Source organism: Cricetulus griseus, chromosome 2 (assembly GCF_003668045.3).
Source record: "Cricetulus griseus strain 17A/GY chromosome 2, alternate assembly CriGri-PICRH-1.0, whole genome shotgun sequence".
Lineage (NCBI taxonomy): Eukaryota > Metazoa > Chordata > Mammalia > Rodentia > Cricetidae > Cricetulus > Cricetulus griseus.
Window position 1 is genome coordinate 372,986,391 of NC_048595.1, and position 281,002 is coordinate 373,267,392.

The 281,002-nt window shown below is 49.2% G+C and overlaps 13 protein-coding genes across 34 annotated transcripts in view; 5 read left to right on the forward strand and 8 right to left on the reverse strand.

Annotated features, from left to right (window-relative positions):
* The first annotated feature begins 8,530 nt into the window (after positions 1 to 8,530).
* On the forward strand, positions 8,531 to 18,756 carry Rhpn1 (rhophilin Rho GTPase binding protein 1). 4 transcript variants are annotated; one of them, XM_027403863.2, is made up of 15 exons: positions 8,533 to 8,781; positions 12,210 to 12,325; positions 13,257 to 13,385; positions 13,508 to 13,583; positions 14,285 to 14,362; positions 14,704 to 14,828; positions 14,915 to 15,081; positions 15,266 to 15,459; positions 15,863 to 16,019; positions 16,097 to 16,219; positions 16,598 to 16,792; positions 17,332 to 17,384; positions 17,559 to 17,705; positions 17,790 to 17,951; positions 18,393 to 18,756. In XM_027403863.2, exons 1-15 carry the CDS (start codon positions 8,701 to 8,703, stop codon positions 18,564 to 18,566), a joined length of 1,977 nt encoding a protein of 658 aa, XP_027259664.1. In that variant the 5' UTR covers positions 8,533 to 8,700; the 3' UTR covers positions 18,567 to 18,756. The 4 variants fall into 4 exon arrangements, with proteins under 4 accessions (XP_035296566.1, XP_027259664.1, XP_027259662.1 ...); XM_027403861.2 differs by having other exon boundaries at positions 8,535 to 8,781; positions 17,332 to 17,408; XM_027403862.2 differs by having other exon boundaries at positions 8,537 to 8,781; positions 16,100 to 16,219; positions 17,332 to 17,408.
* Positions 18,757 to 50,159: 31,403 nt separating this feature from the next.
* Positions 50,160 to 52,459, reverse strand: LOC113834505 (transcription factor MafA). Its single transcript, XM_027403881.2, has one exon. It carries the CDS (start codon positions 52,378 to 52,380, stop codon positions 51,301 to 51,303), a length of 1,080 nt encoding a protein of 359 aa, XP_027259682.1. The 5' UTR covers positions 52,381 to 52,459; the 3' UTR covers positions 50,160 to 51,300.
* Positions 52,460 to 59,177: 6,718 nt separating this feature from the next.
* Zc3h3 (zinc finger CCCH-type containing 3) lies at positions 59,178 to 156,932 on the reverse strand. Of its 6 annotated transcripts, none has more exons than XM_027403849.2 (14): positions 156,874 to 156,932; positions 154,931 to 155,162; positions 145,290 to 145,472; positions 142,670 to 143,975; positions 140,893 to 141,113; positions 114,341 to 114,491; positions 89,071 to 89,255; positions 83,409 to 83,448; positions 83,176 to 83,334; positions 83,017 to 83,086; positions 80,335 to 80,466; positions 62,225 to 62,412; positions 61,328 to 61,674; positions 59,178 to 59,672 (listed from the first exon to the last, which is right to left on the reverse strand). In XM_027403849.2, exons 3-14 carry the CDS (start codon positions 145,375 to 145,377, stop codon positions 59,641 to 59,643), a joined length of 2,919 nt encoding a protein of 972 aa, XP_027259650.1. In that variant the 5' UTR covers positions 145,378 to 145,472; positions 154,931 to 155,162; positions 156,874 to 156,932; the 3' UTR covers positions 59,178 to 59,640. The 6 variants fall into 6 exon arrangements, with proteins under 6 accessions (XP_027259650.1, XP_027259649.1, XP_027259652.1 ...); XM_027403848.2 differs by having other exon boundaries at positions 156,760 to 156,894; XM_027403851.1 differs by lacking the exon at positions 154,931 to 155,162 and having other exon boundaries at positions 156,874 to 156,895.
* A 10,204-nt stretch (positions 156,933 to 167,136) lies between these two features.
* Gsdmd (gasdermin D) lies at positions 167,137 to 172,750 on the forward strand. 2 transcript variants are annotated; one of them, XM_035440678.1, is made up of 11 exons: positions 167,137 to 167,482; positions 169,170 to 169,390; positions 169,600 to 169,792; positions 170,327 to 170,495; positions 170,744 to 170,846; positions 171,080 to 171,133; positions 171,428 to 171,517; positions 171,643 to 171,815; positions 171,890 to 172,034; positions 172,116 to 172,201; positions 172,331 to 172,750. In XM_035440678.1, exons 2-11 carry the CDS (start codon positions 169,174 to 169,176, stop codon positions 172,571 to 172,573), a joined length of 1,473 nt encoding a protein of 490 aa, XP_035296569.1. In that variant the 5' UTR covers positions 167,137 to 167,482; positions 169,170 to 169,173; the 3' UTR covers positions 172,574 to 172,750. The 2 variants fall into 2 exon arrangements, with proteins under 2 accessions (XP_035296569.1, XP_027259679.1); XM_027403878.2 differs by having other exon boundaries at positions 167,142 to 167,482; positions 172,128 to 172,201.
* An 11,920-nt stretch (positions 172,751 to 184,670) lies between these two features.
* Positions 184,671 to 192,374, reverse strand: Mroh6 (maestro heat like repeat family member 6). Its single transcript, XM_027403883.2, has 14 exons — positions 190,325 to 192,374; positions 189,937 to 190,089; positions 189,601 to 189,755; positions 188,811 to 188,928; positions 188,455 to 188,639; positions 188,231 to 188,368; positions 187,986 to 188,100; positions 187,760 to 187,903; positions 187,513 to 187,686; positions 187,118 to 187,285; positions 186,756 to 186,875; positions 186,486 to 186,588; positions 186,324 to 186,389; positions 184,671 to 186,191 (listed from the first exon to the last, which is right to left on the reverse strand). Exons 1-14 carry the CDS (start codon positions 190,610 to 190,612, stop codon positions 185,962 to 185,964), a joined length of 2,157 nt encoding a protein of 718 aa, XP_027259684.1. The 5' UTR covers positions 190,613 to 192,374; the 3' UTR covers positions 184,671 to 185,961.
* A 164-nt stretch (positions 192,375 to 192,538) lies between these two features.
* On the reverse strand, positions 192,539 to 196,051 carry Naprt (nicotinate phosphoribosyltransferase). 2 transcript variants are annotated; one of them, XM_027403874.2, is made up of 13 exons: positions 195,742 to 196,051; positions 195,468 to 195,595; positions 195,300 to 195,382; positions 195,075 to 195,205; positions 194,874 to 194,989; positions 194,116 to 194,312; positions 193,893 to 194,033; positions 193,551 to 193,635; positions 193,376 to 193,456; positions 193,177 to 193,279; positions 192,941 to 193,095; positions 192,747 to 192,854; positions 192,539 to 192,654 (listed from the first exon to the last, which is right to left on the reverse strand). In XM_027403874.2, exons 1-13 carry the CDS (start codon positions 195,959 to 195,961, stop codon positions 192,592 to 192,594), a joined length of 1,611 nt encoding a protein of 536 aa, XP_027259675.1. In that variant the 5' UTR covers positions 195,962 to 196,051; the 3' UTR covers positions 192,539 to 192,591. The 2 variants fall into 2 exon arrangements, with proteins under 2 accessions (XP_027259675.1, XP_027259676.1); XM_027403875.2 differs by lacking the exon at positions 195,468 to 195,595 and having other exon boundaries at positions 195,742 to 196,048.
* A 1,337-nt stretch (positions 196,052 to 197,388) lies between these two features.
* Eef1d (eukaryotic translation elongation factor 1 delta) lies at positions 197,389 to 211,304 on the reverse strand. Of its 10 annotated transcripts, none has more exons than XM_027403854.2 (10): positions 211,000 to 211,304; positions 204,960 to 206,056; positions 203,099 to 203,219; positions 202,655 to 202,726; positions 199,336 to 199,392; positions 198,904 to 199,003; positions 198,726 to 198,826; positions 198,364 to 198,585; positions 197,663 to 197,857; positions 197,389 to 197,492 (listed from the first exon to the last, which is right to left on the reverse strand). In XM_027403854.2, exons 1-10 carry the CDS (start codon positions 211,279 to 211,281, stop codon positions 197,454 to 197,456), a joined length of 2,286 nt encoding a protein of 761 aa, XP_027259655.1. In that variant the 5' UTR covers positions 211,282 to 211,304; the 3' UTR covers positions 197,389 to 197,453. The 10 variants fall into 10 exon arrangements, with proteins under 10 accessions (XP_027259655.1, XP_027259654.1, XP_027259657.1 ...); XM_027403853.2 differs by having other exon boundaries at positions 203,099 to 203,222; XM_027403856.2 differs by lacking the exon at positions 199,336 to 199,392 and having other exon boundaries at positions 211,000 to 211,299.
* A 139-nt stretch (positions 211,305 to 211,443) lies between these two features.
* Positions 211,444 to 216,554, forward strand: Tigd5 (tigger transposable element derived 5). Its single transcript, XM_027403864.2, has one exon. The coding sequence runs from the start codon at positions 211,544 to 211,546 to the stop codon at positions 213,467 to 213,469; it is 1,926 nt and encodes a 641-aa protein (XP_027259665.1). The 5' UTR covers positions 211,444 to 211,543; the 3' UTR covers positions 213,470 to 216,554.
* Positions 216,555 to 218,782: 2,228 nt separating this feature from the next.
* Positions 218,783 to 223,174, reverse strand: Pycr3 (pyrroline-5-carboxylate reductase 3). Its single transcript, XM_027403882.1, has 6 exons — positions 223,032 to 223,174; positions 221,110 to 221,174; positions 220,563 to 220,742; positions 220,108 to 220,320; positions 219,476 to 219,568; positions 218,783 to 219,324 (listed from the first exon to the last, which is right to left on the reverse strand). The coding sequence occupies exons 1-6, from the start codon at positions 223,120 to 223,122 to the stop codon at positions 219,142 to 219,144; spliced, it is 825 nt and encodes a 274-aa protein (XP_027259683.1). The 5' UTR covers positions 223,123 to 223,174; the 3' UTR covers positions 218,783 to 219,141.
* Positions 223,175 to 226,994: 3,820 nt separating this feature from the next.
* On the reverse strand, positions 226,995 to 232,444 carry Gfus (GDP-L-fucose synthase). Its single transcript, NM_001246779.1, has 11 exons — positions 232,408 to 232,444; positions 231,572 to 231,728; positions 231,105 to 231,219; positions 229,538 to 229,666; positions 229,379 to 229,452; positions 229,086 to 229,219; positions 228,895 to 228,959; positions 228,585 to 228,651; positions 228,373 to 228,452; positions 228,051 to 228,150; positions 226,995 to 227,330 (listed from the first exon to the last, which is right to left on the reverse strand). The coding sequence occupies exons 2-11, from the start codon at positions 231,715 to 231,717 to the stop codon at positions 227,275 to 227,277; spliced, it is 966 nt and encodes a 321-aa protein (NP_001233708.1). The 5' UTR covers positions 231,718 to 231,728; positions 232,408 to 232,444; the 3' UTR covers positions 226,995 to 227,274.
* Positions 232,445 to 238,142: 5,698 nt separating this feature from the next.
* Positions 238,143 to 246,879, forward strand: Znf623 (zinc finger protein 623). Of its 2 annotated transcripts, XM_027403877.2 has the most exons (3): positions 238,155 to 238,288; positions 243,910 to 244,075; positions 244,586 to 246,879. In XM_027403877.2, exon 3 carries the CDS (start codon positions 244,659 to 244,661, stop codon positions 246,156 to 246,158), a length of 1,500 nt encoding a protein of 499 aa, XP_027259678.1. In that variant the 5' UTR covers positions 238,155 to 238,288; positions 243,910 to 244,075; positions 244,586 to 244,658; the 3' UTR covers positions 246,159 to 246,879. The 2 variants fall into 2 exon arrangements, with proteins under 2 accessions (XP_027259677.1, XP_027259678.1); XM_027403876.2 differs by lacking the exon at positions 243,910 to 244,075 and having other exon boundaries at positions 238,143 to 238,288.
* Positions 246,880 to 254,091: 7,212 nt separating this feature from the next.
* Znf707 (zinc finger protein 707) lies at positions 254,092 to 260,126 on the forward strand. 2 transcript variants are annotated; one of them, XM_027404273.2, is made up of 4 exons: positions 254,092 to 254,449; positions 256,652 to 256,808; positions 257,172 to 257,285; positions 258,528 to 260,126. In XM_027404273.2, exons 1-4 carry the CDS (start codon positions 254,345 to 254,347, stop codon positions 259,376 to 259,378), a joined length of 1,227 nt encoding a protein of 408 aa, XP_027260074.1. In that variant the 5' UTR covers positions 254,092 to 254,344; the 3' UTR covers positions 259,379 to 260,126. The 2 variants fall into 2 exon arrangements, with proteins under 2 accessions (XP_027260074.1, XP_027260075.1); XM_027404274.2 differs by having other exon boundaries at positions 254,323 to 254,449; positions 256,649 to 256,808.
* Positions 260,127 to 279,848: 19,722 nt separating this feature from the next.
* Ccdc166 (coiled-coil domain containing 166) overlaps positions 279,849 to 281,002 on the reverse strand; it is a 1,455-nt gene continuing 301 nt past the window's right edge. Inside the window, exons 1-2 of the mRNA XM_027404298.2 lie at positions 280,875 to 281,002; positions 279,849 to 280,787 (exon numbers count right to left, since the gene is read on the reverse strand). The exon at positions 280,875 to 281,002 is cut by the window's right edge and continues 301 nt beyond it. Of these exons, the coding sequence (XP_027260099.1) occupies positions 279,849 to 280,787; positions 280,875 to 281,002 (1,067 nt within the window). The remainder of the gene's footprint in view (positions 280,788 to 280,874) is intronic.

Below are 281,002 nucleotides of genomic sequence, written 5' to 3' on the forward strand. Positions count from 1 at the left end.
TCTACGTGATGCATGGGTGGCTATTACCAACATTGATTAAGGCTTCCTGTCCTCCTGCAACACCCGTCCCTCCATTTATCACAGACAGGTGCTCACACAGGCAGTGCATCTTACCCCCCCCACCCCCATACTTGGTGCTATCTGTTCTTCTGCTTTGTTGTTCTGTGTACCCCCCTGAATAAGGCACATGCCTCAGCTCTGACATCTTGATGTCTGCAGCAGTGGACAAACAAACCGCTAATTAAATTCTTTGGCTTCATCCAATCTTGGGCCTTCAAAGGCTCCTGCCTCTGCTCCTCATTCTGGAAAAATGTATGTGTAAATAAAGTGTCAGCGTGACAAGCAATCGAGCCAGGAATCCTGATATGTCGCCACTGAAGCAAGGCACCCAGCCTTTAGTGTCTGTTTTGGCCTTCTGCCCATGTGACCTGGAATAATTGGAAGAACAAAGGTTGATTTTGGCTCTCAGTTCCAAAGGTTTCACTCTATGGTCAGCTAGCCCATTGCTTTAGGGATCTGTAGGGGGGCAGGGCATGGTGAGAGCTCACCTGACAGCCAGGAGCAGCTGGGTCTCATTTGAAGGTACACTCCCAGTCACACATAGGCCTTGGCAGACGTTGCATATCCAAAGTATAGCAGGGTTGGTCTAGGGGCCCCAGAACCAAATTCCTCAACACCCACTGAGGAAGGGGTAACCACCAAAGTGCCCCATTTGGGCCAAGCCAGGGTATTTTAGTATAGCTGCTTTCTTCACATTGCTCTCTCTAGCCCATCTCTTTGGGGTTATAAGTGCTCTTCAGTGGTGGAAACCCCAAGGCTGACCCATTCTAGAAGCTAGGCTGATATTGTGGAAGGGGCCAGATGTGGCTAGGGGGGGTCTCTAATCTCTTAGCATGGGGCCACTGAGCACTGGGTAAGTCAGCAATTTCTAGGCTTCCAGGTCCTCACATGGAAACTCAGAAATGAGCCACTTTCTGCCCAAGTCAGAAATCCAATGTTCCCAATGACATCAAAGCCTACTCTGAGAAGCCACAGGACCGAGATCTTATAGGGCAGCGTAAGGGGAGTGTCTAGGGGTATGCACAGGCTCCCTGGGACTGAAAACGCAGCTCAGTAGTGGGGTTTGCCTATCACACACAGGGCCATGGGTTCCATTCCCAGCACCACCCCATCCCCCTAACCCCCCCTACACACACACACACACAGAGAGAGAGAGAGAGAGAGAGAGAGAGAGAGAGAGAGAGAGAGGAGAGAGAGAGAGAGAGAGAGAGAGAGAGCAGCCACTTGCTACCTCTTGACTGCAGGACACTCCTGTACAAACCCTTTTCTCAACTCCTGCCCTGCTCTCTGCTGTTCACAGTGAGCTCTTCTACCCCTTCAGCTCTCATCCTCCTCCTATTTCCCCTTTACTTCTTCCTTAAAAAATAAGCTATTCGGGGCTGGAGAGCTGGCTCAGCGGTTAAGAGCATTGGCTGCTCTTCCAGAGGTCCTGAGTTCAATTCCCAGCAACCACATGGTGGCTCACAACCACCTTGAATGAGATCTTGTGCCCTCTGCTGGCCTGCATAATAAATACATATGCATAATAAATAAAATCTTTAAAAAAAAATAAGCCATTCCCTTTGTGACCATTCCAATTATGCCAAAGTACATAAACAAAGAAAGGCCATCCTGCCTTCCCTGAGGACCAAGAGGTGACAGCAGTCACTGCACCAGCAGAGGTGGTAGAGTTTCCTCAACTTGCCTTGTTATAAATATCACAGACCTCTCTCCTCTCTCTGTTTTATTTGCTTGAATATATGACCTGTACTTCCTCCTAGCTCACTACCTGCAGCTAGGGTGTATGTGTGGGGGGGTGAGGGGGTGGGAGTGTGGGTGTGGGTTTGTGTGTGTGTTCGCACCTCACCTGTAGAAGTCAAAGACTAACCACCAGGGGTTTGTTCTCACCTCCTACCTTTATGTGGGTTCTGGAGTTCAAACGCAGGTTGTCATGCCAAGCCCAGCTTTTGATGTGACCGTGTTGCATGTTATACCCCAAAGCATGACCCAGCTAGCAAACCTTTCTGATAGTTACAAAAAAAAAAAAAAAAGAAGAAAAGAAAGAAACTGAACCATGGTTGGTGCACACCTTTAATCCCAGTACTCTGGAGGCAGAGGCAGACAGTTCCCTGATCTGATAGAATTCTAGGCCTGCCAGGGCTATATAGTGACATACTGTCAAAAAAAAAAAAAGAGGAAGGCCAGAAGTTTCAAAAACTCTGCTGGTGTGTTGACTGATATTAAGAATATCAGTCAGTGCCTGGCCATTGTGGCATAAGCCTTTTATCTCAGCTTTTGGGAGGCAGAGATAGGCAGATTTCTGTGAGTTCAATGCCAGCCTGGTCTACAAAGCAAGTTCCAGGACATCCAGGACTGTTATGCAGAGAAACCTTGTCAAAAAAAAAAAAAAAAAAAAAAAAAAAAGGATATCAGCATTGCGTCCACATTTGTGTGGTTTGGGTGAAGGGACCAGCTCCCCTTTTGGCAGTCATAGCAGCCGAACACGTGTTTGTATTGACCTTGTCCTGGACACTAGAAAGTCAGATGCCTGCCTCGTGACAAGGAACCAATCAGAAGTTAGCTGGTGGTGCTATGCTTTATGACCCTGGGTGTACTTTACGGACAAGCACACAGCAATGACGCAGAGCATAGCAACCACCCTGGGAGGGCCTATGGGCCATAACAACCAGCTGGCCAATCAACACAAGGCAAACCCTCCAAGCCTGGAGGCACACCAATAGTGAGCCTGTGCGTACCCCTAGACACTCCCCTTATGCTGCCCTATAAGAGCTCGGTCCTGTGGCTTCTCAGAGTCTTTGCTAGCCATCCACCATGGAGGGTGGGTGAAAGACCCGAGCTAACATGGGGTTAGCTCGTTAAATTACAATAAAGCCTCATGCCGTTTGCAGCAAGCTCTCAAATCCGCCAGGTGATTGGGGTGACTGCGGTAGTGGCCTGGGACCCCAGATACCTGAGTTTTCCGGGGGTCTAACATGGAATTTTTTATTTATTTATTTTGCATTATGTCTGTTCTTAACTCCAACATGTCTACTCCAGAGCTTTTGACTGCTAAAAACCAGGCCACTAGCACAGTGTGCATGGTTCCTAAGATGGAACTCCTCCGAGCTTCACTCCCCACTGTCCAATAAGGACTCAGGCTCCTGCTTTCTTTCCCCACCCTCATAAACTCAGAATGTCCTCAGGCTTCCGAGTTTCTTTTGATATTCTGGATTTGAGAAGGCATCCCATTGTCTGGCTGCCTCCCTGCCCCTTGGAGTGGGAGTGTTTATGTGTATGGTGACTGCATTTTCTTTGTGACTGCTCAAGCGCAGTCTGGAGAGGCGGCTCAGCACTTAAAAGTCTATGCAGTTCTGTCAGAGAATGCAAGTTCAGTTCCCAACATTATGCCAGGCCACCCACAACCACCTGTAACTCCTGTTCCAGAGGACTGGACACTCTGGCCTCCACAGGCACCTGCACTGAAGTGCTCGGGCTCTCATGTGCACACACACACACACACACACACACACACACACACACACACACACACACACGCAATTAAAAGTAAAGTGAATCCTTATGCCACCTTTGAGTTGGTATTTTATATTATTATATAAGTTCAAGGCACATATATATATCTAACCATTAATGCCTGGTTTTTTTGTTGTTTTTTGCTTTGCTTTGTTTTGGTTTTTGTTTGTTTGTTTTTGAAAACAGGGTTTCTCTGTGTAACAGCTCTGGCTGGCCTGGAACTAGCTCCATAGACCAGGCTGGCCTCAAACTCAGAGATTTGCCTGCCTGGCCTTCTGAGTGCTGGGATTAAAGGTATTCGCCACCACTACCCAGCTAATATCTAGTTTTAAGCTACCCAGTAAAAGTATACCTACTCATAGATGCATTTCTTATTCAGTATCTTCCCAGACAATAACAGTTATTCCATGTTTTTTTATTAGGCATCCCTCTATTGCCATGTCTTTTTTTTTTTTTAAGCAATTGTACTTTGCATCATCTCAGTCTGGCGAGGCTTCAGTAACAAGTGACACTGATGGGGAGGCTAAAACAGGTACCTCTGGATTGGAAAGGATCAGCAGACTCAGTTCCTGGAGAAGGATCCTTCCATTTGCAGATTCAACCTTTGGGGTGTGGCCTCCCCTAAGGGTATACAAAGCTCTCTTAGAACTGCTCCTCTAGCCCCCATTACCCCACCAAAGGCCCCATCTCTATGGCATCCCATGGGGAGAGGAGATAGACTTTAACATGTTAATCTGGGCTGGACACAGATGTTCAGTTCATGATCTCGTTAGCTGAAAGCTGGCTGACCTACCCAGCTCTCCAATTAGTTATAATTGGTTTTTGGTTGAACTTCTTAGGATTTTCAGATTAAACAGTCCAGTGATCTGACAATAAATATAATTTGCTTCCTCCCAGTTTTGATACCTTCGCTAGGAGCTACAAAGTGTTCAGGCTTCCATCTCTACCCTTATCCCAGAGCCCTAGTGTGAACACACAATCACCTGTGTTTCTTATGCCATCTTTTTTTTTTTTTTTTTTTCCGAGACAGGGTTTCCTGTGGCTTTGGAGGCTGTCCTGGAACTAGCTCTTGTAGACAAGGCTGGTCTCAAACTCACAGAGATCCGCCTGCCTCTGCCTCTCGAGTGCTGGGATTAAAGGTGTGCACCACCACCGCCCGGCTCCATATGCCATCTTTATCAAGCTTAGCTGACTTGTCTCATCTAAGGTGATTCGGGGGAGCTGTTTCCTGCCCTAAGAGATTGGAGGAGGAGCAGGCCGAGCATGGACTTCCTAGAGGCCCAATCTTCCTACCACTCTCAGGATGCCCCAGGACACTGCATAGCTCTTGGGGTGGGCCTGGCCATGGTAGTGTCAAGGGCAGAAAACATGGTCATCTTCTACAGGATTCTCTAAGCCAGAGAGGCCTTTCTCAGGAGCCCTGGGAGCCTTATAGAAAATTAGTTTCTGTTGCATAAACTGCCAATTAGTGATTATTTTTTATGGCAGCCTGAGTGGACACACAATATAAAGTTCAATTGCTTAAAAGAAAGAAATGGGAATCGAGGAATTCTTCATTCACAGCTATGACAAAGATGTTTAGAATAAAACAGGACATAGCACTCTCCACTGACCTCAATGCCCTGGTAGTCGGGGGCACATGCTCATCAACACAGCCTCCCTCTCTTTGGCCTCCCACCTTCTTCCCAGACCATGAGCTCTTGATTCTGTGACAGATTCCCCAGGGGCCACTCAGTGTGTCCTATCTCCTTTCAATTCAGTTAGCTTATTTAGGTTACAGAATTTCTTTCTGTTATACACCACAGTTTATATGTATGGTATTTGCTTCGTAGGTAGCATGCTATTTCTTTCCTTTAATTCCAGTCTTATTAAAATATAGCTCTTCATTTCCAAATGTTTACATTTTATTTGGGGGCTTTTTTCTAGACATCTAGACATCTTTAAAAAAAAAAAAAAAGTTCAGGCCAGTAAATGCTGGAATAAACACACAGCTTGATGAAGCAAGTAGTTCTGCAAGACAACAGCTTAGCAGAACCAAATCCCTGCCATGCTCACCACCCGATTAGATGCTCCCCTGAGACTCTACAGCTGCTGGTTTGGTGTTTAACTGCACAGCCCTTTCCACTTGGCTTCTGCTTCCATTTCCAGTATTTTCTGCTGTCACGTTCATGGTGCTGGAGCCTGAACCCTGGGCCTCCTTCTGTGTTGTGTGTAACAGAAGTTCTATCACTGTCCTGTATACCCCCACGCCCTGCCCTGGCACCCCACCTCCTGGACTGACAGACATCGCGACTCCCTGCCATAGCTCCCACTCCTGCCCTGGGAAGCTATTTTCTAATTTGAGCCTCACTTACTAGTTCTCCCTAAGGAGGTTGCAGCTCCTGTCTCTGTCTCTCCTGTCATGTGTCTCTCCTGCACATCCTCTGTCTCTCCTGTCATGTGGCACCTCTGCCTCACAGCTCAATACTGAGATCCAACCTAGGACCTTACACATTCTGGGCAAAGCCTTCTATAACCAATGGATGCTTCTATCTCCTCCTGGATTTTTAAATTTTTCTGGAATTCACAACTACCTTGTCCTCTCATATACTTTTCTTGAGTTCAACCCAAGTTCTCTGCCAACTGAGACACACTAAGTACTCTACTGACCTTAGTTCCCAAACAACACTATTCTACCCTGTAGTCCACTGGCCTGGTTGCCCCTACTCCCAGGAACTACCCTGGGTAGGGCTCCTGCCTGGAGTTTTTCCTGCCTGAGGTTTCATCCAGCTGAGTGCTGGCATGGGCCTCACAACCATCTCTGCCCGGAGTGGGAGTAACCACTGAAGGCAAACACCAAATGTTGAGAACAGAATGTCCCCCACGAAGACCAGCTGTCAAATGCGTCAGCACCTTCCCTGGTTTGACACCTCAGATGCTGACCTTCGTCTTCTGTTGCCTTCCTCGGAAATGGGGGTGTGGGGAATGTCGAGGCTACGTTCTCTATCTGAAAATGGCTTTATTCTATTCTCCATCCTGGTTTATTTGTTGTTTGTTTTTGTTTGGTTTCATTTTTTCAGACTTGTAGATTCCAGGCTGATCTCAAACTCACCATGTAACTGGAGGATGGCCTTGAACCTCTGAACCTCTCTGGTCCTCCTCCTTCTAGATCCTATATACTAGGGCTCTATGCAGTGCTGGGGATTCAACCTGGGCTTTGTACACACTAGATAAGTATTCTACCAACTGAGCTATACTTCCCCGTCCCTCCAACCTGATTTTTTTTTTTTTTACCAAGTCTGGGGTTCTCATTTGAAAATCCCAGGAGCTCTTAGGACCCTCGACACCTGGGAGCCACCCTCATCTCCTAACAGCCTTGCCCTCTGAACTAAGATGCCCTGCAGGACCACTGGGAGTAGAATCTGGGGACCACTACAGGATATCCCTAAGACCCCTGTGTGGGATCCCTAAGGAGAAAGTGTTCCTCAACTCACTGTGTGTCCCTACAGTTGTCTAAGCAAGCTGGGGAGAGACAAACTTTCCTAGGGTTTGTGAAAAGAACAATCTTGCTGAGAGAGAAAGGAATGGTTAAGAGGCAGCCTGGGAGGGTTGGCAAGATGGTTCAGGGGTTAAGATTGTGTTCGGTTCTTGAGCTGGACCAAAGGTTAGGATTCCAGCCCCTACATTAGGCAGTTCACAACTGCTTGTAACTCTTGTTCCAGGGGATCTAGTACACTTGTGAACGCTGCAGGCTTTGTACACTCTCTCTCTCTCTCTCTCTCTCTCTCTCTCTCTCTCTCTCTCTCTCTCTCTCTCTCTCTCTCACACACACACACACACACACCACACACACACACAACACACACCTTAAAATCTTAAAAAAAAAAAAAAGACAGTACTTTAGTCACATGTTTTGCTGGGTGTAGGTCTATGCATGCAGGATTCTGAAGCCACCAAAAAGTCTGAGTTCCTGGTTGCCTACACAGGGTGGTAGGTGTGCTAGGAGATGACAGCACGAGTGCTCACTGTGAAGGTCTGAGGTGCTGGCCACACTCAGGCAGGATGGTAAGAGCCCCAGTGGTGGAGGGAGCTGCAAAACAGGTGGAGTTCGCCAGGAAGATGCAGGAAAAGAATGCCCTGGGTTCAAAAAGGCCACTGGGAAGGCCAGGAAGTTTGGAGTGGCTGGCAAGGGCCTATGAGAGATGTATTTCTGGGGGTGCCCACTGTAGATGTTCAGGGACATCCAAGAGCTTAGCTAAGAGGATTTAAATCTGGGAACCACAGAGTCCGCTGTGTGAGACGGGGGTGGGACGTGGAGATTGAGCCGACTCAGTAAGGACAATCAGTGACCAGGGTGGAGGAGGCTGACCTTTGGAGCGGCTTGACAAAGGGCTGGCCACTTCTAGGATGCGTTCTCAGTTCTTCCAGTGTGAGCCAGCCCACACGGAATCTGAGATGTGGCTTCAGGGCAAACCCTGTAACGAGCTCAGGTTCTGGAAAAAGTCCAGTTCTCAAAACAGGAGGTCCAGGAGGCAAGCAGGTTCTGGAACTACAAGCGGGAAGCAAATGCATAACCAGGGTTCTGGGGGCGGTTCTGGAAGCAAGGGGACCGCAGCGGCGCTCTGCTCCGCAGTGCAGGGAAGAAAGCAGGCATTGTTCAAGAATCAGTACAAGCACTTGTCTCTAACAAACCGTTTAAAAACCCCATTGTAAACATTTTTGGAGCAGTCCTGGAGGGTCCCGTTGCCGGGGTGACGAGATAACGTCCCGAAGTTCCAGCAGGGGCCGCAACCGCGCCCCGTCGCCGCCCCCAGCTCTGCACGTCTTTTCCTAACTTTCCCGCACGCCCAGCGGCCAGCGTGGCGCATGCGTACCGTGTTCGGCCAGCGGCCCTGGTTGCTAGGGGATACCAGATCCCTTACCAGGAGCCCGCCTCTCTCTCAGTCTGGTTAGTAGTAGTTGCTGTCGATCGGAGCAGCTGTCACCTCTGATTGGACGGAGCCAAGTTTTGCTGGTGGGCCCGCACCCTGCCGCGCCGGTCAGTCTGACCCTCCAGAACCGGACAGTTCGGGCGGCGCAGCGGGTCCTCCCCAGGAGCGTGAGGGACCTGCTGCTCGCGGCCTCTCGGGGTCAGCGTCCAGGCGGGCGGCGATGATCCTCGAGGAGAGACCAGATGGCCCGGGCGCCGGCGAGGACAGCAACCGGCTGCAGGACGACAGCAGCATCCGTAAGGTGAGGAGGGCTGAGGAGGGGTGTGGGTCCCCAGCCTCCTACCCAGTGCTGTGTGGCGCGGCCTTCGCGGCCTTTCCTTCCCCGGACCTGCTTTCCTGAAAGCCAGCTGTTGAAACTGAGCCCCCAAGGAGAGGTCGGAGCCTGTGGGAATCCCAGTGGTGCAGCCAAGGACTGGATGGTTTCCCTGAAGTTAGGGATCCCCTTGGTTCCCAGAACCGAGAAGTTGGTTCTGATAGGTGACAGCCCCTGCTCCCTCACCTCCACCACCAAGCAGGTGTTTTTTCTGACACCTGGGTAGCTTCCTTTCCTGACAGTGCCCTCTGCATGCATGGCTGTGGAAGCGGGTGTCCATTAGATGTTAGCTTGTAGCAGCATATGAAACCTTCTGGACTTCATGTCCTCTTGCCACCCTCCAGGACATACACCCCCTCCAAAATCTCTGACTCCGGGGATGCAGGTGCCTGGGTTTCCAGGAATCCGGGGTAAATAGGGATAGAATGGAGACATTCGTTCTTTGCCTAGGGTGTGTTAGGTTGATCTCACTCTGCATCCCTAGTCTGGGTATTTCCTAGGGGAGTTTCTTAGTATTTGTTCAGATTCTGGGGTACTCCTGCTCACCCCGGGGAGGGGGCTGCTAAGCAGAGGCTCCTGTCACTACTTCCAGGTTTTGGCCATGACACTTTGCTCTCCCTCCTTCCTGGAGTCAGACTGCACGTTGTTGCTGCTCGTTCTATCCAGCTTTTGTGTGTCTGTGTCAGGCCTCTCTCCTAGAGGGGGGAGGGGGAGGGCACCCAGACTTGGACAGATTTCTTGAGGGCTCCCTCCTACCTGGCATGCTTCATGCCACAGTGACTAGCTGGCACTAGAGAGAAGGGGAAGGATGGGGGAGAGAAAGAAGGAGGGAAAGAAGGGAGGAAGGGAGGGAGGGAGGGAGGGGAGGAGGGAGGGAGGGAGGGAGGGAGAGCTTGCACCATGAACTCTTCCTCACAGGGTGACCATGCCTTGCAGGGCAGCCTCACTGTCAAAGAGTGTGGTACTCCCCCAAAGAGCTGCCTCAGTAGGGGGAGCCTGGGAAGGCTTAGGGCTACCCTAGTCCTTCTTTCTATTTCCAGGCCTAAATGGGGATAACTGACCCCTCCCTTATGCTAATCCTGGGGGACAGGTCAGTTCAGGCCACTGGGTGGGGAGGTTTTGTTTCTCTGATCCCATCCCTTTCCTCTCTGGACATGGCCAGGCCCTGTTCTGCTTGGGTCGCTGTTATTGGGGTGTCAAAGGTGATGGAGGTTATCCATGGTTAGATAGATTTTGTTTCCAGAGGGTGGGGAGATTATACCAGGAGACAGATGGTGCTCAGCATCTGTGGCCTCCCTGCTGGGCACTTCCCTCAGGCAGTGTGGAAAATGGGGTGTGGGCCATCAGTCTCCAGAATCCATCCAGCCCTATGGATTTGTCTCTGGCTTGTTTATCTTGCCCTTCTGCCAACACAGGTTAGTAGGTGGGCTTGGCCTCCTTGAGTGAACCAAGGTTAAGAAGGCCAAGATCATGCCCCAGGGCCTGGGTTTTGTGCTTAGAGAGCCCCACTTGGCTGGGTGCTGCAACTCCCCATCAGGTGGGAGAGGGGATAGGGCCAAGGGCCATGATTGAGCTGAGGCCTACTGCCCAACCGCTCACCAGAACCTAGGACTCTAAAGCCGTGTACTAGGATCTCGGGAAGAAGATGCTTGCTGTTTTCTTAGTGGTTTTGAAGAGGGGAGACTATCATGGCCTTAGTTTCCTTCCTTCACAGATACGGATGGGTCCTGAGAAGGAGGCAGTACAGTGTGGGTCTAGCACTGTTACCTGCTCCGCCCCTATGCTCTTGGGCCAGCTATGCAGAGAGTGAGTCAACTATTCGGTGGTCACCCAAGGATGACTTAATGGCCTCCTTCTTTCAGAGTGAGCCCAGGTGCCACTTCTGTGGGCGCTCTTCAGCGACATGAGCCTGTCTTGGAACGCTGGCTCTGTCGTAAGGTTGGTGACCTAAGCAGAACAGGGCCTGGACATGTCCAGAGAGGAAAGGGATGGGATCAGAGAAACAAAACCTCCCACCCAGTGGCCTTCATTGGCTCCATTCATGCCAAGGTGTAATCCTTGCTTAAATCCATGCAAAGTGCCGAGACTGCTCTTGAATGATGGTAAGCCACGCTTTGAATGCATGGCCAGTATCGTCACTGCCATGATTTACACACACACACACACACACACACACACACACACACACACACACACCACTCTGTGTCATTTGGACTAGAGCCTTTGAATCTCTGTGACCTCCTCCCCCATCTGTTAGAGAGTCAGTGACCACTAGTGAGGATGTTTCCCATGGCAAGAGCCTTATTCAAAATCTTTATGACAAAGTCTTAGGCTGGTGGGTTAACCAAGATAGGGTAAGAATGCTGCAAGGCTCAGAGGACTTCAGGCTGTATATGGCACCACTGATCCCCACTCCTTGCCAGTCTCTGGGAGGAAGCTTCTAGGCCATGGCTGCTAAGTCTGTGGCTGGAAAGAGGTGATGTCACAGATAACTCAAGCCACCTCTCTCCCATTACACAAGAAGAGCTTTCATCCCCTGGGGCTGGCAAAGGGACACTGGAACCCAATGCCTAGTTGTGTATATCACAGACCAGATACCCATTGCCTGAGCAGCACAGCCTCGTGGCCCCCAACTATCTGGTGACCATGTTCTTAGTGCCTGTGGTTACATTACTTCAAAAATCCTGTGGGCAGAGCCCAGGCCAGGCCCCAAATCACCCTGGGATTTGGTAGTAGCTCTCTGGAAAGGTGGCCAGACCCCTTTTGTACCACCTGCATAGATGAGCCAGTGAGTCCCCAGAGCATATAGTGTTGGTTCCCGCAGGGACAATCAGAAAGGGCTTCCTGATGGAGATTTACAACATTTCAATTTTTAAGAGATTTTATTTTTTAATTATATGTGTATGTCTGTGTGTAGCTATTTGCATATGAATGCAGGTGTCCTCAGAGGTAGAATTATGGACAGTTGTGAGCTCCCTGACATGGGTGCTAGGCACTGAGTTCTCAACAAGAGCAGTATGGCCACTTAACCAATGAGCGATCTCTTCATAAAGCTACGTCCAGAACCCCATCACATCATGTTTCAAACTGTGGGGCCATGGAGAACCTAGCGTTAGGAGAGTGGGTTCTATGGGGAAGCTTCTTGATGTATGGGCCAATTCTTGATGTCTGGGATGAGGTTGAGTCCATGGCATCCGAAGGGAAGATCTCACCCATGTTCCCTCCAGGCCTGCCCAGCACCTCCCTGTGACACCAGCTCAGGTTCCAGCCCAAGGACAGGCTGAGATCCCCTGAGCTTGGCGGACGCAATGCAGATGGGGGCTCTGTGGGCACCACTACTGTCACCCTCCCTGCAGGACTGTGACTCCATGTTGCCGGAGCAACCCTGCCAGCTGCAGAACCAGAGGGCTCGGCTCCACCAGCAGATCACCAAGGAACTGCGGATGCGGACGGGTGCTGAAAACCTCTATAGGTGAGCACCTGCTACTGCCTGGCCCTGGACCAGGTAGTGACTTTTTGTCATTAGTCAAAAAGAGGGACAGATTGGGCAGATGGCCATGACATGGCTGCCACTCGGATCCTTTAGCCACACTAAATACTTCACCATTTGGTCTAGACCCTCACAGACAGACCAGGCCCATTCCCACCTCTGGGCCTCCCCATATATGCTTGGCCAGAGGACCAAAAGCCCCTTTAGAAGGCCCAACAGTATCTAGTGAGCCTTGGAGACTGCCCAGAAGAGGCTGTGTATGGTAGGTAGCCGAGCACTCCAACCAAGCTTCCTCTAAGCACAGTAACCACTCTGTGTAGTCTGCAGGGGAGTCCCAGGCTCATACCACCTCAGCACCCTCTTCTTCCATGTCATCAGAGACCTCCTAATCCCTGTGTTGGGGCCCAGTACAGACCCAGGGAGGGCTGGCTGTGCCCATAATCCAGGGAACTTGTGTTGGAACACAATGGCTTTGGAGAATGAACTGTAAGAAGAGGCACCCTAGAGGAGGAAGGGCTGTGTGTGTGTGTGTGTGTGTGTGTGTAGCAATGGCTCAGTAGTTACGAGTACTGACTGCTCTTCCAGAGGAATGGGGTTCAATTCCCAGCAACCACGTGGAAGCTCACAACTATCTGTAACTCCAGTTCCAGAGGACCTGACACCCTCACACAGACATACACACAGGCAAAACACCAATGCACATAAAATAAAAATAAATTTTAAAAATAAATTGAGGAAGGCACCTCTGAACCAGCCCTACTTAACTCTGTCGCTACCTTGACTCCAGCAGTGGGGGCTAGCCCAGCAGCACTCACTCCTGTGCACAGGTCTGAAGCTGGGGTGGGGCAGAAGAGCTGCTGTGGGTCTGGGTTCCTGGATCTGCCTCAGACATGTGTCTTCTGGCCTCCACCAGAGCCACCAGCAACACCTGGGTCCGAGAGACGGTCGCCTTGGAGCTGAGCTTTGTTAACTCCAACTTGCAGCTGCTGAAAGAGGAGCTGGCAGAGCTGAGCAGCAGCATGGATATGGACCAGCCAGAGGGGTGTGAGACAATAGGCCGGGCGTCACATATGTGTGGAGGGTGCACCTGGGTGGTGGGAGCCTCAGGATAGGACTCCAGGCTGATATGGGTAGTCGGTCTAGAGATCATGTTTCTGATTCTAGTGAAAGTGTTACTATTCCCATGATTCCACTGGGCCTGAAGGAAACCAAGGAGTTGGACTGGGCCACACCCCTGAAGGTGCGTGCTGGCCTGAGAACCTTGAGGGACATGGTCATGAAGTGGGCTGAGAAGGGTTTGGATGCCTCCTAATCTAGTCCCCCCACTGAACAGATGAGGCTGAGGCATGGGGTGAGGGAGGGCTGCCATACAGGGAACTGACACTGCCCTCCTGCTGCCTGAGTCTTCTGGTCCCAACCTGGGCTAAGGGTTAGATGAGGGTTTGGATTGGGGTCCTGTCCCAGAGTGGCTATGAAGGGGCCTCATCATTCTGGGAGCCCCAGTATGACCACCAGGTTCCAGGGTCCCCTATAGGGGGTCCTCTGGCTCAAGGTTGTCACCCATCTGATAACTGTTTTTTGACAACTGGCTCCTGTGTGACCTGGAGAGGGTTCAGACCCCAGAACATTCCATGTCCCTTCCTGTAGGACCCACTGGGAAAAGGATATGACCTTATGACTCAGTGTCTGAGTCTCCAGGGTAGCTGATGAAAGAATATATGTAATAATGACACCACAAGAATCCTGGTCCAGTTCTGTCTTTAGAACTCAGGGCTTGGGGACCAGAATGTCAGCATCCACTAGTGTTCCAGCCCCCAGGTCCTCAGCCCTTCTCCTTGGCCCCAAGTACACAGTCAACCTGTTCTACCCTTGCCCTGTCCCTCCCCAGAGCAGGCTGCCGGGCATGGAGTGCCTCAAGGGCAATACCTGTTTTTCCATCAGGAGCTAATCTCTGAGCACTTTGAAGAGGATGGTACCTCCTATGAGACAGAGATCCAGGAACTAGAGGACCTACGGCAGGTGGGTGGGCTGCTCCCCTTCTTGTTGCTCCAGGGACAGAAGAGGAAGCTGGGGCATAGAAGGTTTGCATGGAGTTCCCATATGTGGGGAGGAAATCTGGGAGATAGGCATAGCCAATGCTCATGGAAGGACCTGGGGCTAACAGGTGACTCTGTTTTGGCCATGCTTTGTTGATCTAGGGAGTGGCACTGCCTGCCCCTTCCTCGGGGCCCCACTTGGCCTCTTGTGCCAGGCTGCCATCAAAGTTCCTGGGATGTCAAGTGTTCCTTGGAGATGATGCCTAGGGTGGTATCATGAGTGATGGATCTTGGAACTAGGCCCAGCTGGATTCTCTCTTGCAGGCCACAAGAACACCCAGTAGGGACGAGGTAGGCCTGGATCTGCTTGCAGCCTACTATAGCCAGCTCTGTTTCCTGGATGCACGTTTCTTCAGCCCTGCCAGGAGCCCACGGCTGCTCTTCCACTGGTAGGGGCTAGCAGTCGAGGTGGAGGCCCTGGGATGGGAGGCCAGGTTGTTATGGGAACTGTACCCATGCTGACACCACGCCACAGGTATGACTCGCTCACCGGAGTCCCGGCACAGCAGCAGGCTCTGGCCTTCGAGAAGGGCAGTGTACTGTTTAACATTGGGGCACTCCACACGCAGATCGGCGCACGGCAGGACTGCTCCTGCACTGAGGGCACCATCCATGCCACTGAGGCTTTCCAGAGGGCTGCTGGTGAGGGCTATAGACCACAGTAGGAGGGGTATGGTACCCATCTCTGGGGCAGGAAATAGGACTGGTGGACATGGCCTCCCTGTGTGAGGAACTTAGCACATAAGTCCTTCAGTGGGAAGTTCAGGAGGTAGTCCTGGTGAGCATGAGGGATTCCTGCCCATGTGAGCACTCTGTCTCTCCTCAGGGGCCTTCAGACTCTTGAGGGAGAACTTCTCCCATGCACCAAGCCTGGACATGAGCACTGCATCTCTATCCATGCTGGAGCAGCTCATGGTTGCCCAGGCACAGGAGTGCATCTTCAAGGGCCTTTTGCTGCCAGCCTCTGACACACCTGACAACTGTCCAGCTCAACTGCAGTTGGCTCAGGAAGCTGCCCAGGTAAGGCCAAGGAGCCTCAACAAGACAGCCAAGCTGTGGCCACTCAGAGTGGAAGGTAGAGCTCAGTGGGACAGGAGCAGAGTTGATTTGCAGCCCAGTCAAGCAAGCATGGGCAGCCACAGACAAGGCACCCACATCTAGTGCTCTGTGTCATTCCTGAAAGCTAGTGGCTGCCCTGGTTCTTGAGGTCCCGAGAACAGGAACTGAAGCCCTGGATGCCCAGGTCTGGCTCAGCCTGGAGCCTAGGAAAAGACTGCCAGAATGTGGGGTAGAGTGGGTGGAGCCTAGGGTGCATAGGCAGGAAACTTAGGCTATCTCCAGGGGTTGACTGGCCTTGCCCCTTGAGCTCCATGGGCCTGAAGGAAAGTAGAGGCTCCATTTGTACTGGCACGCCTGTTGGCAGGTGGCAGCTGAGTATAGGCTTGTGCACCGGGCCATGGCCCAGCCACCTGTCCAAGACTACCTGCCCTCCTCCTGGACCAACCTGGCACATGTCAAGTCAGAGCACTTCTGCGCCCTGGCCCACTACCACGCAGCCATGGCTCTCTGCGAAGGCTCCTGTGAGTGCATCACCCCACATGCCTGTGTGTGCCCACAGAGGCTCCCTGCTCAGGCTTATGGCCTCTCTGACCCCCAGCAGCTGACAAGGGAGAAGTCTCAAGGCACATCTTTCAGCCCTCAACTACCTGTGAACCCCAAGGGCCCACAGCATCCAGCATCCAGAAGATGCCACAGCATCCGGAAGAGCGCAGGAAACTTGGTGAGACATCACAGGCAGGACCCTGGGCCAAACGTGGCAGGGTGCCCCCATAGTCACTCGGCAATTGACATCCCTGGGTTGTTGGAAACTGCTGAGAGCCAGCCTCTTGGGAGTGCTGGGCGGGTGGGTATGTATCTGGGGACAGGTTTTTCCCTTGCTCTATTGTTTGGCTTGGCAGAACTTTCCTAATCTGGCCAACATTGTCTGACCCTGAGGTCCATTCCCCTTCCTGATGCATACTGAGACAGAGGGTCTGGAACCCAGCCTGGAAGGGCCAGTTGGTGGGGCACCCATGCCTGCATGTGGGGTGTGTGTGTGTGTGTGTGTGTGTGTGTGTGTGTGTGTGTGTGTGTGTGACAGTACTATGCCTGTGCACAGCCAAGGCCCACCTGAAGCGTGCTATCCTGGGCCAGGAGGAGGCACTGCGACTTCACACTCTGTGCCGAGTCCTGCGTAAGGTGGACCTGCTACAGGTTGTGGTGACTCAGGCACTTCGGTGCTCGCTGGCCAAGTACTCAGAGCTTGAGCGTGAAGATGACTTCTTTGAGGCTGTGGAGGCCCCCAACATCCAGCGTAAGCAGCCAGGGCCCTTTGGGATGAGTACGTCAGTCAACAAACCAGGCTGAGCCCCTGCAGTCAGGGGCTGAGAGACAGTCAGCAAGCCAGATGTGGTAGCACCTGCCTATGGTCCCAGCCCAGCAATAGGGAGACTGAGTCGGGAGGATAGAGTTGAAGGATAGCCTAGGTTACCTAGTGAAGCATCTTTGGGTGGGTGGGGAGGCAGGCTGGGCTGGGGAGTGGAGCCCTGGGAGGATATAAGGCCAGAATCCCCTGCCACCTCCCCACTTGACTCTTGCAAGGCAAGAGGGGACAGAGGCATGGTGCCAGCTGGGGCTTGCAGGTGGGTTCCTAGAAGCCTCTACATATACCATCACTTCAGGGAACTAGTATAGCCCTGGCTGTCAGTAGGGACAGCTAGGCTTTAAGTCCCACATGCAATTGAGGGCTACATCCTCCTCTAAACTGAGTCAAGTCCCACTGGAACTCTGGGTCTGGGAGGGTCAAGGGTCTAGGGTTCGGTTCCAGTTTTCTTGTCCCTCTTGCCCTGTCAGCCAAGACCCACCAAGCACCAGAGGTGAAAATGCCCAGCCTGTCCCAGATGAAGGTGACTGACCTCTTCCATCGCCTGGTGAGCAGGCCGTTCCCCCTGCCTGTCCCTCTTTCTCTTGGCCCCTAGCCAGTTTCTGCTCCAGGGTATGTGGGCTAAGATGGGGTGCCAGACAGGTCAGGGTTCCTTGACTGCTGCTCAGCCAGGTCTCTACCATTTGCCTCCTTCCAGGGACCTCTATCTGTATTCTCAACCAAGAATCGGTGGCGGTTAGTAGGCCCAGTGCACATGACTCGAGGAGAGGGTGGCTTTGGTTTCACTCTGAGGGGAGACTCGCCTGTCCTCATCGCTGCTGTTGTTCCTGGGGGTCAGGCTGAGGTAAAGGTCCTCTAGCCCCAGATGTTGAGATCCTAGACTATCCAAGTGTGCTGCCACCACCTCACTGGTCCATATTCTCCACAGTCTGCTGGCCTGAAGGAAGGGGACTACATCGTGTCTGTGAATGGGCGGCCTTGCAAGTGGTGGAAGCACGTGGAAGTGGTGGCACAGCTGAGGGGTGTGGGCGAGGGAGGCGTGAGCCTGCAGGTCGTGTCCATGCTGCCCAGCCCTGAGCCACGTAGCACGGTGAACCCTTGGCCTGGGAGAAGATCCCCAACCCCCAGCCCTACCCAGCCCTAGTCTCCCTCTTGGGTGTTGAAAAGGCCTCAAAGAGAAGGTGGGCAGGTGGCCTTCAGTGGAGGTGGCTTCCGGGGGCAGTGTCCACGTGTGATGGTGCCTCCATAGTGTGGTTACTGCCCCGCTCCAAATGAAGCCCTCAGCCCACATCAGTGGGATTTTATACCCAGACTAGAAGCTTCTAAACCGCTCTATTCCAGAGGTCACATCCATTCAGCAAGGCTGTTTCAGGGTTAGATGGCAAGCAGCTTCACAGGGCCACTTCAGGTGTCCCCAACATGTCCCTAACACACCCATCACTCCCAGAGGGCTCTAACCTCTTCCCAGGGTGGTCACAGAGACAGGGCAGGCAATGATGGCTGACCACATCTATCTCTGTCCTGGCCGTAGGGACCCCGACGAGCAGCACTGCTGTGGAGCCAGAAAGAGTGTGGTTTTGAGACAGCGATGCCTGCACGTGCCCGCCCCTGGCCCATCCTTGGCTGGGGCCGCAAGACCAAACAAAGCAAGACCGGGTGCCACCCTGACTCCTGCACAAACAGCAACTGTGTCACCTGCCCCTGAGCTGGACACCCGGTACCCCTGTGTGCCCAGGGTGGCTGTGGAGGCCCTCTTCCTATGTACATCACCCTATAACCAGCTCCAACTAGCCAGGAGTGCCTAGTGCATTCTGTCCTCTATTCTGGGGATCGTTAGGCTGTCCCTGCCTTGCTTAGAGCTAGAGATGTCTATTAAAAATGCCAGTCAGATGAGATGAGTCTGAGCCCAGTGCTGGGACCATGGCCACTTTACCCACACCAGGGATATATCCCAGTACACTCCAGACATGGTGCTCACACAGCCGCCCCTCTGTGGAAGACAGCAGGGATGGTGTCTGCAGCAGGCCTCTGGGCCCCTCCCTGCCATGGCCCATCTACTCTGCTGCTGTGTGACTCTATCCTCAAGTCCAGTTGTTCTGGATATGTATGCTCAGGGCCCTACCCTGAATAGCAAGATTTTGTCTGATGCATAGCGGCCCTTCTGGTCACCTTACACTCCCTCCTGTTGCTGGTCAGTCTCTGTGTAACGTCTTAGCGAAGGCATTTCATCTGCAGCCCCCTTATAGTACCCCAGCTTTCACAGTCCCACCTTCTGCCAGGAAACGTGTCTTCTGGCCACCCTGCTGCCCAATTCCACCTGTTCCCATGCAGGCCTGGCAGGTGCCTTAGAAGGGTGGGTTCAGGACCTGGACTCCAAAGGGACAGGATGGGAGCTCCATTGAGGTAGCAGTCCTAAACCGTATGGCAAAGCCGTGAAGATGCTCTCCCTCAAAGGCCCTGGAGGGTCCAGGATGGAAACAGAGGGCTGTGTGTGTCTTAGTGGTAGAGCCCTGCCCATGGTGCATGAAGCCCTGGCTTCACTCCCCAGAACTAGAAAAGGCAAAACAGACAGGGAACATGTTTCCTGGGACCACCAGGGGGCAGCTGCTGCCCTCTCACGCAACCCTAGGAGGCTGCAGCTCTTCCAACCCCCATGAATCTGAGGAAGGCCCAGCGAAGAGAGGCAGCTAGCTCCATAGTCAGCAACTCACCCTTTCATCCTCCAAACTCTTCTGTGGGGCTCCCAGGTGAGAGTACCCAATTCCATGCTCCAGGTCTGGCTACGTAGTCTAGGGTTCTGCTGCCCATCACCCCATGCAGATGCCAGCATCAGGGTCCAAGGTAGGTGAATGTAGAGGGTAAGCTTGTGAGTCCAGAAGATCCAAGTACACTCTCTTCTCAAGTAACAGAGGATCCAGGTGTGTCCCTCCTCATTTACCTGCCTTCTTGAGACAATCTCCAACACAGAATGGCCAGGGTCACTGAGGCTCCTCAGCCTGTGTGTCAAGGAGGCCATTACATGATAATCAGAGATGACAGGGTGGGAAACCCTCGTGGAGGATAATGAATGTGAGACCCCACCCCCACCCTACCCCAAGCATGCACGAAAGCACGCATACACACACACACACACACACACACACACACACACACACACACACACACACACACACCCTTAGATGGTCTGTCAAGATGAGGAAGGAAGGAGCTGCCCCTTACCTGCACAGTGACTGTAGGCTGCCACAGCCTGCCTCCACACTCTGCTGACCTCACCATGCCCATGTCTTTGTTCCTGGGCTCTTGTTAACTGAGCCCTCTATCCTGAGTCCCCTGCTCAAAAGTCACCACTTTAGGGGTCTCTCTTAAGGCTGTTCCTGTGCCATGGTGTCTCCTCCCAGACGGAGCCAGGCACAGTTCTGTGTTACTTGCATTCTCCCAGGGTGCACAGTCTGTGGGCAGGATGGAGGTCCCTGGCTAAGGCCCAGCAGCCATGGTGGAAGAAATCCTGGGTCTAAAGTTCTGTGTGGTCTAGGAGTTCGTGGTAATGGAAGCCCTACCTAGCCCTGTGTGTGAACTTTTTTAGACAGGAAAATATAGGTGTATGTAACACAGATCAGTGCTGTGGGAGCCAGCCAGAGAGGCCATGCATGCTGGAGGGTACTGGCCCTAATCTCAGCAACACATGGCAGCTACACTAATGGGCCAGCTGATGGACACCCCGCCAGGAATGTGAGCAGGCCTGGTTCTGGTCTGTTTACCCTGGCATGTTTCTTCCCACCACCTTGCCCCACACTGTTCCCTGGACCTTCCAACCTAGCTGGCATCTTCTCAGCCTTCAGGGTCCATGGCCCCTTTCTTGGGCAGCTCTTGATCAGTCACATCCCTGCTCTGAACTGCAGCCCCTTCTGGCTCACCACATGATGCTTACTGTGATTGTAGGTGGACCCTCAGGCCATGAACAGTTTGTAGAAAGGGCCCTGAATACCTGAGGAAGACACATGACATGTGTCACACACATGTGCTGCCTGAGAGGGAAGGATGGGGACCCGTCTCTTCACAGCCTATGGTCCATGGCCAGCGGGGAGAACATAAGGCAGATAGAAGTGGGTGGTCCGTGTGCACTTACCATGCTTATAACCCACGGCCCTGCACACCATGAAGGGGCACTCCATTTTCAGGCGGCTCCCTGGGCAGGAGGCTGAGGCATGTGTATACTGAGATTCCTTTCTGCTTTGCCAACAAAAAACTGCCGAGAGGGGAAAAGGCAAACTCTGTTTTGCTTGAATCAGCAGTGAGAGGCCTGGAGATTAATGTGGGAGAGGGAGGCGCAGCAGAGAGAGTGGGGGTGGGGAGAGAACGAGGGTGGGGTGTGTGTGGGATGGGAGGTTTGGTGATGGATAGTCAAGTGGAGATGGCCAGGTGGAAAGACCCTGCTACCTTTCTCAGCCTCAGCCCCAGAACCTTCAGGGCATCTGCCCTCTAGGCCCCTCTTGCATGTGTACTTTGGGTCATAGGCCACCCCCACCTCCACCCCATCAATATTTTATTTTGTTCATTGTCCAAAATGGCCAGGGATTTGTGAGTTCTGCTGCAGGCATGGGAGCAAGAGACAGAAATCAGTGCACTGAGCTCCCAATCCAGGGAGGTGTGTCCCTGGACCAGTCATGCCTGAGTAAACTTAGACTACATGATTGGGATGTCCAAGGAAAGGGATGAATATGCAAGCCAGACATTTGGCCTGCCTGGTGGAGCACCTGAGTCAGGAGCCCATAGTACAGGGCTTAGTGAAGTGCCTGGCTGGGTATTGGCTCTGAGTGGGCAACTGGTGTAGGACAGAGGTAAGGGCATGGCAGGGGCATGGGTCACTTAGAGCTATAGCCCAGGTGAGGGGGCATGATGGCCAAGCCAGTAAAAGGAACAGAGGTTTAGTGGTGTGTGCCTCAGTTTCTCAGAATAGGGAAGAGAGAGTGAAGACCTGCCGCCAGCCTCACAGGAACTGGATCACTCCAGATCACACTAGCCTGGCTAGAAAGCCACCAATAGGTCTCTAGAAAGCCATAGTCAAACAGCAGCCATCATACAGTGGCCTGCCACGATTCTCCACCAGGAACACAGACCTACATCTCTGCTGGGTGAGGCAACAATACTGGGGGACATTGGGGACCAGGATCCTGGCTGCCAGGTCACCTTCTCACCATCGCTGATGTCAGCTTCACCACTGGGCTGATTGATTTTGGTCAACTTGACACAAATTAGAACCACCTGGGAAAAGGGAACCTCAGTGAGGAATTGTCTCCTCCATCAGTTTGGCCAGTGGGCAATCTGTAGGGGCATTTTCTTGATTAATGATTAACGATGTGGGAGGGCTCACATCAAGATCACTGTGGTGGTGCCATCCCTGGGCAGGTGGTCCCGGGAGCAAAAGAAAGCAAGCCAAGCAAGCCATAGAGAGCATGCCAGTAAGCAGCGCTCTTCCTTCTGCCTGACTCCTGTCAGCCTGACCTCACCCCCCCATCTCTGGCATCAACAAACACCCTCACCTGTAACCATCTTCACCATTTCTGGTACTTAAGTGTCCGGTATGGGTCTAGGCAACCATGGGGATGTGACTCCAGTAAAGACAGTAGAGTTAGGAGTGGTGGGCAGCTCTAGTGGGACCTATTGGTGCTGGCGTGCAAGGGGACACCAAGGGGATGGAGTAGATGCTGGGTGTGTTCTCTGGCTGGAGGGAAAGGCCAGCATCACCTGAAGTTCACATGAAACATGCCAGAGAAGGAAGGGCAGCCTAGAGACCACGGGAGGAGTCTGGAAGCATCTAGAGGAGGAAGTCAAAGTAGGTTGGAAGATAGGGAGGTAGCTCTGCCTGGCCCAGGCAGGCCCAGCTGTTGAGGACTAGGGCTGGATACAGAGCCATGGCTAGGACTGAGATGGCAGCCCTCTGTTGCAGGAGTCCAGACTGGCTTGTGGACTTTAGGCTTGTGGCTTAGGTTTGGGGCACTGAGCAAGAGGCCTCTCAAGTCTGAGGTCCCATCCTTCAGGGAGGGGACTCTACTTCACTTCTCCTCACAATGGATTCTCAGAGCTTGCCTGTCATCCCAGGAGCCCTTGGAGGCCTGTAAGCCAAAGCTTACCCCATTCAGAGGGTCCACGGTAGCCTGGACTGGCTGCTGTTCTGTGTGTCCACCTTGGGGTGGCCCAGGCTCCATGCCCATGCATAATGCAGTATTTACCTGAGGGGTGATTGGCAGCCACTCTGACTTCCCCTCCCCCTGCAGCCCCAGACGTTGAGCCAGACGTGCATTAAGGCGGGAGTGACTTATCGAGCTGTCAGGGGGAGCGTTTTAAGACAGAATTATAGGGGAGAGGAAAAAGATTTTTACCAAATTAATGAAAAATCAATCTGGCCTCAAAAATCCATTAGCCTTCATAATGCGCCTGTTCCAGGCTGAGCCGCATAGTCCAATATCGGCTGTTAAATACCGCAGTGGCTCCCCCGCGGCCTGCCATTCATTATAGACGGACAGTGTTTACTTCTGAGAGTGACACCTGCCCCTGTTGTCAGCCCAGAGCTCCTGGCTCCATGGCCCCCAGGAGGCCCCAGGCCCGGACCCCCATCCAGGAAGTGAGCTATCTACGAGCCATCCGCTCCCTGACACACCCAAATGAGCGGGACCCGCCTGGGAGGCCACCGGGAGAAAAGTGCAGACCTCGTGAATGGCTGTGTAGGCAGATTAAAACGTACTGCTAGTAATAGATGGTGGCATCTGTGAGGGAAAAGCAACCATGAGGGTCAGGTAACCATGGGACAAGATGACCATCAGATGAGGTTACCATGGAGGTTAAGTGACCACTGAGTGAGATGATCACGGAGTGAAGTAATGATGAGAGTGGTGACCACTGAGTAAAGTGACTGTTGTGTGAGGGGATTCTGAGATGAGGTGACCATGGTAAGACGACCATGAAGATAAGGTACTATGAGAGTAGTCATGGGAGCATCACCAGGTCCATGGTGCCCATCAGGCTGCTGTTGCTGTGTACAGACAGGGTGGGTGATGGGGCAAGACTGGCGGTCACTAACTAGTAGCTGCAGTAATAACACTCTAAGTTTTTTGTGTGTGTTTTGTCGGGTTTTTGTTTGTTTTTGTTTTTTAAGACAGGGTTTCTCTGCGTAGCTTTGGAAGTTGTCCTGGAACTCACTCTGTAGACCAGGCTGGCCTCAAACTCACAGAGATCCTCCTGCCTCTGCCTCCCGAGTGCTGGGATTAAAGGCGTGCACCACCAACACCAGGCTAACACTGTAAGTTGTTAATGGGAGATGACCATAAAGGTAACCACAGGGCAGCTGGGCACCCTGAGGAACTGGACAACTCTCATCTGGGGACAAACTGCCTACAAAAGCAGGTGGCTTTCCTGTCCCTTTCTGTCCTAACAGGAGGAGAGCAGGGATCCAGGGCCTAAGAAAGGTCTTGTCTTGAGGCCCCTTTTTCCTCATACCTACGCCGTATGATGGGTGGATAGTCTAGGGAGGTCAGCAAGGCTGGGGTAGCTAGAAAGGCCCAAGGTGCCTGAGGAAGTTATGAGGCTAAAATAGCTAAAGGAAGCTAGGGAAGTCCACAGATGTTAGGGGTGGCAGGGAGGCTGGGAAGCCAGAGAGACATAGGACATATTGCATGTTGTTGGAGTCCAAAAGGACCCATTCAACAGAAGCCTAAGGAAGCCCACAGACAGGCTTGACCCAGAAGGCTTCTCCTCCCACCTCCATTTTGAGCCACCTTCTGGGCCAGGCTGAGCTGGGTATCTGAAATTACTCTGTGCCCTATACAAGGCAGTTCCATGGATAGAGACTGGGTGGATTTTTTCATTAAATTGACAATAAAGCCCTTCTTTTCCCCTCTATGGAATATTGTCTTGAGACGCTTGCTGCCATCCTGAAGCAGCCATATCCTGGGACCCTAGAAGGAAGGCTACCTTCTTCAGGGGCTTCCTCAGGGGTACCCCTTGGACCTGACCTTGAACAGGGCAGCATGTCTGGGGAAATCCCATGCTAAGAAAACTTAACTGACATTCAGTGCCCCTTGGAAGCCATGGGAGCCACCCATACCTAGTCCTGCTTCTCAGGGTCCCCTTGCCTGACTCTGCTCTGGCAAAGAGAAGCCCATGGCCTTAAGTTCATCTGCCTTGTCAAGATCACATTGTGAAAATAGATTTACATTCCAGAAAACTCATCTCCCAAGGCTGTCAAATGACTTGCCTGGTTTCTTTTCTCACTCCATCAGTTCATCAGAGTCCCAAGTGTGGGAGATGTGGTGTCAACTGCCCACGAGGCTTATTCATGGCTCCTGCCCCCAAAAACCTAACAGGAGAACCCAGCCACCTGCTAACTCCTCACCAAGTCCCCTATGGAGCCAGACTGCCTGCCAGAGCCATGTAGATTAAATCCCAATTCATTAGTGGCAGAGATTGGGTGGGAAGTGTGGGTAGCCCTAGGCCCTGTCTGCAATCTAGAGTGACTCCATAGGCTGTCAGACCCCACCGAGTCAACCAGCTTCCCACTATTGATTTGTGGCCACATATACCAACTGCAAGTCATGCAGACAGACAGAGGGCAGGAGTAGCCCCACCCATATGACATGAGCATGGGCCCATTCCGAAGGTTTTCCTGGGCCAGTAGCAGAGTCCAGGTCACCAGCAGCTAGGTTTCTCACTTCTGGTACATCTTTTGTCCTATTTTTCAGGGTCTTCTCTTGCATCGCCCTATGTCTGTCTTCAGGACTCACAAGAACACTGGGGGGCTCCTGTTCCCACTTTCTATGTGTGTGCCTGCTTCCCTTTCTGCCCTATGGATCTCATGATGCCTTTGGGTGTCCCCCCACCTCTGCCACTAGCATCATCATGATCTCTATGGGAGTGTCTGTGTCCTGGGGCACCCAACGCCAAACAACCAGCAAAACAGTTACAGCCTGATTGCTGAGGTGGAGTTCGGGGCCAGCTCTCCTCTGTGTAGGGGCCTGTTGGAGCAGTAGCTTAAGCGCTGCTAACAACACTGGGAAACATCACACACTTCTGATGGAGTCAGTCCTGCTCCCATGGCCGTGTCTGGATGGACTAACTCCCAAGAGGCCAATCCAGCCCGTATCTATCCGATCGATAGCCAGGCACATCCTGAGCATAGCGGATCTGCTGACCCAGGCCGGGTCTGCTCCCTCCCGCTCTCCTCATCAATAGCAGGTCATCCGGACCCCTGCTAGTCTCAGCCTCTTGGGGACAAGCAATGCTGACCTGGCCCTGAAGCCATACCAGGGCGCCATCCTGACACAGAAGCCAGACTGTTAGTTGGTGGCATCTAGGCCTTACCACTCTACTGTCTCCACGGGGATCCCAGATCTATCGGGTGGGCTTATGCAGACTGTGTGGGGGCTTACACCACACTCTGTGGTAACAACACGATTCCTGTGTTGTCCCCCATCAGTGAATGGTGGTGGTAAAGGCAGCTAGAACTGCCAGAATTCTCATACAGAACCTAGGACACTGACTTGACCTCAGAAGGCTCTGCCTGTCAGGTATCATGGCCAGGATGGCTTCCCAGGTTGCAGGACTGGTTCCTGTGGCAGGAAACTAACTGCCCAAGAGTCTGGGTGAGACAGATCCAGTGTCAATGTCCACCTCCTGCTTCACCACATCTGGCCTCTATTTGCTTACCAGCAATGGTCGGGGCAAAACAAACACATACCAAGACAGCATGGATTCGAGGGTATCCTCTGTGTTTTATCACACTGGTGATCTTCCAGTTCACTTGACCCAAGTGAAGTCTTTGCTCACCATGGAGGAACTGGGCCCCGATGGTTCCCTTGGCAAGCACTCCATGCTGATGGACCAGGGAGTGACAGGAGCCACACATGGACAAGACCAGCACCTGCTAATGGGTGCTCAGGCACCAGAACAGAATAACCCAAAGTGGGAAGGAAGAGGCTTGTGAAGAAGGCGTAGGTAGCCCCAGGCTTCCTGAAAAGGCTTTTAGTAGCACTGTGTGGGTAGATGGGACAGGGAGGATGTTAGGTAGCCAGTCCACCTGATGCAGAGGAGGACCTATATACAAAACTTCATCTGGCCAAGGTAAGGAAGTGGTTAGAGGGACGGAGGGGAGGTACCTGGGATGCTGACCTACTTCACAGGTCCTTGGCTAGACTTGGGCTCCTGTTTTAGCACCCAGAGAGGCTCAGAGACCTGCCAGGATCACACAGCATATGGGGTCCAACCAGGTCCAATCCTTACCTCCTGGAATGTTCAGGGCAGTTGACTGCACCTGCCTGAAGGCAGGCCCCTCTCTGCCACCTGTCCTGCAGCTATCCTCAGCAGGAACTGGGATTCTGTGCCTTCTGCTTTGTGGAGACTGTAGGTTGCCTCCTGTGTTCCCCATCTCATGACTGGCTTGGCCAGGGCCTGGGACTTGCCTATTCTTGGAACCTAGTTTTATGAATATTTTTAAAGAGGAGGCTGAATCAATTACCCCAGAGCAAGACCGTTCCTGTGACCAAGACAAGGCACACGCGTCAGAAGAGTCTCCCAGCCAATCACTAGTGAATGAGCAACCTTTAAATTCTCTGGGCTGGCAATGCCCATCACAGCCTCAGTGGCAGCTTGCCCTCTGCCCCTGACAGGTCAGCAACCTTGGCCCAGTGTACAGGAGGCCTGGGATTCACAGACTCAGGGCAGGGAGGACAAATGACTCTTTTAACTCAGCCTTGATCCCTGCCACATCAGCATCCCTGTGATTAGTTAGCACCTCCCAGTGATCCCAGAACACCATGTAGATGGGTGACAACAGTGGCCCAGTGATCATGCTGGCCTGGCCAGTTTCCAAGTTTTCCTACAAACACAAGCATGGACCCCAGTGACTGAATCCCACACTGCCACTGTGAAGTGTCCTTCCCACAGGTGAATTGTCCTCTGTGCCTAGCACGGCTTTATTCCCTTGGAAGTGGCTCTCTGGATAACAATGGCATGTCCTCTTAGCCCTGCTCTACCCACAAGACTCCTGAGTCAGGCCTGGGATGGTTGTGTGCTATGGAACCACACACAGCTTTCACAGAAGCCTCCCAGGAAGTCCCTGGCTTGTTATTCCTCTGCAATCCATTCAGGGAGCCGTTGCCTAGGCCCAGAAACCTCCATCACTGCCTACTCAACTTCAAGAGCCTTTGGTTGGGCGGCCTGGCCCCACCCAAGCCCAGGAAGTACAGTCAGAAAACTACCCCATGTCCTGCCTTACAGCCTATAACTGGACCTCCACTGCCTATTAGAAAATACTCCAAAGTTCCCTCTCAGACATTTTCAGCCAAAGTCAGTGACATTAAACATGGTGCTGCTGGAGCCATTGACCCTGCCACCTCCAACTTTCCATCTTCCTATGCTGGCCCTCTGACCCACTGATGACAACTCCCTGGCTGGGCACCTCCTCCTCCTGTATCTCCTCTAGAGCCTCCTGTCAGTGGGATGCCCCCCTTCCCCAGGGTGGCCTGCCGCAGTGTGTGTCTCTGAGGCTCTGAAGATAGGTATCTCTCAGCATGGCAGTGCAGAGGGGCCCTCATCTAGGAGGACAGGAGCCAAGAGAGGCCAAAATGAGGCTGGAGAGCAGAGGCTCTGAAGGAAGCAAGGGGGAGGGGAGGGCATTGGGGTTGTGTCCAGCATAGATTGATGTCTCTGGCGGCCGGCAGCCCAGAATGTTTTTAATGGTCCCTAAAGCCCTGGGTCAGCCAGAGCTGAGCTCAGCAGCTGCTTTGGCCAGTCAGGAGGGCATGGGCCACTGGGAGCCCACCTCAGGCCTCAGCCCCCTCCCAATTGCCCCCCTCCATGCTGAGGCTCCTGAAGCTGCCCCCAAGAACTCAGAGCAATGGACACAGGCCTGTCCTGTGCTTCCCCCAAACTCATATGATGACCTCTGTGTGCTGGGCTGGAAATACCCTACCCCTGGAGCCTTTCTGGGTACAAGAATGGAGAGATAGCTTCCCCTCAACCCCACCCCATTTGTCACAGGCCCATTAGGTGCTGACAGCTGCTTCCCACCTGCCCAGTTAGGGCAGGCCAAGGCCCCCTGGAGCCCATCCATCATGTGTCCTCCACTCTGCTCTGGCTGGGGAGCTTTCCCACAGAGGAAGCCAGGATGGGGAGCACCTGGACGGGAGTGGCTCCTCATACTGAAGCAGGGACAGTAGCTTGCAAGCTTCCAGTCCCTACTACCATCCTCACCTGGAAGAAGACCAAAACCTTTGGGCACCTGCTTGTGTCACTGGCAGCCTATCTAATGAGTGGGCCTCCCATACCTCACAACCTATACAGGGAGCTCAGGGCCTTGGTTTACCCAAGGCCTAGACACAGGATATGAGAGACCAGCTGAGTGCTGTTGGTCATGGGTGCCAGAAGACAAAGCAAGAGGGCCAGCTGCTCTTCTAGCCTCCCTTGGGGTGTCCTCTGAAACCTTGGCTTGCTGCCCAAATTCTGGGGGCTTCCAAGAGCTTTCTTTGAGCCTTCAGGAATAGCTGGTGGCCCCTTCATTCTTCTGCTGGGTAGATTTGAATGCAGGACGTTGCTTAGCCTGGCTCAACAGTTGTCCAAGGTTCAAGCCTACACCTAGGCTGTGGTTGTTATAGGTGCAATTTATAATTTTGGAAGATATCTGGGGAGGTGCTGCCTCAACCAGGTCCCTGAGATACCGGAGGCCACAGAGGACAGAGCAGTGTCCCTGGGCCACAGCCAGTACCACCACAAGGAAGCAGCTCCTCCAGTCTCGTCTTAGATACTTTTCTATTGTTGTCACAAAACACCATGACCAAGGCAGCATAGGAAACATTTAATTTGGGGGCTATAGTTTCAGGGGGTTAGAGGCAGAACACAAGCCTGGCAGCAGGAACAGCTGAGTGGTCACATCTTGATCCACAAGTTGGAGGCAGAGAAAGAAACCTAGGAATGGTGGGAGTCTTTTGAAACCTCAAAGCCTGTCCCAGTGACACACCTCCTCCAACAAGACCACACTTTTTAATCCTTCCCAAACATTCCCACCAACTAGGGTCCAAGTATTTGAATATATGAGTCTATAGAGCCATTCTCATTCAAACCACCACAGGCCTTCTCCCTGGAGGACACAGAGGCCATAGAGCTACCTGAGGGTAGTGACAACCACATTTATTGTGCATGTGGGTCCTACTTCAGAAAGTGGGCATGACCAGTACAGGCTGGAGCAGTCTACCCTTCACACTAGGGTCTCCAGAAAGCATATAGGCATGCAAAGACGTCTATCTATCTATCTATCTACCACCTACATATGGTGCATTGGTGTTTTTTCCTACATGTATGTCTGTGTGAGGGTGGCAGGTCCTCTGGAACTAGAGTTACAGACAATTGTGAGCTGCCATGTGTGTTCTGGGAATTGAACCTGGGTCCTCTAGAAGAGCAGACAGTGCTCCCAATCTCTGAGCTACCTCTCCAGCCCCAAGACATGTGCTTTTAAATAGCAATGAACCCTTTGTCCACTAAACATATATCTCAAGTGACACTGGGGGTGAGGGAGGTGAGGGGACACACCTAGGATGGGGTGGTTCTGCTGTTTTCCTGTGTGCTTTTAATAGCTGCACCAGGGAGCAGAAGCCCGCCTCAGAGCGCACTGACTGAGGAGAAGCAGATCCTGCCTTCTCACAGGGATGGGTTAGGAGGTGGAGGGGCTCCTAGAGATGCCCCCTCCCTCCTGCCTCCTTCCATATTTCAGCTTCCCACTTTCCCAGCCCCACCCCCACAGCCTGGATTAATTTGGGAAGGACAATGTTTATATTAACTGTTCATTTATTGATGTCTGCTTGCTGGGTCAATGGCCAAATTTATTGTCTCCCAAGATGGGCCATATCGAGCCAAGCAGCCTCCTCACTCCCCACAACAGCCTGGGGGATGGGACAGACACTGTCATTATGAAGGCCACTGACCTTGGGCCTACTAATCTCTGGTGGGAACTAGGGAAAGAGAGAAGGGAGCTGGCAGCAGGTCACCCCTGCACACACACACACACACACACACACACACGCACGCACGCACGCACGCACGCACGCACGCACGCACGCACGCACACACATCACCCCCACTGTGGAACCCTTACAGCTCAGATGTCACTGACTCAGGCAGAGGACAGAAGACAGAGAAGTTGAGTCAGTAGTCAGTGTCCATACATTCACAGGGTACCTGCCATGCCTAGCCCAGGCTGCCCATATGAAGCCAATGTGGATGAGTAGTATACTAGAAGAGCTACCAGGGGTCCTGAGCCCAGGAGCATCTGAGGTAGGGAGGGATGAGGGAGCCAGGGAGTCTCCTCACCTGTTAGGTGCACCAGCCTTTTCCAGGCAGAGGAGCTGAGGAGGGTGAAGGAGGCCTCTGATCTCTGCCCTCCAGATTAGCCATACAGTTCTTCCATATCAGGGAAGGAAGAGGTAGTGAGGTGGGGCAGAAACTCCATGGGCACAAGGCTTGCCTGCCTGTGCTGCTGGGGTCCAAGTGGGCCCCGTGCCTACACCGCCAAAATTCCTCTATTCTGCCTCCACAGTGTCCTCTGGGAAGGACCCAAGCCTGACCTCTGGCCTCCACAGATGGCTCAGGACACCTCTCAGGTGAGCAGCCAGGACCTGGTGTCAGCAACCTGAAGGCCTGACCTGACCCCAAGCTCAGATCTGTGACCATCAGGCTCTCCTGCCCCTCCTCTCATCTCCTGGCTATTTCATGAGTTCATTCAACAGTGGACACTTCCTAAGTACCTGTTTGGAACCAGTTTCTGAGGAACAGCCATCAGCCAGAAAGAGCTTCACCTTCTGGAGCAGCCAGAGGCTGGGGTGCAGGCTGGCTGGGTGGGAGTGGTCAGAAGCAGAGAAACCTACAGACACGATGGCGAATGTCTGCCTATGCATGTAGAAGTCCTGAGGCAGGCACTGTGGGCAGCAGAATGATCCAGAACACCAGGGGGACACGCATGGGGCAGCCAGGGGTGTATGGGACTTTGTGAGACTTACCAGCACTACAGAACAGTAGCGGGGAGCTGTTCTGTGCAGGTTAGGAATGGTATACTCTGGTATACCATTATTTGTGTTGCTCCTTTGTTTGTTTGTTTGTTTGTTTGTTTTTGTTTTTTTGAGACAAGGTCTCACCTTGAAGCCCTGGCTGGCCAAGACCTAGCTATAGAGACCAGGCTGGCCTTGAACTCAAAAAGATCCACATGTCTCTGCCTCCCAGGTATTGGGATTAAAGTGTGTAGCACCACCCCATTTTGGTGTCTTATGAAGGAGGGTTGTATCGGGTGTGAAAGGAGAGGGTCAGGGACCAGAGGCCGCACAGGGTGGGCTTCTGCTATGTCTCCTACAGGTTGCCCACCAAGAACCCCTTCCTCCCCTCCCCTACCTTCAACTCTGCCCACATCTTTCTAGGCTGTTTTTCACCCCGAGGCCACCAGAAGGCGCATGGAGCCCAGGCAGGTAACACTGCTCGGCGAGGTCAGGGGCTAGTCAAAGGGCTCATTTGTCCACAAGCAGTTCATCGAAGGCTTGGGAACGGCAGCAGTGTTGATTGAGATGCCACACTTGAGTTAGACTCTCCACGAATGGTGATGAGCAATTGATCAGCTCATCAGGGGAGCTGGCCCTGGAAATGGAGTGGGAAGGGGAAGGTCGGGGAGGGAAGGGAGAGGGAAGGGAGGCAAGGCAGGACAGAGGGAGGGAGCAGGGCAGGAGGCAGCTCCACCCCCCTCCTCAGGACTTACTCAGGACCTGTTTATCTGTGACCCAAGGGACAGGTGGCTCCCCAAGCCTGCTTTCCCCCCAACAGAGATGGGAGCCACGCCAGACCCAGATGCCTCTTTGCAGTTTCCCTTTATACACATAATTAATCACTTTATTTCCTTGAGCTGTTTTAGATTGTAGACAAATGACTGAGGATTTCTAAGTCCCCTTGGTCTCCCCTGTCAGCAGCAGCTTGCATTGCTGTGATTGAGTGGTTACCACTTGCAGCCCCGGGGTGACAGGTCACAATCACTGAACCACACCCACCTTAGACTCAGTCCCTGTGACTTCCCAAGACCAGGCTGCATGGCAGCATCTAACCCTTCCCAGTGGCCATGGGAATCTGCTCAGCGCGACTAGACTCTTGCTGTCTGTTGTCTTTTGTGAAAGGACTGTCCACGTGGTTTTCCAGGTTTGCAGGGTGCATCTTTTCAGTGCTGGGTCACATTCTGCAGCCTGGATGGGCTGCAGTTCATTCATGTGTCACTTGCTGCAAAGAGCCCTCTGTGTGAGTTTGATGGGGTCACCCCACTGCTGGCAAAAGCCAGAGTGCACCTCCCTCTACAGGAAGCCACTCCTCTCTCTTTGGCACAGTCTGCTTAGTCCCCTCCTTGGTGCTCTGGGTGACAACTAAAAACCTTTAATCTCACCTAAGGAAACCCCTACCTCTTCCTAAAGAACATCCTTCTACAGGGTCCCCAGCCTCTTGCCATCCCCACCCATGCCCAGCCCAGGCCACACCTACCCTGGCCTTGTTCCATGCATAGCCTATGGAGAACCCAGCAGTGTAACCAGAGGCAGATGGGAACAGTGCTCTGGACCACAGAGGGATAACTGGGAGGTCTTGGGATATCTTCTGGAGTTAAGTTCACCTTTAGTATTGATTTCCTATTTTATTCATAATTTAGCAGAGTGGCCTGAAACACAACTCAGTATCCCAGTTCCCTTTGACCCACTAAGGAGGCTAGGCTGGTTTGGGGTGCCTCCTAAGCCCCCAGAAACCCTGTAGGGTGTCAGTGAAGAAGACATGGTAGGGGAACAGTTTAGAAATAACCAGAGGGGACAACATGGATCATAGCCACCCAGCAGGTGCCATGTTCCCCAGGAAGTCCTTCCTCTTTGCCATCTATGTCAGCCTGGTCCCTGTGTATTATTCCCAAACCCAGTGGACAAATTCTGAACAGTTGTCCCTGACTCCTGCTGTCAACTGGGAATTGGGATTCCCCATCTATATAGAAGCCCACCCTGTCCTCCTCGGCAAGATCTCTCTGCTCTTTCTCTTTCCCATCCTGTCCATCGATCCCAACACACCTAACTTGATACTGAGTCCGCATGGAGCAGGCAACAGTGCTTGCCAAAATGCAGTCTCAGACTTCCATGGGCCCCTAGATTCCCTGGATGGAGTAGGACCTGGAGTAATAGCACTTTTAATTCCTCAAGAGGAGACAGATTTCTGTGAGTTCAAGGCCAGCCTGGTCTACATAGCAAGTTCGGTGAGAGCCAGGGATACACACAGAGACCCCATTCCCACCCCCCCCAAAAAGTGCATGGCCTCAAAGCCACCCCAGGCCACTGCCCTGCCTGCTGCAGTCCCTCTGTAGCCAAAAGCCAGCTCTGCCTCCTACCATGGTGCTCCTGTCCCATGGTTCCCAGCTGGGGCTCTTTGCCCTGGCCTCAGGGCTCTTAGGCTCCAATTCTTATAGGCAGGACTGTGTGAGAAGTCTCTCTGGCAGCCCAGGGCAGCATAATGTCTGCCTCCAGGTTCTTCTGCCACCTGATCCTGCCCCTCCCCCACCACAGGGGTTGCAGTGTCCTTAGGACTTGTCCCCACAACATCCTCCACTCACTGACATTGATGTCACCAGTGCCCCTGGCAAGGCCCGGTGGGAAGCACGCCTCTGGGAGGGGTCCCTACCCAGTCCCCCATCCCATGGCCTCTGTCCATCTAGTGGGGATACTCCCCGGCTTCTTGGGCTAGCTGGAAGAACTAACTGGAGTTGCACAGTGAGCCCTTAGGGTTGGGAGAGAGAGTTGTCCTCATAGACTTCTGCCCAGAAGCCCCTGCCCTCTGTGTGGAGGGGCATGATGGGCAGGAGAAGCAGGCTTCAGGGACTCTACTCTAGCTCCCCTGGCCACAGCACTGCTCTCCCTGCTGTGTGCAGTCACCCTGACTCTAAGCCCCAGACCTGCAGGTCCTCTCTCTGCTCTAGCACCACCTTCTTGGGGTGTAGCCGGGAAGGCCATGGTCCTTTCTCCTTGGAACCTCAAGGACTGCAGACAGTTGTTCAGCTGTCATCAATAGAGTCCCCTTGGGCCCCAGAGCCACCAACTGGAGGGCAACACTGTTCTGGGACTCCCATTCTTTTTCCCATGGTTTCCTTCCACAGTGATATAATGGCTCCCTGTGCAGTGTCCAGTGCTCTAAGCCCCAGTCCTACCAGAAGGCTCTCTAAGAAAACAAGATTTGCCCCTTTGGCTAGGGTGAGTAGTCCAGCACCCAGGATTTTAGGGGGAGATGGTCACCACTTCCTGCACATTTGGTCAAGCCTGAGTGCTGAGCCCTACCCTGAGTGAGGGGTTCTCTCAAGTTCCCCCCCCATCCCACCAACACTCCTCAGGGTCCTCCTGAGGAGGACTCCCTGCTGAGCTAAACCCAATCTTCGGGAAGCTTCAGCCTGGATTATGTAGAGCCCACCCTGTACTGGGCCAACTAGGCTGTGCTCTCAACTTGCTGTAGACCAAAACACTTCTACGGGATGTCCAGTGAGAGAACTCTGGCACCAGGACCTTCGGAGACTGGGGCTGTTTCTCACTTTTTGTTTGTGTTTGCACTCCCCCTCGCCCCATGCACACAGCGTTTCTCTGTTGCAGCCCTGGCTGTCCTGAAACTCACTCTACTGTAGACCAGTGTTTCTCACTTTCTAATAAGAGGTGAAGTTGTGGCTCCTAGGTTAGCTACTCAAAGCTCAGACCAGAAAGGGCTCCTGAGGGACAGGAACTTGTCCTCAACCCTCTGCCCCTGCTACTTAAATTGCTTCTCCCCACCCCACCCCCCAAATCTCCTGAGACCTGACCTCTATTCCACCTCCACGGTACTAGTGTCCCAGGCATGTGTCACAAGTTCAGCAGCAGGCAGGTAGGTGGGCTGTGGACACTGGGGTGGGGGACGGTCCCCAGTGGTAAGGGGATATGTGAACACAACGGTGCACATCCGCGAATGTCCTGTCCTTGTCCCTTGCTCTGTACTTCAGTCAGCACACAGGCCTGAGCGCCTGCGCAAGGGCTGTTTCCAAAGGCGCACAGCTGCTTGCAGACAGCTGTGCGATCCGCGGTTCCCACCTCATCCCACTTGCCCGGGTTGGGACAGCCCGGGGCACCGGCGGTGGCAGTTCAGCGTGTCACCTCCCCTGCCACCCGCCCGGCGCAGCGGGCACGCAGCCCCTCCAGATGCTCAGATCCCAGGGCCCCTGCGCTTCCTCGGGCGGTGCCATCTGACGCCCCTCTCTGCTTCGCCCGGACCCCCTCGCATGCTGCCATCTGTCGGAGGTGGAACCGCGCCAGGCCACGAGCTGGGCCAGGCCGGCGCTCCTGCCCTGTCCCCGAGCCCAGGCTGGAATGTGGGGGTTCCTTCTTCCTCAAGGTGCTGCCTCTGGGGGGAAGACTTGCCGGTTGCGAGGATTGTGGGGAGGGCAAGGGAGCAGCAAGTGCGAGGGTCCCGCCTTCCAAAACGAGACCATTCGCCTAGATCCTCCCAATCTTCTGGGACTGAGCCTTCGCGGGCTGCTAAAATCCCGTCCAAGCACTAGTCTGCCCCAGCCCAGCTGACCCCCGCTGGGTGTGAGAACTCCCTAATCCCCAACGCTTAGCTGCTCCTCCAGAGTCCTGGAGCCCAAGCTGCCCCTACCAGAGGCCAGCTGAGGGCATTCTCCAGGCTCATTCCTCTCAAGCTCTCCCAGGACTCCCCACTCCCTCCCTGCCCCCTCCCCCAGCTGCCGCGGTCTTACAAGGCTCTAGGTAGGATCACACAGCTTCTCCCAGCAACTCCCAACACGTTTGTCATTACCATCTCAGAGTGGGTACGGCCAACCTATGTAGAGCCCAGAAAAGAAGAGGTGTGGACAGCCAGGACCCTAGTGAGCCCACGACGGGCTGGGATAGAGCCCACTGTTTGTGGGCTGGATGAAAATGGAGGAAAGGCTCCAAGCCAACCCTAACCCCTGGCTCCTCCCCAATCACCAGCCTTCCTGTCCTTCAGCCCCAGCGGGCATTCCTGGAGCCTGTTAGGGAAGAGTTGCTTAAAGAACCTCGTCTAAATCCGGTGGTGGTGGTGGCGGCGGCGCATGCCTTTAATTCCAGCATTCGGGAGGCAGAGGCAGGTGAATCTCCTTGAGTTGGAGACCTACAGAGCTAGTTCCAGAACAGGCTCTAAAGGTACACAGAGAAGCCCTGTCTAGAACTCCCCTCCCCCCCCAAAAAAAAGAACCACATCCAAGTTGTACGGCCACTGTCACCTGCCGGCCACTGTCACCTGCCAGCCACTGTGTCTGGGTCACTCCTGGATCTGTGGCTACCTGTGGGAGCTCAGAGAGGCACAAACAGACAAGTGGACCAAGGACCAGAGAGGACATGTTCTGAGACCCAGGACCAGAATCATGAGGAAGCAAAAAGTCAAGGGCTGGGATGGGGTGGGGCCCTGGGGGTGGGAGTGGGTCCCCAAGGGATGGCAGAGGCTGAGGCTGGCACTGAGGCTTTTCGGGGGGTCTTTAAGAGCAAAGCCGCCAGGCAGGGGGTGCTCAATGCCAAGTTTGCCCTTCACCCTTCTCCAGTCTCAATAAAGATGATAATTAGTATCCTGACCACTCAATTAATTAGGCATCATGAGCTTAATTATGACAGAGGGGGCAGTGTCATCAGCCTCCTCCAGGAGCTGAGGGTTATTGACCAGAACAGGCACAGGAGGAATGCTGTCATCACAGCCCACAGGGCTGGCAGGGCCAGTAGAGAAGGGCAGGCAGCAGGCAGCTGCTCCTTAACCCAGTGAGTGTGAGTGTGAGTGTGAATGTGTGTGTGTGTGAGTGTGTGTGAGTGTGAATGTGTGTGTGCGCGCGCGTGAGTGTGTGTGTGAGTGTGAATGTGTGTGAGAGTGTGTGTGTGTGAGTGTGAGTGTGCGTGTGCGTGAGTGTGAGTGTGTGTGAGTGTGTGCGTGTGCGTGTGTGTGCGTGTGTGTGTGTGTGTGTGTGTGTGTGTGTGTGTGCGCGCGCGCGCGCGCGTGCGCTCAAGCTTGTGCACTCCCCACCCCCGCAAGTCCCTACCTAACCCACCAGCCTCTTTTGCCTTAAGGAAGCCCCCCAAAATCTGAGTACCACCCACTAGACCCCACCTCTTACCCTATCATCTGTCACACAGTTTAGTTGAGGACCAAGCTTCTAGCACATGAACCCTCATGGGGGACAGTCACACGGTGCTTCTCATCTTCACCATCAGGGGTCAACTCCTCGTGCCCACAGGATGGTAAATAGAGGCTACCTCTGAGGCTGGGTTTCAACATCACATTAATCCGGACCCCATGCTCCTTCCTTGCCTGGTTTATCACATCATGCACAGAGCACCATGGAAGACTCCATGGAGCTGGTGTGGATGATTGAACTCATCAAGACCTTACAGGTGTACTGATGATGGTGATGGTGGAAACAGTGGTAATGGTGGCGGAGGAGGAGGAAATAAAGGAGATGGTGGTGGTGATGGTGGTATGGTGACAGGTGATGGTGATGATGGTTGGGATGGAATGCAGTGGCAGAGGTGAGGGGCTTTGGGAACTATGCATTGAGGCTGAGAATGATGCTTTCATAGCCCACCCCATCCTACAGGGATCTGTCTGACACAGGGACTCTAGCAGTCTGTGTCTTGAACATAGGCTTAGGGTGTCAAGGCCTCCCCTTGTCCAAAGAGAAGGCAGGAACCCAGTGTTCTAGGAGGATGTTTAGAAGTCAGGGGTCCTGGTCAGAGGCTAGATAGCTTCTGGGGTTCTTGTGCCTTTCCTGACCTTCATGAGCCCCCATCCCCAGCCCACCCTGTGGCTTGAAAAACCTCTAGGCAGGACTCTGGCTGGCCTTGGAGGTCTACTTGAGCTAGCATATTGGCACATGGGAGGTCCCAGTCATTGGTGGCCTGTCAGTGATGAGACCTGGAAAGACCAACATAGGCTTCAAAGAAACTAGCAGTACCCAGGGAAGAGACTGGAGACTCAGGGGAGGGCAGAAACCAGCCTCAAAGCACAGTGAGGAGGCAATGGTACAGGAGCAGCTTCCTCATAGGAGGCCTAAGAGGAAGTCGGCTACCTTACAGACTCCTGCTGTGCCTGGAAGCCACCTGGGTGAACTTCCTCCCCAAAGGCAAGCTGAGGCAGTGGGCAGGTGTCAGTACTTTTGGTAGCTAGACTAGAGCGGGGACCAGTTCCTGCAAATAGGCTAGCCAGGGCACATCCTGCAAAGCCAGGAGGCCCCTGGCACCATCTATGAAGAAGGTCCCCTTGTCATCCCCAACCCTCAGGGAAAAAAAAAAAAAAAATCCACAGCAGGAAGCACATGGCTCTTTCCAGACATACAGTCCCAGCCTAGCTCAGGGGAGAAGTTGATAGCCTGGAACTTCAGCAAAGCCAAGGGGCCAGGGTGGTGGCAGGCCTAGGGCAGAGCTCTCCGGGGCAGAAGTGTGGAGGCCTATAGACCTCTCTTGCCCATGGTGGGTGCTCAGAGTCACATACAATTACTCACTCAGTGTATCATAATTACCACAAATAGCCCATTAAAAGAAATTATCATCAAGATGATATTAGCAGACTGCAGGGGAAATGAAGAAAGAAAAGTGCTTATTCCCCTTTGTCCCTTAATGGGGACAGGGGATGGCCAGTTGGCAGCAACCAGAGTTGGCTGCCTGAACACCACAGCCCATTGGGCTGCCCCAGAGTGGCATAGAGGATGGCTTGCCTCAGGCCTATTACAGGCCTCTGCTGCATCCCTTTCTTCAGCTCCACTTCCCGAACCTCCAAAGCCCTCAGGAAACTGTCCTAGGCTCCTAGAAAAACACCCAGAGGCCCTGCAAATCCCAAGAACTTAGACATCCTTCATACATGGTAGCCTGAGCTCAGATCCTAGGGTCCCAAAATGCCACCAAAAAAGGTAGACTCTGGAGAGAGGAGTAGTATAAGGGGAATAAAAAGTAAGCTGGAAGGTGGCAGAGAGTGGCAGGGAGGGACAGTGAACTGAGGGCCCCTGGACAGAGTGCCAAGGCTCATTCTGGTGGACCTCTGTGGCTGGAGACACCAGACCTCCTCCCTCTAGCTCCTGGAGACCTCTAGGACCAGGTTTACTAAGGACAGGCAGGAGGCCCTCACTGAAAACAAGGGACTCAGTGACATCTCAGACTCAGACCCTCTTCCTCTCATCAAGGACATCAGGAGGGGTGGACTAGCCTCCCCTGAGAGATTCTCACAGCCACAGGGAAAAGACCAGCCACCTGCAATAATGATTTCCAAGAAGCTGCCAGCTTTTGGGAGTCTGGGGAGTCCCTGCCTCAACCAAACCTGTCCTCCATAGAGGAGCTATAATGCTGTGTCTTCCTTGTAACTAATTCAGTTAACCATTAGCAGACCACAGGCAGATGAAAAAATGTCCATTATGTAGAAAAATGGCTCAGCAGTAAGAACATGCATACACTGCTTTTTCAGAGGACCTGAGTTTGGTTTCCAGAACCTATGTTAGTATAGTTAACACAACTATCGGGAACTCCAGCTTCAGAGGGTGTCCAGGACACCTGCCTTCATGTGCACGCACCCCCACACAGACATACATGCATGAACATAATTTGAAGAGTATTAAATAAAAAGTAAAAGTGTCCGGGCGGTGGTGGCACAAGCCTTTAGTCCCAGCACTTGGGAGGCAGAGGCAGGAGGATCTCTGTGAGTTTGAGGCCAGCCTGGTCTACAGAGTGAGTTCCAGGACAGCGAGAGCTATTACACAGAGAAACCCTGTCTTGAAAAACAAAAAACAAAAATGGTAAAAATGTTCACTATATGGAGCAGAGCAAATAGACAGAGAAATGGAGCCTGAGGGACCAGAACACGAGTGCAATACAAGCACTGAGACCCAGGCCTTGAGAATACTTGGAGAGACGCAAGGGTCTTCAGTCCTCACACGCAACCCCAGGAGTCAGCGGCACTGTTATAGAAGAGTGGAGGCCAAATAAATTCACACGAATCTCCCCAAAGCCCAAGAATCTAGGAGTGGTCACGTTAGCAATTGGGGAGGGGAGATGCACAATCATAGAGCAAGAAAAAGTTTAATGGGAAAATGTGTTCCTCAGCAAGATTAGAGGACAAACAACAGAGACAGAAAGCAGGGGTGTCATTAAAATGCAGGGGTGATCTTGGAGGCCCAACTTCCTGCACCTGGAGTGGTGCAGGTGTTATGTGTGTTATGTGTGTTATGGTCCTCAAGGAGACCCTAGTTATGGATAGTGCTAGGGCCTCCTGGCTTTGCAGGAGTCGGTCAGTGGTCAAGGGAGTCAACACAGGACAACAGGCTAGAGCCTCCAGGAACCGCAAGACGTGAACCTCTAGACAGAAAGGCTCAGCCAAATCCAATGTAACTATGAGGATAGCCCCCAAATGCTTCAAACCTGGTAATAGCAAGTGGAATCAAGACCCCAATGGTGCAAGAGGTGCAGAGGGAAAGTGTGTCAGGGAGCAGCTAGTGTCATCTCACCTGATGGAACAGCGGGAGCCCTCAGGATAAATCACAAGAGGGAGGAGCTCAAGGCCAGCCATGGCACCAGACATACCTGGATGGAGGAGGAGCCAGCGAGGGTTTAGAAGAGAACAGTCCAGCTGCTATGAGAACAATGTTCTGACCACTGAGGAAGGGAGGGAGGGAAGTGACCTGTCCATCTTGCCATCTTTCTTTTTTCATTTTTCATTCAACAAATCCGTATTGAGTGTCCCTCAATGCCAGGCTCTCTGAGAGGCTCAGGAGCCAATAGTGGAAACACACAGCCCTGCCCTCCTGTGCTAACAGTGTGAATAGGATGGCAAGAAGAGCAGAGAGATGTAAACAAGGGCCCTACAGAGCCCGGAAGCCTTAGGCAGGCTATCTGGACATGGGCAAGTAAGACTTGAAGAGGACAATTAAGACAGAGTGGGAAAAGCAGGAAGGAGACCTGTTGTGTGAACATGGAGCTTCCCATGACTCTATACATACATGTCCACTCATCTGTGCATCTCTACATAGTTCCCCTCACCTGTCTAATGTCTGCCATCCACCCACCCACCCACCCACATCTCTACCCATCTATCCATCCATCTACCATCCACACACCCGTCCCGTCCATCTATCTATTCACCTATCCCACAATCCATTCACCCATCTATCCATGTATACATACATACAAGCATATGTCCACCACATACACATTCTGAACATTTCTCTATTGGTCATCATGCATTTCTCTATTGGTCATCATCCTCCCCTCATCGCACTCAATTCTTCCACACTCATTCATCACAGGCTCTGTCACTCCACATGTACTGTCTCTGCCTACACCAGCTGAGCATCTCTGAACCCTAGGCTCTAGTTCTCTCAGAGTGGCCTTGACTGTGGTTAGGAGGGTCTTGGGGTACAGCTGTAGGTGGCCTGTCTGGGGCTTTCTCTAAAGGAGGGAGATACATAGCCTGCAGTCCCTCCTTGGGTGACTTCTTACACATTGAGAGCCAAGCCATTCTCTCATCCTCTCACCTGGGTTGACCCCTCCTTATACTCTTCTTGTCCCCCAAGCCTTTGTTTCAGCTCCCAGATAGAGTTGTGGGATCACTCATTCACTCTCTTTCTAGGGATCTTTCCACAGGGACTCAGCAGTTAAAACTTGTGGTTCCTGAACTTCCTTGCAGCCAGGTGAGGCCATGTGGCTGACTTCTGGCCGTAAGACATAAGGGTGGACAGGTTTTCCTAGACACAGGACAGCTTCCCAGGCCTTTTCTGGAAGATTAGCAGGAAGCCTTTGGCTAAACTGTGAATTCAAGGCCAGTCCAGGCTATATAAGAAACACCCTGTCTCAAACAAGCAAATAAACAAACAAACAGAGATGGTTTCTTTCTCCTACCTAGAATACAGATGTCATATCTAGAGCTGAAGTGAATAGTTTGGACCACAAGGCTTGAAGTACACAGAAAGAAACTGAGTCCCAGAGTGTTTCATGAAGCACTCATGGACCATCAACCTCCAGACTTTTATAAGATAAAAATTCATTTGCAGAGCTGGAGAGATGGCTTAGCAGTTAAGAGCACTGGCTGCTCTTCCAGAGGACCCAGGTTTAATTCCCAGCAACCACATGGCAGCTCGTAACTGTAACTCCAGTTTCAGGGGATCCGACACTTTTACAGACATATATGTAGGCAAAACATGAACACACATGAAATTAAAATAAATTATTCTTAAAATTCAATTTGCAATACTAGGAATGTAGTTCACAAATTAGTTCATTCTTGCCCAGGATGAACAAAGACCTGGGTTCACTCCCCAGCTCAAAATCAGTCTGGCTTGGTTGCATGCACCTGTAACCCCAGTGCTGGGGTGTGAGTAGAGGCAGGAGGATCAGAGACTCAAGGTCATCCTTAGCTATACAGAGTTCAAGGTCAGCCAGGGATACATGAGACACTATCTCAAAAAAAATTTTTTTTTATCTGCTTTGAGTCATTGTTCATCCATCTCTCTATTATCTGAGTTTATACTGTTCACTGTGCATTGTTACTTTTTACAGTAGAGGTGTGGAAGGGCTCTAAGAAATTCAAGCCCGAGTTCCAAAGATGGGGGAGGGTGTGTCCCTGCTCACTCAAGGTGGAGAAGCCCATCTCTTCTTGCCCCTTCTCACTGTCGTCAGGAAAGTGGAGCTCTAGGCTTTGGAGCCTCCCTGCATGGCTCTCTCCTCTCCAACTCCAGGAGCCTGTGGACTGCAGAGCAGTCTCACAATTCCTTTCTAGCTACGAATAAGCAATGTTTGCTTGTTTTCCTGCACACAATGCATTTTCAATGTTATTTAATGTGTGGGTGCGGGTTTGATGTTTAAAATATGTCAGACAATGGGGTCTGGGGATATCTCTGGAGTTTTCTTGTGAATTCTGTCAGAGTATTTCTCTATGAGTTCTAAATATTCTGATCTCCATGTGACCCCAAGTCCAGGGCTCCCAAGTGTCTTCAACCCTGTTATCCAAACCCATCAGAAAAAATACCCTGAGTTTTTAGGCTAGACTGTTCCCAGAACACCACCCTCAGGACTGGTTACTTGGGCTTTTCCTGCTGGGTAGAACCCACTGGGGACAGGCTCATAAGACCCATGGGGGACAGGCTCATACTGGACACAGCAGTCCCTGCTGCAGAGCACAGGAAAGTAGGTATGGATGGAGCTAGGCTGAGCTTCATCTCTATGGACAGGCAACTCTGGGGTCCAAGCACCTACAGCCAAGCTCCCATCCGGAGATAGCTGTGCCCTGACTTTACATATACTACGCCATAAACATAGCCAAGATGTCTCTGGTTGGGGGCCACCCTGGCACTAGTCTCATGTCCTCCTTTGTCAGCAATTTTCATACTGACTAAGGACTGTGGAGAGACCTCCTGATTCTTAGCATGTCTCTCCGTGAAGGGAAGGGTGGGGACAGTTCGATGTCATTTTACTATTGAGAGAATGTGACAGAGCTGGGAGTGGGCTTAGCCTGACTGCAGTAACTGAAGATGTGTCCCCTCCCCTGCTGAGACCATCATACCCCTTGGCCCTTTCAGTCCCCTAGGACACAGAGAGAAGTGGATTCAGTTATAGAGCCTCCCGTCATACAGGGCTTGGAATAACAGGAACTACCTATCAGATGGCTAGAGGCTGTCATGGGTGCTCAGCACACAGCGCTCTTCCTCAGAGCTCGGGCCTTCCCAAAACTGACTGCCACAGAAGCAGGTGCCCTGCTGATGCCGGGTGAGACACCTGATCTGCATTTTCCTCCACTGTTGGGCCCTGCAGCTCCCCTTTCTTCCCTCTGGCTCTATCCTTCCCTAGTCCCTTCCCTCCTCCCCTGGCCCTCTCCTTCCTCCTCCCTCCCAGCCACCTTTCTTCTGGGTTCTCCCTCCTACCTTTCTTTCCTTCAAATATCTTCCTTTCTCTTCCCTAGGCCTACCTCTCCCCCCTTTGTCCCTCTTTGGCCTTCCTTTTTATCCGCTCTCTCTCTGCCTCGTCACCTCTCTCCTTCCTCTATCCCTCCTTCTCTTCCTTCTCTTTTCCTACCCCACGAGTCCCCCTTTCCCTTTACTCCCTCCCACACCTCTTCCCTCCTAACCCTCTTTTTCTCTCCCAGACTTACTGTCACATCCCTGCTCACTGGTGTGGTCTTACATCTGCACCTTTGACTCTGCCCTCTGAGCTGAGCCACACCACCTTGCACTGTCCCTTGTTGGGTGCAACACTACCTGCTGTTCTGAAGTATCAGGATCAGTGACACTGCTCTGCTCCAGGTCCTGGGGTAGCCCAGTTGGCCTCTCACACACCAAGACACACAAGATGTCTTGGTGATGACCTCCATCTATGGACAGTCTAACTTGGGTTAAAGAGGTCTGGCCAGTGAATCAGAAGCTGTGGTGGGGTCTGTGGCAGCTAATCCACCAAGAGGAACCCCTAAGGGGTACCTCGAAGCTACCTGGGCAACAGTCTAAAATGGTGGCATTGGGTAGGGCTTGACCCCTCCTTGCCTTAGCAACCTCATCAGTATAGTCAGTGGCTGCCACCCCAAGGAGTCCAAGCAGGCCACGCATGTCCGGCACACTGCAAGTCCTTCACAGTCTCCTGCTTTTCTCTGAAGACAGGTCTGGAGTGAGAGCAGGCTGCCTTTGTGAGCCAGGACTAGGCTGTGATTGGGAGGTGCTGAGGAGGTGAGGCAGGTCTCTGGAGACTTGCACCTGCCCACCAGACAGCATTGAGGGACATAGGACAGAGGGGTAGCAGAGTCCCTCAGTTCTGGCCAAGGTGATGCCGACCGAGTGTTGGGGAGTAATAATCCCCAGGCTTGAGCTGATTCTAATTGTATTCAGGACCTTAGACCTTGGTGACAGTGGACAAGAGTACTGGAGTCACAGAAGCCAGCATAGAAGTGACTGCCAGGGTCAGAAGGAGCCCGGCTGGGGGTCATTGAAGTTAGTGACAATGCTCACATCAAGGAAAAGGTCTTCAGCCTTGGCTATGGTTGCAGGTCCCCACAGCCCGCCCCCAGCACACTCCTCCACAGCCCTGGGCTAATTGGCTGTGACAGCTCAAGCCCTTGGCAGCTGAGCAGTGTCTCTGTGAATTAGGCAGCCGCTGAGCCCGCCAGTTGCAAATTACTCTGCCTCTGCTGTGCTGGCTCCTGCAGCCAGCCTGAGATGAACCAATGATGAACCTGATGAACCGGTGGGCGGTGGGCGTGAGCTGCACTGTAGTGCGCTGTGTGCCTGCATCTCACCTCAGCAGGGCAGGAGCACGGGGCCAGAGAGTGCAAGGGCTAGTCTTCCTCCTTTCTCCTGCCGACCAAGGGTATCTCATCTTCCCACCTTCCTGAAGCCCTTCTGCCCCAGACATTTCCCATCTGCCTCACCTCCTCTCCTCTGTACCCCTTGTCTCTGGTTGGTCCTCACTGGCTAGTGGCAGGGATGAAGCTCTGACTTCACATACCTCTCAGTGGGCCCTAGAAGATACCTGGGGCTCCTAAAGTAGCCACTGGCCTCCCCCACAGGATTCCTTGAGAGCTGAGGTTTAGTCACACCGACTTCTACTCACAGAGCAGCTCCAGGAAGCCAGTGCTTCTTTCCCACTGTCGCTGACAGTGTCCCCTGCTCCTCTCTGGCTCCTGGACTTGCAGCATTCCTAGGTCACACAGCCACCAGGATGTCGTACTATGGAAGGTGGAGCCCACTTTCATCTGTTCCTTTGAGGCTGCCCAAAGCCTATACATCCCCCACTTCCTGGTGCTCCCCAGTTCCTTCAGCACGGGAAGTTCTTCCTGGGCTATCCCATGCTGGCTCTCACTCTCTGCTCCCCAATCACCCCATCCTGCATATCTGCCTCTCAAGAAGGAAACCCTCACCTTTCACCTCCATTTTCTCTGGGACATGCCTCCCAGGATGGTTGTGATGATGGGTTATGGTGAACTGATGCCCCCACCCCACCTGCCTCTACCTTGGCCTGGACTGGGCTTGGATCTGGAAGAACAGGTGGCAGAAACCCAGTCCTTGTACCCAACAAGGCCTCCCTGGCCTCTAGCCTGACTCCATGGTGTCTCAAACTGTTGATCAGGCAGCTGGGTCCTGAGGACAGGGTTGCTGGGGGATGAACAAGAGAGCGGTGGATCCAGCAGGATTGGTTCCCTTCCCGGTGGCTCTCATGGCTGGCTCAAGGTTCCTACACTTACTCTTTCTGGTGAGGAAACCCCTAGCTTCAGTCATGGCCAGCTTTATCCTCACACTTGCCCTGTCCAAGCAGTGGCTACATGCACAGGGCCTGGCACCAGGGGACCACGACTCCTGAAACTCCTGCTCCTCTTCCTTGTGCATCTTTGTGAGGTCCATAGACCTTCATCTGCTGGTGTGTACTGGAGGACCTGTGCTCTTGCTTGGAGTCAGCCTGATGCATGTACTGGTTCTGGAGGTGTCTGCATGCACATATTCTGCACCCACAATAGCCAATGTATGGCTATTGCATGGACATAGCCATGTGTGCTGGGTTGGTGTCCTTGTATACACAGCATTACGACGTGCCCTCCACATGCCAGAGACAACTGGGGCTTGTCTTGCCCCAACTTTGGAGCTAGCTATAAAAGATGGGCAGGGGTGGAGGAGCTTCAGGGCTTCAGGTGCAGGGGAGGAGGGCAGAGAAGCACCCAGCCGTAGCTGAGGTGGGGTTGTTCTATATACAGCAGCTCTGTGGCTTATAAATGGGCTGCCCAGAACCAGCAGCAGGGCCAGGATAGCATACCTGCAGTACCGTAAGACTCATGGATCCAGGTTTGCAGGCTTTCCCCTGAGGTTCTCAGTCTGCTGGAGTCCATGCTGTGTTGCGAATTCCTTGCAGATCACAGGAAAAGGCCAAACAGCCTCAAACTTTCCTCCAGGATACAACTGGGCTATCTTGCTGGATCTGTTGTTTGTCATTTTAGTCCCTGTTTGTCCCCAGGAGGTAAGTGGAAAAACATGTATGGGGGTGTTGCTTAGGTGCGGGGTGTAGGGTATAAGCTGAGCAGATCTTGTAGTTCCCAGGCAACCTAGTCAGCAAGGTATCTCTCCCCACCCCACCTCATGTCCTCATGCAGAATGGCTGGTGGGAAAGGACTGGCCTGATCTGCTCTGGTTCTGCTGAGGCTCCAGAGACACCAGACTCCTCTTGGTGAGAGCACCCAGGGAGCAGGCAAGGCCGTGGATGAACAGTGAAGAAGGCATTGAGTGAAGGTTAATTTCAGTGTCTAGCCCCTGTGGTCCAGATAGATCATGGCTGATACCTGGTATTGCTATTGCCCTGACACACCAACAAAGAATGGACAAGTATGCACACCCATATACGGAGACACACACATGTATGCTGGCACCTGCAGAACTCTCGAGACCATCTTAAATGGAGCACTAAGGTCCCTCAGAGTCCCTGGCAGCCCACCCCAACCTCTGAGCCAGAAAACAGGATGCCTGAAGCCCTTTCATCTTCACCACCTCATCCTCAGCAAGGCACTCCAGGGACACTGAGACCTCCCTAGAAAATGGGTCCTAAGCCAGGTGTGTTGGCACATGCCTTTGAATCCCAGCACTTGGGAGATGGAGGCAGGTGGATCTCGGAGTTCTAGGATAATCTGGTCTACAGAATGAGTACCAGGACAGCCAGAGCTACACAGAGAAACCCTGTCTCAGACAACCAAAAAGAAAAAAAGAGGGGCCTTTTGTGTAAGAGCATCCCACCCCCAACATAGGCCTGGACTCCCTTTCCTGCACAGGACAAGGGAAAGCCAAAGGAACTTCACACACATGGGATTGGTTTCCGAGCTCCCCAACAGGCTTCTAGAAAAGACCATCTTTTTAACTCCAGAGTGAGTGGCTACAACTACCAAAAGGCCCACATTCATTTGTATGCCTCACATATCCTAAAGGAAAAGCAGAGTAAAGAGAGAGAAGGGAGGAGAAGGTGAGTGAACTTAGATCTAGTCTCTCACAAATGGAACAACTCTAACAGCATACTGCGGTTTCTGAATACCACACCCAATGGTGCTACAGTAGAGTCCCAAATGCTCGAAGAGGACAGCAAAGCCTTGAGTACTGAATGCTGAGAGGTCAGGGTGCTGGGCCACCATCTGTCCCCAAAAGAAGTCCAGTGGGGATCACTCAGACCTGTCTCTGAACTTGCTCTGTAATAGTGCAGGCAATGGAAGGCAAGCACAGAGATGTCCTGGGTCCAGTTCCTGAGTAGGACTTAGATGTTCCATTGGGCCCGAGCAGCCAAGTTTCCTTCAACTCAGAGTCCTTCTTGGAAAGACAAATTGTGTGAACTTCCCCCAACAAAGTTGAAACCTGCAGGTCTCGCCTCACACTGAATTTAGTTCCTTTAACGGAACCCCCAGTGTCAGTTTCTTTCCTTTCTCCCAAAAACATTAGCTCAGCTGCTCCCAGCCTGGGGTCCTACATGTTCTTCCCAGAGTTTTATTCAAAAGCAAAAGGAGCAGGGGAACAAAAGTGGCCTGTCTTTCTCAGACCTGGGATTGATATTCAAACTCGAGTGATTGTCTCAAGACTGAAGCTCATGTGCAACCGATGTAGAGCTTGCGACTTGGGACAGCCACAGTGCAGGCAGGAGCATGGCTGGCTCCAAATTTGCAAACTGTGGAGGGAGGGAACTGTGGTCATCCAAAGTCTACAGCTGCCCACAGCCTCAAAGGGTGAGATTTTCAGAGATCTTGCTTATTACCCAGGTCAGGCTTGCACCCGTTGGAGAACAGAGGCTGGGCCACTTTTGGGAGAGGACAGCTGGAAGAATGGCCAGGACAGCTCGGGCCACCAGGACACTATTACAATGCACTTTAACTAACCAAGGACACCAGCAGCCTCTGCCCTGACCTGCCTAGATGGAAGCCTAGACTCCTCGAAGGCCAGCCACAGAATGCTTGGTTACTGACAGACACATTTGCCTCTTGGTCAATTTCTCCCTGCTCTTGCCTATCTGGACATGCCAGCTCAAGTAAAACTGAATCTATGAATCTAGGGACTTCCATATTTTTCTCTTCCAGGAGAAACACTTAAAAAATGAAAGCCACAGACACACCAGCCAGGTTCCAGTGACTTTTGGATCTAAACAGATTTATTTTTTGCTTTGTTTTCCTTTCCTCAGTTTTGTAACAAATGAAAAAGAAGAGAACACAACAAAAACCAACAACACAATTTTTTTTTTTTTAAGTTGTCTGTCTAGTCCTGTTTAGAAGGCTCAGCAGGAGCCGCCTGCGAGCAGGAGAGTACCGGAGGAGCCTCAGAGCACCGGAGCCAAGCCTCAGAAAACCCAGATCTCAGCCGGTGCAGAAGCGCCCAGCTTAGATTGCCCACCGCCCGGCCTCTCTCCGGGCTAGTCCAAAAAACGACCAAGCTTTAAAAAAGATCCCACAAACGAAACACAATTTAAATTAAATAAAAACACTTTCCCACCCGCCCATGCCAGGAGGTTCAGGCCTAAGCCTCCTCTTTAAAAATTTTATTCTAGAACTGTGCATTACTTTTAAAATTCTTTCGCTTCTCTGGAAGGTTAAAATAATATATATTTCCCCAGGAGTCATAAATACGATCTGGTGCATAGAGAAATAGCAGCGCGGGAGTCCGGGCCAGCCCCCACCCGGCTGAGCACGGCTACCGGCCCCCCCCAAGTCGAGTACAGCAGGGCAGTCGGACCGACACGCAGGTAAGTTCCTCGGCTTCATCTATAGGGAGAACCGGACAGGGTGGGGACAAGCGGGCTGGAGGGCAGGCAGGGCCGGACCCCTCGGAGCGAGTGAGGGCACATGCTGGCACTCGCCGACCTCCGAGGGTGCACGGGGACCAGGAGATTCCTTCGGGTTTTTTAATTACCAAGCAAAATAAATATTAATGTTGCGAAAATAAGACCGCTTTAAAAAGGAGGAGGAAGAGTAAAAACGGGGCTAGGAAAGACAGGAGCGCGGGCCCGGCGGAGGCTCCCGGGAGCTGGTGGCAGCGCGTCCCCGCTGCGGGTGGGTGGAGGTCGGGACGAAGAACTGCGCTCCACGTTTGTACAAGTGAACGTTGCCGAGGAAGTCAGACCTGGCTCGGGCTTCCCTAGTATTCACCATTCCCGGGACTCCTAGGGACCGCGACAACGTCTAGACTGCGATCCCGAGGACGTTCAGAGCCCGGGGACCCGGCGGAGGAGGCGCACCGCGGTTTGCTACCTGGAGCTGGGGCTTGGCGGCAGGACGCACAGGGCGAACCGGAAGACCACCGCGGCTGCCCCGCGCGCACGCGTCCCGGGCCTCGAGTCCGAGCCGAAGCCGGGGCGGCCTGCGCAAACTTGTCCCCGGCGGCGGCGAGGCCCAGGGTCCGGCGCTCACAGGAAGAAGTCGGGCGCGCTTTTGGCTGCACCGGGGCCCGCCTGCGCCGGCGAGGGCTCCCGAGGGAAGCCGGCCCCGCCCGCGCCCCCGGGGCCGCCCCGGCCCGCCAACTTCTCGTATTTCTCCTTGTACAGGTCCCGCTCCTTGGCCAGACGCCCCACCTCCAGCTTCAGCTGCTCCACCTGGCTCTGGAGCTGGCACTTCTCGCTCTCCAGAATGTGCCGCTGCTGCACCCGCTTGAAGCGGCACGACTGCGCGTAGCCGCGGTTCTTGAGCGTGCGCCGCTTCTGTTTCAGTCGGATGACCTCCTCCTTGCTGAAGCCGCGGAGCTGCCGGTTCAGCTCCCGCACCGACATGGACACCAGCTGGTCGTCGGAAAAGCGCTCCTCCAGGCGCACGTGGTGGCCCGCACCGCCTCCGCCGTGCCCCGCGCCTCCGCCGTGGTGGCCCGCGCCGCCGTGGTGGTGGTGGTGGTGATGGTGGTGGTGGGCAGAGTGGTGGTGGTGGGCGGTGTGATGAGCGCCGTGGTGGTGGCCGGCACCCATGTCGTCCGCGCCACCGCCGCCCGCGAAGCCCTGGCCCCGGAAGGCCTCATAGGCCGCAGCGGCCGCCGGGTGGTGCGCGCCGTGGTGCGCGCCGTGGTGGCCGCTGCCGATGAGAGCCTCCACCGCGTCCTCGGGCGTCAGGTTGAGCGCCTCGGGGTTCAGATGGTGCTGGTACCCGCTCATCCAGTACAGATCCTCCAGCACCGCTTTTCCTGAGGCGCCCCCGACAGTGCCGGGGCCTCCGCTCGGCGGCCCCGGGGCGCCCCCGGCTTGAGCTGCGCCGCCCCCGCCGCCCGCGCTGCCGCCGGTGCCCGGGCTGGGTGCGCAGAAGCTGGGCGAAGAGGGCACCGAAGAGCAGGGCGTGCTGAGGGGCGTCGAGGACAGCGAGCCGGGCGGCAGGCGGTGGCAGAAGCGCTCGGCCTCGGGCGGCTCCTTCTTCACCTCGAACTTCATCAGGTCGAAGTCGTTGACGTACTCGATGGCCAGTGGGCTGCTGGGCAGCTCTGCGCCCATCGCCAGCTCCGCGGCCATCGCCCGGGGCCCCAGCCCCGCCGCGCCCGGCCGCGCCCCGACGGGTGGCGGGGGAGCGGGGGAGCCGCGGGCTTCTCTCCCCCTGTGCCCCCGCCCCTCGAGCCGAGGTTCGTGCCGCGGTGGGCGCAGGCTCTGGTCGCGCCGCCGAAGGGTGAAGGAAAAGTTTCGTGCAGTCAACTCCGGGCTGCGCTCAGGGAGCGCCGCCGACCAGGCCTCTCGGGCGGCCCCCCGGCCCGCTGCGGGCGGGCGAAGGGCCCCGATCCTGCGCTCCTCCTCCTCCTGATCCTCCGCCGTCCCAGCCTGGAGGGTGCAGAGGCGGCGCCCCGGGCTCTGCCGCGCTCGGGGCTGCCCCGCCCCACGCCCCACCCGCGCTGTCGGCCGGCCCCGCCTCCCTCGGCCCGGCGCAAAGCCGCGCAAGCCTTTATAGAGATGCGCTCCTGGGCCCGCCTCCCCAGGTGGGGGCCGGCGCCCCCGGGCCAATCGGAGGCCCAGTCTTGCCGCCTTCATTTGCCTATCCCCATGGAAACCGGGAGCCCAGCTGTCAATCTCCTGCGGGAAACAGCTGCGGGAAGAGTTAGGGATGGGCCGCGGGCAAGAGGAGTGGGCAAGGCCCCCTGGTGGTCGCCACGTGGGACTGCACAGCGGAGGGTGAGAGAACAAACCTCAGACTTCTGCTACTGGGCCCTGAGGTCCCGGGATCTCACATGCAGAGTGCGGTGAAGCTGAGGAGGCCCACGCCCAGGGGACTCCCTCGATGTCTTGGTTCTGTTAGGTGGCCTAGCTAGCTGTGTCCCGCACCCAGTCCGACCGGCCTGGAGTCCACAGAACGGGGACCTCTAACCATCCTGACACCAGTGACTCCGAGCTGCCGGGGAGCGCTGGCTATTTTTATCCTGTGGTTGGGACAGGTTCAGGAATTCGGTCAACAAAGTTGCTGGCACCTCAGGCGGCGGCGGGATGCACGGTGGAACTGCCGGGCTCTGACCAGTGTGGTAGGTGGAGAGGGACAGAAGCCTGTGGGTCACCACAGGGCTAGGGAGCAGGTCTCAGGGACTACCAGAGTAGAGGCCCCATTGAATGCAGTGCAGCTGCAGGACACCTGCCGAAGAATTGCCAAGCAGGGCCCACAAGGAATCTCAGACCCAGCTGCCCACCTCTGCAGTTTAGAGGCACTTTGCTGGGTGGGTACGAGTTGGGGTGACAGGTGGGAAACAGATTGCCACTTTCACTCCCGCTGAATGTCTCTACATACCGACCGGGAGGCAGACTCAGCGCAAGAGAAATACACAGGGAACGAGGGTAGATGAAAGGAGATGCGAGTTCTACAACCCTCTAGAATTCCCATGACTCAAAGTGAGGGTTTTCTCCTTTCAATTATCTATATTGCTGTTATACTGCTTTAACTGTTAAAAATAAAAATCTTAGATGTAGCCGGGAGGTGGTGGCGCACGCCTTTAGTCCCAGCACTCGGGAGGCAGAGGCAGGCGGATCTCTGTGAGTTTGAGACCAGCCTGGTCTACAAGAGCTAGTTCCAGAACAGCCTCCAAAGCCACAGAGAAACCCTGTCTCGAAAAACCAAAAAAAAAAAAAAAAACTTAAATGTAAATCTTTTGTGCACAGAAACAAGCCTGGAAGGATGTTCACAGGATACCTATCCCAGGATGCCATGATGCCAGCAACTTTGCCTGCTCCCTCTACAGGTGCCTGCTATTTTATAGGGGGAATGTCTGGCGACTAGGAGCCAGCAACTCCAAGCTCCTTCCCACAATGTCCTGTGGTGTCCTGACTCTCCTCCCTTTCATATTCCTCTGGGCAGGAGGAAACAAACAAACAAACAAAAGTGTGTCCCAAAGGAGGCTTCAGGGACACACTGGTGGAACACATATCTTGGGCTCTATAGTGCTGAGGTGGTCGCCACAGCCATTTCAGTATAATCATGTCCATTCTACAGATGAGAAAATAGCCTTTGTCCAAGACGACCCATACTGACTGGGTGAACCTGGGTGCAAAGGGGAGTCTGAGATAGGTCATGAGGTCTCACCAAGTGAGCCAGTGTTTCACCTGCCTTTGTCTCCTGAAGCTTGACAAAAGGCATGGGACCAGAGGACTCTGTCTGAGTCCCAGAAGCCCAGGGTCTTAAGGATGAGCTACAAATCTGGGCATTGCATCCCATCTGGCCTTGGGCATATGGAAAAGAGAGCAGAGGGCAGAGGAGGAAGACTCTGGCATTGCCTCCTCCAGGCCCCACTGCCTGTTTTTTGCCTGCCTACAGTAAAAAGGAAAAATAAAAACCAGGTGTGCACTAAAGGTGTGCACCTTTAGTCCCAGTACTCAGAAACAGAGGCAGGTAAGTCACTGATTTACCTGCCTCTGTCTGGCCAACAGAGAGAGTTGCAGGACAGCCAGAGCTATACAGAGAAACCCTGTCTCAAAAACAAAACAAACAAACAAACAACAAAAAAGCAAGGAAAGAAAAGCAAAAGAATGCTGATTCCCTCCCAGTGTGCTGTGAACCTCAAAAAGTATGTTCACTCACTGTTTTGGATGCCAGGTCAGAAACATAGGCAGGGCCCGGCAGGGGCTTCTGTTGGCATTTCCCAGGCTGCAGTGAACTGTGGTCTCATTGAGGACAGGGTATTTTTTGACTCTAGGACAGTTAGTTGCTGCTTTGCTGCTGGCTGGAGGCTGCTGGGTTGACTGGGTGAAGTGTGAGAAAAGCCAAGGGGACAGGGAGTCTCAGACGTGAACAGAGGCTAGGGTGAGCCCTGCATCCAGGGGAGGCAGCCTGGACTGGGAGGGACTACTTGGCAGAAGAGCTAGGGCAGCTGGATCAAGGGCAGACCTGTGAGGGATGTTGAGGAGCCTGGGAGACCATGTGTGGCCCAGGGATTCCTTAAGGGTTCTACATAGAGGGGAACCGGACTGAGAAGTGATGAAGAGGTTAGGGTACCCATCCCCAACAACCAGTACCACCTACCTCCTGAGACTACCCAAGGCTGCTGCTTGCTATTGGGCTCAGTGTACCGGATACTCAGCTCAACAGCTCCAACAACTACTGGATGGTACCAGCTGGGGTATGGTCATAGCACAGGGCAGGAGTCACAGGCAAGGCTGATGTAACTTCCATAGTACGAGGAATCTCTGAATATCACCCATCAGAAAATGTTCTCCTATATGCAAATGTGACCTGTCGGTTGTTGCTTTTAATTCATGGGAACAGGGCTACTGGATGAAGCAGTGACTGCCAGATTACACAGAGCTGAAACTACACTCCCTGCCCCTTGTTAGGAAGGGTCTTTCTATGTAGCACCATCTGGCCTTCAAGTAAAGGCCATTTTTCCTCTACCCACTGAGTACTGGAGTTACAGGTGTGTGCCACCATGCCAGGCCAGAAAGTTGAAAACTTCTTTCTCAGGCTAGAGATGCAGCTTAGGTGGTGAGTGCTTGTCTGCCATACATGAAGCCCTGGATTTGATCTTCAGCACCTCATCAGCTGAGCATTCCAGCCCTAGGATATGGAGACAGACGGATCATCTACATATCAAGTTCAAGACAAGGCTGGGATAAATGGGTCTTGTCTCCAAACCACAGATTCCATCCCACAGACAGAGGCTGCAGTCCTGTGGCAGCTAAGGTGAAGAGGCCTCATTGTGATCATCAGCATTTAAAAAGAGGGACTGTGATGGGGGAGGTCCTTCTGTGTGTATGTTTGTCTTATTGGTTGATAAATAAAGCACTGTTGGCCAATAGGGAAGCAAGATAGGTGCTAGGCATCAAGGAGGATTCTGGGAAATGTAGTAAAGAGGACAGTCACCATGTGATCCCAGCAAGAGAGGATGCATAAGGCCGGCGTCCTCAGTAAGATAAGTCCTTATAAAAATATATAGATTAGTAATTATGGTTGATAATTAAGACTGAGCTAGCAAATAAGAAATCCTAGTCATTGGCCAGCAGCATTGTAACTACTTTTAATCTGTGTGTTATTTGGAGGCCCTAACGTGGCGGCAGAACTCAGGTGGCTAGCAGAAAGAGTTATCATTACAGGACTGCACTGTGGAGATGGCCCAGTCAGTGAAGTATGTGTCTTGTAAGCATGAGGACCTAAGTTTGGATCCTTGGAAGCCATGCAAAAGACTATGTGTGATAATATATTTGTAATCCCAGAGATGGCCAGATGGAAGTGAGAGAGGTAGGTCCCCATAAGCTTGCAGGCCAACTGGCTTGGACTACATGGTAAAGTTCTAGGCCAAGAAAAGATCCTGTCTCAAGCAAAAGGCAGAAGGCACCTGAGGACAGGTGCCAGAGGCTGTCTTCTAACTCCAATACACAACCCCCCCACACACACAGACACACACACACAACATACCACATCACACCACACACAACACCACAACACCATACCCACACACCGAGCACACACACACACACACACACACACACACACACACACACACACACACACATACACACCATACCCACATCACACGACACACATCACACACACACACACATACATACAAGGGTCCCCAAAAGATCCTGTTTGCTTGAAGATCCCAAGCTTCCAGTGAGAGTCCTTGGCCTGGCCATTGCTCTGCCCCATCCCTGCCTATAACCCAGGCACTATTAGTGGATGCACACTGAACACGGAACAAAGGGAAGCCAATTGGGGAGCAGTAGGCCAAACCAAGAGGCCCACTGCCAACCCCTAGGTAGTCAGGCTGGTGACATGTCCCAACCCCCTCATTCCCATCCCTGGTCTCCATGGCTTGTTCTAGGTACAGAGAAAATACACCTCCAGACACACTCTCTACTCTTGGGTCCTTCACTCACAAGAAGCAGTATCTGGAAGGTGGGAAGGCTCCTCAGCTGGGAGGTAGCTAGGGTATCCTGCTAGCCCCAGGGAAGCAGCTTTGGGACTCTTGAGCTCCCACTGTGCAGCTCTGTCCAGCAGGCCCTACCACTGGTAGCTGCTCATATACACCCACATCTCAGTCCCTTGGGACTTGGATCATGTGAGGACTAGCTGCATGCATGCTAACTGCTCTCCCACAAGGTAGAACACCTCCAGTCCATCATCCACCATGATCTGTGGGTTGCATGTGCCTCTATCAGGTGCTTGCTAAGTCCTGGCCATAGTAAAGAAGGTGAGGTAGGCCAGAAGAGCAGTGTCCACAATGGCTGTCCCAGCCCATGCTAGTACTAGTTAGTGTAGGTGCCGAAAGGGTTAGTTAGGAGTCCTGCCTGCAGTGATGTTCACTGGGGAATTGAGCACAAAGCATGTGGATATACTTGCCTAAAACCTATGAAGCCAGAGTGCTCCAGGATCCCAGCCTGAGGAGCTAGCCATGTCCCCTTGCCAATCAGTAGAGTGTCATCCATAGGGCAAGAGGTGATGGAAGGGAACAGGTGAGGGCTGTAGCCTGACATCCTGCAGCTAGGTATACCCTTGGAGAGCCTCACACTACCCAGGGACAGGAGGGACATAGATCTGTTTGCCAGAGACTTACTTTTCATAGTGTCTCATAGGTAGGTGCCCCAGAAGCAGAAGGAAGAAGATACACAGAAGGCCCCGTAGGCCTAATGGCCCTGGGTGGTACTTCATTTCAGCGGACTTAGTCCTTCACATTCTTGGCAAGAATTCTACCACTGGTCCATGCCCCACCCCCATCTCCTCTGCTGGTGCTCATATGGGGGCCCTGGCTAAATAATGAGGGAAGGCAAATTGAGGGGCAGTTAAATAATAGCCTGTCCACTTAAGGCCAAGACTGTAGGTGGCATAGGGCAACCCACCCAATAAGACATCTAGGAGCTACAGTGCATGCCAGGCAAGAGCACCTGGCTGGGTTGGACTTGCCAACAGAAGGAAATCCACCCTGGCCCTCCAACAGGTCCAGCCCATCAAGTTCCAGGGGTGCACCATCAGGGGACTCTGATCCATTCACTGATAGTCGAGTCTCAGGCTTTCTTCTGGACTGTTCCAGGTTTGAAGCCCACTTTTCTACTGCACTCTCACAGCAGGGCCTCGGTAACAGTGATGGGGTGATGGTGAGGGGTGTCTAGCTACATGGCTACTTGCCTATGCCAGATGTTTCTGTGGATAAGCATGTTTTCTCATTGAGGCCTAGGGGCTGTGGTGGAGTGTGGAACCGCACACCTATACCTTCTACAGCCTTGAGGGAAAAGAGGTCTTTCCTACCTGTGTGCGGGTTAGGCACAAGGAAATGAAGGACAGACTTGGTGCAGCAAAGACTGAGGAGTTTAGGGTAGAGTCACAGTGGGGAGCATGGTCCAGGATGCAAGGCAATGATCTCACACACTACACTATAGCATGGGCAGTAGCTGACCTACACAAACATTCAGTACACACACCAGGAGGTTACTGGCCTGCATCACTGGAGGCCTGTAAACAAGTCCTTTGATGGCTCATGCCTCATCCTTGGAAGGGGCATTTGAATGACCCTGTGACCAGTTTTCCCTACTCAGTATTTATGTGGAAGAAATCAGGATCTCAACCCAGTTTGCTGCAAAGAGGAAGCTTCTCCAAGCCATGCCCCTCGCCAGGGTAGCCAGGCCTTCTCTTCCTCTGCTTTAGTCCCAGCTTGTTCCACGTAACATTAGATTATGCCCTGTAATCAAGCAAACCACATTTGTGTTGACTTGGCCAAGGGGAAAGGCTGATTTCAAGCCTCTGAGCCATACACTCCTGCCAAAGGTAGCAGAGGGCCCTGCTTTCCAGTAGGTCTTCTCCCTTGCATGTCCAGGGTTCTGTGGTTGTGTGGTAGTCAAGACAGGCCAACTAGACACAGGATAAAACCTTTATTGCTGAACATAAAATGCCCACCAGAGAAGCCTGGCCAGTAGCCTCTTCCCTGGGCAGGAGTCCTGGATAGGGAGGGCTGGGGTACAAGTCCTTCAGCTATTGCCACACCCACCACAGGAGACAGACGGGGGTGAACCTCACATGGCACCCTGATGGGTAGGGAGCCAGGGACAAGTTCTAGAGTGAGGCTTAGTGCCTTGGACCAGGGAGAGGTGAGGAACAGGGAATGGACAGGGCCTTGGCTTAAGGGAGAACAAGGCTTGGACACACAAAGGTCTCCAAAGGCTATAAGCCAAATGTGAGGAGCTATGTGTCCCTGCTTATAGCCCCAGTTGGGCTCAGTGGCAGGCTGCTTCTCCTCAGGAGCAGCGGTGGGTAGAGCCTCCATCCTCTCCAGGGGTGAGGGTCTGAGGTAGGTGCGGGCTGATCCCCAGGGAGCCTCACAGGCGTGGTTTGATGTGTAGCGGCTTCCCTACATAGAGAGCAAAGGTCAAGCATCAAGCCACTCCAGCACAGAAAGAACGTCCCCACTCCAACTTTCTGACTGAGGCTCAGGACAGGGGAAACTCCCAGCCCAGGCCTGCCAGCAAGGGTCTGCAAGCAACCAGTTGTCCTCCAGCTCTCATCTACCTCTTCAGCCCTTGCCACCAGCCAGGCTCTGAGGAGTAGAGAGGGAAGGGGACCTGGGGACTCTGCCACTTCAAGGTCTTCCTGGGCTGAGTGGCAGCTTAGGAGAGCCAGGCAGCCCCTGTAACAGTGGGTGGGCCCACAGGTGGGAGCCACAACACTCTGCAGGCTGAGCTATAAATACTGGGTGCGTGCAGACACGCAGGCACATGCAACACTCACACCTGGGAGCAAGGCTGCCAGACACAGACAAGGCAGGCGTGCTTTCCACATGGAAAAGTGAGGTGTGCAAGCAGGCAGCCCCAAAGGGGTGGGGTGAGTAAAACTGATACAAGTTGATAGGGTCTGGAGGGAGGAGAAGGAGAAAAAGGGTCCCTGGAGTAGCATATTGTGAGGGCTCCTGCTTGGTGAGAGCTTTCTTTTCATAAATGTTCTGTGTCACTCTCTTAGGTGACTATCCTGCTGGCCACAGCAATTTCAATGTGGCTATGTGGCATGGCCCACATGCCCCTGTAAGACCTCTCTCATGGGGGGGGAGGGATCCTTTCTTCAGGGCCAAAGAAGGAGTGAGGAGTGAGGCCCAGCAGCTGGGCACAGGCCTGAAGATTCAACAGCCTCGGCCAGGTTAGCCCCCATTTGTCCTCTGGGTGCTTCAACAGGCACAGCTAGGCTTCCTGCCAGAGACTGTCCCAGGCTCAGCTGCACCTGCCCCTCCAGCTCCCTTCGTAGCTGAACAAGCCTTATGAGCTTTCTAGTCGGCCCAAACTACACGTAGGGTGTAAGCACCCTGTGACTCCACTGGTCTTGGGATTAACTTTGAGTTCATGATTTTTAAAAACACATGAAGCCTCAGGGTCCCCAGCTGCTCACCAGCCAGTGGCCACCTACATGGAAGAAACTGTTGCCCCATTTAGGTTCCAGTTGGGCAAGGGCCTGGTATCAACCACTCTGCACCCATGAAGGATGGTGTAACCAGGAGGCAGCCCCTCCAGCAGGCGCTTCAGTGTGCTCAGTGGGGCTGTTAGAGAAGCCTGCAGCAAGCATCTTCCATTAACGTTACGGCTGTGAAATATGACAATAAAATGATAGCCGTATGGTCGCAAATTTGCAGCCCGCCGAGCTGCGTGGGGTTTATCGTCACTCAAACGCGCAGAGAGCTGTAAAATGTTTACAGAAAGGGTCGTTTGCAGCCATAAAATCCTCTTTTCTCTCCTAAACAAGGCTGAGTGGAGCCATTTACCAAGCCCCAAACGCTCATTGGGGAGAGGGAACATCTGTTCTCTCCAGGAGTGTACGGTGATCTTCCAGAACAAATTAACAGAAATGGGTGCTTTCTAATTAAATCAGCCCTCGCTGGGGTGGTCTTCAAGGCGACCACTGCTGTGCTTGCTCCTCACTGGCCTGCCCTGGGCACCTGGTACACTGACTCCCAGGCCCTACCCAGAGATGCCATTCTGAAGTGCATATTTAAAAAGACCCAGGAGGGGTTAGACTGCTCACCTGAGTCCTTGGTACGGGGGCTCCTGGGGGTCTGGGACCCACTCTGGCCTCCTGGGCTCGGGGAGGAATGCAAGGAGATGAAGGATGGCAGCTTGCAGAGGCTGCTGGAACCTGTTCCTGAGCCTGTCCCACCTGTCCCAGAGGTGGCTTCTTCCTGGTCCAAAGATGGGGTGGGGGAGCTAGCAGAGCAGGAGGAGGAAGGGGAGGAGGCAGCGGTGGCCTTTGAAGACAGGGTAGAGGTGGAGGTTAATACCCTTGGGGAGGGGGGTGGGGAGGTTGGGGCCTCAGTTCTGGAGGCCAGACCACTGGACATCTGTCTGGCAGGACGCTGAACAGTAGAGAGCTTCCTGCACAAAAGAGGAAACAAAAAGTGAGGGTGGGTGACTTCTCCCAGATATCAGAGAGAGGGTGCTTGTCAATTATCTGCATGGCACCTATCCTATAACAGGGCTACTAGGCATGTTTATACAGATCTAAGCCTGATATACAGTCCAAGGACCTCTGACCTGAGGCAAATGGAGCTGAAGCCTGTGAAATTCAGCTCCATTCCTCACCTTCTGGGGCCTAGGGTTCATCTGCAGGGAGTCCCCACAATCCACAGGAGATGGGCACAACTCCAGTATCCCCGCCCTCCAGGGGCTTATTCCCAGCTAGTAGGGAGTGGGTTTCTGAAAGCCTCTATGCATGCGGGCGTTTGTGACTCTGCCCACATTCAGGGATCTAGAATATAGGCATCTTTAGGAGCTCTTTCCTCCAACTGAGATTCCCTTTTGGATCTAAAGACCACAGTGTTGGGGTGAGACTTTACCCCAGAGGGTCCTAAATGTCTTTAGAGCAGGGATGGGCCACCTCCAGGTCACGTAAGCTCACATATGCAGCACCCATATGATCTGTCACCTGAGTACATGGCCAGCTGAGGCCCTGCTTTTGGGGGCTCCATCACTGGGCCCTGGAGTAGCAGTAGGTGCAGCTGTCCGCCGGCCATGTCGCTTCTGGTTACGATGGAGCAGCTGGCACTGGGCACCACGGGGACAAATACCCCTGCGGGCAAAGTCAGGACACAGCAGTGTGTGCTTCTTCTTGCACTAGAGGAAGAACAACAGTTGGTAGGGCTAAGCAGATGCTATAGCTACACACAGAGAAGAGGGCCAAATGCAGCACAGTGAGAGCCCATGACCCTGTAAGCTACCCACCAGGTCTCGGGGCCAAAGGCTGTTTGCTGGGATGATGAGGCCACCAGGCTTGGGTTGTTCCACCTGCACATGCACTAAGGGTAGGGCCAGGGCTAGCACCTGCCTAGGGATTCCCAGAGCCTGAAGCGAGGCCACTGCTGGGGCTCTTCCTGTCTGCTCTGCCTATCTGTCTCTGTTCCAGTGCGTGTATTTGGAGCAGAGAAAGGTAGGTGGGGCTTGAGGCCTCAGGGGACCTCATGGAATAGGGTTTGGGCCAGAAGCCCAGGCTAGCAGGCAAGGCAGGTCGGCTGAGGCCGGGCATCACTGGGCTAGGGCTGGGCCAGGCACTCGATCCATGACACCTGTCATGGGGCTAATTATACCAGTGTAGAGGGTAGGGGGAGGGCATGCCAGGCAGCAGGTGTCCCAGGCCAAGGCTTAGAGTCAGTTCTGTCCACCAGACCACATTAGGGACTCCAAAAGCCTCTCTGCCCAGTGTACAGTGGCTAGGCCTAGCCAGGGGGAGACCCAGAGATGTTGACTGGTGCTTGGGACTCCCAAGCTCTACTCTGTAGCCCAGATGCTACAAATCCTAAAGCTTTCCAAGGGAAGGGTCCCTGCTCCCCCATAATTTGGATGGGCACAGCTTGGCAGAGTGAATCAGAGTCTAGTTAATCTTGGGCATCCAAACTATACCTCCTATCGGACCAGGAAACAAGAAGCCCAGATCAAAATGAGATACCTCACTGAATTCAAAATCAGCCTGGTACCAGAGCAGCCCATGCTAAATCATGGTTATAGAATGGTAGGCCAACAGGAAATAGGACTCAGTCTTAGAGCCACATCCTCACAGGTCTTATGACCTCCCTATTAGAAGGTATCCTGTGTGTGTGTGTGTGGGGTGTCCCCTGCCCTGCTTGCAGCAACTAGGATGAAGCCTGGCAGAGGGCCTTACAGAGTGGGACACACCGGTCTCAGCAGGTGTACAGCTGCAGTGAGAAGAGCTGGACAGAGTAAGCACCCTAGTGTGATTTGCTCCTGTGATGTGGGTGCCCCACCTGCTGTGCAAGCAGATGAAGGCAAGGTTCCTTCCTTCCCAGACTCACTTATTTACTCCTACAAGGAATGTGAGCTCCTGTGCATTGGGCCCAGCCAGGAACCTGGGGCTTAAAACGCAAGGGCAGCCTGACAAACAGAGAGAATAAAAGCTGGAATGACCAGAGAACAGAAGACCTACTGCCAGCATGCATGTGAGCATGTGAGCCACTGCAGGTGTATACAGTCGCACTCAAGTAGTGCTAAGTGTCCCACAAATTTGTTTATCAAAGCTATAACAGACCAACAGAACTTGGCTCAGATGCAGCCTGGACCCTACTACTCTATATTGTGGTCCACAAGCACCTAAAATGAGATGGAATTAAACAAATACATTGCAGAAACCAAACATTATGGACTTGGCAGGAAAAAATGTAAAATATGGAATTCTATTTTCCATTGATTACATGTTAAATTTTTTGATTGAATGAAAAACAACTTTTCACTTGCCCCACTCCTTTTAAACACATGTGCATTCTTCCCAGAAAGTGCTAAGCTGGTCTAATGCTCCTGAAAAACCTCTAGGGAGAAAGGTGAAGATCTTCCTTAGATCATCCAAGAGTTCTGACAAGAAAGTGTATGATGAAAGGAAATTCCTAGGTAGCAGAGACAGGGCCCACCTCACTCCCAGACCTGGACACGGGCCACTCAATGATACAAAGGTCTGACCAGTAACATAACCAAGGGTCTGGAGTCAGGCTCTCACTGTTACATAACCAGCTGGACTATGTAAGTAAGGAGCCATATAGGAGCACTATGGCAGTACACCACCTTCTGTGGAGGACAGTGCAAGTCCCTGGAGCCCTAGAGCCTTAGGTGTTTGTGTAGAAAAGAGGAGCCACCTCCAAAGATGAAGAAAGCAGAAAAGGGAACCAAAGAAATGTGAAGGAAAGAGGTAAAACATAGCAGGAACTGAAGTCAAGAAACTCAAAAGGCTTTCCTTCACATAATTAATAATCAGGCAGCAAGGGGCGAACACAGAGGTAATGCTAGTAAAGGAATAAAGTCAGATGCTGAGGATTCACAGAGACATGAGATGTGACAGAGCACAGCTCAGTGGTCCAGTGTAAGCCATGGTGTGTGGAGCCTCTGACTCAATCACCTGCACTGAGGGAAAAAAAAAGGACCTATGTCACATCAAGAACAAGCTTTATGCCAATCAATCTGAATATACAGGTGAAATTGACAAGGAAAACAAAAGTTGGATTTTCTTATTGCCATAAAAGAATTTCAATCAGTATTTAAGAAAGTTCCAACCCAAAGAATTTACAAGACATAATCTCCCCCCCCCCCCCCCCCCGCCTTGTGCTTGCTAGGCAAGCACTCTACCACTACTACGCTAAATCCCCAAGCCCTACATGACACAATTGTACTTCATGAAAAAATCAAATCCACAGAAGGGTAAAACAGAGAACCACAGTCTATGTGGCCAGAACAATGAGGAGAAAGAGAGGGAGGGAAGAAGGGATGAAGGGATGAAGGGACGGAGGGACGGGGGAGAGGGGGAGAGAGAGAGAGAGAGAGAGAGAGAGAGAGAGAGAGAGAGAGAGAGAGAGAGATTGTCATGACAAATACCATGAGGAAATCAACAAACAAAAACAACTAAACAAAAGATAAAAAGTTTAAAGAAATATTGGGGGGGTGGCCTAATGAGTGAAAGATGATCTAATGAGTGAAAAGTGCTTGCCTTAAAGCCTGGTGAATTGAGTTCAACTTCTGGAACACACATAAAGGCTTGGAATGAGAGAGCTAGATCCACAGCTGTCATCTGATTTCCAGATAAATGCCATGACAAGTTTGGCCCCCTCACACATAGCAATAATAAACAAAAATGAAAGCAAGAAGATTGCTGTGAGTTCGAGGCCATTCTGGTCTACACAGTGAGTGCCAGGACAGCCAGGGTGGGAGAGATGGCTTGCTGGCCAACAGTGAGCACTGCTCTTAGAGAGGACCCAGCTTGGGTTTCCCAGAACTCATGCCAATCAAGTCTCAACTATCTCTAACTAGGTTTTAGAGTATCTAGTGCCCTCTTCTGGCCTCCAAAGGCACCTGCATGCACATGTTACACTTATCCACACATCCACAAATACACAAATAAAAATTAAAAAATAAGGTCAATAAGCAGAAATTAGTATATTACAAGGCTAACTAAGAGGACAAAGTCTTAGATCATCTCCATAGAAATGAATTATTTAGTAAAATCCAACCTTAATTCAAAGTTGAAATTAGGCAAATTAGCGATGGAAAGGAACATATTCTTACTAATAAAGAATCTTGCAGACCTGACATGGTGACCAACACATTTAATCCCAGGACTCAGAAGGCAGAGACTGTATCTCTGTGAGTTTGAGGCTAGTCTCGTCTATATAGCTGAGTTCCAGGATAGCCAAGGTTACACAGTTGAGAACCCGTCTCAGAAGAAGAAGAAGAAGAAGAAGAAGAAGAAGAAGAAGAAGAAGAAGAAGAAGAAGAAGAAGAAGAAGAAGAAGAAGAAGAAGAAGAAGAAGAAGCAGCAGCAGCAGCAGCAGCAGCAGCAGCAGCAGCAGCAGCAGCAGCAGCAGCAGCAGCAGCCACCACCACCACCACCACCACCACCACCACCACCACCACCACCAACCCTGATGGTCTTAGTTCAATCTCCAAGACCAACATGGTGAAAGGAACGAGAACCAGTTGCAACAAGTTGTATCCTTACTTGCACTTGTGGCAAATACGCATGCAGGTACGTGTGTGCATACACATATACAGATGCACTAAATAAATACTATAAAAAATGAATGGATGGATGGATGGAAAAAATGTGGTACATTTACACAATGGAGTACTACTCAGCAGAAAAAAAAAAAACAATGGAATGGATGGAACTATAAGAAACCATCCTGAGTGAGGTAACCCAGTCACAAAAAGACAAAAATGGTATGTACTCACTCATATACGGATTTTAGATCTAAAGCAAAGAAGTAGCAGCCTATAATCCATACCACCAGAGAAGCTAGGAAATAAGGAGGACCCTAAGAGAGACATACATGGTCCCCCGGAGAAGGGGAAAGGGACAAGATCTCCTAAGCTAATTGGGAGCATGGGGGAGGGGAGAGGGAGTTAGAAGACAGAGAAGAGGAGAGGAGAAGACAGGAAGGAGCAGGAAGATCTAGTCAGGGGAGGAACGGAGGAGAGCAAGAAAAGGGATACCATCATAGAGGGAGCCATTATAGTTTTAAAGAGAATTCTGGCACTAGAGAAATGTCAACCCTTACTAACATTCTAAGCAATAGTTGAGAGGCTACCTTAAATGCCTTCTCCGATAATGAGATTGATGACTACCTTATATGCCATCCTAGAGCCTTCATCCAGTAGCTTATGGAAGCAGATGCAGACACCCACAGCTAAAATCTGAGCTGAACTCTGGAACCAAGTTGCAGAGAGGGAGGAGTGATGAGCAAAGGGGTCAAGACTGTGCTGGGGAAACCCACAGAAACAGCTGACCTGAACAAGGGGTTTGCTCATGGACCCCAGACTGATAGCTGGGAAACCAGCATAGAACTGTTCCAGACCCCCTGAACAAGGAGGTCAGTTTGGAGGTCTGGACAATCTATGGGACCACTTGTAGTGGATCAGTATTTACCCCTAGTACACAAATGGACTTTGGGAGCCCTCTCCACATAGAGGATACTCTCTCAGCCTGGACACACTGTAGAAGGTCTAGGCCCCGCTCCAAATGATGTGCCAGACTTTGAAGATCCCCCATGGAAGGTCTCCCTGGGAAGCAGAAAGGGGTTGGGATAGGGGGTCAATGGGGGGCAGAGGAGGAGAAGAGGGAGAGGGAACTGAGATTGACATGTAAAAGAAGCTTGTTTCTAATTTAAATTTTTTTAAAAAAAGAAAAATCCTTTGACCAAAAGAAACAAAAAACAAACAAAAAAACCCTTAGATTAAACCAGTAAGAATAAATACGTTGTTCCTGAGAATGGCCACCACAGGTTTCTCTTTCCCTGCAGTGTTCACTATGCTCTGGTCCATTGTGGCTCACTGAAGCCTAAGACAGGGGCTGTCCCCATTCATCTCCTACATCTCTCTCCAGCTTCATTTGAGATGGCTCAGAGATAAGAGGCACTGGCTACTCTGGGTTTGGTTCACAATACTCACATTGAGGATCACAACTCCAGTTCCAGGGCTCCAGTACTCTCTTGTGGCCTCAGCAGCCACCAAGCAAACATGTGGTGAACAGAATACATGCAAGCAAAACATTCACACATAAAATAAAAATAAATAAAAAAGATTTATTTTTGAGACGGGGTTTCTCTGTGTAACAACCTGGCTGTCCTGGGACTCACTCTGTAGACCAGGCAGGCAGGCTGGCCTCAAACTCACAGAGATCCTTTGTGAGTTTGCCTTTGCCTCATGAGTACTGATATTAAAGAAGTACACCATCACTGCCTGGCTACAAATAAATCTTTAAACAAACAAAAACAAACTTCCAGAAAGCATGCCTGATGGAGAGGAAAGGCTGGGAGCTCCCACTGCGATAATCTACATATACTGTGTCCAAGACAGATAAGAAGAAAGGAGGAATGTACTTGGACTAAAAAAACAAAAACCCTCACTGATTAAAATACCACTGTTTAAGAAGGAATAGTTAAAGCTGGGCTTTGGTGACACATACCTTTAATCCCAGCACTCGGGCCAGCAGAGACAGGCGGATCTCTGTGAGTTCGAGACCAGGCTGGTCTACAAAAGCTAGTTCCAGGACAGCCTCCAAAGCTACACAGAGAAATCCTGTCTCGAAAAACAAAACCAAACAAACAAACAAAAAAGAAGGAATAGTTAAAATTACCATCACAGATACCATGTAGGAAGACTGCAGGAAAAAAAATCAACATAAAGACTGGTTTTTCTGTACATCAATGAATAGTGAGAAAATAAAATTTAAAAATGCTTTTGTGTGTATGTGTGTAAGCCTGGACTAAACCAGGGCTTCACATATGCTAAGCAAGAGCTCTACCACTGAGTCATAGCCCCAGCCCACTAAACTCTGTTTATAATAGTAACAGCATCATGGTGGAAAGTATACCATGATAAAGTGATAAAGGCCTATGTCCACTGTCACTGCCCTGACCCACAGATTCAACAATCCTAACCAAAAATCCAAGTGTGCCAAGTGTGATAAACCCACCTGTAACCCGTCAACACTCAGCAGATAGAGGAGAATCCTGAGCTTGAGGCTAGCCTGGGGTATACAGCAAGACTCTAAACAAAAAAACAAAACATGAGGCTTAGCAGTTAAGAGAACTTGTTGAGCAATCATGAATACAGAGTTTGGATCCCAGCACCCATGTAAGTCAGACATTCCACAAATGCCGTAAGTTGGCTCCAAGGAACCAAATATCTTGGTCTTTTCTGGCCCCCAATCACATGGACCTGCTTATCAGCTGTACATATACCACTCCAGGCATATCCACACATAAATAAATAAAATAAAAAATACTAAAACAAAAAAAAAAAGAGAAGGAAATCAACAAGCAAACCAAAAAACTATCTTTTTAACTTGACAAAGTGAATCTCAACTGTACTTCCAGGCACAGTGATACCACACCTGCCCAGCTTGTGCAAAATTAATTAATAAATGAGTGGGTGGAGTAAAATATACTTTCGGAAGAATGAGGGTAAATATAGTGAAAACCAGCTGGATGTGGTGGCACACAACTTTAATCTCAACACTCAGGAGGCAGAGACAGGTGGATCTCTGTGTGTTCAAAGCCAGCCTCTTCTAAATATTGAGTCTGAGACTAGCCAGGACTATATAGTAAGATCCTGTCTCAACAGCAACAATAGCAACAACAACAAACAAAACAAATCTACATACATTAAAATTAAGAATTTTTATTCTTCAAAAATATACCACAAAAATAAAAAAATAAAAAGAAATAAAGATTTTTCAAGAAAGAAAAATTTATTCTACATGATGATTCATGCCACAGTTATATGACCTTGGATATTTTATAGAAGCTTTGGCTTTTTAAAGAGGCTTTGGATAATTTGAGAGAGAACTGGATATTTTAGAGAGACTTTCGACTTTGAAAGAGACTTCAGATATTGACTGAACCTTTAAAGTATTGAAAGTTTAAAGACTGTGAAACTTTTAAGTTATACTGTGTTTATATTGTGATATTAATGTGAGATCTTGGAGATGAAGAATAAAATATATTATTGTTTAATAGTGTTGTATTAGTATTTCAAATTAACAGGGGGCTAATTATCCTGGCTTGTTTATGTCAATTTGATACAAGTTAGAGTCATTTAGGAGAGAGACTGATGGGGGATGTCCTTCTGTATGCTGTGAATATGTTTTTCTTATTGATTGATGAATAAAACTGTTTCAGACAATAAGAGAAACATATATTCACAGCATACAGAAGGACATCCCCCATCAGGGACTCTAAACTGAGAAAATGTCTCTGTTAAGATTTGCCTGTAGGGGCTGGAGAGATGGTGGAGCAGTTAAGATAGTTCTGACTGTTCTTCCAGAGGACCGGGATTCAATTCCCAGCACCCACATGGCAGCTCACAAATGTCTGTAACTCCAGTTCCAGAGCTTTTGACATCCTCACACAGACATACATGTAGGCAATGAACACAAAATAAAAATAAATTTTAAAAAGATTTGCCTGTAGACAGGTCTATAATGTATTTTCTTGATTAGCAATTGATGGGAGAGGGCCCAGCCCACTGTGGGTGGTGCCACCCTGGGCAGGTGGTCCTGGGTTCTATAACAAAGCAGGCTAAGCAAGCCAGTAAACAGTGTTCCTGTGTTCCTCCAAGGCCTCCGCTACAATTCCTGCCCTGATTTCCCTAAATGACAGACAACAAGCTGTAAGTTGAAATACACCTATTTTAGGGTTTCAATTGCTGTTAAGAGACACCATGACCACAGCAACTTTTATAAAGGAAAACCTTTAATTGGGGTGGTTTAGAGTTTCACAAGTTTAGTCCATTATCATCATGGCAGGTGGCATGCAGGCACATGGTGGTGGTGAAGGAGCTGGGAGTTCTACATCTTGATCCACAGGTAACAGGAAGTAAACTATGACACTGGGCATAGCTTGAGCATAGGAGACCTCAAAGCCCACCCCCACAGTAACATACTTTCTCCAACAAGACCACACCTCCTAATAGTGTCACTCCCTTTGGACACTTTCTTCCCCAAGTGGCTTCTGGTCATGATGTCTCATCACAGCAATAGAAACCCAAGACAAAAGCTGAGGCATGAATATGTGCCAACCAGGAGGAGACAGGTGTTAGAACCACTGCAAGGGTTTAAAGCAGCATCATCAACGTGCTCCAACCTAATGAGACAGAAAATGTCAAAAACACAGGAGGGTGCAGTCAAGCCAATAAACTTTAGAGCTGAAAAGTGCAATGACTGAAACAAACTCAGCAGTGGGCAAAGGGACATAACTGGAGTAGAAATTAACCACAGAGACAAAGTCAGACCAGGAAACTTCAAACTGCACGCTAACACATAACTGTCATGAAGTAGAAGACACAAAAGAAGAAAACAACTTGAATTCAAGAATCCAAACTGGACAGACCAAGAAATCCTCCTGGAATACATGATGATCAAACTCATAAAAGTTGAAAACAAAGAAATAACCCTGAAAGCAACCAAAAGATAAATACTATTCATCCCCCTATTTCAGAGGGGGATGAAATTGCCATGAAAAGAGAAATAGCATAACCTTCTTTGAAATAAAAATAAAAAAATAGCTGAGCATAGGTGGCGCACGCTTTTAATCTCAGCACTCGGGAGGCAGAGGCAGGCGGATTTCTGTGAGTTCGAGAGCAGCCTGGTCTACAAGAGCTAGTTCCAGGACAGCCTCCAAAGCCATAGAGAAACCCTGTCTCGAAAACAAAAACAAAATAAATAAATAAATAAATAAATAAATAAATAAATAAATAAATACCACTAAGCTAGAATCTTTTTGTTTGTTTTGACGACAGGGTCTCATCATGTAGCTCTGGTTATCTTGCAACTTGTCATGGTAATTAGACTAGCCTAGAATTCATGGAGATCAGCCTCTTTCTGCCTTCTGAGTGTTAAAGGTGTACTCCAGTATCCCCAGCTTTCTGTCTTTGCTTGAGCTTTCTACATTATACTTGAAATAAAGGTTATAGCATTTAGTGTGCTTTTAATTTTTATTTATTTATTTTGTTTCAGGTAGGGTTTCATTACATAGTCAAGGCTTTCCTCAAGCTAAAGGTGAGCCTCCTCAAGTGTTTCAGCCACTTGAATGCTAAGATTTTAGATTTGACCCTACATATTAAATATAAATTGCACAAATTCACTAATTAAAAATCAGGTATTGGCAGAATGCACTTAAAAATCACTTCAAATACAATGAAAAGGTAAGTTGAAAATAAAAATATTTTTTTTTACACCAGAAGCTGGGTTTAGTGGTGCACATCATAATTCTAGCCACAGGAGATAGAAACAAGTCGATCTGTGTGAGTTCAAGGCCAGACTGCTCCAAGCCAGCCAGGATCACATAGTAAGAGTGTGTGTGTGTGTGTGTGTGTGTGTGTGTGTACACACATATCTACACACACATATATAAATATATAGAGGAATTAGAGAGCTGGCTCAGTGATTTGGAGTATGTGCTATTCTTCTAGGGGACCAAAGTTCTGTTCTTGGTGCCCATGTTAAGTGGCTCACAACAGCCTGTGGTTCCAGCTCCAGATAGCTCTGATGCCTCTGACCTCCATGAATACCTGCATTCATGTGCACACACCCTCACATAGACACACACAAGTATATATGATTAAAAATAAAGTGAAAACGGGCAGGTGGTGGTGGTGCACACCTTTAATCCCAGCACTCGGGAGGCAGAGGCCGAGGCAGGTGGATCTCTGTGAGTTTGAGACCAACCTAGTCTACAAGAGCTAGTTCCAGGACAGACCCCAAAAAGCTACACAGGGAAACCCTGTCTTGAAAAAAAGAAAAAAGTGAAAATGAAAAAATACGCATGTGGGGGGAGGGGTCTGGAGAGATGACTCAGTGGTTAAGAGCATTGGCTACACCCACAATGTAACTACACAATCTGTAACTACAGGTCCAGAGGATCCAATGCCTTCTTCTGGCCTCCAAGCATACTGCATGCATACAAGTGATGCACAGACATACATACAGGCAAAATGCTCAACGCACATACAATAAAAACAAAATTTCAATATACACACATACATGCACATGGAAAAAGGCTAGATCATACAGCTGATCTTTTGAAGAAAGGAATGGCCCTAACTCAATCTGAAAAGGAGGCTACAGAGCAAAGAAAGCAGGTGATGGGGGATGTCCTTCTATATATGTTTTTCTTATTGGTTGATGAGCAAAACACTGTTGGCCAATAAGGCAGGAAGATAGCTGGGACTAGGAGATGAGGAAAATTCTGGGGAAGGTAGGAAGAGAGAGTCGCCATGCAGACCACAAAGGAGTAGCAGGTCTGGACCCTTCTCGGGTAAAATAAGACCACATGGAAATACATAGATGTATAGAAATGGGTTAATAATTAAGACAATGCTGGCCAATAAGAAGCCCTAGTCATCAGCCAATGGTTTTATAGTTAATATAAGTGTCTGTGTGTTTATTTGGGGTCCAAGGGTGGCAGGACCAGCTGAGACAGAGAACTTTCATCAACAAGCAGGGCCAGAAGGCCTTATACAATGATTTAAGGTGACTGTCTAAATGCACACGCCCTACCTGGCATGCTTGCACTTGCCTGTAAATTCAGCACTGGAAAGCAGGAGCTTAAGAAGTGCCACAAGCTGCAGACTAGCCTCCTCTAAATAGTGAGTTCTAGACCAACACAGACACCCTGTCTCAACAAGCCCAACCTAATAAAGTAAAACCTAAAATGTATATGTACCAAACAAAAGAAATTTTCTTTAAAACAAACAAACAAAAAACCCTATTTTATGAGGATTAGTGTTGTGCCTAAATGTATGTATGTATACCATATGTATGCCCAGTACTTGCAAAGTCAAAAGACAGCATCAGATCCCCTGAAACTGGAGTTACAAATGATCATGAGCCAACACGTGGGTGCTGGGAATCAAGCCCAAGTCCAAGCAGCAAGAGCAGATGAGCCATCTCTTCAGCCCTACCAAAGAGCTATAGAGATGGCTCATCTGATAAAGTGCTTCCTGTACAATCATGAAGACCCTGAGATGGTCCCCACAAGTTACATTAAAAAGGTGGGCACAGCACATGCTCGTGATCTCAGTGCTAGGAAGGCAGGGACAGGAGGATCCTCAGGGTTTACCAATGTGGCCAAGTCATGAGCTCTAGTTTCAGTCAAAGGCCCCGTCTCAAAAATTAAGGTGAAGAGCAATTAAGGAAGACACTTGATGTCAAACTCTGGCCTTTAAGCAAGAATGTACATATGTGCACACATGCCAGAACACATATGCATGTGTATATACACAACAACCACAAAAAAATAACTGACATGAAGGAGAGATAAACAGAGTCATGAAAACTTGGTGTCTAGGGGCTAAGGATATAGCTTAATTGGCAGAATGCTTGCCTACCATGCACAAAGCCCAAGATTTTGGTCCCCCAAGCCACACAACTCAAGGCAGGGTGGCACACACCTGTAATCTCAGCTCTCTGGAAATAAAGGCAGGAAGAACAAATGTTCAAAGATCATCCTTAGCTACATATTGAGGTAGAAGTCGGGTTGGGCTACATGAAACATTGTCTCAAAAAAAAAAAAAAAAAAAAAAAAGAAAGAAAGAAAGAAAGAAAGAAAGAAAGGAGAAAGCTAGACAAAAACTCAGAAAGGATACAATACAGAACTCAAAACCATCTTTAGGACCAGCAAGATAGTTCAGCGGGTGAAAGAGCTTGATGACAGAAGCCTGGCCACTTAAGTTCAGTTCCTAGAACCGATGTGAAAGTGGAAAGGGAGCTGCCTCCCCAAAGTTGTCCTCTGGCTCCCACGTGTGCATCACAGCATATTCATGCCCCCGACCTCATTCTGTGTGTGTATAGAAGTGTGTGTGTACATATACACACATACATATATACATTTGTATATATGTATACACGCTCACACAATAATAACAAAGGAAACATTTTTTTTTTAAATCTTTCAATAGTAAAATCTGTTTTGGAATCACAGAATGTTTGACCCAACAAAAGAAAACATTTTTTTCCAGGGTACCACAGCCCCTCTCCTTTTTCCCTACATGGTGATGTTTGTTCCAGCCTAATGTTCTCACTCAACATAAGAAAACTGGCATTTGTGGCCCAACAAGTTTTGAAGCACAAATGGGGACAGACTGTAGTCACACCCCTGGGAAGCAAATAGATGTGAAGTTTGAATTTAGCCTTGGCTACATAGTGAGATTTTGTCACAAACAAACAAAAATGCAATTTAAAATCCTTATATAAGCTGGACATTGGTGGCGCACACCCTTAATCTCAGCACTCGGGAGGCAGAGGCAGTAGAACCTCTGTGAGTTCGAGACCTGCCTGGTCTACAAGAGCTAACTCCAGGACCGCCTCCAAAGCCACAAAGAAACCATGTCTCAAAAACAAAACAAAACAAAAACAAAAGAAACCAAATAAATAAATAAATAAATAAATAAACAAAAACCCTTACATAAATGACAATGAGGCTGCATTTACAGGTATAAGCACAAGCTGTTTCTAAATGAAGGTCAGCAACAAGCCACATGTTTTAGTCAGAAAACAGCAGCTAGGAAGGGAAGCTGGATCTCAAGGGTTGTACTTTCCCATCTGGTAAAAAATACTCAAGACAGACCATTCTCTGAGATAATAAAACAGGCCCAAAGAGCCAGGGGTGGTGGTAAGTGCCTTTAATCCCAGCACTCAGGGGACAGAGACAGACAGATCTCTGAGTTTGAGGCCAGCCTGGTCTACAGAGTTCCATGACAGCCAAAGCTACACAGAGGAACCCTGTCTCGAAAAACCCCAAACAAATCCTTAGAAACTGAAACAGCTGGCGATGTAATGTAGCTTAGTGTAGAGCATTTGCCTAGCATGTGAGTTCAAACTGGATGGAGATAGGGGCAGAGATTAATACTAAAATTATACAGAGTATATTCTTTACTATGAGGGGATCAAATCAAGGTCAGACAGACAACAAGAAACATTTCTAGATTCCTGGAAATGGAACAGCACACTTCTGAATAACCCATGGTTCAGAAAGCAGCAGCCACAGAGACAGAAGCCCCGAGGGAGAGCACATAACCACAGTGCTAGGGACACAGCTAACTAAACGTGTACAAAATGGAAAACTTCACAGTACTCTAAGCTCCCACTTCAAGAACCTAGAGGAAAGGGGCAAAATAAATGCCAAGCAAGCAGAAATAAGAAATAAAAATACCAAAAAGCAATGAATTCAAAAAGTGAAAAAACACCAATAGAGAAAAATCAATGAAACAGCAGGGCTGTTCTGTGAAAACACCAAAAAGTATTTCTAGAAAACACACTTTCAGTATCAGGAATGAAATGCTTGTTAAACCCTGGACACCAACACATAATTAGGAAATACTTCAATTACACACACTTTTGACAACTTAGACGAAACTGACTGATTTCTAGGAAAGCTTTCCTCTGACATAGACTATCCCAGAGCACTGACTAAAAATACCTCTCCAGAAAGAGCCTCGGACTTCAGACCGTAGGTTTCACTGGTGAGTTCTACCAAACCATTTAACAAAGAATTTAGCACTGATTTATTTTTCTCAACTGTTCCTAACTGGAAAGAAGGACATATTTCTGAACTTCTCCCATAAGATCAGCATTACCTTGGAACAACAGCATCACACTTCATAAGACGCCCCAGGCTAGCATCATGCTCAGTGACAGAGAAAGCAAGAGGAGGGATGTACACTTTGCCACTTTTATTCAGCACAGTAGTGACTTTCCAGCCAGAACAACTAGGCAAGGAAAAAACAAAAAGCCTTCAGATTGAAATGGGAGCAGTAACATTTTGTCTGTTTTCGGATGACAGATCTTATGCTTTAAAAATCCCAAGAAACCCATTAAAATTATCAGTGTTAACAAATAAGTTCACAAATAAGGTGGGGAGGATGTCCTGATTATGGAAATGTGAAGCTGACCAGTCACCATGGAACACAGTTTGGCAGGTTTACAAAAAGACAAATAGAGGATTGACATACAGCCCAGCAAGAAAATAAAAGCAGGTTACTTGTGTGCTAGTGTTCATTATAGTATCATTCATAACAGCCAAAGGTGGCACTAACCCACCTCTATTTACAGACATGTAGGGATGAACAGAAGAATGCCGGCATGCATGGGATGGAATATTACGTAGCCATAAAAAGGAATGAAGTTCTTATATATGTTGCAACATGAACTCTGAAAACACTATGCTAAGAAAAAGAACCTAGATGCCACACACAGAGGAACAAACACTACCTAACTTTATCATATGAAAAACGCCAGACAAGGCTGCCGGTAGTTGGGAGGAGATGACAGTTGCTTCTTAATGTATTTGTAGTATTTCAGTTTGGGATGCTGAAAAACTTTTGAACTCTTTTACAGTGGTGGTGATTGCAGATTACTGTGAACATTTCTTTACTTCTGAGACAGGTCTTGCTGTATGACCCTGGCTGGCCTGGTACTCAGTATGTAGATCAGACTGGGCATAAACTTGTATTGATCTTCCTACCTCTTCATCCCAAGTGCTGGGATTAAAGGTGTGTACCGTGGCTCAATATTGTAAATTTAATTAATGACAAAGTTGTTGCCTTAAGAATGGATAATAAGATAATGAGCACTGCTATATATGATTGGTTCCACAGTTCTGGGATTCACACTAAATGCTAGGCAGGTGTGTCACCATGGAGTCACATCCCAGCTTTGTATCACAATTTTTCTTTTTCATTTCAAGCTAAACCAAACCAAACCAAACGTGAGCAATGAGGGCTTATTTCTATGGTGGGGTACTTGCCTAGTGTGCATGAAGCCCTAGGCTCAAGCACAAGCACTTCAAAGAAACAAAAACTAATACACCAAGAGCTGTAACCTTGAAGCAGTGAGCAGCGTGCTTTGAGAGTTACATCTCAATGGATGCCATTTCCTCTAAAGCCTCCACATTCAGAGGGAAAGGAAGACAGGTTAGGACATCATGTGAGGAATATCTTCACTACATAAAGACACACATGATAAGCAAATCAACAACAGCAAGTCCAGAGAGGACATGGCAGCCTGCACAAGAGGCAATTATCACATAGTTCTTTTTACCATCACAGCCCCACGTGGGAGGCAGAGCCCTCATCTCTAGAAAAAGAAGCATCTCAAGTGGTTAAGACCTATGCAGGTCATGGCTACAAGTGGCAAGGCAGGTTGGATTGGAGTCTGACCCCTTACCCATAACCACCACACCACAATTAGTGGAGTCAGAAGTACCAAATATAAGAGCTCTCTGTGGTCATAGATGGAAGATAGGTTCTTCATTCAACAAGGGCAAAATGAAAGGGCTGCACACAAAAATAAAGATTTGAGCTGATTGAAGGACTCCTCCTCCCAAGGCACAGGGAATATATATGGCAACAGGCAGGAAAGCCAAAGATGCTATGGGAGGACTCAGTGTGCTTCAGTAGTCAAGAAGGTTAGAGGATAGATTATACAGAGAACTGAAACCTAATAGTCAGGGGCCCTGGATGGGCCTAAGCACAGGCAGGAGATGGCAGAGCAGGAGGCTGTATAGTGGAGAGAGGAGGAAGAAGCTGGGACACATGCACACACAGAATCTTCACACACAATCACATACACATGAATGGATGGTGCCCAAAAGCACACACACATATCTCAAGTGCACAGGTATACACATACAGAGAACAGATTCACCAGCTTTGTGCCCTGGGGGACATGTACACAAAATTGTCATGATCTAAGGAGATAGCATGCTGAGGCAAAGGTGGCATCACACCTGTCAAGTGATCAAAGTGTACCTTGGGTCACAACCAGGAGTGGGAGGGAGAGTCACAGGGCCACACTTGCCACTTCCTACCCTAGTGTGAGGCTACACAAGACCCCGACAGTGAGAGGCATTCTACAAAACAATCACCAACCTGCCATCACCAATCTGTCCTCAATCCAGAAGAGCTGGCCTGCCAGCTGGCAGAGGCTACCCCGAGTGGTAAGACCCAGAGCAGCCCCATGGCCCCCCAAAAAGGAAGGAGCAGAGACTTAGTCCCAGCCTAAATTATTCAAAAGGAAAGGGAACATGCCTCTTTAACAAGCCCTGGCTTTATGAAGCAAGGTTAACAGTTTCACTTGATTCAGTGGAATATTATAAACTCTCTAGGGCCCATTTGAGGACTTCTACTTCAGGCGCAAGGTGACGACTCAGCACTTTTTATATTATTTAGAGAATAAAATTAACCCTCACAGGCCCAGACTGCTACCTCCCCTCCCGTTGGATCTGGCCTGCTCAGCGCTTTCCCCCATATATAATTACAAGCTGCTATCCATCATGCGGCAGGGACGCAGCGCTGACACGCAGAAAGGGACGCAGTAAGCACTTCCACTAATAGAAGCAGGACTTAAATATCGCTCTGATATCTTCATTTAAATTGGAATATTTTACAATAATCAGCTGCAGCCTCCACGGGGTCCTGCCCCTCACCTGGGCCAGTGCCTAGAAGTGCCCCTGCCAGGGCCTGCCAGTCCCCACCTCCCCGGAAGGGCTTCCTTGCCAGGGATGAGCCTTTCAAGGTGACCCGACAGCTCCTGTGGAGCTCATGTTGTCAGTAGCAATACAGAAACATCAGTAGCTCGGGAAGTCACTCTTGTGTCCTCCCTGCAAGGGAGTCTTAAGCCACTTTGGTGGGTGGGTGGGATAAAAGGCAGAAAGCATTAAAGGTTCAAGCAACTTTAGAGGGCTGTACCCAGGTAGGATGGGACACATACACCGTGCTTCTGGTGCCCCTGTGATGTGACGCTCATAGGGCTAGCCTGCCACATGGGCCTTAAGGGTTCTTGGAATAGAGGCTGGCCTTGCACCGACATAGCCCACACTGCCTGCTGGCTTTGACTGAACTTCTCTGGCAAGGCTGGGAGTGAGGGGGATCCACAGACAGGAAAGACAGAAAATGAGCTTTCCATGAGCCCCTAAGTTGTGTGTCATGGCTTTTCTTTAGGATGCCGGGGACTAAAGGTCCCTCTCCAAGAGTCCCTTGCCATGCTCAGGCCCACCTTAAGCACAGAGCCCCATTGTGAGCAGCTCAGGTTTGGGAGACTTGGAAAAGAGAACTAGATCCCTCCTGTAGCTCTCCTGTAGCTGGGCAGTTGGTAAGATCATGTTAGCTCAGCTATGAGGAGTTTCCCATCAGAGCCAACAGGTATGACTGAGCTGCCTGGGCAGCCAGATAGATAGTCTTGGACATCTAGGAAGAGGCAGCATTCTAGTTACCCAATGATATGGTGCCAGCCCTCTTAACCATTTCCGAACCATAACTCTGCATTGGGTACCTCCAATGGGATATGCAATCCAGCCTTGGGTCACTCTTACCTGCACCTAACCCACAGCAACCTCCACAGGTTTTGCTGCACTTCTGAGTCATTTGTGAGATGGATGGAATTACAGTAACCTTTACCTTAAGGCTATGCAAAACTACAGAAGTCAATGCAGAAAGTAACAAAGACTGCTTAACAACCTGTCCCGTGCCCACCTGCAGCCCCCTCACCTTTGCACCCAGTGGACAATAGCCTTTGAGAAAGTCACTGCAGACTTCAGCCTTGCGGGACACATACACGTGGCTGTAAGGACAGTTGCTGTTGCTGCAGATCCCCTTCAGAAAGTAGGAACACACAGGCATCTGTGGGAGGGAGAAAGGTGAGGGCCCAAAAGTCTATGCCTCTGCACCACACCCATACTACAAGTAAATACCAGGACTTGCCGGCCTGAGAGGGTCCCACAGCTGGACCACAGCCACTCAGATCCTTCCTGAAGACCCTCACCACAGTCTTAGGAGGGAGAAATGGACACAAAGCTGGGTATAATGGCACACACCATTAATTCCAACATTTGGGAAGCAGAGACATGAATCTTTGTGAGTTTCAGGCCAGCCTGATCTACATAGTAAGCTCAAGACTAGCCAGAGCTGTATAGTGAGATTCTGGGGGGAAAACAAACAAACAACAACAACCCCTCAAGGAATGAACATACAATGCTGGCCATCAGCAGCTGAGGTTCAGGGAACTACTTCCCAAACCAAACCTCTGCTTCCCTGGTCTGCTCTAACTCTGTCCAAATGAAGATATGGAGCTAAGCAGTCTGTAGCAGTGGCTTTTCCTAAGTGTGCGATTCCCTACCCATGAACACAGTAAACAGAGTTCCTAACCACCAACCCAAGGCCTGGTATATCTTGGGAGCCCTGGGACATAGCCCTGCTATCTAAGTGGTGCAGACTTGGAGCTGGACATCCAGTGTACCAGGTCAGGTACTGCCACATGGTAGCACTAAGGCCTATCCCATCAGTATGTTGGAGCAAGAAGTCTGGACCCACCCTAGCAGCTGTGGGTAGACAGGCCTGGGCAAGTGATTCAGCCCAGGAGCTAGATATATACCCTGTTCCTTTCTCAGCAAGGAACCCTGATGACTGCTGGCTACAACTGCTACTTGTTACTACCATGTGTGCCTGGAGGGGAAGATGGGCAACCAACCCCAAGATGAGCAAAACCTACAGCACAGAACCTGGGTTGAGACCACCAGGGAAGAGGCTACCTCTGAATTTTCCAGGTAACTTTGCTCCTTCCCCTTCCATGGGCCAACCATCAGCCCTTCCTGGACTGTTTGGAGAATGGGCATTGGCACTGTCCTTGCCTAGCACATCCTCCTCAGCCCTCCATCACTCATATCTTAAAGTGCACATCTCAGCCTGCTGACAGATGTCCCACACTTGCACTAACAGTGGTCTAAGGAGTACTTTCCTCACCCAAGGAATCCATGGGCTTTAAAAAGTCACTTTTCTGGGGCAAGGTGGGAAAAGGGAAGGCAGGAATCTGTCTGAGGGAAGACAAGGAAGATAAGGCTGGGGTAGCAGCCCTGGAGTAGAGAGAGGAGGGGAAATCAAAGAAACAAAGGGTGATTTACTGAGCAAGAGTTTATTTTTAATTGTCTTTTAACTGCAGCCACAGAGGGGAGAGGGGTTGGGGGCCCTGTTTGGGCTGGCGGTGGTGAAGCTGTAGACAATTCCCTTAATGTGGTTTTTGATATAGAGCCCAAATTAGCTCTAATAAAAAGGGATAATAAAGCCAACTCTTGCACCAAACAGAGCTCCTCCTGGCTGTCAGAGCGGGGCCGTTACCAAGAGGAAACTGCGTTCTCATTTCAATTAACCTTGTTTGCACCCCGCCACGTCCACACAAATAACAATAACATTAATTCAGGGCGCTGGTGCGGCCCACACATTAGACAGCTTGGAGTGCGCACGGGCTCTGGAGCTGGCGCTTAATGAACCTGAAACTCGACGTGAATTTCCAAATTGCTCACGACAGAGTTTCGAAGCTCGATTAGGGAGAAAAATGCTGATTCTCTCCAAGCTTCTCAAGGGGAAAAGCTGTTGGAGCAGCAGCAGGTTTCACCCACCCACCTCCTCTGCAACGTGGCCTTTGCCCCAGGCCCTTCCTCACACGTATGGCCATTTTCTCAGAGGTCAGTGGGTATAGGTAAGGCCAGATGGTCTGTGGCCCTGACTGCAGTGCTCTCAGTCCTTCCAGGCTGGGGCACACCTGAGCATTGCAATCTTGGCTGTGCTGCCATGGCTCTTCTTGACCACTACTCCATCCATGGTAGTCTTGGATCTTGGGACAGGAGGCAGGTTAAGACCTTGGCCTCATACTCTAGGGGCATCTATGAGGCTTCCCACCCCTGTTCCTGCACTGGGGATGGGAAGCAGCTTGACACTGTTATAGGACTTGGGGCAATGGTGACAGGAGAAGGGAGACTCTTTTTTTCCTTTGGTTTTTCAAGACAGGGTTTCTCTGTATTGCTTTGGAGTCTATCCTGGAACTCACTCTATAGACCAGGCTGGCCTTGAACTCACAGAGATCCACCTGCCTCTGCCTCCTGAGTGCTGGGATTAAAGGTGTGCGCCACCAACACCCGGCTGAGAAGGGAGACTCTTATATGTGATATGTTGGGACTCCAGGTCTGGGGCTGCTTCCAGCAGGAGGAAAAGGCAGCACAACACAGCCAGGACATGGGAGTAAAGGGAAGAGCTGGAGGAGTACTTGAGCTCACAGACACTGGAGGTGGGAGCTGCTAACTTAAGACCAAGGAAAACTATGAAGTACAATCTGTCTGGAGGCTGGATGGCACCCAAGAATGTCTGGAAGAGCAGGCCTGCTGACCACACAGCACTCACCTTCTCCTTGGACACATGGTGAGAGAAAGGGCAGGACCCATCTGTCTTCTTGCATGTGCCTCGGACAAATCTGCAGCATGGGATAGGAAGGTTTGGGGAGGGCTGGCGCCAGGTTTTGCCACTAACCCCCCAAGTTGTCAGTAAGGCTGGGCAGGGCACCTGGTGCACACGGCCACCTTCTCAGGGTCATGGATATAGGGGCAGCGCTCGCCACGGTTACACCTGCCAAAGCGGTTGTAATACATGCAGTACTCTCTCTTCTTCTCTTTCTTCTGCTTCGCCTGCCGGATAATGGCCAGGCTTCGCTGGACGGCCCGGCTATACACAGGGAGAGGTTTGTGAGTCCAAGAGTGAGCAGGGAGCCCCTACCTTCCCAGTGTCAAGGGACGCACCTGGCCAAGGAACGACTGCTGGTGGCAGGGTCCAGTCGTCCTACGAGGGAAAGAACAGGTCACATCAGACCACAGCCCAACTGTAGCCCTTACCAACCCTTCCCTGGCTGATTCACTCCTTCTTCCTGACAAACCATCTTCACAAAGCTCCTTCGAGCCCCTCAGAACTTAGCTCAGACATAGATGCTTTTTCCAGGGGCCCTTCTTTCTGGAAACACAGCATCAAGAGTGGGGCACTGCTGGGCCTTGTGTCTTGAGGGTGGGCAGTCTTGAATCCAGCATGTCAGGGACAAGGATTGGGAACAGCCTACCAGCTCCTGATGTCTCCAACCAGCTAGGCTCCCTAAAATCAACTTGGTGCTTGCTGGTTCCCTACTGGCTTTCCAGTTTCCTGATCCTCTCAGTGCCCAGGCTCATGAGGCAGGTCCTTGGGCTGAGGAAGTAAGTAGCCCATGGACAAGTCTCTCTAGGCTCTGTCTTTGGCCTGGCTACCAAGGAGGCTACCACACAAATGGCAAAGGGTGATGGCACCTAACTTTGTAGAGCCTGGGAAGGAAACAGAGGGGGGTTGCTTATACCAGGGTGGGCAATATGGGCTTGGCTGTATAGGAGAGAAGTTGGTTCTTTAGACTTAAAGGATTGTTAAAAAAAGAAAGAGGAGGGGGAGGAGGAATGTAGGAAGGGAAGAGGAGAGAGAAGGGGAGGGAGGAGTGGAAGAGAGTAAGGAGAGGAAGAGGGGAGGGAAAAGAAGGGAGGATGGTGCAAGGAGGGAGAGGAAGGGGGAGGATGGGGGAGGGAAAGAGAGGAAAATGAAGGGAAGAGAGTGGAAGGAAGGAGATAAAGACAGGAGGGTGAGAGGAGGGAAGAGAAAAGAGGGGAGGATGAAGGGAGGAGGGTGGAAGGAGGGGGAGGAGGAGGGAGACGATGGGAAGGAGGAGGGAAAGAGAAGGGGAAGGAGGAGGAGGGGGGAGGAGGGGGAGAACAGAGAAGGAGGAGAAAGAATGTGTTGGCACAGCAGGAGCTACAACCTGCAGCACTGCACAGTGTCTGCAGACAATGGTGACTGTGTCCAGCTGGAGCTTGTGACTTCAAAGCCAGAAGGCTCTGTCTCATAGTCCTCAAACTCCAAAACATCAAATTCCAATTGGCCTTTCTGAGGTGACCAATGTGACAGGAAGACAATGGGATGGGAATGGGGCTCCCTAAGAATCCTGAGGCAGCCATGTGGGGGTTTGCCCAGGCTCACCACACAGTTTTGTCTGCCTTTTAAAGACACAGGCCAACCCCAGGATCACAGGACAGCAGGGCAGGGCCTTCTCAGGATGGCTTCCCCTGGTTCCTCAAATACACACATGACCCTTCCCAGACCAGATCCAATTTCCTACAGAGCAGCTGCTGAAATGGATACAGCATTAAGAGGCACAAGTGACATCACTCAGAAATTCTGAGGACCTGAGGTGATGACAAAGCCATCTAGGTTTTAAAAGGGGATGTTCTAATGTGCCCGAGCCTACATACCCAGGCCCTATTATGATCAGAGCACCCGTGACCTGCTCCTAGCAGGCTCCTCACTTCTTGTCCCAGACCCGCTTCAGTCCTTCATGCCTCACTAGCTGGAACTCATACCCTCTCCCTGGGCACCCTGTAAGCCACTTGGCCCTGAGTGTAGGGAGCTCCCCACACCCTTTAAAATCCTACCTGGACAGGAGTGGGTGGTAGCTGAACCTTGGTACCTTAGAGACGTTGGGCCCAAGACAAGATCAGGCTTGCTAGGGAAATCCTGTCTGCTGCTAGGAAGTGCCTGAGATATCTGTTAAATGAGCTGCAAGGCTAGATGTTACCCTCCCAGAGTTCTGTGGACTCTCTCATCAGAGGCTGCCCCACACTTAACCTCAATGCCCTTGGGTTTAAAAGGGGGAACCCACAGGGTCCCCATGGGAAGCAGGGGCTCTGTTGCATAGCTATGCAGGCTCAGGTAGTTGGGGCATAAACTAGGGCCTCAAGGTAGGGATAGGGAGCTGAGGGCACAGGAAGGACTACTGAGGAGAAAGCAATAAAAGGAAACAAAGGGTGGCAAGGGTCTTAGGGTGTGAGGAAGCAAGGAAGTATTTAGGGCCTCTATTTCTAGCAGAGGACACCTGTCCTTAGGGTGGCAGTGGAGTACTGTCCAGGTGGCACAGACACACACTCACACCTGCCAGTCTTTGTAACCAGTGACGTGCAATGTGATAGTCTGTCAATGAGCACTGGTTCCCGGGCTGTCGCCCAGCCTGCTGGTGACACTGGCACCATCTGCTCCCGGCTAGGGACACGTGGGCATCACGTGCCACCTGTCAGGACCTGGTAGGGAGCAGCTTTCTCATCTTTCCACTTTCTGCTTTTAAAAACAAATCAGTGTGGGGCTCACGGTGGGAGTTTTGACAAGGATGGAGGCACCTCTCCAAATGCTCTACAGTGTTAAAAATGCACATAAAGTAGCTGGCTTGTAAAAGAAGCAACCAGAGGTGTAAAAAGCTCAACGGCACAGCCCTGACCTGGGAGCGCAAGGTGCTGCTTCTGCTGTGTACTCTGGAGCACTTTCACTTCCTGGAGTTTCCCAAAATAAATACTGGCTCCCTCCAGCTCCACCCTTGTTTAGTGCCCTGTCTGTTCCCTGGTCCTCAAAGGGAGCTCATCTTTCGGGGAGGTCAAAGCCTCCTCAGCACTCGGCTATCACTTTGGCAGAGCCACCAGGCAAACAAGCAGCCATGCTAAGGTATCTGTCCCCAGTTCCATTGCTGAGCTATCAAGCTGCTGCCAGTAAGTTGGAACAAGGGCTTCCTAAAACCCAGGTCTACTCAGCTGAGAGTCTGCCAGGTCCAGGCAGGGCGTATTCAACAAAGGCACCTAGAGCTACAATCTTATAAAGCCAAAATGGCAGAGGAAGTCACAGTGAGGAACAGCAATGAGTAGGGTCTCCATGACCTGGTAGCTCTGCGCCCTTAGAGTGTAGCTGACAAGACTTCCTTGCATGCCCTTCTAATGTGACCTCTTGGTACCTAGGGAGGGGGAAGGCAGGGCACAAATAATTAGTTACAAAGAGCACACCTTTAATCTCAGCACTCAGGAGACAGAGGCAGGTGGACCGCTTCGAGTTTGAGGCCAGCCTGTCTACATAGTGAGTTCTAGGACAGCCGGATCTACATATTAGAAGGACCTCGTCTCAAAAAACAAACAAAAGAAAAGGTTACAGAGACCTCATTTGCTTAGGAACATATAGGTGGCTAGTCAGCAACAGAAAACTACAGATCATACCTGCCTCACTTTGGCCTGGAGGCCCTCAAGAAACCCTGTAGTCTAAAACTTCTGTCCTTCACAGAAGGGACTATCAGGCTCTTTGTGCTCTCAGCAAGTCCAGCCAACCTAGGACACAGGTCCCAGGCAAAAGTACAGGGCAAGGGTGCAGGAACTGGGGCATCTGAATAGCAGGTACACTTGGGAGAGTGGGCGGAACCTCAGAAAGCCAAGAAAGCCATTGCTAATGCTGACTGCATCCTTGAGGACATGGGGGTGGGGGGGTGGCCAAGAGAGGAGCTGGTGCCCCATCCTTCCTGTGAAGGAGTTGTACTTTATTGTTGAAGTCAAAGGTTTGCTGACACTAGAAAAGGAAATTTATTTCTTTAATTATGACTAGTGTAAGTGGGCTAGTCAGCAGTAGTGCACTGTTGGGAGCAATCTACCTTCCTCGCTGTTGGGTGGAGGTCATGGGGGGAGGGGGGTCCAGGCAGCAGGTGCTATCCAGCTCACTGGTCATCTCCCTTGGCTCAGAAGAAAGGGTGTGGTCTTGCCAGCCTGTGTCTTTCAATATGCCCCACATCCCAGCCCAAGGAGAGAAAAGGGCAAATTCCAGAAGTGTCCTAGAGTAGCTGCTTAGGTAGGTAGGTCAGGGACAGTGACAGCCCTGACTGGCAGCAGTTTGAAGCCTTGGCAAGAGAAAGGACAGGGGTAGAGGTAGTGGTAGAGAGGCCCTGGGGACTCCTACCCTGTTCTTATCACATGTTCCCTTAGACAGCTGGATGAATGGACACAGGCTCTAGGTGGCTGCTAGGGCACTGGGAAACAAGGCTGCAAGGACTTATGGGAGCAGAGATTCCCTCTTAGTTTGGTCTAGAGCAAAGAAAGAGGGCAAAAAGACCAGCCCAAAAGTAACAGGGATAGAATGTTCACAGCACAATGATGTGGAAGCTCTGTGTGTGGGAGACTGGCAGGTAGAGTCCACAGAACTCAGTACTTGGTCCCTGGATCACAGGAACAGACATACCACAATGAGAAGTGACAGGGAAGCAGCCAAGCCCTCTTTGTAGCTTAGAGCCCATCATCTCCCAGTGAAGGACACTTGACTATGAGAGGCCAAGATCAACACTGCAGCCTGCCTTGACAGAATTTACACTTCTCATCTCTACCTCCCCCGGATACTAGGGATGCAATAAGCTCAGGTGGTTAGTGTAGCCCCCTGCCCTAGGCCCATCCAGCCAGACACAGTGCAAATCAGGGCTCAGCTCAAGATGGCTAGTCCCAGTATCTGAGGACAGGACCATGTGGTAGTCACTGGGTGATGGTAGTCACTTTAGGGAGATGAGAGGATTTATTTCCCAGCCCAAGGTTCAGTACTAATCCTAAGCCTTGGTGCTTAGGATGTCTGGAATAGGAGACAGCTTTTAGAATATGAGACAGAGCAAAGCCACAGGAATAGGGAGACTACAGTGGGTACTGATGGGGAAGCTGGAGACCCAAGGGCATGTAAGAGTCAGGGCAGGAGCCCAGGCTACTCCCACAGTTCTCAAATGAGTTTACTAGGCTCTTCCACCCAAAGGAATAAGTGTCAGCAGCTAAGTTCCCTGGGCCTCTTGCCCAGAGAATAGCACCTGAACACTCTGGACATAAAGAACAGCTCTCAAGCACAGCCTGGCAGGGACACAGAGGAGCTGGCTGTCCCAGATGGGATATCCCTTGTATCTTCATGACCCTGGGATTGCCCTTGGCATTGCCTTCTCCCTGGTTGACAACTTCTCCTTTCAGCCCCTCTGGTGAGTGATTAGGACTGCTGGGCACAGCTGGGCCTCTGCAATCCCACCCAAAATCTTGCCATACATTTTGAAGGGCAAAGAATAGGGTAAAATTGGACTGAAACCAAAATACTTTTCCAGTTAATTTGTACAATAAGCACATCTAAAGCATGTCCTTCTCCTCAGCCTTTCCCCAGGTTGCAGGGGTTTGCAGCAGTGGTGGTGCCTGCCTCCAGATATGGTTGGTGAGGCATCACCAATGTGATTAGGGGTGCTGTGGCCCCAGGTGTTCGCTCACCCAGGCATGTTTACTATACCTGGCTCATCCTTTGTCCAAGAGCAAAACACAGGTGCTCCAGCATGGTCTCCCATAGAAAAGCTGGGCTGCTCAGCCAAGCAAGAGGCAAACACCACTCAGACTCCCAAGGGACACTAGGGCTGCATGGCCTCCCTCACTTTGGCTGCCCCTTCAGTTTCTCAAGGGACATCTCTTAAAGCTCTGTGCCTATCCAGTTCTCTGGGTGCATCCACTCTCTCAGACCCTGGCCTGAGAGCCCAGACAAAGTAAAGCACACTGGCATTCAGTGCTCATCTACTTCTCAAGCATGCCATCCTACCTGTGCGAAGGAGGACCCTATTACTATCACTGGGCCGGCTGCAGGTCTTGGAGAGCTTGTTGGCAGACACCTTGTAGAGAACCCCTCCTATGCAGCGGTAGCCTTTGTTGCGCCACTGAGGGGAACCAGGTGGGGCTTTCCCGCCTCCAGTGACGGTTGGACGCAGGCGGTTCAGTACCAGGGACCTACAGAGACAACATTTATTAGACACGACTCAGAATAAGCTATAGATTTGATGGTCAGTGCTAAACCCAGCCCGAAGCACTTGCTGTATAGGATACATTATAGATGGGTTTGCTGGGTATCTATGGTCCAGTTGCCAGGAGACTTCTGTCCCCTTACCTCTCATGGAGACACTTCCATAGCAGTAGCCAAGGACTTCTGACAAGGAGTCCCAAGGCACAGTATTATACAAACTGGCTAGAAATTCACGAGCCCCCAAAGGGCTACAGAGAGGACTGGCCTCCTCTAACACACACCTGTCCTTGCAGACTGTCTCCTAGCCTGGCCACTGGTGAGTGTCTTCATTCTGGGGATGTTCCCTGGAGCACACAAGAAGTCAGCTGTCTGGGCACCTGTATTTTGAAAAGCAGTGCAGGGCCCTGGCCCCTTGGCATCAGTATATGACACCCACTTGGGTTTCTGCCAAGGTTGGTGCAGACTTTGCCCCAGGACAAGAGATATCATGAGATCAACAGGGACTATTGCCCATCGTACCCCCCTCTTCATCCACTGTTCAGAGAGCCTTGCACTGAGAATGTATGAGGGCAGTCTCACAACCTCACCAGGCCCACTGTGTGGGATAGTAATTACTGTTCAAGAGATAAGGGCAGGTGTAGGACTGGTGGCTTACAGAACAGACCTAAGCTAGGTGGGTCTTGGGCCTCAGAGACCACCCTACTGCTCCCCACCCTTTCAAACTTTCAGGTCTACCAGATACCCCAGAAGCCCTGGAGGTTCAAGCACTAAACAAGCTGGGGAAGGGCCTTGATATGACAGCCCTTGCCTAGCTGTGATTTGAGCAGACTGTCCTCAGGAAGGGCTTGGTGCCCCAGCAGCCAGTTAAGCCCACCGGGGCTCAGCATGCAGCCAATCTTCAAGATACATTTTGGTGATATGTATGTAATGTTTGTGTAGATCAGACACCATGTATCACATGGTCACAGCCTGCATGCACTGCCCTCTAGTGACAAATGTGAGCAACGGGCACCAGCTATGCATCCACAGAATACACAGAGGCTTTCATAACCGAGGTCTCCACCCTCCAGGGTACAGCTAAAATGGAAGGTGAGGGTAACATATCCAGCCTGGTACAGGGCTGTGACCCCTCTCTTCCAGATGCCACAGGCTACTCCCACTGGCTCCCATGGCCCTGAGACCTATCCAAGTCTAGATCCTGAGGGAAGCAAAGTCTGAAGTCTCTTGGGATCCCAGGGCTCTAACAGACCTTTTCTCCAGCCAACTAGGGCCAAGGAGGTATCCCCAGAGCCGAACTGTAGAATAACAGCCAAAGGGTGTTTGCCAGCTTGCCTTGCCAAGACACCTGAAGCACTGCCCACCATTGACTGCCCTGTCACCCAGGGGGAGCCACCCAGAAAGAAAAGCCCTGGGCTCAGCTACCATTCTAACATTCAGCAACACAGCCCCTTTGAGCCTTGGTCTCTCCACTTGCAAGCTGGGATAACTCTTGCCAGCCAGTGGCCTCAGAGGGCTCATTAGTGAGATAATGTGAGCAAAGCGAGCCAGCCGTCAGGGGACCAAAGCTGCGGTGTAAGTACAAACACAGTGGTAGGGAGGCCACAGAAGGCACTTAACCCAGTTTCTCTTAATTAAAATTCAAGTTCACAAACACCAATCTTGGAGGGAAAGAGTCCTGCCAAGAAGCCAGGCTGCAGTGATGGGTCTGCCTGGCCACTCACTGCTCCACCATCACACATTTCATCAGTCCTCTACTGGGTACTATCTGAGTTAGAGATGGGAACCCTATGAAACTATGACCTCCAGGATCTAGTCTATTAGACTTTGTACCCTTAGCTTTCACTGGGTATGAGGAAAGCCCAACCAAGAGGGATCTACTGTTAATCCTATCAGTCCTAGAGGCTCAGTGGTATGTCCTGACCTCGAATCAGTGCTATGGCCACATCACAAAGGATATTTGGCTTAATTCCAAATCCTCAGTTAAAATAAACTGGTACTAGAGCAGTAGCTGCTGAAGTTTATCCAACATGAGACTGGCTCCTAACTACCCATAGTGAATACATCCCTGTGCCCACCAGCCTGGGGTTAGCATTCTGAGGAAGAGGGGACTGGAGAGAACCATTCTACAGCAGGGAATGGTTACCTAGCTTCTGGCCACCCTACAACTGAAGCTAGAAGCCAGCTCTGGTCCTTACCAGAAGACCTGATGAGCTTTTGACTGTGGTCCATGCAGGCTCTCTTTTCATAATATTTCTCCCCAAGCACCCCTTGAGATCTCTATCCATGTTACACAATGTGAGCAAGTACACAGCCACCAGAAATGGTCAGAAGGCAAGAAGACAAGCACACTCATGCTCAACTACAATCTGGGGCCCAGGCCTGTGAGAACACACCTGATGCTCTTCCTCCAGAGGCATTTTAGGGGCTGTGTAATGCACAGTGAACTCTGAATGTGATTCCCACCCCACTCCTCCCTAGATGGAGCCACAGGTTAAAACAGTGTGGGACAGCCACAGGCCTAGCCAGGCCCAACCAGAACTATGGAGTTCCTTTACTTCTTCAAGCACTTGCCCAAGAAGGAGGCCTGTAGACCCTCCTTATACACGAGGGAGTTTCTAGTTGATGATGGATTATCAAGAGCCTGACTCAAGGAACCAGGAGTCAGGAGAGAGCATGGGGCTCAGACTGGGCTAGGATGACTCAGCCCAGACCTGGTTGTCACCACCTCAGATGAACAAGCCAGTTTTTCATGATTGGTCATGGTTACAATTATTCCCAAGGCAATATTTTCCCCCATGTTTATTTTGTTTTCTTTTGCTTTGCTTTTATGAGACAAGGTCTCACTATATGTAGGCCAAGATGGCTTCAAACAAGAGACATTCCTGCCTCGACCTCTTGAGTGCTGGGATTATACCACACCTGGCTTGAAATGTTTAAATTCTTATGGATGATCAGGAAATATCCATTCATCCCTTTCTCTTTCTTCCTTCAAAAACTGCTCATTAGATGGTGATAACAACTGTGGGCCATCTGTGGATCTACTTAGATAAGATGCAGAACAGCAGCTCCTCTGTTCTTATCCTAGACTGTGTGTGCAAATGCCTGTGGATCCAGGACCTGCAGGGAATGGGACAGGTGCTACCTGCTGCTTTGCTCAACCAAGAGCCTGGGCGCCTTGTGTGGAAACAGCTACATTTGGGTGTTGCTAGGGATGAGAACTCAAGGAGATCTGGCTGGACCATGGGGCTTAAGCAGGTCAAGGCAAAGGCCTTTCCCTCACCTATCCACCCACACCCAACCGTCAGCTCACTGGCTTTGGAAGCCGCAGCAGAGGGCGCCAGGTGGGGCCTTGTAGCTTTTTACTGCCATGGGTGTCACAGCACTCCAGTAAATTGTTACCCTAATGGAGAGGACAGCCTTTGGAAACGAACTGTACAGAAAAGAGGGGATAAAATTAATGAGATAATAGCAGGGCCAAGGACCCTGCAAGTGCCTGCCCTCACGGCACGGCTCTGTAATTCCTTTTCTGCAACGGGAGCTGCAGATCTAAAGGCTTCTCCCATCCGTCCGGCAGGCCCATGCCGCCAGGAAATTTCATTAACGCTGGAAAATAGGAAAGGTATTAAGCGTGGATAATGAAGGCCAGGGAGGGAACAGTGCCTTAAGATAGTCTTCTTTCTCGCCTTTGTAATGGGAGGCATGAACTTTCCCTTCAAATCCATTTCTAATCCATTTGAAATACTACAGCAAATTATCTTTCCTTCAGCCCGAAAGCGGCCAGCCAATTTACTCCGAATAGAAGTGACAATGCCCCAGGATTTATCACCATAACCTTGACTACACCAGGGTGAGGCTGGGCCTCCCCTCTTCCCCTTGGGGGGGGGCACAAAGGATGGGGAAGGGGGAGATAACATTTTAAATGAAAAGCAGTGATAATGGGGAGAAAGACACACACCTCAAAAGTAGTTTTTTTTTTAATTTCTTTTTTTTTTTTTTAAGAAAGAAAGGAAAAAAAAAAAAAAGGTGCTGTGTGTCTACTTCTCATGAGCACTGGAAACTTCCAAGCCAGATGATGTCTGAGATGGCAGACAGGCAGAGATGGGGTTGAGGGTACTTGGATGGCTAAATCTGGTCCTTCCCTAGCTTTACAGGGTCTGGACCCAACAGAATGTTACAACACTTATGTCACCACAAGCAGCATGAGGCTCAGTGGACAGACATCTGGCAGACAGCTCTTCCTAACAATTGCCCACCTGCCCCTCTGTGGGCACAGTCCTCCAGGCAGCCTGGCCTCTGCAAATCAGACTCAGGGTGCCACTCTCAATGTCCTCATGCATGGGACTCTGACATACAATATACCCCTCTCTTAGAGACCAATATGACCAGTACAGACCCAGCACAGATGGTAAAGGAGCAGGCAACCTGGAAAAGCATGGACCCTGGCTCTGGGCAGAGCACAGTAAGGTGGCATGCAGAGTCCCAGGCCACAGTCAAGTAATTCTAAACTTGGAAGCCCACACATGCCAGGTCCGATGGCATCTTTGAACCACAGAGACTGAGATCAGGGCTGGGTCTCTACGAAGACTGCTGATGAGGGAAGAGAGTTATCCCGGCAGCTGGGGCAAGAAGGTGGGACCTGAAGTCCATTTCCTTTCAGCTACCAGACAGCATAGATAGTTCATGGGTAAACTGAAGTGAAAACAGTGAGAGTCCAACCCAGAAGCCTCCTGTGCCTCCCAGCTTAGCTCTGGCTCTTGCTGCTATCCGTCACACACCAGCCTTGCCTGTTAAAAAGAAACAGGTAGCTGGGGAGGTGCCTCCATCTGCAAAGCACTTGACAAGCAAATGTGATGCCCAGAGTTTAATCTCCAGCACACATGTAAAAAGCCAAGTGTAGAGGTGCATACTTGTAATTCCAGTACTAGGGAGGCGCAGAGGACAGATCCCAGGGGCTCACTGGCCAGCCAACTTAGATGACTTGGTGAGATCCAGGCCAGTAAAAGACCTTGTCTCAAAAAACAAGGTGGGCTGGGTGATGGTAGCACATGCCTTTAATCCCAGCACTCAGGAGGCAGAGGCAGGTGGAATTCTGTGAGTTCAAGGCCAGCCTGGTCTACAGATTGAGTTCCAGAACATCCAGGGCTACACAGAAAAGCCCGTCTAGAAAGACAAAAACAACACAACAACAAAAAAAGCAAGGTGGATGGCTCCTGAGGAATGGCACCTAAGGTTGGTCTCTGGCTTCCATGTATATGTGCATATGTGTATACACTCACAGTCACATGAACATACCTCTCCCCAACAAGAAACAAAGTCCATGTTTGTCTCCCTCTTCTCACTGCCAAAGTCCAAGTAACATTTGTTTATACTTGCTTTCTACACTTACACCTGCCCCAGACCCACGCTGTTCCTCTAATCTGCCCACCTCCATCCCCAGAACCTTCTGCCTCCCGTCCTCTCAGAAACAAAGGCCGTGCTACCTTCCCTCCAATCCCAGGCCTTACCCATTTGTCCCATGCTGATACCCTAGAGCCCAGCCTGGCTTCTACTGGTTCAGGTTAAGGATTCCCTTCATCTACTCTTTTCTGCCCATTTCTTTGAAACTGATAAAGTCCCCCAATTTCCTCATTCTATGTATTTCACAAAAGGTCCATAGGTCTGGGCTCTTGAGTCCTTGCTGGTCACTGCCCCCATGTTCAAACACTCCCTTTCTCTAGTCTAGAATTCCAGTTACCCTAGAAAGTATTGTGTCCCCCTGGTACTGGGTCTTTGCACATGATGTCCCTCTGCCTGAAGACATAATTGGATCTGGATCCAAGCTCAGGTATTATGTCCTTGGGGAAGCCTTCTTCAATACCCAGTGAAGGTGAGACACTCCTAGCCTAGGGAAGACATGGATTCTACCTAGCCATTTGTCTGTCATCCAGGACTCCTAGAGGGCAAGGGCCATGCTGTGTGGAATGTGGGCAGCTCTGGAAATCTGTACTAATGGGCATGTGCCAGATAGGAGAAAAGAGGTGTGGGTTCCCAGGCCTCTCAGGGAGGGCAGGAACCAAGATGTGTCTGAAAGCTCTGGGCAGTTACAGGCACGAATAGTGGCAGACAGAACAAGGAGATCTGGCAAACAAGGTACTCATCTGTACAACAAAGGCTGAGCACCAAGGAAGCAATGGGCTAGAAAGAGGAGGCTCAGAGGACACACGAGGGCAGAGTAGTGACCCCAACACTGCTTGCTGCCCAGAGAATGGCAGCATGTGGGGCCAGGCACCCATGCTCGTGGTGATGGAACAGGCGTTGGGCAGGCTGGCTGGGGAGCAGAGAAAACAACCAGGAAAGCATTTTTCAGGAAATGGAGCACGGTTTTTGAAGCTTGGAGCTGAGCAATCGAGAGTGCGCAGTCAGCAGAAGAGGCAGCTTGCACGGCGAATCCCCAAGTAGGTCAGGCGGAGCTGCCGTGACAAGCACTAAACTGCTTACCAGGGCTTTCCACCAGAAACTGACTGCCCCACCCCAGCCATTCAGCTCAGGAGAGTGAGCTAGTATGTGTGCCTGTGTGTGTGCAAGTACACGAGCATGTGTATGAGTACCAAGCAGTACAAATACTGCTTCCCCCCAGTGCTCTTCCTACCTAAAGGTTTCAGTACCTGCACGTCAAGGACAGGGCAGCACATGAAATGCTCTCAAACAAAGAAGCCTCACTTAACAGGCTTATCTCAATGACCAGGCCAACCCAGTATCTCAGGTTCCCAAGATGGAGACAGTCCTGGGGAGAAGACAACCAGAGCCACATGAGACAAGCAGAACAGTGGCATGAGGTTGGGGGTAACTAAGAAGACTTACTATCCTGGGATACAGGCACCATGTATAAAGGAAAAGTGCAATCTTGCCCTGAAGGGCCACAGAGATGGTAAGGATATACATAGAGAAGGCTGACTGTATAAACTGTACTGAAGGAAAGAGGTCAGCCTTGGGCAGGTAAGGCCATTGGTAGGCAGGGGATGCAAATGGGTGGCTGTTGAAGGAGGTGAGAAAAAGTTGTCTAATTGGAGCCTGAGGTTGACCCATGAACAGGACCCCAAGAAAGAACTCCGCTATGTCACCCAAGAACTTGTCAGGGTATCACTCCTTGAAGGATCCTGCCCCTCCCTCTCTCCCCTCCCCCCCTCACATTAACGCGCAACAGTGATTCAGGGGCACCCCTTGCCAGCCCAGCCCACTGGTAGTGGGTAAAGCTAATTGCTCTGCCTCCATTACAAATGCCGCTGCCCTATTATGAGGGGCTGGGCGATTTTATGTACTTTATGTGCTCACGTCTATTCAATTGGTATTTCGATCAATGGATACATTACAAGCTTTCCCTTTAAGAGCCTAATAAACAACAAGATGGAAAGTAAAATTCTCCATAAAATGACACTTTTAAAAATCCATTTCAGCTGAAGCTATTGGTGTTTTGTATGTTAGCTGCAAAAAACAGGTATTGCTAAGCCTTAATGGCCCTACTCAAGAGTGCAGAGTTCAGCAACATGGGTAAAGAGGCTGGGGCCCAGTGGCCAAACAATTACCCTTGGTGGTAATGGCTGGTATATACCACAGGCAGTGCCCTCAGTCCTCTGCAACTGGGCACCAGTTTTCCCATATTGTCAGTCCAGGCTCACTCAATACCAGGGTGTCAGCAGCTGACGGGCATGGCTAGGCCCTCAGGTATCCACGGATCATACTATTTAAGCAGACTCACAACAACACTCCTCCACTAAGCCATGGGAAAACCCCTCAAAGACTGTATTGGGAATTCAACTGGCTCCCTGTATGAGGGGAGCCTCACTAAGTGGCCTCTATACCAACACCAGGGAAAGACCACAAGAGTCAACCATAAAAACTCATTAGAGTTAGACAGATGAACAGGTAAATGTATATGAAAATCAATATCCTTTCAAGATGTTAGCAAAAACCAGGTGGAATAATACATATGGAAGAAAAAGTAGTGAGAGCTCAGAAGAACTTCATATCAGGTGTATCTGGACCACCTGTGGAGGCAGTGACACTCCCTTAACACTGAGAACAAGAAACACACACAGCAAGGCAGGGCCTTCCTGGCTGTGCAAGAAGCAAAGCAGTAAGAAGGTGCAACCTGCTGCTTTGGAAGATGGTTGTTAAGGGAGGCTACAAAAGTACTCCTACAGTTCTCCTGGTAGAAAAAGTGTTAAGGAACAATTCCAATGAACAACCCATTGAAGCTGGGGGTTTAAGTAAGTTCACCAGACCCAAGATAAATGATAAATAGGTGTTTATTAAGGAAGGACTTACACAGATCAGAGTAAATAACCACTGAGGTCTTCCTGTTCCAGAAGATGCAGTCTCTAGTCTTCCGATGCTCCCTGTAACCCAAGAGAGCATGCACCAGCTCCTCCTCTCCCTTAAGGGGTCACCTGTACCTGAAACCATGCCCAAAGGGTATGGGCCATACTACAAGTTCACTGGCAAGGCAAGATGCCACTACTGCCCATCCACTGGAGAAAACAGAGGGGTCAGAAACAGCCCTAGTGTTTAAGGGTCTGGGTAAGAGCTGATACCCATGTACTTGAGCAAGTTAAGGGAGCTCCTTTCTTTCTTTCTTTCTTTCTTTTTTTTTTTAATTATTTATTTATTATGTGTACAGTGTTCTGCCTGCATGTCTGCTTATAGGCCAGAAGAGGACACCAGATCTCATTGTAGATGGTTGTAAGCCACCATGTGGTTGCTGGGAATTGAACTCAGGAGCTCTGGAAGAGCAAGCAGTGCTCTTAACCTCTGAGTCATCTCTCCAGCCCCGGAAGCTCCTTTCTTATCTCCTTTGAGATACAAGAGTGTTGACCCACCCCCATAAAATAAAACTCAGCCCAAGAAGTGTCACAGACTCCAAGCTGACTTCTAAGTTGCTGAAAGAAAACATGGCTTTGGGTAGGCAAATATTTCTTAAACAAAGAACACTACTCATAAAAGAATGATAGCTGGGCAGTGGTGGTATATGCCTTTAATTCCAGCACTCAGGAGGCAGAGGCAGGCAGATCTCTGAGTTTAAGGTCAGCCTCGAACAGAATGAATTCCAGAATAGTCAGGGCTACATAGAGAAACCCTGTCTTGAAAACCCAAAAAAGAAAAAAGAAAAAGAATGATAAATCAGAGCATTAAAAAATATGTCCTTAAGCCGGGTGGTGGTGGCACACGCCTTTAGTTCCAGCACTCGGGAGGCAGAGGCAGGAAGATCTCTTTGAGTTCGAGGCCGGCCTGGTCTACAAGAGCTAGTTCCAGGACAGCCTCCAAAGCCACAGACTCATGGGGGTGGGGGGTGGGATGACAAACCAAACCCATGTCCTTAGACTGCTGGTGTAGCTCAGTTGTAGAGAACTTGTCTAGCATGTACAAGGCGCTGACTTCATCAGCAGCAATACAGAAAGCAAGTCATAGAATGCAAGAAGACATCTAAGAGAAGAATGTATCCATTATACAGTACTTCAGCAAATCAATAAAAAAGCAAGCACAGGCAAAAGACTTGTACAAGAACTTCATGAAAAAGTACAACCACAGAATGCTAAGTATGTAAGCCACTCAATATCATTTACTTGACAAGATGGCTTAGCAAGTTAAGGCTCTTGCTGCCAAGCCTAACAACCTGAGTCCAATGCCTGGGATTCACACAGTAGAAGGAGAAAATAGAACATCACAAATTGTCGTTTGATCTCCATTTGTATTCTCTCTCTCTCTCTCTCTCTCTCTCTCTCTCTCTCTCTCTCTCTCTCTCTCTCTCTCTCTCTCTCTCTCTCTGTCTGTGAGATGCTACCACATACCAGCATCATAGCTCCAATAGAGAACAGAGGGACTGCAACATTGATGCTATAACTGACTATATCATGGAACAACAGCATGGGAACCTGGTTGTCTTATCTACTAATCCTTTCATCCATCCCAAGGCTGAACTCCATGAACAAAGTTCTCTGAGGGCAGATGCCAAGGTAAAAAATAACCGAGACACTTGACAATAGCAAAATGGACAAGTCATGAGAGAAAGCTACTGCCACAGGCAGCACTCTGTACAGCCCAACTCTGGCTGCCTGCCCCACAGAAAACATGGGTGTTTCAACAACACAAACATGCTTCCTCCTGAGGCTGAGCATCCTAGACTCAGGTGCCATTGACTGGCCTCAGGGAAGGTTTCCCTTACTGACTCCAGATGGTGCCTTCCCGCTGCTCTCACCTAGCTTTTCTCCAGGTGTGCAGCCATGTCTCTTCCTTTTCTTATATGCTGCCAGTCAGGCTGGATTAAAGCTGAACACATGTATGACCCCAGTTAACTTTACTCATTCCCAGAGACCTCTTCTCCAAATAAGGTTACACAAGGGTCAGAGTTTTACCTTATGAATTCCAATGGAACACAATCCAATCCACAGCAAGAGGCAAACAGAAATAACTCTCTAGGACCTGCTGGATGTTTCTAGTACCGGAGAAGCTCAGGACAGAGCCTTGGAGATCAGACTGCTGTAGGTAACAGGTAAGGGAGCCTCAGGGAAGGCTCTTCTACAGAAACTGATGCATGGAGTCTTAAGAGGGAAAGAAACTTCACAACTCAGAAAAATAGGACCTTCTGATAAATGGCCTTAAACAGAAAGCAGAACTGAAACTGGGTCCTATGAATCCATGAGAAACAGGCAAGCCAGAGGCAAATGAATAATAAAAAATGTTGAATTAAGAACCAAACCAAAACTCGGGAATCCACATTTCTAGTGACCCAGGGTCTCTCAAAGCTAAAAACAGCCCCACACCAGACCCATACAACAGCCCAGCCAATAGCACTTGCCCCGGCCAGAGCCACTGTTACCCTATGAGAATGGCCCTGGGAAGACCAAAGAAGCAATAATGAAAAATGATGACCTTAAGGTCAGGCCTGAGGCGGAGCTCAGCTGCCCAACCAGCAAGGGAATGGTGCCTCCTTTAAGATTTCTTAGGTGCAAATATCAGAGGACAGCATGGAGTCTGGAATCAGTTGCTCTGGCACAACTCAGTCCTGCTCTGTCACTCCTAATGATGACACACAGGAGCTATTCTAGCACCCATAGCACTGCTAGCCCACTCTGCCAGGATTACCCAGAACTGGGACAAACGAGAACCAGGAGGGAAGGGCTAGGACAACCTCCCTACAGCTGAGACTCTTGAGACCCATAGATCAGGACATGTCAGGGCTGTCCCTCCAGGGTCTGCTCAGGCTCCTGCTCAGGCTCTGTGGTTAAGCCCTTGCCCCACCCAAGCCCGACCTCCCTGACCCAAACAAGGAGGGGAGGAGGGACCATAATTTACGCTCCCCACGTATGGTTTATGGCTTTCTTAATTCAGCTCCTGCTACTATTAATGTAGTTAATGCTGAGATTATATCTATTTTCTGGCGTCAGGCAGAGATTTATTCAAGCCATTTTTCCGGTGGAGGCTCCCACGCTGTTAAATCAAGCACCTTGCCAATTAAGTGCTGACTTGGGAAGTGGACGCAATCTTAACAGACATCCCACTGCAAATTACACAAGGGACTACAACTCTGGGGAGGGGCAGGCAGACGCAGGCACCTTGCTGACTTGAGGAAAGCCCCTCAAGACGCCTGGGCCTGGTGTTGGCAGTGGCTCAGCAGGAGCTGGGGTCCCAACATGCCTACCACCTGCAGACTGACCAAGTACCTGGCCTGCTCCTGATACAAGAAGGTTTCTCAAACTTCAACTCTGATTTACACACCAGGTCAAGGGTCACCAGCAAAACATACCTTAGGTCTCCATGAGCTTCAGCTGCCCAGGCAGCATGTGAAGCACTGAGACTTCCAACAGGCAGAGAAGGATGAGGTGGAGGGCAGAAACCAAAGGACCTAGGAGGAGGCAGCTCCCACTGGAGGTCTGTTACCTAGGCTCAGGATAGACATAGAGTGGCATCCACTCCCACATCTGAGAACAGAGCATTATAAGGGGGTAAATGCAGATGAGAGGCTGGGAAGCAGGTGAAAGAGATAGGGTAAAGGAGGGGCCTTACCCTGACCTGAGAGCCCATGGCCCCTACAAGCACTCTTACACCCTATGGAAGCACATTTCCTCCTGAAACTACTATAATAACAGAGATGCTTGCTCTGGCCACCCTTCTCCTCAATATGACACAGTGGGGTACTAGGATGAGCCCATCTGGATCCTAAGTGAACATCTGGCAGGGAGCCTAAAATAGGATGATCCCTTCAGACAGCAGCTATCATGGGAGGGAACCTATCCCTAAAAGTGCCATGTTTCTCAAGTTCTAAGGCAAGGCCATCACTACTCACCATCCCAACACCAGGCCCAGCCCTGAGAGGTGAAGCATGTTTTGAGGTAAGATCAGCTAGACAACTGATATATAGGAAGTTAGATATGGTATTGATTATTTGAATGACACTTTACTACCACCTCTAAAACCAGGTAAAAAAGGTATTTAAAACAGCATTTAATGATGTAAGGCACCCAGGTAGCACTGAGTGACAAAGATAACTTAGTTTCTCCCTGTCAGAGAAGCATCTCCACTTTCTTCTGCTATGCATGTCCAGGGCTGCTCATGCCTGCCCCTCACCTATGAGCTTAGGCACCAATTGCCGTGGCACAAGTGCTCCCTAAGCTGAAGGAAGGAAGAGCCTTCAGGCTTTCTGAGTGTTCCTTCTTACCAACCATCCTCAGACAGAAGGATGAGCCTTCCAGCTCTGTCTTCATGGTGTGGTCTGTGGTTATGTTGTGGCAGAGTCTCACTGAGGCCCTCTGGGTCCTGCCCCCTCAGGATTCACCCACAACAGGAAGAGGGACAGCCATCCACAAACCAGGATGGGTAAGGTCATACCTATGTGATTGTGATGTTCTTTACCATAGGTCTATCACACTATACAGAACTTCTGTCACACAGGCCAACAAGAGGAAAAAGAGGTCAGTTACCTTTATACCCTCTAAATCAGATTCTGCCACATGGGGCTCAAGACCAGGAGCAACGCCCAGTGCCTTGGAAGCTAGCCTTGATCTGGGGTCCACAAATTTCTCAGTGGGTACAAAGAAGATTCTATTACCCCAAAGCCCTAGCCTTCTGCTACCATCCTAACCCAAGGGGTATGTCCATGTGCAATAGCACTGTGGTAGACTAGCCCATTAGAAGGGAAAGCACTGAGCTGCAAGGTTTCTCCAGAAGGTTTGAGTCCAGGGCAGGTTGGAGGACAACCAGGGTATGCCCAGTTGAGCTATTCCTCAGGCCTGCACTCAAGGAAGCAGCATGTGGGGCTACAGAATCCATACACAACAATCACCCCTCCGCTGGGAAGACCTCATGCTCCTTTGCCTGGCAGCACACTCTGGAGAGTGTCTCTCACTCACACATGGGGCCTCAGGGTCAAGGACAATTTCACACAGAGGCAAGAGTGAAGAAAGAAAAGACAGCACATGGAACCCACAGGCAGTCACAGAGCATACCAGACTGAGATTGCTTCAGGAGACATAGACATCACAAAGGCCAGCAGGAGACAGAACCCATGAGGGACATCAGTGCAGAGCCCTGAGCAGGGAGCATGTGCAGGTACTGCTTTTGGATGGCTCATTGTTCTATCAGAGGGACAAAGAGACCATGAATATTCCAGTGAGGCAGGGGACAAACCACTGCTGTCTGCCCTGCCTTCCTTTGGCTCCACAGAGCCTCAAAATGGGGCCATTCCAAGTCCAAGACACTAGACCTGTATGTACAAAAGCCTCTTGGTCCTAGCCTGTACCCTTTCCCTGTGTCCCCTCAGACAGTCTTATCACACTCTAGCCATCACTTCTTAGCTTCATGCCAGTAGCACTAAAAGCCTGGTAAAACAGCAGTGGCAGTGTTAACAGAGGCTGTCAGAAGGGTGTGTGACTCTGTGGAAAGAGAATCCTGTAGACCACAGCTCTGTCCTGCTCTTCCAGAATTTGAGAGGCAATTGAGGGACAAGTCACGCTCTACTCCTACCTGAAAGCATAGGAGCACTGAGGTCTCTGAGGGAACTTTCAGTCAAGGACATATTTGTCCTGGTCCCTGGGCCATTCTGGAGCTCACCCAGAAGCTATCAACTTAGATGTAGAGATGTAGAGCCGGGCGTTGGTGGCGCACGCCTTTAATCCCAGCACTCGGGAGGCAGAGGCAGGTGGATCTCTGTGAGTTCGAGACCAGCCTGGTCTACAAGAGCTAGTTCCAGGACAGCCTCCAAAAGCCACAGAGAAACCCTGTCTCGAAAAACAAAAAAACCCAAAAAAACAAAAAACAACAAACAAACAAACAAACAAAAAGATGTAGAGATATAGAATGACCAGGCAAAGGAACAGACCTGTGTGCAGAAGCTCCAGCTGGCTTCCTGCTCTGAGGCCAGAGTCTAAGAAGGGTACCTGTTGGCAAACCATGATGTGCATGCACTGCCTTTAAGAACAGTAGTAACCAATTCAGCCATCAATACAAATTGGGGCCCTGGCACCCAAGAGTTTCCTCCTCAGGGGCTCAGTCTCAGTCTTGGCTCTTTCCCACCAGTAAGCAAGTGCTGGGTTTAAAGATCTCTGAGAAGGGGTTGGAGAGATGGCTTGGTAGTTGAACCCTCGTTGCTCTTGCAGAGGACTGGAGTTCAATTTCCAGTACCTACAAGGTGGCTCACAATGGTCTATAACATCCACTTCCAGGAGATCTGATGCCCCCTTCTAGTCTCTGCAGCACCAAACATGCAACTGGTACACAGACATTTGCAGCAAAGAACCTTACACATAAATAAAGTAACAACACACAAAAAGATCTCTGAGAAAGTATCCTCCCTTCCTGAGAGTACTATATCCCTCAGGTATATCCCAGCCTCAGGGTTGGTCAGAGGTTAGCTGTTGCCCTTACAAGATGGCTCTCCTGCCCATCCCTCTCTGAATGGCTTTGAGAGGGCATGGAGCTCAGCTTTAGTGGAAGCAGCAGGTGTCTAGACCAGGATGCCACTCAGCCCTGCAGCCCAGCACCACAGAAGACCCAAGCTCAAAGGCCTGCTTGCCTCAAACCGAAATAAATAACCAAGGCATGCTTTGAAATGACTTCCAAATTAAGAGTTGCATCCGTGCTGTCAAGCCCCTGCTAGCAACTTCTGTGGCACCTTCCGTGCAAAAACGTATCTCAGCCCATTTATTAGAATGATGAAGGCAAAGGGATCTAAAAATTGCACTCCTTCCTTAATGAGCAGCCGAAGGGATCGGTAAGCATAATTTCAGAAGCCAGTAATATTTTATATAATCGCCGAGTGGTTTAAATTGAAAACCCCCAACTGAATCAATATTTACTGCATTGAAACGAAATGAATAGTAATAAGTCACTAAGCTCCCTGTCCTGTTTCATAAAATAAAAAATTATAAAAATGAGCACAGGCGCAGGGAGGCCATCACATTAACTTTTACAGCACTTGGGGAGCTGTAACCGCCTGTTCTCATAAAATAAAATTCTAAAAAACCTGCCGGAAGAGGCCTCCTTCAACACCACGTGGGCAAGCTTGGGGAGGGGGGACAAAACAGGAGGAATGAAGGCTCCAGGACTCATCCAAGAGCCCTCCCTTGGGCCAGAGAGACCTCTTGAGATCTCCTGCTGCAGGCTGACAACACCTGCTGCTTGCTTAGTTCCTTCTGCACAGAGGACAGAGGGGCTACCTTGAATGCTACTCCCATTCCCCACAGGCAATATCCTACTTTGGTTTCTTTACCTACTTCTCAAATTTCAAAATGTCATATGGAATATGATGGAGCAGCCTGACAGCGGGTAGAGACATGGTCCAAACAGACACACTCAGGCCTGTATCTTTCACCAGGCTAGGGAGGAACACAAGTGAGTGGTGGGGAATGAGGTCCAGTAAGTTCCCTGAGATATAAGCATGGGACTAGGGCTTGGAGAACAATGGTGTTAGCAGACAGCCTGCCTGAGAGGGAAGTGTGTGCAGGGACATTGTATGCGTGTGGGCATGGAACAGGTGACAAAGGGGGCAGGTGGGACAAACAGGACGGCAAGCACCAGAGCACAAAATGAAGCCCCAGAAGCCACAACCTTCTTGTTTCCTGAGCTCCAACCAATCCATGAGGCTGAGTCATGAAGGAAAGAGCAGGGGAAAGGGGAGACATAGTGCTGTAAAAAACCTAAATGCACCCCACAGCTCAAGAATGAAAAGACAAAGGGCCTTAATCAAGCTGTGAATACGTGCTCAACATCATGGTCACCAGGAGATACAGTAAGACTCTGCCACACACTGAGAGTAGAAATTAAAAAACAAAACCCAAACCCAAAACCATCAGGTATAAGGCCAACAGAAAGAATCCTCCCCTATACAAGGAAGACTATGCAATTTCATATGAATGTGTGTCTTCTCCACATTTCATTTCACTAGAGGAAAAGGAAACTCAAGTGTGCACAGGTGCCTGGCAGGCTTCATTCACACCTCTCAAATGAGAATCAGCTCAAATGTTCACCCAAGGAGAATTTGCATCAATATGGAATAAGCGAAAGAGAAGCCACAAGGACAAGTGTAAAACGGGCTGGGCGGTAGTAGTATACACTTTTAATCCCAACATTCAGGAGGCAGAGGCAGGCAGATCTCTGTGAGTTCAAGGCCAGCCTTATGTACAGAGTGAGTTCTAGGTCAGCCAAGGCTACCCAGAGAAACCCTGTCTTGAGAACCATCCCCCCAAAAGAGTGTAAAACAGATCCATTGAACTGTGCAAACATCATGAGGGACAGTAACATGTGTGTCATTCTAGAACAAATGAGCCAAAGGGAGAAAAGTTGGGTGGGAGGCACTGGAAGAGGCATGAGGCAGTCAGGGCAGGGCAGAGGAATGTGTCTTTGTATAGGCAAGTGCTGCACATACAGCATTTACCAATACTCACAGACTCTGACACTTGAATTTCTACATTTCACCACATGCCAAGAACTCTACTTACTAAGCTCACCAAGCTTGAACAAATGAACACACAGACTAATGCTGATGGAATGAGGATTCTCTGGGTTGGAGAAGAGCCACAGACTGTGGTGGTGGTGGTGGTGGTGGTGTGTGGTGGTGGTGGTGGTGGTGGTGGTGGTGGTGGTGGTGTGGTGTGTACGCAAACACACATCTAAGCACAAGCAGATGCAGAGGAAATTCAAATACACACACATGGCAGGGTGTGTATGCCCAAGACTAAATTTCAGCACTACTAATACTCAACCACAGGAGGCTTTATACACACTGCAAAGACTGGCTAAGTGTTGACACACCACAGAAGCAGTATTTTTGTAAAGAAGTGTCTGATCCCAGGACCATGAAAGGGAAAATCCAGGGTGAACCCGGAGTACCTTGTCCCACAGAAAGTAAGTGTCCAGGGAATGACGAGGCCTTGATGAAAGAATCCAACCCAGCCTAAAGGATAGGACTGACTGAAGAGCAAAATAAATAATGATAAAAACAGATTACAGCCTACTTAACGGTGCAAGTTCAGGACCACACCATTATACACAACCAAGGGGTCACTACTTACAGGCAGAGTTTCGTCAACCCACCAGAAGGAAGGAAGGATTGGAAAATCACTAGATGACTGGATAACTACTCAACAGGGAACATGAGTCAGCCAAGTCCTCACAGTCTCCTTCCAATGGATCACAGTAACCTGTACAACATAAGTTGGCCAGAAGCTCCTGAACTATGTGGCTCTACTGAGCAAGCCAAGAATACATTAGAACCTCTACAACATTCCTGCCCAATGGCAAATCTACACCTAATTCCAAAAAGACACTGAAAAAGTCCAGTAAACAGATATCACACACAACACCTGGGGCCTTTACTCTCCACGTACATAACCACAGAGATCAAGTTGGGCCTCAGATGTCTCTCCTGCCTAGAGACTTGTACAGGATCACAAAGATAGGTCCTCAAGAACCAGTTCTGCTGGGAGCCTTTATCATTTATTACAGAAGTACCAATTAACATTCTAGGTATCAGTTCCAGAATAGCCCTCGATACAGTTCAAAAGGCACAAAGGCAAAGCAGCAGTAAGTAAATGGGCAACATGAAAATCATCGGTAGGCTTAGGTAAAGAATATATTAGAGTTCTATATTATTTTTGTACCTTTTCTTTAAGTTCAAAATAAAAAAGTTATTCAAAGAAATTAAAAGTAAGAAACTAGTTAGGAAAGGGAACATATGAGCCATGAACCAAAAGCAACTTCTCCTTTCCTTTGCTGGGCACTACTGACATAGAACAAGGAGGGAGCCTGTGAACCAGAGCCAAGGAACAGATTCAGAAAAGCTGCAGTCCTAGGCCAGTGCCACCTCTAGCCCAGGCCCACTAGTTATGGCTTTTGTACCTGCTGGCAGCCATTTATAGGCCACCTCACCTGTGGGAAGTGCATAGTTGTCAGCAAGGGACAGAAGCTGCATAACTCCATTCACGGATATTATATACACCACTGTCACCCTGCAGCAAGAGTTAGGACAGGGAAGCTGGCTTGCTTTGTCCAGGTCTGCTTAACCACTCCAGGGCCCCATATTCATCCTCTAAGGCCAGACTCCTATGCTACTGCCCCAGCTGAGCACCTGCATTGTTACTTCCCTGGCCTCCCATAAGGGTTCCCTAGTATCCCCAATCTAGGCTGTGCCATTTCTCCTACCAAGAAGCCTCTGCTATGTCTATAACCTTCCACTCAGGCACCAACAGGCACCACAGCTTCAGAGAAGTCCTGAGAACTATAGCTAGGTCCGGCTGTTCCTCTCAGCGTAGGGACTATAACATGTTCATGCTGGCCTCTACTGGGCTATAGCTTCCAAGTAGGCAGAGATCTTCAATGATTACTGAGTGAAAGAACCCACAAGTGATGATATAAAAGAGCAAGAAAGAAACCACCTGGGCTGTAAGTCAGGCTGGCAGATACTTTAGTCCCTAAGCAGGAAGGAAGACCTCATCCACCACCTGTGGCCTGCCTATTTGAGGGGGCTTGAAAGAAAGGTCAGGAAGCTTACCTGAGTCAAACATCCACACAGTCAAAAGTAAATATGGGTGCCAATCAGGTGAATAACCCAACCCACATGATCACGATTCTATGCTACCCACCAGAGACCCCGTTCCCTCAGAACCACAGTATTGGACATTCCTGTCGTCCTGGCCTTGGGTGAATCAGGAAACCCCTATTCTTAGGAATGCTTATACCCAGGATCTCCTGACCTAGGGTAACGACACCGTGTGTGTGTGTGTGTGTGTGTGTGTGTGTGTGTGTAGGGGGTGGTGGTGGTGTCTTGTCTCACATTCCCAATACTAGCACTAAGGTGAGGAAAGGGAGTCAGAGGAGGCTGCAATGGTTCCCAGATGAACAGCAATGCTTCTAACCACTGTATCACTACATGCAGCACCACCCTAGGGATCCCCTTCCTTCTTTCCTTACAACCCCTACTAACCACCCCGCCCCCTTATAGAGACTGGGCACTCATACAAGAGTATCAGGCACAGAGTGAGGCTTAGAGCTACAGCTCAAATGTAAGCCACTCATCCTACTGACAACATGCAAGCCACCTGGATGAGGTCCTCATAGTCAGGTCCACCCTGAAGTCCAAAAGCTGCAAATGCTGAGGGACCCAACAGAGAAAGCTCCTGGTCTTAGGGAAGGAAGCCTGACAGTAAAAGAATTGGTTGTCCTAAGACGGAGGACAAGGTGGTCTGATGGTAAGTAGCACTGTAGTAGCATCAGACCCTAAGGCCAAAGCAAGGCCTAGACTGATGTAACAGTCAGAGAAGCCCAGTTCTGCCCTTGGGGAGGTGGACTATCTTGAGTGACCCTACCTTTCACCTGCAGAGCCAGATGGGCAACCCCCAAGGAGGGCTTGCAGCAGTGCTGCCTCATTAGCAAGTTCCTCCTCATCTGGAGGGAATAATGCCTATCCTAATAACCCACTATGTCCCATTCTGGGCTGGCCCAGGAGCAGACCCATGGACCCTTCCTTGGAAACCAGCTTCTTTCCCCTTAGCAGATATTCTAAACTCTTTTCCAGGCCACAGAAAAGCCCTCCTGCTGTGGCCTGTGCTGCCCTTGCCCTAACCCAGATGGGTCTTTCCTCAGATGGGTCTTCCCAACCTACCATTTTGGCCAGATTTCAGCATCTCAGTGTGTCCTACCAGTGGCTACTCACAAAACCACATGCCTCATTTGTCCATGTGCTTCCTGACTGCCATCTCTACTAGGACTAGGTCCCAGCAGGCCTCTAACCTAATACACCCTTAGCACCTTGGCATCTAAGGCCATCAGTGTCAACAGAACCCCATACTGAGCTGAGCTAGGGCCTTTGCAAACTGCCAGAGGGCTGGATAAGACCAAGGAGGAGACCAGGATGGAAGTAATCCTGGAGAAAAGGATCACTAGCCTCATAAGAAGTCACATTAAGGACCTCTCACCACCATACTCTCTTGGAATGTCTGGAAGCTGTGGGAACTTCAGCTCTAGTGGCTAGTGAACCATACATCTGCTGCCATGGATGAAACACTGCAGCCCTCGCTCTAAGAGATGTTATTTGGAGTAGGACATTTGAGAGGCTTTAAAAGTCAGACTAAGTGCTGAGGATCGAATCCTCAGGATGAGATGAATGTCCCTTAAGTAAAAGATTAAACGTTCATGAGCACTCTTCTTCTCCCCTTATATGAACATGTCCCCCAGTAAACCAACAGCAAACCCTTCCCAGCCCCCACAATCTGTCTTCACCCTGATCTCAGACTTTGGCCTCCAGAAGTGAGAGGCAAATTCCTGCTTCACCATTCACATGGTGACACTTCGTTGTGGCAGCCCTGGCAGTCACAAGACAGACCCCTGCACAAAGAGCAGGCAGGAGGCGGAGCAGGATGGCTGCTGGCATCCAGGCTAGTAGGTGCACCTTGCTCATTAAGGAAACACATGGAGACAGAGCACAGGAACCAGCCATGCAATAGAGCTGCCTCCCATCCGTGGCTGAATTCTCTTTAATGAGACGTCACTTTGGGAGAAGCGTTTCAGAGCCTTTCAGAATCTTGGCCTAAACCTCGTCAAACTGCACAGAGATTACTTAAGATTTACCGCACCGGTACAAAATAAAATAAAATAAGGCAACCAGCAAGAAGCAGCTCTGTGACAGGACCATTTGTAGTTGAGCTGGAAAAGCCTCTCGATTCATCTACTTAAGCACAGTGGCTTCTGTTTATTTCGCACTTTCATGTCAAATGAATTTGGAAAAAGAAAAAAAGTGGCAGGCAGTTTAGGGATATAAGTCACATTTCAGCTTCAGTTCAGATTAATGAACTTGCTGAAAGCCACAAGGACACAGCAAATCCACAAATCTTAGGGGGAAAAAAAACACCCACCATGCTGTTGTGTGCCTCTGTTCTGGGATGGCTCCTCTCTGAGGCCCCATTCAGTTTCTGCCCCTGTAGCTCAGACGCTGAGCCTGCACTCAAGGAAGACAGAGATGGGTACCACAGATACTACCCTCAAAGTCAGAGTCCTGTACCAGAATGGACTGTGGTCCTTTCACCTTCTGTCACAGGCCTCTTTGCATTCACCTCATCAGGACCACACATGAGTTTGCCAACCACAGACTCAATGGGCATGCCCATCCTCAGAGACCCAGATTGGGAGGACCTCCGAGTCCTAAGGGTACCTCAGCAGCAGTCTTCTGCCTAGACAGAGTCAAGCATTAACCAACCAAAAGAGTCTGAGGCCACTAGCTGACTCCCAAAATGTCCAGTCCAGAAACTGCCAACAGTAGGAGGAGGACCCACTCCCCCCTGTGAATATTGTTGGCATGACCTTAAAATAAGATCACCTCATAGCAAAAAGTGTGTCCAGAGACAATAGATTATGACAGTTCCCTTACACTGCCACCTTAGGTTCAAAGAAGGGTTGTATAGAACTTCCCATAAGGGAACAAGATGGTCACCCCGCCTTTCCCCCAGGAAAGCAGGGAGGAAAGAACACAGGCACGCAGCCCCGGGATGTAGCAGGGAGGCCTCACACAAGTTATGGTGTTACCAGTCAATGGCAAGCTCTGCTTAGGATGAGGCAAACCAGCTGCTTTCTGGGCTTCTGAGGACCCACCTAACCCCTAGAGCCTCCCTGCCACTCACTACCCACGTCTTCTACACCTGCCGTCTCTGACATGTCAGAATGGATGATGTCAATTCAAGGGCATATTAGGAAACTAAGGCTTCAAGCAAGAAGTGGCTTACCCAACCAATGTCATTTAGCAAGCCTAGAGTACTCTAGCCTCTCTAGAGTAACCAAATTTCTTTTTTTTTTTTTTTTTTTTTTTTTTTGGTTTTTCGAGACAGGGTTTCTCTGTGGCTTTGGAGGCTGTCCTGGAACTAGCTCTTGTAGACCAGGCGGTCTCAAACTCACAGAGATCTGCCTGCCTCTGCCTCCCGAGTACTGGGATTAAAGGAATGCGCCACCAACGCATTTCTAACCATAGTATCTGCAAAGAGCAAAAAGAGACCATCTCATACCCATGCTGAGCCACCCCACCTCATGTGTTCACCAGTCTCCAATTCTGTCCATCGAAACTTCCAAGATTGCTAGGGCTACCCACCAGACCCTGCAGGGATGTCCTCCCTCCCTGAATAGGAGGCAGCTATGGGTCACGGTGAGTCACAGTAAACATCACTGCTTTCTCTTTACTGCAGCAGTCCTTGGTCTGCAGTGGCCTGAATCCAACACCATGCCCATCCCTCCCATGGCACAAGGATACCTGAGAAACCTTCAGGATTAGCTACACTGAAACAAGATACCAAATAATCACTGTGGCCCCTGGCTCTGACAGGGCACAGGCAGCAGAGAAGCAGGTACCAGTTTCATCACTGGCTCTAGAGACAGGCTCTTTCTACTGCTTCAATAAACCAAGCCTAAGTGTATGCAGCGGACAATAGCAGGTCAAACAACTAGCTGCCAGCCACTCTGATGAGCAGGCAGCCAAGCCAGGGCATGGGTGACCTTGGGTAAGGATCTGCTGGCAATCACTCTTTCCAGGGTCTCATGAGAAGAGAACCGTACTCCTAAGCTTAGTTCCTTCCCCAGCCCTAGCCCCAGAGTTCCAAATATCTGACAATGGCTTAGAAATGACTAGAGTGAGTGGTCAAGAAAGAGTGGAAGGGCCCCTCTACATACCTTCAACAACTGTGTCCATCTTGGTAAGCTGAACTGTATCTCTGAGTACACTGAGGCCTGGAGCCCACAACTGCTAGCTAGCACATTAATTCAATTTACACACTTACAGTTGTGGGACCTGAGCCTTCAAAAGGCAATATCCACCACACCTCCTGCCCACCCATACAGTTGAACAACACCAGCTACCACCTTTGCAGGATAGAAAGTTTAGAGAAGAGAGCCCAATTGACATGGCTGTTCTTTACCTCCTATTCTCCATAGGAGACCGTACACCCCTCGGTCTACAACAAATAGCTCCTTTTACAGTGCTCTCTCAGCCCACCGGAGCCGGGGCACAAGTTTCTACACAGTGACTCCTTTAGGACCCTCCTAGAAAGCCCTGCTGAACTGAAACCTGGAACCTGCTTAGCTCTCCAAGGTTGGAGGGAGAAGATGGCTGGGTCCCCAAGGAGCATTACCGTGTGCCCCATCCATGCCCCATGAAAGGAGGGATGCAGGCCTAATACTGGCTGCAGGAGGGGGAGGTTCTCACTAGCTGAAAATCAATAAATCTGAACCTCATTCACAATGATCTGGGGCTCTTATTAAGTAAATTAATTTAAGTTAATTTAGCTCGATCATGACTCCCGATCACAGTGATTTAGTGAGGGGGGAAATTGCATTAGGAAAGGCCATGCTCACCAGATAGAGGAACGGAAGAAAATTAGATCCACTTAGCAATGTGAATTAATATGGAAATAGCAGGTGTAAATTTAACCTTATCGTGAGAGTAAAAATTATCTTCATAAATTTGTAGAAATAGCCCCCAAGGTATGTATAAATCTATTTAAAACAAAAATATTACAAAAAGTGCAGTAAAATTAATTTAAAATATACTTCCAGATATTGCCTGCAGAAAAGTCAGCAACAGGGCCAAGCCTGGTGTGGTCAGAAGTAAGGGAGGAAGCCAGTGGGCTTACCCGCCATAGGCCCTAGAGCCAGGCAGGGCTGTCCACACTGGTATCAGCCTCAACCCTCAAATCCTCTGGGTAGCGGTAGGAACAAGGACAAAGCAGCACTATGGGCAGGTCCTGGAATGTACCGTTCTACAAGTAGGCCTGCCCATAGTCTCTAGTCCCACATCTCCCCCAGGGAAAGGCTACAGCACCCATTGCTCCCTACCTATCCACTGTGCTGCCACCTCTCACTGTGTCTGGAGGTAGGACATTTTCACCTAAAAAAAGAAATGGGTGGGGAACAATGTCCCAAAAGACCCAGCTTCCTCCTGGGACCAGAGGGAAACCCAAGAAGGCAATATTCGAGTTGTTCCTGTAAATTCTGCCCCCACCCTGCTGTCTGACACAGTAGCTACAGCAAGGCCAGTGCATCTTGTGAGATGGCCTACATAGGGCAATGAGGAGCTCTACATCACCATGTTCCACAGTTACATGTTGGTAGTTTTCACACAGGCTGCTTAGGGCCTGGCTTCTCTCACTCACCAGAAATTTCTCAGCAAGGACACCCATGGGCAGCTCATTGTAAAGGACCCAAATATGTTGGGGCAGTTATATCCATGGTGCATGTGGTCCCACAACTTAGTAGACTTGCTGACATCAGCAGCAGACATAAGCACACATGTATCTTTGTGAGCATGCAATATAAACAAGCTGGCCATGGATATGGTATACAAATTGCTAAACAGATGGACCAAATTTAGGCTGTTTGCCAACCAAGATGTCGTATACCATGCAGCTCCTTGAGGAAGCTGAGATCCCAGAGGCCTTGGGCCTCAATCTTCAGCCCTCAATGCCTAGATAGTGAGCTAGTACCTGATGGGAGATGTCCTTCTGTATATATGTTTCGGGAGCTCTAGCAACAAGTACCCAGGTTTGAGGAAGCCTAGATAAGGTCCTCCTACCTGGATAATGAAATTCGCCGAGCCCGCCAGGAGGGTAGAGATGAGGGGAATGATGGAGCATTGAGGGGAGAAGTTGGGGTCTTCTTGACAATGCGGTAGCGGGTCTTGATCACCTTATTGGAGGGTGGAGTCCGCAGGTGCACATTGGAAGCTGCAAAGAAAATGCAGGCATTAGCATGGATCAGAAGAAAGTGCCCTAAGGGCCCCAGACTATTTTCTGAGTTAAAGGAATCTCTATCACCTCCTGCTTCCAGCCTCACTCCTTACACACACACAGGTGTCCCTAAAGAGCCTGGCAGCTAAGGCTTTCTTTCTGGGGTAGCTGGTGTGGCCTCCAGGAGAGCCTAGAACATCCTCCTCACAGCCATCCTAACAGGATGGGAAGACTGCATGACTATTCTCAGTAAGAGCAGAAGCCCAGCAAGCAGATCCCCAGGCAATAGGGAGGCCTCACAAGTGAGAGTCCATATCAGGAACCCTCAGACTCAAACCACCAGGGTTGGTACCAGAAGCTGGAGCAGACAAAGTCCTGCCCCTGTGCATGGGAGGGGCCCCAGAAAACTCACATCCTCTCCAGCACCTCCCAACACCATGCCCAAACAGCCTTATGTACTTAATCACTGTTTTCATAACATTCTGTGGTGTGATATCCACGATGGCTTCTTCTTGCTGAATGTTTCTTGCAATTAGCAGGGATCTGTTTTGCCCGAGTTCCCTTCCACTTGATAGCCAGCAATTTCTACATAGCTTCAAGGAACACGCCTAATTGCCCGACTTTCATAATGTACAGCTCTAACTGCCCAGATAATTAAAGCTAACACGGCTGCCTCTCATGGCTGCTCCCCTCTGGCATGAGACACAGGGCCCTAAGCAGAGCTGAGTCAAACATACCCAGGTGGTCTGACTCCCTTTACTCTGTGCTTAGCTTCCTCCTGCTCCAGGAACACTCAAAGACACTCGTCTGTCCCTGCTCTGTGTTCAGGCTGTGAGTAATTCTGAGTGACTCAGCAGCTGTGACAGTTCCTGAGAGTAATCTGCTGGAGACCAGCAGGCCTCCCACATTTCAGTTTCCTGAAGCAGCACTTCAGCCAAATAACCCTAGAAAGGCCAGGAAAAAGATGAGCTCACATGCCCAAGTGCCCACATCACAACTGTCCTTCCCCATTTAGAAGTTAGTGAAAGCCCCTCCCTCAGGCACTGATTGCCCCACTTGTATCAGAGCTACAGCTTCAACCAGGGCTTCAGTCAGCACATACACTAATGTCTCAGGGTCACCTGGTCAAAGCCCTCCTGGGTTGTGTTGGGCGTGAGTGGCCCTCAGAGTGACAGTGCAGGAGCTATCTGGTCCCAGGAAATACAGGCAGGATGCCAGCCAAAGCGATGCCATAGCAACAGCTGTATGATTCATCTGCTGGGCAGTGGTGGTGGTGCACACCTTTAATCCCAGCACTCAGGAGGCAGAGGCAGGCGGATCTCCGTGAGTTCAAAGTCAGCCTGGTCTACAGAGCAAATTCCAGGACAGGCTCCAAAGCTACACAGAAACCTTGTCTTGAAAAACCAAATAAATAAATAAATAAATAAATAAATAAAGATTCATCCCAGCTACTCTCTCCACCTGCCATCATACCCTATTCAACAAGTTCTCTTGCTTTCTTTTCTATTAAAAAAATCAGTAAAAATATATTACATCTATTTATTTATTGTTTATGTGCAGGTGAATGTGCACATGCATATGTGTCAAATAGCCCATGTGGAGGTCAGAAAACAACTTATGGGAGTCTCCTTACACCATTTGGGCCCCAGGGAACAAATTCAGGTCCTCATACTTGTCAGCAAAAGCCTTTGCCCGCTGAGCCATATCACCAACCTTTCTGAGTTCTCTCTCTCTCTCTCTCTCTCTCTCTCTCTCTCTCTCTCTCTCTCTCTCTCTCTCTCTCCCTTTCTCCCCCCTCCTCCTCCTCTTCCCCCCCCCACACACACAGTTTTTAAAATTTTGGTTTTTTTTTTTTTATCCTGATTTTCTCCCCCTTCTGGTTCTCTGTGTTCCCATCTTTGTCTCAATCTCTTCTTCATGTCTACCCTAATTCCCATCTCCTCATCTGTCTCCCTCCAAGTCTCCAATAACAGCAGGCTCTGACCAAGGAGAAAACAAGAGTTCAGGAACCAAAGCAAGAAGCTGCATTAGAGCTAGAAAGATGATTCTGAAGTTAACAATACGTCTGCTTTTGCAGTGGACCTAAGTTTGGTCCCTAGCACCCACATCAGGGAGCTCCAGAGGAGCTGAAGCACTTTTCTGGCCTCTTTAAGCACCTACACTTACGTGCACATATCCAAACATGGACACAGACACACACACAAAATATATGTTTTTAATTCCAGCACTCAGGAGACAGAGGCAAGCAGATCTCTGAACTCAAGGCCACCTTGGTCTACATAGTGAGTTCCAGACCAACCAGAGCTACGTAGGTGAGACCATGTCTCAAAAAACCCAACTAATACATCTAGCCAGGCAGTAGCACACGCCTTTAATCCCAGCACTTGGGAGGCAGAGACAGGCAGAACTCTATGAGTTCGAGGTCAGCCTGGCCTACAGAGGGAGTTCTATGACAGCAGGGCTGTTACACAGAGGAAACTCTGACTCAAAATTAATTAATTATGATGCATATAAGAGAAGTTGCCTTACCTGGAATCCTGTGATCCTCACTGAGTTATCAATGTGAATCTACAGCTGGGAAACCTAACATGTTTAGAATGCAGAGGGACAGCCTGATATACACAGTGGGTATCAATATATAAATGTTTGTTGAATTGAATTTTCAAGGTCTTAGAGGCCAACAACAATATGAACTTGTTCGGACTAAGAGGTCAAGAACAGACATCCTTGTTGTCAATAACCCAGAGATGACCTCACTGCCTGTAAGCCCAGCTCCAGGCTCCTTGCTTCTTCCTGAGATGAGAATGTGGCCACTGGAACCATTCCTTCCCTACATAGGAAGCCTACAGTTGGGCTATCTGAGGCCAGAATTCCCAATAACGGGGGCATGTCAGCCAGAACAATGCTCAGGGATCAACCTGCTTGTTCCCTGTGCTAAGGTCAGTACACAGAAGACTCTAGGGCTCCCAATAACTAACCAGCAACCTCTTCTGCTCAAGCTCTGCTCATGGGTCTCCTAAGTCTGGGCATGGCTACTGAGATACAAATCCTAAACCTTGCCCATAGCTTTGAGCTACATACAAATCTCAGTTATACAGCCCAGCATACTTCCATGGCAGGAGCTGGGCTATATTGGAACCATGTGCCCTCTGACAGCCTGCACCAGGTCAAAACTGGCTCTGCTCCTGTTCCCTGGCTATCTTTTCAGCTAACATAACCTTCCCTAATATGGCAGATGTTACCTCTTCTAGGGACTGAATTCTAGGAAGGACCTCCCCCTATGTAGCAGCTCAAACAGACAGCACTTGAGTGGCAGCACCCAGGCTGAGGTCTCTGCTGTTCTCATTCCTCCTGCTAGCAAGCCTAGGATCAAATTTCTTTACTAACTTCCCATCATTCACTTATTAGTGTCCAACTGTCACATGAAGAAAATACAAAATACTCAGACTCCCTGACTTCATAACACTGTAAAGCAAGGTAGGGTATTTTCACACAACATCACCCCTACCCTAGTCCCAAGAGACAGACCTCTCATGAGAGTGAAATGATTTGAGGGATTCACAAAGAGGATTATGAAGCCCATTCACCCAATAAATGGAGCTGCATCCCCCTAGTCTGGTCCCAAACTATTCAGTCCCCAGCCTTTTCTACATAGACAGCTTAGATATATTCATGACAATGACCCTGGGGATATAGGGCCAATTGTCAGACAGAGGGACTGCAGGAATGAAAACAAACAACAAACAAAACAAACCCCAACAACAACAACAAAAAGGGATGCAGAAGTCAGGAAGAGCAAGACAGGCTTAAAGGAGGATGGCCCCTCCCGAGTAGACTGGGGATAAAGACTTAAAGCCACTGGGCAGCCAGACTCTGTCAGAAACAGCTTGGACCCTCCTCCCAGAGGATACAGGTGGGGGCAGCCCACCCTGCCTTGCTGGCTGAAGGGTTTTGTGTAGATAATCGTGTTATTTAGATAGGATGTTGGTTTAATTCCCTTCATTACAGACTCCCGGGGCTGTAATTTTTTTTCTCCGCATGATGTATCCCCTGTGGCACGCTTCACTCAAATCAAGCCCCTTGCGCCTTTATTGCCTACGCTGCCCTAGCTGTGTTATCAGGCCCACACATGCAGCCCTCTCCGCCCGCTGTCCAGAGGTCACTTCTAATGACTAATCGAACTCATTAGCTTTCCTAATTAAAAACTTTACTACCGCAATGGAAGACAAACTACAAAAAAACTGCTGGCATCATATTTGAATGGGATATGAGCCCCATCTATCAGCAGGGCTCCAGCTCCTGTCTGAGACTGAATTCTCTGGCTATGAGGTTCAACACCCCCACTCCCAGGCTGGGGGCTGGTGAGGGGCAGCTCAAGCGTACCCTCAAGAGCACTGTTGTACCCTCACCCAAGGATATACTATCAAGAGGGAAGAAGGGAGACCACTCGGCCCAGAAAGTCTGAACAGCCCCTAGGTGGCTGACCAGGGGGGCCTAGTAGTCAGTTACTGTCCAGCAGCACTGCTCCCTATGTGGCTCCACCACAGATGGCAGAATCCTCCGATGGTGTCACAAGGAGTTGAGAAGCAGTTCAGACTTTACGAAACTTCAGAGGGAAATGACTTAGAAGAAAAGTTGCTAACTTTACAACCAGTTAATAAATAGGATGATATGGGAACTAGCACTTTGTGCCAAAAAAATTCCTAAGGCAACCCAGGAAAAAGCTGCTTCCACACCTTTTGTTCCAGCCAGCTGAAGAGCAAGGCAAGCATCCTGGGCACAAAAGCCACACAAGTTCCCTCAGGAAAGCAAAGAACACTGAGGTGGAATCTTGTCCCATTCACAGGAGCAGAGAGCCAAAAGACTTCTCACCATGCTCAAGAGTGGTATCGTATCCATCAACCCTAGCTGGGACCCCACAAACTGGCAGTAAAATAGCAGCAAGCTTCTGTTGAGGTGGCTAGCACAGGACAGTAGGCATCTTCAGCAGAGTGAGTTCTGCCTTAAGAAAATATCATTCCATTCCAGTCAGGTCAGCTAGGAAGGAGACCAGAGATTGGCACCCAAGTACAGAATGTGCCAGGGTCAACCATCAGGCATACATGCCAGTGGAATAGAAGCGGGGCCTACAAAGAATATGACCTGCCTGACAGGACTCTGAAAATTATTCCAAGTTCCTGACGGTGATGATGCTAGGGAACAGGCAGGCAGGGGTCAGATCCACACAGAGAAAGACTCCAACACTCCAGGATGCATGAGAGAGGGCAGAGACAGGAGGCCACATGGAGCTGGCTTCTCAGAGCTCTTATAGTACTCCCTAGAATGAGGACTCTTCATGGTTGAGGACAGAGGACCAAGCCACAGATCTACAGAGTTGAGAGTATCCTGCCCAATCAGACTCGCTGCCCCTAATTCAGTATGATTCAACTTTCTTTGTATATTGCCTAATCTGCTCTTTATCAACAGCTACCCTGACACTTCAATATCTTCAAACTGTCTATACTCTTCACTGGCAAAGACAACTCTAAGACGTCATCATGGATCATGAGCTCTCCCAGAAGCCACATTGATTTCTACTCTGCTCCATAAACCATGTTCCCTTCCCACTCCCACTCATAGGCTAGCTGTCCTGTCTGTCCGTCAATAGCATCTTCTTCCATGGTCCCCACCTCACAACCAGCTCACAGTGGCACTGCCTAAATTTACTAATTTGCTAAACCCAACTCTTTTGTCAGTGACAGTAGTCTAAAGGGTCTTTCCCCCCTCTTATCATAGTTTCTGATGAGATGCAAGCTATAGGCCAGCTCAGGATCTGTCCTGGTGCAACTGGCCTGGGAGAAGAAACATGAGCATGAGGTACAGAGCAGCAACCAACAGGAACCAGTCTGACCCACTTCACTGGCACTGAAAGGTGGTAGTAAGCTACAGTACACAGAGCCTGCAGGAACATGTTGACAGGGATGGGGGCTATGTCTTTTACCTTGGCCTGGCAAGTGCTCCCTTAATAATGTGACCCAAGACTGCCACACACCTTCATGTCCACCCACCTTCACTGTAAGTCCTTCTCATCTGTCTACCTTACACACCTATCCTTGCCACCCCATAACTCAAGAGCTGTGCGTAAGTCCCCACAGCTGTAGAAGGGAGGGCTCCAGACCCAAGGCAGACCCATTCTCCCATGAGAGTAGACTTCTCACAATTAATTGCCTAATTAGTTGTGTTACAATAGATGGTGGTCTGGTGCCATAAGTACACACAGTGGGCAAGATAGGAGACATCATTTCAGACATTCCAGAGAGCATGGCTCTGAAGGAACAGAAGTGGTCATGGATTAGCTACAGGCCAGGAACAGAGATGCTTCAAGAAGCAGGGACAGTCTCGACAAGGGTACCCTAGTCCCTGGTAAAAGTGGAGAGATAAACTAGAGATTGCCAAGAATCAGGACATACTGGTCAGGTGTTTATTAGCAAGTACCTGACAAGTCAGGCCCCATTCTCAAGCCTGGATGTTCAACTCACGTGACAGTGCTGTCCCTCTTGATTTGGGCTAGGTAAAGAGCTGGAGGGCAGGTCCAGCACTGGAGGGGCTAGAATGGACCCCTTGCCTATCTGGGATGAGCACGATCCAGAGAGCAGTAGCAGTGAGAAGTCTTTTGTGCTCAGTGGCTTCTGGGCAGACTCTCAGCAGCTGAGACAGCACATGGGAACAGGATACCATCTTATTCCATCCAATCCCCATGTCCTGGAGGCCCTTGTCTCTTCTGCTGCAGTCAGCAGGTGCCCTGTGGGACACTAGTCCTCTCCAGAACCCATCCCCCTCCAAATTCCTGCAGAAGGACTACATGTTACATATAGACAGGCATAAGAGGCCAACACTCAGGTCTGTCTCTGTAGAACACAAGGCCCTGTTAGACAGCCTCTTCCCCACAACTATTGAATTGCACTCTTGGGAAAATGACTACAAAATTCTAAACAGAACATGTGCATACATTTCTGAAAGGCCTCTGCTCCTACATTTAAAAAAGTAACGTACATCTGAGCTATCTGCAAACCCCACAAGCCTGGAAGGAGTACAGTGCCCACTAGTGCAGCAGAGGTAGTGTCAGCAGGACTTTCTGTCTCTCACACAAAGTAGGGTGGGCAAGAGCTGCTCCTAGGTGAGAAGGCTCTTCCTGACTTGAGCAGGCATACCTACCCTATAAGGCCTGGGGTTGGGACCTGAGATATTTCATGTTGTAGTCAACACTGTGGCCAGGTGGCATAGTCAGAGTGACCAGAGCTTAGAACCATAGCAAGACCTAACCAAAGTAAGGACTATGGAATCATCCACTTCCTGACCACAGGAGTCACCTCAGGCCACAGCTCATCACTCTTGAGGAACATAAGTGTGTGTGATCATTAGTCTCCAGGGTAGTTGAGAGAGGAAAGTCAAATAAGGTAGGCTCTGACACTTGTGTGTCATAATGGAGGAGAAAGGATCCAAAAGAGACTATGCTACATGGGGATCCCTACGCCATCTAAACCCATCTCGCTCCTCCCATAAGACTGTGGGACCTTCCCTGTCAGGTCCATTTCTCTCCTGTTTCTGCCGTACCAAAGCTTGCCTAGAACCATAGCTCAGAGTCAGATGCCCCTACCCCAGGCACTGGCTGCCTGACTGTACACACAGATTGCCTCCTGCACAGACATGCAAAATACACACACACACACACACACACACACACACCATATAATTTCCTTTTTTCCATAGCTCAGTGGCTAGCTTTCCAAGTATGATACCAATAACTCCTATACAAGTTAAAACCAAGGCTCCAGATTTCATCCTACCAGCCTCCTCAGTTCTGTGCCAGACCAAGTTATATGTAACTCTATACTGGAGCTGGGACATTCTGCCCTGGAGCTAGTCAAAGGAAATAACAGCTCAGGCAGAAGCCAGCCTTGAAGCTCTACGCTCACTGCTTGTGAGTATATGTGGGGAGGAACATCTGTGTATGGCACCAACAGCCAGGTTCCTACTGACACCAGGCAAAGTCAAAGACTGACCACACACTCTCCCAGGCTAGAGGCACAGAGGCTCTTGTGTGTGTGTGTCTCAATCTTTCTTCTTTCTGACCATCTCCATTATCACCTCTTGTCTATATAAGAAAGTCTACAGCTAGGCTTGGCTGTTTCAGTGTGTGGCATCTGCTCCTTGAGACTTGAGGCACATTACCAAGCCCCATTCACTCCACCCAGCGATAACTCCCCACACTGGACCATGGATGTACAGAATCAGCACTGCTTCCTACTTACTAGTTCATACCACTATACACCCAGACAGAAGGGTCAGTCCTTGGTGGGATCCCATGACTGTTCACCCACTGGAAGCCTACCCTTTGCCTTCTGGTCCCTGACATCTAACTAGGAAGGTCTAACTGCTTTTCTTTTCCAAACACCACAGATAAAGTATGTGCTGCCTCTAACCCTCAGTCATGGCAGCCAGGTGGTCAGCATCAGGGCTTCTTAGGGCACAGGAAGTAATCAGTACTGATGAGTACTGCATCACAGTCTGCTCACTCATGATACCTGCCTCCCTGCTGGTGGCACTGGCAAGCTGTGGGGACTAACGACTGTGAGAGGAAGCAATATCAAAGCAAAGCTGAAGGCCTGTCCCTTCCCCTGCCCCACCCCCCCAGCTTCCCAGGTGTCCTAGACCCTCAACTATTTAGGGAGGCAACAACAGCCAAATGATCAGACATCCCTGTCACTAGAAGCAGAGTTCTCTGCCTCTCATGCTCTCACAAAAAACAATGCCAATCATATAGAAGAACTAAAGGTCATGGCAGTCCTTTAATATACTGATAAGACGACAGCAACACTAAGAGCAGCCTGCCTATACCACCTAGCACAGAGGCTCAGCACAGGGGTCCAGCTCAGGCCATGTGGGCACCAGACCAAACAGCCTTTGCAGGAGCCTCTAAAAGACACATAGGGCTCAACTCCTACTATTACCAGCCTGTCAATAATTACAGAGGCATTGCATCCTCTATCCTTGACAACTGCTAGAATCATGCCTGTCCATTTGAACTTTGCTTCCTATACCCATCTACACACTTACACCTACACCCACATCTCCATCTATGCCCACAAATTATAGAGAAATTGCTGTCTGTCTGCACACAGGTTCAATGCCAATCTAAACTAGCCCCACAGACTACTCATACTTAGCGCTCCAATACCTGACCAGTTTCAGCCCAGGTCACCTACTCTCACTCATAAGGACACAGCCCATAAGGTTATAGCTGTATTATCATAACAAAATTCCTGCCCTCCCAACCACCCTCCTTTGAGAAAATCTCATTCATGTGCTTCCCGAGCCTGTCTGTCTGTTTTTCTAAATAAGACAGGATGGCAGCTAAGGCAGGGAGTGACTGGTGAACCCTCCCCACCGCCATACTGGCACAGCAGGAGCTGCCAGAGACCATGCTCTAACAAGCTTCAGATGTGGGATGACTGGAATCTCCAAGCATGAATTTTTATGAGTCTAATAAATCACTCTACTTTTCCTGTGTTTGATAGTTCCCAACAAATCAAAAGGGAAAAGACATGCCACAAGCAGCCAGATCCTTGGGCCTGGGGGTGGGCACAGGCAGCATGATGGGGTATCTCAGGCCCTTCCTGAGCATCCTGGCTCTGTACTCTGAGGACAAGGCCAGTATGTCCAGCAAGCCCCTAGGGAACAGCAGCAAGGCAACGTGCAGGGAGAAGTACATTAGTCTCTAGAAAGGCCCTGCCAGAATCCCAAAAAGGTAGAAAAGCATGCCTCAAGTCCTTACCAGCAGAGGAGGACTTTACAGTCACTTGGGCAGCTATAGCAACAGGCCTTCTAGTTTCCAGTCAGAATCTGTACAAGAGACAGGGACACATGTGTACATACACACATACACATATGTTCAACCAATACAAAAAAACAGCAGGAAGACCCAGCCCTGTGAGAGGAGGAGGCTCTCTGGTATCACATCCTGGGCCCATCCTGATCAGGTACTGGACCAAGACCCAGAAACTTCAGCTATTTGGCCCCTCAGGTGAACATGGTCAAGTGGCTGTCCAAATCCCCGAGCTCGCAGCTGGCTTGTCATTAGCTTTCATTGCAGCACCATGGAAACAAGAAACCCATCTCTGACAAACATTTACAGATTATCAAATCACAACAGCAGCCCCAGACAGGGTCATAAGTCACCCAAAGCAGCCATTCGCCACTGCAGTCTAAGGAGTGTGGGCAGCTCGGTGATGACAAATAACTGCTGTCAGCCACCCTGTCCCCCTGTGCAAGATCCGTGTTCTCTGTTGTTCCACACTACCTGGTGTTTAATGACAACACTGTCAGCCCAACACTCAGCCACCAAAGCCGCTGCTGCCTCAGACTGTCAGAGCCCTATTAGAGGGAAGATTGAGACCCTACTCTTCCTAAAGTCACTCAAGCAACACAAGCTGCTAGTTCCTGTAATTATTGTGCGCTAGTCATCGATCGTGCACGACACCTGACCTGCCTGTATGAAATGGGAGTAGTTTGCTGTGTGACAGTCGCTATAGATTATGGGGGGGGGGGGTGTGGAACTCCCCTCCCCTTCTAACCATCACTCTATCCAACCTTAAAGGCTGGTGAAGGAAGAAGGGAAGATAGTGCCACCCACCATCAGAGAGTGCCAGCAGCAGGGTAGAAGTAGGCTTGCTCTGCACCTCAGGGGACCTCCCAGGTAGCCCCTGACTGGCTTGCAACTGTACACAGTTAACTTCAGGTCCCAGGCTGCCTAGAGAATAGTCTTTTCCACTTCAATATTCTACAGGGTCCTGGCCCCAAACACGTATGGACAAGGACCTTCCTTGGTACTGTGAGTCCTGGCTAGATCATTGATTATGATGACTCCACCTTGTTGATCTGCTGTGACACAAGCTCTAAGTATGCAGAGGCACATTGCTCCCTCTGTGCCACAGGACCACCTATAGCCCCAAAACTACAATGTTGCACACAACAATGATGAAAACCTGTTCCTAACCCTGATGCCCCATCCTGAAGGCTATTTATAGTCCCAAACTGGGTTCATCCTCGCTCTGCCATCCTGTGACTTAGGTATCCTATGATCCTTCCCCTCTTCTTTAAGATGCTTATGGCCCCATGCCCTCTAGAGACCATGCCTATACATGGATGCCAGTCAGACTCCCAAACATGCATGGGCATAAGCACACCAGGGGACAGGACCTGTCTGTGTCAGCACAGAGCCTCCAGGCTCTGAATGAGGTACAGGCAGAATGCTCAGGCACTCCTCAATTTCAGGGGACAGGCCATAGTGACTCTTTAATGCAGATTCAGGTCCCCTCAATTTCTGTTGGTCACAGCTAGCTACATCCCCAGAACTCTAGCAAGGTGTTCATGGCAAGGTGGGAGGAGAGGCCAAAGGGCAGGCTGCATCTCTGAGGCCCCCAAGAACCTGAGATGCTTAAGTTATTAAATGATTCTACTGGAAGTCCAGGTAAGGAAACAGTCTCAGCTCATCCTAAAGAGCCATAGATTGAACCATCACTGGGTTCGTTCCCTCCTATTCATAGTTGTGAGTTGCATGTGGCCTTCCCACCAGTGAAGCCTGGCTAGACTCCAAAGTCAAGAGGATAAATCACAAGCTATGTGGCTGTTGCCAGATGGCCTGAGGTCCTAACTCCATCTTATAAACTATCCCAGAGGGCACGAGCCTCCTGCTCACCACAGCCTGGCTTCTCTTGGCATCCCTTCTTCATTCCCCAAGTCAGAGCCAGGAAAAGATGCTCTGAAAAGAAGCCTGGAAATCACACTCAATAAAATCAGACACAACTAAGGAGGAGCTGTATCCCTCTTGTTAACACTGGGTTACCAGGCCCTTCTTGGCCACTCTTGAGTTTCCTTCTGGCCATCTTGGCCTTTTACTATGAAGCAGTGAGCCAGCTGCAGAGGGGAACCCTTGGAGCTAGGCCTCACTGCCAGGGCCTTTGGGAGTCAGTCACTGAGCCTACACTATGATCAGCATCAAGGACAGGTCCATTAAGCAAGTCAGAGATGACAGGGTGAGGACTACATGAACCAGAAAGATCTAGCTCATATCACAGCTTCCAGAAAACATGCTCACCTGTGCTTCTGCACACATACTCACACACAGATGCACACGTGCAAGGCCTGCCCACAGAGCTGACAGTGCAAACTGCAGTCTTGAGAAACCAGCAAGAAGTTTCCCACTACCCTCAGCCCAGTGAAGACCCCAGCAGACAGCAGGGCTCCCTCTCTGACCTCAAATGAAGCCCACTGGTAAGACAAAATACATCCTTTTCTCTGGATCTCCCAGCCAGTAGCAACGACACCATCTGCCTCATTATCGGGTAATGTCCCCAGGTGCAAAGAACCTGCTAGGGCCTAACTAAGGCCAAGAAACAATAGTTGCTACAAGAGGCCAGCATAGGGTGTCCTGGAGAAGAAGGGTCATCAATACGGCACAGCACAGAACCTATGAAAGCCAGGAATTACTTCTGACCACAGGACCCTCCAACAACATAGGAACAGGAAGAGAAGGAGAGAGCATGCTGTGGTTCAGGGAAGGGCTGAGGGGTACAAAGCTCATGAGGTGGTAGTCAACTAGAATCGGGGCAGACAGCTGCAGTGGCAGACTGGCAGATAGATCTTCAAACAGTACTGACCCATTCTCATGTGCAGCCCTCCAACTCACCCACACTACCCAAGGGTTGAGTGCTCCAGGGTGATGCCTCCTCTGGGTTAAGGGCACCACAGAGGAGCTTCATACAGTAGCAGCTAATCCTGAACCATCCCAAATCAGTATCAACAACCCAAGCCTTGCCCCCATGGCCCACCTAACCATGAAACCCAAAGAAGGAACCCCACCCTGGGATCTGAAGCCTAGATATAAGGGCAGAACTACCCCTGCCCATCTAGAAGGCATAGTCTGGAAGCCAGGTGTGCTTCTCCCTGGAGAAGTTCCCAAAGAGGAGTCTATAGGAGACAAAAAGATGTTACACAGACCTCTGGAGTCCGGGCAGGTGAGGTCCTAAAAAGAGTAGAAGGAGTAAGTATTCTAGAATGTATCTCCTAGGAGGCAGGCCCAGCATGGCTCCTCTGCTGGGCTTGAAAGAAGAAGCTTCATAACACCACAGAGTGGAGAAGGGCAAATAGATGGTTTGGGCCTGAAAAACAAATCTCAGGAGAAAAATCCCCAAAACTTATTTCAACCTTCTAGGCATACAGTAATGACTGTACACAGGACTAGACTTTGTAGCATGGCCACAGCTCAAACAGGCTTGGTGTCCTCATGTGAACCACTCAGAACTCCAGGGCATTGTGAGAGATAAAACATGAGGATTCTGCTGCCCAACCCTTTCCAAAAACCTTCTCAGGTGGCTAGGGCTCCAGAAGCGGCCAATGTCATGACTTGGGACTTATCCTCTGTTAGGTGACCAGCCCACTGCCAGAGACATAGCCTCTACCAGAGACATGCATTCCACCACTTACATGCTCTGCTACTAATGCAGAAAGGGCAATTAAGAGAAAACCTGCCAGATCCCATCATAGCCCATGCAGCTTTGAATGCACTGTAAAAAGGAAACACACAGCTTTAGCACTAATTTAGATGAGCAGAGCACAAAAAAATGACCAGAGAGAGGCTGGAAGATCTAACCACAGGACCTTCTGCAACCTGAGGTACCTTCACAGCCCTGGCTATAAGAGCCTGGGCTCTGGATGACTGTCCCACAGGAAAGGCACCCAGGACAGCAGCATGTCTCATAGGTTCCCCAACCACACTTTAACAAGGTAAGAGGAATACATGTGCCAAGAACACAGACCTTTGGGCACACCACTTTATCCAATGATTATGTAGCACTGGGTTCCCTCAGCATGTCCCAAGTGGGCCCTGGAGCAGGGTAGCTGACATTGAGCTGGGGGGGGTGGGAGGGGGATCTGAAATCTACTTCCTCAGGACAGCTATGGCAGGTAAAGGGCAACTCCCAAGAACCTCTCATCTACTGAGCCCCAGAAAGCTTCCCAATACTTGGCTGGGACTGTCAGAGCCTCAAAGGAGTTACTCACATAAGCCACTCAGATCTCTAGGACATACTATGAGACACACATCAGGATTCTGCTGCCCAGTCCTTTCCAAAATGCCCAATCTTTCCAAAACTTTTTTCTCAGGTGGCTAGGACTCAGAAAGTAGCCAGGGTCATGACCCAGGAATTGTCTGCTGTAGGAGACAGGACAGTGGGCTACTTACCTGAATTCTGGTGTCCCAGTTAGATGCCATACTCGCCAAGGAAGAGGAAGAAAGGACACAGGTAAGATTCTAATCAAGCCCTATGTTGAACTACACCAGCCAGATCTAACTGGCTGAGAGATCCAAATAAGACAGGAGGCCCAGAACCTACTCCACCCTCCTCACACCAGCAGAAGGCCAGGCAGCAGCCTGTGACTAATTATGTGACAGGTGCCCATCCATGGCAGCCTGTGCATTAGCCCCAGGAGAGAAGACTAGCCCCTCTGAGTGTTTGCATACAGTCAACATCTCCACCTGGGCATAACATTCATCAGAGCAAGTGGGGGGAAAGCTATGTTCCCTTGCTCAGGGCTGGATAGCTGTGGAACTCAGTACTGTGGAAGAGAATAGGAAAGACCATGGTTTGCTTCTAGTCAGAAGACTCCTCTACAGCAGTGGCCTGCCAGTCTACCTGAATTAGATACTTTGTCCTGACTCTGCAGGGACCAGTCCACAGTGGAATAAGCATATAGGCCATGCACAGCTGCAGGACCCTGAGGAAGCCCCAGAAGACTCATGGATCAAAAGCATCATAATGGAGATTGGGACCCAGAGGCTTATCTCTAAGGCCAGGGTTCCCTCCTGCCAGGCCTGAGAGACAGACATGCAAACAAAGCCACAGATAACTGGACACTTAATGATCACAAGCTGCTGGATTTACAGTCATCATATCTAGCTATAGATTTTCTTTGTAAATTCCATCAATTTCTATGCATTTAGACTAAATCTTCAATTTAGAAGGCCATGAGCCCTGAAAAACCCCAGTTCTGTGACAGTGGTGCTTTCTTGACCACTCCTGGCCCTGAAGACTTCTTCTCCAGCAGGTTCTGCCTAATCCTCCTCTTCCTCCTGGCAAGAAACTGGCCTCCTGTGGAGAATGAGAGCCCTTACAGCAAACAAGTTATTGTTGGCAATACTAAGCTACCACCATGTCCATGGACACAAGAGAAGGGATGAGCAATCAGAAAATCCACAAAAAGTAGAAGGCCACAGTGAATGTGGTCTTCTCTCCAGGGATTCCTATGATATCTAGATGCTCTGACAGCAGAAAACGCACACAGAGCCTGGACCTAAGACAGCCACACCCACAGATCCTGTATCCACAGATATTCTCTTGGTGGAACCACCAGAGGGATTCCAGCATCAAGGGAAAGGAAGGTATTCAGTTCCAGATTCCAGTGGGCAAGATATCATGAGAGGGTGGATCTCCATCTGGGCCACATGATCCCAAAGAGGATGTGGGCCAGGAGGGCTGCAGTTGTCAAGAGGAAGGCCAGCAAGGGGCTCAGTCTGGGGAGTTCCAACCAAAAGCACCACAAATGGCCTTCCAGACAGCCTGATCTAGACTCTGATTGCAGTAACTCTTCAACGAGCAAGTACACAGAGAAGAACAAAAGCTGCAGGATCTCCATGACACAGGGCAACAACAGGGTATCTGAAGAGGAGTTCCTGTGAGAATCCAGTATTGATAGTGTAGCAGAAGCCAGAGGCCTTGAGCCAGTCCAATGATTCATTGGAATGAATATTTTCAAGTAAAGCTGTTTGGACAAAAGGGTATACACCACAAAACACCACAGCTTCCACAGGAGGGTGCAGGGGTCGAGGGCAGATATGAAAAGACAGGGAAATGAGTAGGATTGGGGTGCATGTTGTGAAATTCTCAAAAAATCAATAAAAAGTTTAAAAGAAAACAAAAAAGTACAGTGGCAGACTGAATACTCCACCTAGTGCCATAGAGCATGCAAAACAGTTGTGAGGTTCTGGGTTCAATCTGCAACACAAAGGGGTTAAAGTAGTATTAACATGTTTTCTTCCAGACTTGGACTTGAAAAATATGACTAAATGAAAGCCAGGTGTGGTTGTGTATACCTTTGATCCTAGCATTCAGTACTCAGGAGGCAAAGCCCGGTGGATCTGTGAGTTTCCGGCCAGCCAGAATATCACTCTTTTCAAATGCAATTTACCAAAACCACAAGTCGAGCCACAAATCTGAAACAGCAAATGGTCTGAAATCCAATTGCACACAAACTGAAGTAAGAAATCACTAGTTAAAATAACTTTAAAATCCCACATTTGCAAATTAAGAAGTACTTTTTATAACCCATGGGTCAAAGGGGAAAAAGTCACATGAAAACTATAAAGTATTTGGAGAAAAACAAAATTAATTTAAGAAAAACAGCTAAAGCAAGCCAGCAAGATGGCTCAGCAGATAAAAGCTCTTGACACCAAGCCTGATAACCTGAGTTCTCATATGGTGGAAGGAACCCTCTGACCACCACATGCATGTTATGGTATATGTGCACACTATATACTCACTCCCCTTCTCCCCTTCTCCCCTTCTCTCCTTCTCTCCTTCCCTCCCTCCCTCCTTCCCTCTTTCCCTCCCTTCCCCCCTCTTTCACACACACACACATAAATGGAATATAATTTTGAAAAGCTATAACTAGAATAAAACTATAACAGACTGCACATTTGGACATCTATATAGCCTCCATCCCACCCACTGCTTCCTCAGGTACTCAGGCTGACTAGATTCTGCGGTAGGTGAGGTCCTAACATGAGCCCCTCCCCATTTGGTCTCATTGCTTACTGACTTTCAAGCACTGTTAACTGCAACCCATCCTCATTCTCAGGGCAGACCAGGCTCCCTGGCATGTGAAGCAGAGTGACTTACAGCCTTCAGGTACTCACCAGTCATGCCCCGTAGCCCTGATGCTCAAATCGAGTTGTGGGGATAGGAAGCCATCCTGAGCTAGAACCAGATGAATCCCACCCAGGCATGTGTTTCCCTTTAAAAATAAGAAGACCAGGCATAAAGGAAAGAGCAGAATAATGTTTTTAAAGACTGTTTGAGTAAAGCACACCCTTAGAGACCCTAAACACAGATGTCAGTCCTAAGGCCCAGACCTACTGGCTAAGTCAAGGAGCAGGAGCAGGCCCAGCCAGCTGGCTGTTCATGTCAGAGACACCTTGGCTATAAATTTCAGAAAGTCAGTGTTGGGCTCCAGCACAGGCACAAAACAGGGTCTCTGTACATCCCTCAAGCAGCAGTGGCAGCCTGACCTCTAGCCCCATGAAGCTATACCCTGCTCCTCACCGCACAGCCAGCCCATGGAGTGAGAGGGACTCCCCATTCGGCTACTTATGCCCAGAACCCTCAGCAGGCACCTCCGATTCCCCATAGGCCTGGCTGTCCTCCTCAGGCAGCCCTAGCTGGGGTATTGCTGCCCTGGAGCTCCCAGTGCAATTCTGCAGGGAATAATAAATACCCTTTCTATTTAGTGTCCTTGGCCAGGTCAGGTCCTTTCATTCACTGGCAAGAAGACAAGAGGAACCCTACCCATCCTAAAACACTGTGTCCCAACTACCCAGCTGTCTTCCATGCCCAGCTGTCTTAAGCAGGAAAAAATTCCACATGGAATGCTCTCAAGCCCATCATGAGCACACCCTTCTAAGTCAGGCAGCTTCCAACATCATTCCATGGGACTCATGTCTCTCAGCACCAATCACAGTGCTGCTGCTCTGCCTCTGCATGGTTCCAGAGGAAAGATTCTCCCCCATCTTAGGACAAGTAGACCTGAGAAGAGCCCTTGAACAGCCTAAGTCATGAACTGGTGACCAGAGTCACGTTGTCTGGCACATTGTGCCATCACTGTTCTCCATCACGTGAAACATCTGGACTTGGGGATTTAGAGGAATTGTCTGAATCCTTACAGCATGGTCTGCCAAACCCATGCAGGATACCCAGGTTCTAGCCCCGAATGCCATAAGAAGAAATACCAGGCAGGGACCCACTGTAGACACAGTACCACAGACAAAACAGCACTCAGGAACAAGCTGGGTGGAGCTCAAGTGCCTCTCCCCACCAGAGGAGTGTGCTCCAGGCTCACAGAGTTCTGTCACCTGCCCCATTACAATGAAATTGATGACCTTCCTAAGACCACCAACCACCTAACTGGGGACTAGCCAACATGAAAAGTTCCTGGAAAGCTGCCCACCATCAGGGCACAGCCCAGCACTAGAGAACTGACTCATGGACTGTGCCCTGACCCCTGAATCTATCCTACACTCATAATACAGGTTTGGGTATGGCCCCTTTCCTGGCCTACCTAGAACCCTGTCACTATGTGCTGAAGTCTGCAACACACTACAAACCAGTTCTAACTCCACATTAGGGGCATTTATCTGCAGCTGGCACCCACTCCATTGTCATGTAGCCGATAAATTGTATCTACATGCTGCCTCTAGACCTTGCTGACTGTGCTTGAGGACAGACCAGGCCATGGGGGACGACATCCAGGACAGTTCTTATGCCATGGTCCCTAGGAAAACCCCTGGGTAGTACACCCTCATGGGAGTCAGCAGCTTCCGTGGGCCCTGACAGTCCAGCAAGAGGCAGCTGGACAAAGCTTAACTCTGCATCCCAGCGCCCAGTATGAATGAAATTAAGCTCTTGAGAACCTTAAGCCAGGCTATGCTCAGTGGCAAAGTCAGTTAGGACACATAAAAATAGGCAATTCTTCAACCAAGAGAAAACTGACAAGAAAATTATTCTCAATTCAGTTTACAGAGCAGCTAGCCAAACTGTCCTAAGCCAGAGGGTGAGGAGACCTGCTGTCTTAGATATACAAGCTCTAGCCACCCTGATACCACCACCCTTCTTCCCAAGTCAGGAGTGAGAAAGGGCAAGCTCACATGTGTGTTCATGCCAATTCTTGTGGAATAATTAATTAGCATGGTTTCAACAAACGTAAAATTGGAGGCCTCCAGTGTGCCTGATAATTTATGCAAGATCCAAGGATCGCTGCGGATGCCTTTCCCAGAGTCTAATTCAGCATTTTCTTTTTTCCCTTATGAAAGCAGGACTACAGATTTAACTGCTCTCACACCCTGTAACAGTGTCTGCTGTAAAATAGAACAGCCCAGCTGCAAGCCAGTAAGCAACAATGGATCACAGACCCCCTGAGGCATTGGGCAGGGCTTCCCAGGCAGCAGCAGCAGTAGCAGCAACCACACAGCTCAAAGGAACACCACACTGGTCTGAAACACCTGGAGGCTACAGCTCCTTGATCTGCATAGAAACCCTGGAGCCAATCAACTCTAATTTTTCAGATAAAAAAACAGACAGCAGCATAAAGGACAAGAAGGTCCAAATGCCCTCAGCAAGACAATGACACCAACCAGCCCAGATAGGTTGAGCTACTTTATGTGCACAATATCTCAGCCAAATTCTAGAATTTGTGGCTAATGTGGCTAATACCAGCACCCAGCATTAATAGTGTCTATCAAGCCTGGCCTCTCATATCCAAATCCCTGGCCCTGAGCCCTTCCCTGTCAGGGGCAGCAAGCTCTCCCTGAGCACCCCTACAAGTACCCTCGGCTCCAATGTACTTCCATAGCCCTCACCACAGTATCTTTGGGCTACCTCAGCTGGGCCCTTTGATTAGAGAGAAAGCAACATACATCCTTGCTGTCTAACCTGGGGTCCTGATTGCAGCTCTCTGCTCCCTTACAAGATAGGACCCATGCCTTGGGCTGCATTGGGAGAAAGCAGTCAGCCAAGGCCACCAAGGGCTATTGCCCAAGCCTAGGTCAGGTAGGGAAAGATGGTCACAACCAAGCTGCCACTCCTAAAGCTCTGAACCACCAGTCTGGGCTCTCTGACTGAACTCCATTGGAAGCTCTCCAGAAGTCACACAGCTCAGAGCCAAGCAAAGGACTGAGCACCTGAAAAGACTGCAGCTCACAGTGCTGCTGTACAGCCAGCCTGTGAGCACTCTCATCTGCCACATTCCTGCTCCTAGATTTCCTCAACTGCCCTCAGTGACACAATGGTAAGACACTGCCATCCCACAGCCAGCCAGTGCTAGAGAATGCTCACAGACCCTCTACTGGCCCTGACCCATAATGCACACTTGACACAGGAAAGAATAACATCCCAACAGGTAGGCCTATTGTTTCTACTGGCAGGACAGTTCCTTGCAAACTCTATCATCCTCAGTTGCTGAATACCATGATGCTCCAACAGTCCTGGGCCTTGGAAAGACCTGAGATCTCCCAAGTGAGCAGTGCTTCTCTCAACAAGCTATCAAACACACCACAATGCACACCTTTCTGCCCATACACAGACCAAACCCTGCCCAGCCTAAGTTAGATGAGACAGGCATCCCCAGACAGGCAGGGCTTGCTCACCCAACAAGAGCTCTGCATTGAGGCCAGGAATTGGCTTCCAACATATGTGGTGACAGAACTAGAGAGAACAACCTTCACCCAGAATACTCCGCAGAAGAGAACCCTGTCCCAAACAGTACTTCCTACGGTTTCTGCAATGAAATAAGTCAACCCACTCTTGCCCTGCACCAAGAGACTCACATCTATGTGGCAAGAGTAGGACAAAACCCTCATGCAGGACCTTTCTAGTAAGGCAACACAGACAATAAACACAGAAATTCACATCAGGCAGAAAAGCTAGAATTGGGAATGCCATGGTAATTTTAAGGCAGATAGGCTTGGAAGTTGACCTTGGGCACTTAGCAGTTGCCTGAATGAAGATGGGGGCCCTGAATATCTGAGGGAAGAAGATCACACTTCATGAAGTAGGCAGATGCAGAATGTTGAGATATGGCTTACTCACAGAAAAGACAAGTCAGGCTAGAGATAGGTGAGGCCTTCAGAGGCAAGACCTATTGAAGAGGCAAAGTCTAGTGTCTTGCCAGAGTAGATGGGGTTTGGCTAGGGAGGGGTGGAATCTGACCCATGAATGAACAGGTCCTGGCCAAGGAGTGAGGCCTTCAAAAAGGGGCAGGGCTTTTATTTTTTATTTTATTTTTTTTGTCTTTATTTAAATTAGAAACAAGTTTCTTTTACATGTCAATCCCAGTTCCTCTCCCTCCCCTCCTCCCCTGCCCTGCATCGACCCCGTAACCCAACCCCTTTCTACTCCCCCAGGGAGGGTGAGGCCTTCCATGGAGCAGGGCTTTTAAAAGACCAAACCAAGCCAAGGAAAAAGGAGGCCTAATCAGAGGCAAGAGCTCTGCAGTACTCTGGCCAAGGAGGAGAAGTGAAAGCCAGGATGGTGGCTCATGCTTATAATCCCAGAACAGGGAGGCAGAGGCAGAAGGTTCAAGAACATCCTTAACTACAGATTTTGCCTAGGCCACATATATAGCCTAGGCTTTAAAAATAAATAGGTGAAGCAAGAAGGGTAACTGAGCCAAGCTACTCAGCAGGCTGAAGCAGAGCACCATTCAGGGCCTCTCTGGGTTACAGCATGAGTCCAAGGCCAACCTGGAAAACTTAGTAACACACTCTCTCAAAATAAAAAGCAAAAAGAGACCTGAAGATGGAACTCAGTAGCAGAGCATTTGCTTGGGTATGTTCATGGCCCTGAGTTTAATCCCCAGTACCACAGGTCAGTGGACAAACTAAGTGTAAAGCTATGACTACGGGGGTGTAGATTCTGAAAGGACCCCTATATATCAGAAATGCCTGCGTGGGAACTCTGCCAGGAGCAGGGGACACAAGGTGCTTTAAGGGGTCAAAGAAGGAAGCTGATGGGCAGGTCCTAAAGGCACAGGAGATCAAGCAGGTCAGCATTAGGCTTGAGCACATTTGTCTATACAGCCAGAAGGGACCATGGAGAAGTTCTCCTATGACAGTATAAAGGCAGGCCTCACCCAGAAACTGAGAAAGATTTGTCAGAGCTCTGAGGAGGCTGTCTTCAGGGTGGCTAGAGAACACGGAACATCTGAGGGGTTCCCAACCCTCCACAGGTGCCAGCTCTAGGCTGATGAGGATGGTAAAAGAGCAACCCAGTTTGTAGTGAATATTGGACAGAGTAGGGACTGGGCTGCAAAGAGGCTAATACTGCTTACACTGGGAGGACTCCCTGAGCACTTCCTTAAAACCCTTTGAATCTGGGAATGAGCATCCATCCCAGCAGATTCTCACCCCAGGCAGGACAAGAGACCAGAAAAGAGGCCAAGACCCTAACCTATCCTTCTGCTGGTAACTCCAAATGAGTGGTCACTCTGCTTCTTACCTATAAACATTAACAGTGGTTCCTTCATACCACAGTGATACTACAGTACACTGAGTGATGGTTCCTGCCACATGCCAAAGAAGCAGGTAACTATGCCCAGGAGACTCGTATAAAAGCCTAGGAGGCTGGTGGGTCTCAGGTCAGCCCACCATCTGCATGATATCACAGTGAAAATTCACCTACTCCTTATTATCCAGCCCTCTAGTAAGCCCCAGACCAGAACCTACCAGATTAACCCTTTACCTAAGAAGGCTCTATTTTCAGGCCAAGGTTTGTTTGTTTAAAAGGATTTTTTGCTGGTTTTTGTTTTTGTTTTTGGAGACAGGTTTTCTGTGTAGCCATGGCTGTCCTAGAACTAGCTCTCTAGACCAGGCTGCCCTTAAACTTAGAGATCCAAGTGTCTCTGCCTCCAGAGTGCTGGGATTAAAGGCATGCACCACCACCACCTGGTTCATTTTATTTTTGTGTGTGTGTGTGTGTGTGTGTGTGTGTGTGTGTGTGTGTGTGTGTGGTGTGTGTGTGCACATACATGCACACATGGGTGCTGGGAATCAAACTGGGTTAATCTAGAATAGAAGTATATGCTCTTAACTACTAAGCCATTGTTCCAGCCCTGTTTTTTAAAATATTATTTTAAATGATTTTTATATGTGTGTCCATGTGTTGGTATGCACACATGAATGCAGCTATGCACAGAGTTCAAAAGAGGGTGACAGGTCCCCTGGAGATAAAGTTATAAGCAGTTGTGAACTTAACTTGGGTCCTCTGCAAGAGCAGTAAATGCACTTCACTACTAAGTCCCAAGACCAAAATTGTAAAACATAGTTATAAGCACCTCTGTCTATCCACAATGGTTCTTTCTAGGCAGTGCTTCCAAGAGGCTATTGGTTAGAAGCCCACAACTTACTGATACTAAGAAGCAAACTAGCTTAGGGCAGCAGGTGAAAAAGTTGGCTGGTATGTCAGATTAAACAACACCCTATGCACACAGCTCAGGAAGCCAAGCCACATACTAGGCCTAGGAGTAAGCCTGGGAGCTCACTCCAAGAATCCCAGGTCCTATATGCCAGAATGACCAAAGGCAAAGCATCACACAGTAACTACCAATGGCCACATCCCTCCTCAAATGCCTTTTCTAGCATCTGTCCATGGAGGCAGACAAAGCATACATGCCTCCCTGGCTCCTTCAGGGCTCTCTCTGGGGGTTCTCACCCCACCCACAGCCAAAGGCTGACCACAAGGGAGACATCACATCAGACTGGAACCTTCTTGACATTCTCAGTCCCCAGGCATGAGCAGCCCCATGGCTGCTGCTGAACAATGCAGTTTTGAATTCAATTAAAGTGATTATCTGTTGTGCCAAATAAATTGTGTACAGCATATATCCTGCGGCACTTTACACCTCCAGGCTCATTATTCCCTAACTGTTTCCTCCTGTTTATGCGCTCTCAAATTAAATTGCTGATAATACGCGCCAAAATAAAAAATGAGCACACCTTGTCCCAAGAAAATTGATTCTCCTTCTCCTGAACTGGCACTTGCCAGGTTTTATATACTCAGTTCCTGGTGATCATTAGTAATTCAATTTTCTTTTTATTAGCCCCCTTATCTGCTGAGCAATATAGTGGCAGCGATGACCTCTTTCGCACGGGTAAATGTTTAAAATCTTTTCCCTGATTAATTTTGCCAGTTAAGAAAAAGAGGAGAAATGGCCCGGCTCTTAGCCATCACAATGAATAAAGCTTAATGTTGATTGTGATGGAATTTCTAACGCCAGGGAAATTGATTGAACGCGGCAATTACGCTGCAAGAGTAACTCGAGGGAGATGGGATCGCTTTCTTCTGGCTGTAGCCTTTTGGTTATTTAAAACAATCCAATTTGCAAGGATAATTATGTATTAGTGTTTTATCTGCCACTTGAAATGAACAGGGGAGTTTCGATACTGGCCCAGCATTAGCAGGTTATTGCTGCAAATTACTTGATATCTGCTTTCTTTCACATAAAGAGGAAATTAGGCAATCAATTACCAGAAAAAGGTGGATGGAGGGATAAGAGGGGTAAGTTCGCCCTCTGCTGGCTGGAGAAGGGGTAGGCCAGAAGTACTCCTGGGCACCCAAAGTCTACTGAGCAGTTAGGTCCCTCCCTACACACCAGGGTACTGACATGAAGAGGAGATCTGGACCTAGAGCTAAGCATTTTCTTGGAGGGAAGCAGAAAGAAAAGACCCAAGCACTAGAAAAAGGGGCAGCCCTTATCCACTGACCCATGTACTAGGAGTCCCTGGCCTCTAACAACCACATGAGCTTGGGGGCTGTACCCACTTGGAGTTAGGAAAGCTCCACTCAGCAATGTGGCAAGACCCCAACCCAGGAAATTAGACTGGCCCTCTAAAGCCTTGAACATCATTCAGACTGTGGTTCCTGGACAAACAAGGAAAAGAGGCAGACAGTAAGCCTTGCAGGAGGGAGCTAAGGAAACCACAAGCGAGTTCCTGGAGCAAGCCAAATACATCCAGGCTCCAGCCTAGAGAAATTACTATTGTCACTCTCATCTCCTTGACCAAAATCCTGGCCAGGCCTACCTCCTGTAGAGAGCCTACCCTCGTGGCCTCCGTCTATCTGGAGTCCTGTAGTGGTTGTCTCTGGGACTGCTACCTGAGTGCCATACCAACCACAGGCTCAGCATCTCATTTCCATAGCCTTCTGCTGAGATGATGGCCCTCCCTTAATCTCACATGCAAGGCCTTGCGTATTAGCCATCCTGACTCACTGTCTACTCCAACCCACTAGCCCAATCCCACCACCCGATGTTCCTGAGAGCAACAACACAAGCTGTCTCCTGGCTCCCTCATTTATCCCCTCCTTAACATCACAATCAGAACCTATTCCTTTTCCTTACTGTGGCATAAAAGACCCTCCCTCATGATCTAGTGTGCTTTCCACTAGGGTCATCCCCTTTTCCAACCCTGTAGAGCAATATTGACTGTATGGCCTTCCTCCTGCTCTGTCTTCCGCCACTGCTTTCACATTCTTAGCTGAGAGATATTTCCTCTCCTCACTGTAAGTCTCCTCAAGAAGCACTCCCAGCTGGGCGTTGGTGGCGCACGCCTTTAATACCAGCACTCGGGAGGCAGAGGCAGGCAGATCTCTGTGAGTTCAAAGCCAGCCTGGCCTACAGAGCGAGATCCAGGACAGCCTCCAAAGCAATACAGAGAAACCCTGTCTCCAAAAACAAAAAAAAAAAACAAAAAAAAAAAAAACAAAAAGAAGCACTCCCAATGCCTGCCTAGTGTTTACACCCTCCCTGCTGCCCGTAACTACTCTTCTACTTTCTTGTTCTTGGGACACCTTTACTACCCAAAACCAACTCTCCAGGCTGCCTACAAGGGCTCAAGCAGTCATCTGTCTCCAGTGGAATGTGGCCCAGGAACAAGCATAACAATTCTTGGCCCCAAGTGTCCATCACATGCTTGGTGGGTAAGCAGGTGAATGAATGGATAGAAAGACTCCCCACAATCCTTCCTGCAACAGGAATACCAGGGGCATTATGCAGTCATCATATCTGTGCATAATTATGAGGCTATCCACTCCCCCACCCCTAGTGGAGGCAGCAGCAACAGTTTCAGTAGCCCCCTAACACATCCAAGGCACCACAGGTGGAGCCACTCAACTCAAGACTCCTTACCCCTCACCCTTCCCTGCCCACCTGCGGGGCTGGGGGACACTGTGTCAGCCCCTACCACCTGAAGACAACCTTTGTTGTCCCCAGTTTATAAACCACTCTACCCCATAGACACAAGCAACCTAGAGGATTCCCATAAGGATCTCACAGTGCTTCCTCATACCCAAGCAATACTAGTAGACTTTTCATCTTCTCCACCCAAAGCTGTATGTCTCTTCAACGTATCCTTCTCAATGGCCCAAGGGGAGCCCAGCCATGTCCAGCCCACCCTCTCTCTAGCCTTTCTCTTGAGTCCCACCCTCCTCACATGGTTCCCAACCACTGTAGTAGAGTTCAGCCCATCCTCAGCCAGTACCTAAAGTCCTCCTCTCTGTCGTACCTTCCTTGGTGGAGAGGTGGGCCCGGCTGGATGGCATGCAGGACAGCCGATGCCTGGTGACCTGCATCAGACCCTTGTGGGGAGTCTTCCTCAGAACGGGGCTAGTCTTCCCCCGGAGGGCCTGTCTCCGTCGCTGAGTAAGATGGTTTTTGTTGGTGGTGGTAGTTGTGGGACTACTCTTCTTGTCCGTTGGAAGGCTATGGAGATAAAACACACACAAAAAAAAAACTACCAACAGGCTCACTGGGTAGATCTGCCTAAGCACCTCCCTCATCTGGAGACAGCACATGTTGCCATACTCTCCAAGTAAAGCAGACCAGAGTGGTTTCAGCACCCGTCCTGGCCCGGGGCCCCAGCCCTTCTCCAAGCCAGATGAGGCCCTACAGGAGACTAAGGGAAAACTGATGGAGGACTGCATTCCTGAAAAGGAGCTGCACTCAGGCCTGCATGCCAACTCACTAGCACATCTTCAAGTCTGCTCCAAAACTCCCCTTCCAAGGTCCTCACAACAGAGAGAGGTATCAGCATAAAAACAAATCTATCCTTTAGGCACTATGAGGATGGAACTCAGAGTCAGATAACTACAAACAGCATGTCTGGATCACAAAGGCAGAAGGAGTGAGCTTATACAGAGTCAAAGACCAAACTGAAACAGCAGGAAGAACTTCCTTAGGGGCATTCATGGCAAGAAAAAGGAAGTGTCTTTCAGAAGAACACTGTCTGATGGCATAGGCAGGCCCTCTGCCTGATAAGCAAGCAGACAACATTATTGCCATCAGCAGCTGATTTGAAGTTTTTGACCCCTGACCACATACTCTGGGCTATGATGCCATCTTCAGTCTCCCACAGTCATTCAAGGGCAGTGATCTCAGAAGTAACATGCACTCATGAAGCAGCAGTTCAGCCTGGTCACTTAGCCACCACCAGCTAGGATATAAAATCAATCTGCTTCTTCTGAAATGATGGCCACCCAACATCTCAGTATTCTTTGAAAGTAGCCAGAGAGTCCAAAGCAGGGAGAGCATGGGGAAGTACTCCAGCCCCTTCCGCTGTCACCCAATATAACACAAATGGTGCATCCTTCTGTCTGGGCCAGGACACACTGCCCCACAAAGCCTGACTTCCTGGAGCCTAAAACCCTCAAATAAAAACAGGAAAGTCCAGGCAGACCTGGCAGAGCCCAGCACCCTAGTCCACCAGCACCCAGTTCACACACATAACCCACTGCTCTGGCCAGAACATCCATGCAGCATTTACACACTGCTTACACCAGACCTGGGAAGCTGCTCCCTATTACCTAACCTGGCATGACAGTCTGTTTTTGAACCCAGCTCCCCACCAGAAGGGAAACCAACTGAAATGACCTCCTAGTTTCTCACCAAGTGAAGAAAGGTCTGCCAGCATTACCAGTGCCAGAGCTCTCGCCTCCCCATCCCTGCTGAGGCCCCTATGCAAAGACCCTGAATCACTCAAGCTTTACCTGACCACACCTTTGCATGACAACACTACCAGCCTCAGTCCTACTAGAAGTATGACCCAAAATCACATACAAAGCTCCCAGCTTAGGCCACACATCCATGGTGCTGAATAGACCCAACATGGACCTTCTTTTTCCCCAACCTGGGAACCAAGAAGGGAACATAAGCTAAGGTAATACAATAGCTCCAAATTCCCTAATTCAGGAGCCAAAAAGCCTTAATGAGTCTTACCCCACCCTCCTAAACAGGATATTGCAAGATGGAAAGATGCACACCTGGTACTACCCCTCCTCCGGATAATCTTGGTACGGCTCTTCACTTTGTAAGTTGAGAGTGGTGGTTCTCCAAAGAGGGGCTTCAAATTGCTGGATCCCACTGCTGGTCTGTCCCCTGAGGGGGATCGAGATGGGACTGGAGAGAGCTGAGAAGTATGGTCCTTGCTGCCAGCTTCTGACTGCCAACGGAAAGAGGAAGAGGAGGACGCAGAGGGGCTAGAAGCCTTCCACTTGTACTTGCTGGGAGAGGGTCCAAGCTTGAATGATGTAGCCTGTTTCTCGGGCCTGGCCTCTGGGTCAACTTTAGGCTGTGGCTTCTCTGTCTTTCCAACTGTGCCAAAAGCGGCCTTGTTCACACTCTCCATAGTTGTTCTGGGGCTGAGAGCCCTTCGAGTGACCCGTGGACTCTTTTCTGAGGCAGCCACCCATTTGTAGTTGTTTTTCCGAAACTTATTCGTTCGACAAGATACTAACAGTGAGCCCTCCCTGACCTGCCTGGTTCCTGTTGCTGGTCTGACTGGAGCCACCACCGAACCCAAGGAAGCTGGCTGGTCTGCATGGCCAGTATATGCTCTATGGTCTCCAATGAGCTGTTCAGCATAGCTGGCAGAATGAGGGCCTACTTTCCGGCCCAGTGCCATACCAGTACGTTGGGGCATGATGGAGGATGGGAAGTGAGCCTTGACGGCAATTTCACTTTCACTGACTGTCCGACGATGCTCAGAGGGGTTGTCACTAACCCTGCCCACAGACTTCACCACCCGAGGCTTGCCAGGTTCCTTCTGGCAGACCAGAAGGGGATCATCCACACTGTAACCCACCTTGGTTCTTCCTGGCCTTGCAGGCTGTGGTTGTCCACCAGGGAGTTCAACCTCACTTCCCTGGGGTCTTTGGTCATTCCAGGAGGACTCATCCTCCAAGGAGCCCCGCTGGATCCCTGAAGCACTGGTGGAGCCAGTCTTTGATGGTGGCTTGATTTTAATAACCATATTCTGATCTGGACTGAGCTGAACCTGTCTCTCCAGTACATACTGCTGAGGGTCAGGATGGTGGCTGTCCCCAGACCTGAGGGATGCCTGCAAAGCATGGTCACTGGCTGGGTCAGAAGATTCCAGAGGCTGATTCACAAGGGAGTATTTCTTGCGCCATAAAGGGCCATGGTGCGAGGAGAAGCCCCTCCGATTTGGACGAGAGTAGCGGGCACCAAAGGTCCTGCCACCTTGGTAAGTGGATGGCTGCCACCGAGTAGCTGAAGTGCCCAGGGCAGGGCCATTGCCATGCAGGGTTTTATAGTCATCAATTAGACCTGAGAAGTCAGAATCACAGGCTGTTATCTAGGAGGTATGAATAAAAACCTCCTACAATAAAAACAGAAACAATCAAGACTAATACCCTACCTAATACCCCAGGCCCATTCTCCTTCCTGAGCCCCTTACTGACTTGAGAGCAGCCCTAAGTGACTGGGAACCATAGAAAGTTCAGCCCAGATCTCTAGGCTTGTCAATCCCATGAGCAATTCCCCACCATTACCACTGCATTCTTGCTTTGCCTGTTTACCCTGAAAATGCAGCTTTTGAAGTCTAACTGTTTCTATTCTTTGGTCTCCTAGATCCACAATATTTTGAGGGCAATTGCCACTCCATATTAAAAAAAAAAAAAAAATCAGGCCCCGGAAACCACCAGACACCTGTAGTGCCTGGATAAGAACAGGACAAGCAATCCACGGAGGCCCTCTAGTTTGCCCACTTATGGAAAAGATGCCAGATTTCATCTTAGTAATCGCCTCAGAACTGCCGATTCTGTAACCCAGTGCTTGACAGACAACAGAAAAAAAAAAAAAAAAAAAAACCCACAATGCAGCCTCTGACGACCCACCAGCTAACAACAGTATCTCCCACAGAAAAGGCCTATACCACCACCACAAGGATTTTCCATTGAAATGACTCATGGAGCCCTGAAGAAGGAGAGAAGGAACGCAGGCCGGTTCACAACAGCCCCCACACAGAGGGTCTACCTCAACCCTCACAGGACGGCCACACCCAGACTGGGAGGCACCTCTGGTCTGACGTGAGGGAAACCCAAGAAGTAGTCCCAAAGGGGAAGCCCCCAAGTGGTTTGGGGAGGCGGGCTGTTGTTGTTTTCTTTTGTTTTTTTTTGTTTTGTTTTGTTTTTTTGCGGGGGGGCGGGATCCTGGAAACCATCTTAAAACTTAATAACGACCAACATTGGTCTAAAAATTTTAAGCTGCGGAATCTGACACCTGGGTAGCCACCCTTAAGAATCCAAGGGGGCTATGCCTGAACCGAGAGAAAAGCTCTCAACGGCAGTGGAAGAGAAACGCTCCGGGCCGGACGGGCATGGAGGCCGGCTAACGCGACCACCCGCGGGGAGGTCGTCTTGCTGTCTGTCGCCTGCTCGCCCTCTGAGGCCCGCTCACTCGCCCCGGAGCCTGGAGGGTCTGTCACCCGCGGGCCGCACCCGACTCGACCCGACCCGGCCGCTCATACCCCCACCCAAGCCGACCGTCAGGACACCGCGACCGACAGCGCCCGCTTCTGAAAGGGTCCGCACTGAACAGAAGAAACAAGTGGACGCGCTCTCGGGCCGCGGCCCCCCTCACCCTGCAGGAGGCGGATCTGCCGCCGCAGTTGCTCCTTTTCCTCCATCTCCCGAGTCCGCGACGCCCAGCCAGGCCCCCGCGACGTCATCACTGCGCGACTGTTTCCTCGGGGCGGGGCCGAAAGAACGCTGGACTCGACTAGGCGTGAATTTGAGGTTGGGCTGCACCGTCTCCTGGGTAACCCTGCGAGAACGCATGCGCACAACGAGAAACGCCCCCATCATCCTGAAGCGCCCGGAAGTGGCGGCGGGGCAATCTGGCTTCCGCACCAATTCCTACGCCTTACTCAGCCGCTGGGAGTTCCATGAAACACTTGGAGGAGATGGGTAATAGTTCCCTTGGATCCAGGAAGCCCTTTTATTATTTTATTTTTTGAGACAGTGTCTCACTGTTGGGAGTTCCATGAAACACTTGGAGGAGATGGGTAATAGTTCCCTTGGATCCAGGAAGCCCTTTTATTATTTTATTTTTTGAGACAGTGTCTCACTGTGTATTCCCGACTGGGAAAACATAGCTAGGGTACTCGCTGTGTAGACTAGGCTGGCCTCGAACTCAGAGATTCACTTTCCTCTGCCTCCGGATCTGTAATTAAAGGCGTGCCTTTTTAACGCCTTTGCTACCGCAGCGCAAGAACAGCAGAAAAGAATCGGAGGCTGCTTTTGCGGGTGGCAACAGATGTTAAGACGAGAAAATCCTTGAGTGGGGTTAGTAGTAGGAAAGGCTGCAACCTCGAGAAAGTAGTGGAGGCGTTTCAGTACTAGAGTTGCCGTGTGAATAAGCAATTCCACGTCTAGATATATAACCAAAGAGTAAGAAATACCGACTCTAAGGGCTGGAGAGTCCACTCAGTGGTTAAGAACATCAGCTGCTCCTCCAGAGGTCCTGAGTTCAATTCTCAGCTACCACAGCAAGCTCATAACCATCTATAATAGCATCTGGTGCCCTCTTCTAGCATGCAGACAGCACTCATACACTTAAAATAGATAAATAAAAACTTTTTGAAAAATAAAATATAGATTCTAACATATTATGTAGATTCTAACATAATAGCTAACTGGAAGTAACACAAGTCACTGTTCACACAGAAGTGAGATATTCAGCGTTTTGTTTTGAGACAGGGTCTCACTATGTAAACCAGGCTGGCCTTGAACTCTCAGAGATCTGCCTGCCTCTGCCTCAGAAGTGCTGGAATTAAAGGCATCTGCCACACAGGTTTGCAGTGGGTTTTTTGGGGGGTTTTGTTTTTGTTTTTGTTTGTTTGTTTGTTTGTGTTGTTAAGGCTCCAAGAGTCTGGCAAAATACACTACCAGTGAGCTATATCTGCACAGTCCATTGTTAAGCCTGAAAAAGAAAATGAAGTCTAGAGCTGAGTTTGGTAGTGCACACCTATTAGCCCCAGTATTAAGAAATGAAGGCAGCCTGAGTAGTGGTGGCTCACACCTTTAATCCGAGCACTTGGGAGGCAGAGGCAGTCAGAGCGCTGTAAGTTTGAGGCCAACCTGATCTACAAAGTGAGTTACAGGACAGTCAGAACTGTTACACAGAGAAACCCTGTCTCAAAAAACAAAAACAACCAAAAAAGTGAAGGCAGATAGCCGGGCAGCACACACCTTTCATTCCAGTACCCAGAAGGAAGAGGCAACCTGAACTCTGAATTAAAGTTCAGCCTAGTCAACAGAGCAAGTTCCAGGACAGCCAGGGCTACATAGTGAGACCCTGTCTCAAGATGAAAAAGAGAAGGAGGAAGGAAGAAGTGAAGGCAGAGCTGGCCATGGTGGCACATGCTTTTAATCTCAGCACTTGGGAGGGAGAGGCATGCAGTCTTTTGAAAAGTTCAAAACCAACCTGGTCTATATCATGAATTTCAGGACAGTCAGGGCTATATAGAGAGACCGTGTGTCAAAAGAGGAGGGGGGCGGGGGCTGGAGAGATGGCTCAGTGGTTAAGAGCACTGCCTACCTGCTTTTCCAGAGGTCCTGAATTCAATTTCCAGCAACCACATGGTGGCTCACAACCACCTGTAATGAAATCTAGTGCCCTCTTCTGGCCTGCAGACATACATGCAGGCAGAACACTGTGAACATAATAAATACATAAATAAATCTTTAAAGCCAAAAAGGAAGAGGAAAAGAAAGTTTTTTAATATGTGTTATAATGTAGATTTATGTTAAGTAATATGAAACAGTCACAAAAGGGCAAACAAATGACCCCACTTGTATGAAATATCTAGAGTAGACAAATATTTTGTGTGACAGGGCTTTATGTAGCCTATAATGCTCTCCAACTCACTATGTAGGTGAGGATGACCTTAAACTTCTTATTGTCCTGCCTCCACTCCCCAAACAATTTAATAGGCATGTACCACCAAGCCAAGTTTTATAGGGTGTTAGGGATTGAACCCAGGGCTTTGTGTATGCTAGACAAGTGTTCAACCAATTAAACCACATTCCCAGCCAAACAGCAGGCAAAAACCGAGAAAATAGATTAAATCTGGTATAATGGTATGCTGGATAGTTTGATGTCAGCCTGAACCTGACACAAGCTAAAATCATCTGAAAGGAGGGAATGGCAATTAAGAAAATGCTTCCTTAAGATCAGGTTGTAGGCAAACCTGTGGAGCATTTTCTTAATTAGTGATTGATGGGAGGGAGGGCCCAGCCCATTGTGGGTGGTATCATCCTTGGGCTGATGGCCTTGAGTTCTATAAGAAATCCTGCTGAGGGCAAACAGTAGGATATCCAGCAGGAGCCCTAGTGAGGGCCCAGCATCGATGGGGTAGTAGAAACCTGAAGCCTCAAATCAGACCAATGACTCTCTGCAATGAACACTTGCGAGTAAAGACAAATGGACAAAGGGGTTCATGGCATAACTCACTGTATCACACTGCAGCTTCCATGATGAGGTTTTTAAGTTTTTCCTCTTTTCTCTTTTTATCTTTTTTCGCTTAAATTTTGTTATATTAGAGGGGGGGTGCAGGTGTGAAGGGTGGACACAAAAGTATGGGGAAATGAATGGTATCAGGATACATGATGTAAAAGACACACAGAATAAATAGAAAGAGAGCCTGCTGAGCAAGCCAGAGGGAACAAGCCAGTAAGCAGCATTCCTCCATGGTCTCTACAAAAGTTCCTGCCCAATTTGAGTTCCTGTCCTGACTTCCTTCAATGATAAACAGTGATGTGGAAGTATGAGCCAAATAAACCCTTCCCTTCCCAGTGTGCTTTTGGTAATGGTGTTTCATCACAGCAATAGTAACCCTAACTAGGACAAGAGGTGTGGTGGTTTGAATAAGAATGCCCGTCATAGGCTCATAGATTTGAATAATTGGTCCCTAGTTGGTAGAACTGTTAGGGAAGGATTAGGGGGTGTGGCCTTGGAGGAGGGTTCAAAAGACTCAGGATTCCCAGTGTTCACTCAACCTCGCGGTTGTAGATAGAGATATGAGCTCTTCTCTGTCCTTTGCAATAATGGATGCTACCCTCTGAAATCATAAGCCAAACTAAATGTGTTCTATTGTAAGTTGCCTTTGAAGGGACTCTAGTCAGCCCGAACATGGCAAACATGGCTCTGGCAGGCCTTGCCCTTCCCCATTCCCTCTGCCTTGTTAAAAACCATTGGATTACATTCTAAAGCTAGCCACCAAGGCCTATTCCCTTATTTGGTCATTTCCTCCTCCCAAAGCTGACTACGGAGGTCTAGCTATCAAAGTATTGAAGTATCAGAAGCCCCCTTTGGCTCACCTAATTAACATGCCCAATTTAAATTAAATACTTCATCCTAACATAGGGTTTCCGTTTTACCTTTATAAACCACCATTTGCCTATGAGCCATGTCTATCTCCTCTATCTAGAGGCATCCCTTTGTCCCCTTCTCCCTTATCCTCTATCTCCTGTCCTTGTCTCTTATTCCCTGACCTTTGTCCCTCTGGAGTAAATAAATCTCCTTTGTGTTGAAAACTGGTCTTGGGGGTCCTGAGCTTACACCTATCCTTCAACCTTGACCATAGTATTTTATCATAACAGTAGAAAAGTAAGGCAAGTAGGACTTGCCTTTAATACAACACTCTGCAGGCAGAAGCAAGTGGACCTGTGAGTTCTGGGCCAGTATATTCTACATAGAGAATTCCAAGCTAATGAGCTACAGAGTAAGAGGTTCTCAGAAACAAAGGAAGAAAAAGATCAGACAGGCTACTGATCTGGGGGTTGGAGAGGAGGAGAAATTATATCTTAAAAGGATACAGTGTTTCTGTTCAGAAGGATAAAAATGTTTTGCAGACAGTGGTGATAGTTACACAACATTCTGAGATATCTCAGAATTGTATACATTTGGAAGCAGCTAAAACATTTATTCCATTAGATATAGTTTGCTACAATTTAACCAAAAACTTGGCAGAACACCGGGCTTGGTGGCTTTTAATTTCAGAACCCAAGAAATGCAGGCAGGAGGATCTTGGATCTTGGAGAGAGAGAGGAGAGAGGAGGAGAGAGAGAGAGAGAATAGGAAGTATCTAAGTTGTCAAACAGGTTCGTATAGTGTTGTATGCCCAAAACCCATGTATTCAGGAGGCTGAGACAGGAAGTATTCCAAGGCCAGTTTGAGAAACACATTAAGACCTTTTAACAACAACACCAAAACAGACAAACAAAAAATTGTGGAAAACAAGTTCCTCACTCTCATCATTTAAAGGGAAGAAGTTTTTATACAGAAAGGATGCCAGCATAGATAGAGAAAAGGCAAAAATGGCTGACGAGCTGATTTGTTGCATAACAGTGGGGGGGGGGGTTGTCTACTTGTTGGGTTTTTCTAATTTTATTTGTGTGTATAAGTGGGGTTTTTTGGTTTTTTTTTTTGTTGTTTTTTGTGTATAAGTGTTTTTTCCTCCATTTATGTATTTGCACCACATGCATGCCTGATACTGAGGGAGGCCAGAACAGTGTTGGAGCCTCTGGGAGTACAGTTACAGGCAATTATGAGATGCTATGTGGGCTCTGGGAATTGAACCCTAGTCCTCTGGGAAAACAGCTAGTGCTCTTAACTACTGAACCATCTCTGCTGCCCAAGACAGTGATTTTTAAAGGCTGATACTCCAGATAGGTAAAATAGTCACACTCTTCTAGCATAGCCTTCTTCCCAAATCCCCATCCTATTGGCTCTGGATGCAAAGCCTTCTCTAATGAATATTCTGTAGCTTGAGATTTCTTCCTTTTCTGGTGGTGGGCTCAGTCACATGGCAGACTGCCTGCAACTTTCCATCTCTCAGAGTTCTGAGATAAGCGGGCACCAGCCAGAAGCTGGGAGGAGAGGGGGGCTTATTGCTTCCTGCCGATCTATGACTCTGATGAGCCATTAATTAGCTCACCTCATAGATTTACTTCTTACATGCCCCAGCCAGCAGGGCTGCAACATGGGCCTGAACCTCAAAGGACCTGGAATGAATAGGGACAAGAAACATAAGAAAGGACAGCAAGACAGGATTTCTGATCAAGCTGCAACATTTTATTTTTCTCAGAGACCTTATATAGTAGGTGAAACGGAAAACCTTGGTGGGGCAGGGATTCGTCAGGAGAGAGGTCATTTGCCTGGTATGTGAGTCTTGCCAGGGAGAGGTCTTTGCCTGGTACATGGGTCCTTGAAGGTAGACAGGATAACAGGGGGGCAAGCAGAGAGGTGCAAGTAAAGCAGGTTGTTAGCAGGGTGAAGAGGTCACAGGAGGAAGGGTTGCTAAGTAACCTGACTGTGGAATGTTTGCTGTCAGCTATTCCTGTTAGCCCAGGTTCTGCTTGTTTGGGGAAGGGGAGAGGTAGACTGGGACTGAAGTTAGCCATTCTCCCAGCATAATGGGTTACTCAAAAAATGCTGGCAATGTTTTACATGGGGTCCCATACAACAGTGATGGCTCCTGGCACCTACACATCCACCTGCACAATAAGTAAAATAAAAGGATATTTCTTTTTAGAACTCACTTCTACAACAATAAAAAGCATGGAGAGTGGGGAAAGTTCTAGTTAAATGTAAACATTTTTTTCTCAAAAGCAATTAAATATCTGGGTGGTGGTGGCACATGCCTTTAGTCCCAGCACCCAGGAGGTAGAGGCTGTGAGTTCAAGACCAGCCTGATCTACAAGAGCTAGTTCCAGAACAGCCTCCAAATCCACAAAGAAACCCTGTCTCAAAAAACAAAAAACAAAAACAAAAACAAAAGCAATTAAATATCTTCAGCCAAAAAAAAAAATTTTTTTTGAAAATGTTTAAAGGGGGCTGGAGAGATGGCTCAGAGGTTAAGAGCACCAACTGCTCTTCCAGAGGTCCTGAGTTCAATTCCCAGCAACCACATGTTGGCTCACAACCAACCATCCGTTATGAGATCTGGTGCCCTCTTCTGGTGTGCAGATATACATGGAAGTAGAATGTTATATATATATGATAAATAAATAAAATCTTAAAAAAAAGAAAGAAAGAAAATGTTAAAGGGCCAGAAAGATGACTCAGTGCATCCAGGTGCTTACCATCAAGCCTGATAACCTCAGTTCAACCCCTAGAATCTACGTGGTGGAAGGAGAAAACTGATTCCATAAAGATGTCCTCTGACCTCCAGGCACACGCCATAGCATGGGTGTGTACTCTCACACACAAATACATGTTTCTTATAAGTAAAATGGCTACAGTACCGAAGATTTACATCAATTGTGCTTCTAATGAAGCATCTGCTCACACAGGCAAAGACAACCCATTGCCTGAGCCCCACCCACAGAGCTCCCAGGGCACCTCCATGCAATGACAGATACTTTGAGGACCTCTGTGATCACAATAGAGACAGCATGCAAAGGACAAACTGAGGCTGGGGAGTCTAGGCAGGAGGCTGGCTCACATGGAGGCTTCAGGAATCAAGGTGAGAAGCCACTCTCAAACAGAAAATCTTTATGGAGAGGTTGAATCTATCAGAACCATCTTTGCTTCCGGCTTCCTTCTTTACCCAGTCCTGTCTCTCTGCCTCCAAACCTCCTCACTGCCACACTCAGCTGAACTTTGGAATATGTCTGATACTTTCCAATCATTTGCAGCCCGATATACCCAAGGAAGTAGCCCGGGGACAAGCCCGAGAGTGACTTACGTCCCAGAACTGGTGACCATAAACTAGTCCTGCCCACACCTCAACACTTAAAGAAACGTAGGCCTCGACAAAGCTGAGAGGAGAATACTCCAAAATATGTGAAATGAAATCTCTATTTGCAATCTTTTCTTTAATATTGGGGGGGGGGGCAGGTGGTAGTGTGCATGCCTTTAACCCCAGCACTTGGGAGGCAGAGGCAGGTGGATCTCTATGAGTTCCAGACCAGCCCGGGCTACCTGTCTTGAAAAAAGATTTTTATTATATGTGTATGAGTGTTTTACCTGCATGTATGTCTGTGCACCACCTCTGCACAATTCATAGGGAGCTGAAAAGTCACTGGATCCTCTGGACCTCTAGTTACAGGTGTTTAGGAGCTGCCATGTGGATGCTAGGAATTGAATATGGTTTTTCTGAATGAACAAGTGCTCTTAACCTCTGAGCTGTCTCTCCAGACCTACATGCAGTCTTTTTTTTTTTTTTTTTTTTCCTCTTGAGACAGTTTCTCTGTGTAACCCTTGCTGTCCTGGAACTTGCTCTGTAGACCAAGCGGGCCTCGAACTCAGAGATCTGCTTGCCCCTACCTCCCAAGTGCTGGGATTAAAGGCCTATGTCACCACTCATCTTGGATGTTGTTTTAAGTCGATAAGTTTAGTTTTGATTTATTTGCAGCAAAAACTGATGAGCTCGCCAGGCCAGGCGGTGGTGGCACATGCCTTTAATCCCAGCACTCGGAAGGCAGAGGCAGGTGGATCACTGTGAGTTCGAGACCAGCCTGGTCTACAAGAGCTAGTTCCAGTACAGCCTCCAAAGCCACAAGGAAACCCTGTCTTGAAAAACAAAAAAACAAAAAACAAACAAACAAACAAACAAAAACCTGATGAGCTCACCATCTAGGGTTAAGGTTGTTCTATTCTGTGCTGGGTGAGTTCTCTTTATTTGTTTGTTTTTGAGACAGGGTTTCTCAGTAGCTATGGAGCTGGTCCTGGAACTCACTCTGTAGACCAGGCTGACCTTGAACTCACAGAGATCCACCTGCCCCTATCTCCTCAGTTCTAATATTAAAGTCTGGTACTGAGGTTGCAGCAGAGTCCTGGGCACTTGCTGAAAGAACAGGGATTGTGGATTTGTCCAGGAATGGGCAAATGTCACTGAGATGGGCACTGTCAGAGTTATTTTAGAGACACTGATCTTGGCACTTACATTTGTCAAATTGAAGGAAATTGTGATGATATATTATTTGTGACATATTAAAGCTTGACTGAAGATTCAGAAAGCAAAGTCAGTCACAAGCCATAGAAGCCAGGCACACACCTTTAATCCCAGCAGCCAGAAGCGAGGAGGTGGTGGCACACACCTTTAATCCTAGGACTCGGGATTAAGATAGACAAATCTCTGTGAGTCCAAGGCCACCCAGATCTATACAAGACTGAATCAGTCTAAAAGGGAATTATAGCTCACACTTTTAATCCCAGCACTAGAGGGGTATAAAAGACAGGAGGAAGAATTCAGTAGGAGGCGTTCATTCTTCAGCCACACTGAGGAGAGGCAGTAGTTTGAGACTTGGTGAAGAGCTCGTGCATGGATCAGCCCTTTCAGCCTGGACTAGAGATGGGAGCTAGTGGCCGAGTGCTTTGCTTCCCTGGTCTTCAGCTTGAACCCCAGTATCTGTGTCTGGGTCTTTTATTTATTTGTGTTACAGGTAAAAGCAATCCACTTTCAGGGCCAGGAAGATGGCTCAGTGGGTAAAGGCACTTAACCACACAGCCTGACAACCTGAGTTCAATTTCTGTATCCCATGTAGTGAAAGAGAAAACTGACTCCTGCAAATTGTCCTCTGACCTTCACAGGCACTCTGTGGCATAAACACACACACACACACACACACACACACACACACACACACACACACACCACAAATACATACATACAATACACATACACTAAATAATAATTTAAAAAATTCTACATCCAGTGTTGACAACAATAGAACTGTGTGAACCAATTACTTTGAGAGCCATGTAATTTCTCTGAAGGGTAGTTTACCAAGAGCATAGATACCTTTAAAAAAAAAAAAAAGGGGGTTATTTTCTTTCAACTATTTGCATGTATTATGTGGGCAGGGATGTGTGCACATGAATGAAGAATGAAGGTGCTCATGAAGACCAGAGGAATGTGATCACCCTAGATATGGATTTATAAATGTTTTCCAGTCACCAGATATGGATGCTGGGAACCAAACTCAGGTCCTCTACAAAAGCAATGTGTGCTCTTAACTGTTGAGCCATGTCTCTAGCCCAGTGATACCTTTTGAATATTTGAAGCGCATGCAAGGATTAACATAAAAAATGTCAAGCACCATACTGTTTATGAATTTCAAAAATATGTGATATATTTATAGAACTTTACAGAAAATTAACATCACATGCTCGAGCGTGCTTGAGTGGTGTGTGTGTGTGCGTGCGTGCGTGCGTGCGTGCGTGCGTGCGTGCGTGCGTGTGTGTGTGTGTGTAGAGCAGGGGAGGAAAGATACCTTAGAATGACTGGGTTGGATTCTCCCATCATGAAGCTTAAAAAGCACGAGAATGGGGGCTGGAGAGATGACTCAGCAGTTGAGAGCACTGGCTGTTCTTCCAGAGCACACAAGTTCAATTCCCAGCAACCACATGGCAGCTCATAATCCTCTATAAATCCAGTCCCAGTGATCTGATTCCCCTCTTCTAGCCTCCACAGGCACCGCATGGCAAAATATGTAGGCAAAACACCTAATACATAAATTAATACAAAAAAAAAATTAATTTGAAAGCACTTACAAATTGGCCAATCCTTGTGCTAGGCAAGCTTACCACCACTGAGCCACATCCCTGGGCCTGACAGGTTCAACCTTCACAACAACCCTATTAGGTATAGAGCTGGAGTCAATGCCTGAAGCCAGCACTTCGATTAGAATGCAGGCCAGTACCAGCACCTACCCACTGAATGTGATGCTGGCTCAGCACCCCCCCACACACACTCCACTCCCACATGATTGCAGGATTAGCTATGCCTTCTCTGGTCTTGCCCACCCAGAGCCAGTACTTTGTGACCATCTTTCCATCGCCTGCTCTCTCCCTCCGGTTTTTCTGCCCTTTTGTTGTTGTTGTCTTTCAAGACAGGGTTGCTCGGTGTAGCCATGGCTCTCCTAGAACTCAATATGTAGAGTAGGCTGGCCTCGAACTCATAGAGTTCCACCTGCCTCTGCCTCCCAAGTGCTAGGATCAAAGGTGTGTGCCACTGCCACCCTGCTCTGCCTGTTTTTTTCCCCATGAAGCATGCCTGTGTGCAGAGCTGCCCAGATGTAGGTTGTGGTAGAGAATGGATAGCCTTTCAGTGAGCAGACAACACTGTGAGTCACACATCCCTGTTGCTCATGCTGTGGTAGGCTCCTTCCTTTCCTTCCCCAGGGGAGATTTTTCTCTGGTCCCTCTCCATCCCCTCTGCTCTCATGCAGCACCTCCTACACTCCCTTCTGGTTCTTCTAATGAAAGAGTTTCCTCTGATCTTCCAACCAGATCCGGTCCCAAGCAACCCTTGGGTGTGCCCTGGGCCTGGCATACCTGTCTCCCCCGAACTACCTCCCAAGACATCCCAGATGCTGCCTCAGTGAAGAGTGTCCTGGGGCTAGTCTAAGGGGAAAGTGTCACTGAAAGCTTCAGGCATTACGCTACCCTGCCCCTGTTACCTGGCAGAATCCACTCGGGCAGTACCCTGTCAGCACAGGGTTCCATGAGAACTAAGTCTGCACACAGATGTAAAGGACCCTTTAAAAGACAGACCCCTGCCCACTTATGCTCTCCTCTCTTCTCTTCTCTTCTCTTCTCTTCTCTTCTCTTCTCTTCTCTTCTGCTCTCTTACTCTGTCTCTCTTCTCTCTTCCTCTCTGCCCTGCTCTGTTCTTCTCTCTCTCTCTCTCTCCCTCTCTCTCTCTCTAATAAACTGGTTAATGTGCTCTCTACAGTCCATGCCCATCTCTCAAATTTCTAATTTAAGCAAAACAATAACAGTCACCATTTAAAAACTATTGTTATCTAGAGAACATGTCCAGAATGTCATATCCAAATTGTGTGCATGTTATATAAACATACACACTTTGTCCTTCAGAAGTGTCTACTCTAGGAGAGATGTTAGCTCAGTGGTTAAGAACACTAGCTGCTCTGCCAGAGAACCTGGGTTTGATTCCCAGCACAAACATGGTGGCTCACAACTGTCTGCAACTCCATTCCAGGCCATCTTCAGGTCTTCAGGTACACACATGGCACACAGACATACATACAGGTAAAACACTCATATATATAAATTTTTGTGGGGCAGTGGTGGTACATACCATTAACCCCAGCACTCAGAAGACAGAGGTAGGTTCCAGGTCAGGTAGAGCTGAAGGAACCGGCTTCCCTTTTGGCAGCCATAACTGCCGAACATGTGCTTGCCATAAACCTACCTTGGTCACGTAGAGGTCAGATGCCTGTCTCGTGACAAGGAACCCATCAGAAGTTAGTCACTAGAAAGTCAGATGCCTGTCTCATGACAAGGAGCCAATCGGAAGTTAGCTGGTGGCGCTATGCTTTACGACCCTGGGTGTGCTTTACGGACAAGCGCACGACAATGACGTAGAGAGCATAGCAACCACCCTGGGAGGGCCTATGGGCCATAACAACCAGTTGACCAATCAACACAGGGCAAGCCCTCCAAGCCTGGAGGCACACCAATCGTAAGCCTGTGCGTACCCCTAGACACTCCCCTTACACTGCCGTATAAGATCTTTTGGGAGACCCAAGGAGCCGTCTTTTTCTAGCCGTCTGCCATGGCGGATGGGTGAAAGACCCGAGCTAACATGGGGTTAGCTCGTAAAATTACAATAAAGCCTCATGCAGTTTGCATCAAGCTTTCGCCTCCATTCTGTGTTTGGGGTGGCCGCCGTCCTGGACTAAGATTCTGAAAGCCTCAGCTTTCTGAGGGTCTTACAGAGCTACACAAAGAAAACCTGTCTTAGAAAAACAAGATAAAAAAGTACCTACTCTCCTTCACTGACTCAGCTTGCACTCATTTTACATTCTACTTTCTGGGTGTGGCTCTTCCTTGGCTCTCCTTTCTGGCCAAGGTCAACAGACATCAGCAAGCAGGGGCCATCAGACTGCTGCAATGGAGAAAGTCCTTGGCAGGCTGTCCTATACCCCCTGGAAAGAGGAGAGCAGGAAGTGACTGATAGAATTGCCCTAAGGGCAGAAACAGCTCCTATACCCACCAGCCCCTACTGCAAAACTTCTCAGACCCACAGAGCCACTCCTGGCCATACTTTCTTATTTTGTTCCTTCTTGTCAGACTCCAAGAATGACTTTCTCAGGAGCCCTGCCAGAGATTATTTGTTCTATATGTACCTGTGTTTTACAGTCCATGACATGTAGATTTTTGAAATTGAAACTATTCAGACAAGATGGCTTGGGCAGAGCCACCTCCACCAACTGCTACTGTCAAGTCATACCCTGGGTTTCCAAGACCAGTCAACTTGGGTCTAAACTTGAGTCTAAAAAACCTATTTCTCGGGGCTGGAGAGATGGTTCAGAGGTTAACAGCACCTCTGCTCTTCCAGAGGTCCTGAGTTCAATTCCCAGCAACCACATGGTGGCTCACAACCATCTGTTATGAGATCTGGTGCCCTCTTCTGATGTGCAGATATATATGAAAGCAGAATGTTGTATACATAATAAATAAATAAATAAACTCTCTCTATATATATGTATATATATACACATATATACATATATATATATATATATATATATATATATATATATATATATATCTTTTTTGTTTTTTTGAGACAGGGTTTCTCTGTGTAGCTTTGGAGCCTATCCTGGCACTCGCTCTGGAGATCGCCTGCCTCTGCCTCCTGAGTGCTGGGATTAAAGGCGTGCGCCACCAACGCGCGGCCTCTCCTTTTCTCTCTTTAAAAACTTCTTGCTGGGCTGGAGAGATGGCTCAGAAGTTAAGAGCACTGGCTGCTCTTACAGAGGTCCTGAGTTCAATTCCCAGCAACCACATGGTGGTTCACAACCATCTGTAATGAGATTTGGTGCCCTCTTCTGGCATGCAGGCATACATGCAGGCACAACACTATACATAATAAATGTATCTAAAAAACAAAACCCTTCTTGCCAAGCCAGACAGTGGTGGCTCAAGCCTTTATCAGCACTCGGGAGGCAGAGACATATGGATTTAAGTTCAAGTCCAGTCTGGTCTACAGAGTGACAGCCAGTGCTACACAGATACTGTTGTGCCCAGATTGCTGAACTCCAAAAGAACCCGCTGCCAAGGAGACGACTCACCGAATGCAAGGACAAATGTTTCTTTATTGACTCAAGGATACAAGCTGCAGCAAGGACCCCATTTGTTCGGGAACAAATGGAGTACCCACTTTCAACTGAGGGATGTTTTTGTGAGGGGAAAATTGTAGGGCTGGATTACAAAACTACTGTGGTTACACAGGACAGGACAGGACAGTGATTGTATGCTTCAGGCAAGGTGCAATTAAGCAGGATGCTGCAGAGAAAATGAGTTTGTTGATTATATCTTGGGCCTGGAACTTTTACAATTGACAACTTTCTGATCCTCTTTGGACTAGAGGAATGTCCACACAGCTCAAGGATGTAATATCTGGTCTAAGGCCTTGAGTCCTGTGGACCTTTGTTTAACCTTGTCTGTTGGGCTGCCTTTTGGGAACTCAGAGAAGCTTAAGAGATTTTCTATTTGGGCTTTGGAGTCCGAGTTTTAGACTTTTATTAATTTTTCCCTTTCAGTACCCTATCTCGAAAAACAAAAAGCAAGCAAACAACAACAACAAAATTAACTTCTTGCCAAACAGACGCCTTTCCTCTTTGGAGAATTTGTGTGATTTAGGTCAAATTTGGCATCCTTGACCATAGAAGGGAGGATTCCACCAGGCTCTTGGGAACATGTGGATGGTGTGAATTTGTCAGTATTTTGTGAGAGCAGAGGCAGAGGTATAGCTCCCCAGTGACACCCTCAACTACCTGAAGAGTTCTCTTAGACTTTTAGGGACCTCAACTCAGACCAAATGGGGATTTGTACTGTTGATGCATCAAAGAATTTCAGCACCGGGCAGTGGTGACACACACCATTAATCCGGACACTCAGGAGGCAGAGGCAGGTGGATCTCTGAGTTCAAGACCAGCCTGCTCCACACAGAGATACCCTTTCTCAAAAAAAAAAAAAAAAAAAAAAAAAAAAAAAAAAAAAAAAGTTAAGAAACGTAAATAAGGCCATGAAGTGGTTCCTAGGGGGACAACTTGTTGGGTGCACAAAAGTCCTTGTGCCCACAGATCACTATGGAAACCAGGAATGTTAAACACACAGGGCCTCTTCTCAACGGAAGAGATAAAATATCTGTTTTTGCACCCAAAAGGCTGAGAGTGGATTTTGTTAATGACCTGGTAACCTTTCGCTTTCTAAAGGGACAGATCTTGCCCACCCTGCTATGGAGGCAGATCTCACCCAAATTCCCCAGAATGATTATCCCAGACTCTTCCCTCCCAAGACCATTACCCATCCTTAGGAGAGACATCGAATGTATTTTATGGCCTGCTGATCTCTACGCTATCGGTCAGAGACGGCACTAAATTCTAGGCCTTTTCGCTATGGAACCCACCCACATGGTCCCATGCACTTTATAAAGGAGTTTCTATGTAGTCACAGATTAAGCTTATTGAACATCTATAGCCGGCCTGAGTGTTGCCTGAAAACCTTTTCCCAAATTGCAGTGTGTTTTGAAGATTGTACTGTCTTCCCCCTGATGAGTGCCAGGCCTCAGGGATCATTAGTTGCTGAAAAACAAGCCCTACTCCTAAAGCAGCGTGCGGTAGAAGGACCTAGGAGAAATGTTTGGGCGTGGGGTTGGGGGACACAGGACACTATGTCCTTCCAGTCATCCGGTTGGTCCTGGGACCTGATCCTCGCAAAAAGGAAATAAGATGAGAAAGATTTGCCAGGAATGGGCACCTACAGGTAGGCCTGGGTTACATGAGGGAGCAGGGACCCCCATCACTCTCCACTTCCTGTCTCCAGGGGGCAGCAGCTTCAACTTTGCCTGCGCTCTTTGCTTCAACATCTGGGTCCTTCTGCAGCGACATCATCGGAACCCAAAACGCCTACCCCATTGCTCCCATTGCTGCTGTCTGCTCAGCTTCGCCTCCACCACGCAGTGCTGCCTACAGTACCCCGTTAAAAGCTGAAGGGGGGGGTGAGGAGCCCACCAGGCAACTAAACCAAGGGCTCACCTCCTTCCTCACACTCCTAGGTCCTCAGGTCTCAGCACCTTGACTGAGCTCCCAACCCCTCACCCCTCACCCCCACCCCCCCCACCCCGAGGCTGTCCTGTAATCTAGTCCTGTGTCCCTCTTGTCGTTGGCCTTACTGTGTTTCCTGCTCAGTGGCCAGGGTCGTTGGTCCCTGAGGGTCGTTGGTCCCTGAGGTTTACTGCTGTTACTGGTCCAGTGCAACTGTTCTTGGCCCAGTGCCAATCTTGGCAGGCTGTAGCTACACATTAAGGTTCCTTTTCTTTGCACAGCCATACAAGGGTTCACCTCGTCCAAGGCTCCTAGGCCCTGGTCACAGTTCACCCCCAAAGACCTGTCTGTTCTAAACTCAAAAGGCCTATCCAGATCTTGCCCAGGGTAGCCTTGGTCACTACCATAGCCTCCCAAACCCCATAACCTAATCAGAAAGAGGAAGCCTGCCACACAGGATGTCTAGAAGTTGCAGCAATGTGTTCCAGACTTCTTACCTCGCAAGAGGAACTAGAGGCCCTTACCCTCTGAATGGGGGCTGGAGAGTGGATGGGGACCAGCCCTGCAAATATACAAATGCCTTCCTTCTATCTTATTCACATCTTGCCCTCTCCGACTAGCTGTCTGGAACCAGCTTTTGGTTTGGGGTTATTACTATAGAACAGAAAATGTGAGATGGGTAGTGGTGGCACACACTTTTTAAAACCCCAGTACTCAAGAGGTGGAGGCAAGCGGATATGTGAGTTTGAGGTCAGCCTGGTCTACAGAAGGAGTTCCAAGACAGCCAAAAAAAAAAGAAAAAAGAAAAAGAAAAAAAAAAACAACAAACTACAAACAAAAGAACTGAAAATGTGGATAAGAAATACACACCAGTGACACCCACATCTAGGTCAGTGGCTACCCCAGACCACTGCCTGAAGATGACAGGCACAATGTGCCACAGCCTGTTTTACCCTCCCTATGGATGGTATCTACCAGGGCTCTGTGCCTCAGACAGGACTGTCTCCCCATACATTGGTCTTCTGAAAAAGTAAACCCCAGAAAGGTCGTTCAGTAAACAAAGGCACCCATTCCTAAACCTGAGCGCTCGAGTCTGATCACTGTGACCAACTCCAGAAGGTTGTCCTCTAACCTCAACAAACCCACTGATAAAGCCCTCTCTGCACTCAAAAGGCCACTACTGGCAGGGTGTGGTGGAACAGGCCTTTAGTCCCAGCACTCAGGAGACAGAGGCAGTAGGATCTAGTTTGAGACCAGTGTGGTCCTCAGAGTGAGTTCCAGGACAGCCAGGACTACATAAAAAGACCCTGGCTCAAAGAACAAAAACAAACAAAGACCACTTACCACTGTCCCTAGATTAGAACTAGCCCTACTGGAGAGAGAGAAATAAGAAGCAAGGCTGGGCAGGGCTCATGAGGGTTCTCCATGGAAGAAGACCAGGAGGAGACTGAAGACCTGGTATGTCAGATGGAGTTGCTACCTGCAGTGGGCAGCCCTGGCCTGGCACAAGTCCCACTGATACACTCAAACACATGCACTGTGCAAATGTGTACACATAAACACAAATGCATCTATATCTATAGATATATACATTTGCACATGCTCATATAGAAACATGAGCACATAAACTTACATATGCAAACACATGAACAAGTAAACATTACACATCCATATAATACACATAGATATAAACATATATACACACAACCTACACATACTGTTGAGTTTTCTTCCTGTTGCTGTGATAAAACCCTCCAACCAAGGGGAGGAAAGGGTTTCTTTGACTTTTATTTTACAGTTCATCTTGAAGGAAGTCATCACAGGAACCTGTAACGGATAAAAACTGCTTGCTGGCTTGTTCCCTGGCTCACCCCCTTGTCTGTACTCCCATAGCTTTCTTAAATAGACCAGGGAATGCCTAGGGATGGTACCACCCACAGAGGGCTGGGCCTTCCCATATCAATCATCATTCAAAACAATGGCCCCACAGGCCAATCTAATCTAGGCAATTCTTGAGATTCCCCTGTCTCAGGTGACTCTAGGTTGTGTCGGGTTGACAGCTGAAGCGAACTAGGACACATACATATATACTTGGCCCTTTATTCTTTGAAGCCTCCCACTATACCAGCATGGACATGAACTCATGACCAGCAAATGAGTCCAGCAGAGCTCAAAGTGTGTCCAAAGCCCCACAGACCCTCTAACAGATGAATTGGTTCTGGAATTCTGTCAACACAAGATAATGTTTCCCTTTTGTCTGAATCTAAGTTTCTAGTTTTGTGCAGTGGCAACATATCAGGGACACCAGAAAACTCCTTCAGGATGGGGCAGAGAACTCTACTTCATCAATAGAAACTGCCATAGGAAAACACTTAGTCCCAGGTGCTATTTCATACTTACTGCAGAGCCTTTAGGACAAGTCCCAGGCCAGACACAGGGATGCATGCATGGGTGCATGCACATATGGACACACAGACCCAGACCCTCCGCCACACGCAGAGAGAGATGGGGGGGTCTTTAAAGTAAAAGCCTAGAAGCAGCAGGATAGAATAGCTCGAGAGGAAGGGATGAAGGTCTCTATTGCCATGGCATTTCTGCCTTGAGTACCTCTAGCCAGATTCAAGGCCAGGATGCAAGGCCTACATCAGCAGGTGAAGAGGGATTGTTTTTTTTTTTTTTGTTATTGTTTTTGTTTTTGTTTTTGTTTTTGTTTTGGGGGGAGGTTTTCGAGACAGGGTTTCTCTGTGTAGCTTTTGGAGCCTATCCTGGCACTCACTCTGAACACCAGGCTGGCCTCGAACTCACAGAGATCTGCCTGCCTCTGCCTCCCGAGTGCTGGGATTAAAGGCGTGTGCCACCAATGCCTGGTGTCAGGGATTGGTTTATATCTCCCTTGCCCAAGGCAGGATGTTGATCCCTCAGGAAGGGACAAGGCAGAGAAGATCAGGCCCCAGTGCTTATAGTCAGGAGCCAACAAGACCAGAACTTTTTATTTCAGATTTTTTTTGTTTTTGTTTTTGTTTTCGAGACAGGGTTTCTCTGGGCTTTGTAGGCTGTCCTGGAACTAGCTCTTGTAGACCAGGCTGGTCTCCAACTCACAGAGATCCTCTGCCTCTGCCTCACAAGTGCTGGGATTAAGGCATACACCACCAATGCCTGGCCCTCAGATTATTGTTAAAGTACTGAAAATGTGAACAAGGAATCACATCAGACACACTCCCATCCAAGCTGATGCCCAGTCTTCACGATGGACCCCTCTAGTCCAATAGAGAGGACCTGCAAGTCCCTAGAGTCAGAAATATGGATGAACTTCTTGGTTTCTGGGATCCTGGTAGAGAATAGCTCTGTCCAGAAACATGTCTGGAAATGAAATATCGGACCAACTTGGCCCATAAACACTCCTGAAAAGCTAGGAGATGGCAATGAAGGGACCTGACAGCAGCCTGTCCCTACCGTGGCCTGGCATGGGAGAGGGGACACTCTCAAAAGTTCTATCTACAGTAAGCCTGGGGCTCAAGTCACAATGTTCCAGTCCACATCCTTAGAGAGGCCTGAGAGAGTTGGCTGTAAGGAACTGTGTGTTGAGAGCAGGTCCAAGGCACCTGACACCAGAATACCAGGGCCCCAAGGAGCCTGTAGTTAGATTGAGTGCTTCTACTAAACTCCATATTTATAAAAATATTTCTCTATTTTTATTTTATGTGTGTATAGGTGCTTTGCCTTCTGAAGGCGGGAGTTTAAATGAGTTCACCAGACCCAAGATAAATGATAAAAGGGTGTTTATTAGGGAAGGACTTACACAGATGAGAGTAAATAACCACTGAGGTCTTCCTGTTACAGAAGATGCAGTCTCTGCTCTTCTGATGCTCTCCAGAACCCAAGAGAGCGTGAGCCAGGCCCTCCTCTATCTTAATGGCTCATGTCTGCACCTGAAACCATGCCCGAAGGGTGTGGCCACTACTACAAGTTCACTGGCAAGTTCACTACAATTCGCATTTTTGTCTAAAGAAGGCTTTAAACCTGATACAAAAACTATATCCAATGATAACAAATGTCAGCTATATTCCAGGAGAAGGAAAGGTAAAAAACATACAGAAATTAAGACCTACAATCAACAAGAGCAACATTGAGCAATAGACACATTCTACATGTCTAGCCCCAGGGTAATATTGTTGTGATCATGTTTAAGTTTAAAAATATAAAAAAAGGCACAAGATGAGATGTGAGAATGAGAGATACATTAGCCATAGTTTATTACAGGTGGAGGAGGGAGAGCGGGAGTGGGAGGGGGAGACATGAGAGAGACTCGGAAGAGGAAGAGAAAGAGAGCAGAGAGCAGGGAGGAGGTAAGAGGGTAAAGAGAAGACAGAGAAGAGAAGAGAGAGAAGTGAGTAAGAGAGCATAAGTGGGTCTCTTAAAGGGGTCCTTTTCACCTGCGTGCAGACTTAGTTCCCATGAAACTCTGGGCTGACCAGGGTACTGCCTGTGTGGATTCTGACAGGAAACAGGGGTAGGCCAGCATAATGCCTGAACCTTTCAAATATAACAGAGATTACTCCAATAGCTGTCCTAATCTGGAAAGTTTAAGTCTTGTCTAGTATTTTCTGTCTAAGATAAAGAGGATATTAGCTGTAACAGTATAGTCTTCAACCTCATCAAAAACCTTAGAAGGAAAATAACATTACTAGGGTAAGCAGGAAGTGCAAGTGTGCAACTTCCTAAAGATGCAAGCAAGGACAGAAACAGCAGGCTACGTGAACAGTCAGCCAACATCTCACAGTAAAGTCACAGCAACCAACTGCGGCTAAGATCTAGAGTATATGACAGACCATCTCAGAAGCAGGAAAATTGAAAGACTGTCTTACCCTGACTTGACAAGGTTCAGCAGTCTCTTTAAGTTTATCTCCTGATAGCCCAGTTAGGACAGTGTGTCCAAAGTCATCAGCAGAGGTGGGGGCAGTTCTTTGGCCAGAAGGCCAATAGCCAAGAAGAGAATGAACTTGAAATGGAGACTCATTGTTGCCCATCATACTCTCGGGAATAGGTTGGTGCTGTCAGGAGCAATTGTATCTCATGTCAATGGAGTTCTAAATTATTAAAACTTTTAAATGCCATATTCTGTAGGTCTTTGAAGTGTTTGAAGATCAAATATCTATGTTGTGTACATCTGTGAGCACATATAGAACCTGCCTAACATCATTAGGTATAAGAAGCATAGGTAACTATAATCTTTAATCTCAGAAACATAATTGCTTGGTAACTGAAGCTTCCCAGATATAAACAATCTTAAAACCTATGTGTAGCATAAGGACAATGACCTCAAATTCATAAATATATATATATATATATATATATATATATATATATATATATGTCTAAAACAGAGGTAGAATTGAAATGTCTTGACCAGAGGTAGAACTGTATAGGGTAACATGATACAAATATCTCTTCTGATGCTCTCTGGAACCCAAGAGGGCCAGCCCCTCCTTTACCTTACTGGGTCACATCTGCACCTGAAACCATGCCCAAAGGGTGTGGCCATTACTACAAGTTCACTGGCAAGGCAAGATGCCACTACAGCTTTCTTGTGTGTCTGTGCACCGTGTGTGCAGTGCCCATGAAGGCCAGAAGAACTCGGTGGAACCTCTGGAACTGGAGTTACAGTTGGTTGTTAGCCACCATGTGAGTACTAGACACTAAACTTGGATCCTTTGAAAGAGCACATATACTCTCAAGCACTGAGTCATCTCTACAGCAGCCCCCCTCCCCCGGGAGGGAGGGGTCAGAGTTTTGTTTTTTGTTGTTGTTGTTGTTTGTTTTGGTTTTGGTTTTTCGAGACAGGATTTTTCTCTGTAGCTTTTGCAGCCTATCCTGGCACTCACTCTGGAGACCAGGCTGGCCTTGAACTCACAGAGATCCACCTGCCTCTGCCTCTGCAGTGCTGGGATTAAAGGCATGCGCCACCAATGCCTGGCTTTGTTTTGTATTTTTAATAAATGCTGTTATTGAGAAGCAATTTATATACCTTGTACTCCAGCCATTTAAAAGTCCATGATTCTGTGAGTCTACTGTATTTAGAAGTGTATGGGCATTTAATCCCAGTGCTCAGGAGGATTGGCAGGCTACCTGGAAACTATGCATACACCTGTTTGAGAAACTGCCAGTGTGTTCTAAAGCAGCACCGGGCCGTTTGCAGCATCCACCTGCAAGGGCCCCAGTTTGTTTCTCCACATTCTTACTACTAGTTACTAGGATGACTGAATACCAGCCTAGTGGCCTTGATGCTATCTAGTTCTGATTTGCATTTTCTTGATAACCAATGAAGGGCTTATTGGGCAATTTGTACAGTTGTGTGTCTCTACAGAAGTCCATTCAGATCTGTTACTACCGCCCAGATGTTTAAGAAAGAAAAAGTGCTGCACAGTTTTATCTACCAGGGACCATATGAAACTGAAACTCCCAGTAACTGAGAACGCAGGGGCTTCTCCAACGCAGTGGGCTCCAAAGAGGAGGAGGAGTTTGAGGCAGCCTGCTCTGCTGCTTCACTGTTCAGAGAGGAAGGGAGGGAGGAAGGGCTCCTTGCGTCAGGGGCTGTAGCTTCACAGTTTCACTTTTGTGTCCTGGAGCCTCCTAGCTGTGAACTTCCGTGGCTGAACAGACCCGAGATCCCTCCCTGGGCCCCAGTGCGTCCTCCATTCGCTTTGTGGGTCCAGACAGCTCAGAAGAGGTGAAGATCTGAAGACTGAGGTGAGCCTCCCTGCTACTCAACCCTCTCAGAGCCTGGCTGCCCCTTCTCTGGCTTGGTCTGCTCTATGGCCTGGGTGTTAGTTTGTTGGGTGGTGGATGCCTACTTTCTCAGACGCCCCAGACAGCTTGAGGAAGCCTAGTGTCTAAGGCCTAGCCTCTATGAAGGCAGCCCAATAACCTACAGTGGGGCCAGCCTTATTTAGGCTTGATGCTGATGAAAACCCTCCAAGCTTCTGGACTTCATGCTGATCCACTGGCTGCAAATTCCTCCCGGACCCCCAATTGCCTTCCTGGCTCACTCTCCACCATCAGCAGGCCCCAAAGAACCCAATTTCTTAGGGGTAGAACTGTTTGTCCACATTGTACAGGTTTTCTGTCTGTCCTGGGCTTGTTTTGGCCTCTGACCCATGAAGGCTCTTCCAGGACAGCTGACTCATGGAGCTGTGCATAAGAGAGAGAGCTCTGAGGGAAACCACTGAAACCTGGAACACTGGCTTTCCTGTGGGCTCCTGTGCCAAGTATCCCAGAGTGGGGGCTTGTGTTGTAACATGAATTAATACAAGACCCAGACAGATATTGGGGTTCAAGCTGAAAATCAGGAAAGCAAAGCACCCGGCCACTAGCTCCCACCTCTAGCCCAGGATGAAAGGGCTGACCCATGCACGAGCTCTTCACCAAGTCTCAAACTGCTGCCTCTCCTCAGTGTGGCTGTAGAATGAATGCCTCCTACTGAATCCTTCCTCCTGTCTTTTATACCCCTCTAGTGCTGGGATTGAAGGTGTGAGCTATAATTTTCTTTTAGACTGATTCAATCTTGTGTAGATCTGGGTGGCCTTGGACTCAGAGATCTGTCTATCTCTTAATCCTGAGTCCTAGGATTAAAGGTATGTACCACCACTTCCTAGCTTCTGGCTGCTGGGATTAAAGTGTGTGCCTGGCTACTATGGCTTGTGACTGACTTTGCTTTCTGAATCCTCAGTCAAGCTTTGATAAGTCATAAACAATATATCACCACATGTGTTCCTCTCTGATGGGAGATATCATTCTGTAAATATGTTTATCTTATTGGTTGATGAATAAAAAACTGTGGCCAATCAGGCAGGAAGATAGGTGGGACTAGGAGACAAGGAGGATTCTGGGAGGTGTAGACAGAGAGCAGAACCCATGTAGGATGCCAGAGGAGTAACAGATCCCCAGAGCTTTCTCTGGTAAGATAAGACCTCGTGGAAATACTTAGATTAATAGAAATGGGTTAGTAATTAAGACAGAGTTAGCCAATAAGAAGCCCTAATCATTGGCCAACAGTTTCATAATCAATGTAAGTCTCTGAATGTTCACTTGGGGCTGACACAGTTGTGGGACCAGGCTGGTGGGAAAGAGTTATCACAACACCTCTCTGGCCTTGGCCCTCAGCCAAGGAGGGCAACAACAGTCCTAGACTTTAGCAGGTGGCCAAGGGTTACACACAGGAATTGATGGTGTGGATAGTCCAGGGCCTGCTGTAGGCTGCCTCCTCCTCTCCAGTGCCCATGGCTCCAGGGAGAGACAGACAAATGGGCCACAAAGTGAACACTGTGTCTCTGTTGGTGTAGTGGTCAGCCAGAATGTTCCAGAATTAGCAAGGCAAGGCCACTTTGAAGGGATGTGCTGGAAGCAACTAAGTATGTACTAGTCTATCTGCCCTCAGGATCATGCCATCAGCCTTCGAGGAGGTGGTCAAGAGTGTGATCAAAGAGGTAGATCGCAAAGGAGAGCTCATCCCAGTGGACAGTCTTCGGAATTCTACCAGCATCAGGCCCTACTGCCTCCTGAGCAGGAAACTCTCAAGTTCCTGGTTCTGGAAACCCCGTTATAGGTGTGTCAATCTGTCTATCAAGGACATCCTGGAACCCAATGCTCCAGAACCAGGTATCTGCCTCCCTGCTCCTTTCCTGCCCACCCTGAGCCCTCAGATTGAATAGAAGGGAGTGAGCTAAGCCCAGCCTTCCCTCTTACTGGGGTCTCCCAGCTCTGCTCCTCTGGCCCAGTTTCCATTGGAGGGCCCAGTGCTGTAGAGGAAAGGCAAAGGCAGTGTGAGTGGCTAGTGTAATCAAACCTTAGAGCCGGTCTTGCTTCAGAACCTGAATGCTGTGGCCGCTTCTGTGTCTCTGATGCCGTTGATGGGAACATTCAGGGCCGTGTGGCGCTGGAAAGCACAGGACAGGGGAAGATTTCTGGTGCGGCTGCAATGTCTGGCAGTTGCAGTGCCTCCATAAACATGTGTTTACTGCGTGTGACTCAGAACACCTGGAATGTCATGCAACATGAGAGGTGAGCCCTTTGAAGGGATGAGGGCCATCTGACCTTGAACAGCCATGCTCTTGGGAAGTCTGTTGGATACTGGGCATCAGGAGGGTTCTGAAGCAGTATCTCTGAGCACTGAGCAAGAGAAGTCCCAGAGGAAGGGAGCGCTGTCAACATTGGCAGGTTGGGAAGGATGTCACTTGAGCAGTAAGCTTCAGTTGCTGGGACTGTATCCTGACGATCAGGATATCCAATCAGGGCACAAGATCCTTGGAATCAGGCTGAGCTCCCAGCTGCTTTGGGAGAGGAGTGAAGTGGACATGGAGCATTTACGAATAGCACAGAATAGAGGCTCTCCACAGGCACACTGTCCACTTCTCTCTGTCTGAATTTGTCATATTCCTACAACTGCCTAGACACTGTTGGGAACATCCTGGGAAAGTACCCAAGCCTGGTATCCACAGACTCCTGGATTCCCTAGCCTTTTCATCCCACCTGACATCAGGGTGGTAGGAATGGAAGCTAGTCCATGGTGGGCAAGCCCCAGCAATCTTTCTGTAGGCAGCTGCAGACGCCTGAACACAAAATTCTGGAACAGCTTCGGAGTCGTGGAGACGATGTGTTTGTGGTGACAGAGGTGCTGCAGACAGAGGAGGATGTTCAGGTCACCCAGACCCTAAGCAAGGAGGGCTTAGGCCAGTTTGCACTGCCTGGAGCTGTATGCTTGCAGGTGTGTGGCTAGCCCTAGCCCCTGCTTGGCCTCACTTGAGCACATATCATTGGCAGGAATCTAAAAGACCAGGGAGCAGCATCCCATACAGCAGCTCTTCTAAGACCCTTCCAGAAGCCACCATAGCCTCACTTGCCCAGTGAGCTGCAACTGCTAAAGCCCAGATTGGCCACTACCAGTGGCAAGCCTGTCACCAACACTCACCCAGTTATTCACTCTACATACCTGAGCCTGTATCCATCCTTCAGGGTGAAGGAAAGGGCTACCTAAACCAGAAGAAGATGGTGACCATTCCTGCAGGCAGCATCCTTGCATTCCGGGTGGCCCAGTTGCTCATTGACCCTAAATGGGGTAAGTGGCAGGGGCCGTCTCTAGCGCCCAGACTGTGTGACAGAGAAGCAGGAAATCTGGAGGGCTTCAGCTGGCCAGGGGATGCAGTGGGCATCTGGATGCATGATCTCCCAGACAGGGTGGCCAAACGTGCCAGGTGCTGATGTGTGGGTGATAGAGGCAGTCCCTCATGAGGTCCCTGGAGCCCTGTGGATAAGGGAGTTGGTGACCTGTTTGCTTCTTCCTGCTGCCAGATATCCTTCTCATCCCTAATGAAAAGAAGCGGACCTTTGAGCTACCCCCGTCAAGTGAGGCCCCAGACCCCCTGGTCCCACGTATCTCTTATCTATGAGGTGTTGTGTGCTCAGTGCACAAGGTGGTCAGCCTCCTATGGAGGTGGGCACCTCCAACCCAACCCCCCACCGCATACAAAATGGGTGATATTGTTGGGCCGGTTATTTTCCAACTGGAGCCCTGGGGTTCCAGTAATAGGGGAGGGATGGAGCTGGGAGGGCCCAGAGAAAATCTCAGCCCTATAGTGGTCCCTGGGTCCCTACACAGAACAGCCCTTCCCCCTTCCACCATCCTCATGCCTTGCCCAGGCCACAGAAGAGAGGATGGCCAGAGGCAGCATGCCTTTAACCTGCTTGCCACACTACGATCCATGGGTGAACGGCTCAAGCTCCTGACGGGTTAGTAGCCACATGTCCACCCTGAGACTCCATGGGTTCTGCCTCTGCTCCCTGGGTCTACCCTCCTACCCAGTACTCCCCAAGACCTCATAGGCATCGGGTGGTGCTGCCCTCTCTCCCTATAGATGGAACCCATGAGGAACAGGTGACTAGAGAGGACTTCCAAGGCCTGCGTACAGAAGTGGAGGCTGCTTCCACAGAACTGGGGCACTTAGAAATGGAGTTAAGACAACAGCTACTAATGGACATTGGAAGAATTTTACATGACCAACCCAGCATGGAAGTCTTGGAGGCCTCAGTGAGTGGGAGTGTTGGAGGTGGACAGGGCCTGCCCAAGTCTGCCAAGCCTCACTTACACCAAATATGCCTCAGCTGGAGCAGGGTCTGTGCCATGGTAGACAGATGGAACCTCTGGATGGCCCAGCAGGCAGCATCCTCGAATATCTGGTACTTCCCTCAGGAGAACTCGTGCCAGAACTTGCTGCCCCTATCTTCTACCTGCTGGGAGCACTGACTGGTGAGCAGCCCGTGGAGGAGTTAGTATGGGACAGGAAGGGACAACTGGACTTGGGCATTCCAGAACTCTCTCTCAGCCCAGATCTCTCCCCAGTGCTGAGTGAAACCCAGCAGCAGCTGCTGGCTAAGGCTCTGGAGACAACGGTGCTGTCAAAGCAGCTGGAGCTGGTAAGAAGACATGGCATTGGGGATGCCGTGGGTCCCTGGGTACATCCAGGAAGGTTTTCACAGCCTGCATCCCTGGGGCTCAGACTGCAGTTCAGCCATCTACAACCCCTTACCCTCCTCTGCCGGTAGGTGGAGCATATCTTGGAGCAGAGCACCCCATGGCAGGAGCAGAGATTTGTGTCCCTGGCTCCCAGGCTCTGTGGGAACAGCTGGGATGAGGAGGCTCCCACCTGGGTCTTGCTAGAAGAATGTGGCCTAACACTGCAGGTGGACACCCCCCAGGTGCACTGGGAACCAAAATCTCAGGGCCCCACATGTGCACTCTATGCTTCCCTGGCCCTATTGTCAAGTCTAAGCCAGAAACCTTGCTAGCCTGCATGCCTCCCTTCCCCCAACATCATCCTGTCCTACCCTCTAGCCAGGGCAGGATCTTACCTAGCAAAACCTCTAGGAAAACCAAGAGCCTAACTCAACCGCAGGGCTAGAATGAAGTGAGGCAGGCCCAGGAGTTGGGAAAATTCAATAAATGTACAAAGAAAAGAATAGCGACTGAATTTGGTTTTGTTGTTTGTTTGGATGGTTGGTTTTGGTTTTTCGAGAGGGTTTCTTGTGACACCCTAGCTATCCTGGAACTTTTTCTGTAGATCAGGCTGGCCTTGAACTCACAGAGATCTGCCTGCCTCTGCCTCCCAAGGCATTGCCACCACTGCCTGGATGTGACTGAGTTTGTTTGTTTTTCTGGTTTTTTGTTTTGTTTTCTTTTGGTGGTGGTGGTGGTGGGGTATCCTGGATCACTGGTTGGATGGGTAGGGGTGGGGTCTGCCCACACAAAAGCAAGATGGATATGAAGGCCATCATCCTCACTCCTGCAGACCTGTGAGGCCAAAGTGAGCCTTGTTTTGTGGTAAGACTTGTCTCTGGGAAACTTTAACAAAGGTCTACTCACCCCAGTTAGAGAATCAACAACAGATCAAAACATGGAAAGGACCAAAGGTCAACTTGGTGAGCCAATTAATTTTTGGGGGAGTACTCACAGGAATATGAGCAAGAGATTATCTACAGGAGCAAAAATGACTCAAAGACAGCTGCAGTACCAAAAGGCATCACTGTTATGAATAAAGCCTGAGGAACATTGGCGGATTCCATGGCAGGCGAGGATGACTGAAGCTGAGGGACAAACAGGCCAGGCAGACAGAGCTTAAGTGAGAAGTCTTATTAGAAAGGGGAAGGAAGGGGGCGGGAGAAATAAAGAGACACAGAGACACGAAGAGAAGACAGAAGAGGGAGACAGGAAAAGTACTGTCTGCCCAAGGAGAACCGCAGGGAAAAAATTGGAAAGAGAGGAGCAGGAAAGAGATCGTAAGTGGGCAGGATCTTTCTTTTAAAGGGGTCCTTTGCCCCTGGGCTGACCAGGGTACTGCCTGAGTGCATTCTGCCAGGTGACAGGGGCAGGCCAGCATAATGCCTGAATCCTTACAATCACAAGCATGGTGACAGTTCACAAAAGCTGGAAACCTGGAGCACACTACACAGCCTTCAGGCAGCTCAACAGGTTGGAGAGTGTCCTTTCTGTTGGTGCCTCTTCCAGGCAGCTCAGCTTTGTTTCTTCTAGGCAGTTCTGTTGGGCTCTGCTTTTGCTGGAAACTGGGCTTGTCTGGGAGTGGCCGTGTGCAGTCTTTACTGTTTGTATACTCTTGGGGAGGGAGGGACCCAGTAAATCTGGCCTACTTCCTGTCTTAAGAACTTCCTTGAAGAGTAAAAAATGTAATAATTTTAAAAACTGTGGGGTGAGGGATGGGGGAGGGAAGAGGGAGGATGGGAGACCAGCCTCTGGAGCCAGGAGTGGCAGGAGGCTGTCAGGGCCCGCCTTTTATGAGGGAAGATACTACATGTGCTGTAGCAACATAGTGGATGATGTTGTCAGGACCCTGAGCTGGTTAGAGTACTGCCTGAGTACTGGCAAGACCATCCTGCCAGGTCCCCAAGGGGCAGACCAGCATAATGCCTGAATGTTAACATTTCTCCTTTTTGTTTATTATAAAAACGTGAGGAGTTAACATTGGTGCCCCCAGACTCAGCAGGCCCTCCTGGCACTTACTCCTCCCCGCCTGACAGTCTTGCTTCTCCAACTAATGGATCCCTGGGCCCCTCCATCCAATACCGGCATGATTGGTGCGTCTCCCTACTCCACCTCTGGCTGTTCCCCACTGTTATTCTTTTGTTTAAATTAGAAAAAAAAGCACAAGATGAGACATGAGAACAAGAAATACATTAACCATAGTTTATTATATCACGGGAGAGCAAGCGAGAGAGAAATAGAAGAACAAAGCAGGACAGAGAGTAAAAGAGAAGAGAGACAGAGAGAAGAGAGATGAAGAGAGAAGAGTTAATGGCTGACCACCATGGTCGATCGCCAGAGAGAAATAGACTGGGAGAAGTTGGAACTTTTTTTTTTAAGATTTTATTTATTATGTATACAACATTCTGCTTCCATGTATATCTGCACACCAGAAGAGGGCACCAGATCTCATAATGGATGGTTGTGAGCCACCATGTGGTTGCTGGGAATTGAACTCAGGACCTCTGGAAGAGCAGCCGGTGCTCTTAACCTCTGAACCATCTCTCCAGCCCAGAAGTTGGGACTTTTAAAGGGAAGACTGTGCATGCACACTGAGGTTCCACACATTCTCAGAGTCCTCACACAGGCCCATAATGCATGATGAGTGATGTAGTGATGGCATAGCAGTCCCTGTGTGTGCCCAGCCCAGCATCAGGGGACCGGATCAGCCCGGTGTCCGTCCTAACACCCAGGACCATAGTCTCTTGCCTCTTGGACACGCCCTGATAGCAATCAACCATGTGTCTCTCAGGGCTCAGCACCCAATGGCCCCTGGACCTTTGAGTGACCATCCACTCCCAGCCTGTGCCTCCTCAAATCCAATCCTCTTTGAATTCCTGGGACGCTTGAAATTTCAGACCCTTGGATCTTATTTCTCTACCTTACTCTTAGGAACTGCATCTTCCACTATACCTCCAGACACTCCCCTGGGATGCCTTTTGGAAAACCTCAAACTCTTGTCAGATCTGGCACAAATGCCACTCCCCATGAGTGAGGCCTCATCTCTCAGACAGTACTAGACAACCCATGTGTCTCTCAGTCTCAGAGCCCTGGCCCCTGCTCTGTGTTTGATGAATCACTGAGCAGCCTGTGCCTTCTCAATTTATTCTTCCTGAATTTTGGAGAACACTAAATAATTCCAGGCCTTTGGATCTTATTTTTTCTGCCTCACTCATGTGGACTGTACCTACCAGCATAAACCTAACCTCCCCTTTGGGATGTCTTTTAGAAAACCTCAAAGTTTCATGCTTAACGCCCATCTTAAAGACTTCTAAACTCACTCACCTTTGCAGTCAGACATAGCCCAAATACCCCTTATAGATCAATCCAAATGGCTGCTTCCTGGTACCCTACTTTCAAGCTTTATCTTATCTTTGCTCCAAGCGTGCTCTCTCTCTCTCTCTGTTCTTTCTCCCCATTCTTCTACTCAACTTCTGCTAGCTATGAAGCAGGAACCCTACCCATCTCCTCCACCCACAATAGATCTGCTCTCTTCCACCTGCAACAAATCTGCTTTCTTGATCATCGATGGCTTTGATCCAATACTGGCAGTTGGGTCTCTGTCAGGGATACCCATCTCTGACCATTCCCTTGGATGTGAGACTGACCTCAGTATGCCTTAGACCAGGCAGTTGGGGAACTGAGAAGTAATTCTTCACTTTCTTTCTTCTTATTTGCTCCAAAACCTGCTTCTTCTGTCTGTCTTCCCCCCACTCTCTACTTGTCCTGTCTAGGTTTGCAGTAACATGGGAGTCAGAGGTGGAGAAGCCAGCTTCAAATGGCTTAGCACCCACCAGTTTTCCCTTTCTTTTAATTTATTCAACTCCTGTTTATGTTAGACCCCTGGAAAACTCAGGCCTCCGGGGTCTCAGCCCAGGACCGCAGTCACCCCAATCACCAGGCGAATTCTAAAGCTTGCTGCAAACTGCAGGAGGCTTTATTGTTGTTTAACGAGCTAACACCATGTTAGCTCGAGTCTTTCACCCACCCGCCATGGCGGATGGCTAGCAAAGACAGCTAGAAGGGGCTGCAGAGAGATCTTGTAGGGCAGCGTAAGGGGAGTGTCTAGAGGTACGCACAGGCTGTGGATTTGTGTGCCTCCAGGTTTGGAGGGCTTGGCCTGTGTTGATTGGCCAACTGGTTGTTATGGCTCATAGGCCCTCCCAGGGTGGTTGCTATGCTCTACGAGTCATTGCTGTGGGCTTGGCCATAAAGCACACCCAGAGCCGTAAAGCATAGCGCCACCAGCTAACTTCTGATTGGTTCCTTGCCACGAGGCAGGCACACCTAACCTCTAGTGACTAAGGCAAGGTCAGAAAAGCACGTGTTACTGTCATGGCTGCCGAAAGGGGCAGACATCCGACCTTAATGACTAAGACAAGGTCAGACAAATACGTGTTCAGCTCTTATGGCTGCCAAAATGGGGAGCTCGTCCCTTCGTTTAAAATGTGTATGTGTGTGTGTGTGTGTGTGTGTGTGTGTGTGTGTGTGTACATGTATGTGACTTGTATTTAACTCTATATGTGTTAATGTAAGCTAAATTTAATTCTCTGTGTGTATATAACTTGGATTCAACTGTGCCTATATGTGCATGCAACTACTGTTTAGAAAGACATGTTTTAAACAGCAACTAAGCGGCTCTCCTCCATCTTGGCTAGTGACCTCATCATGATGTAGGCAGCCATGTGACTGGCAGCCATCTTTTATTAAGGGTAAAGAGTACTTGTTCCATTTTTATCCACAGAATGGCTATTTTGGCTTCTTTACTGAACCCATTATCTATTATTTAAAGGTTTTATTTTGATATTAAAGAGCTCAATTCAAAATCATTATTTTTAAGACTAAACCTGACAGAAATGGAACTCAAAGTCCTAGTCTTATGAAAGCCACTAACACATTGAAGACTGTTAGGGAACACAAGTTAATAGTCACTCATCCTTATAAATTATCAAGTTCTTTACTTGTATTCATGCTAAGTACTTATGAAAGACCCCTGGAAGCTCACCCCCCCCCCAGGATCTCAGCCCAGGACCGAGGTCACCCCAATCATCAGGCAGAGTCAAAAGCTTGATGCAAACTGCACGGAGGCTTTATTATAGTTGTTTAATGAGCTAACCACGTTAGCTCGAGCCTTCCATCCATCCACCATAGCAGATGGCCAGGAAAGACAGCTCGAAGCGACTGCATAGAGATCTTATAGGTCAGCATAAGGGGAGTGTCTAGGGGTACGCACAGGCTCAGGATTGGTGTGCTTCCAGGCTTGGAGGGTTTGCCCTGTGTTGATTGGTCAACTAGTTGTTATGGTCCAGGGTGGTTGCTATGCTCTGCACATCATTGCTGTGCACTTGTCCATAAAGCACACCCAGAGCCATAAAGCATAGCACCACTAGCTAACTTCTGATTGGTTCCTTGCCACGAGGCAGGCATCTGACCTCCTAGTGACCAAGGCAAGGTCAGACAAGCACGTGTTAGGCTGTTATGGCTACTGAAATGGGGAGCTGGACCCTTCACTTATCTAATTAATTACAGGGATGTTATAGTTAGTCCCCTGTGTATGTTTTCAAAGTTAAACTTAAAACAAGTTACTGAAAACAAAATTTGTCTACTCAGATATACCCAATAGACAGTCCTCAAATGCTCAGAGATCTGCAGAATATGGCATTTAAATTTTTTAATGATTTTATTTATTTATTATGTATACAACATTCTGCTTCCATGTATATCTGCACATCAGAAGAGGGCACCAGATCTCATAACGGATGGTTTTAAGCCACCAAGGGGTTGTTGGGAATTGAACTCAGGACCTCTGGAAGAGCAGTCAGTGCTCTTAACCTCTGAGCCATCTCTCCAGCCCCCACATTTAAAATATTTAATCAAAAAGCTTTTCATGATAGAGAGACATGCCAGCTCCTGGCAGCACCCCGGTTTTCTCCAAAGAAGACAGATGGGCACAGAAGAACCTCTACCCAGAACTTACTTCAAATGTGGCCACTGAACAAAACTCTTTCACCTCAACTGCTGCCAAGACCCTCTTCAGATCGTGAACCAAACAGGACACTGCCTCACTTTTGCCTAGACAAGGTAGACTGATCCTCCCACAAGTCCTACTCCACAGAGATCTGTCCGATCTTCTGGGCCTGGCAGTCGGCTGCCCTAAGACCTCTGCCCTCAGTGACCATGGAGAACCCTGGGGTAGCTGTCTAAGTAACCAACAGGCACGTCTCTGTCATTTTATCCTTCTTAGATCCGATGCTGTTTGATGACTAGGCTAGTAATAGTTTTGTCAATCTAACAGCAGCAACCAAGGCTTCAGCTGCCTTCTCAGTTCTCTGTGTAAAATTCAGTTCACAGGTGTCACTCTCCTAGAGCTAATACTAAGTCTAGATGCAATTTACCTCTTTACCAGACCCAGAAAAGAGATAAACCCACAAAACAGATTTCAATGTGCCCCAAGGTGTTGGCAAATGCCACCCAAAACAGTACAGCCCAGAGTGACAGCATGGTGTGTGGACCCAAACTTGACCCCAGGAGGCAAAGCAGCACAGACCACTGGAATCAGCATGGCACTCAGTGGCAACAGGAGCCACAGTATCAACATAGACCCTGGCTGCTGTAGGACCAGAGACCCACCCAGGGCACTTGGTAGCAGCCTAGCCCAGACTTGGCAGGGGGCGGGGGTGGGATGGGGGAGTAAGCAGACCACTCAGTGTGAACACAGGAGGCAAGCTGGTCTCCAACATTTGCCCATCATCCCCATCTACCTTCCTTCTTCCATGGCATGTGAACCATTCTGTTTCTCTAAAAATTCTCCACCCTTTATTTCCTTAAAATGAGGGGACCCCTGGCTATCCTCCTGAGAACCTGGACCCAAAAACCCAGGCTGGCTTTCTTCTAGCCTACTGGGAAGATCCCAGGCCAGCTAGGCCCCGTCTGAGAGTACTCTTCCAAAGAGGCAGTTAGAGTTTTGCACCTCCCAAGTTCCCCCTCCCTTCTCCCTTTCCCCAGTAAACCTCCAACATGAGAGCGTGTTGCCCGGTGTGATTCATACTCACCACAACAGCTAACTACAACAGAAACTGCTACACAGCCCCTGTGTGTGTGTGTGGGGGGGGACGACTGGGATTGTTATGTGAAACAATCTTGTTTCTAACTCAAATAAAAAAAATCTGCAAGAAAGAAAGAAAAGATGCACAGAACAGTTTAGGAGTAAATCTATACTTGGGTCAGGGTTACATTCTGCTTCAGGGGACTTGGGGCACACAGGTAAGGTAACAGACCCATGCTCTGTGACAGTGTTATGCCACTGGCACACAAGTGTGACCTATAGACAGGCAGAGTCTGGGAATTCAACATATCTCATGGCATGGGGTTAGGGGTCCATTCCTCACAAGGATCAGCAGCCACAGGCTCTGTGTCTAGGGAAAAGATGTTCCTAAGTGATGTGGCCAAGGTGTTATGGTCACCCCTGGGAGCTTGTACATCCAGGAGAAGTGTGTTGGTACTTGGTGGGGGCCACACCACCTACACAGTGTAGCTCAGCTTTAGCTTGCAGAGAAGTAGAAGCAGCAACAGTGCCTCTTTCTTCCTAACACATCACAGACATGCAACATTCAGGATTTACTAATGAGAGGCACTGAACATTCCACTGTAATTGGAGCATTAAACCACTGTTGTGGTCACTTTTACCATGAGGAGACACCATGAACATGGCAACTTTTTATGAAATAAACCTTTTAATTGAGGCTTATTTACAGTTTTGGAAGCTTGGCCCATTATCATCCTGGCAGGGAGCATGGCAGCAGACAGGCAGACATGGTGCTGGAGAAGGAACTGAGAGCTATATCCTGGTCCACAAGAGGACGACACTGGACCTGGCTTGGGCTTTTGAAACCTCAAAGCCCACCTCCAGTGACACGCTTCCTCCGAGGAAGCCACACCTACTCCAACAAGGGAATAACTCCTAATCCTTTTAATATTTACAGTCTCTCTCCTGGCAACTAAGTATTAAATATATGAGCCTATGGGTGCCATTCTTATTCAGAATTATTATTCACCACAACCATCAAGAAAACCAACAGTGAAACTAAACATTATTCTGCATATAAGTGAAATATATATTTGTATTTTGAGTCTTGTCAGGCCCCAACGTTGCACAGCATTGAGGGATATCTGTCCAGTCTAGCTGACTTGTCCAGTCCATACCTGAGAGGGGGAGTCTAGCTTGAGGAAAGAAACAGACTAGAAACATGAGATAGAGTCAGGAGAGTACCTGGTGAATACTGTGATCTGCCTTAAGGTTATTGCTCAAAATCCTTATATACCCAACCAAAAGTGGGGAAAAGGCAAGACTTTACTATGACACAAGGAACAAACAGACTTAATTACTTCCTTAATTCTCTAGCATTTAGTAACCACACCTTAGATCAAGCCTCTTGTTATCTGGCCTTGAGGATTAAGATGTCTAGTAACCTTAGGTCAAGTATTCTGTTATCTAGGTATGACATCCACACCTTAGGCCAAACAGCCTTCAGTAGCCACACCTTTAACCTTGAAAGAGCAAGGATAGTTTTGAACTCTGACTTTAAGTCAATGTGGAAGGGAGCCACCTCTATGGACCCTGACAGGGTCTGGCTTATCTCAATTAACATAATGCTTACAAGTTGTATCTTCCCAGCAAGTTCCATGGCTTCGTTATTCTATATGGCTGAGTGAAATCCCATTGTGTACAGGTGTCACATTATCTTTTTCTTTCTTTTTGTTGTTTTGTTTGTATCTTGTGGGATTAAAGACAAGTACTACCATGCCAGGCTTAGTTTCCTTCTTTAACATAAAGTTTTTTCAGAACCATTTGTTAAAGGGGCTATCTCTTTTTTTCAATATATGTTTTTGAAAGTTTTATCAAAAGTTAGGTGTCCATAACTGTGTGTTTACTGATGGGCCCTTCATTCTACTCCATTGGCCTATGAGTCTGTTTTGTTACAGTGAGTCTGTACTAAAGTTTAGGACCCAGTACTGTGATACCTCCATCACTGCTCAGAATTCCTCTAGCTATTTGGGCACTTTTGTGCTTCCATGTGAATTCTAGAATTACTATTTCTAGGAGAATGTAACTATGTATTTGATGGGGATTGTGTTAAATACGTAGATTAGATTGCTTTTGGTAATATAGCCATCTTCAGGGTTAATTTTGCCTACCAATAAGCATAGGAGAACTTTCCATCTTCTAGTGTCTTTTCCACCAAGATATTTTTTGATTTTGGAGCTAAAGGAAATTGGATTTTTCTCCATTTTTTGTTTTGTTTTTTTGTGTTTGAGGAAATGGGGTGTTTTATTTTTAAATCACATACGTTATTTGTGTGTGTGTATACCTGTAGCCCAAAGATTCTGGTAACTTGTACTTTCTTTCTTTTTTTTTTTTTTTTTTTTTTTTTTTTTGAGACAGGGTTTCTCTGTGGCTTTGGAGGCTGTCTTGGAACTAGCTCTTGTAGACCAGGCTGGTCTCAAACTCACAGAGATCCGCCAGCCTCAGCCTCCCGAGTGCTGAGATTAAAGGCATGAGCCACCACCTCCACCTTTCATTTTCACTTCGTTCTAGAAACTTTCAAATTTCTTCCCTGATTTTTTCAGTGACCTGCTGGTCATTGAAAGGTGTTAATCACCATGCATTTATGCAGTTCCTGCAGTTTTTCTTATTACTGATTTCCAATTAATTACACTATAATCTGATAAAATACAAGAGATTATTTATAGTCTTAGAGAAGTTTCCATGGTATACTGAGAAAAAAACATATATTCTTTTTCTGTTGGATGAACTATTTTGTCATTCCATGCAATATTTGTTAAGTTCATTTGTTCTATTGTAGAGTTCAACATTGAGATTTCTTTGAGAGATTAGATAGGGATATTGAAATCACCCACGATTAATACATCTGGCCCTATCTGGCTTTATCCGTCCATTAGTGCTTGTCTTATGAAACCCAATATTTGCTGCATTCATATATACAATTACTACATCTTCTAGATAGATATTTCCCCTTACTAAGATCCAGTGGCCTTCTAATAATTTTGTTTTGAAGTTTATATTATGAGATTAGCCATACCAGCTTGTGTTCAGTTTCCTTTCATTTGATGGGTTGCCTCCCCCACTTGACTATCATTCTAGGGCATCTTGAACAATATGTGTGCTTCTTGGAGAAAATATATGTATGGCTGGGCCTAGTTCTTTAATCCAGATAAAAACTTATTGCTAAGTTTTTATCCGTGTACGTTTAAGGATACTTTTGATATATATGTACCAACCCCTGTAATTGTTATTGTTTTGTGATCGACTGGATTGTTGTTTGTGTCCATTTTCTTTCCTATTAATATCAGGGTATCGATGGCTTGCTGGACTGGATTGGTGGGGTCCTTTATTCTGCTGTTCCTCTTATGAAATATATTCTTTCCTGTGCTCTTGTAATTGAGGTTTGCTTCTTCCCTCTATGTATATAGTGTCCTTTAAGTGTCTTCTGAGATGCTTAGTGGTCATGAACTGCTTTAGCCTGTGCTTGCTTTAGGATGCTTTTATTTCTATTTTAAAAGACGGTTTTAGCTGGATGCTTAATCCCAACTCTCAGGAGGCAGGGGAAAGCAGATCTCTGTGAGTTCTAGGCCAGCCAGGGATACATAGTAAAACCCTCTCTCAAAAACAAAAAAAAAAAAAAAACACAACAAGATTTCCAAATAGTGAAAAAGTTCAGATACAAAATTAGATGAATAAAAGGGGAATAAAAAACAAAAATGTTGCCAGGTGGTGGTGGCGCACACCTTTGATCCCAGAACTTGGGAGGGAGAGGCAAGCGGATCTCTGTGAGCTGGAGGCCAGCCTGGTCTACAGAGTGAGTTCCAGGACAGCCAGAGCTGCACACAGAGAAATCCGGTCTCAGAAGAAAAACAAAAGTAAGAGGTTTTTCATTGCTGTCCCTCCTTGTGCATCTCCTGGACTGAACCAGCCTCCTACCGCCTGCACACTTCTGCCAGCTGGTGTCTGGTCCTCCCACTTTCCAGATTTGCTTTTCTAGGCCTTCCTTCTCCCAGATACAGTGGCCCAGTTAAGCCTCCCGACCTGTGGATGTTTCCTATCTTAGCTATGTTTTTAACATCATATCCTCAAGATGGCTGCTTTTGGAGTCAGAAGCCCAACAAAATGAGGTTTCATTCAGCTGCAGACCACTCACCAGAGAGATCAGATCCCTCACCAAAAATCGCAAGTGGCTTTGAGGCTCCTGAGTACTGTGGACTGCCTGGTGGTTGGACTGCCAAGCTTTTTTCTGCCTTACCTTTTGGAAGTAGCTGCTCAGTCCCCTCCCCCAGCCAGGGACCATGCAGCCGAGCTTGTGTTAGATGTGCTCCTCTGTGTGGCATGTCTGTTCTTCTCCTCCACCATCCTTTCACTTCCTTTGTGGATTTCTGAAGCCCTTTCTCTGTTTCTGACAATCTTTTTTCCCTTTCTCTTCTGATTCTGACTCTCTTTTCCATCAGCTCTCACAGAGGCAGTCACTGTTCTGCCATTGTCTTGATTAGGGTTTCTATTGCTAAGATCATGACCAAAGCAACTTGGAGAAGAAAGGGTTTATTTCAGATTACACTTCCAGGTGACAGTCCATCACTGAGGGAAGTCAGGGCAGGAACCTGGAGGCAGGAGGGGATGCAGAGGCCATGGAGGAGTGCTGCTTATTGACTTGATCATCATGGCTTGCCCAGCCTGCTTTCTTATAGACCCAGGACCACAAGCCCACAAGCACCACTCACAATGGGCTGGGCCCTCCCCATCAATCACTAATTAAGACAATGCCCTTCAGCTGGAGGCAATTTCTCAATTGAGGTACCCTCCTTTCAGATGACTAGCTTATGTCAAGTTAACATAAAACTAGCCAGGATAGCCATCTTACCCAGAAGTGTTTGGAAAACTCCTAGAAGGCAAGCCTGGGTGAATAGAATGGAGCAGATCCTAGAAAGCATCACGCCCCCACAATGCTTCCCGAACCCTTAGGTTCTGGAGGGCAGAACATAGGCAGGTCTTGTCAACCACACCCAAAGCCCAGGTGGAAGGCCCAGTGAGATCTCCAGTGAAAGGCAACAGGAGATTGGCTGGGCCTGCAACAGGTCCTATGTGGGAAGGGAGGGCACCAACAGAACAAAACAAAACAAAATAGAAAAAAAGCTGGGCAGTGGCACATGCCTTTAATCCCAGCACTCGGGAGGCAGAGGCAGGTGAATCTCTTCCAGTTTGAGGCCAGCCTGGTCTACCTAGCAAGTTCCAAGCCAGCCAGGGCAATACAGAGAAACCCTGTCTTGGAAAAAAAAAATACCCCAAAACAAACAAAAAAAAAAAAAAAAAAGAAAAGAAAAGAAAAAAGAAAGGGAGGGCATAGATCAAACTCCAGCCCCTAGCTGCTGGACTTACAGTGGGAGTGCTTTCTGCAGAAGTCAGTGGTCCTGGAGACGGGAGCTATAGCAGCAACAAGTGCCATGTCCCCAGCCCCTGCCATTAGTCTTTGCTCACCGCAAGCCAAGCCGGATCTTGTGCAGGGTCCAGCTCATCACAACCACTTTCTGGGACAGTTGTCCAACCCCTGACACCCACTCATGTTTATTTTGAACACCTTCCATGAAGGTGTTAGGTAAATCTCAAACTTGTTCCAAAGAGACTCCAGGGTAGGGAAACAGCTCCCTATGCATTACCTAGTACCCTGTGCATATCCTGTGTTTGAGGCCTCCCTGCAGCCTGACAACATTCTAATTCTAAGGTAGGTATTCTAAGTGGAGGAAGCTACCTATGTGAGTGCCTGGAGGGGTGGGGTCACAACTATGGCTGACTCTTCCTGTCTGTCCAGCCATGCCTTCCCATTTGTGCCCTGTACAGGACATTGTGTAATGACATACCCATTCACAGTCTGGTGGGTGTGGAGTGCCTGCTTCCTACCGGTACAATCCTGGCTGGGTGATCTTAGGGATACCTTCTAGAGACCATTGTACAGGTGGGTTCTGACATGGGCGGGGGTAGGAAATGGATTGGTTATCCAAAGGAGTAGGGACAGCAGGTATAGACAGGAGAGCAAGTCAATGCCTTCTGAGGACATAACCTCAAAGACACAGGGGACATAACCCAGAACAGCTGTAAGGAATAGAGGATGGAAAAGAAACAAGATCAATGGACTAGGACTACTGACATAGCTAGGAAAGCCATGACAGGTGAGACTATGGATAGGCATACTGGGCCCTAGGAAGAGGGCAGTGCAGCCTGTGGTGGCATCAATTTCAATGCCTCCACCAGACCCTTGCTTGGGAAGCAGATGCTATCCAGGACAGGTGCCAGGTCTAACCTAGAGCAGAGGGCAGACTCCAGGGAGTTGACAGAACTAGCCTGGCAGAGAATAAATATAGACCAAGACTACAAGAGGGACTGGAGATGGAATTGCCATCCTCAACACAGCTGTCACATGGGGGGCCCATAGAAAATAGTTACAGGGCAGTGGGTACCAGTGTCCAGCACCAGGCCCAGAGTGACCCTTGACGAGAGCCTCTTCTGCAATTCTGCTATCGTAGGGATTGGTGACAGCGTGGATAGTGTGTGCCCATGAATTTGGATACCAGGCCTGGCTCAACGAGGTTCAGGGCAGTTCCATCGGCCTGCAAGGCTCCGGCGTAGGAATGGACTATCATCATAGAGTGGATGGGGCCTTGTAGGGTATGAGTGATGGCGGATGAAGCCTAAGAGGCTAGAGCGGCGTGGTTGGACCTGCGCCCGAGCAAGCAGCGCCACCTGCTGGGCAGACACGTGCGCTGCCGCGGAAACCGCAGACTCCGGGTCGCCCTGCAGCTGTCCTAGGTCTGCATAAAGAGGCACTTAGGATGCGTGGGAGAGCAGCCTGGGGATGGTCCTCACCCATTCTGCCTTGTCCACTCCTCTCCAACACCCTCCATCTCTCCAGTACTCTACCCAATGGCAGATTTAGTCCTCACCCTGGAACAAGGAGTCCAACAGGTCCTGACTGACTCCACTGGGGCTAGCATGATAGACGAGGAAGCCTGTGTACCAAAGCAAACCAGTGAATGTCTGGCCCAACCCTTAAGAGAGGCTGGTCAGCTCTCAGAACCCTAGCCATGTGAGTAAGACCGCCTCACCTATAAGCACAGTGGCTGCCCGGCGCAAGGTGTCCTGGGGGCTCCGCAGGTAGCCCTGGGTCTGACTCAGGAAATGCTTAACATGGCTTGGGTATCGCTGAACCTAGGAACACAATGCTCGTGACAGCATGGAAGTATCAGTCCTTCCTGGAAAAGAGGCTAGGGATTGGCCTCAGAGGGGCATGGTGGTTATGTTTAGCTCAGGTGGAGACTGTTTTGAGGGGGAGTGACCTATAGAATCCCGAGATTCATGGCGCTTCCTCTACTTACCAGGCGGTGGCAGACACGGCTTAGAGCCTCGGGGCTGTCATAGTGAGCCACAGTGACCATCTCCTCCAACAGGCCCCATCGAAGGGCCTGGTCACAGCGGGCTAATGTCCACTCTGAGCTCTGGAATGGGGGAAGCAAGCAGGGTTAGGGGTCCAGAAGACGGCAAGTGGTGGGAGAAAGGGAATTGTGGCCAGAAAAAGGTTGGTAAAACCGAGGGTGAGGTACTCAGTAGACCAGCCCAAGGGAGGAGGACTTGGCCGGAAAGTCCTTGGGGGTTCTTGTTCCTGGCTGGAAACCTTCAGAGAGGCTATACGGTAGGAGTAGTAGTACTGGGTGAGACAGATATAGGACAGAACACTGACCTCGGCAGCATCCCGGCTGGAGTCGTGTAGGCGCAGCAACAGCGGCACCAGACTCTGTAGCACCAATTTCCGCAGAGGTCCCCTGAGCCCCAATCGGAGCCCTCTCTGACCCCGCCGCACCAGCGTTCCAAGGAGTCCCGCTGCTGAAGCACGGACAGAGTCCCGAGCCTTCATGTGAAAATACAGTCAGCTCAGGGAAGCAAGAGTGGGAGAGGAGGTCAGGGCAGAGTAAGGAGGGACAGGGCCTGATCAGGGCCTCAGATTAAGCCTCGATCTGATGGCAGGACCATAGGCAACTGGCTGGACACCCTAGGGAGAGCCTGTGGGTGGGACTGTGCATCTATGGACAATTCTAAGTGGGACACAGTGGGGCCATAGGGCAGGATTTTGCTCACATCGTCCAGTAGCGGTGGGAGGCGTGGTCGAAGCTCAGAGCTAAGGACCCTCACAGGTGCTCCTGGCTGCAACAGTAGTCTCCGCAGCGCGCCTAGTGCAGCACCCACAAGTCTCGCATCGCCTTCGCCCAGTGCTCTTAGGAGTACCGGCAGCAGCGTGTTCACATGCCTTATCTGTAAAGACAGGACTTGTGGCCGGACACTTCCAGCCTAGGACCCACCCAGCCCGACACTACCAGATTGGCACCTTCCCATGATTCATTGCAAGATGGCCAAGACCAAGTAGGCCTAGCCAGCGCACGGTGGGCTCTGGGTCACCCTGCCAAGTTCGAAGTCGCTCCAGGATGACTTCCTCCCGTAAGAGCCTTGCAGTGGGCCGGCTCTGCAACAGCTAGGCAAGGGAACAGAGTCAGTGCTTCTCTGTGTCTACCCAGACAGTCACCCCTCATTACCCTTCCGGGAAGCAGGCTCACCCCAGTAAAGAAGGCCATAGCTGTGAGGCGCTGCAGGTCATTGGCACTGCGTAGCCGAGGAAGCAAGTCTGCAAAAAGCCCTCGCAGATGGTGATCAGCATGCGCCACCATGGCACTAGAGAAGGGTAAACGGGAGCTCTTCCTTTGCTTGGAAGGGCTCACCCCCACCACCTCCTCCATGCCACCACCGCACCTGGCCAGCAGGGAGCCTCCTCCTGTTGTGTTGTCCTGGGGTGTTTCCTCACCTGGCCAGCAGCAGGACACCCTCCAGATGCGTGTGGGCTCCTACCAGTCTCCTCCAGCCTCCTACTTGCTCCATAACTGTGACCACCATTCGGCCACCATCCCCTGTGAGCAGAGCCTTCAAGGCCTCCACTGTGCAGCTGAAGGTGGGAACAGTAGAACAGCTGGGCAGTGAGGGCAAGAAGGGCCTGTCCCACCCATCACTTACCCAAGTGTACCTTCTCACCTGGCATGACTGTGAGGTGGCCCTGGGTGAAAAGGCTCCCAAACCTTAGGGCTGTCAGGCAAGTGAACACCTTGAGCCAGCTCATGCAGCTGTGTGACCAGTGCTAACAGCAGGTGAGGGTAGAAGCCTCGAGTGGCTCCCACGCAGCCTGAGACTGCCAACATCTCCCCAAGAGCACGTGTGGCCTGCAGATCAAGTGAGCCTACCCTTGGAACTCTGTCACATTTGGATGTGTGGAGGACATCCCCCATAAGTGTGACGTGGGAGCTAATCCATAGTCCCACCATCACAAAGCTGCTCTTTAGCTGCTTGTGGCTGGGCCATGCCCCCTGATGGTACTTGCTGGAGCCACTTACTGCCAGTGCTTCAGGCTCAGGACCCGCTGCGCTCTTCAGTGCCCACAGCAGTTGCACCAGCACCTGCCCATTTACGCGCTGGTTCCGGCTTAGGCTTCGCCACAGCTCAGCTGCCACCCTGGGGGTGAAGGGCCATGTAGTGAGGAGGAGCTGCATGGAGTCCTTGGGAAAGACTACCACTATGACTCTAGCAAAAACCTCATCACTGGCCCACATCCCAGACAAAATAAATGCAGACTACAACAGAGCTAGTCCCAGAGATCAGCAGCCATCTGGACCACACTGAGTCCTCACTGAGGAACAGGGAAACAGACCTGATGACTACTGGGGCTGCTGTTACTACTGCTACTATTGTTATTGTTGTTTTTGTAGAGAACAAACCAATGTAACTTCTGGGGTAAATGACCCGAAGAACCAGAGGCTTCCAAGTGCCCAAACCACCATGCTTACTTATTCCACCCACGTCTGTAGGAAGGAGTGTGGGGAGATAAATGACCCGAAGAACCAGAGGCTTCCAAGTGCCCAAACCATCCTGTTATTCCACCCAAGTCTGTAGGAAGGTGTGTGTGTGTGTGTGTTCTGAGTCTCTGCTCCCGTGTGTGTGTGTGTGTGTGTGTGTGTGTGTGTGTGTGTGTGTGTGTGTGTGTGTGTGTGTGTGTGTGTGTGTGTGTGTGTGTGTGTGTGTGGCGGTGCTTCAGGGGCCAGATTCTATTAGCAAGCAATAAAGCCGGAAGGGGGTAAGGAAGGAAGCTGCGTGGGGCCGCGCACTTGCGCGGGCGGGGCGGGTTACCGGTCCGGGGGTAGTGAACTGGGTAGCAGCGCACACACCACATCCTGCGCATGCTCCAGAGCCAGTGCGCTCAGCACCCGTAGGGCTGCCCGCCGGGGTCTCCCCTCTGCCAGGCTAGGTACCTGTGCCAGCAGCCCACGCACCAGACCGTGAACCTGGGTAAATGGGACAAATGAGTCAGGGTCCCTTTAACTCAAAAGGAAACTCTTGCCAGCATGGTACCCACCTCCAACTCAGTAAGAACAGCCTTTGGGGGAGTGTGGTTGAGGTTGTAGTCTCCTCCCACCCAGAAGGGAGGCTTTCAAGATTCTCGGGGGGGGGGGTGGGAATGCTAACCTGGTCCTCCAGCCGTTGTCCCTGGGCTTCCAGGGCTGAGGACAGAGTGAGCGCTGTTGCCTGGGTCCCAGCATAGCCAGCCTCCTCCAGACAGGCAGCTGTACACAATGCAAGGTCTGCAAGGGCTCCTTCCTCCCAGGAATACTGGGAGGCCTAGGGAAGGGAGAGTGGAACATGGAGTTTATGAAGTTCCCAAGCCTATCTCAGCTATCTTCCTTAGTCTCCCGGCCTCATCATCCCTCAAATGGCCACATGCCCTCTTCACCTATGATCTTTTCCATCTTCTTTTACCCTCAGCACTTTGCCCAGCTCCCTCCAGTACCTCTTGTCTTTCCAGTGTCCAAGTGAACAAGAGCCAAACCTTGCACCATCCATCCTCAGTACTCACCTGGTAGGGTCTCTCAGGGGCTGGTTCCTGGGCATCCTGTGGGGAACAGTTCTCACTGCCGGCTGTGGGGGCAATCACCTCGTTCCCAGGCTGGGCCTCAAAGGCCGGGGTAAGTGTGTGAGTGTAGGTCTCAGCCTCAGGTCTAACCTCCAGGGGGTCAGCCTGAGGGCCTGTAGAAGAGGGTCCCACAGGCTGCCCCTGGTTAGCCCGGATTCCTTCAGCTAGAGCTGTCAGAGTTAGGGACCCCACAGGGCCATCCCTGCCCCGACCCCACACACCCCCAGCCATGGTGTCCCTACCAGCGGCACCTGTCACCACTCTTCCAGTGAAGCTGTGCTCAGACCTGACCTAGAATCAGGCCCTGGGCGGGCCCACAGGCGAGCCTACAGACAGGCGTGGTGGCGTGGGCATATAAGTGCATACGTGTCTGAGCATGTGCCAGTGGTTGGCTGGGGAGTCACAGAGGTATTTTAACATGGGCTTGTGAAGGGTTGCTGCCCAGGCTGTTGGAGTCAAGTGGAATGTCAAGACTGGCTCTGGCCACCAGTGCCCATGGAGACAGTGGACTACAGAGAAGGGAAGGTCTCTAACCCAACTGCCTGTCCCTTTTATCTGGGGGAGGGGACCAGGGAAGTTTTAGATCATCGTGAGGAGGCTCTAGCAGCGTCAGGGGCCTGGATTAGCCCCTGACCCTGCTAGACATCCTAGGAATGGGTGTAGTCAGATGCTGTCAACATCTCTGAATTTGAGATACTCGGGGTGTGGAGCAAATGAGGTGAGGGCAGGTGAACCTCCTAAGTACGTTTACAAGTGCCCACTGTCTGTTGATTGGGTCATTGTGTACCCTTGCCAGTTCTGAGTGGTATGTCTCATGCCTTATATGTCCTCCACCCTCGGCTGCCTAGGCAGTGTGTATGTAAACCGTGTGCCCAGTTGCATCCCTTTCCAGGTTCATGCTCCTCAGAGCTGACCCAGCCTCTGCCCTAAATCCCCACTCCCCACCCAACCTCACTAAGGCACTCCCCAGAACTAAGCCAGGGGAGCTGGATGAACTGGTCTGACAGTCTGCTTAGCAGATGGCGGAAGTACAGGTGCAAGTGCTCCAAGTAGTGGGCATTCACCCTCTTCAGCCCATGTACCTCAGGCTGTACAAGCCCAACTCCGCCTCCTGCCAAGCCATGGACCTCCTGTGGCGGCTTGAGTAAGAATGGCCCCCATAGGCTCATAGGTTTGAATGCTTAGTCACCAGGGAGTGGCACTATTTGAAAGGATTAGGATTAGGAGGCGTGGCCTTGTTGAAGCAAGTGTGTCCTTGGGGGTGAGCTTTGAGGTTTCAAAAACCCATGCCAAGCCCCGTATCTCCTTCTGTATATAGACTTCTCAGCTACTTCTCCAGCACCATGTCTGCCTGTATGTCACCTAACTCCCTACCATGATGGTAATTGATTAGCCTCTGAAACTGTAAGCAAGCCCCCAGTTAAATGCTTTCTTTTGTAAGAGTTGCTGTGGTCATGGTGTCTCCTCACAGCAATAGAGCAGTGACTAAGACACTCCCTCCTGGGCAGCTCCTCTGAACCTTGCCTAGCTTGCTGTGCCCAGGTACTTCCAGCTCTCACAGCCAGCTCCTTGGAGCCTCAGCTTTTTCAATCTTCTCCTCCTTCCTTGATGATTGGGTCAGACACTGAGACTCCTGATTGGCCTATAATGGATCATGCAGGGCTGGCGTGGGAAGCTTGAGATATCTCAGCTGATGGGGGACATTGCCCTTATTAGATATGGGAGCCTGAGGCTATTAGACTTTGACACTCGTCTCAACCTTAGGAACCCCCTATCTGCTTCTAGTAGGCGAGGGCCTTCACAATAACATCCTCAAAAACAGAGGTGAATGGTAAGTCCTCCGTGTCTTATGGCCATGCTGTTTCACCCAGACCTGGTCCCCACAGTCTAGCCCTATGGCTGCCTTCCCCCATGCTGGGCCTGTGACAACTCATATTTCTGAGTCCCAGCTCAGCTGAGCTCTGATCCCCCAGCCAGCATCTCTACCTTCCCTTTCCCCTCCCCTGCAGCTGTGTGAGCCACTTCCATCTCTGGAGGAGTCCAGAACCTTTGTCCAGCAGTCTCAGAGCCGCCTGAACTCAATTCCAGCCCAGCTCTGGAAGTCTCCTAGAAGTCAAGTGAGTAGCAGCAATTTGTGAACTAATGACACACGACAAGTTGTGGGGACAGTGAGTCATGTTATTTCTGGCAGTTCACCACCCCTGTGAGTTTTACAAGGGACCTCCAGCACTCAGATTGTCTACCAGTGCCCGAAGCTTCTCTGACAGCGCAACCTGTAGAGAGAAGAGGGATATGGGCACCTGGAGCTGGGGAGTGGGGGCAGGGGGCACACAGGACATACAGGGCAGACCACCTGTAGGCCTACCGGATACACTGTAGGGCTCTGCAGCTGCTTATGAGCAGGGTTGAGGCGGCTCAGAGACTGCTGGGCAAAGGTTCTGGACTCCTCCAGAGATGGAAGTGGCTCACACAGCTGCAGGGGAGGGGAGAGGGAAGGTAGAGATGCTGGCTGGGGATCAGAGCTCAGCTCAAATGAAGGTACAGAAGAAGGGAAGTCACCTGGCCCTGTTGCAGGCAGAGTCTCAGCAATAGCTCCACCTGGGCTGGCTTCACAGTGCAGGGCTCCTGAGCTCCTTGGGGCCAAACCCTGAGTTCCTGCCCAGCCTTGGGTGGGGGCTCTTCTGCCAACTGCAGTAAGTCCAGTAGGAAAGACCCTGAGCAAAGGCAAGAATAATGTCAAATAGGGGCTGGAGACTTGAAAACTGCCAAGGGAAATTCTGGCAGAGGGAAATCACCATCAGAGCCTAGAAACCGGAAGGCAGCCTTGCTGCCTGGCAGGGTTTGCTTCTCAGGGTCCTCTGTCAGTTTCATTCGAGGTTGGCCTCCCACGGACACCAGCTGCAATGACAGGGTGTTCAGATAGATGGGTCCCTGTCCCCCTGCCACCCATGCTCTTCCAGACTTGCCCCACCTGAGACCAAACATTCTCTTTACCTTGTAGACACAGCCCATAGAAGGCTGTTTGGGACAGGTGACCACACTGGTGCCAATGCCAATGATGTTCACCTCACTGCCCTGTGTGGAGAGGCGGTGACACTGAGCCAAGCTGCCACCTGTAGAGTACCAGGGCCCTCTAGACTACCACCCACCTATCCCTCTTACACTCTACCTTTTGGGCCAGTCGTGCTAGCTCCTTCTCATCAATGTTGTTGCTGACTGCAATGGGAACAGATTCTAGCCAGGGCACCTGGAACCTGCGTGTAATGGGTTCACAGGCAGCACTCCCTCAGATGCTCCTGATTCGCCCTGGCCTCTTTCCTTGCTTCCTCCCTCCCCATCAGCCATGCCTACACCCACCCTTTTCTTAGGAGCCCTTTCTAGGGCTTTTTCAGTTGCCCCTGAAATAGGCCCATAGTCTCCCTATAAGAAAGACAATCCCTCCTTGTCCCATCTCCCTGGGACTTCCACAAGGAGTTTCTAGCAGGCATACCACACCTCATGGGTAACTCACTGGGCACCAACAGTTCGAAAGATCCCTCGGATCTCCTGAGCCTGTTGAAGCAGATCACCGCTGTCCAGCCTCACGCCCACTGCCCTGTAGCCCAGCTCCCCCAATGCCAGGGCTACTGCCAGAAAGTTGGGAAGACCACTCCTGCATATATATATTAAAAAAAGGGGGATCAGGAGCTCAGTTGCTCTACTGAGGCTGCCCTGATATAATGCTAACAGCTCACCTTCGTACACTGTAGGAATCTAGCAGGCCCTGGAAAGCCCGGGGAAAGGCCAGAGCATAGGCTACAAATGCTGCCCGTTCCCCTGGATGTGGCTCTTGCACCTTCAGCCCCAGGTGGATGCACACACGCTTCAGCCACAAATTTACACTGGCCATCAAGTCCACTCTGGGGCCCTCACTAGAAGCTGGAGCCAACATCTGTAGAAAGAATTTAGTTAAAAGATGGTTCTAAGCTGGGCTGTGGTGGCACATGCCTTTAATCCCAGCACTCAGGAGGCAGAGGCAGGCGGATCTCTGTGAGTTCGAGACCAGCCTGGTCTACAAGAGCTAATTCCAGGACAGCCTCCAAGAAGAAACCTGAGCCACAGAGAAACCCTGTCTCAAAAAACCAAAAAAAAAAAAAAATAAAAAAAAAAAATAAAAGATGGTTCTAGAGTACAGTGCTAAACTGTACTGTGAGTGGCCAGTATACCATGGCCTGAGGGTAAAGGTGATGCCATGTAATGCCAGCTTCCTAGTGCAGCCTTGGACCAAGTGTCCAGGACAGTATCTGCCAGAGTATACAGCAGGGTCCAACCCACCCCTGCCAGGGTAAGAATTGGTTTTGAGATCTTGTCCTCTAGAGAAAAGCTGGCTTGTGAAAAGTACGGGCTGACTAGGCCCAGCAGGGAAGTGAACAGAGACAGAGGTGAGAGGATCAGGATTTCAGGACCAATCTGGGCTACATGGGACCCTGACACCAAATAAAACAGTACTAACCGGGTCAGGGGGCACTTCACTACCGGAAAAGGAAGTGACAAAGGAGTGGGCCAGCGTCCCTGCCACTGGCACGCCTCTCAGTTGTCCAGAAAGTGTGTTGCTGCTGCTGTTGAACCCTGGGTGAAAAGGCAGGCAGGCTTAGGGGACTCGGGGTAAAATGGTACCTTCCCTCACCCAACCTATGCCTTTTCCAGGCCTCACCGCCCAGGTAGCTGTAAATAGAGGCTGTGAAGCCCCCATCTGGACCCTGAGCTCGCCGCAAGCCCATCTCTAGTAGTCTCTTATCCGGTCCTGCAATCAGGCGAAGCCGAGCAGCATTGGTGGCTACGAGGCTGTGGAGAGTGACATGCCAAGAGAGCCCAGGTGAGGGTTGCAAAGTCACCTCAGTGGGCCGACTTAGCCCCAGAGCTCAGGAACTCTGCTCACCTAGCATAACTGACCAGACACAGCAGAGGAGTCTCCAGCAGCTGTACCAGGAGGAGAGGCCCGGACACCTGCAGCAATGGCACCTGCAGGGCGAGTGATTAGCTCCACAGCCAAACCTCCGGGGCCACCCCACCTTTTCTCTACCCACCCAGCTTGCAGGACACTCACGCCAGGGAAGGCGAGGGAACCCTCTGGCAGGGCCCGCACCGTCACCCCAGAGCAGTCAAGGGCCCGAAGGTGCTCGAAGAATTCAGGGTCAGTGTCTGGGGGTAGCACTGAAGCCAGGAACTGCACGTCTGGGGCGATAGAGAATACATGTGGTCTGGGGGAAGGACTTGGCCAGGCAAGGGCAGGTCCCCTCAGAGGTCATGGGCACATCTAGAGGTATGGGAGAGAGATTCCTTCCCAGCTAGAGGACTACCAGTGTGGGGTGCCGAGCTACCTGCGTCCTGCAGACGGAAGGATCGCAGGAAGCATATACAATCCCGCAGTCCGGCGGCCAGGGCAAAGGAGCCTCCAAACGGACAGCGGCGGAAGAAGAGCTCGAACTCTGCTGCCTCGCATGCCCGGCCTGCACGCCAATAGCCCAGCGCCATGGTGACCTGGTAGAGGTCAGTGAGCAGTGGCCGTACCACCGCGCGCCCCTCGCCATCCAGCTCCATCGCAATTCTGCACGGTATACGCGCGTGGAAAGCCTGGCTAATGGCGTCCTACTCCGCTCCCCAGGGCACTGGTCCAGGGAACTAACTGACCCAGAGGCGGGGCCTTTCCCAGCAGCAGTGGGCGGGGCGAGCCAACTACACAGCTAGAGCTGTAGGGATCCAAACCAACAAGGTAGCCGACCAGAATACCCTAGCCCAGCCTCCTTGACTCCAGCTAGCTACTTGCCCTCTCCGTCGCCCCCCCCCCCCATGGTTCTTACAGGATAGTGGACCTAAACTAGCAGTGGCAAAGGCAAAACAGCAACTCCAAACATAGCAGGGTTTGAATTCTAGATCAGGTTGTACTTTACCCTGGCCTCTTGCCCCAGACCAGGGATGGGCAGCTGGGGTTACCTATGCAACTGTGAGCATCTGCTTGTAAAGCTAGGAACCCCTAAAGGCCTGGGCCGGGTGATCCCAAATACCAGCGATGGTGATGTTTGCTTAACCCAACTACCCAGGTTCCTAGTGAGTGCATGTCCTAGGGCAATTTTTTTTGTTGTTGTTTTCGAGACAGGGTTTGTCTGTGGCTTTGGAGGCTGTCCTGGAACTAGCTTTTGTAGACCAGGCTGGTCTCGAACTCAGAGATCCGCCTGCCTCTGCCTCCCTGGTGCTGGGATTAAAGGCGTGCACCTCCAACGCAAGGGGTCCTAGTGCAATTTTATGCTGAGCATTGTGGTGAACCTCTTTGTGGAGGGAAATGGGTGTGTGCTACAGTGTTTCTGTACTTAATGCCCAGAGGCCAGAAGAGGGCATCAGATCCCCTGGATTTGAGGTTACAATACAGCTGGTTGTGAGTGTCCATGTAGTTACTGGGAATTGACCCCCCCCACACACCCCTTTCTTGAAGAGCAGCCAGTGCTCTTAACTGCTAGGCCACCCTTCCTCAGGTGATGGTCTATTGGATCCTACATCTCAGGCCCCACAGGAGAGCTTTTGAGGGGGAGGGACTACACTGCTTCTTAATGGCTAAGGTTGATGACATCACGGACAGAAAATACTTGGTACCCCTCACCTAGATGTCCACACTATTTCATCCAATACGCAAGCACTGACCACAAAGGACTTGTGGAATGGGCGGGCAAAATTCCACAGTACAGCCAGCTGTCCATATTGTAACCATCATAGAACATAAGAGATGTGCCCCACTCCAGCTAACTGCAGTGCCCCTCCAGAGGTAAGGAGAGTGAAGAGGCATGCATATCAGGCCTAGGTGTACTCCACATGGTCACAACGTAAGGGACAAGAGGCACATGGTAGACAAATGTGGGCCCCATGGATTCTGTTTCTGACCAAAACAGCTTGAAGGGGCAAGAAGTGGGCTGGGCTAGGCCAAGTATGGACTGAGCCTGACAAAGAGTATTGCACACCAATAACACCACAAGAGCCAGAGTGCAGAGTCTGTCTTTAATCTCAGCAGGTCCTCACACACGTGAACCACACTCTTGGACTTTCAGATCTTGTTGAAAGCTGCGATGTCAACACTCTGCACCTGTGGATGGAGACAAAGGGTGTTGATACAGATTGCCTAAGGGCCCACCTGCTCATGCTCCATACATGGTGGGGTTGGGGAGGGATCTGGTCCTATGGCTATGGGGCAGCAGGAACCGGTGTCTCCGTGTCCACCTGACCTTCCCACCACTAGTGCCCATGCCCACTCACATGCTCCTCAAACTTGGTGATCTCCTCTTCTAGCAAGTCGGTGCCTACTTTGTCATCTTCCACCACACACTGGATCTGCAACTTCCGGATACCATAGCCAACAGGCACGAGCTTGGAGCCCCCCCAGACCAGCCCGTCCAGTTGGATGGAACGTACACAAGTCTCCAGCTGGGCCATATCTGTCTCATCATCCCACTGTGAGAAAATGTAGGGGCTGAGTGAGCCATCTCAGAAACTTCTAGAACAGCAGAGGAAACACCCATGACACCTCCTCCCCAACTACAAGGCACAATTTTGCTTCTTTAAAGAGCCCTTGAGAACAGTCCCAAATTTACATGTGTCCTACTCCACATTTCTGTTAAGGTCATTAAACTTCTTGGGGCTGGAGAGATGGCTCAGTGGTTGGGAGCACTGGCTACTCTTCCAGAGGTCCCGAGTTCAATTCCCAGCAACCACATGGTGGCTCACAGCCATCTGTAATGAGACCTGGTGCCCTCTTCTGGCCTGCAGGCATACATGCAGACAGAATGCTGTATATATAATAATAAATCTTTAAAAAACAAAAACTTCCAAGACCCAGAAGGGTGAATGGGGTTCAGAATCTGAGCCTTGTGGGCAGGCCACACAACACCCCACCCTCCATCTCTAACAATTAAGGTTCTGTTCCTGGCCTCCCAGAGGCCCATCCTGCCACCACTCACAGGTTTGACATCCAAGAGGATGGAGGATTTGGCCACCAGTGAGGGTTTCTTGGCTTTCTTCTCTGCATACTGACGAAGCCTCTCCTCTCGTAGTCGGGCTGCCTCCTTATCTTCTTCCTCCTCATCACTGCCGAACAGGTCAATGTCATCGTCCTCATCATCCTCTGCCGGTGTGGCCGCCTTCTTGGTTGGGGGCTCCACTTGACGCATAGGAGACACATGCTGCCACAGAGAAAGGGAAGGAAGGCTGAGACTCATCTAGCCCCCGTACATTTCAGCTAACTGGAGGAAAGGCAGCCCTCAGGAAGACCAAGCCAGCACCACAGTCCGAGGCGCCTTCCCAAGTTGGAAAGGGTACTCACTTGCGTCTGAGGGGCTGTGGCTCTGTGAGTAGGTGAACTCTTCTCCAGAGTGTTCAGCCTGACCTCCAACTTGGAAATGGACTGCTGCAGATCATGTACCACTGTGGGCACATGGGGGACACCAGTCAGACAGCAGAGACTAAAGCTGGAGTCCCACCTGACAAGCCCAAGCACTCACCGCCTCGAAGATTCTGGTTCTCCACTTCCAGACTGGCAATCCTTACAATGAGCTCACTATGATCTCCACCAGGTCCACTGGAGGCCCCAGGGCCTGAGCTCTGTAAGGGAGGGTAACACTGGTCTTACTTAGTACTTCAGCCTATTTCTAGGATCCCCTTATAGCTACTAAGAAGCACAACCCAAACTGAACTGAAGGTTTTGGCAAAGGCTCAGTCTTAATGGGTCCCCTATAGTACTTGGTCAAGGATCTGCTGGAGAAGCAACACAGGAAGGCATAGGTAGGTGAGGGACCACAAGACAGACATCCTGCTTAGGGCGAGCAGTTAAGACTTGTTGTCTTCAGGGAAATGGCTGTATAGCCCACTGTGACATTCTCAGTCAAGCAGAGGATAGGACAAGGGAGCCAAACAGAGAAAGCAGTAGGACTTACAGTCCCAGGGGTAGCCTGGCCCAGGGCCTCAGGGGAGTTGGGCAGCATCACCTTGAGCTAGAAACAGGAGGGGAAAGCAATTGAAGGGCTAGAAGAAAGGAGTATGCAGGTGGTGCCGGCACCTGTGATCTTGCTCCCCTTGCAGGAAACCCAGGCGTCTAGCTTCATGCTCTCAGATGTTAGCTCCACTCATATGTAGGAGAGTTACTGGCTCTGAAAAAATAGTTGCATGCAAGTCCTAACCCAAACTGATCTCAGCAGCCCCTGCTAGGATGTCCTCTGAAGGAGGGTGGTGAGTACTCTTAGTATCCTAAGCAGAATCTGCTCCATACAAGAGCTAACAGATAGATACAGGCCTTTGCCAAACACAGGGTACAGCAGCATTTGAGCTGACAACAAATGTAACTTTTTTTTTTTTTTGAAGGGAGGTACCTTCAGTCTACCTGCAAGCAAGGCCAGACAGGAATGCCAAGGCTGTTTCCAAAACACCTAAGGGCTTTTCCACTCTACACTGCAGGCCTGGTACAAGGGAAAGGACCTGACAAGGGACAGCCCAGCAGAGCCAAGATGATAAATGCCTGCTGAGAACGACCCAGCTTTCTGGGAGCTGAAGATCAATGATGTGCCTAGCCAAGTACACAAATCTGTTCCCCTTGCCCCACATCTCTCTGGCCTGAGCGTCACTGGGCGTACATGGGATCATGAGTTTAGATTTGAGGGTGACAGAAGTCAGGCGGGACCATGAGGGGGTCAGGTGTATGCAGCCTTTTGAAAAGGCTGTACACTCTTGACAATCTGGTAGAATAGTGCCCTAGAAATGGCTGTATTGAACCTCCAGAGCTTGTAATGTTAGTTTCACACAGCAAAGCAGATTTAATAGGTGGAACTAAGGACTTAGAACAGTGATTTTCAACCTATGGTTTGCGACCCTTTCACAGAGGTCACCTAAGACCACCAGAAAATACAGATATAAGGAGCTGTATTAAAGGGTGGCAGCAGGGACAAGAGAAATAGAGGCAGGGATGATCAGATAGGTCGAAAAGATGGAGTGGATTTTCTTCAGACTTCTGGAGAACCTCATGGACACCTCAGTCCTGTTCCACAAGATGCCTCTAAAGATCTGACCTTCAGAACTGTAAGGTGGAAGATCTGTGTCACTTTAAGTTACTAGCTGTGGTAATCCGACAGAGCAACTAGGAATCACACAGATCTTGGGGGTGCTGCTGGAACAATTCCCTAAAAATGTGGAGATGGCAGTGGGCACAGGCCTCAAAAGGCAAGAGGCACAGTAGGGACTTTAATCTCACTGTTTCTAGGACTTCTAAGTGAGAAAAAACTTGATCTTTGGCTGAGAGGTTTTTGTTTGTTTCCCAAAGATCGTGTTCTATGGGGCAGATCTCAAACTTGTGGCAATCCTCTTGCTCAGCTTTCCCAAGTGCTGGGATTGCACAGCTAGGTAGCAAATTCCATTGCAGCTGGGATTTCTAAGCCAAGTGTGGCAGGCAAAGCCTGCTTCCTTTTTGCTACTTGTGGGAGAAAAGAAACTGAGGGAAAAACTGTAGAGCAGATAAAAAAGCTAGGGCCAGATGGCTGGGGAAATTTTCTTTACACTCTCTAGAGTGTAAAGAAAACGGACATTCACTGTCAGGAGAGCAAAATGTCAAGGGCACCAGTGGCTACCTTGGGAGCAGTAGAAGGTACAAGGACTTGAGATCATGTATTTGACTTGTGAATTCCCACAGCTATAGACAGATGCTAAAAAATGTGATAGGATCAAAAATACCCAGAGGAACACCTGCTACAGGGCAGATTTCTGTGACAAAATATATCTGCAAAGTTCTTGAAAATTTACTAGCAAAAACACCACTAATTTAGACCAAAAGGGGAATCAGGATGACATATTAAAAACAAAAACACTTTTTAAATGCTATTCAGTACAGAGAAACCCTGTCTTGAAAAAACAAAAAAAGAGAATGCTGTTTAGGGGGCTCAGTGGTTAAGAGCCCTGGCTGCTCTTCCAGAGGTCCTGAGTTCAATTCCCAGCAACCACATGGTGGCACATAGCCAGAACACTGTATACATAATAAACAAATCTTAAAAAGAAGTTGTTTGGGACTGGAGAGGTGACTCAGCAGTTGAGAGCACTATTCTTTCGGAGGACCTGGGTTCAATTCCCAGCACCCATATGGTAGCTCACAACTGTCTGTAACTCCAGTTCCAGGAGATCGGACATCTTCACACCAATGCAACATAAAAAACCAACCAAACAAAATAGGTACTGTTTGGTGAAAACTGTCTCCCAGGGGCCACATGAGCCATGAAGATTCAGGAAGCCTGGCAAATTGTTTGGGACCAGTGGTCCTTTCTACATTCCCGTTTGAATGGGAATGCCTGTTGGCTATAAATCTGCTGCTTTATAAGAGCCTGAACTATCTGGGCAGGTTTTGTGCATTCACAGGAATCCTTGTGATGATGGGATGCAGGAGGCTGACAGGATGCCAAAGGACATGCATTGCCCCAAGAAAAGGAGACACGTAGGAAATGGATGCTCAGAGCCTCAGGAGAAACCCAACTCTATTTGCCTTTGGCCCTATTTCAACCTTTGACCTCCAGAACATCTGATAAATTCACATTGTTTTAAGCAGTAAGGTTGTGGTAACCCATTAAAACCTGTTCCAGGGCATAAGCCCAGTCCAGAGAGACAAATTGAGGTCCTTGACTTCTCTGGAATAAGGAACATAGAGCAAGTTTGCCTGCCATCTTAAGGTCATACCCTCCTTAGCTAGTCCAGAATGCTAGAACTAGATGGGGCATATCCAGCCTTGGCCTGAGACCTGGAAAGCTTTTGCAGCATCCTTCCCTGGGCCCTTAGTCCAAAATGATACTGACTAGAATACCTTACTAAGTAATTATCTCCTTTCCATGAAGAGTCCCACCTAATCAGGAGGATAGAGTAGTCTAGGGAATATGGGATTTGTGCTTCTTCAGCAAGGGAGCAAGCAGGAAGGAACAGGTTTCCAAGGCATGTGCTTACAGCATACACCATGCAAAACGCACCGCTTAGCCGAGGCATCCCATGGCAGGCACTGCAAGAATAGATAGAGTGACCTCCAGTACGCATGAGAGAGAGACATGGAGGCCTCCGCACTCATGCTATACAAGAGCACAGTACCACATCCTGTGCCCTAACTTGCTCCAAAGGCCAAAATAGTCAGCAGTACTGAAAGGTTTAAAAGAAATAAAAAAAAAATAAAATAAAAATCAGACATGCTGTTTGGCCAAGCACGAGCCCATGGATACATGGGCCGTGGGTACTCACTCCGGCCAGGGATTTCTGGATGTTCTCTCTGGCTCTTGCAATGTCACGGAGGATCACGCTGGCACCATTCTCCTGCAGACAGTGCAGAAAGAACCAGTCTTTTTTGTTTGGGCTTAAAAATTTTTTAAACATCTTTCTCTCTTTCTCTCTCTCTCACACACACAAAATCCCTAAGAACCCTCACTCAAAAAGCAAGAATGCATTCCAGAGAGACGAATGCATTACACAGAATGAAAGCTCCCAGGACAGCAAGAAGCAGGTGACTTAGGCCAGGACCACAAAGTTGCAGGTAGCCATACATGCTGAGCCCTGGCCACACACCACCCCTAGATACCTGTCAGCTTGCTGGCCCCAGCATCCTGGGAAGCAGCAAGAGTATTAGGATCAGGAGCCAAGGGCAGGGCCTACCTAGTTGGCTCCACCAGCCTTGAGCATGGTCCTCACCTGGCGGGAGCCAGCAGTCACAGGCCCATTCATCTGCTCGTAGAATTTCCTTTCTGCGTCATCATATTTGAACTTGTCAAACCAGATCTTCTCATGCACTAGAAAGTTTGTAGCCATTTTTCTGCTGAGATAGGTAAAAGTGGCTAGGTCAATGTGGCTAGAAAAACTTGTGCTAGAAAACCTCTGCCTTCACCTTCCCCACAGGTTCTAAGCCTACCCTGCCTGAGTACCCCAGACCAGGCCATAGGTAAGGAACAGGATTCCTCGAAGGCTATGACATGCTGAGCCAGTTCAGTCCTGCTTGGCCCATGAACTGTGCCTCTGCTGCCTAAGACCATGGTGTTCAACACCAAGTCCCTTCCACATACAAAAGTCAGAGTAAACAGTCCTCCCATCCCCTAATGGGTTCACCTACCAGGGCCTGGATGAGAGGGGTATCCCTAGCCAGTCTTCCAGACCACTAGGCACCCAGGCCCCAACTTTTCTAACCATACAACCCAACCATAACCCACACCAGCAGCTAGAGCACAAAAGCAATTGTATCACCAGCAGTCAGGCCCCTACCCACCCTTCAGCCAAACATGCCTTAACAATGAGACAAATCCACTTTGTCCCCTAAAGTTATTTCTCACAAAAATGTGTCATCCTAGCATGCAACAAGTTTGTCGTTCTCTTTCAATATGTAAGTACTTTTAGTACTTATTTGTTTTGACTACGATGATTTAAAAAAAAAAAAAAAAGTCAAGGGTGCAATGAAAGCTCTGTGGCTACTAAGACTGGATTCTGAGAACTGCTATACTAGACCAGGGTCCAGCTTGCCACGCTTCTGCAAGTCATGTTCCAGCACATAGTTCCTACACCTGCCACAGTATGGGAGCTAGGGGCTATACAGAGACCACAGAACCTACCAATCACCATCCTGCCCTTTTTGGGAAGTGTGAAAGACCAACCAATCTCACTCTGCCAATTTTCTGTGTGGAAGGCCCCAGACCATCACCAGAACCCAAGTGTCTTCTAAATAAGAATAGAGCCCTGGGCGGGGCGTTGGTGGTGCACGCCTTTAATTCCAGCACTCAGGAGGCAGAGGCAGGTGGATCTCTGTGAGTTCGAGGCCAGCCTGGTCTACAGAGCAAGTGCCAGGACAGCCTCCAAAGCTACACAGAGAAACTCTGTCTCGAGAGAGGGGAAAAAAAAAAAAAAAAAAAAAAAAAAGTCCTGACACCGCGCCCCTTTTCCAGGATGCCTTGGTGAGGAACCAGGCCACTGTGAACACAGTACAGGCAGGTCACATACAGACCACTGGGTTCCATTCCCATTTCCCCCTTACCATCCAAGACTGATGTTAATTCTGTCCCTTCCATGTCTATCATACCTAGAATATGCCTAGGGGCTGCCTCCCATGGTCACATATTACCCCCACACACAAGTCCTTCCCTGGCTTTCCGAGATCACTGTCAGGACTCCACTGTGTTGGAGCAAGATCCTTTGGGAGCCTGGGCTAAAGGCAGGTTTCTTTCCTCACAGGGAGGTCGAAGACAAGCACCCTTTAGAGGCTGCTGGATCTTGTATTTATGCTCTTGTATTTAACACCCACCTTACCTCAATGAGCACATACTATATCCTGGGCTGTGGGCGCCCAACACCCACAGGTACAGGCTTTCCACTCACCCTGCCAACAACCTTCCCCCTACCAACACCAGCAACTCAGGAATCTAAAACTAAAGAACAGAGCACTATGGGTCTGTCCACCCCACCCCTACATTCAAGCTGGTCAGGTCCACAGCCTAGAGACAGCTGTTCCTATCCCTATCATGCTTGTAGCCCAGGTCAGTCCCGACACTTGCAGCCATATTTCTCCTACTTGGGTCTTAGGCTGGACATGGATGGGCCAGAACGGGGCATGGGTCGGTGAGCCAGTGAGGCAGCTTCTAGGCGCCAGGCTATGCGGAGGGCCTCAGCAGCATGGTGGCGGCACTCAGCGCTGTCGTAGGTAGGCTTGCTGAGCCAGGGGGCCTCTGCATCCTTGTGTAGGAAGTACCAGTAGGGCAGAGCAGAGGGTGCCTCCCCATCGGCCCGTTTTGACCCAGCTCGCTTGTTTCCTACAGCATTGCGACTCCGACGGTCTCTACGGCCCCTCCGGGCACCCTCTGCCTGACTGGCTCGTTCTTGCAGTCGTACTTTCCCTGGGGGGTGGCCATCAAATAGGGCCTCATAGAAGCCCCTTTCAGCTGCATCATACCGGGGCTTCTCCAGCCACACCTCCCGAACCAGTGCCTGCAGGCTGCCCAGAGGAGGCTGACCATTAGTTGGTGGGCAAGGCTGGCAGGCCAAGACCAGGTCAGGAGAGACAGCCTGCTGGCCTGTGTCAGGAGTCCCCTGCCTGTGGCTCCCCTCTACTGCCAGCAGCAAGGTCTGAGACCACTCCACAAAAGCCCGCTCAGCCTGATCAAAGCAAGACTTGTTGACCCAGATCCCCCAGGTCACATGGTGGCAGGCCACATGGCTTCCATGTGTACAAGGGCCCCGAGGGGCCAGAACAGGCGGCTGGGCTGCCTGGGCGGCCACATCTGCCAGCCTCTGGCGGTAGGAGCTTTCTGCCTGGTCGAAGAGGGGCTTGTCCAGCCATACATGGTCAGCCGAGAGGCCCACGAGGGCCAGGTCTGCCTGGCCAAGCCAGCTCTTGGGGGAGCGCTTCCTCTTTTTCTGCAGGGGCTTCTTGCACTCGTGGCTCTTCCTAGGATCACTCCTGCTGCTGGTGTGGGGAGCCTCTGCCTCGTTGGTGTCCTCTGTGTCCTCCTGCCTGGGCCCGTTCACAGCTGGCACCTTGGCCAGGAGATGCTGGACAGAGGCGGCGGCTTGCGTGGCCTCATGCTCATGGAAGCGCCGCTCGGCTTCCTCATACTTGTGCTTGTCCTCCCAGACGGTCTCCAGCGCACAAGAGGCCTTCCCACTCCTCATCTTCGGGCGCAGCATTAAAAAGCAAGCACAAGAAGGCAGTTGCAACACAGCAGAGGCACCTGCCTCCCTCGCCCTCCTCAGTCTGGCTGGCAAGGGTGGGCAGGGAGGCCTGGGGAAAGGAAGGGCAAGCCACCCACAGGGGCGTCACCAGATGACATGCAAGGGCACAAAAGTCAAATCCATATCAGGAATTTTTGTAAATCAAAAATAGCATACATATATACATACACTCACCCATATCTTATCACTGCATATGTTGCCTTTGCTAACCCAATAAGCCCATAGCTTCACAAAGGGATCTAAACAATACCTCCAAACTCAGAAGATACCTTTTCTCAAGGGGCCTGGATAGGGTGCCAAATAAAACGAACAGCTGTATTCATTGACAATGGGCTTTAATATAAACAATCAGTAGGGGTGTTTTTGTTTTTTTTTTTTTTTTTAACGTGTAAACACATCCCATGAGATATTCTATGCTTACTTATAGCATAGTAAATTACACTTGGCTTACTGAAATCAAACTTAGACTGGCTGTGCTTTGCATATGCTGAGCCTGACATCTCCTTGAGGCAGCTGATGTTTCCAGTTCACTGACAGGGACTTGTGACTGCCAAGGTGGATGGAGCACCATCAAACAGCCCATCACTGAAAGTCACCTGCAACTACCTTGGCCACACCACAACCTTGCCCAGACCTGTGTGCCTTGCTAATCTTAGGGAAGGGATAGTGACTCTGTGACCCTGACTGACCTCATGGGGATGGGTCAGGGACTGAGTACCACTGCCAGCTGTTACCCCCCACCCCCTGCAGGAGGCCACCAACCTACAACTCTGAATCCACTTGAACCAAAGAGTCATCATGGGGACCTCAAGAGTCTCAGGATACCATATCCCACTCGAAACTGTAGTCAAGTGTACAGTGCCTCAGAGGCCTCAGCTTCCTTACTAGACATGGTGTTACCTCAAGCTCTGTATTTTAAGTATCTGCTCCCTCAGCAGGGCGTGGCTCTGAAGTGCACAGCAAAAGCCACAAGGGAGGGCTTGCCTCCAGTACTCCTGAAGCTGATGTGGCACCATGGAAAACACAGGCTCTAGGATCTACCAGCTAGCCCAGAAGGCCACCAGTAAATACTCTTAGTGCTGCCTTGCCCCAGAAGGGTACTCCCATCAAAATTTTTGTTGTCTGGACTCAACGAACAAAACTTGACTAAGATACAGAGGTTGCTATCATGCTGCTCCTATGGATCTGCAGTAACACCCAGGCCATCTGTTTGGCTCTCAGGAAGTGGAAGGGAACCCTCTGTCTGGACAACAAACCTTCATATCACTGCCTAGGATCTTTTCCTAATACACCCAACAAAATGCTTGACTGGAAGAGTGTTAAGCTATCCAAATCTCACCTATGCTCAAGACCTTGGAAAACTCTGTTATATCCTGAAGCCTACCTCTAAGTGAGAGCTAAACTTCTTGAGTGCAATCCACCCAAGCTTTCTCCACTGTGAGGAGCCAGGACCAGGAGCCACAGAGGCCCGAAGTAGAGAGGTCTCCAAGCCACCCCCTCACTTACCAAGGCCAAGTAGCAGGGGCAGGGGTAGGGACTGAGGATGATCCCAGGAAGCAGAGCATTGTGACATCACCTACTGTCACCAAGGGGGCAGTACATGCCATCACAGCAGGACCTGAACTCCAACCTCCTGGCTTTCGGTGGAGCCCTACAGGTCTAGGTTGACTGCCCTCCCCGTTCCTTTCAACAATGCCCACTAAGCTGCCTCCCCCACCCCCACCAAACAGACTAGGCTGAAAACAGATGTAGCTACTTCCAGTGCTCCCTCAAGAAGGGACAGGGCCAACTGAGACTAGATATTTCCTTAGGCCACATCTTCATGATTGGCCATCACTTCTCCATATGGCAGAGGACTATGTGTTGAACTGTTTGGTGTGAGGGCCACATGGGTATCTACTTGCCAACAGCTAACCACACCACTGCCCTGTCCCAGCAAGCTCAAGTCTGTATAGGTATGCTTCCCTCAGGCAAGGGATGGATAGCTGGGGACTCCCTGGCACAGGTGAAGGGAGACACAGGGCACTTTGCAGGTGTACTTACTTTTGCTTTGGCCTCCTAGGACAGCATGAAGGAAAAGCAGCAAGGTTAGAGCAGTGGGAAAGGCCACCCATGCCAGACAGCTGCTCAGACAGCCTGGGTGGCCTTTCAGAAGCTGCTTGTCAAGGTGGCATGGCAATAGGATAAAATGAGATACACCTAATCCCAGGTCGTCATACTTGAGAGGCAGCAAGCACTCTTCTGTTAGTTCCTGATATGTGGCTCCTAGGGCTCCTATTATCTAGGAGACAAGCAGAAACTACCACTTTTGGAAAGTGCCTGCTCCCACCCTTGTTGTTCTCTGAGCCTACAACAATCTGCATCAAGGTGAGCTAGCACCTATGGATGTTCCCTTAGCTGTGGAAGCCAGTCTCCCCAGTGTCACTGGCAAGGCTTTGGAAGATAAGGACACTCCCCAACTGCCCTATCTCCCAGGGACCAAATGGTCCAGGTCCAGACAGTTCCAAGCTGTGGGTTCTGCTGCTACCAAGGCCCCGGGTCCACACTGTTACTGGGCTTCTTACAGAAACGGTGTCTCTTCTGGGTTTCAGGGTTAGAGATCAAAAAGGCAGGAATGCCAATCCAAGACATTATCACCAATTAGAAAAGGCTCCCAAGGGACTTTCTCTCTCCCCCAACCTGCTTTTCCCACAGATGCACAATAGGCTGAGGACTTTAGTCAGTTTGCACTCAGACTAGGCATACCTGAACTCCATTGCTTCCCTAGAGGACACGCATATGCAAACCTGCAGCCATCCAGGAAAAACAGCCCGGAAATAAGTAGTGAATTTCTCAACCCCCCACAACGACAAGTTTGTCAATACCCACATCCCTACAACAGGGCTGGCCTTTCTTTCTCCTGAGGTTTTATCTGGGCAATGGCAGAAACATGCCAGAGAAGCAGGCTAAAACACAAAGGATTGAGAAAGAAGTAGCTTAAAACTGTCTCATGGGTAGGGAATGGGGTCTGCCAGGAAGTCCAACTCACACCCCTTCACCCCAACAGCAACACCCTCTGGGCTCCCCTAGCCTGAATCTGTGAACCAGTGCTGCCTATGGAGACTTTGTGTCTGGTGTCCAAAGGGGCAGCTGGTACCATTTGGAATATGGAGAACCCAGGAGCAAAGGCTAGCTTTGTACTCACAACAGACACACAGTGGAGTAGTCACACTGCAGTTTATCCAGGCACAGGAGTGGTGATGCATATGGTCTGTTTTCATGGGTTAAACTCTGTATCTCCAAGTTCCTATCCTGCTTCTCTGCCTCTGGGATATCCCAGTCTTACCCACAAACACAGGCCTGTGCTGTTTGCCCAACCTTGAGACCCAGAGGCTAGTGCCCAGCCTACATCCAGGCAGCTCCAATCTCCTTATTCCAAATGCCATTGTTCTATTTCTGTTCCACAGTGGTACCCTGACCTGACACAGAGGTCTTGGGGTTTTCTAGACAGCTCTTGGTTTCTTAGCTCTTCCTTTATCCTTGGTAACACTGTGTGGGGATGGTTGTGTGACATCTTAAACCCAGAAAGGAAAATTAAGGCTGATTGGTATAATCACCCAAATCCACTGAGTTAAGTGATGTGTATAGCTAGAGACGAAGGCTCAAGTCCCAGTACCTGTATTCCACACACACACGCCTCACTGACTCCAACCTTCAACAAGCACAGAAGAAATGCTCAATGCCATCATCTCCTGCCTTCAGCCCCCAAGAGCCACTTTCTGACCACCAAATCCTCTCCAGCACCTTTGTTTGCCTCATTTGTAGTAAACCCTGGAGCCCCTGGAGCATCAGCTACCCAAGCTGACCTTGGAGAACTACCCCGTACCAGCTTCTTCCAGAGGACAGAAAGTCAGGCAGAGCACATCCCAGGTTAAGAGAGTGCAAGTAGCTCCCTCTGCCAACTCTCCTAGTGGAGGTTCATGCTGAATTAGCCACTACAGAGACTGGGAAGGGGCTCCTAGTTCTTTGAGGAAATCTTCCTCTTGACTCTGCGGCCCCTGGTATTGGCTCAGGGGGCACCTGGTGGTCCTTTCACATCCCAGAGGATAAGCCTGAATTAAGAGCTAGTTATCCCGGGGCTGGAGAGATGGCTCAGTGGTTAAGAGCACTGCTTGCTCTTCTAAAGGTCCTGACTTCAATTCCCAGCAACCACATGGTGGCTCACAACCATCTGTAAATGAGATTTGGTACCGAACACTGTACACATAATAAATCTTTAAAGAAAAAATAGTTATCCCTGAGTGATAGGGCCAATTTAGAAGCACCCCTAGGGGTAACACCCCAAGATAAGCTTCAACAAGTTCTTTTGTTCCGAGGTAGCCTTTTTATTCAAGAAAACCATGGGACAGAAAGGGAGAGCGCTCATATATTAGAAAAAGAACGACCGTACCCTTCAAAGAGCCTTTCCCAAGAAAATTGCCCAGAACCATCTTTCTCAAATCAGCCCTATTACGTTTGAACCAGTCGGCATCACATGCCTTTTCTCTGCTCTGTGTTCGTTGGCCTTGTAATTTCCATGAGGCTGTACCCGAAGCAAGTTCCCTCTATGCCTAGAGTTTGGTAGTCCATCGGTACGTAACCGCAAGGACTTAGAACCTTGGCAACAGCTGGGGCAGAGGAACGCCGGCCCGGGAGGGTGTCAGTCATGGCCCGGGCAGGCCGCCGTGCGGCCAGCTTGAAACAGCGCTCAGGAAGCTGGCAACCATGTGGCCACCGGCCCGGAGCCCACACAGGACCAAACGCCACCCGTAGCCCTCACTGGCGCCAACCCTAACTGCGCGGGGTCGTAACACTCCAGCCTCTGCCGCACGTGCGATCCTTAAGGCGGGGCCCGTGGTACTCACACGCAAGCCAAGGACGCAGCAACCAAAATCTGGAACTGCGAGCTCAAGACTGCAAAGGAAAGGGAGGGCGACCGCGCAGCTCCCGGAAATCGCAGCGGCACAGACCACGAGAGGCCCGGCGGGGGACACAACTCTGAGCACGCGCTGCCTCGCCCGCGGAGCATGCACCACGATGCATGCAGGAACCACTAAGGCAGAGTCCAGCGGACAGCTACCTCGGGCACCACGCTTTATCCGAGGAGTTGTCACATACAGCCGAGAACCCGACGTCCCAAAAAACATCACCCTTCCACAGCATGAAGAATGGAGTCGCCGGACTAGGGCGGGACGAAACGGAGTTGGTGAGCGCACGCGCGGGTGACGCGCCCAAGTCCAGACCGTGCGCAGGCGCCACGAGGCGGAGGGGCGGGACTAGTGGGCCTGTGCCGGCGGGGCTGGCGAGACAAAAGGGAGGGACTCGGGCAGCCCCGCCCCCGAGCCCCGTCCCGAGCGGCCCGCGCGGGGTGTCAGGCTCGCTCGCCCGGTGGTCCCTGGCGCCGACGCCATGTACCCCACGAGCCCACCGGCCGGCCCGGCCCTGCACCCGGTCCCTCATCGCGCTCGTCTTCCCTCACCCCGGCGCCTTGCCGAGCCGCCGCTATCGCCGGCTCCCGGCCAGGGTCCCACCGCGCGCCCGCCGCCCATCGCGCCCGGGCCGCGGCCCCGAGTGGCCGTAAAAATGACTTTCCGCAAGGCCTACTCCATCAAAGACAAGCTGCAGGCAATCGAGCGTGTCAAGGGTGGTGAGCGGCAAGCCAGCGTGTGCCGCGACTTCGGCGTACCGGGCGGCACGCTGCGCGGCTGGCTCAAGGACGAGCCCAAGCTGCGTTGGTTTCTGGACCAGCTTGGTGGAGAGGTGGGCACGCAGCGCAAGAAGATGCGTCTAGCCAACGAGGAGGAGATCGACCGCGCCGTGTACTCGTGGTTCCTCACCTTGCGCCAGCACGGTGTGCCGCTGTCCGGTCCGGTCATCCAAGCGCAGGCCGAGGCCTTTGCTCGCCAGATCTATGGCCCCGAGTGTACCTTCAAGGCTAGCCATGGGTGGTTCTGGCGCTGGCAGAAGCGCCACGGCATCTCCAGTCAGCGCATCTATGGCGAGGCTGAGCCCCCGGTTGCAGGCCCTGCGCCTGTCAAAGAAGAGCCTGCGCAGACACCCGGCGCAGTTCTCCTACCTGACCGTGCGCTGACCATTCTACCCCACTCCGAGGGCGGCTATGATGACGAACAGATCTACAACGCAAACGTTACTGGTCTCTACTGGAGGTTACTTCCGGAGCAGGCCGCAACTCAGGGCGCTGGGAACTCCAGCGGGCCTAGTGGGTGCACCCAGCGCTGGCCCGGTGACCGAGTGACAGTGCTGTTGGCCGCCAACCTGACCGGCAGTCACAAATTGAAGCCACTAGTTATCGGGAGGCTACCAGACCCACCCAGCTTGCGTCACCACAACCAGGACAAGTTCCCTGCCTCTTACCGCTATAGTCCAGATGCCTGGCTCAGTCGCCCTCTTCTTCGGGGCTGGTTCTTTGAGGAATTTGTCCCTGGCGTCAAACGCTTCCTGCGCCGAAGCTGTCTACAACAGAAGGCGGTGTTGCTGGTGGCCCATCCACCTTGTCCAAGCTGGGGCGCTAGGATGCCTGCCCTGGAGGAGAGTGAGGAGACTCCTAGGCAGTGCCAGCCTGATCTCTTTGGGTCCCCAGAGGAGCTGCAGACACCTGATGGTGCAGTTCGAGTGCTCTTCTTGTCCAAGGGCAACAGCCGAGCACACATCCCTGCACCATTGGAGCATGGTGTGGTGGCAGCCTTCAAACATTTGTACAAACGAGAGCTGCTGAGGCTTGCTGTGTCTTGTGCCAGTGGCTCCCCACTGGACTTCATGAGAAGCTTCATGCTCAAGGATATGCTATACCTGGCTGGCCTCTCTTGGGACCTGGTGCAGGCAGGCAGCATAGAGCGCTGCTGGCTGCTGGGTCTTCGGGCTGCCTTTGAGCCTGGGCAGCTGCCAGCCCACCAGGTAGAGGAGGCTGCTGAACACAGCAGGGTGCTCAGTGACCTCACACATCTGGCAACTCTGGTTTACAAGCGCTTGGCACCTGAAGAGGTGGCAGAGTGGCTGCACCTGGATGACGATGGAGGTCTCCCTGAGGGCTGCAGAGAGGAGGTGGTCCCTGCAACTCCTCCATCCCCAGCCAGCCTGCCCTCTAGCATGGGGGCTGGAGAGGAGGAGGAAGAGGCCACTGAGCAAGGAGCAATGTTGGTACCTACTGCTGGGGAAGCTGTTTGGGGTCTAGAGACAGCTCTGAGGTGGCTGGAGAGCCAGGATCCTAGAGAAGTGGCTCCACTGAGGCTAGTGCAGCTACGTTCCCTCATTACCATGGCACGGAGGCTTGGAGGCATTGGGCCCTCACCAGCAGCTCCTCACGATGGTGTGTGACTACTGTGGCCCACTGGCCTTTTTCCTGCTGCACTGGGAGAGAGGGGGCATACACAGTCTGCCATCTTCCACCTTTTCTCCATGGTATAGTCCTCTGTAGAGGTCCAGGGGTGCAAGCCCAACACCAATGTGGAGTTCTGTTGGTAAAGGATGTCCTGCCCCGTGAGCCACAACGCCTTGGGGAAATGGCTCAAAGAAGCAAATGCTCTTTGCTGAGTAGGCACACGTGGGCCCATAAGCACAGCACCTACTGGGGAACAGTTGACTGTACCTCCATTGCGGCCCCTATGGGGTTTATCCCTACCCCTACCCCCATGTGCACTGGATGAGGCTGCTGCTTCTGTTTCACCTGCCTCCCTGGTGCTACCTGGCCTCATCTCAGTGGAAAAGCACTTGGTTTTGTTTTAAAAACAAACAAAAATACATTAAACCTGTTTTAAAAGATGCTCTTCATAGGGAACCAGGAGTGCTGGCAGAGTGAGATGGTCTCTGGGCTCTCTTGCTCTTGCTCTGGTAACTGAAGGCCCTTGTGGTGCTGGATCCAAGCCCAGTGTAGGCCCCAGTGCCTTAGCCTGGGGTGGTATATTCACAAGAGAGTGGGAATTGGGGAAATGGAAGCCTAGTGCTTGGTGAGGTTTTGGATGCAGCGGAGTATAGCAGAGTCTGTTCTACTTGGATTTTTAGTCCTTAAAAAAAACTTCATTCTGGATAGATCTCCTGTTCATGATGTTGGCTAGTGTGTGGATTTGGATCCAGGTGGCTTGACCAATGGCAGGACAAACCACAAACCACTTTGTCTAGCTCTAGGGCTATCTGATCTACCTGAAAACAGGTCACATAGCCTTTGCAACCATCTGGGAACTCTGCAGTGCCTTAGAGTCAACTCCTCCCTCCATGGGCTCTTCTGGCACCAACCTTCCCCCTAGACTCATCTGCTTCCTGGTATTTCCAGGGGTGTTGCTGAGGAACTATTGCTGGATGGCCCAGGTTGAAGGAGAAAAGACTCAAAGGAATGTCCCAATTCTGAGTCACTCTGTTTTCAGTCCAACTGGATTCAGATTGCTCCTGGGGATCTAGAGCTGAGGCACCTGTGTCTTAGGGAGGGTCAATACTACCCTTGCAGAAGTATTATCCCGAGTCCTTGTCCTAGTACTCTCCCCTTATCTCTACTTCTCTCCTCATAGTCTGAGCCTTGAAAACACCAAGTGGGGAAGGGCAAAGAACACAAGAGCTTGGCAATGGATGGCGCCTTGGATGAGGTACCCACAAGTGATCTCCATGTTAAGTCCAAGAATACAGTTCTTGGAACCACATGACACCTCAGTCAAAAATCTGAGTAAATATTAAGAGCTGAAGGGAAACATGGAACAGGAGAATGGAGGCTCAGGTAGCAGACTCCATCTGTACACGCTGGTGCTCATCTGGTCATCTATGTACCTGGCTTCCTCAAGCCTAAAGACCTAGAGAACCCTTGGGCAAACATGTCTGGTCGAGGGTCTCCAGCACTAGCAATTTAGGTGGGGTTTTAGAAGTCTGATGTATTTATACCAGCCTCCTCCATATCAGCCAGGTACTTAGGCTAGGAGCTGCCATCAGGCATTGATAGACCTGCTTCCAAGTCTGGAGAGGCAGACCTGCCTAGGCCTTGGATTTACATCAAGCCTGGGTAGCCTCTAGTAGCCGCTCCAGCCTAGGCTACCTGTTGGAGAGGTTTCCATAGGTTTCTGTCTTTGTCCTTTGTATTGTGTTTCCTCCTTTGGCCTGTGCCCAGGTAGACTGGAGTTGACAGAGACTAGGGCTCAGGAGTGATTGCTCTCACCAGCCTCTCTAGCTGTCCAAGCCCCTTTCACCTGGGGATACAAGGTCCAGGAGGTTGCTATGGCCCCATATTGCTGCTGCCCTATATAAACGGTCAAGTGTGGGCCGAGTGGATCACAGAGAGTTCCTGTCAGGTTTGTGTCTGTATACTATCATTAACTGGGCTAGGAAAACGTCCATGAGAAGTTGCAAAGGTGTCATCTCAGGCTAGGGATGCTAGGGTGTTTGCTAGAATGCCCAAGGCCCTGTGTTCAAACAACAGCATGATTTAAAACAAATTATTATTTTTTTTTAGACTAGAATATGCTGGTGTTCTTTACATGCTATAGACAGAGGTTCTGGTGGCTGAGTCCTAGTTGTGGAAGAGGCTGCTTTGCTCAGGTGCCCATATGTCCCAGCAGTAGGTCCTATAATTCTGGGGCTTGCAGTACTGCATATCCTGTTACACAGGGGCCTCTGCCCCAGTGGCAGCTGGGTCAAGATGTGCAGTCACCTCATCTTTCTGTACTTAGTGTCTGATGGGGTTCCCTAGGGGTTCACAGGCCCGTGAGGAGAGCCTTATATTTTCACTGTGTTGCTCCACTGCTCCCTGAGTTGTATGAACTAGTAAGGAGAGTGAAAATGCAGTTCCTTTCTTCAGTAGCATTGCCACCTGCTATGTACCAGGCATCATGCAGGAATCCTGGATCTCTTGCCCCAGAGGTTTGCCTGTTCCCCACAAAGTGTAGGATCTTTTGGCCTGGGAAGTATAGGCAACCTTTTCTGCTAAGTAGTCTTGCCCTGGATTCATAAACAGATTGGAGAAGATACCCAGCACAGAAAGATGGGTGAGTGTGTGTCCTGTTGGAACCACCACCACCACCACCACTCTTGGGGGCTGGGAGCTTGCAGTGGTCACAGGTAGCCTTGTCCCCAAGGTCCATGTACTTGGAAAATGAAAGCAACAGAGCTATAGGGGAATCAAAATGGTATGAGAGGAGGGAGCACCTCCAGCTAGGTTGGTCATCTGAAGACTGAGCCCTTTACACTACCTCATTAGGACTGCCAATGGGACGCCAAGCTGGAACCTGGTACAGTCTAGCCTCTTCTAATGTGCCTACAAGAGCATCTTGACCGCATCAGCTGTCCTCAATAGGATCTTTGGCTTGTGGGTTTCATACCTTATTGTAGGGCCCTTTCTCTGACACTCAACCTTGTCACAGCTAAGTTCACCTGGCCAGATGGTCTAATGGCACTTGTGTAATAAAGGTGAAACAGGTCAACCTCATCAGCCATCCTGTTTTAGTCTTATTTTTGTGACTGAATCTAATGCTTGGATCTGGAACACTCCATAGGATGTGGGAGGAGGAGGGCATAAAAGTGGGACAATATGGACTACAGAGAATACCATGGCATCTACCAGTTTTTATTACAGAAAGCAGTGGCTAGGTGAGCCACATACAATATGAGGAGGCCTAGATGATACTGTCACAGCTGTATGGCCCCAAAGCTGTCTCTTTGAGTAGCCAACAGCCTGTGTCCCAGCCTGTCACCTCTGGACCAAGACTGAGCAATGAAGGGGTGTGTTCCACTTCCCAGTCCTGGTCCAAAGAGAAATGTCTGTTGGTTCACCATCAGTGATTCTCTTGGCAGGTAGGCTGCCCAAGGACAGTGCCTTATACCAGACCCTGGGACTTTATCTCACCTAGACTCTGCAGGCAAGTGACCCTGCAGCTGAGATGGAATCCTCTGCTGTCTGTATCGCTTGTCTTCTCATTTTCATTGGTCAGCTCACTCAGTACTTTGGATAAACACAACAGCTGAGCTGTTTTTCTATAAATCCTTACAAGTGAGGAAATAAGGGCATGGACTCGACTCAGGATGGCCTTTCTTTCTTTCTTTCTTTCTTTCTTTCTTTCTTTCTTTCTTTTTTTCCCTCGAGACAGGGTTTCTCTGTGTGGCTTTGGAGCCTGTCCTGGCACTCGCTCTGGAGACCAGGCTGGCCTCGAACTCACAGAGATCCACCTGCCTTTGCCTCCCCAGCGCTGGGATTAAAGGCGTGCACCACCAACGCCCGGCCAGGATGGCCTTTCTAACAAGTGACAATGCCAGAGTCTAATCAGATAGCCCTTGGCTGAGAGGAGTCATTCACTAGAAATGGGATGAGTTGGGGACATACAAGGCAAGGAGCTGAGAGAAGGAAGGGTTGCAGTGTTGGAGTAAAGGGACTGGGATGGGACCCCCCTCTTCCTGTCTGGGTACACCATTAGTCCTGCATTATAGACAGGGATCTGGTATCACACAGCTAGCAGATGCCACTGTGGGAGCTGCTCCAAGCCACACTGATGGATGCTTTCAAGTCTCAGGAGACTGCTGGGTAAACATGAGGGAGTCAGCATCTTGGGGTCTAGGTGGCCAGGAAAGTTTTGGGGAGGAGGGTACCTGGGGTGAGGGTCAGAGCCATATCGAGTCCTTTCTATGCAGTAACCTTGGTGCACAGGTCCTCAATCCCATAGCCTCACTTTTCCTAGTTTTCCTGACCGCTGGATATACTACAAAGTCAAATCCTACCGGGGTTGTCCCTGTAGTTGTTGTACCAGGCTCAAGCAATACCAGCCTCAGAGCCAGGGGTCTAGTCTTTCAAAGCTAGCTAGGACCCACTTTTGAAACTTCAAACAGCTCTTCCACTTGACTGGTGTAACCTGAACACAGGGCAAATTGGACAGCATAGGTCTGCAGCATGACACGCTGACTGCTCAGGGAAGGTGGGTTCTACTGGGGACTCATTCCTCCTCTAGGCTAAAGCTCTGGCTTCATGGAGAGGTGGGAGCTTCTTGGGCAAGTGCCATCTATCCCTGCGTCATTCCCACCCCTATCCTCCACTAGCATGGCCACTAGCTTGTGAGCAATTCAGAGAAGGGTCAGGGCTCTAGACCAGGCTCAGTAGCTCTTGTTGCTAGCAGCTTTGTCATGGATTCCAACCCCTACACCCCCCAAAAAAAGAAACAGGCCAACTTTTAGGCACCTGAGAACCAACATTGCCTATTATGTCTCTCTTTTTTAAGATTTTTATTATGTATACAATGTTCTGCCTGCAGGCCGGAAGAGGGCACCAGATCTCATTACAGATGGTTGTGAGTCACCATGTGGTTGCTGGGAATTGAACTCAGGACCTCTAGAAGAGCAGTCAGTGCTCTTAACCTCTGAGCCATCTCTCCAGCCCCTATTACGTCTCTTTAGAAGTAGGATTATTGCTACTGGGGTTGGGGGTGGGGTGGCGAGGAGGCCTGTAGAGATGGACTCTTCTCCAAGTGTAGACGAAGTGGAAGCATTTGTGTGATGGCCAGAGAACCATTGTCCTTAGAGGTGGGAGAAGGGGAAGGTGGGGTTACCTTGGGCAAGCAAGGAGGCTGACACCCAGTGTTGTAGCTCCTTTCCCCGAGGAAACATAAACATCTACCCTCTCCTTATAGGGTACGAAGGACAAACCAAAGTACAAAAAAATCTCCACTGAAGTCCAACTTGGGGAACCAATGAGTTTATTGGGCTTACAGAGCATGGGTGGGTGTTGCTTTCAGGACTGTGGGTGACCCCAAAGCAGCCACACCATGAAAACACCTCATGCCAGCATGGATGATGATGTCCCCCATGTCTGCAAAGACGGAAACCTTTCCTGCTTCAGTTAATCTTCCACAGGCTACATACTCTACCACCTCCTGAGACCATGAGGCAATGTGCAATTGGAACACAATTACAACTGGCTGAGAGGTGGAGGAGGGAGGAGCTGGAATCACAGATGAGGATCAAATGACTCAGCATCCCCTGCTTCCTTCACTGAATGTCTTATAGTCTTATAGTCTCACTTGGAACCTGGCTTACTTCTTGCTGAGTTCCTTAGCCCGGCAGGTAGCCGCTTCCACTGCACTCATGGCAGCTGCTCGAAGACCCCCCTGCTCTAGGGCGTGAAGTCCATGGATGGTGGTTCCAGCTGGTGTGAGCACATCAGTCCGAAGCTGGGCTGGGTGCTTCCCTTCCTGCTGCAGCATCTTGGCAGTTCCCTGGAGAGAAGAGTTAAGGAAGAGTTGAGAGAGGTGGGGCAGCTACATGTTTCCCCAGCCTGTCTGGACTTTGCAGGCTTGTCTTCCTGTTTGCTGGACACAGCACACACTCGAAACTTCCCAACATTCTCCTGAGGAATCCTGAACTCACCAGCAGAGTCTGGGCAGCAATGCGGTGGGCCAGGCCACTGGGCATGCCCATCTTGATGGCACCTTCAGCCAGGGCCTCTGAGAATGTGCACACCTGTAGCAATAGCATTGGGAGTCAGGAGGGGGAATGTCAAAGCTGACATTTTGCTGGACACAGCTCCCAGCTAGAGAATACCCCGAACAGCAGTTCTCAACCTGTGGGTCGTGACCCCTTTGGAAGTTGACTAACCCTTTCACAGGGGTCACCTAAAACCACCAGAAAACACAGATATTTACATTACAATTCATAATGGTAGCAAAATTAATTATGAAGTAGCAACAAAAATCATTCTATGGTTGAAGTCACCACAACATGAACTATATTAAAGGGTCGCTGAATTCAGAAGGCTGAGGATCACTGGCTCAGAACCACAAGAAACCAGACCCTGGATGTGGTCACAATACCTGAAGCTATAGGGCCTAAACCCAGAGTTTGGTAAAGTGACCAGCCTCGATGGCTCAACAAAGGGTGATGTTCTGAGAGGCAGCAGAACTCACTGGTAGCCCATGAATTACTTGACTGTGAGACCTTGAGAGCAAGGCCTTTGCTAAGTTAAGGTTTCCTCTGAGGGTATGGGTTAAGACAATACTCACAAAGGCCACACCACTGCCACTGAGGCCAGTATGGATATCTACATAGGACTCAGGAACCTCTATGCACTGTCCACAGGCCTCCAGCAAGTTCTGTAGGAGCTCAGCGTCGTCATTCCCAGCATGGTGGCCCCGTGCCATCACCATGGCCCCCTCCTGAACTATGCAAGGTAGATTGGGAGAGACTCGCAACACTCTTGTTTTCGGGGGCAGCAGCTGGACAAAAGGGAGCTTAGTTAATGTCAAACACCCTATAAGACTAGGTAAACACCTCAGTTAAATGCAGCCTCTAGTTCCCACTTCCCAGGCACAGTGGCCAAACACTATCCCAGTCAGCTAACCCTGGCCAACTACTTATAGAGGTTGTCTGGGATGCTGCTACCTGCTTACTGAATGTAGCCAACACCAACAAAGCCTGTTTCATAGTTAAGGCCTTGTTCACACCATAGCCCACTCACCTCCTCCAGCGAACTCAGAGACACCCCAGCAGCCACAGACACCACGATGTGCTCAGTGGTAACTACAGGAGCCACTTCTGCCAGAACATCTGGCAGAACTTGAGGCTTGGTGGCAAAGATGATAAGTGAGCAGTTCTGCAGCACTTCCTGGTTGGAGTGAGTAGTCTGACAACCCAGAGCCTGCATAGACACCAGGACCAGAAATGAGGCTGTGTGAGGAGGCATCCCACAACCCACCTGTGTACCACCAATCCTTCTGCATCCCATGGGTTCCCTCAGGCCTCTGTTGTTACAAATGCCTGTATTAAGAAAAATCCAGGCCCTGCTACTCACAGACCCAAGATCTACCTTCTAGAACCTTCCTAATTAGTATTCACAACCACCCTATATAGGCACACATTCAATCTGCTCTGGTCTTCCAAAAGCTTGACTTTCTTCCTGGCCTTTGACCTTTCCTTCTCCAGGACAAAGCAAATGATCTCAAACCTCCAGCCATACCAGACTCTGAAAAATGCTTCAGAAGGACAAGACCCTAAGTCCCACTCACCCTGAAGTGACAGAGATTCCTGTCTGTTGGTGCACTGGCCAGCACTTGCTTAGCTTCCACTTTGCCTGGATAGAAAGGCAAAAGCTGGTAAGGGCTGGGAAGACAGGAAACAGCTTGCTTGGCCCACTGTTAGCCTAAGGCTCCATAGGGTCATAGCGGGGATGCTTGTCCTCGGTGCTGAGCAATCAAGTTAATTCAATTATACTTTAATGCCACTGCCATCTCTGCTGTTGGACACTGGGGCCAAGAACCTGCCTAATCCTGACAAGACAGAGCCCAGGCCCTCTGCTTTCACAGAAGGGGCAACTGACTGAAGCACTTATGTCTGTTCGCCAAAATGCAAAAATCTCTGCAGGAACACCAGGCCTGGAGTGGCATGGTGGATAGGGAAATAGCTGGTGAAGGGTCTAGAGAGATGGTTCAGTAGGGTGGGCAGATGACTGCTCAAGGGTCTGGAGAGACCGCTCGACAGTTGAGAGTACTTGCTGCTCTGACATATGATCTGGGATAAATTCCCAGGACAACTGTCCATAACTCCACCTCCAGTGGAACCAGTGAGCTTCCCTAGCCTCTGCAGGTACCAAGTACACACACACACACACACACACACACACACACACACACACTGCACAAACAGACAAAACACTCACACATATAATCTTTTTTTTAAAATAACCTATCTGATAAAGACTTGATGGGACAACTCTCTTGCAACAGGGCAAGTGTGCTGGAATGTCTTGGGGGAGACTGTACATTTGGTGGAAATCATGTTTTTGTAGGGTATAGAGGTAGAGAGACTGGGCCAGACGGAAGTACAAACTACGACCTAAACATAGAGGCAGCTAATCACGTCAGTGACAGCTGGTAAACAACTGCCGGGTTTTTCATATAAACACCTGAGACTTCTTGTAGGAAGACAATCTCTAATGATCAGGACCCTCTGGACTTTGAAGTACAACCGATAGCAGACAGCCAAAGGTCACCAACTTTCTCCACCTGCAATCTATATGTAAAGTTTCCTAAACGCTGTATAGCAGTTAGGCCCATATTGACAGCCCCTGTTATATAACAGCAGTCCTCACCCAGGAAGAGTTTGCCTCCTTCCTCAGCCCACCCTCCAGCTCCCAAGCAGCAGACAAATGGCACTGGCATCAAGAGATGACAAACCAGTGATGGCAGACACTCTTCAGTACGTAGTCAATCCTCTTCTTCCCAAATGTTCACACAACTGGCCACCTCTGAGAGTAGAGATGGTGCAAGAATAGAAAACAAAAAGAGGTGCAGGAGGAGGAGGCCAGGAAGTTGGACACTAACTTGGCATTAAGCCAGTCCAATCTAAGACAAAATTGGTTTGTGCCACACGTGGAACGATAAAATCACAGCCACAGTTAGGAGAAATAAGAAGTCAAAAGTGAGTCTGATAAAAATCACAGCCACATTAAGGAAGAAGTCAAAAGTGAGCCTGCCAGTGGTGGCTCATGCAGCACTCAGGCAGACAGAGCTCTGAGTTCAGGGCCAGCCTGGTCTACCAAGAGAATTCCATGATAGCTAGGGCGACACAGAGAAACCCTGTCTTGAAAAAACAAAAACCAACCAAACAAGCAAAACCCATACAAAGAGGTTACAATGAAAGTTAATGGTAATTTTCTTTAATTCAATACATTTAAACGAATATCATTCAACAATACAATCATTGTTAAATAAAATAAGCTGTGTTACTTTTCTCCACACCACGCCTGGCTCGCACACCCACCCTCCTGAACAAGAGCTGTCGTCGGCTCACCTAGGGAACCAGGAGACCTTGATGGAAGCCTGCTGTAGGGTTCTCACCCAGAAATGGGGCGAACCATTTGCGCCGCTCCCGCCGAGGCTAAAGGACTCCTCCCACTGTAAAGCCCCCCAACCAGGCCTCGCCTCCCCACCTGCTCGAATGAGGCCTTGGGCGATGGCCTCCGCCATGCGACCTGCGCCCACGAAGCCCACACGCAGCTGTTCAGATCCTGCCGCCGCCATCGTGCTCCTCCTCTCGTCCCTATGGCAGAGGGCTCCGCCCACTAGAGCCGCATTGAGGAGCAGAAGCGATTGGGCGGGTTCCGGGAGGAGTATAGGGGGGGCGGGGCGGGGCGGGGCGGGGCGAACGGCGGCATTTCGTTGCTGGAGGTGGGATTTCCTACAAGCCTGGAAGAAGCAACTGGCGATTTTGCTGAGGGTAGAGAGGAAAGATGAAGTCCTAAACAGGCAGTCTGATTCGACCTGGAAAATCCGAAGCTGGAGTCTCCCCAAAAGCCTTGCAAAGAGAATCGGAGGAAAAGCTCCAACCATGGTTCTAGGAGTGTACGGTGGTACAACAAACTGGTACATCTCTTTCCTAGCTTGTGTGCCTTGGGCTCGATCCTGGGTGCCGTTTCTGGTACTCGAGGTTAAAGGAAGCACTAACTAATAAGTCACCAATAAACAGCTGTTATTGTTTGTTTTTCCAGACAGTGTTTCTCTGTGTTCTCTGTTTAATAGTCTCGGCAGTCCTGGAACTCACTTTGTAGACCAGCCCTCAAACTCACAGATCTGCCTGCCTTTGCCCCCGAAGTACTGGGATTGAAGTCATTCACCATCGCTGCCCTGACATACATACATTCATACATACATACATACATACATACATACATACATACATACATACATACACACACGATTGTTTTGTTTCTCTGTATTGTTTTGGAGCCTATCCTGGCACTCGCTCTGGGGACCAGGCTGCCCTCGAACTCACAGAGATCCACCTGCTGAGTGCTGGGATTAAAGATCTTGCGCCACCAACGCCCGGCTATTTTTATATATTTTTTAAAAACTTTTTGCTTGCTTCAGTGTTTCTATTCAATTCCACATATATGTCTTATAGACTATAGTCATTTAGTTGAAGTGAAAGAGCAAAGGAAAGAAAAGGTAAACAAAACAAGAAGCTTATGCCCAAAATGAGATTAAGGGCATAAGGCTTTCACAATATGATCAGGGCATCAGCCTGTCTCATGTAAATTACCAACTCAAACAACCTAATCTTATTTTTATTTCCTAAAGTAACTTTGAGTCAAAAGTATAAAGACTTCCTACAAACTGGGTAAAGGTGGTTGTTGCTGTTTTGGTTTTGGTGGTTTTTCGATACAGGGTTTCTGTGTATCCCTGGTTGACCTGGAACTCACTCTGTTGACCAGGCTGGCCTTGAGAGATCCACCTGCCTCTGCCTCCCTGAGTGCTGGTATTAAAGACACGTGCCACCACTGCCCGGCTGTTTTTGTTGTTTTTAAATGTGTAAAATCAGGCAAAATAGAACACAGCACTTAGAAGTACATGGAATTCATAAAGGCAATGCTGTCCATGGACTGTGAGGTCCTACAATTAAGGCTGGTCTGTCCTCTGCTTGCTACAGTTGGAATGTGATGAACAGTTCTTTCTTCTTGCATAGCATGAGTTGATGAGTTGTGTTCTTCCATCTTTCCCCAGGCCCTATTAGAAGCCTAAGAGTGAAGAGTTTGCTTGATGATGGATGGAAACCTGTAAAACCAGCAGCTAAAACCTAAAACTAAATAGAACTTTCCCTCGTTACAAGTTAATTGTCTTAGGTAGCAGTAGAAAGCAGATTGACACAGGGAAGCTTGCAGAACCTTTACTATATACAGGGACAAAAAACGACCCAGGAGCCAGGTATTGGTGGCACACACCTTTAATCCCAGCTTTTGGGAGTCACAGGCAAGCAAATCTCTGTGAGTTCAAGGCCAGCTTGGTCTATAGATCGAGTTCCAGGACAGGCTCCAAAACAATACAGAGAAACCCTGTCTCGGAAAAAAAACAAAAAACAAGAAACAAAAACAAAACAAAAAAACCTACCCAGGAGTGTCCATGGAGAGGTGGGTGGACAAGGAACATTTACACAAACAGAAGTGTAAGGAATTTCTGTATTCTGGGCCGCAACCAACAGCACCTGAAAATGTTCAAGGTTGAGACTTGGCCTCAAGCCAGCCAGAAAATGCATGCTACCTAGTCACAGTGGTCAAGGCATTCTGATTTGTAGGACAGTGTGTGTTCCTTGACATGATGATGCAGTTAGCACAGACTGGTGGCCCTAGACAACTGAGTGCCTGGCAGGTTCTGATCAGCTCAGCTAGCTCTTCCTGAGGGCTGGGAGAGTACATCCTCAAAGCCCTGGTCCCCTCCATGGACTCACATCAGAGGACTAAGCTTAAAGGAAATCTGAAGATGGGGTGGGGGCTGAGGTGGCTGGGAAGTCATGAGTTAAAGGGATACTGGGCAGGACAACATAGGAGAGGAGGACAGCAGATGTTGCTTTTAGAGGGTGGAAGACCAGGCAGGCCATGCACTGTCCTGCTGGAAGACAAAAGGCCTCAGATGCAGGCTGAGGACCAAGGGCTAGTGGGATGGGGGAAAATAATTGGGTATCTTTAATATTTCTGGGAGGTGAGTGGCAGAAGGTTGGGCTGGGCTGAGGAAATCTGAGCAAATGATGAGACTGCAGCCTACAGGCTGATCACCTGGGAAAAGGGCAGTGGGGTTTCTGGGGGGAGGTGACATGGAGGTCAGGGCTGTCAACTCTGCATCTGGAATGAACTAAAACACAAGTGCCGGGTTGGAGAGATGGCTCAGGGGTTAAGAGCACTGCCTGTTCTTCCAGAGGTCCGGAGTTCAATTTCCAGCAACCACATGGTGGCTCCCAACCATCTGTAATGTAGTCTGATGCCCACTTCTGGACTGCAGGGATACATGCAGGCAAAACACTGTATACACAATAAATAAATAAACCTATCTTTAAAAAAACAAAAAAACCCCACACAAGTGCCTTTGGAAGGACTTTCATAAGGTTATCTGAAGCAGGAAGACCCACCCTAAACCAAGGCAGTGCCTTCTGGTGGCAGCCCAGATAACAGGATGTGGAAGGAAACTTTTTTTTTTTTTTTTTTTTTTTTTACCTGTTTGTAGCTACCTAGTCCCATTTGGATCCCAATGTACAAAGCATACAGAAGACCAGCAACTCTCCAGGAGTCCTCCAGGCCAGGTTAGCACTACTGAGGCATTCAGCCAGCTCACTGACTGAACAAGTACTGGATTCTTGGCCTCTCCAGTGTTAGTCATTGTCGGGCTATTCGGAGCACATCATGTGAGCCAGACTATAAATCACTATATATGTATGTATAACAGTTATGCTCCTTTAGAGAACTCTGACTGGTCCAGCAGTCTGGTGTCAGTTTTAGCTATGTGGCTGGTGCTCATGAGTCAGTCTTAATGTATAACACAGGTGCCAACCCTTTCCTCTGCTTGCCTGCAGCTATGCCCTTGAGTCTTGGGAGTAAATGCTCACCTCCGCTCTCCCCAGTCTTCAGGAACAATGGTAGCTCTATTTCAAGACTGAGGAGTTGAGGAGCTTGTAGCTTCCAACCCCATGTCATCATGGACAAGGAAAAATCCTAACACTGTTAGGTGAATGGAATCTAGAATGGGAGTCTGAAAATGACCCAGAGCTGCGTTGGACAAAGACTCGACAAACAATCCCAAAGTCAATCAGTCCAAATCAAGATCCACCAAGGTCCTCAAGTCTGAGGCAGAGAGGCCTGTGTGTGACCACAAACGGAAGGGCTAAGCATGACCAAGATCCAGCTCAGACTGTTGGGGAGGTACCCTGCCCTATACCTGAGCCCACTGACAGTTCACAACTGACCTGTTCTGCCTTCTTCCTGATACATACATCTCCACTCTCTAGTCTTTCATACGGGAACTCTTGCCTTGGGCCTACCAGCTCTTAGGAGCTAAGTAGCACACAGTGGGACAGTGGGTCCCAGGACTGGAAAAGCTAGGAAGGCTGGACACAGATTCTGAGTCCAGGCTTATGAAAATCCATTTTATTGGTTTCTAGACAAGGGACAGCAGGACCAGCATGGATGCACTGAGGTTGGGGCAGAAGCAGACAAACAAGGTGTTGGTCTGGCCTTCCCCCGAGGATGGACAAACATGGGCCCTACTGGATGGCTGCATGAAGCCCCCTGGCAGAGAGACCAGCATGTGGCTCAGGTTGCTGGATACTGTCCTCAGTTCTTGACAAGCAAATGATGAGACTGCAGCCTACTGACTGGGCATTGCCAGCTGAGCACCCGCTTGTCCCATGCTTCACTTCCGGGCCTGCTCATAGTTGTCGGTGAACCAGGCACAGGTCTCCTTCACAGCTGCAGAGGCAGACAGATGAGAGTCGGTGATGCCATCGTCCCCCACCCCCAGGAGATAGAGAGGGTTGAGGCTCCCCCCCTAGACACACACACACACACACACACACACACACACACACACACACACACACACACACACACACACCTAAACTGTCAGGGGGAACTCCTACACAGCAGAAGCCAGCTCCTGAGTGTTGGAGCTGAGAGTTTCCCAAAGGTGCAAAGCCTAAGCAAAACCTGGTTGGGAGACAACCTGGAAAACCACGGTATTTTCTGATGAGAATCTGCATTTGGCATTGTTCCTTTGAAAGCTTAATTAAGATGTCTTGGAGATATGGAAATCAACTTCCTAAGGTATAAACTGGAGAACAGTCATGAAGCCCTGAGCCGTGGGAAAGCGGTTCAGTCTGTAGCGGTGAACCCACCCTGAGCTGGCAAAGGAAGGTTGAATTCATCCTAGAGTTGCCTCTCCACTTCTTTCCCCAATTTCCTGGAAAACAGCACTAAACTACAATGCCCTGCTTCCCAGTGGATATAGGCTCTGGTAAGGGTCTGTGACCAAGCCTGCAGGGCACCAGACCTCCACAGTCACAGTATGGAGGCTGAGACCACAGCAGGGAACAAGGAGAAGCAGTTGGCACTAAAGCTAAGGGCTAGCTGGCAAGGAGCCTGAAGCACAGGTAGGGGGGTGAAAGGTTTTTGAAAGGGATAGGAGCTTACCCTGCTTGAAGGGTGTGAAACGGAAATCAGGCAAGTAGGCCCGAAGCTTGCCATTGCTGGCTGTCTTCTTATACTGCCCATCTGACTTTGTTGAATCAAACTGGACACCTTGGTCAAGGCTATAGCAGAAGGAGCACTACCCATTTTCCCTACCTGGAACCTGTCTTTTCCTGGGTCAGGTCTGGGACACAGCACATCCCCTCCTGCTGCCAGGGTTAGCACCACCACCAGAAACAAAATGGTATTATGTTGGCCATCCTACAAGGAGAAGCCACAGTGCCCCTCCACAGTGCCTCAGCCCATCCCTGGAGTCAAAGGATACAGTGACTTCCCCACAGAAGTCCATGGCCTCCACTACAGCCTCAGCTGCCTCCTTAATGGAGACTTCATCTTCCTCGCCCACTGTGGGGAACCACAGGTCAGCAGTCAGTTAGGCCTCCCTATCCAGATCCCTAGGGACATGTTTGATCCCACTCCTTAGGGAAGACACAGGTCCTGCCCTGCTATAGGAAATGACACCTGCAAAGTGCCCACCTGAGAGGATGATGGGCTCAACTTCATTGTACTCCCGCAGGACCCAGATGAAGAGCCGGGCTAGGTCCTGGAGGTCAAAAGGTTAGGTCAAATCCCAAATGCCCCTAGTGTGGGGAGGTTGTACTGCTGTTTCAGCTCCTTTGGGGCACAGTCAGGGTTCACCCAGGATGGAGGTCCCTCATCCAGGCCACACTTTCTCCTACTGAACCAAAGTTGATTCCCTGGGGGCTTGGCAAGGCTCAAGGACCATTTCCTATGCCTTCACTTCCCACACAGTTTTCTGGGACAGCCATGTTGTCCCTATACATACCAGTGAGTAGATGAACTGCCTCCGTGGTTTCCCTGTACCCCAAACAGTCAAGGCTGAACCATTACCTACAGATGGGGCAGGTGTCAGAGCTCTGCAGCCAGAGCCAGCTCCCTGGCCACCCCACAGCTGAGCTTAGGGCCCCTTCAGGCAGGTAACCTTCGGCCAGGCGTGTGCTGGATAGCTTCACTCACTCTTGGCCAGATGCACCTTATGGATGAGGCCAGGCAGCACATGGCCATCTTCAATGTTGAAGTTGTCATGAGGTCCAAAGACATTGGTAGGGATGACAGCAGTGAAGGTGCAGCCATGCTGCTGGAAGTAGGCCCTGCAGAGACAGGGTCTCCTGACCTCATCACCAGAATGGGGCCCCAGTGTCCCCAATTCCCTCTGAAACTGTATAAATGAGGCAGCAACAATGCCTCACTAACCCAAGGATCTATCCTCCCCTCTCCAAGGAGGCCTGGGCAAGACCAAGAAGGAGCACCTGTTCTGCACGTCAATCATCCTCTTGGCATACGAGTACCCAAAATTGCTGCTGTGGGGTGGACCATTGTGGATCTGGAGGAGAAGGAGATGCACTGAGAACCCTCACTTGGCTCTGCCCATACCCTCAGGTCCTACCCCAGGGGGCCCTGCCCCTCACCATTGTTTCATCAATAGGATAGGTGGTCTTGTCAGGGAAGATACAGGTGGACAGGCAGGAGACCACCTTGCGAGTGCCCACCTCGAAAGCTGAGTGCAGGACGTTGTCATTGATGTGCACATTCTTCCTCTGCAGCGGGTAGCATAGGTGGGATATTAGTTTAAGATTCATCTATGCTGTAGAATATTTGTTCAATGATGCAAAGATAGGCTGCATTATTTTATGTTGCATTTATTCAACTGTAAAGCTGTATTACTTTGCCTGCCTAAAACACCTGATTGGTCTAATAAAGAGCTAAACAGCCAATAGCTAGGCAGGAGAGGGATAGGCTGGGCTGCCAGGCAGAGAGAATAAAGAGAAGGAGAAAAAGAGAAGAGGGAAGAAGCAAGAAAAGGAGGAGAGGAGGACAGCAGGAGCAGCCACCCAGCCAGCCCCTGAGTAAGAAAGAAAGACATATAAAGAAAAGCCCAAAGGCAAAACATAGTTAAAGAGAAAGGGAATAAATTAAGTTAGAAAAGCAAGCTAAGCTAAGGTTGGGCATTCATAAGTAAGAATAAGTCTCCCTGCATTTATTTGGGAGCTGGGTGACAGGCCCCCAAAGAGCAAAATAACCAACTGTAGTTAGGCTATCTACAAATGACCCAAGTTCTTCGCTGTTCCTCCAGGGAGAGACATGGGAACATATCCTGACTCAGAGATGAGCACTATCTGTGTCTATTTATCTGAGAAGCTTCTGGAGCAAGCATAAGCCTCCCAGCACTGACCTTATAGAAGCTGCCATCTTGTAGGGACACAGAAAAGTCCTGCTCTGCTTGCCTGGGTATGGAGGCCAGAGTGGCATTTCCAGGGCTACACAGTGCAGGGTAGGTGGTAGAGATGAGGAAAACTGTAACTAGAGTTCCCACTACAAAGAAGAAGCCCTCCTCCTACTTCCTAACTCCACAGGAGTCATGGCCAGCTCTTCTTCTCAGCACCTTGTCCTGCCCTTCTCCAGCTCTCTTCCCTAAACTGATATGAGGCTTGCTGGTCTAAGAACAGGGAAGAGGTAGTGACCAAGCAGTTTGCTGAAAACACTAGGATGGTCAAGGAGAGCTTTGGGTGACAGAGTCCGTGGGAAAAATCCGGTGGGAACCTTTGCAAGCTGCTGTGTCTAGTCAGGCCAGCTAGGACAAAGCCACTGCACAGAGGCAGATGCAGGTGGGTCAGCTCTAAGGAGCACAGTCAGCAGAAGCAGAGGTCTTATGTTTTGCCCTTCCTCCTAAGGTACATGCTAGAGACACTCCAACACCCGGGATGGTTGGTAGATTCAGGGAGCTGAATGAACCAAGCCTGGGAATTCAAGAATCTGGCAGCCAGGCAGGCTCAATAAGCAGGGACCTGCCTCCAGTTACATAGTGTATTCTGGCTTTTTTCAGCTTCCCAATCCTGCAGGTCAGCAGTTGGCTAAATGACCCCAGGGTCGTGCAAAACCAGTCCTCAGGGACTTCTTGGGGGTGAATCTGTGCAAGTTCCAAGAGTCTGAGCTCTTGGCTCCCAGTGCTTGTTGTCCTTATCACCCCCAACTTACCCAGAAATCCAAGTTGTATTTGATATTCCGGAAAAGGCCTCCTACCATTGCAGCAAGATGGATGACATGGGTGGGCTGTACCTTCTGGAACAGGGCTTGGGTTTGTGCTGCATCCCTGAGGGAAGCCAGGATATGGGGGGGGGGAGGCTAGTGAGGCCTGAGGAAATCAGGAGTTAGGAGATGGGGCAGTGGTGCAAACCTGGGCGGGTCTAAGGCTAGAAAGGCAGCCAAAGGGACAAGTAGCCAGTTCAGGGCTTTAGCAGGTATTCGGTGTGGGCACCCGGAACTATAGGAGGAGGATGTTTGCTTAGTACAAGCAGCAAACACAGCCAGATCAGTCACCTAGCAGGGCGGACCCAGACTCAGGGAGGGCTACTGCTAGCTCAGGAACAGACCCAACAGGACACTCTTCAGCCTGGAGAGGGAACCAGGAGGAGGGGTTGGGTCTGAATATGGTTCCAACTCACGTCAGATCTGCATCTTTGGAGGAGACAAACACCCATTCCTCTCCGGGTAAGCCAGCGCCATCTGCGACCACCTTCTGGATAGCTCTGCCCACCAGTCCAGAGCCCCCTGTCACTAGGATCCTCCTGGATCCCTGGGGCTCACCCATTGTTGCTGCACCTGGAGGGCCAAATGTTGTGAGCTAAGGAGGATATAGGATGTGCTGTTCTCCCCACCCCATTCTCTTGAGCCAATGGGCAACAGGCACAAAATCAAACTCTCAAAGAGTGACGAATGGCGGCCGGACACACCCTGCTCTGTTTCCCTAAGTCCTTTGCCCGGGCGCCAGAGGTTCCTGCTGGCTACTATCCAAACCAAAGCAGCTTGGTTCCAAGTCATGAGCCTACTAGGTAGAGGAAAGATACATCTCATCCCTACGACTGAAAAATCAGGGCTGGCAGTTCTGGGCACACACATATTGTAAAGGCTGCTTCTCCCCAACGCTCACTCTCCACAGACAGACAAGTGGTGGTGCCCGGGCTTGGAGCCCGATACCCACTAGTGCTGAGCTGACAGCAATGGCCTAGGGAAGCCTAGTTTTTCTAGGGCAGAGTACATCCCCTGGAAGGCCTCGGGAACAAAATATGCTACGGCCCCTGAAGGATGGCTCTGTCCCAGTCCCATGGCTCCACCATCACCCAGATGAATAAGGGTCCGGCTCCCACACACCGTGGTCCCCGATCTTGCAGGCCACCCAGCTCAAGCCTACGAAGCCCTCCGATGCCATTCGCACTCTTATAGCCTCGACTAACCTGTGGGGTCCCTAGTTTGCTGAGCTTCTTCCACCCGGTAGCCTCACCTGCGCAGGGTTCCACCAGTCCAAGAGCTACTTCCGGTGCACAATTCTCCAGCTACTCTCGGTCCAGGTGGAGGGGGCGGGGCCGTCCCGGGGAATTCTGGGAAATGGAGTCTTCGTCATGCACCAGTGCGGCACGGGAGCTTCTGGGAAATATCTTCCGGGCCTCGCAGCCGTCTGGGAAACCGAGTTCCGTGGGCGTGGCGGGGGTGCTCTGGCTTTGGCCGCGGGCACTGTAACGCCCACTTAAACACACTCTGATAGTTACACCGACACAGGTCCCGCAGCGCAGTAGTGTGCTGACCAGGAATCTCTATTTCTTATCCTGCAACGAAGGATGTATTTGAGCGGCCATGCACCTTGTCCTGGCTGAGCCAGCGTCCCGCGCCAAGCCTCTTAAGTGATTAGTTGTGTGTTTCAGCTAAGAATTCACAGAAGACTCGCATTCTTTTTACCTGAATAGAGTATTTTAAAGCAGTGAATAAAATCTCTCCTACCGCCGGGAGATGGTGGCGCACTCCTTTAATCGGTACTCGGAAGGCAGAGGTAGGTGTATCTGTGAGTTTGAGGCCAGCCTGGTGTACAGAGCGAGTTCCAGGACAGCCAGGTCTACACGGGGGAAAAAAACAGAACCAAACAAACAAAAGAACCCTATAATTCTGCCACGGGTCCCTTTGGCTGATATTTTAAATTTTCGTTATAAAACATACGCGCGCATACAATCTGTATAGTTATTTATATCTGATACGCATATATATAATATGTATGCATATATGCGTTCATATAAAATGTAAATATCTATACATATGTATTATATGTTGGTTATGAGGATGTCAGTAGGACAACAGATGAATGAATTTAGCTAATCACATGTATATCAACTGGGTTGGTAGTGTTGATTTAAAAATACAGACATAGGCTGAGGATAGAGAGCCAACAAGCCTGATGACCTGAGTTCAACCCCCAAACCCAAATAAATTGTAGAAAGAGAGAACTGGCACACTTGTGTTTTTCCACAATATCAGAATTTATCAGACAATAATAAATTCAAAAAGCATAGTGATTTCATTGGGAGCAATATGCCAAGTAGTCCTAATTCCCTTGATAGTGAGCCAAAGCAAACACAAGTTACTTTATTCTAACCTTAGCTATGACTATTAACTTTGAGGTTACAGATTATACATCCCACAGTTAATCTGTCTGCATGTCTACAACGGTTTAAAGAGGCTACATCAGAGTTCAAGGAGTTCCAAAAGGCTGGAGAGACAGAAACAGAAAGCTGATAGGAATGACAAGCGTGGGTAGGAGTTCAATTAGTAACTGTTCTCTGACATCCCCTTCAACTTTGAGAACCAATGAGTTTATTGGGGTTACTTGCAGGAGTACAGCATTAAAAAACTCACCCCAGCATGAGTGATGACTCAGGAAAACTGAAACCCTGGAGCTCTCTGCATGATTTGTGGTTAGCTGGGCAGGTATCCCCTCCTCAGCTATCCTTACTGCTTATATAATCTTATGAATTTGGTTTTAGGGATGTCGTGAGACCTGTGAGTTGTTTGCTTCCCAAGCCTTAAGGAGCCTCTCTCTGGAGCAAATATTTCAACATCTTTTATTTACTGCTTGATGATTTAATGCATGTATACAATGTATTTTTATTTAATTCACATTCATTAGCTTCCCCTATCCCCCCTACTCTCTGAGCCCCTTCTTCCAAACAAGCCCCCTCCTAATTTTGTGTCTTTTTAGTGACTCCTTGAATATAATTAGGATTGCTTCCATAAGCATGAATGTAGGGTCATTTATTGGAGCATGAGCAACTTTCCACACTGACAGACTTGGAACCCATCTTTTCCAATTACATTCCAAAGGGTTGGCATGCAGGTCTTTCAAAGATCTTGCTGTGTAGAAAAGATCCCTCCAGAGTGGAAAGCCCTTACCTAAATTCTCTAGGATCCTAATTTAGAGCATTTCTAGCTGGGGTGATGCTGAGCCTGCTGGACTGCTCTTCTCCAGAGAAGAAGCTGTCTTTGGGCCTGACTGGCAAGATGTGTTGGGAGCTTCAGGGCTGGTTATCTTTAGAGCAGAGATCTAGTCCCAGACCCCATCTAAAACATCTTGGGCACAAGCTTTAGTATTGCTACCATATTGTTTAATAATGATTTACTATAATCATTCCCCCCACACACACTTTTCTTTTTTCTGAGACAGGATGTCACTATGTAGCTTTGGCTAGCCCAGAACTACCTGTGTACACAAGGCTGGTCTTGAACTCACATAGATCCACCCAAGGCATGCCCAGCTGCTAATCATCCCATTTAATATTTATTTTTCCTATAAATAAGGTAAGATACTGGGCGGGCACTGAATTGAATTCTTAATTGTCAAGTGCTAGATTATAGAGTCTAGCTTCTGGAGTGGAGAACTTTTAAAGCAGCCCCTCTTGGGCAGCCAGTCAGACTACACCTGTGGCAACTATGATGCTTTTCCTTTTCTTCTATCTTTAAGATTTATATATTTTGTGTGTATACAAGTGCGCTATCTACATGCATGCCTGCACACCAGAAGAGGGCACCAGATCTCATAAGGGATGGTTGTGAGCCACCATGTGGTTGCTGGGAATTGAACTCAGGACCTCTGGAAGAGCAGCCGGTGCTCTTAACCTCTGAGCCATCTCTCCAGCCCTCTTTGCTGATGCTGCTGTTGCTGCTGCTTCTCCTCCTCTTCCTCCTCCTTTTGTTTTTGTTTTTTGAGACAGGGCTCCTCTGTGTAGCCCTGGATGTCCTAGAACTCTGCAGAACAGGCTGGCCTCAAACTCACAGAGATCCTCCTGCTTCTGCCTCCTGAGTGCCAGGATTAAAGGCATGCGCCACCAACGCCCAGCTTACTGTGGGGCTTTTTAAACACTTGTAGATCTCAGATAACTGAGGCAGATACATTATGACCACAGCACAAGTCCAACTTCAGAAGACACTGGATTATTTACCACAAGTTTCGAAGCTTGCACCCACCCTTTCGCCATTGAAAGCCTGGGTTAGGACCAGGGAGGTAGCTCAGTCAGTAAAGTGCTTGCTTTGGAGGCACAAAGAGTGGATGGAGTTGGAGCCCATGCTTTTCAAAGAACTGATCCTTTTCTGGCATCCTCGGGCTATGACATACATGCCAGCAAAATACCCATACCATAACAAAAAAGGCATGCTCTTCTGGGGAGATGGGTCAGCAGTTAAGAATACTCGTTGCTTGTTGTTGGATAGTTGGATACTGTGTGAAGATGTATTTGCTGTGATTGGTGTAATAAAAAGCTGACCAGCTAATAGTTAGGCAGGGCGTATAGATGGGATTTCCGGGGAGAGAAAGGAAGAGGAGGAGGAATCGAGGCCTGCAGGAGACACCAGGAATATGGAGAGGAAACAGAATGTGCAAGATAGAAGAGAGGCAACACACATGAAAGAATGTAGATTACCATAAAGGGGTTAGTTTAAGTTGTAAGAGCTAGTTAGGAACAAGCCTAAGATACAGGCTGGGCTTTCACAAAGTGTTGTGCCCAGACTCAACCCCCAAAACCATCAAGAGACCAACCAGATCCTATGCAAAAGCAAATAGTCTTTTTAATTACGAGTTAACTTGGGTCCTCCATCCTGGTGCACCTCCGGGCGGGGGAACCTGTCCTGAGTCGATTGGTCAGCTGCAGCCGCAGAAAGGTTGCTGTGCCTGGAAGCCACCCTAGGGCCATTGCTACCTACTTTGTTCCACTATTATCAGTAAAGCACATCCAGAGCCTGCCAGCTAACTTCTGATTGGTTCCTTACCACATGGAGGGTATCTGGCAACTTCTTCCCAGGAATTAGGGCAAGGCTGGACAAAGTCAGGGGGCTCAGCACATCCTGCTGTGCCAGGGGCCTGCAACTTGCTGGGTCTTTCTGCAGCCTGTCATGGCTGCCAAAGCAGGGTGCTAGGTGAGGGTCTGGGACCTTCAATAAGAAGTCTCTGTGTTATCATTTGGGATCTATCTGGAGGGACAGGAAAAAGACTCCTTACAGTTGCTCTTCCAAAGGATCCTGGTTCAATTTCCAGCACCAACATGGCAGCTAACACCTGTGTCTAAAACTCTAGTATCAGGGGATCTGGTGCCTGTTATGGTGGAGGTTCCACCCAAGTCCCCCTCCCCCATCTCCCTCCAGACCCTGCTGCATCTCAGAAAGCCCACCAAATGATGCCCCCTCCCCCAGAGATGCTCAGGACCACTCCCACAGGGTATTTAAACTGCCTCTCAGAAAATAGACTCATGGTTTTTCCAGTCTCCCTTTCCCATCTCCTCTCTGGGGTGCTGGAAGATCCGGGAGTGTTGTATCCATTAAATGTGGCCTTTTCTAATTCGGTTTGATTGGATTGTTGCATCGGCCGAGAAGCTTATCAGGGTGAAACTTTTCAGTGCCCTCTTCTGGCTTCCATGTGAAAGGGAAAAACTAATAAAAGTCTAAAACTCGGACTCCAAAGCCCAAATAGAAAATCTCTTAAGCTTCTCTGAGTTCCCAAAAGGCAGCCCAACAGACAAGGTTAAACAAAGGTCCACAAGACTCAAGGCCTTAGACCAGATATCACACCCTTGAGCTGTGTGGACATTCCTCTAGTCCAAAAAGGATCAGATAGTTGTCAATTGTAGAAGTCCCTGGCCGAGGAGATAATCAACAAACTCATTTTCTCTGCAGCATCCTGCTTAATTGCACCTTGCCTGAAGCATACAATCACTGTCCTGTCCTGTGTAACCAGGGATGTTTTGTAATATTTGAGCTTCCAGACCTACAGTTTTGCCTTATAAAAACACCCCTCGGGCTGGAGAGATGGCTCAGCGGTTAAGAGCACTGACTGTTCTTTCAGAGGTCCTGAGTTCAATTCCCAGCAACCACATGGTGGCTCACAACTACTTTGAATAAGATCTGGTGCCCTCTGCTGACATGCAGGCAGAAGACTGTATACATAATAAATAAAATCTTAAAAAAAACCAAAACAAAACAAGACAAAACCCTCAGTCGAAAGTGGGTACTCCACTTGTTCCCGAACGAATGGGGTCCTTGCTGCAGCTCGTATCCTTGAGTCAATAAAGAAACTTTTGTCCAACGTCTCCTTGGCGGCGGGTTCTTTTGGGTTTCCGAAATCTGGGTACAACACATGAGCACCAAGCACAAACACGGTGCACACACATACACACAGGCAAAACACAGACAGACAGACAGACAGACAGACAGACAGACAGACAGACAGACAGACAGAGCTCCCTGCCTCAGTGAGCTTTGCGTTCTAGGGTTTCACCTGACTTGGCAAGGTCATTTTATATACTGCCTTGATTTCACTACTCTGGAGTCTCCAGTGGCTTATTACACAGTTAGATCGATGTTTCTCCGGCACAGTGGCTCAGTTGTCCTTCGACCACATACAATAAAAGATGTTTTAACCCCCCCTCCCCCCAAACTAAAACCAAAAGCCCCAAACAGAACCAACACCACCACAACCAATAAGAAACCTTCACTACAATCTTTGTAGAGGGCCTGCCTTTCCCATTTCCCAGCTCTTCCAGGGAAGCATGGCGACATCTACTGCTGGGTATCGCCGCTGACCCCACACCTACTTGTGCAAACAATTCCTCAGCGCCGCGTCTGCGTACTGGGTCCCTTGGCTGGAAGCAGTGGTCTGGGCCGGAAGTCTGGCACGGAGAAGGCTCTGGTCCCCACTCTCATCCTAGAGCGGCTACGGACGTCCTCCGGGCGGGGCCTCCGGCAGCTTCCGGCCGAGGCGTGCAGGGCGGTGTGGGCTTTGTGGCCACCCGGGTCTGAGCGGCTCGGTGCGGTTTGGCTTGGTTCCGCGCTGCCCTCTTGTCGCCGGGCTCCGGGTGAGTGGGGTATCGTTACTGGCGCGGGCGGGCAGGCGGACTCGTGGCCAGCGGGATTCGCGATTCGGTTGGTGTTCCGGGCCCGGATGCGGTTCGCTCTTGCAGGTGTCTGCAGCTCCTCTCTTCGTTCGGGCCGAGCCCTACATCTTTTCCTCGCTGACCTGGGTGTGGTAGATATTTGGACCCGTCACCCGAGGACATAGAGGCCTCGGGTTGCACACTCAGCCTCGGCGCCTGCAGCTAAGGTTTCCTTTAACCGCTGCAAAGCTGGCTGCTCAGGTGATGGAGTGCAGGTGCGAGCATCTGTTCTTGGACCTTGCCCTCCTGACTTCCCGCAGGCTTTTCGGCCTCTGCTGGAGGAGATGCCCTACAGGAACCCCAGTACTTCAGGGGTCTCAGATAATGTGCGTGTTGGGCAAAATCAACTCCATGTGACCTGAAGGAGGATTCCCAGGTGGAGTCAAGTGTCAGCCAAGCTGTCCTAGCTTTTCCACGAAGCTTTTCAGTCAGAAGTTTGTGAGTCAACGTCTGTGATATCTCTGTGATGATGCTAGGGACATTTAACCCACATTGCATCCTGCTCCACTGTGGTCCTGGAGTCCCCAGGGCCTGATTAATACGCTGAGCTTTCCTGTGGGTTTTTAGCAGGAGTAGGCTCTAAACTAAATGCAAGCAGTTTCCAGGAGGAGCTGGTATTTATAGTCACCCTGTACACTCTCAGACATCCTTCCTCTGAGACCCATCCCAATGAATGAGAGAAAAAGTCTTCTGCTCACGAAGAAATCAGATCCCCCCCCCCCCACACACACACACATACACACACTAAAGGGTTTTGGTGATGGTGGTGATTTTTTGAGACAGGGTTTCTCGGTGTAGCCCTACCTGTCCTGGAACTAGTTCTGAGGACCAGGCTGGCCTCAAACTCACAGAGATCCTGAGTGCTGGGATTAAAGGCATGAGCTACCATGCCTCGCTTACACACCGAGTTTTAAGGCAGTGCTTCATGTCCTATTAGCAGGGAGCAGAACTTTGTTTCTGTTGTGGATGTGGCCTTGCATCTGTTTTAATACTTCATGGGAGTTATAGAGAAACTTCACAAGCCGGTACACTTAGCTTTGGACACTCCTGGTTCTGGAATAATTAGGGGGGTGATGGAGAGAGAGCAGAGCTGAGAAAGGCCCCCATGAGACTATGATCTAATCTGGAGGTGGAAGGAAGGCCAGAGAAGCAGCAGGCCAGGGCAGAATGGTGTCCCTGAGGTGTATCAGAGAGTCCTCCTTTTTTGACTTGTGGAAGATGGCTGCTAAAAGGCTCCTGGGCTTGCTGGGAAAAGAAGCTTGTTCTTGTCAGCAGGAGACCTTGTGTGCAGGTTCCAGGGGCAGCCATCAGAAGAGTTCCAAGAGGACAGCCAGCTGCTGCCTCTGGTAAACTTATGGATGATTGTGAGGGGAACATGATACAAACCTGCTTTGCACGAGTGGCATCCAGCTACTTGCACAGCTGCAGAAGCACCTGCACAGCTGCACAGGCTTCTAAGGAGGCAGGTGTTGAGGCTCACTTGAATAGCTGAAGCTATGCAAACTTTCCCACTCCTGTTTTATTTTATGTGTATGGATGTTTTGTCTGTATGTAAGTCTGTCCGTCGTCTGTGTGCCTGGTGCACTCAGAAGCCAGCAGAGGGCATTGGATCTCCTAGAACTGGAGCTACAGAGTTATGAACTGCTGGGAATTGAGCCCAGGTCCTCTGGAAGAGTAGCCAGTGCTCTTAATTGCTAAGCTATCTCTCTAGCCTCCAATTTGCTGATTTTGAGATAAGCATTTCTTCAAGCAGATATATTTTATTTAAGAAACTTTTCTTAAAATAAGAATCTATAAGCTGGGCAGTGGTGGCACACACGTTTAATCCCAGCACTCAGGAGGTAGAGGCAGGTAGATCTCTGTGAGTTGGAAGCCAGCCTGGTCTATAGAGCTAGTTCTAGGATAGCTAGGGCTACACAGAGAAACCCTGTCTTGAAAAATCAAAAAAAAGTCACCAATGGTTTTAAGCTATTCTTGTGAACAGATGCAAGTTTGTTTCATGGTAGCATAGTCATTTTAAGTATGGTATCAGGGGCTGAGGTGTAGCTCATTGGTAAGGCACTTACTTGCCTAACGTGCATAATACCCTGAATTCTACATAATGCATAGAATCCTTAATGGTACATAAAATAGTAAAGATCAGAAGGTATCAGTGATTTCTAAGACAGAAACCACTTGTCCATTTTACCCTTTTTTCAGACATTAAGTTCCAACATGCAAATTTCTCATAGTACTGATTCTGGCCATCCCTAAGCAAAATATCCTGTAAAACCAACTTGTATTTACAAAGGATATGGTCTCTCAAAGCAGGAAGTGGACTCTGTGTGGGTGCCAGGTCTGAATTTGAACCTTTGCTTCGCTCCTGACTGGGCTAGTGATGTTGGCTGGTTTAGTTTCTTTTCTGCTCTGTCTCCACTCTGTAAGTAGCGCAGCCATCCTCTGTGACACACGTGTCACGGTGCAGGTCCTTTCTAACACCATGGCTGGCTGGGTTGCCTTGGACTCTGGTGCAGCAGACTGGCAGCACTGCCTTGCTATAGCGTCAGTGGTTTTGAAGCTTGAAGCTTTCAGGGAGCAGAGTAGAGCAGTGGCCCCTGGAAACAGCTAGCTCTTAGAAGGAGTGCTGGGAAAATTTGGACTCAAATGCCTAGTAAGTGACTCAAGTGTTCCTGCTATTTCATTTGCCTGCTTGGAGAAAATGCTGGTGGTAGGGGGATAGGGGAGCCTTGAAGGTTTTTAAATAGAAAGTCACCATTCCATTTGCTTTTAAAGGGTCATCCTACTGACTCTGTAGCAAAGCAATGGAGAGAGGTTAGAAGATTGTCACCCTTGTGTGTTAAGAAATATTAGTAGAGCCAGGCATTGGTGGCACACACCTTTAATCCCCAGCACTTGGGAGGCAGAGGCAGGTGTATCTCTCTGAGTTCCAAGCCTGTCTACAGAGCGAGTTCCAGGACATGCTCCAAAGGAAAACAGAGAAACCCTGTCTCGAAAAGAGAGAGAGAGAGAGAGAGAGAGAGAGAGAGAGAGAGAGAGAGAGAGAGAAGAAAAGAAATAATAGTAGAGGATGGCAGTGACCTGGCCTACAGGTCTGCTAGTGGATTAGATGTGGGGAATGAATAAAAGTAAAGGGAACCAAGGACTTTTGCACAGTTCTGGCCTGAGCAAATACAGGTCGATGGAGATCTCACTACAGAAGGGACAGATTTAGCAGAAGTAAGAAGGTTGACACCTGAAGTTTGAAAACCTATGAAAGCATCAGGTTGAGAGATAGTCAAATGTGGAATTTGGGAAAGAGCCCAGTTGCAGGAGGAAAAAAACAAACAAACAAACAAACAAACAAACAAAACGTTTTCAGCAGTAGATAGCATCTCTCTGCTAAGCTTGGTCAGTAGAGATGGAAGAGGTCTTGCCTGGATCATGGCAAGACTCCATTGTCATCACTGAACACTGGGAGGAGGTAGTTAATGAGGGAGAAAGCTAGTGGAGGCTGTCCTGGGAGTACTGTGGCAAGATGACTTCATGAGTAAGTCATTGGATGTCAGGTGCTGGCCCAAGTGAAGTTATACAATAGACTGTTGTGATCATCTGACCCCAGTGTATTTAAGAAAGCAAAGGAGATGCAAAAATAAACTCAGTGTCCATTGAGTGTCACTATGGAGAGGTTGGATAGCAGCTGGAGAGGAAATAGAGTTCAGGAAGTTAGGTTGGTAGTCTTGTTCTTTGAGACAGGATGTTGCTATGTTTCCCCAGAGTAGTTTATCCTCTGAAGTGTTTGAGCATTCAGAGTCTTGGAGGCTAGGTGTGTGTGCCATTTGGTTTTTAAATGGGATTTTGATACTCTACCTAGAAGATGTCAAGGCCCTCTTGTTCCCTACTATGTCAAGTCTGGCAATTCTTCCCCGATTAAGTGGATGGGAGAGCCAGCATTGCTGTCTATTGCTTGGAATGGCAGGCTAGAGAGGCAGAGAAGCTTCTGTTTCAAGGGAGGGAATGATGACTGGACAAGATGGAATAGGAGAGGGCCTAGAGCAGGGGGAGGTGAGACCCTTCTCTCAGGTCAAGTACAGCTTGGACTCATGAAACAGGAGAGGTAAACATAGGCGATGGAAATGGACATTCTTGTCTCGCTGCCTTTGCTTTCTTAGTGAAGCAAGGGCTAAGTGTAAAAGGTGGAGCTTTTCTTCTGTGCTGGCTGCCCAGTCCCAAATAAACACACAAAAGCTCCTATTAATTACAGAATGCTCAGCCTATAGCTCAGGCTTATTACTAACTAGTTCTTTTAACTTAAATTAACACATCTGTATTAATCTCTATTTTGTCACATGATTCATGGCTTTACCTGTCCTCTTGCATCTTGCTTCCCTGGCAGCTGCTTGCATCTCTCTCTGACTCTGCCCCTCTTCCTCTCTGTATTTTTTGTCTGGCTTTCCCGCCTAGCCTTATTCTTCCTTGCTATAGGCCAAATTGGCTTTATTATCAGCTAATGTGACTAATACATTTTCACAGCATACAGAAGGATTATCCCACAGCAGCTAAGGGATAGAAAAAGTGTTAGACATTTTAAATATTTAATTCATGTGTATGAATGTTTTACCTGCATGTGTGTATGTGTACCACATGTGGTCCCGGTGCCTACAGAGGTTAGAAAACAGTATCAGATCCCCTGGAACTGAAGTTACAGTTTTGAGCTGCCGTTGCATGTGCTGGGAACTGACCCAAGAAGAGCAATCCACTTAATTGCTGAGCCATCTCTAGAGCCCCAGTGTTGAACTTTTAAAAAGGAGAAAAGGATGGCCAGGCAGTGATGCACACCTTTAATTCCAATGCTTGGGAGGCAGAAGCAGGTGGGTCTCTGTGTGTTTGAGACCAACCTGGTCTACAGAGCAAGTTCCAGGACAGACAGAGCTTCAGAGTGAGACCCTGTCTCAAAACAAGAAGAAGAAAAAGGAGAGTTGGGTGCGTGTAGACATAGCTGACAGCTCTTAGGGCATCAGGGCTGTAGATGTAGAGAGCACTTGGCCAGCAAGAGTTCAGACAGATCCAGAATAGGCTGAATCTAGCGTGAGCTGTGGCTTCCACACGGCGACAGGAAGAAAAGGGCGTGTGAGTTGTATGAAGAGGATTATGTCCCTCTCCTCACTCTGTAGGTATTTGAGTCTCTTCCCTAAAATGTTGTGAGTTCCCACTACTTTTACTTTCACTACTGGGGATGCAGAGGCAGGTGGGTCTCTGTGAGTGTGAGGCAAGCTTGGTCCATATAGTGAGTTCTAGGCCAGCCAGTAAGTACCACATGGTGAGACCCTGCTTTTTAAAAGAAAGTGTAATGTTGCATGCCATCTACTTACAGCTTTCTGTCCTTTAAGTCATCTCTACTACTTACCATACCTAATACATTGTGACAGCTAGGTTAAGTATGCTGTTTTCAAGGAAAAATGATCCCCCCCCCAAAAAAAGGTGTGTACATGTTCAGCACAGATGTATGTTTTTTGTTGTTGTTTTTATTTATTTTACCTGAGGTGGGCCAACTCTTGTATTTATAGGGCAAAGTACATAAAGTGTCGAGAACCGTGCCATTGAGGCTCTGAACTGGACCACTGGAGCCATTCCAATCACCAAGGGATTCAATTGAGGGAACTAGAGTATAAGGCCACTGAAAGGGTGAAAGTTTGGAAGTATGGAGATCCTGACTGGGTTCTTGGCTTCAAGGTCAGTCACTGTAGGTCAGAAATGCTACACTGCTGTTAGCACTGAAGCCCTGTGTGCTACAGATAGCCTAAAGTGGGTGCAGTACTGTGGACCATGAGATGCACACTGGGTAGGGACAAGATAGCCATGAGGGTGGAGAATAGTAGGACTGATCGATTTTATTTGAGTGACCGTGGGAATTACATGTCTTGATTTTTAAGTAGAGCCCTGTCTGTATCCCTATCTCTCTTGTCTCCCAAACAGGTCACAAGCTAGAGGAGTGCTGTTTAAACAGCAAAGTCCTATTTGTCTTGGGGTTGGATATATGAGAGGTGGAGCCCCAAGAAGCCTTCCCATGCTGACAGCTAGTTGGAGCAAGGTGAAAGCTGGTTAACAGTGAAGGGTCCGAAGTGTAGGCAGAGGAGATGCTTCCTCTCTCACTTGTATGGGAGTTTAATTTTATGTACCTTCGGCCTGTCCAGCAGCTTCTTGTTAACAAAGGGGAAAGACCATCTTCTTTTCTCATTTCAGATTCTACTGTAGGAGCTGGGGACAAGAAGGTGATCTTGAAGCCTGAATTTCCAGGGATGAAAATTCACATAATATGATGTCAGACAAACTCACAGTGCTGGAGCCTTCCGTCTCTGAGCCTGGGGAATTTCAGGAAGACAGATTAGTGCAGCTGCTGGGGAATCCAGAAAGGAAGATCATAGAGAGTTCTCCCTCTCAGGAGGGGAGCCTCAAACAGATGACAGTGACCCGCTGGAAAATTCAAACAGGAGAAACAGCACAGATGTGTAGTAAGTCAGGAAGGAATCCTACTCTTAACTCAAATCTTCTTATACTTCAGAGAGAGCTTATAGAAGGGGAGACCCATTCTTGTGGTATTGGTAGCAAAAGCTTCTCATTTAATTCAAATGTAGTTCCACATCAGATTTCTCATACGGGGGAGAAGCCTTACCAGTGTGATCGTTGTGGGAAAGCCTTCAGTCAGAACTCCCTCCTCACTGAACATCAGAGAGTCCACACTGGGGACAGACTCTATGTGTGCAATGTATGTGGGAAAGACTTTATTCATTATACAAACCTGGTTGAACATCAACATGTACATACAGATGAAAAGCCATTCAAGTGTGCACAGTGTGGAAAAGCATTCTGTCACAGTTCAGATCTGCTTAGGCACCAGAGGGTCCACACCAGAGAGAGGCCTTTTGAATGCAAAGAGTGTGGGAAAGGCTTCAGCCAGAGCTCCTTACTCATTCGCCATCAAAGAATTCACACAGGAGAGAGACCCTATGAGTGTAATGAGTGCGGGAAATCTTTCATTCGGAGCTCAAGCCTTATTCGGCATTACCAGATCCACACAGAGGTAAAACAGTATGAGTGCAGAGACTGTGGGAAAGCCTTCCGACACCGTTCGGACCTCATTGAGCACCAGAGAATTCACACTGGGGAGAGACCCTTTGAGTGTCATGAGTGTGGGAAGGCCTTTATTCGAAGCTCAAAGCTCATTCAGCATCAGAGAATTCATACTGGAGAGAGGCCTTACGTATGCAATGAGTGTGGGAAGCGTTTCAGTCAGACATCCAACTTCACTCAGCATCAGAGAATCCATACAGGGGAAAAACTCTATGAGTGTGACGAGTGTGGGAAAGCCTTCTTTCTGAGTTCATACCTTATACGACACCAGAAAATCCACACTGGTGAGCGGGTGTATGAATGCAAAGAATGTGGCAAGGCTTTTCTGCAGAAGGCCCACCTCACTGAGCATCAGAAGATCCACACTGGAGACAGACCCTTTGAGTGCAAAGACTGTGGGAAAGCCTTCATCCAGAGCTCTAAGCTGTTGCTGCATCAAATTGTCCATACTGGAGAGAAGCCCTATGTGTGCAGTTACTGCGGGAAAGGCTTTATACAGAGGTCCAACTTCCTTCAGCACCAGAAGGTGCATACTGAAGAGAAGCTCTACAAGTACAGTCAGCATGGAAAAGATCTTACGCCACCCCCAGATCTTGTCCACCAGGAGGATCTTTCCCTGAGTGAGACTTCCATTCATTTAGGAGAGAGAGCTACAGATCAGGAGTGTCATGCAGATAATTTATAAGATAATTACTCTTGGAGTCAGTAATCACTGTTTGGAAATGGGCATACCTAGTATATCTAAGATGTGGACGTCACAGTTTTCTGAGTCACAGATGGGCTGCTTTTGTCTGTCACCATAGCAGGAAAACTGAGGGACTGGACAGTTGACTTTGAGCTGAACACTTAGGGAAAGCCTCTAGAGAATTTTCTAGGTTTTCTTTGAAGTTACAGTGCACCGTTGATTTAAACCCTTTCAGAGCAGAGCTGTATTGCTTGAGAAATGGTTACCTATCTGAAAGGTTGAGGAAAGGGGCTTTTTCTCATGCAAAGTGTCAGTTGGTTCCTGTTGTCTGGGACTAAACTCCAAGCCATGGGGTTTATACTCCTTGGCCTTTGCTTTCTCAACTGTTTGACTCCTGGTAACACATTTGATGTACCTCTGCCCACATCCTCCAGGCTGTTCCCACTCCTGTTTCTGATGGGTCTCCCCCTTTCTCCCAATTGCTCCTGATTATTATGTGAGGCCTCTCTCAGGCACCATGCTGCAAAATGCTCCCTTAGCACTGAGCTGGGTTTGTGCCCTGTGCTTCTGTTTCTCAGTGCTTACTTCACTACTGTACTTGCTTTTAAATTCCACAATTTTGAATTCTTTTTTCATTGTGCTCTGTTCCCTGAGGACAGGGATCATATGTCATTGATTCCTATGTCCCTAGCACATGACAATAAACAAAATAAAAACCCAAGTCTGCAATTGGCATATCCTTTATCCATCTGTTTTGTTTTTGTTTTTTTTTGTTTTGTTTTGTTAATGTTTTTTTTTAAAGATTTTATTTATTTATTATGTATACAACATTCTGCTTCCATGTCTATCTGCACACCAGAAGAGGGCACCAGATCTCATAACAGATGGTTGTGAGCCACCATGTGGTTGCTGGGAACTGAACTCAGGACCTATGGAGGAGCGGTCGGTGCTCTTAACCACTGAGCCATCTCTCCAGCCCTTTGTTTGTTTTTTTTTTGAGACAGGTTCTCACCATGGGGCCCAGGCTAGTCTCAAACTCATAGCTGTCCTTCAGCCTCCTGAGTGCTGGGATTACAGATGTGTACAACACCTTGCTACCATTCTGTATTGCTATTTTTAAATTTTGGGCTGTTGTTCTTGTCATCGTTTGATCTGTTCTACTAGTACGTACTAGTAGAACAAGTCCCAAGTCCCATTGGACCTGCTCTTGTTAAGAGTTGCTGACAGTCTTCTGTCTGCAGTTACTGCCCACCAGGTGTGGCACGGCCCTCATTCAGAGCTTTCCACTGGGCTTTGAGGGCAGTGCCCTAATGACTACATCACTTTTTTAATTTTAGCAGCTCCAGACTTAACTGTTTCTTAGGGTTTTTGTTTGTTTGTTTGTTTGTTTTCGAGACAGGGTTCCTCTGTGGCTTTGGAGGCTGTCCTGGAACTAGCTCCTGTAGACCAGGTTGGTCTGGAACTCAGAGATCCACCTGCCTCTGCCTCCCTAGTGCTGGGATTAAGGTGTGAGCCACCACCTCCCAGCTTCAACTGTCTCTTTCTAACACTACTTGTTTGAAAATGTATTATGATCTGTGAGGAACAGTTTCAGGTATTTGAAAGATGAGAGTAAGAAGGTGCCATGCATCCTGTGTGGAGTGTTCTGGGGAAGCCAGACAGATCCCAGAACCTGGCCTTGTAACAAACAGCTCTAGACAAGGAGATAACTAGTGGCACTGTAGACCTAGGAAGGCTCCATAGCAGACTTGATGTCTTAACTGGTCCAGAGAAGTCAGTGGACATCTGTCAGCTTGGGAGCAGAAATCTGGGAAGTTACCTCCACAGACAGGCAGAGCACAGACTGTGCTGCTCAGGTCAGTACATGGTGGATGCAGCCAGAAAATGTGCTTGTTTCTGCTTCTGGATTCCTTTGATCAGAGCATTAAACACAATAACTAGTTCTGAGACAAGAAGATGATAATTTTTGTTCTAAAGGGCATATTTTGAGTTTTTAACAAATTCCAGCAAAGCCAGAAGCTTCAAGTGGGCAGATAATTTAAAAAGAACATGATACCTATTTTCTGGAAAACTCAGCATCACATGACACAAATGTTATCAGGCCATTTCATTCAGTACAATACAGTATCTATACTGTTTAGAAGTTCCTTTGTCCTTGTAGCAATACCACATTTAAGAAAAGTACTATTTCTTTTACATCAGAAAAGTCTCCTTTTGCGCTTTCCAGAGTCAGTCCAACCTCTGTCCTGGTAGCCATTTCCTCTAAGTGTAGAATTGCTTTGCTTGTCCTAGAACCACCTACACGTGGACCAGTAAGGTAGGTGCCCTTGTGTCTGGCTTTGATCGCCTTGGCATGAGACCAAAGTGTTTTTAGATTCTGTCAAATAACATTGCATTAGTAGTTCTCTTTGCCAAATAGGGGCCCATTGTATGGCTAGGTCATCATGTGCTCACTAGTCCATTTGCTTATGGAAATTGGGTTTCCAGTGTGCAATCTCAAAAATAAAGTGCTATGAGCATTTGTATAAAAGCATTCATTTGCACATGTGTGTTTCTTTCAGGTAAAAACAACTTTTATCAGGGCTGGAGAGATGGCTCAGCGGTTAAGAGCACTGACTGTTCTTCCAGAGGTCCTGAGTTCAATTCCCAGCAACCACATGGTGGATCACAACCACCTTGAATGAGATCTGGTGCCCTCTGCTGGCATGTAGGCAGAAGACTGTACACATAATAAATAAAATCTTAAAAAAAAAATTACAGTCACCGTCTTAGGTGACTGTAACAAATTAATGTAAACTGGGTGGGTGGGTTACAGGCAGTAGGAATGTATTTTGCAAAGTAGGAGTCTGAGGGACCCAAGGTCTAATGAGGCATTCGTAGGTAGATGCTTTCTCTTTGCAACCTAGCTACGATTTCTCTAGCCTCTTGTAAGGGCAGAAATCCCAGTCTTGGAGCTTCCACTTAAAATTCAGTCACTTCCCAAAGCCCCACCTTTGGGGAATAAGATTTCAAAATAGGATACATATGTCCAGTCTATTGAACTAAGTACTTTTCTAGTTTTATAAGAAGCTGCTGCACAGAGCTCTCATGCTGTACTGTCCCATGTTCCTGCTATGTTGCTCCCTGTCCTTGCTAACACTTGGTATTGTCAGTCCATTCTATTTTGTTGTTGTTTTGTGTTTTAAGATGGTACTACCATGTAGCTCAGCTGGTCTTAAGTGATATTTCTGTGTCAGCCTTACAGGTATTGAAATTATAGGTATGGGCTACCATGCCCAACTTGTATTAGTTTTAGTCTTATTGTTTGTTTTTTGACAGTCTCATTGTGCAGCCCTGGTTGGACTAGATTAGATTGTAGACTGGATTGGACTCAAACCCACAGAGATCCACTTGTCTCTGCCTTCTGCACACTGGAATTAAAGGCGTGTGACACCATGCCTGACCTTTGTATAGGTCTTTTGCAAAGCTATTTACCTCTTCCAGAGGACCCAGGTTTGATTCCCAGTATCCCATACAGCTTATAACTGTCTATGATTTGAGTTCCAGGGAATCCAATGCCTCTGGCCTCCATGGGCACCAGAAATGCATGTGGTATACGGGTACATGTAGGTAAAACACCCATACACATAATAAATAAAAATTAAAACAACTTTCCCAAACTGGGCAGGGTGGTTCCCACCTATAATCTGAATGGCTCTTAGAAGGTGGAGCTGGGTTGAAGAAAGTCAGTCTTGGAAGAGGGTTATTCCCTTTCTCTTATTGTCTCTGTACTACCTGGCTGCCATTATGTGAGCAGTCCTCTATATTACCTGCTCCTGCTATGGGTGGTGTTTTTGCTTTACCGCAGCCCCACAGCAGTGCAGCAAACTCCATGGACTAAATAAATCCTTTGAAACTGTGAGCGCAAAGAAATCCTCATGTCAGTTTCAGATATGTTGCCACAGCAATGAAAAGCTAACTTACTTCAAAAGTCCATTTTCCCCACACGTGTGTGTGTGTGTGTGTGTGTGTGTGTGTGTGTGTGTGCGCGCGTATATTAAAGCTGAGCTCAGAGTCCAAGTGGTGGTGGTGCACACCTTTGATCCCAGCACTCAAACAACAACAAAAACAAAACCTGAGCTCAGATTAATTTCCCACCCTGCTCTGCCAGAGGGACTGGGGGTTCATTTCCCAGCAGTCATATCATGGCTCACAGTCATCTGTAACTGTAGTTCTGACAGCTTTTCTGGCTCCTTGGGCATAAGCCATGCATGTGGTACACAGACATGTAGGGAAAACGTCCATACACATTAGGTAACTTTTTAAAAACTTTTTAAAAAAATGGCCAACCACAACCAAAAAAGGAAAGTCAACCTACTTCTCACCCTCTTCCTCTGAAACCTGTAAGAAAGACCCCTACTTGGCCAAGTAAGCCTGAATGCTACATAGAGTCCCTTGAATGCTACAGTTTGCCTGTCTATGGCATTAATATTTCTTCTAATCTTTTATAAAAGGATAATCCATCTCAGTGTCCCCCATGAACCTTGAAACTAAACCCTTTCAAAAATCACTATGGGAGATGAATAAAACAGACAACAGCAGCCTGGTCTACCTTCAAGGCCAATCAGAACTGCATAGTGAGACCTTGTCTCAAAAAAGAAAAAAATAGCTTGCCTGCCAACAGATAATATTTTTAAAGTCTCCATCATCACATGTTTTTTTTTTTTTTTTTTCCTTTTTCAGAAAGGTCTTTCTACAATGTAGCTTAGATTGTCCAGGAGTTTGTTATGTAGACCAGGCTGGCCTCAAACTCAGGATCCACCTGCCTCTGCCTCCCAAACTGGAATTAAAGACCTGCACCACCCATGCCTAGCTCTTTGTTTTGTATTTTTTTGAGAGAGGGTTTCTCCTTTATTTTCAATCTTACCCACTCTGTAAAACTTTCATGCAAACCTTTTCATTTCTCCTACCTGGTAAAACATATTTATACAAAGGCCCTGCTGCATTCTGGGAGCTTGACAGCCTGAAAAGGCTGATCCATTTTCTCTTCATTCCTTTTGCACTGATCTCTTTAAAACAAGCCAATTGCCGGCACCCATAGCTAAACACTGAGCTATACTCCTGGAATCCAGTTACGGAGAGGGAGAAGGGATGAGCAAAGGAGCCAAGACTGTGCTTCAGAAACTGGCAGAAACAGTTGACCTGACCTAGTGAGAGCATGGAGACCCTAGTTGTAAAGCTGAGGAACCAGCATTGGACCCAACAAGCCCTCTGAATGTGGGTTCCAGTTAGGAGGCCAGGGCAGTCTATGGGACCTCTAACAGTGGAGTCAGTGTTTATCCCTAAAGCACAAATGGACTTTGGGAGCCCATTCCCTATGGAGGGAAACTATTGCAGCCCAGATACAGCAAGGAGGGCCTAGGCCCTCCCTCAAATGATATGACAGACTTTGATGGTCCCCCGTGGAGGGCCTCACTGTCCCTGGGGAGGAGGTGGGGGGTTGTGGGGAACATGGGAGGATGGGAGGGCTAGGGAATGGGGGGATGGATATGTAAATGAATGCCTCTAAAATAAAAAGGGAAACAACCAAAAAACAAGCCAATTGCAAAAGACTGTGAGATGGAACCCAGCTAATAGAAGAGGACATAGTCACCACCTGCATTACAATTACCAGGTGAATTTCTTGCCTGTGTCCACTTACTATACTAGTTGGATTTGGGTTCTGGTGCACCCTTCTTACAAAACTGCTTTGGCTTTATTCTGTGCTACTTTGTGCAATACCAAGATGAGTGTTTCCAACAGCATACCACTTTATTTTATTTTGTTTTGTTTTATTTGGTTTTTTGAGACAGGGTTTCTCTGTGTAGCTTTGGAGCCTATCCTGGCACTCGCTCTGGAGACCAGGCTAGCCTCGAACTCACAGAGATCCGCCTGCCTCCCGAGTGCTGGGATTAAAGGCATGCGCCACCAACGCCCGGCAGCATACCTCTTTAAATCAAATACGATGGTTACAATTTAAGCAAAACAAAAAGCCCAGAAACAACTCCAAATTCGAAAACTAACATGGTAAGGATGGGGGATTTGAACATCTCGGGTCTGCTGCTCAGAGCACAGGTGCATCTGATGTAGAGACCGTGCCCGTGCTGATTCCTCAACATGTCAAACATAGAATTAATACATAATCTAGAAAATTCCAGAAATCCTAGTTCCTGAATACATAGCCCAAAGAAGCGAATGCAAACAGATAATGTACACCTGTCTTCATAACACCCTTGTTCAACAAAATCCACAGAAAGCCATTGTTTGGCACTAGGCTCCTGCACTGGGCCCTTAGTTGACCAGACTCAGCAAAGTGTCAGGCATCAAAGGAAACTAGGTTGTTATCTGAGCTTTTGGGAAATGGGTAGAGGTTGGATTTCAGCGATCATGATAGTAGATGAAAGGGTTCAGGCATTAATGTTGACCTAATCGGACCTCTTTAAGAGACAGACCCGCCCCCTGACAACGGGTGGGGCACACACAGTGATGTGCCACGTCACTCGTTACGGACTAGCGTGAGGACTCTGCCCATTGGTGAAGTCTCAGTGCGCATGCTCAGCTTTCTTTTAAAGCTTGTACCCCTTCTTTCCCCTTCCTCCCCCTTTCTGTTTCCTCCCCCTCTTTCCTGTCTCCTCTCTGCCCTGTTCTTGTCTCTTCTCCCACCTGTAATCAACTTTATGGTTAATGTACTCTCCACGGTTCATGTTCCTTTTCGCCGGCACCAGCCCCATCTTGCGCCTTCTTTTTATATTTTTAAATTTATACAAAATAACAGCAGTAGAGTTTACTCTGCTTTAACCCTGACGGAAAAGCAACCTTGACCAACTCAGTATCCCTGCAGTTGCTTTTTTCTGTTGTGGGTCTCTGCCTTAGGAAGTAAGTAACTCTGACAAAACCAACCTGTTTCAGCCTTTTTCTTTCCTTTAGACCTACCTTCTCTCTGTAAAACAGACATCTGCTTAGCTTGTGGGACTATCTTATTCTGTGGAATGAAGTGTTGCCTAAACTAGAATTACAAATTTGGATTTTTAGAATTAAATTTAGCATCACAGTGGCCCAAACATTGACCGATGAGTGAACAGAATGAGGTGAGAAATCCTGACCCAAGCTACTACGTGAATGAACCTGGCAAACATCATGTTGAGAAGATCCTAGGACAAATTTCAAACAAAGAATGTTGGTGGCACTGGCTGCAGGAGAGGAACTGGAGGAAAGTTCTTTGGGCAGAAACATTTCTGATTTTCATGATAACGAGCTTTCAAGATGCAAACCGCAAAACTGCAGGTCCAAACACTACTGGTACACTCAACAGGTTGAAAATGGATGCTGTGTTATTACTTGTAGTTTATCATACTTAAAAATAAGAAGTCGGGCGTGGTGGCGGACACATCCTTTAAATCCCAGCACTAGGGACGCAGAAGCAGGCGGAACTGAGTTCCAGGACAGCCAGGGCTACACAGAGAAATATTGTCTCTAAAAACAAACAGCCCCTCCCCGAAAAACAAAAAAAGAAAAAACCTCCTAGAGAGCTCATGAGGGCTCAGGAGCGCCACAGCCCAGCCAGCCTATACCGTACAGGAACAGCAGGAAAAAAGGCAAGCAAGGGAAAGACACAGGTGCACACCAACTAGGAGCACTGCAGGCGCGATTGCCCGGAGCAGTCGAAGGGCGGGGCTCCCGGAGGGCGGGCCTTCTGGGGGCGGCTCAGCGCGATTGCCCGGAGCAGCCGAAGGGCGGGGCTCCCGGAGGGCGGGCCTTCTGGGGGCGGCTCAGCGCGATTGCCCGGAGCAGCCGAAGGGCGGGGCTTCCGGAGGGCGGGCCTTCTGGGGGCGGCTCAGCGCGATTGCCCGGAGCAGTCGAAGGGCGGGGCTCCCGGAGGGCGGGCCTTCTGGGGGCGGCTCAGAGCACACTTTCGCCTTCCAGCCGACTTGCCCGGCGCGCACCGTTGAGTAGCCGCTCCTAGGGTCGCCGGAAGCGGCTTAGGCAGCTGGCGTATTTCCGCTAGAGAGTTGAAGTCTGGGCGGCGCGCAGCCGGACTGAGGACTGAAGCTGCAGCAGCTCGGCGATCGTCGGTCGCCGGTCTGGCGTGCAGGTCTGGGCTGCTCTGCTCCGTGTCACCGCGCTTACGCTGAAGCCGACCCGACCCCGGCACCTCTTGCGGCCTACAGATGCGCCCACATCTCGCTGCCGCTGCTCCCCGGGAGGCTCGACGCGAGCGCTGTTTCCGACGGGGCAGCGCTCCTCCCGGGCGGGCTCACCGCGAGGCCCCTCCGGTGAGTACGGACCCTCTCCCGACAGTCCCCGGCCTCGAGCCCACCTGGATCCCCACGGCGCTCGCGCTCAGGTTTCTTTCCTGTCGCTGGTACTGCACTCGGGCAGCTCTCGGTCTGTCTGCCTGGGCTCCTGCACTCCAGGGTTGCGGTCTTCTGTTTTTGGGTGGAGTTCCCACACTCCCCTGCTCTCAGGCCTCGAAGTCCAACAAGGCTCGTGGCACCAGTTCAGGTGTTCCGATGAGGGGCAATGTTCTTTTTTTATCAACCAGAGTTTGAGGTTGGCAGTCACTACCCGGACCCGAGTTTCCCGAGCTTCGGGTCTTAAATATCCCAAGCTGTCTTTGACATAGCTGTGTAGGCAAAGTAGGTATAATGATTAATTTCTCAACTTGACACAATCTAGGATCCTTCGGGAAGAATGTCTGTGTAAGGGATCTTAAGCTTAGATTGGCCTCTAGGCATGTCTGTGGGGCATTGCCTTGGTTGGCTTAATTGATATGGGCAGACACAGGTTTGGGGTCATGGACTCGGAAAGATTAGTGAAAGCAAGCTTGAGTTATAAGCATTTTATTTGTTCTCTGCATTTGAGTATGATGTGGCTAGCTATCTTGACCTCCTTCCTTGACTCCCCACACAATGGATTGTAACTTGGAAGTGTAAGCTAAATAAGCCTTTCTTCTCTAGATTTTTTTTTTTTAACGGAATTTTATCACAGCAGCAGAATGAAACTGGGACACCTGGCCTTGAACTCTTTGTTTTGAGATTGGGTCTCTGTAGAGAACAGCTATTGCCCTGGCTGTCCTGGAACTCCTCTTATACACCAGGCTGGCCTTGAACTCAGAGATTTGCCTGCTTCTGCCTCCTGAGTGCTGGGATTAAAGGCATGTGCCATCACTGCCCAACCCAGACTTCAGTCTAATTTTTCAATTAATTTAATTTTAAAGACTTTTGTTTGCTTAGGGTCTTACTGTGTGGCTTTGGCTACCCCAGAACTAGATAAGTAGATCAGTGTGGCAGATCTGACTGCCTCTGCCTTCCAAATCTTGGGATTAAGGTGTGTACCGGGGGCTGGAAAGATGGCTCGCAGGTTGAGTTCTTGATGCTCTTCCAGAGGACCCAGGTTGTAAGGTGTGTACCACCATACCAGCATAACCCATCTTTATTTTCATCAGTGCTTTGAACTCAAGAAATCCACCTGCCTCTGCCTCCCAAGTGTGGGGATTAAAGGTGTGAGCGACCACCACACAGTGGACCTGACTGTTCTTAATTGGTTAGCTGAGTGAAAATATCCACCCTGAATGTGGGTAGCACTGTTTTACTAACTGGACCCTGGATCAAGTGAAAAGGAGAGATGCAGCTGAGCACAAGCAAACTTGGGGTGTGGGTCAAATTCTAGTGAGTGTAGTGGCCCTTCCCTCCTGCTAGAGAGAGGTAACACTCTGATTGCAGTACACCTCGTTATTACTGTGTTGTTTGCTTATTCTGTTGTCCTGACTACAGAATCAAGATTATCTTACTTTCTTGATAGCAAATGGATGATCTAAAAGGAAGGTCATGCTATGCCTGTAGTCAAACAGCAGCAGCTCATGGTGGTTCGTTTTTTCTTTCTTTCTGTTTTGTTTTGTTTTTCTCTGTGTAGTTCTGGCTGTCCTGGAACTCACTCTGTAGACCAGGCTGGCTTCAACTTCAGAGATCCACTTGCCTCTGCCTCCTGAGTGCTGGGATTAAAGGTGAGCACCACTATGACTCCATATTTCATTTTCAAATGGCACAAGACAGTTGCAGAATTATATACCCAGCACAGTGAGGATGTTTTCTGTATCAGTCACTTTTCTTGTGGCTGTGACAAAAGGAGCTCAAGGGAGGAAGGGTTTGTTTAGGGTCACAGTTTGAAGGGACACAGACCATTGTGGAGGCAGGAGTGTGAGCTACCACTGGATAGGAGGCAGAGAAGTAATGCTGATGGTTAGCTGGCTGTCTCTTCCTTTCTGTGATATTGGAACAACACCCATGGGATGCGTGTCCATACATTCAGGTTTGGTTAGACTTTTTTGGAAACACCCTCACATCCACAGGGGTGTGTCTTCTAGGCGATTCTCAAGGAATGTTAATCATCGAAGAGATCTTTGCCCACCCTACCCCTTCTTCATGTATAGTGTACAGGCTTTAGCATGCTTTTTCTGACTCATTCTCACTCAGTAGCAGGCAGTCCTGGAGCCATCTGTGTGTCAGGTGCCAGTGACCTTCAGAGATGTGGCCATGTACTTCTGCAGGGAAGAATGGGAGTGCCTCAGCCCCAGCCAGAGAACCCTCTACCGGGAAGTGATGCTAGAAAACTTTAGGAACTTCATTGAACTGGGTAAGAGCTGCATGTTAGCTTCTGGAGTCTGGTAGGTTCTAGATAAAGGCCCCATGTGCTGTGTCTGACCAAGGGCATCTCTTTTGGTTCCTCTGGAGGTATCCTGACTTCTTTCCTCAACCGCTAGATTCCTGCATGGGGCGTGGTGTCAGCCTGTGTGTGCTCATGAGCAGGCAGGCATACTCCTTTCTCCCTCCTGTAAGCCTCTGTCTTCCTTATTCCTACTTCCAGCAGCTGATCCAGGGGATCTACAAGGGCTGACCGGGTTGCTAGGTTTATCTTGTGCTGCCCAGAGCTAGTCTGAGTCCTGGCCTTACGCTGTCTTTTACACTCACCAGATAGCATTTCTTACTTTTTGAAAAGGATACTGTGGCCCTAGACCAGACCTTATTTCTCATCTGGAACAGTGGGATGAACCATGGGTTGAAGATCAGGACATACCTAAGTTTCTAGAAGCACGAAAAGGTGTCTGCTCAGGTAAGCAGGATGGAGGGTGGGCTGCTCTTGGTTGGCCCGTCCCATTTCCCAGCACTGATCAAGGCCACTTTTTCCACCTTCAGACAGACTGACACAGTGGTAGAGAGTGGATGCAGAACACCTTTTTCTTTCTTTTTTTTTTTTTTAATTTTTTAAGAAAAATTTTTTAGATGTATTGACTTGCTATGTTCTGTCTGCCTGCATGCCAGAAGAGAGCATCAGGCCTCATTATACGATGGTGTGAGCTGCCATGTAGTTGAACTCTAGACCTCTAGAAGAACAGCCAGTGCTCATAACCCTTAGAGTCATCTCTGCATCCCACAGAGTGCTCTAATTAGGGACTTTGGAGGTACATGAGTGGCATACTTCTACCACTAAGCTCTGATGGGAGGGGTGTGTACATGTGTCAATGGACCCTGTGGTGAGGTTGTGGAAGGGAGGTATTTGAGAACAGGAGGCAGTGTCCTAGCATTGTGATTTGACTGATAGCCACTGACAGGGCAGAGAGAGTGTGTGTATGTCTGTCTCTCTGACTGAATCTGACATGTTGCAGGTTTGTGATACCAGGGTGAGTTCTCTGTTTCACATGTGTTTCCTCATTTGTAACATTAGGATAAAAGCCCTGGCTTTTTCCTTAGTAAGATGTTCCCAGTGGTCATGGAGCTTCTGTTTTCTTTTTGTCATGATAGGCATAGAGCTCAAGACCTTAGGCAAGCATTTTTGAGCTACACCTCTGTCCTGGATTTTGTTTTTACTTCATATCCTCCCAGAAGTGACACCAAGCAGTTTTGTCTACTTGAGATAAGCTGAGAGGGCCCCTAGATTATGTGGAGTCCCAGCTGTTGTGTGTGTCAGGCCTGTTTGCAGGAAGCTTATGGCTCAGAGGGTGAGTGGTTCTAATTTGTAGAGAGCTAGCTCTCAGTACCTGCCCCAGGTCCACCTCCATGGTAGGAATAAGGCCTGTTACTTGAACTGACACAAGTTTAATGAACACTTGTGGTTTCTTTTGTGTCAGAGTACCAGGCACTTGTCTTCCACTATCTGGGTTAGGTGAACATCAGGGTTAGTTTTAGCTCACCTGAGTACATGGAACACATTTGCTTCATAATTTCATGCCTTTTTTTTTTTTTTTTTTTTTTATTGACACTTGATAGATCTTTCTTCATCTTTTGTTGGATAGCTGCTTTGTAAGTTAGCTTGTCCCTGGGCCAGCTCTGTGTAAATGTGTCTATTGCACCACAGGAGGCAGAAAGTCTGTAGATCAGAAGAGACCTTGTGATCTGGCTTCAGCTCATGAGAGGGCCCATCCTCGGATGGGAGCCAAGAGAGGGGCTACCATGAGGAAGAGTGTCCTGACAGCGGGTAAGGTGCACCTTCCTAGAGATACCTCTGGGAAGAAAGTGGACAAACAGAAAGCTTTCCAGGACCAGCTGTGTGGGAAATCCTACAGGAAGCAGCTAGGCCTCAAGGAACAGTGCAAGAGTGGTGCAGAGGGACATCCCTTCATCTGTGGCACATGTGGGAAGGCACTGAGCTGCCACAGCCGCCTGGCTGCTCACCAGACCGTGCACACTGGAACCAGGTCCTTTGAGTGCTTTGAGTGTGGCCAGACATTCCGCTGGGTTTCAAACCTTCTTCGCCACCAGAGGAATCACACAAGTGAAAAGCCCTTCTGCTGTGAGGTATGTGGACAGGCCTTCAGCTTGAAGGACCGCCTGGCACAGCATCGCAAAATCCACACTGAGCACCGTCCATATGTGTGCAGTGACTGTGGGAAGGCCTTTAAACAGAAGTCAAACCTCCTCCGCCACAAACTTGTTCATACTGGAGAGAGGCCGTTCTACTGTGACAACTGTGGGAAGGCCTTTCGTACTAAAGAGAACCTCAGCCACCACCAGCGGATTCACAGTGGAGAGAAGCCCTATACCTGTGGCCAGTGTGGGAAGGCCTTCAGGTGGCCCAAGGGCTTCAGCATCCACCAGAGGCTGCACTTGACAAAGAGATTCTATGAGTGTGAGCACTGTGGGAAGGGCTTCCGCCACCTGGGCTTTTTCACAAGGCATCAGAGGACTCACGGGCGTGGAGAAGTATAGAGGCGTCTGTGGGTAGCTGGGCCCTCCATGTTCTGGGCCTTGGAAGAACTGCAACAGGTGCTCTCAAGCGTAGAAGCCATGTGGTCCTCAAATGAACGGTTTGTAGCTTCCCGAGTCTACAGAAGTTTTGCCAGGAAGGGCAAATTAACACAGGGAAGGGGATCTGAAGTATGCAGGCAGAGTGGGCAACAGCTGTCCTTAGTGCCACTTGTGTGCACTTTAACTTCTTTCTCTTCTAGCTCTTTCACCATGTCTTCTTTTTGTAGGAGGGAGGTTTGAGGCTTGAGCAGCAGTAAAGCTTACTCTTGGAACTGACAAGATGGCCCAGTGCAGTAGGCAAAGGCACTTGCTGCAAAGCCTGAGAACCCAAGTTTGGTTCCCAGGGACCCACATAGTCGGAGGAGAGAACCAAATGCCGTAAGTTGTTCTCTGACTTTCTGAAGCACATGTGTGCATACAGACACACGATAAATAAATAAATGAAAATAAAAAACCTCTTCAACCCCAACAGGTGGCCATAGAAACCAATACCCTTTTTAAAGGGCTACCTAGTAGACTCATACTGGGGTACCTAGTGTTTGGGCATGTGTGAAAGCAGCAACAAACTGTACAAGACCACATGGGTGGCAGAAGTTTGTTAAAGCGTCCTCAGCACTGTTTCTGCAGCAGCTTATTCAGCTAGAGATACTGGATCTTTGGTTGTATTTATTTGGTTTCATTAAAGTGTAACCGGAAGGTTATTTCCCAATGGTGTGGGATTCCTGTGTTCTAAATCAGCATGTCAACTCACATTGTTAATCCCAAATGAGAATAAGACCACTATCACAATTTGAGCCAAATTTGAAGCAAACTTGATTTTTTTTTTCTTTTTTTTAAATTGGGTTACACCCAAGAACTGACCATCAACTGCCTTCTAAGTTGGGATAAAGAGAGCAGCCCTGAATCTATCTCGTGGGCCCCTTTTAAGGAGTAAAATAAATCAAGGTCATAGGTTGGAAAAGGTCTCGTTCCTGGAAACAGAGAGCAACACAACTCTCACAGAAAATAGTAACTTTTTTAAAAAAAGATTTTATTTATTATTATGTACACAATTATCTGCATGTGCATATCTTGCACATCAGAAGAGGGCACCAGATCTCATTACAGATGGTTGTGAGCCACCATGTGGTTGCTGGGAATTGAACTCAGGACCTCTGGAAGACCAGCTAGTGTTCTTAGCACTGAGCCATCTCTCCAGCCCCAAAACTTACTTTTAAATATACAACACAGTGGCTTGTGCCATCAAAATGGAGTCAGTCAGGTTCCTCATTCTCCTAGGTGGATCTCATGGGCACAGGTCTGCATTCAGAAAGCTGTTCAAGGGATCAAGCAAGCACTTGTCTCCACTGGAAATCGGGTTATTTCTAGCCTTACAGATTATACTTTGAAAGAACTCCAGGGTTCTGGAGCTTAGCCATTAAATGTACTGACTGCTCTTCCAGTGAATCCAGGTTTAAATAACAGCACCCACACAACAGTTTACAGTAGTCTGCAACTCCAGTTCCAGGGGATACAGCACCCTATGTAACTTCTTTGGGCCTCCAGCTCAAAAGACAGACTTATTAAAGCTGCTCCTATAGCTTAGGCTTGTCTTACTAGCTTCTATAACTTAAATTAATATTTATTTTAATCTGTGTTTTGCCTAGTGGCTTTTCACCTCTCTTCCATCTTGCACCTCCTGTTTCCTTCCATGTCCTCTGTTGTATCTATTTGGAAGTTCTGCCTAACCTCTTCCTGCCTGGCCATTGGCCATTCAGCTCTTTATTAAACCAATCAGAAGGTGCCTTGGCAAAGACATCTTCACAGTGTACAAAAAGATTATTCCACAACAACCCTCTTCTGACCTGTGGGCACCAGGCACACATGTTGTATTCAGATGTATATGCAGGCAAAACACCCATCCACCTGATTTTTAAAAGTTCCAGTTAGTTCCCAGATGGCAATGTTGCATGCCTTTAATCCCAGCACTGAGAGAAGCAGAAGCATTTCTGTGAGTTCAAGGCCAGCCTGGTCTAACAGATCGAGTTCCAGGACAGTCAGAACTACACAGAGAAACCCTGTCTCAAATTTCCAGTTTAAAAAAAAAAAATGGATGGAAGTAGAACAAAACCATCCTGAGTGAGGTAACCCAGTCTCAGAAAGACAAACACTGTATGAATTCAGTCATAAGTGGATATTAGATGTAAAGCAAAGGATAACCAGACTACAATCCATTGTTCCAGAGAAGCTAGGTAATGAGGAGGACCCTAAGGGACACATGGATGGTCCTGGGAATAGAAATTAGATGAGATTTAAGGGATAAATTGGGGTGGGGGTAAGGACGTGGAATGGTTGAGGCAGGGAGGGATACAGTGGAAGAACAATGAAAAAGAGAGCCACGATGGGGTTAGGGCGAAACCTGGTGCTAGGGTAATTCCCAAGAATCCACAAGGAGGACCCCAGCTAAGACTCCTAGCAATAGTGAAGAGAATGCCCAAACAGGCCTACCCCTGTAATCAGATTGGTGAATACCCCAACTATCATCATAGAGCCCACATCTAGTAATTGATGGAACCAGATGCTGAGATCCATGGAGTCCAGTCAGAGGAAGGAGGGAATATATGAGCAAGGGAGGTCAAAATCCTGATGGGGAAATCCACAAAGACAACTGAAACAAGCTCATGGAAACTCATGAATTCTAGACCTGAAGGGCCGAAACTCCAGATCAAAGTCTTACCCCTAGCCTCCAGGAGACTTAGTCCCTGGAGACTGTGTTGTATACAACAGGCCTAGGGCCAAAACTGGACACAAACTCCAGACTCTCTAGCCTCCAGGATACTTAGTTCCTAGAAACTGTTTGGCCACAAAGAAACCCCAGGAGAGACAAAAACCCTCCCCTATAGTTTCCAGGATACTTACCTTAGTTCCTGAAAACTCTTGGTATCTGTGCATAACAGGTCACCTGCAAATAACAGACAAAGCCATAGAAACCACAGAATGTTCCCTCCCAGCACCGACCAATGAGAATAATTGGTACAAGGGTATTCCATGCCAAAATAAGACTTTGAAAAATTCCCCTAAATGTCAATCAATCAGGAATCGACCAGTACCTCTCCCCTCCCGCTGATGTAACCCTGCAGTTTTTTTATCTTTTTTTTTTTTTTATTAGTTCTAGTTAGGGAACAGCTTATTTCAAATCCCTTCTCCCTCTCCCTCCCCCCACCCCCAACCTTCCTCCCCCCAGCCCACCCCCCACCCCATCCACCCACCACTCCCCAGGCAGGGTAGGGCCCTCAACGGGGGCTCTGCAAAGTCCACCAAATCTTCCTGTGCTGGTCCTGGGCCTTCCCCATGTGTCCAGGGCCAGAGTGTATCCCTTCACGTGGGATGGGCTCTCAAAGTCCCTTCTTGCACCAGGGAAAAATACTAATCCACTACCAGAGGCTCCCTGGAGTGCAGAGGCCTCCTTATTGACATCCATGTTCAGGGGTCTGGATCAGTCTTGTATTGGCCTCCCAGACAGCATCTGGGGTCCATGTGCTCTCCCTTGTTCAGGTCAACTGTTCCTTTGGGTTTCTCCAACCTGGTACAGACCCCTTCGTTCTTCATTCCTCCCTCTCTTCAACTAAATTCCCGATTTCAGCTCAGTGTATATCTGTGGATGTCTGTCTCTGCTTCCTTCAGCCACTGGGTGAGGGCTCTAGGATGGCATAAAGAGAAGTCATCAATCTCATTTTAGGGGAAGGGCTTTTGGGTTATCCTCTTCACCATTGCCTGGATTGTCAGATCGTGTCATCCTTGTAGGTCTCTGGAGACCCCCCTGGTTCCAGATCTCTTCTCGGACCTATAGTGGCTCCCTCTGATATAGTATCTCTCATCCTGCTCTCTTTCCTCTATTCTTCCCCCAACTCAATGTTTCTGCCCCTCCATTTCCTCTCCTCTACTCCTCTTCTCTTGCTCTTATTGTAGCAGCTCCTTCCCCCCTACCCTCATGCCCCCAATTAGTTCGGGAGTTCATGCCACTTCCATTCCTGGGAACCATTTTTCCTTTAGAGTCCTTCATGTTTCCTAGTTTCTTTGGTGAAGAGCATTATAGACTGGTAATCCTTTGCTCTATGTCTAAAATTCATATATCAGTGAGTACATATATCAGTAAAATTCATATATCATGTTTGTCTTTTTGTGACTGGGTTACCTCACTCAGGATGGTTTCCTCTAGTTCCATCCATTTGCCTGCGAATTTCAAGAATCCATTCCTTTTTTCTGCTGAGTAGTACTCCATTGTATAAATGTACCACATTTTCTCTATCCATTCTTCAGTTGAGGGGCATCTAGGTTGCTTCCAGGTTCTGGCTATTACAAACAATGCTGCTATGAACATGGTTGAACATATGTCCTTGTTGTATGAACATGCACTATTTGGGTATATACCCAAGAGAGGAATGGCTGGATCTTGAGGTAGACTGATTCCCATTTTTCTGAGCAACCGCCATACTGATTTCCAGAGTGGTCTTACAAGTTTGCATTCCCACCAGCAATGGAGGAGTGTTCCTTTTTCTCCACATCCTCTCCAGCATAGATTGTCATTAGTATTTTTTATTTTAGCTATTCTGACAGGCGTGAGGTGGTATCTCAGAGTTGTTTTGAGTTGCATTTCTCTGATGGCCAATGATTTTGAGCACTTTCTTAAGTGTCTTTCAGCCATTTCAGATTCCTCTGTTGAGAATTCCCTATTTAGTTCTGCACCCCACTTTTTAATTTCATTGTTTGGTGTTTTGGTGGCTAGCTTCTTGAGCTCCTTATATATTTTGGAAATCAGTCCTCTGTCAGATGTGGGATCGGTGAAGATCTTTTCCCATTCTGTGGGTGGTCGTTTTGTCCTACTGACTGTTTCCTTTGCCTTGCAGAAGCTTCTCAGTTTCAGGAGGTCCCATTTATTAATTGCAGACCTCAGTGTCTGTGCTACTGGCATAATGTTCAGGAAGTGGTCTCCTGTGCCAATTTGTTCAAGGGTAATTCCCACTTTCTTTTCTAGAAGATTCAGTGTGGCTGATTAATGCTGAGATCTTTGATCCATTTGCACTTAAGTTTCATGCATGGTGACAGGTATGGATCTATCTGAAATTTTCTGCATGTCCGAATCCAATTGTACCAGCACCATTTGTTGAAGATGCTATCTTTTTTCCATTGTATAGATTTAGCACCTTTGTCAAAAATAAGGTATCCATAGGTGCGTGGGTCAATATCAGGGTTTTCAATTCGATTCCATTGGTCTATCAGTCTATTTTTGTGCCAATACCAAGCTGTTTTCAGAACTATGGCTCTATAGTAGAGCTCATGTCTATTTTTGGCCCTGGGTATTGTTTTTTCAGAACTATGGCTCTATAGTAGAGCTTGAAGTAGGGATGGTGATGCCTCCAGAAGATCCTTTATTGTAAAGAGTTGTTTTGGCTATCCTGGGTTTTTTATTTTTCCATATAAAGTTGAGTATTGTCTTTCAATGTCTGTGAAAAACTGTGTTGGGATTGATGGGGATTGCGTTGAATCTGTAGATTGCTTTTGGCAGGATTGCCATTTTTACTATGTTGATTCTACCTATCCAAGAGCATGGGAGATCTTTCCATTTTCTGGTGTCTTCTTTAATTTCTTTCTTTAAAGTCTCAAAGTTCTTCTTGTACAGGTCTTTCACTTTTTTGGTTAGTGTTACCCCAAAATATTTTATGTTGCTTGTGGATATTGTGAAAGGTGATGTTTCCCTGATTTCTTTCTCATTGGATTTATCATCTGTATATAGTAGGGCTACTGATTTTTTTGAGTTAATTTTGTATCCTGCTACCTTGCTGAAGGTGTTTATCAGCCGTAGGAGTTCCCTGGTAGAGTTTTTCGGGTCACTAATGTAGACTATCATGTCGTCTGCAAATAGTGAAAGTTTTACTTCATCCTTTCCAATTTGTATCCCTTTGATCCCCTTTTCTTGTCTTATTGCTATAGCCAGAACTTCAAGTACAATATTGAAGAGATATGGAGAGAGTGGACAGCCTTGTCTTGTTCCTGATTTTAGAGGAAACGCTTTGAGTTTCTCTCCATTTACTTTGATGTTGGCTATTGGTTTGGTGTATATTGTGTTTATCATGTTTAGATATGTTCCTGTTATTCCTGTTCTCTCCAAGATCTTTATCATGAAGGGATGTTGGATTTTGTCAAAGGCTTTTTCAGCATCTAGTGAGATGATCATGTGGTTTTTCTTTTTCAGTTTGTTTATATAGTGGATTACATTGATGGATTTTTGTATGTTGAACCATCCTTGCATCCCTGGGATGAAGCCTACTTGATCATGGTGGATGATTTTTCTGATATGTTCTTGGATTCGGTTGGCCAATATTTTATTGAGTATTTTAGCATCGATGTTCATGAGGGATATCGGTCTGTAGTTCTCTTTCTTAGTCATATCTTTGTGTGGCTTGGGTATCAAAGTGATTGTAGCCTCATAGAAAGAGTTTGGCAATATCCCATCTGCTTCTATTGTGCGGAACAGTTTGAGGAGTACTGGAATTAGCTCTTGTTTGAATTTCTGGTAGAATTCTGCAGTGAAGCCATCTGGCCCTGGGCTTTTTTTGGTTGGGAGGCTTTTGATTACTGCTTCTATCTCATTAGGGGTTATAGGTCGATTTAAACTGTTTATCTGATCTTGATTTAATTTTGGTAAGTGATATTTATCCAGAAAGCTGTCCATTTCCTTTAGATTTTCCAATTTTGTGGAATACAGGTTTTCAAAGTATGACCTAAAGATTCTCTGGATTTCCTCAGTGTCCGTTGTTATATCCCCCTTTTCATTTCTGATTTTGTTAATTAGCATGCTCTCTCTCTGCCTTTTGGTTAGTTTGGCTAGAGGTTTGTCTATCTTGTTGATCTTCTCAAAGAACCAACTCTTTGTTTCATTGATTCTTTGTACTGTTTTCCTAGTTTCTACTTTGTTGATTTCAGCTCTCAGGTTGATTATTTCCTGGCGTCTACTCCTCCTTGGTGTGTTTGCTTCTTTTTGCTCTAAAGCTTCCAGTTGTTCTGTCAATTCTCTAATGTGACTTTCCTCCAGTTTCTTCATGTGGGCACTTAGTGCTATGAACTTCCCTCTTAGCACTGCTTTCAGGGTGTCCCATAAGTTCGGGTATGTTGTGTCTACATTCTCATTAAATTCTAGGAAGTCTTTAATTTCTTTTTTTATTTCTTCCTCAACCCAGGAATGGTGAAATTGGGTGTTATTCATTTTCCATGCAAATGTAGGTTTTCTGCAATTCGTATTGCTGTTGAATTCTAGCTTTAATGCATGGTGGTCTGATAAGATACAGGGGGTTATTTCAATACTTTTGTAACTGTGGAGGTTTGCTTTGCTGCCAACTATGTGGTCAATTTTTGAGAAGGTTCCATGTGGCGCTGAGAAGAAGGTATATTCTTTTGTGTTTGGATGGAATGTTCTATAGATATCTGTTAAACCCAGTTGTGTCATAACTTCTGTTAGATCCTTTGTTTCTTTGTTAAGTTTCTGCCTAGTGGTTCTGTCCAATGGTGTAAGGAGGGTGTTGAAGTCTCCTACTATAAGTGTGTGTGGTTTTATGTGTGGTTTTATCTTTAGTAATGTTTCTTTTACAAATGTGGGTACTTTTGTATTTGGGGCATAGATGTTCAGGATTGAGACTTCATCTTGATGGACTTTTCCTGTGATGAGTATGAAATGCCCTTCTTCATATCTTTTGATTGCTTTCAGTTTAAAGTCTAATTTGTTAGATATTAGGATTGCTACCCCAGCTTGTTTCTTGAGCCCATTTGATTGGAAAATTTTTCCCATCCTTTTACTCTGAGGTATCGCCTGTCTTTGAAGTTGAGGTGTGTTTCTTGTAAACAGCAGAAGGATGGATTCTGTCTTCGTATCCATTCTGTTAGCCTATATCTTTTTATGGGTAAGTTAAGACCATTGACATTTAGGGATATTAATGTCCATTGTTCATTGGTTCTTCTTTGTTTTGGATTTATTGTTGGTGGTATCATTGCGTGTGGATTTTGCCCTCCTGTTTCTTTTTGTGTTTGGTAAAATTAGATTATCTATTGCCAGTGTTTTTGTGAGTGTAGTTATGTTCGTTGGGTTGGAGTTTTCCTTCCAGAGCCTTCTGTAGTGCTGGATTTGTGGATATGTATTGTTTAAATCTGTTTTTGTCGTGGAATATCTTGTTTTCTCCATCTATAGTGATTGAAAGTTTTGCTGGGTACAGTAGTCTGGGTTGACATCCATGTTCCCTTAGTGCTTGTAGGGTATCTATCCAAGACCTTCTGGCTTTCAGAGTTTCCATTGAGAAGTCGGGTGTGATTCTGATTGGTTTGCCTTTATATGTTACTTGGCCTTTTTCCTTTGCTGCTCTTAATATTTTCTCTTTATTCTGTAGATTTGGTGTTTTGATTATTATGTGTCAGGGGGGACTTCTTTTTGTGGTCCAGTCTGTTTGGTGTCCTGTAAGCTTCTTGTACTTTCATAGGCATATCCTTCTGTAGGTTGGGGAAGTTTTCTTCAATGATTTTGTTGAATATGTTTTCTGTACCTTTGAGCAGTGTTTCTTCACCTTCTTCTACACCTATTATTCTTAGGTTTGGCCTTTTTACGGTGTCCCATATTTCCTGGATATTTTGTGTTAGGGATTTGTTGGACTTGAGGTTTTCTTTGGTTGATGAATGTATATCCTCTAGCGAGTCTTAAGTAGCTGAAATTCTCTCTTCCATCTCTTGAATTCTATTGGATATACTTACATCTTTAGTTACTGATCGTTTATCCAGCCTTTCCATTTCCAGCATGGTCTCATTCTGTGTTTTCTTTATTGTGTCTATTTCAGTTTTCATGCTTTGAACTGTTTCAAGAGCTTCCTTCACTTGTTTGGATGTTTTTTCTTGGCTTTCTTTAGATTCTTTAAGAGATTTATTTATTTCTTGAATTTTTTGGTTTGTCTTTTCCTCCAATTCGTTTAATTTTTTGTTTGCTTTTTCTTCTATTTCTTTAAGGGATTTTCTTGTTTCCTCTTTAAAGGTCTCTATCATCTTGCTGAGATAATTTTTGAGGTCCATCTCATCTTCATGCTCTGTGTTGGGCTTTTCAGATCTTGCTGGAGTGGAGTCCCTAGATTCTGGTGGTGTCATATTGGTCTTTCTGTTGTTGAGTGAAATCTTATTCTGTCTTCTCCCCATATCTTCTTTTAGTGGGTGAAGGTGGCGTCTCTGTATCTCCTCTTGTGACCCAGTGGTGTGTGGGGGCCAGGAATTCAATGTCCACAACTCTGGATGGTCTTGATGCTCCTGTTAGTCTCCTCACTAGTTCCTAGTTCCTGGGTAGGTCGGCGGAATGGAAGAGTGGGGTGCTAGCAGATTCGGGGTGCAGGGAGCTCCTCCCTGCCTGGGCGTGTCTAACCCAAGCCCGCAGGCGCAGGCAGGGGTGGGGGGGTGATCGGGTGTATGATGTTTTGGTTGGGAGTCGGGAGCCGGCAGAGACTCACTCACCTAGTTCCTGGGTTGGTCAGTGGAATGGAAGAGTGGGGTGCTAGCAGATTCGGGGTGCAGGGAGGTCCTCCCTGCCTGGGCGTGTCTAACCCAAGCCCGCAGGTGCAGGCGGGGGTGGGGGGGTGGGGGTGATGGGGTGTATGATGTTTTGGTCGGGAGTCAGGAGCGGGCAGAGATTCACTCACCTAGTTCCTGGGTCGGTCAGCGGAATGGAAGAGTGGGGTGCTAGCAGATTCGGGGCGCAGGGAGCGCCTCCCTGCCTGGGGGTGTCTAACCCAAGCCCGCAGGCGGGAGTGGGGGGGTGGGGGTGATCGGGGTGTATGATGTTTTGGTCGGGAGTCAGGAGCGGGCAGAGACTCACTCACCTAGTTCCTGCGTCAGTCGGTGGAATGGAAGAGTGGGGTGCTAGCAGATTGGGGGCAGGGAGCTCCTCCCCTCTTCTGTATCGGATCTGAACTCCGAAGCGGGATCCGGCATACCTGGACACTGCCGAGGCCCTGGTGGCAGTTCCTCCTCCTTCAACCGAGCTGGGTAGGCCAGTGGCTGTTTCTGGTTCTGGTTTGGGGGTCCCTGTTCAGAGACATAGAGCGGCCTAGCCAGCTGGCGTACACAAGCCCCAAAGAGCTGTACACAGCCCCAAAGAGCACAGTTTTTTACTTTAAAAATCCTGGCAGTGGACAAGGAACTCACTCCTTCTGGAGGCTGCTGTGTCAACTTGCTACATGGAGTCCCTCCCTCAGTAGGATAGAACAATAAACCTTGTGCATTTGCGTTGGTGAGTCTGTTTCCCGGTGGTCTTTGGGGATCCTTGCAACTTGGGCATAATAGACTGACAGCTGTGGAGATCCCAGGGGACCGTACTAGGCCCTCCGTAAATAGGAGACTGTTGTGAATCTTGGACAATCTGAGGGGCCCCTAGCAGTAGGACCATGATACAAACCTGGTACATGAGGTAGCTCACTTAGAGCACATTCCCTATGGTGGGATGCCATGCTCAACCTTAATGCATGGGAGAGGGGCTTGGCCTTGCCCCCTATTGTGCCAAACTTTGTTGACTCCTCATCTGTGAGGAGGAGTGGACTCAGTGGAGGTAAGGGGGACAGGAGAAGGGGTGGGAGGGAGAACTGTGGTTGGGATGCAAAACGAAATTTAAAAGAATAACTTATTAAAAAGTACACATGGGCTGGGCAGTGGTGGCACACACCTTTATCTCAGCACTTGGGAGGCAGAGGCAGGTGGATCTCTGTGAGTTCGAGACCAGCCTGGTCTACAAGAGCTAGTTCCAGGACAGCCTCCAAAGCCACAGAGAAACGCTGTCTTGAAAAAAAAAAAAAAAAAAAAGTACACATGGAACCAGGTATTGGTGGCACAGGCCTTTAATCCCAGCACTCAGGAGGCAGCCTGGTCGACAAAGCAAGTTACAGGACAGTCTCCAAAGCTACGCAGAGAAACCCTGTCTCAAAAAACAAAACAAAAACAAAGCAAAACAACAAAAGCACATAAAATTGGAAAGAGTTTAAAGGAAAAGGAAGCAGAAGATCAAATTCTGCTGAGAAAGTACTGAGCTGAACCCAATAGGAGACAATCCCAGAAAACCCAGTGAATCCGGTGGAGCTAAGATCTTAATAAGCTGCTCTAAATTGTATTTTTGGTTTTGGTTTTGTTCTTTGGGAGTGGGGGTAAGACAGGGTTTGTCTGTGTAACGATCCCGGCTGTCCTGGAATTTACTCTGTAGACTGCCTCTGCAGACTGAGTGCTGGGTTTAAAAGCATGTGCCACCATGCCAGGCTTCTAAGTTTTAAAGACTTTTAAATTTTTTGTGTATGGGTATGTGTTTGCCTGTTCCCCATGAATGCCTAGAAGAGACTCAAGTACCCTGGAACTAGATTTATAGATGGTTGTGAGCATAGGTGCTGGGAACAGAACTCAGGTCCTCTGCAAGAGCCATAAGTGCTCTTAACCCCTAAGCCATTGTTGCAGTTCTAAAGACTTACTCAAGCCAAGCCCGTCCTTGAACTCCTGAAGTGGAAGGACATCAGGATTTTCTGGTCCTCCCTCTTCCACGTCCTGAACGGTAAGATTATAGTTCTGCACTACAGTACACCTGGTTTTCTGCAGCGCTGGGGTCAAATCCAGGCCCTTGTGCACACTAGGCAGGCACTATACCAACTCAGCTACACCCTCTGTCCTGGAGAAAGCATTTTTCAACCATGGCAATGTGAACACAGCTTGGGTGTTAGGCGTGTGAAGGAACTGGAAGTTGTTAGCTGAGTATGTTTGAAGTTCCAGTAATTGCTTATTTTAAGTTAATCTGTACATACTGACCATTGTTCAAAGTTAGCCTGTGCTGGGGGCCATGACAAAATATCAGAGCGGCTTAAACGGAAACCCTTTTCCTCAGACCTGGGGGCTCGGAGATCAGAGTGCATGCAGTGTCTGACTTTCTGGTGAGAGTGCATCCTGGCAAACGTGAAGGGAGTGGAGCTTGGTTTTTTTTCTTCTTACCAGAGTGCTAATCCCACTGGGGCTCCACCTTGTGATTTCATTCAGGCTGGGTCACTTCCTCCAGACCCAGAATCTGCATTCATGCCATTGAGTTTATAGTTCCAACATAGCAATTTGCCCGGGCTTCTGTAGGTCAGGAGCCAATGAATGGACGTGCACCCTCTAGAATGCAGATGGCATTCCCTGCACTTACACAATACAAACCTGGATAAACAAAAATGCATCTTCACCTTCCACCTAGGGGCTGCCAGCTGTCTGCAAGTGGGTGCATGTGTGTGTGCATGTGAAGGCCAGAGGTAGACACCAGTGGTCCTCTGTCACTCTCTACCTTTTTTCCCCTTTGAGGTAGAGTCTTTACTAAGCCTGGTGCTCACTAATTGCTACAATGGGTGACCAGGAAGTTGAGGCCATCCTCTGTGACAGTACTCCTTTGTGACTCTCCCTCCCATGATCTGATAAGCGTGTGCCACAATGCCTGGCTTTTATGTGGGCCCTGAAAGATGCCAACTCTAGTTGTCCTACCTGAGCAGCAAGCATTTTCCACACTGAGCTGCCCCCAGACACACAAACCTGGCTTTGACCTTCCATAATGCTTTCACTTCATGATAGTGCCAGAACTTGGCGGTGAACTGTGAGCTACTTGCTAATTGTTGCCTGTAACATGAAAAACAAAAGACCCAGAGACCGATATTGGGGTTCAGGCTTCAAGCTGAAGATGAGAGAAGCAAAACAGCCAAACCAGTAGATCTTACCTCTACTCAGCTAAAATAGCAATCCTGTCTCCATGAATCCTCAAAGGCAAAAGCTTTCAGTTCGCTGGGCCTTGGTGGCACACGCCTTTAATCCCAATACTCAGGAGGCAGAGTGAGTTCCAGGCCAGCCTGGTCTCCAGAGCGAGTGCCAGGATAGGCTCCAAAGCTACACAGAGAAACCCTGTCTTGGAAAAAGAAAGAAAGAAAGAAAGAGAAAAAGAAAAACAAAAAGCTTTCAGTTCCTGTTTCCTCCTCCTTTATTCCTTTCTCCACTCAGCCATATAACTCCTGTCTCCACATCCCTAGTGCTGGGATTAAAGGTGTGTGATCCTAAGGGCTAGGATCAAAGGCATGAGCTCTGTTACTCTTCACTCTTGTTTAGATCATCTTGAACTCAGATCCATCTGCCTGTCTCCTGAGTTGTAGGATTAAAGGTATATGCCATCTCTGCCTATTTCTATAGCAAACTAGTATGGCTGGCTTTGTAAACTGATCTCCAGTAGCTTTATTAGATCATAAACAATGTATCACCACAGTTACCTGTTAGTCAGAGCAGGCTGTCCAGGTGCTTGGTTGTGGTTTTGTCCAGTTGATAGTCAAGGCAAGGCCAGCCTGCTTCCTGTACTCTGCCCTAGGGCAGGCAAACATTTCTGTCCTGCCCCCTCTAAAGAGTTATAGTACATCATGGATAAGCACTGCATCCCTGACTGCTCTGTCACTTGGGAAACTTCCCACAGTTGGCCTGGGGACAGTGAATAGAACAGCAGTCAGAGTGGTTTCATCTCACTGCCTTCTCAGACTTACGGGTCTCATTGGGGGTTTGGAAGCAGGTGAGTGGCCAGCAGTGTCTCCTGACTATATTAGCCTTGTAGGGTATGTGTGCATGGGCTATTTGGTTGTCTATGGGGCTAGAAGATGGCAGGACTGTGCCAGTGATCCTGATCCCAGGCAACACTGACCAGTAAGCTATAAACCATGTGGTATTCACTGGTTATCTTGACCCAGCAATGAGGTCCACAGAGCTAGGAAGAACACAATGTGTCTCCAGTAGAATCTCACACCTCTCCCTCAGCATCTAGAAACCATGGCTAAGTGGGTTCCTTAGGTAGAACACCAGTTAGATGCAGATTTAGGGCTCATGGTTGTAGACAGAAGTTTCTGTCCCACCCAGTCCTGTAGCCATTTAGTCTCAAACAAACACACAGAGACTTATATTAATTACAAACCATTTGGCCAATTGCTCAGGCTTATTACTAACAAATTCTTACAACTTAAATTAACCTATAATTCTTATCTGTGTTTAGACACATGGCTTGGTACCTTTTCTCAGTAAGGCATTCTCATCTTGCTTCCTCTGCATCTGGCTGGCAACTTACTCTCTGCCTTCCTCTTCCCAGCATTCTCCTAGTCTGACAGCCCCACCTATACTTCCTGCCTGGCTACTGGCCAATTAGCATTCTATTAAACTAATAGAGTAACAAATCTTTACAGTGAACAAGAGCATCATCCCACATCATGTGATAGTTGTGGCATGTTGTCTGCCGTGTGTCAGTTTTGGAGATTGTTAAACTCACAGGAACTCTGTGGAGATGGAGGGCCAGCTTCTCAGATGCCTATCCCCAACTGTCTCGAGCCCTTACCAGGTTTTGACCTGGGAGGAATGACAAACCCAGCGAGGTGATTTTCAATATATAAGTTTTACTTCACACTTATGTCAAAGCAACACACAAGCATAAGCAAACAATCCTAAGAACCACAGACAATAGGCTCACAGCATGGGGTACCTCTCCTGCAGGAGTCCACAGATTCAGGCTGGCGAGTCTCCTGAGGGCCCGGTGTCGGTGTTGTGGAGTCAGGCTCAGAATGGGCGGCACTCAGCTTGATGGACTGGTTGTCTTAGGTTAGCAGAGGAGAGCTCCAGGACATAGAGTCGTGGTACACTCTAAAATTCCCAGTTCTGAGCTGGTCCTTAAATAGTTCGCTAAATCGTGCTAATCACACTTTGCCACACTCCACACATTCTCACTCTTATCTACAACGACTGGGCTGCATAGTGGGCCTACGCTCCCTTTCCTTTAATCTTTCTTCAGCCAGGCCTGTGCCTGCCTGGTTACAAGCTCCTTACACCAACAATCACCTTGTGTTTGTATCTGGGATCTGCATTGTCGACCCCAGGCTGGCCTCGAACTCGTGATCCTCCTACCAGCGTGTGCCACCACAACCAGCGGTAATACTCTTTTTAAAGAGGTACTTAAAATGTGAAAATGTACCTGAGTGTTTGGTGACTTATTTCTGGGACGCTGTATTAATTACTTTTTTGTTGTTGTTGTTGCTGTGATTTTAAAAACAAACAAACAAACCATGATCAAAAGCAACTTAAGGAACAGTGTATTTTGACTTACAGTGCCAGAGGGTAAGAGCCCATCATGCTGCCCATGCCAAGGAGGCATGGCAGCAGAAGCAGGAAGCTGAGAACTCACATCCTCAACCCTGAGCACTAAGCAAAGGCAGAAGTAAGGTGAGGCTTCTCATAGAAAAGCATGCCCCCAGTGCATACTTCCTCCAGCAGCCCCACCAACTGGGGACCAAGCACTCAAACACCCTAGCCTACAGGGAACATTTCTCATTCAAATCACCCCAGAAGCCATGGTACTCACTGGACACCAGCAACCATTGAGAGAAGAAAGGAAGGATGCCATTCAAGTACAGCCCAGTTAACTGGTATTTATTTGACTTATTTTACAGTAGCTGCATAATGGAGAAGCTTCACACTAAGTCCCGCCTTGAGTTAACACCCCACCTCCTATACTCTAGCACTTTTGGAGACTGCTTGCAGCTGGGGCAGTATTAGACAAAGTTGTGGCTGGCAGTAGGTAATGGCCAGGATCTTAGATGTGGTCTGGTGACCCATCCCATTTAGAGGGAATGTTGATAGGCTTGTGGATGATATCTCCTTGTACAAATAAAGCCTGTCTGAAGATCAGAGGGTGGAGTTTGCCACAAGCTAACCATAGAGGTCTGGGGGGCTGTACATACAGACAGGAAGTAAGATGGCTGGGTGGAGAGAGGATATTATGTGGGAGGAAACAGAAACTCCCTATCTTTTTGCTGGGAAGCTAAGGAGGTAAAGGTAGCTATGGTTTGCTCCTTCTCTCCGGTCTCCTCAGCATTTTCTTCTATATCTTTCTCTGGGTTTTATTTAGATCAATTAAGAACTCCATTTACAGGCTTGATTTTTGTGAGGGTGTCTGGGCAGTCAGCTCAATTGGCAGGCGTAATATTTAGTAAGCATTTCGCACTGCATTTGCAGCATCTGAGGTGTGGGAGGTGGCTTGTTGAATAAAGCACTGGCTGTGCGAGCATGAGGGCCCAAGTTTGAATTCCAGCACTCAAATTAAGGGTTGCATGAGCCTGTGGCCCACCCATAATCTAGAGTTTGGAAGGTGGAGACAGGACTGATGGGATGAGCTGGCCAGCTGGACTAGTCTAGGTTCAGTAAGAAATCCTGTCTCATTAATACAGTAGAGTGCTCAAGGAAGACCCAATGATGTTGGGCTCCAGCCTGCAAAGCACACCCATATGCATGCAAACTTACATCTGGACATACACATACACAGCACATACAAGTTAGATTTCAGTATCTGATGTTGGATCTGACAGAGGAGAGGTCACAAGGTTGTTCTTGAACAGTAGGGCATACTCCCACATAGCCTACATGCTCAGTAAGTCTGTAGGTCCTTGTCCCGCGTGCTGTATTTTCTCACCGGCAAGAAATACACGCAGGACACTCGGATCCTTCTGCAGACAAGCTTTAATGCATCTTGAGAGTTGGAGAGAGCATAAGCTTACCAGAGCGGAGACTCTGAACCAAGAAACCCATCCCTAATAAAGGCTGGCAAGCAGCCGCCTGGGACGTGTTACCCTATGAATGGCTTCAGCTCCTCAGGCCAAATGAGCCACGGGATAGGCAGAGATCAAAGGAATGGAGATTACCCAGCGCCTGTGAAGTAATTTACATCTTGGTGTCTTCAGGCACCATTATTGTAATGGAGAATGCAGGAACCGGCTCCCTACATATCCCCCTTTTTTTATTAATTAATGAAAAGGCTTTATATTTTTACAAGCAAATAGGTCACCCATATGTTGAGGGATAGAGGCAGAGGTTGTACCTTCCCAAAATCAAACATTAAGACTGTGTACGAGAGTCGCCATCAGGCTGTTAGCTTGACCCGAAGCACTCTCGACCTGTCCTCTGCCGTTTTTCTGGGAAAGGGAGACTCGGGCAGGTAACCCTTATGCAGGTCAACGTACCTCTCAGAGAAGCCTGCATACTAGGCAACTCTGTGCGATGCCTTTGCTCAACACCCTCATTGGGCTGCTCAAACCAGACACTCTACCCTGTGCAATGAGCCTAGGCTCCGGGTGTGCAAGAGCTGTCTGGCCGGCGGCCTATTGCTTAAGCATTGTTAGCCAAATATCAGTGGAAGTGCTTGGGCGATCTCTCTTTAGTTTTGAGCCTAGAGCTTATAGACCAGCCAGAAGTAACACCAATCCTCAAACGGCTGCATCAAACAATCCCACCCCCACCCCTTTCTCTCCGTCAAGGACAGGAGTTAATCTGGATAACAATAGCGGCTCTCAACTCCCGGGGAGAGGGTGGAGTTTTGACTTTTGAAGGTCCAAAGGGGCTCTTCGGGTTGAGTCTTTCTGGGATCTACAGGGGATTTTCTTCATCCTGTGGGAAAACATAATAGCTCCCCTGGATCTTATGAGAATAGGATCCGGGCCTCTCCAAAGATCAGTTAAGATATCTTTCCATTTTACCATTTCCTTGGCCTTTTAGGTTTTGAGGTGAGACGCTTGGCCGCGGTATGGCCCCCAGCGTTAATGTTTATGAGGCTTTAAAGCCACAGGCATTCCAGGCCTTTAAGAAGTGTTAAACAACATACATGGCCTTTTCCCCTATCAAAGACTGGGAAAGCCATCTGTAATTTCCTCCGCTCCTCTGATGGTAAAAAGGAGTCAGTACCAAATAATGGGGGTGCTGATGGAAGTACACCCGCTGGATTAATAGGCGATGGCCTCATATTTGCTTTCACTTTTGGCAGCCGATATCTATCGGGGTGGTATTGTGCTGCCTCCTCCTCTAGCTCTGCTTCCTTGCTAGAGTCTAAAATCTCAGAGTCTGAGCTGCTCAGCTCCAAGGCCTCTAGTTTCATTGTAGGGCAGAGGCTAGGTTTTGAGTCTTTATTTCTCTTAAATTTACCGGGGTGTGACCGGTTATCCCCTATTTTCTCTCCCTCCTTTTTTGTTTCTTTTTTACCTAGCTGAGCTGTTTTCTCTAAAACTTTATCTCTTGAGCTTTCAGAGTCATCAGAGCTATCATCTAACAAATTATTCACTCCCTTGTCATTAGACATCCCAGGAGGTCCTTTTTTCTTATTTGTTGTTGTTTCTCTTAACAAATTATTCACTCCCTTGTCACTAGACATCCCGGGAGGTCCTTTTTCCTTATACACTCCCTTGTCAGTAGACATCCCGGGAGGTCCTTTTTCCTTATATTTTATTGTTGGGCGCGCCCCATCTCTCACTACATTCGGTTTCTGATATGTAATTCTGGACTTCTTTAAGATTGTTACAACAGTGAGAAAAGTCAAAATAGCTCCTAGTAAAAGCACAGAAGCCTCTACATTAACCTCCCAAAATAGCAACATTCCCAAGCCAAAGTCCAGAAAAAACATACCTCTCCGAATTTACCACCCTGCAGTTCTGAAACCGCCCCGTTAGAGGGGTTTCCGCAGTGCCGGAGATGTTCACATGTTCCCGGGTTTCGGCACCATATGTCCCGCGCGCTGTATTTTCTCGCTGGCAAGAAATACACGCAGGACACTCGGATCCTTCTGCAGACAAGCTTTAATGCATCTTGAGAGTTGGAGAGAGCATAAGCTTACCAGAGCGGAGACTCTGAACCAAGAAACCCATCCCTAATAAAGGCTGGCAAGCAGCCGCCTGGGACGTGTTACCCTATGAATGGCTTCAGCTCCTCAGGCCAAATGAGCCACGGGATAGGCAGAGATCAAAGGAATGGAGATTACCCAGCGCCTGTGAAGTAATTTACATCTTGGTGTCTTCAGGCACCATTATTGTAATGGAGAATGCAGGAACCGGCTCCCTACAGGTCCTGGAACTTGACTGTTCAATCTTACAAGACTACATGTAGGGAGCTGGATTGATGACACCAAGATAAGCACTTGCTGCTCTTGCTGAGGACCCAGGTTTGGTTCCTAAAATCCACACCTGGGCTCACAACCATCCGTAACTCCAGTTCCTGGGATCAGCTACCCTCTTTGACCTCTGCAGGCACCAGGCATGCAAATATATATATAAAATATTTATTTAATGTATATGGTGCTTTGTATGCATGCACATGTGCACACCAAAAGAAGGCTTCAAATCCAAATGTGGGTGCTGGGAATTGAACTCAGGACCTATGGAAGAGCAGTCAGTACTTTTAATTGCTGAACCATCTCCCCAGCCCCTAAAAAAAAACTTTTAAAATACAGTTGTGTTGCTGGGAGGTGGTGGAGCACCCCTTTCACCTTTAATCCTAGCACTTGTGAAGCAGAGGCAGGAGGATCTCTGAGTTCAACCCAGCCTGATCTACATAAAGAGGCCCTGTTTCAAAACAAAACAAATAACAAAAAATGAACAAACAAATATAAAGGACAGGACAATGGATTGCAAGATGTGACCCAGAAAACGGGCATAGCTGGCTACGGACACTACTGGGACAAGTGACAAAATTTGATTGGCTAGTATGATTTTGTTGATAGTATTTTCTTCAACGTGAATTTTCTAATTTTGATTGTGTCTTGAAGAAATATTGGACAGGGCTGGGGATGTAACTCGGGTTTGTTTATCATGCAGATGGCCCTGGCTCAATCCCTGCACTAGAAGAAACAGATCAAAGTTCTATCCAATAAACACAAAGGGATGTGTTTAAAATTAAGAGGCATAACTAAAACTGGGCGGTGGTTGCACACACCTTTACTTCCAGCACTCGGGAGGCAGAGGTAGGGGGATCTCTGTGAGTTCGAGGGCAACCTGGTCTAAAAAGAGGCACAACTCTCTCCAGCAGGATCCCAGATGACTCAAAGAACCAAACATAGCATGCATCCCTGTTCATATAGATGTGTGGCAATGGAAGTTCCCAGATAATTCTCACGGTCTTCCCTAAATTGGGAAATATATATTTTAAATGATTAGGGAAGCCTCAGTAGTCTCTCTGTGGTGATGAGGACATAATCTGTTCTCTTTTGCAGAAATCCCCTTGAAATTACACTACCAAACTTACCCTGAGCACAGCCCAAGCCTGCCTTGCTGGATCCCTATGCAGGTTGGCTGTTGGTGGAAGGACATTGAATTCCAGCAGACAAGGAGACATCAAGCTCCCTTGTAGCTCGAATTGCAGGCCTCTGCACACCTGAAATACATGGGCAGTGAACCAGACAGGTGCCAGAGCATGGTGGGGTTTATTTTACACTTTTATCAACATCTTTATGTACCAAGAAAGCTTGTGTGTTTCTCCCACCTCATGGTCCTATGGGCATCCCCCCCACCCCCACCCAACCCCCACCCACCCCATCCCCCACGTTGTGGGTTCAGGCTTGCCCCAAGACAACTTCTGTGGCATCGTCAGTGCTTGCTGTCTCCTCCTCCAATTGTGGACTGAGAGGGACCCGATCCTGTGACACAACAGAGAGATGCTTGGTGCTAGACTTTGCAGAGGTGTCAGTCTCTTGAGAGAACTCACGCAAGTTGGTCTGTGTAGAGATCCGAGAGTCTTCGCGTGACCGCGGCAGCAAGTCAGAAGTATTGGTCGATAAAGCCAGGGACGTAACCCTGGAGTTCATTCGTGACTGGGCCAGGGACGACATCCGCGAGCTCCGGTGAGAGATACTCAGAGATGGGCCTCGGGATCCCGGAGTCAGGGAAGAAATCACAGACCCAGCCTTTAGAGACTCCTGGGGCGTTACAGAAGATGTCTCAGAGATTCGGTGTGACTGGGCCACCGACGAGGCCCTGGGGGTGGCGCGTGATTGGGCCATAACCTGGGCACCTAAAGTTGTATAGGATGATTCCAACAGGGTGGCAAGTGGCCCAGTGTACAAGTTGGGCTCTTGGGTTTGGGACAACTGCCAGAGTGGTGGCCCCCCGGGGCCCCTGTGCAGCCAGCCGTGTATGCGGTCCAGGTTCCGCACGTCCTCGTGCTCCCTGCGCAGCTGATCTCGCTGCTCTAGCAGCTGTTGTCTCATGTCCTGCAGGACGCGGGCCCGGTGGAGAAGCCTCAGGAGTTCATATCGGAGACGCCCATTGTCCGACTTGATGGCCTGTGTGTGACTAATGAGGGCACGCGCCGCTTCCCGCTCCGAGCGGCGCGTCAGGGACTGCACGTACAGGCGTGCCTCCCGCTCAAAAGCAGCCTTGTCATCCAGGAAGCGTCGCTTCACCCGATGGAGGAGCTGCGTGTGTTCCACGCGCATGTGCAGGAGCTCGCGCTCCAGGGTCCGGATTCGCGCCATCTGCTCTAGCTGCAGTTCCTGCAGCGGGAGCGCGGATCAGCGCACGGGTGGGAGCGCGCCCATCCCTCTCGACCCCGCCCGGTCCCCGGAGGCGCGCTCACTGGCCTTGTAGGGTTGCAGCTCCTGAACCTGCTGTGTCATGTTTTCCGCGCGCCTCTTCATTTCCATCAGCTGTGCACGCACCCCATCCTCGCGCCCGTGATAAAGTGATGCCAGCTCGGCTCGTTGCCACC

Bases quoted from the DNA above. Each gene is read 5' to 3' on its own strand.
- Rhpn1 (XM_027403861.2), top strand. From the start codon at position 8,701: ATGATCCTCGAGGAGAGACCAGATGGCCCGGGCGCCGGCGAGGACAGC. The intron at 14,363-14,703 runs GTGGGTGGGCTG...TCTCTCTTGCAG, and splicing joins AACTAGAGGACCTACGGCAG to GCCACAAGAACACCCAGTAG. The intron at 16,793-17,331 runs GTAAGCAGCCAG...TTGCCCTGTCAG, and splicing joins GGAGGCCCCCAACATCCAGC to CCAAGACCCACCAAGCACCA.
- LOC113834505 (XM_027403881.2), bottom strand. From the start codon at position 52,380: ATGGCCGCGGAGCTGGCGATGGGCGCAGAGCTGCCCAGCAGCCCACTG.
- Zc3h3 (XM_027403846.2), bottom strand. From the start codon at position 147,291: ATGTGGTTGCTGGAAATTGAATTCAGGACCTCTGGAAAAGCAG. The intron at 141,114-142,669 runs GTGTGCATCTTT...TTATCTCCATAG, and splicing joins CGGAGGAGGGGTAGTACCAG to CCTTCCAACGGACAAGAAGA. The intron at 83,087-83,175 runs GTGCCCTGCCCA...CCCATGCTGCAG, and splicing joins AAGGTGGCCGTGTGCACCAG to ATTTGTCCGAGGCACATGCA.
- Gsdmd (XM_035440678.1), top strand. From the start codon at position 169,174: ATGCCATCAGCCTTCGAGGAGGTGGTCAAGAGTGTGATCAAAGAGGTA. The intron at 169,793-170,326 runs GTGAGCCCTTTG...ATCTTTCTGTAG, and splicing joins AATGTCATGCAACATGAGAG to GCAGCTGCAGACGCCTGAAC. The intron at 171,134-171,427 runs GTGAGGCCCCAG...TGCCTTGCCCAG, and splicing joins CTTTGAGCTACCCCCGTCAA to GCCACAGAAGAGAGGATGGC.
- Mroh6 (XM_027403883.2), bottom strand. From the start codon at position 190,612: ATGGCTGGGGGTGTGTGGGGTCGGGGCAGGGATGGCCCTGTGGGGTCC. The intron at 188,369-188,454 runs GTGAGAAGGTAC...TCCCACCTTCAG, and splicing joins CCACCTCACAGTCATGCCAG to CTGCACAGTGGAGGCCTTGA. The intron at 188,101-188,230 runs GTGAGGAAACAC...ACCCTTCTCTAG, and splicing joins GGTGTCCTGCTGCTGGCCAG to TGCCATGGTGGCGCATGCTG.
- Naprt (XM_027403874.2), bottom strand. From the start codon at position 195,961: ATGGAGCTGGATGGCGAGGGGCGCGCGGTGGTACGGCCACTGCTCACT. The intron at 195,206-195,299 runs GTGAGCAGAGTT...CACTCTCCACAG, and splicing joins TGTCTGGTCAGTTATGCTAG to CCTCGTAGCCACCAATGCTG. The intron at 193,096-193,176 runs GTGATTTCCCTC...GCCTTTGCTCAG, and splicing joins CCGGTTTCTAGGCTCTGATG to GGTCTTTCCTACTGGACTTA.
- Eef1d (XM_027403853.2), bottom strand. From the start codon at position 211,281: ATGTTTTTTGGGACGTCGGGTTCTCGGCTGTATGTGACAACTCCTCGG. The intron at 199,393-202,654 runs GTGAGTACCCAC...TCCTGTTTCTAG, and splicing joins TCCAGAAATCCCTGGCCGGA to CTCAAGGTGATGCTGCCCAA. The intron at 197,858-198,363 runs GTGAGTGGTGGC...ATTTTCTCACAG, and splicing joins TCCTCTTGGATGTCAAACCT to TGGGATGATGAGACAGATAT.
- Tigd5 (XM_027403864.2), top strand. From the start codon at position 211,544: ATGTACCCCACGAGCCCACCGGCCGGCCCGGCCCTGCACCCGGTCCCT.
- Pycr3 (XM_027403882.1), bottom strand. From the start codon at position 223,122: ATGGCGGCGGCAGGATCTGAACAGCTGCGTGTGGGCTTCGTGGGCGCA. The intron at 220,743-221,109 runs GTGAGTGGGACT...GTGTCTATGCAG, and splicing joins GGAATCTCTGTCACTTCAGG to GCTCTGGGTTGTCAGACTAC. The intron at 219,569-220,107 runs GTGAGTATTGTC...CTATTGCTACAG, and splicing joins GTGGCAGTGGTGTGGCCTTT to GTGTGCACATTCTCAGAGGC.
- Gfus (NM_001246779.1), bottom strand. From the start codon at position 231,717: ATGGGTGAGCCCCAGGGATCCAGGAGGATCCTAGTGACAGGGGGCTCT. The intron at 229,667-231,104 runs GTAAGTTGGGGG...TACCCGCTGCAG, and splicing joins AATACAACTTGGATTTCTGG to AGGAAGAATGTGCACATCAA. The intron at 227,331-228,050 runs GTAAGCTCCTAT...CTGCCTCTGCAG, and splicing joins TTTCACACCCTTCAAGCAGG to CTGTGAAGGAGACCTGTGCC.
- Znf623 (XM_027403876.2), top strand. From the start codon at position 244,659: ATGATGTCAGACAAACTCACAGTGCTGGAGCCTTCCGTCTCTGAGCCT.
- Znf707 (XM_027404273.2), top strand. From the start codon at position 254,345: ATGCGCCCACATCTCGCTGCCGCTGCTCCCCGGGAGGCTCGACGCGAG. The intron at 254,450-256,651 runs GTGAGTACGGAC...CTCACTCAGTAG, and splicing joins CTCACCGCGAGGCCCCTCCG to CAGGCAGTCCTGGAGCCATC. The intron at 256,809-257,171 runs GTAAGAGCTGCA...CTTTTTGAAAAG, and splicing joins TAGGAACTTCATTGAACTGG to GATACTGTGGCCCTAGACCA.